General features: G+C 37.2%; 1 protein-coding gene and 1 pseudogene across 2 annotated transcripts; one reads left to right on the forward strand and one right to left on the reverse strand.

The window, feature by feature from the left end:
• The first annotated feature begins 51,920 nt into the window (after nt 1-51,920).
• On the forward strand, nt 51,921-53,140 carry LOC122477964 (annotated as a pseudogene).
• A 4,922-nt stretch (nt 53,141-58,062) lies between these two features.
• Nucleotides 58,063-226,650, reverse strand: ABCB7 (ATP binding cassette subfamily B member 7). 2 transcript variants are annotated; one of them, XM_043571069.1, is made up of 16 exons: nt 226,450-226,650; nt 138,141-138,218; nt 135,890-135,976; nt 114,861-114,980; nt 95,971-96,103; nt 94,617-94,885; nt 93,888-93,976; nt 93,708-93,795; nt 92,666-92,840; nt 91,523-91,680; nt 90,794-90,957; nt 90,509-90,638; nt 87,279-87,450; nt 83,626-83,729; nt 79,755-79,862; nt 58,063-59,332 (listed from the first exon to the last, which is right to left on the reverse strand). In XM_043571069.1, the coding sequence occupies exons 1-16, from the start codon at nt 226,615-226,617 to the stop codon at nt 59,117-59,119; spliced, it is 2,259 nt and encodes a 752-aa protein (XP_043427004.1). In that variant the 5' UTR covers nt 226,618-226,650; the 3' UTR covers nt 58,063-59,116. The 2 variants fall into 2 exon arrangements, with proteins under 2 accessions (XP_043427004.1, XP_043427005.1); XM_043571070.1 differs by lacking the exon at nt 79,755-79,862 and having other exon boundaries at nt 226,450-226,643.
• Between the last annotated feature and the right edge of the window lie 61,377 nt (nt 226,651-288,027).

Here is a 288,027-nt window from a genome sequence, read left to right on the forward strand (position 1 = left end):
TAACAGTTCTCAAAATGTGTGAATGAGTATAAATGGGGTATGTTGGATTGGAAAATAAAAGACCACTTTATTCTTTCTTTCTTCCAAGATGTTATTTAAATTCAAGTTAGTTAACATATAGTGTAGTATTGGTTTCAGGAGTAGAATTTAGTGATTCATCACTTACATTTAACACCCAGTGCTCATCACAAGTGCCCTCCTTAATGGACATTACCCATTGGGCCCATCCCCCCACCCACCCTCCCTCCAGCAACTCTGTTTGTTTTCTATATTTAAGACTCTCTTATGGTCTGCCTCCCTCTGTGTTTTTATCTTATTTTATTTTTCCTTCCTTCCCCCTATGTTCATCTGTTTTGTTTCTTAAATTCCACATATGAGTGCAATCATGTGATATTTGATTTTCTTTGACTTACGTGTTAGCATAATAGACTCTAGTTCCATCCACATTGTTGCAAATGGCAAGAATTCATTGTTTTTGATGGCCAAGTATTATTCCATTGTGTGTGTGTGTGTGTGTGTGTGTGTGTGTGTGTGCAATATATACACACTATTGGCTATTGTTGATTGTGATGTTATAAACATTGGGGTGTATGTGTCCCTTTGAATCAGTATTTTTGTATCTTTTGGATAAATACCTAGTAGTGCAGGGGCGCCTGGGTGGCTCAGCTGATTGAGCATCTGACTTCTGCTCAGATTGTGATCTTGCAGTTCACGTGTTCGGCCCAACGTTGGGCTCTGTGCTGACAGCTCAGAGCCTAAAGACTGCTTTGGATTCTGTGTCTTCCTCTCTCTCTGCCCCTCCCCTGCTTGCACTCTGTCTCTTTCTCAAAAATAAATAAATATTTTTAAAAAATTAAAAACATCTAGTAGTGCAATTGCTGGGTCAGAGGGTAGTTTTACTTTTAACTTTTTGAGAAATTTCCATACTGTTTTCCAGAGTGGCTGTACCAGTTTCCATTCCAACCAACAGTCTAAGAGGGTTCCCCTATCTCTGCATGCTTGCCAACATCTGTTGTTTTGTGAGTTGTTAAATTTAGCCATTCAAGACAGCTTTATTCTTAAGGCTAGCTGTGACATTCAACTTTTTATATTAAGGAATTCAATATATTTTCACATATAGTTTCACCCTCTTATGTCATTTATTCAGGTACAAAGAGATAGACATTATCCAGAGTATGCAATAAAGTCATATTTCCAAAGTCTCTCAACAACAAATAGTAGAAAGAGGACTGTAATGTAGGTTTTCTAATCCCCACTCTAATCTCCTCTAGTTTAAACTCCTCTCCTTCCCAAGATTATACGTAGAAAATGTTAAGTAAAATCTTCTCTATTTAGTACTGTTAACTATGATTCATTTATTACATTTTTGTTCACTTCAAATCTTAGTCCCTGGAAATATCTTAAAGGCATTGCATTAGAATTTACTGGAGATGGAATCTTAAGTATAGACAGACTTGGCAGGGTCTGCAGACTGAATTCCCAGTAATTTGTATGGAACCAGGAAAGACTCTGAATAGCCAAAGCAATCTTGAAAAAGAAAATCAAAGCAGGAGGCATCACAATCCCGGACTTCAAGCTATGATACAAAGCTGTAATCATCAAGGCATTATGGTACTGGCACAAGAACAGACACTCAGATCAGTGGAACAGAATAGAGAACCCAGAAATGGACCCACAAACTTATGGCCAACTAATCTTTGACAAAGCAGGAAAGAACAGCCAATGGAATAAAGACAGTCTCTGCAGCAAGTGGTGCTGGGAAAAGTGGACAGCGACATGACGAAGAATGAACCTGGACCACTTTGTTACACCATATGCAAAAATAAACTCAAAATGGATGAAAGACCTCAATGTAAGACATGTAAGACAGTAAGCCATCAAAATCCTCAAGGAGAAAGCAGGCAAAAGCCTCTCTGATCTTGGTCACAGAAACTTCTTACTCAACACGTCTCTGGAGGCAAGGGAAACAAAAGCAAAAATGAACTATTGGGACCTCATCAAAATAAAAAGAGCCCAGATGTCCATCAATGGATGAATGGATAAAGAATAAGTAGTATATATACAATGGAGTGTTACTCGGCAATTAAAAAGAATGAAATCTTGCCATTTGCAACTACACGGATGGAACTGGAGGGTACTATGCTAAATGAAATTAGTCAGTCAGAGAAAGACAAAAATCATATGACTTCACTCATATGAGGACTTTAAGAGACAAAACAGATGAACATAAGGGAAGGAGAACAAAAATAATATAAAAATAGGGAGGAGGACAAAACAGAAGAGACTCGTAAATATGGAGAACAAACTGAGGGTTGCTGGAAGGGTTGTGGGAGGGGCTATGGGCTAAATGAGTAAGGGTCATTAAGGAATCTACTCCTGAATTCATTGTTTCACTATATGCTAACTAATTTGGATGTAAATTTAAAAAAATAAAAAGTAAAATTAAAAAAAAGAAAACAAGTAAAACACACACACACACTCGAAAGTAGTGGGGTACACTCCGTGTCTTCATTCAGATAACAGAGGAGGATGAGCTTCAAATTGCCAAAAAGTTATTTATTATGAATAATATAAATATTTAGTGCTATAATAAAAGAACACTTACTCTTGTTCTGCAAAATATGAGGAGGCCATGCAAAAGTGAGAAAATGTAGGACTCAGGATGAGAAGTCCTTGTTTCTCTAAGCTTTATCATTCTCTTATTCCTTTATTTAGATATGCATACAGCAAATACTTATTAAGAGTCTACATTGTGCTAGTTACTGGAGATACAATGGTGAACATTACTGTGTGACTATAGGTAAATTACCTCTCTTGAGCCCACATTTTTTCATCTATAAAAATGAAAGGCTGGCAAAAAAAAAAAATGTCCCTAACTTACAAGGGAAGATCCATGAGGCTAGCTGCAGATTTCTTAACAGAAACATTTCAGGTCAAAAGAGAGTGGCAAGATATAGACAAAGTGCTGAAAGAGAAAAATCTCAGCCAAGAATACTCTATCCAGCAAGGCTATCATTCAGAATAGAAGGAGAGATACGGAGTTTCCCAGACAAAAACTAAAGGCATTTGTGACCACTAAACCAGCCCTGCAAGAAATTTTAAAGGGAACTCTTTGAGTGAGAAATAAAGACCAAAAGTGACAAAAACTAGAAAGGAGTAGAGAAAGGTTCAGAAACAACACAAAACAAGTACTAAGATAGCACTAAATACATATATATCAATAATTACTCTGATTGTAAATGGACTAAACACTTCAATCAAAAGACACAGGGTGTCAGAATGGATTAAAAAAAATGAGAGCCATCTATCTGTTGCCTACAAGAGATTCATTTTATACATAAAGACACCTGCGGATTGAAAGTGAGGGGATGGAGAAATATTTATCATGGAAATGGACATCAAAAGAAAGCCAGAGTAGCAATACTTATATCAGACAAAGTAGACTTTAAAACAAAAACTGTAACAAGATGAAGAAGGGCACTATATGATAATAAAATGGACAATCCAAGAAGATCTAATAATTGCAAATTTTTATGCACTCAACTTGAGACACCCAAATATATAAAACAATAATAAACATAAAGTAACTCATTGATAATAATACAGTAATAGTAGGGGAGTGTAACTTCCCACTTACATCAATGGACAGATCATATAAGCAGAAAATCAACAAGAAACAGAGGCTTTGAGTGACACACTGAACCAGATGAACTTAACAGATATATTCAGAACATTCTATCCTAAAACAGAATACACATTTTTTTCAAGTGCACATGGGACATTCTCAGAATAGATCACATACAAGGTCACCAAACAGGCCTCAACAAGTACAGAGATTGAGATCATACCATGCATATTTTCTGACCACAATGCTATGAAACTTGATCAACAACAAGAAAAAAAATGGAAAGACCACAAATTATGGAGGTTACACAACATTCTACTAAACAGTGAATGGGTCAGCCAGGAAATAAAGGAAGAGATTTAAAAAAAATACATGGAAACATGAAAATGAAAACACAATGGTCAAAAATATTGGGGATGCAGCAAAAGCAGTCATCAGAGGGAGGTATATAGCAATAAAGGCATATTTCCAAAAAGCAAGAAAAATCCCAATTACACATCCCACACTTACGCCTAAGGAGCTAGAAGAAGAACAACAAAGAAGTCTGAAAGGAGAAGGGAAATAATAAAGATTAGAGCAGAAATAAAATGATACAAAAACTAAAAAACAATAGAACAGACAAATGAAACCAGGAGATGGTTCCTTGGAAAAAATTGATGAAATTGATAAACACCTAGCCAGACATATCAAAAAGAAAAAAGAAAGGACCCAAATAAATAAAATCACAAATGAGAATAGAGAAATAACAACCAACACTACAGAAATCCAAACAATTATGAGAACTTTATAAAATACTTTATGCCAACAAACTGGACAACCTGGAAGAAATGGATGAACTTTTAGAAATGTATAAACTATCAAAACTGAAACAAGATGAAATAGAAAACTTGAACAGATTGATAAACAGCAAAGAAGTTGAATCAGTGATAAAAAAAAAATCTTCCAATAAAAGGGCCAGATGACTTCATATGTGGATTATACCAAATATGTAATGTTTATTTATTCATTTTTTTGGAGAGAGAGAGAGTGTCTGAGCAGGGGAAGGGCACAAAGAGGGAGACACAGAATCTGAAGCAGGCTCCAGGCTCTGAACTCTCAGTACAGAGCCTGATGTGGGGCTTGAACTCATGAAGTGTGAGATCATGACCTGAGCTGAAGTCGGCTGCTGAACTGACTGAGCCACCTAGGCACCCTTATACCAAACATTTAAATAAGAGTTAATATGTATCCTTCTCAAACTATTTCAAAAAAACAGAAGAGGAAGAAAACTTCCAAATTCATTCTATGAGGCCAGTATTATCCCTGATACCAAAACCAAAGACTCCACTAAAAAAAAAAAAATAAAAAAAATAAAGAGGAACTACAGGCCAATATCTCTGATGACATGGATGCAAAAATTCTAAATAGAATACTAGGAAAACAAACCAAACAGTACATGAAAGGAATCATTCTCCATGATCAAGTAGGATTTATTCCTGGGCTGCAAGTATGGTTGAATATTCATAAATCAATCAATGTGACACACCACATCAATAAGGCAATGATAGGAACCATATTATCCTTTCAATAAATGCAGAAAAAAACATTTAACAAAAGTACAAATTCATTCATGATCAAAACCCTCTAACAAAGTATGGTTAGAGGGAACATAACTCAACATAATAAAGACCATACACGAAAAGCTCACAGCTAATATCATCCTCCATAGGCAATAACTTAGAGCCTTTCCTCTACATTCAGGAACAAGATGGAGGTGTCCACTCCCACCACTGTTATTTATCATAATACCTGAAGTCCTAGCTACAACACTCAGACAACAAAAAAGAAATAAAAGGCATCCAATATGACGGGGAAGATGTCAAAATTTCACCATTTGCAATTGACATGATACTCTATATAGAAAACCCAAAAACTCCATCAACAATTGCTAGAACTGATACATGAATTCAGTAAAGTTCCAGGATACAAAATCAACGTACAGAAATCTGTTGCATTTCTGTACATCAATAATGAAACAGCAGAAAGAGAAATCAAGGAATCAATACCATTTACACATGCATCAAAAACCCTAAGATAATTAGGAATAAACCTAACCAAAGAGGTGAAAGACCTATATCTGAAAACTACAAAACACTGATGAAAGAAATTGAAGATTCACAAAGAAATGGAAAGCTATCCCATGCTCATGGATGTCTATTGTTAAAATATTGTTAAAATGTCTATATTACCCAAAGCAGTCTACACATTTAATGCAATCTCTATCGAAATACCAACAGCATTTTCCACACAGCAAGAAGGAACAATCCGAAAATTTGTATGGAACCACAAAAAAACAAGAATATCCAAAGCAACCTTGAAAAAGAAAAGCAAAGCTGGAGGCATCACAATTCCAGACTTCAAGTTATATTACAAAGCTGTAGTGATGAAAAACAATATAGTATTGTCACAAAAATAGACACATAGGTTAATAAAACAGAATAGAAATCCCAGAAATGAACACACAACTATATCATTAATTAAGCTTCAGGAAAGCAGGAAATAATATCCAATGGAAAGAGTTTCTTCAACAAAGGATGTTGGGAAAACTAGACAGCATCATGCAAAAGAATGAAACTGGACCACTTTCTTACACTATACACAAAAAGAAACTCAAAATGAATGAAAGACCTAAATGTGAGATAGGAAACCATTACAACTGTAGAGGAGAACACAAGCAGTAACCTCTATGAAATCAGTTGTAGTGGGGTGCCTGAGTGGCTCAGTTGGTTGAGCGTCTGACCAGCTCAGGTCATGATCTCACACTCTGTGAGTTCAAGCCCCACATCGGGCTATGTGCTGACAGCTCAGAGCCTGGAGCCTGCTTCAGATTCTGTGTCTCCCTTTCTCTCTGCCCCTCCCCTGCTCGTGTTCTGTCTCTCTCTGTTTCAAAAATGAATTAAAAAAATTTTTTAAAAATGACATCAGTTGTAGCAACTTCTTACTGGATATGTATCCTGGGGTAAGGGAAATAAAAGCAAAAATAAACTATTGGGACTTCATAAAGATAAAAAAAAACTTCTGCACAGTGAAGGAAACAATCAGCAAAACTAAAAGGCAACCTACAGAATGGGACAAAATATTTGCAAAAGGTATATCTGATAAAGGGCTAGTATCCAAAATATATAAAGAATGTAGAAAATTCAACACACCAAAAACAAATAATCCAATTTAAAAATGTGTGAAAGACGTGAACAAAATTTCTCCAAAGAAGACACACTGATGGCCCACACACATACGAAAAGATTCTCAAAATCACTCATTACCATGGAAATAAAAATCAAAACTACAATGAGATATCACCTCACACCAGTCAGAATGGCTAAAATTAACAACACAAGAAACAACAGGTTTTGGTGAGAATGCAGAGAAAGGGGAACCCTCTTGCACTGTTGGTGGGAATGCAAACTGGTGCAACCACTGTGGAAAACAGTATGGAGATTCCTCAAAAAGTTAAAAATAGAAGTACCCTATGATCCAGCAATTGCACTACTAGTTATTTACCCAAAGAATACAAAAATACTACTTTGAGGTGAAACATGCAAACTGATGTTTATAGCAGCATTATCAACAATAGTCAAATTACAGAAAGAGTCCAAATGTGCATCGACTGATGAATGGATAAAGAAGAGGTGGTATGTATATATAATGGAATATTATTCAGCAATAAAAAAGAATGGAATCGACGAGGCGGAAGATGGCAGCTTAGGAGGATACTGGGCTCACAATGTCCTGAGGATCACTTAGATTCCACCCACACCTGCCTAAATAACTCAGAAAACCACCAGAAGACTAGCAGAATGGATTCTCCAGAGCCAAGTGTAGACAAGAGGCCCACAGAAGATGGTAGGAAGGTCGGAGACGCGGTGTGCACTACACGGACTGGTGGGAGGGAGCAGGGGTAGAGGGGCAGCCTGCGGGCAAAACAGAGCCCCTAACTCTGGCATCCAAAAGCAGAGGGGATGAACGGAGTGTGTTCTGACATCAAGAGGGACTTAACATCTGGAAGGTTATAAGTTAACAGCTCTCCTTGGAGAGTGGGAGGGCTGGAGGACAACGGGAGGGAGAGTTGTTGAGACCCGGACAACAGAGCTCAACTTGGCGGGGAACAAAGGCACTCGACAGCGCCATCTCCCCCGCCCATCCCCCGGCCAAAATCCCAAAGGGAACCAGTTTCCGTCAGGAAAATTGCTTGCACGCGCAAACACCCAACGCTGTGCTTCTGTGGATCCATCCCTCGGGTGGCAGGTCTGACTCCCTCCCGGTGCTGCAGGGCCCCTCCCAAAGCAGATCACTGAAGGAAAAGAGAGCTGAGCCTGCCCCTCTCGCCCGCGTGCACCTTGCCGATCCACCCCAGCTAATACCCCAGATCTCCAGCACCACAAGCCTGGCAGTGGGTGGGTAGCCCAGACAGGCCACGCCACCCCACAGTGAATCCTGCCCCTTGGAGAGGGGAAGAGAAGGTACACACCAGTCTGATGGTGGCCACAGTGGTGGGCTGGGGGCAGACATCAGGTCTGATTGCAGCCCCAAGTTATTCAGACAGCATAGGGGAAGTGCCCTGCAGTTCCGCACCACTCCAGGGACTATCCAAACTAACGAAACGGAAGAATTCCCCTCAAAAAAACCTCCAGAAAATAACAACAGCTAACAAACTGATCAAAAACGATTTAAACAATATAACAGGAAGTGAATTTAGAATAACAGTCATAAAATTAATCGCTGGGCTTGAAAAAAATATAAAGGACAGCAGAGAATCTATTGCTACAGAGATCAAAAGACTAAGGAACAGCCAGGAGGAGCTAAAAATGCTATTAATGAGCTGCAAAATAAAATGGAGATGACCACTACTTGGATTGAAGAGGCAGAGGAGAGAATAGGTGAACTAGAAGATAAAATTATGGAAAAAGAAGAAGCTGAGAAAAAGAGAGATAAAAAAAATCCAGGAGTATGAGGGAAAAATTAGAGAACTAAGTGATGCACTAAAGAGAAATAATCTACGTATAATTGGTATTCCAGAGGAGAAAGAGAGATGGAAAGGTGCTGAAGGGGTACTTGAAGAAATCATAGCTGAGAAGTTCCCGGATCTGGGAAGGAAAAAGGCATTGAAATCCAAGAGGTACAGAGAACACCCTTCAGACGGAACTTGAATCACTCTTCTGCATGACATATCAGAGTGAAACTGGCAAAATACAAGGATAAAGAGAAAATTCTGAAAGCATCTAGGGATAAATGTGCTCTAACATATAAAGGGAGACCAATAAGACAAGTGACAGATCTCTCTACTGAAACTTGGCAGGCCAGAAAGGAATGGCAGGAAATCTTCAATGTGATGAACAGAAAAATATGCAGCCGAGAATCCTTTATCCAGCAAGTCTGTCATTTAGAATAGAGGGAGAGATAAAGGTCTTCCCAAACAAACAAAAACTGAAGGAATTCATCACCACTAAACCAGCCCTACAAGAGATCGTAAGGGGGATCCCCTGAGACAAAGTACCAGAGACATCCCTACAAGCATGAAACCTACAGACATCACAATGACTCTAAACCCATATCTTTCTATAATAACACTGAATGTAAATGGACTAAATGTGCCAACCAAAAGGCATAGGGTATCAGAATGGATAAAAAAACAAGACCCATCTATTTGCTGTCTACAAGAGACTCATTTTAGATCTGAGGACACCTTCAGATTGAAAGTGAGGGGGTGGAGAACCATTTATCATGCTACTGGAAGTCAAAAGAAAGCTGAAGTAGCCATACTTATATCAGACAAACTAGACTTTAAGTTAAAGGCTGTAACAAGAGATGAATAAGGGCAGTATATAATAATTACAGGGTGTATCCATCAAGAAGAACTCACAATTATAAATGTCTATGCGCCAAATGCGGGAGCCCTCAAATATATAAAACAGTTACTCACAAATATAAGCAACCTTATTGATAAGAAAGTGGAAATTGCAGGGGACTTTAACACTCCACTTACAGAAATCGATAGATCATCTAGACACATGGTCAATAAAGAAACAAGGGCCCTGAATGAGACATTGGATCAGATGGACTTGACAGATCTATTTAGAACTCTGCATCCCAAAGCAACAGAATATACTTTCTTCTCGAGTGCACATGGAACATTCTCCAAGATAGATCACATACTGGGTCACAAAACAGCCCTTCATAAGTATACAAGAATTGAGATCATACGATGCATACTTTCGGACTACAATGCTATGAAGCTTGAAATCAACCACAGGAAAAAGTCTGGAAAACCTCCAAAAGCATGGAGGTTAAAGAATACACTTCTAAAGAATGAATGGGTCAACCAGGCAATGAGAGAAGAAATTAAAAAATATACGGAAACAAACTAAAATGACAATACAACAATCCAAACACTTTGGGATGCAGCGAAGGCAGTCCTGAGAGGAAAATACATTGCAATCCAGGCCTATCTCAAGAAACAAGAAAAATCCCAAATACAAAATCTAACAGCACACCTAAAGGAAATAGAAGCAGAGCAGCAAAGACACCCCAAACCCAGCAGAAGAAGAGAAATAATAAAGATCAGACCAGAAATAAACAATATAGAATCTAAAAAAAGTGTAGAGCAGATCAACGAAACCAAGAGTTGGTTTTTTGAAAAAATAAACAAAATTGACAAACCTCTAGCCAGGCTTCTCAAAAAGAAAAGGGAGATGACCCAAATAGATAAAATCATGAATGAAAATGGAATTATTACAACCAATCCCTCAGAGATACAAGCAATTATCAGGGAATACTATGAAAAATTATATGCCAACAAACTGGACAACCTGGAAGAAATGGACAAATTCCTAAACACCCATACTCTTCCAAAACTCAATCAGGAGGAAATAGAAAGCTTGAACAGACCCATAACCAGTGAAGAAATTGAATCGGTTATCAAAAATCTCCCAACAAAAAAGAGTCCAGGACCAGATGGCTTCCCTGGGGAATTCTACCAGACATTTAAAGCAAAGATAATACCTATCCTTCTCAAGCTATTCCAAAAAATAGAAAGGGAAGGAAAACTTCCGGACTCATTCTATGAAGCCAGTATTACTTTGATTCCTAAAGCAGAGAGAGACCCAGTAAAAAAAAAGAACTACAGGCCAATATCCCTGATGAATATGGATGCAAAAATTCTCAATAAGATACTAGCAAATTGAATTCAACAGCATATAAAAAGAATTATTCACCATGATCAAGTTGGATTCATTCCTGGGATGCAGGTCTGGTTCAACATTTGCAAATCAATCAACGTGATACATCACATTAATTAAAGAAAAGAAAAGAACCATATGATCCTGTCAATCGATGCAGAAAAGGCCTTTGACAAAATTCAGCACCCTTTCTTAATAAAAACCCTCGAGAAAGTTGGGATAGAAGGAACATATTAAACATCATCAAAGCCATTTATGAAAAGCCCACAGCTAATATCATCCTCAATGGGGAAAAACTGAGAGCTTTCCCTGAGATCAGGAACATGACAGGGATGCCCACTCTCACCACTGTTGTTTAAGATAGTGTAGGAATAAGCATGAGAGACTGTTAAAAACTGAGAACAGAGGGTTGATGGGGGGTGGGAGGGAGGGGAGGGTGGGTGATGGGTATTGAGGAGGGCACTTTTTGGGATGAGCACTGGGTGTTGTATGGAAACCAATTTGACAATAAATTTCATATATTAAAAAAAAATAAGTGTAGGAAGTGCTAGCATCAGCAATCACACAGCAAAAGGAAATCAAAGGCATCAAAATTGGCAAAGATGAAGTCAAGCTTTCGCTTTTTGCAGATGACATGATATTATACATGGAAAATCCGATAGACTCCACCAAAAGTCTCCTAGAACTGATACATGAATTCAGCAAAGTTGCAGGATACAAAATCAATGTACAGAAATCAGTTGCATTCTTATACACTAATAATGAAGCAACAGAAAGACAAATAAAGAAACTGATCCCATTCACAATTGCACCAAGAAGCATGAAATACCTAGGAATAAATCTAACCAAAGATGTAAAAGATCTGTATGCTGAAAACTATAGAAAGCTTATGAAAGAAATTGAAGAAGATATAAAGAAATGGAAAAACATTCCGTGCTCATGGGTCGGAAGAATAAATATTGTCAAAATGTCAATACTACCCAAAGCTATCTACACATTCAATGCAATCCCAGTCAAAATTGCACCAGCATTCTTCTTGAAGTTAGAACAAGCAATCCTAAAATTCATATGGAACCACAAAAGGCCCCGAATAGCCAAAGGAATTTTGAAGAAGAAGACCAAAGCAGTAGGCATCACAATCCCAGACTTTAGCCTCTACTACAAAGCTGTCATCATCAAGACAGCATGGTATTGGCACAAAAACAGACACATAGACCAATGGAATAGAATAGAAACCCCAGAACTAGACCCACAAACGTATGGCCAACTAATCTTTGACAAAGCAGGAAAGAATATCTAATGGAAAAAAGGCTCTTTAACAAATGGTGCTGGGAGAACTGGAAAGCAACATGCAGAGGAATGAAACTAGACCACTTTCTTACACCATTCACAAAAATAAACTCAAAATGGATAAAGGGCCTGAATGTGAGACAGGAAACCATCAAAACCCTAGAGGAGAAAGCAGGAAAAGACCTCTCTGACCTCAGCCGTAGCAATTTCTTACTTGACACATCCCCAAAGGCAAGTAAATTAAAAGCAAAAATGAACTATTGGGACCTTATGAAGATAAAAAGCTTCTGCACAGCAAAGGAAACAATCAACAAACTAAAAGGCAACCAACGGAATGGGAAAAGATATTTGCAAATGACATATCGGACAAAGGGCTAGTATCCAAAATCTATAAAGAGCTCACCAAACTCCACACCCGAAAAATAACCCAGTGAAGAAATGGGCAGAAAACATGAATAGACACTTGTGTAAAGAAGACATCCGGATGGCCAACAGGGACGTGAAAAGATGCTCAACGTCGCTCCTCATCAGGGAAATACAAATCAAAACCACACTCAGATATCACCTCACGCCAGTCAGAGTCACCAAAATGAACTAATGAGGAGACTATAGATGCTGTAGAGGATGTGGAGAGACGGGAACCCTCTTGCACTGTTGGTGGGAATGCAAACTGGTGCAGCCACCTTAGAAAACAGTGTGGAGGTTCCTCAAAAAATTAAAAATAGACCTACCCTATGACCCAGCAGTAGCACTGCTAGGTATTTACCCAAGGGATACAGGAGTACTGATGCATAGGGGCACTTGTACCCCAATGTTCATAGCAGCACTCTCAACAATAGCCAAATTATGGAAAGAGCCTAAATGTCCATCAACTGATGAATGGATAAAGAAATTGTGGTTTATATACACAATGGAGTACTACATGGCAATGAGAAAGAATGAAATATGACCCTTTGTAGCAACGTGGATGGAACTGGAGAGTGTGATGCTAAGTGAAATAAGCCATACATAGAAAGACAGATACCATATGTTTTCACTCTTATGTGGATCCTGAGAAACTTAACAGAAACCCATGAGGGAGGGGAAGGAAAAAAAAAAAGAGGTTAGAGTGGGAGAGAGCCAAAGCATAAGAGACTCTTACAAGCTGAGAACAAACTGAGGGTTGATGGAGGGTGGGAGGGAGGGGAGGATAGGTGATGGGTATTGAGGAGGGCATCTTTTGGGTTGAGCACTGGGTGTTGTATGGAAATCAATTTGACAATAAATTTCATATATTAAAAAAAAGAATGGAATCTTGTCATTTGCAATAATGTAGATGGAGTAGAGTGTATTATGCTAAGTGAAATAAGTCAAAGAAAGAGAAATACCATATAATTCAACTCATATGTGGAATTTAAGAAACAAAAGAAAGAGTCATAGGGGGAAAATAGAGAGTAAAACCAAGATACAGACTGTTTATAAACAACAAACTGATGATTATAAAAGAGGAGGTGAATGGGGATATGGGTTAAATAGGTGATATGGTTTAAGGTATACACTTGTGAAGAGCACTGGCATTGTATTTAAGTGTTGAATCAGTAAATTGAACCCCTGAAACTAATATTACACTGCATGTTAACCTACTGAAATTAAAAAAAAAAACTTTTAAAAAATTATCTTTGGTTATGAAAATACTTTGCTTATGGCAAAACATTGTAAAAATGTAATAGTATAATGCTAGGTATCCCATACCAAATATATCACATAGTACAGTGTTTTCCCATAGTCATTGCCAAGGGTTAACTTACTTAATTTGCATGGAGTTCAAATAGCCCACTCCAAGTCATAGCTGTGACAATGACTTCATCTGTTTAGAAATCAATGTCTTGGGGAATCTGGGTGGTTCAGTCAGTTGAGTGTCCAACTCGATTTCAGTTTGGGTTGCAATCTCTGAATAATGGGATCAAGTCCTGCATTGGGCTCTGTGCTGAGTGTGTAGCCTGCTTAAGACATTGTCTCTCTCTCTCTTCCTCTGCCTCTCTCCCTCATGCCTGTGCTCTCTCTTTTTCTCTCTCTAAAAATAAAAACTAGAAAAAAAACAAAACCAATTCTTTGTTTGACAAGAGCATACATTTCTAACAATTTTTGGAGATTTGAGTTATAAATTCGAATCTTATAAGTAGAACACTTCTCAAACATTTTGTTCTCAGGACCCCTTTATAAGTCATAAATTTTATCGAGGACCCCAAATAGCTCTTGTTCATATTGATTATATCTATCAATATTTACTGTATCAGAAATTAAACCTGAGAAAAATTTAAAATATCTGTTTATAAATTTATTTAAAGTGATAAACCCATTACATAACAGAAATGATATAACATTTCAGTAAGAAATATATTTTACAACAAATTAGTAAGAATGGTGGCACTGTTTTACAGTTTTGCAAATCTCTGTAATGTCTGGCTTAGGCAAAGATGGCTGGATTTTCATATCCCTTTCCGTATTCAACCTTTTGTGATATGTTGTTTTGGTTGAGGAAAATTTGGCCTTACATGGATATATAGTTGAAAAAGGGGAATATTTTAATAAATTTTTCATATAATTGTGAATATTCTGTTTTGATTGTACAATAAAACTTGACAAGTTGTATTTTCTTACAGTTTGCAGTGGGGAATCTGAAACCATGTTTATTATTTTTTCAGACACTTTTATGTTGAAATCCACTATGTATATTTTGCACTTTGAATAAGTCTCTTTCCCATGCATGATTTTGTAAACACATCATTCATATGGGAAATACTAGTTCACTAAATTATGTAAGTTTCCATATGTTGATTCATTCCATTATAAAATATCCAAAATATCACATTTGTTAATATCACCACTGATTAGTAAGTATTGGGAAGCTGTCAGGCTTGGAGAGGTGGATAGAAATTTTTCAAAATTTGAATATATTCCTAAGAACTAAAATTTTATCACTGGTAATAAATATTGTTCATTACTCTCCTTTCTCATTTCATTAATATTTGAGAAAATGTCTGTCAAACACTCAAATCTGAAGAGCCATGTTCTTTTGTCCTTCTTTCAAGTGAAAGCGGTGTTCCATGAAAAAAAGCTCAGCTCTCAACTCAAATGCACAAGTGCTTTTACTTAAGATAGCCAACATGTTTCAGTGTATGGTAAAAGTGCTTTATGTATATTTTCTATTTTATCCTACAGAATATTTTTTTAAATGTGCTCAGTGATGAAGATTTCACTTTCAGTGCTTTATCAAGAATATTTTTATTTTTAAATATTTTTTTCAACGTTTTTATTTATTTTTGGGACAGAGAGAGACAGAGCATGAACGGGGGAGGTGCAGAGAGAGAGGGAGGCACAGAATAAGAAACAGGCTCCAGGCTCCGAGCCATCAGCCCAGAGCCTGACGCGGGGCTCGAACTCATGGACCGCGAGATCGTGACCTGGCTGAAGTCGGACACTTAACCGACTGCGCCACCCAGGCGCCCCTATCAAGAATATTTTTAAATAAAACTGCAAATTTATTTATTATAAGTACATGATGATGAAAAATACAATGACTATTACTACAGTTTGGTAACCACTATCTTGATTCATGCTAAGTGCCTGGCAGTTTTATCTACAACTGCTTTTGCATAATGAGAGCAAGTGTTGACATGATTATTCCTGGATAAACCATGAGATTCAAAAAAGTTATTCAGTAATTTGCATATTTCAACAATACCAATATTTTTTCTTTTTTTAACTTAATTTATTTATTTTGAGAGAGACAGAGACAGCACGAGTGGGGAAGGGGCAGAAAGAGAGGGAGCAAGAGAGAATCCCAAGCAGGTTTCACACTGCCAGCTCAGAGCCTGATGAGGGGCTTGAACCCACAAAACCACGAGATTATGACCTGAGCTGAAACCAAGAGTTGGACATTTAACCAACTGAGCCACCCAGATGCCCCATCATTTAAAAAATTTTAATTCCAGTATAGTTAACATATAGTGTTAAATTAGCTTTAGGTATAAAATATAGTGATTCAACAATTCTATGATCCAGTAACTGCACTACTAGGTATTTACCCAAAGGATACAAAAATACTAATTCAAAGGGATACATGTACCCCAATGCTTAGAGCAGCATTATCAACAAAAGCCAAATTACGGAAAGAGCCCAAATTTCCATCAACTGATGAATGGATAAACAAGATGTAATATATATTTACAATGGAGTATTACTCAGCCATAAAAAAGAATGAAATCTTGCCATTTGCAAGGACAAGGATGGAGCTATAGAGTATTATGCTAAGCAGAATAAGTCAGAGAAAGACAAATACCATATGATTTAACTTATATGTGAAACTGAGTGGCTAAAATGAACAAATCAGGAGACTATAGATGCTGGAGATGATGTGGAGAAACGGGAACCCTCTTGCACTGTTGGTGGAATGCAAACTGGTGCAGCCAACTCTGGAAAACAGTGTGGAGGTTCCTCAAAATATTAAAAATAGAACTACCCTATGATCCAGCAATAGCACTGCTAGGAATTTACCTGAGGGATATAGGAGTGCTGATGCATAGGGGCACATGTACCCCAATGTTTATTTGCAGCACTTTCAACAATAGCCAAATTATGCAAAGAGCCTAAATGTCCATCAACTGATGAGTGGATAAAGAAGATGTCGTTTATATATACAATGGAATACTACTTGGCCATGAGAAAGAATGAAATCTGGCCATTTGCAGCAAAGTGGATGGAACTGGGGGGTATTATGCTAAGTGAGATAAGTCAGTCAGAGAAAGACAGATACCATATATTTTCACTCATATGTGGACCTTGAGAAACTTAACAGAAGATCATGGGGAGGGGAAGGGGAAAAAAAGAAAAAAAAAGTTACAGAGAGGGAGGGAGGCAAACCATAAGAGACTCTTAAATACAAAGAACAAATTGAGGGTTGATGGGGGGTGGGGGAGAGGGTAAAGTGGATGATGGGCATTGAGGAGGGCACTTGTTGGAATGAGCACTGGGTGTTGTATGGGACCAATTTGACAATAAGTTATATTAAAAAAACAAAACAAAAAGGAATCAAAATAAATGAACATAGGGAACAGAAGGAGGTAAACTAAGACTCAACTATAGAGAACAAACTGATGGTGACCAGAAGGGAGGTGGGGGGGAGGGGGTTAAAACAGTTAAAGAAGGGGTTAAAGAAGGCATTTGTTGTAATGAGCATCGGGTGTTGTATGTAAGTGATGAATCACTAAATTCTACACCTCAAACTAATATTGCACTGTACGTTAACTAGCTGGAATTTGAATAAAAACTTGGAAAAAATTAGAAATATAAACCCTGGAGAGTGTTATGCTAAGTGAAATAAGTCATACAGAGAAAGACAGATACCATATGTTTTCACTCTTATGTGGATCCTGAGAAACTTAACAGAAGACCATGGGGGAGGGGAAGGAAAAAAAAAGTTAGGGAGGGAGCCAAACCATAAAAACTGAGAATAAACTTAGAGTTGATGGGAGTTGGAGGGAGGGGAAAGTGGGTGATGGGCATTGAGGAGGGCACCTGTTGGGATGAGCAGTTGGTGTTGTATGGAAACCAATTTGACGATAAATTTCATATTAAAAAATAAATATAAACTTTGAATAAAAATAAAAACAAAAACTATATATTGCTAATTGCTCATCAAGAGAAGTGTACTCAAACCGCGAGAACATGACCTGAGCCGAAGTCGGACGCCTAACTGACTGAGCCACCCAGGCACCCTGTACCTAGCTTATTTTGCATCTCATCTATAGCACTTTAAAATTCGCCCTATTTCTTATGTCTTTGATCTCTGAAGGAAGGGTTTCTCTGGTGTCTTCTATGCTTTTTTCAAGCCCAGCTAGTAGTGTTATAAATTTTTGTTCAGATATATTGTGTATATCTGTTTTGAGCAAGTCTTTGGCTGCAATTTCTTTTATATATATATATATATATATATATATATATACATATATATAAATTTATAATATATATAATAATTATATATACTATATTTAAAAAGTCTCATACATTATTCAGGGCCTGGAACTCCAGAAAATATTTCTAGTGTATGCTGCATGCACTCTGCTGTTGTTTTCTGGTTTCTCTTTCTTACTCATCAGTCCTCTGCAGAGCTCCTCCTTGCTTGCAGTGGTAGAGTGTTTGGACTTTTAACTAGGTGTGTTTTGATTTGTTTGTTGAAGTAACTGTAGAATAAAAAGGGTGGGGGGAGCCTGATCCCATAAAAAGAGAAAACGGAAAGGGGAGAAATGAAAGCCAAACAGAGAATCAAAAAACTATTTGGCTTATTCCAAGGAAAAAGAAAGGAAAAGAAAGAAGAAAAAGGCAGAATAAAAGAGAAAAGAAGGAAAAAGAATAGAAAAAAAAGGTTGATAAAAAATAAAAATACATATAATAAGAAATGACAAAAAAAATAAATCAGAAACTATGAGCCTGATTCCAAAAGAAAAAAAGAAGAGGGTGGAAAAAAGAAAAAAAAAGTCGTCTGTTGGTGCCTGGGGGCAGCAGCTGTGCTGGTCTGGAGGAGAGGCTGGCTGCATTGGGTCAGCAAATAAGCAGTTGCCAGGCACAGAGTTGCGGAGTTTGGTGTAAGTGTGTCCCACTTCCACTAAAGGACGGGGTTTGGTGTGAGTGTGTCCCACTTCCACTAAGGGGCCACTGAAGTCCCACCATGTTGGTGTTGGGGGAAAAATGGCATCAACCCACTCTCCACTCCAGAGCGGGGATTTCAACCCCCGCTGTTCAGGCAGCCCTCACAGAAGAGCAAGGACAGTCAGCTTGCCCTGCTCCACAATTTCTCCTGAGGCTTCTCCTAGGTGTTTGGCTGGGATTCAAAACCCAAAGTCTTTTTTTTTTCTTAAATTTTTTAATGTTTATTTTTGAGAGAGAGAGAGAGAGAGAGAGAGAGAGAGCGAGCAGGGGAGGGGCAGAGAGGGAGACACAGAATCCAAAGCAGGCTCCAGGCTCTGAGCTGTCAGCACAGAGTCCAATGTGGGGCTCAAACCCATGAATGGTGGGATCATGACCAGAGCTGAAGTCAGACACCCAACCGACTGAGCCACCCAGGTGCCCCAAAACCCAAAGTCTTAAAGGATGTGGCATCATGCAGATCTGCTCCCCTTCTCAGGAGTAGAGCCTCTCCACCCTGCTGATGAAAGGCCTTTGGTTGGCACAGCAGGATCTTCCCAAAGTACACTAGGAAGGGGACTGTTCCTTCCCAGTGTGATCCAGGGATTGCTACACCACAGAATGCACTCCAAGGTCAGCAACCTCCTCTCCAAGAGCATGGGCCAAGGCTCCACTCCACAGAAAGTCATGCACTTCCAAAACCTCAGAGTTTCAGCTCCAAAGGCTGTTTACAAAAGTGAACTGGGACACTCCGTACTTCTCACACCCTAGTCCATCATTCCAAGAGGATTTCCTCTTGTGCTAACTCCATGCTACACTTTCACAACCCCTCTCTCTTTCTCACCCTTTTGTCTCTCCACAGAAAGAGTTCTCTCTCCTCCATAGCTCCACCATTTTATCTCCTTCAACTCATATACACGCACCTGGGTCCTTCCAAACTATCTCCCTCCAACTGTGGTGTTCCTTCTGCCGCCCCACAGATCTATTTCCTGGGGGTTCCAAGTGATCTGACATCAATACAGCTGTATTTGAGGGATGAGAAAATATCCTGTTCCTCCTACTCCATCAACTAACGTCACCAGAAACACAAAATCTAGAGAGCACAATGGCACTAAATTCATATCTTTCAATAATCACTCTCAATCTAGGTGGACTAAATGACCCAATAAAAAGACATAGGGTATCAGAATGGATAAAAAACCCAAGATCCATCTATTAGCTGCCTACAAGAGACTCATTTTAGACCTAAAGACACCTACAATTTGAAAGTAAGGGGATGGACAACCATCTATCATGAGAATGGACATCAAAAGAAAGCCAGAGAAGCCATACTTATAACAGACAAATTAGATTTTATTTTATTTTATTTTTATATATGAAAATTATTGTCAAATTGGTTTCCATACAACACCCAGTGCTCATCCCAAAAGGTGCCCTCCTCAATACCCATCACCCACCCTTTCCTCCCTCCCATCCCCCATCAACCCTCAGTTTGTTGTCAGTTTTTAACAGTCTCTTATGCTTTGGCTCTCTCTGACTCTAACCTCTTTTTTTTTTCCTTCCCCTCCCCCATGGGTTCCTGTTAAGTTTCTCAGGATCCACATAAGAGTGAAACCATATGGTATCTGTCTTTCTCTGTATGGCTTATTTCACTTAGCATCACACTCTCCAGTTCCATCCACGTTGCTACAAAAGGCCATATTTCATTTTTTCTCATTGCCACGTAATATTCCATTGTGTATATAAACCACAATTTCTTTATCCATTCATCAGTTGATGGACATTTAGGCTCTTTCCATAATTTGGCTATTGTTGAGAGTGCTGCTATGAACATTGGGGTACAAGTGCCCCTATGCATCAGTACTCCTGTATCCCTTGGATAAATTCCTAGCAGTGCTATTGCTGGGTCATAGGGTAGGTCTATTTTTAATTTTCTGAGGAACCTCCACAATGCTTTTCAGAGTGGCTGCACCAGTTTGCATTCCCACCAACAGTGCAAGAGGATTCCCGTCTCTCCACATCCTCTCCAGCATCTATAGTCTCCTGATTTGTTCATTTTGGCCACTCTGACTGGCGTGAGGTGATACCTGAGTGTGGTTTTGATTTGTATTTCCCTGATAAGGAGCGACGCTGAACATCTTTTCATGTGCCTGTTGGCCATCCGGATGTCTTCTTTAGAGAAGTGTCTATTCATGTTTTCTGCCCATTTCTTCACTGGGTTATTTGTTTTTCGGGTGTGGAGTTTGGTGAGCTCTTTATAGATTTTGGATACTAGCCCTTAGTATGATATGTCATTTCCAAACGTCTTTTCCCATTCCGTTGGTTGCCTTTTAGTTTTGTTGGTTGTTTCCTTTGCTGTGCAGAAGCTTTTTATCTTCATAAGGCCCCAGTAATTCACTTTTGCTTTTAATTCCCTTGCCTTTGGGGATGTGTCGAGTAAGAGATTGCTACGGCTGAGGTCACAGAGGTCTTTTCCTGCTTTCTCCTCTAAGGTTTTGATGGTTTCCTGTCTCACATTCAGGTCCTTTATCCATTTTGAGTTTATTTTTGTGAATGGTGTGAGAAAGTGGTCTAGTTTCAACCTTCTGCATGTTGCTGTCCAGTTCTCCCAGCACCATTTGTTAAAGAGACTGTCTTTTTTCCATTGGATGTTCTTTCCTGCTTTGTCAAAGATGAGTTGGCCATACGTTTGTGGGTCTAGTTCTGGGGTTTCTATTCTATTCCATTGGTCTATGTGTCTGTTTTGTGCCAATACCATGCTGTCTTGATGATGACAGCTTTGTAGTAGAGGCTAAAGTCTGGGATTGTGATGCCTCCTGCTTTGGTCTTCTTCAAAATTCCTTTGGCTATTCGGGGCCTTTTGTGGTTCCATATGAATTTTAGGATTGCTTGTTCTAGTTTCGAGAAGAATGCTGGTGCAATTTTGATTGGGATTGCATTGAATGTGTAGATAGCTTTGGGTAGTATTGACATTTTGACAATATTTATTTTTCCAATCCATGAGCAGGGAATGTCTTTCCATTTCTTTAAATCTTCTTCAATTTCCTTCATAAGCTTTCTATAGTTTTCAGCATACAGATCCTTTACATCTTTGGTTAGATTTATTCCTAGGTATTTTATGCTTCTTGGTGCAATTGTGAATGGGATCAGTTTCTTTATTTGTCTTTCTGTTGCTTCATTGTTAGTGTATAAGAATGCAACTGATTTCTGTACATTGATTTTGTATCCTGCAACTTTGCTGAATTCATGTATCAGTTCTAGCAGACTTTTGGTGGAGTCTATCGGATTTTCCATGTATAATATCATGTCATCTGCAAAAAGCGAAAGCTTGACTTCATCTTTGCCAATTTTGATGCCTTTGATTTCCTTTTGTTGTCTGATTGCTGATGCTAGAACTTCCAGCACTATGTTAAACAGCAGCGGTGAGAGTGGGCATCCCTGTCGTGTTCCTGATCTCAGGGAAAAAGCTCTCAGTTTTTCCCCGTTGAGGATGATGTTAGCTGTGGGCTTTTCATAAATGGCTTTTATGATCTTTAAGTATGTTCCTTCTATCCCGACTTTCTCAAGGGTTTTTATTAAGAAAGGGTGCTGGATTTTGTCAAAGGCCTTTTCTGCATCGATTGACAGGATCATATGGTTCTTCTCTTTTTTTTTTTTTTGTTAATGTGATGTATCACGTTGATTGATTTGCGAATGTTGAACCAGCCCTGCATCCCAGGAATGAATCCCACTTGATCATGGTGAATAATTCTTTTTATATGCTGTTGAATTCGATTTGCTAGTATCTTATTGAGAATTTTTGCATCCATATTCATCAGGGATATTGGCCTGTAGTTCTCTTTTTTTACTGGGTCTCTGTCTGGTTTAGGAATCAAAGTAATACTGGCTTCATAGAATGAGTCTGGAAGTTTTCCTTCCCTTTCTATTTCTTGGAATAGCTTGAGAAGGATAGGTATTATCTCTGCTTTAAACGTCTGGTAGAACTCCCCTGGGAAGCCATCTGGTCCTGGACTCTTATTTGTTGGGAGATTTTTGATAACCGATTCAATTTCTTCGCTGGTTATGGGTCTGTTCAAGCTTTCTATTTCCTCCTGATTGAGTTTTGGAAGAGTGTGGGTGTTTAGGAATTTGTCCATTTCTTCCAGGTTGTCCAATTTGTTGGCATATAATTTTTCATAGTATTCCCTGATAATTGTTTGTATCTCTGAGGGATTGGTTGTAATAATTCCATTTTCATTCATGATTTTATCTATTTGGGTCATCTCCCTTTTCTTTTTGAGAAGCCTGGCTAGAGGTTTGTCAATTTTGTTTATTTTTTCAAAAAACCAACTCTTGGTTTCGTTGATCTGCTCTACAGTTTTTTTAGATTCTATATTGTTTATTTCTGCTCTGATCTTTATTATTTCTCTTCTTCTGCTGGGTTTAGGCTGCCTTTGCTGTTCTGCTTCTATTTCCTTTAGGTGTGCTGTTAGATTTTGTATTTGGGATTTTTCTTGTTTCTTGAGATAGGCCTGGATTGCAATGTATTTTCCTCTCAGGACTGCCTTTGCTGCGTCCCAAAGCGTTTGGATTGTTGTATTTTCATTTTCGTTTGTTTCCATATATTTTTTAATTTCTTCTCTAATTGCCTGGTTGACCCACTCATTCGTTAGTAGGGTGTTCTTTAACCTCCATGCTTTTGGAGGTTTTCCAGACTTTTTCCTGTGGTTGATTTCAAGCTTCATAGCATTGTGGTCTGAAAGTATGCATGGTATAATTTCAATTCTTGTAAACTTATGAAGGGCTGTTTTGTGACCCAGTATATGATCTATCTTGGAGAATGTTCCATGTGCACTCGAGAAGAAAGTATATTCTGTTGCTTTGGGATGCAGAGTTCTAAATATATCTGTCAAGTCCATCTGATCCAATGTCTCATTCAGGGCCCTTGTTTCTTTATTGACCGTGTGTCTAGATGATCTATCCATTTCTGTAAGTGGGGTGTTAAAGTCCCCTGCAATTACCACATTCTTATCAATAAGGTTGCTTATGTTTATGAGTAATTGTTTTATATATTTGGGGGCTCCGGTATTCGGCGCATAGACATTTATAATTGTTAGCTCTTCCTGATGGATAGACCCTGTAACTATTATATAATGTCCTTCTTCATCTCTTGTTACAGCCTTTAATTTAAAGTCTAGTTTGTCTGATATAAGTATGGCTACTCCAGCTTTCTTTTGGCTTCCAGTAGCATGATAAATAGTTCTCCATCCCCTCACTCTCAATCTAAAGGTGTCCTCAGGTCTAAAATGAGTCTCTTGTAGACAGCAAATAGATGGGTCTTGTTTTTTTATCCATTCTGATACCCTATGTCTTTTGGTTGGCACATTTAATCCATTTACATTCAGTGTTATTATAGAAAGATACGGGTTTAGAGTCATTGTGATGTCTGTATGTTTTATGCTTGTAGTGATGTCTCTGGGACTTTGTCTCACAGGGTCCCCCTTAGGATCTCTTGTAGGGCTGGTTTAGTGGTGACAAATTCCTTCAGTTTTTGTTTGTTTGGGAAGACCTTTATCTCTCCTATTCTAAATGACAGACTTGCTGGATAAAGGATTCTCAGCTGCATATTTTTTCTGTCTAGAACACTGAAAATCTCGTGCCAATTCTTTCTGGCCTGCCAAGTTTCAAAAGAGAGATCAGTCACGAGTCTTATAGGTCTCCCTTTATATGTGAGGGCACGTTTACCCCTCGCTGCTTTCAGAATTTTCTCTTTATCCTTGTATTTTGCCAGTTTCACTATGATATGTCGTGCAGAAGATCGATTCAAGTTACGTCTGAAGGGAGTTCTCTGTGCCTCTTGGATTTCAATGCCTTTTTCCTTCCCCAGTTCAGGGAAGTTCTCAGCTATGATTTCTTCAAGTACCCCTTCAGCACCTTTCCCTCTCTCTTCCTCCTCTGGGATACCAATTATGCGTATATTATTTCTTTTTAGTGTATCACTTAGTTCTCTAATTTTCCCCTCATACTCCTGGATTTTTTTATCTCTCTTTTTCTCAGCTTCCTCTTTTTCCATAACTTTATCTTCTAGTTCACCTATTCTCTCCTCTGCCTCTTCATGCCGAGCTGTGGTGGTTTCCATTTTGTTATGCATTTCGTTTAAAGCGTTTTTCAGCTCCTCGTGACTGTTCCTTAGTCCCTTGATCTCTGTAGCAAGAGATTCTCTGCTGTCCTCTATACTGTTTTCAAGCCCAGCGATTAATTTTATGACTATTATTCTAAATTCACTTTCTGTTATGTTATTTAAGTCCTTTTTGATCAGCTCATTAGCTGTTGTTATTTCCTGGAGATTCTTCTGAGGGGAATTCTTCCGCTTGGTCATTTTGGATAGTCCCTGGCGTGGTGAGGACCTGCAGGGCACTTCCCCTGTGCTGTGGTGTATAACTGGAGTTGGTGGGCGGGGCCGCAGTCGGACCTGATGTCTGCCCCCAGCCCACCGCTGGGGCCACAGTCAGACTGGTGTGTGCCTTCTCTTCCCCTCTCCTAGGGGTGGGATTCACTGTGGGGTGGTGTGGCTCGTCTGGGCTACTTGCACCCTGCCAGGCTTGTGATGCTGGGGATCTGGCGTATTAGCTGGGGTGGGTAGGCAAGGTGCTCGGGGGTAGGAGGGGCAGGCTTAGATCGCTTCTCCTTAGGTGATCCACTTCAGGAGGGGCCCTGTGGCAGCGGGAGGGAGTCAGATCCGCTGCCGGAGGTTTGGCTCCACAGAAGCGCAGAGTTGGGTGTTTGCGCGGAGCGAGCAAGTTCCCTGGCAGGAACTGGTTCCCTTTGGGATTTCGGCTGGGGGATGGGCGGGGGAGATGGCGCTGGCGAGCGCCTTTGTTCCCCGCCAAACTGAGCTCTGTTGTCAGGGGGCTCAGCAGCTCTCCCTCCCTTTGTTTCCAGCCTTCCTGCTTTCCAAGCAGAGCTGTTAACTTATGACCTCCCAGACGCTAAGTCGCGCTTGTTGTGGGAACACAGTCCGTCAGGCCCCTCCGCTTTTGCAAGCCAGACTCAGGGGCTCTGCTTGGCCGGCGAGCCGCCCCTCCGCCCCGGCTCCCTCCCGCCAGTCCGTGGAGCGCGCACCGCCTTGCCGCCCTTCCTACCCTCTTCCGTGTGCCTCTCGTCTGCGTTTGGCTCCGGCGACTCCGTTCTGCTAATCCTCTGGCGGTTTTCTGGGTTATTTAGGCAGGTGTAGATGGAATCTAAGTGATCAGTAGGACGTGCGGTGAGCCCAGCGTCCTCCTAAGCCGCCATCTTGCCGCAACCCAAACTAGATTTTAAAACAAAGACTGTAACAAGAGATGATGAAGGTCATTATATCATAATTAACAGTTCTATCCATCAAGAAGATCTAACAACTGTAAATATTTATGCCTCCAACATGAAAGCACCCAAATATATAAATAAATTAATCACAAACATAAGCAAACTCATTGATAATAACACCATAATTTTAGGAGACTTTAATACTGCCCTTACAACAATGGACCGATTATCTAAGCAGAAAACCAACAAGGAAACAAGTCTCTGAATGACACACTGGATCAAATCACAAATCAGCCTCAACACGTACAAAATATCGAGATCATGCTATACATATTTTCAGATCATAATTCTATGAAACTTGAAGTCAACCACAAGAAAAAATTTGGAAAACCTTCAAATCCATGGAGGTTAAAGAGCATCCTACTAATGGATGAATGGGTTAACCAGGAAATTAAAGAAGAAATTTAAAAATACATAAAACATATGTAAATGAAAACATGACAGTCCAAAACCTTTGGAATGCAGCAAAGGCATTCCTAAGAGGAAAACACATTGTAGTTCAGGCCTATCTCAAAAAGCAAGAGAGGTTCCAAATATACAACCTAACCTTACACCTAAAGGAGCTAGAAAACAAGCAACAAATAAAGCCCAAATCTAGCAGAAGAAGGGAAATAATAAAGATTAGAGCAGAAATTAAAAATATAGAAACCATAAAAACAGTAGAACAGATCAATGAAACTAAGAGTTGGTTTTTTGAAAGAATAAACAAAACTGACAAACCCCTAGCCCAGCTTCTCAAAGAGAAAAGAGAGAGGAGCCAAATAGATAAAATCACTAATGAAAGAGGAGAGATCACAACCAATGCCACAGAAATATAAACACTTAGAAGAGAACACTATGAAAAATTATATGCCAACAAACTGGACAATATGGAAGAAATGGACGAATTCCTAGACACTCACATAGTACCAAAACTCAAACAGGAAGAAAGAGAAAATTTGAACAGGCCTATAACCCGCAAAGAAATTGAATCGGTTATCAAAAATCTCCCAACCAATAAGAGTCCTGGGCAAGATCACTTCCCAGGGGAATTCTACCAGACGTTTAAAGAAAAGTTAATACCTATTTTCCTCAAACTGTTCCAGAAAATTAGAAATGGAAGGAAAGCTTCCAAACTCATTCTATGAAGCCAGAATTACCTTGATTCCAAAACCAGACAAAGATAGCACTAAAAAGGAGAATTACAGGCCAATATCTCCGATGAACCTGGATGCAAAAATTCTCAACAAGGTAATAGTAAATCAAATTTAACAGTACATCAGAAGAATTATTCATCATGATCAAGTGGGATTTATACCTGAGCTGCAGGGCTGGTTCAATATTCGCAAATCAATAAAGATGATACACCACATTTATAAAAGAAAGGATAAGAACCAAATGACCCTGTCAACAAATGCAGAAAAAGCATTTGACAAAATACAGCATCCTTTCTTAATAAAAACCCTCAAGAGAGTAGGGGTAGAAGAAACATACCTTAACATCATAAAAGCCATATATGAAAGGCCTACAGTTATTATCCTCAATGGGGTAAAACTGAGAAGTTTCCCCCTAAAATCAGGAACACAACAGGGATGTCCGCTCTCACCACTGTTTTTCAACATAATAGGGGAGGTAACAGCCTCAGCAATCAGACAACAAAAAGAAACAAAAGGCATCCAAATCAGCAAAGAAGAAGTCAAATTTTCACTTTTTGAAGATGACATGACACTTTACATGGAAAACCTGAAAGACTCCACTAAAAGACTGCTAGAGCTGATACATGAATTCAGCAAAGTCACAGGATATAAAATCAATGTACACAAATAGTTTGCATTTCTATACACCAACAATGAAGCAGCAGAAGGAGATATAAAGGAATCAATCCTATTTACTGAAAACCATTAAGATACCTAGGGATAAACCTGCCCAAATAGATTAAAGTTCTTTATGGTGCAAACTACAGAAAGCTTATGAAAGCAATTGAAGAAGACACAAAGAAATGGAAAAACATTCCATGCTCATGGATTGGAAGAACAAATATTGTTAAATAGTTGATACTACCCCGAGCAATGTACACATTCAATGCAATCCCTATCAAAATAACACCAGATTTCTTCACAGAGCCAAAACAAACAAACCCAAGTTTGTATGGAACTACAAAAGACCCTAAATTACCAAAGTAATGTTGAAAAAGAAAAGCGAAGCTGGAGGCATCAAAATTCTAGACTTTAAGCTGTATTACAAAGCTGTAATCATCAAGACAGTATGGTATTGGTACAAAAACAGACACATAGATCAGTGTAATGGAATAGAATAGGGAACCCAGAAATGGACCCACAAATACATGGTCAACTAAGTTTTGACAAGCAGGAAAGACTATCAAATTGAAAAAAGATAGTCTCTTCAGTCAATGGTGCTGGGAAAACTGGACAGCAACATGCAGAAGTATCAACTTGGACCACTTTCTTATACCATACACAAAAATAAACTCAATATGTATGAAAGACTAAAACATATGACAGGAAGCCATCAAAATCCTAGAGAAGAGAACAGGCAACAACCTCTTTGACCTCAGCCGCAGCAACTTCTTACTTGACATGTCTCCAGAGGCAAGGGAAACAAAAGCAAAAATGAACTATTGGGACCTCATCAAGATAAAAACCTTCAGCATGGTGAAGGAAACAATTAACGAAATTAAAAGGCAACCAACAGAATGGGAGAAAATATTTGCAAATGACATATAAAAGGTTGGTATCAAAATCTGTAAAGAATTTATCAAACTCAACAGCCAAAAAGCAAATAACTCAGTGAAGAAATGGGCAAAAGACATGAATAGACACTTTTCCATGAAGGCATCCAGATGGTTAACAGACACATGAAAAGATGTTTCACATCACTGATCATCAGGGAAATATAAATCAAAACGACAATGAGATACCACCTTATATCTGTCAGAATGGCTAAAATTAATAACTCAGGCAACAACAGATGTTGGTGACGATGCAGAGAAAGGGGAACCCTTTGTACTGCTGATGGGAATGCAAACTGGTGCAGTCACTTTGGAAAACAGTATGGAGGTTCCTCAAAAAATTAAAAATAGAACTACCCTATGACCTAGCAATTGCACTACTAGGTATTTATCTAAGGGATACAAGTGTGCTGTTTCAAAGGGGCACATGCACCCCAATGTTTATAGCAGTGCTATCAACAATAGCCAAAGTATGGAAAGAGCCCAAATGTCCATCGATGGATGAATGGATAAAGAAGATGTGGCATATATATACAATGGAATACTACTCAAAGATCAAAAAGAATGAAATCTTGCCATTTGTAACAACGTGGATAGAACTAGAGCATATTATGCTAGTTGAAATAAGTCAGTCAGACAAAGATAAATATCATGATTTCACTCATATGTGAAAACACATGAACATAAGTGAAGGGAAGTAAAAATAAGATAAAAACAGAGGGAGGCAAACCATAAGAGACTCTTAAATACAGAGAACAAACTGAGCATTGCTAGTGGGGTGCTGGGTGTGGGGGATGTGCCAATGGGTGATGGGCATTAAGGAGGGCACTTGTTGAGCACTGGGTGTTATATATAAGTAATGAATCACTAAATTCTATTCTTGAAATCATTATTATACTATATGTTAACTAACTTGGATTTAAATTTAAAAAAATGAAATGGTTAGAAAAAAAAGAAACTAATTCTAGGTTCAAGGACATACATAGGCTCAAGGTAAAGGGAAGGAAAAATTATTTCATGCAAATTGCACGTAACCAAAACAGATCAGGAGTGGCAATACCTACTTCAGGCTAAGTAGACTTTAAGCCAAAAACCATCTCTAGAAACAAAACTAAATATGTATTGATATATGGATCAATTCAACAGGAAGATATAACAAAGGCAAATACATACGCATCAAATATCTGGGCACCTAAGCATATAAAGCAAATATTGACAGATCTTAGAAGAGAAATTGACAGCAATGCAATAATTGTAGCAGATTTCAATGCCCCACTTTCAATAATGGATATAACATCTAGACAGAAAATCAATAAACAGCTGACTTAATACCAAATGTACTGAACAGACATATACAGAACCTTTCACCTAACAGCAGAATAATGCACATTCTTCTCAAATGTACATGGAACATCTCTAGGATAGATCATATGTTATGTCATGAAACAACTCTTAATAAATTTAAGATCAAAGTCATACCAAGTATCTTTCCAACCACAATGAAATGAATCCAGAAACCAGTATCAGCAAGAAAATGGAAAAATTCAAATACATGAAACTAAAGGACATACACTTGAACAATCATTAGATCAAATAGGAAATCAAAAGAGAATTGAAATAATTTCTTGAGACAAGCCAAAATACAGTATACTAAAATGTATGGGATGCAGCAAAAGCAGTACTAAGGGAGGGTTTTATAGTGATTAATGCCTACATTAAAAAAGAAAGATATCATATAAACAGCCCAAGTTTACACCTCAGGGAAATAGAAAAGAACAAATTAAGCCCAAAGTTAGAAGAGGGAAGGAAAGTCAGAGAATGGGAAAAAAAAAACAGTAGAGAAAAATCAACAAAACTATGAGTTGTGATTTTAAGAAAATAAACAAAATAGACAAATTCATAGCTAGACTAGGAATAAAAACAGAGAGTTATCAAATAAACAAAAGCAGATATGACATAGGAGACATTTCAATTGATGCCTGAGGAATAAAAATGACCATAAGAGCCTATTATGAACAATTGTATGCCAACAAATTAGATAACAGAGAAAAAATGGATAAATTAACATACAACTTACCAAGACTGAATTAAGAAGAAATAGAAAGCCTGAACAGACCAATAACAATTAAGAAAATTGAAGTAGTAATTTAAAAAACCTCCCAAGAAAATCTCCAGAATAGATGGCTTCATAGCTGAATTCTAACACACTTTCAAAATAATTAATACCTGTCCTTCTCAAACTCTTCTAGAAAAACAGTAAAGGGAATACTTCCAAACTCACTGTATGAGGCCAGCGTCATCCTGATACAAAAGTCAGAAAAAGACAATATGAGAAAACTACAGGCCAATATCTCTGATGAAAGTAGATTCAAAAATCCTCAATAAAATACCAGCAAGCCAAATTCAACAACACATTAAAAAGATTATATACCATGACCAAGTGAAATTTAATCATGAGATGCAAGGTTGGTATAACACCTGTAAATCAATGTGATGTACCACATTAATAAAAGATTAAAACTATATGATAATCACAATATATGTAGAAAAATTTGGAAAAGTTCATAATCATTCATGATAAAAACTCTCAATACAATGGGTATGGTAGGAACTTACCTCAACACAGTAGAAGCTATTTATGAAAGCTCCACAAATAACATAATCAATGGGGAAAAACAGAAAAATTTTACCTCTAATGTCAGTACAAGGCAATAATACCCATTTTCACCACTTCTATTCAATATAGTACTGGATGTACTAGCAAAAGCAATTAGACAACGAAAGGAAATAAAAGCATCCAATTCTGAAAGAAAGAAGTAAAATTATCTGTAGATGACATGATCTTATATGTGGAAAACTCTAAAAGCCTTCATTAAAACAATTCTTAGACTTAATAAGCAAATTCAGTAAAGTTGGGGGACACAAGGTCAATGTGCAAAAATAATCTACATTTCTTTACACTATAAGTGACCTATTCAAAGAGGAAATCAAGAACACAATCCCATTTACAATAGCATCAAAAAGAATAAAATACTTAGGAATAAATTTAACAAAGGTACACTGAAAAGCAAAACATTGATGAAAGAAAAGAGCAAAACACTGATGAAAGAAATTGAAGGCACAAATAAACATAGATATCCCATATGGAAGAGTATTGTTAAAATGTCCATACTACCCAAAGTGATCTATAGATTCAATACAATCCATAACAAAATTCCAATGTCATTTTTCACAGAAATAGAGCAAACCTAAAATTTGTATGGAAGTACAAAAGATCCTGAATATCCAAAGCATCTTGAGAAAGAAGAATAAAGTTGGAAGCATCATATTTCCCGATCTCAAATTATATTTATAATCTATAGTAATCAAGATAGTATGGTACTGATATAAAAACACATTGAGAAATAGAACATAATACAGAGCCTGGAAATAAACTCAAGCATATATGGCCAGTAAATTTTCAACAAGGGTGTTAAGAATATACAATGGGGAAAGGATAGGCTCTTCAAATGATGCTGGGAAAACTAAAAATCTACATGTAAAAGAATAATACTGGACCTGTAAATTACCATACAAAATAATCAGTTTTCTTAAGTTTATTTATTTATTTTGAGAGGGGGAGTGAGGATCAGAGAGAGAGAGAGAGAGAGAGAGAGAGAGAGAGAGAGAGAGAATCCCAAGCAAGTTCCGTGCCATCAACACAGAGACCTATGTGGGGCTCAATCTCACGAACTGTGAGATCATGACGTGAGCTGAAATCAAGAGTCAGATGCTTAACTGACTGAGCCACCCAGGGCCCCCCCAAATAAACAATTTAAAGTGGATTAAATATTTAAATGTAAGACCTAAAACCATAAAACTAGAAAAAAACATAAGGAGAAATTTCGTTGACACTGGTCTTGACAATAAGTTTTTGGACACAACAACGAAAGCTCAGGCAACAAAAGCAAAAAGAAACAAGTGAGACTACATCAAATGAATAAGCTTAGGCATAGCAAAGAAACTTTCCTGACTCAGGAAATTGATGAAAGCAAATATATTGTATTTTCTATTGCTTCAATTTTTTCATAATTTAATTTTTTTCCATAGCCCCTGATTTGCAAATAACTGCTTGGAAGTCTCCTGTGACTCTTAGAAATAAATCCCCATAGGCTTGTTTGGCAGAACCATATTAAAACTGAACATAGAAGAGACCAATTAGAATTTATTATGCTAATTGCAAATATAAATCTTATTATAACTTTCTTCCCTTGCACAAATACATAGTGTAAGGAATGTTTGTAAGTTTTTGGACCTGGTATTAAGCTCCTAGGAGGCCAGATATGAAGAAATATTTCCCACATGACCTTATTAAGAAAGGTTGTGAAAAAAGATTTATACCAACAGCTGGAAAGCCTGGTTTTTGTTTTGTTTTGAACTTTATTGTCTTAGAACAGCTTAGCTGTAAGACTAGTGGTTGGATTGAAAAATTAAATGTAATAAAATCCAGCAAAAGTCATTAGATTGTCCATTTTAATTGATGTTCTCTCACCCTAGTCATTATGCACTCTAATTAGCTTTGCAGTATGATGCTGTCTGAATGGACTAAAAATAGAAACCTACAGTAGTTTCTGCTCAGACCCTGACTACATCCTTGGAAACTCTTACCCATTAGGCTTGGGTTCTTCACTTTCTGTGGGTTCTTCAGATACGTTGAGGATTTGAAGAAGTTGAGAACTACTTATTTACTCCAACAAAACTGCAGATCCATTAGTTAGCTGAGATGTGGAACAGATCCTATCTGTGCTTGGTGTCAGTTGGCTGACTTTGGGCTTGTTGCTCAGCCCATCTGTACTGCCACTTCATCATAGTTCTGAAGGTTAGACACATAAAACTAAGGTGTTAGCAGGGCCATGGTCCTTTCAAACCTCAGGGGGAGGATTCTTTCTTGTATCTTCCAGGTTTTGGTAGCCCCAGACATTCCTTGGCTTGTGAATGCAATCACCCCAATCTCTGCCTCTGTCATCACATATCCCTGTGTTTATCCTCACATTTTTACATTTTTCTTCATACTGTTTATTGAATGAATGATATTACTTACTATGAAATCTTTTACATGAACCTGTGTTACCCTGGCATGAAAACTTTTTATTGTTAACCAGGAAGTTCATTCAAAATTGTTACCTTATCTGTGTTAGAGTTAGTCATGTTAATCATCACTTTCATAGAAAATTAACTGTAGTTTCAAACACTAAATTAGAATGGCTACAGAAATAGATGCAGAGAGCATACAAACAAATTGTATTCTGAGCTACAGATTAAATTATACATTGATGAATTTCATGTGATCTTAATATATGAAGAGGAATGTTAATATCTCTAAAACCTTATAGAGGCATGACCATTTGAAATCAATATGAAGGCTCCACTGAATTATACTTTTCACTTTTTTTCCTAAAACAAATTATGAGAAATGGCAGTAACTTGGGATAACCAAAATACTGAACTGAAATATAATTTTTGAAAAGGACATTCAGCAACAAATCTAGAAAGATCTTCTTTTCATTCTTTTTTGAGCGATCTGCTTGAGAAAGTTTTCCCATCAGTTTTATCAGGAGGGGAAGTCAGCTGAGAGAATAATTGATTCAACCAAGGGTTTACTTAGTCAATTTCCAATTATTCAATGGTTGAAAATTTGATTCCTAGATCATCAATGCCTAAACTTTCTGATTGGGCTGTTTTCTTACCGACTCTAGTGTTTGAGGGTAAGTTTTCTCTGGGATTTGGAGGAGTATGCCTTGTGTCTGAGCTCTTTAGGCTTTATTTGAGTTTTGTTTTCAGGCCTTGGTTTTTGTTTTGATCTGTAAATGTATTAATTTGGCCTTCAGTGTGACTCCTTTTCAGAACTGGATTATTCTTGATGGAACTGTGCTAGCCTTTGGTCTGACTCCTTTTAGGAGCCAGATTGTTCTTGCTGGAACTTTGCCAGTTGGAAATGTGTAGGCCTTTGATCTGACTCCTTCTTAAGATTGGACTGTTTTGGTTGGAACTGTACCTGTTGGAAATGCACTAGCTTTTGATTCAAGTCCTATCTAGGATTGGACTGTTCCTACTGGAACTGTGCTGGTCTTTGGTCTGATTCATTCTGGGACCAGGCTGTTCCTGGAAAACCTCCAAGAAATGGGATTCCAGTCATCAAAATATTTTGATCCCACCTCCCCTTTCTGAGACTCCAGCCAGTTTTATGGTTAAAACCTATGGTCCCTGGGCATTATATGCTTTTATACTTATTATTATAATACTATATTATTATACTTTTATAATAAAGTGGAGTAACTTAGCCAGAAGTTCTTTTTTTCTTCGTTTTTACTCTTTTTTATTTAAATTTCAGTTAACATACAGAGTAATATTAGCTATAGGTGTACAATTAAGTCCTTAAACACTTACATACCACACTCAGTGCTCATCACAAGTGCACTCCTTAATCCCCATCACCTATTTAACCCACCTCCCTCTGGTAACCATCAGTTTGCTCTCTAGAGTTAAGAGTCTGATTATTGGTTTGTCTCTCTCTTTCTCTCCTTTTTTCCTCTTTGCTTCTGTTTTGTTTCTTAAATTCCACATATGAGTGAAGTCATATGGTATTTTTCTTACTCTGACTTATTTTGCTTAGCATAATACTCTAGCTCCATCCATGTCATTGCAAAGAGCAAGATTTCATGGTTTTCATGGCTAATATTCCATTGTGTGTGTGTGTGTGTGTGTGTGTGTGTGTATCTTCTTTTCCATTAATCAGTCAATGGACACTGGGGCTCTTTCCATAATTTGGCTATTGTTGATAATGCTACTATAAAGGATTTCATGTATCCCTTTGAGTTAGTATTTTTGTGTTCTTCAGGTAAATACCTAATAGTGCAACTGCTAGATCATAGGGTAGTTCTATTTTTAACATTCTGAGGAAATTCCATAATGTTTTCCATAGTGACTGCACCAGTTTACATTCCTACCAACTATGTAAGAGGGTTCCCCATTCCCCACATCCTCACCAACACCTGTTGTTTCTTGTGTTGTTAATTTTAACCATTATGACTGGTATGAGGTGATATCTCATTGTAGTTTTGATTTGTATTTCCCTGGTGATCAATGACGTGGAGCATCTTTTCATGTGTTGTTGGCCATCTGTAGTTCTTCTTTGGAAAAATGTCTATTCATGTCGTCTACCCATTTCTTAACTGGATTATTTGTTTTTCAGGTGTTGAGTTTGATAGTTCTTTGTGGATTTTGGATACTATCCCTTTATCAGATATGTCATTTGCAAATATCTTATCCCATTCTTCAGTGTGCCTTTTAATTTTGTTGATTGTTTTCTTCACTGTGCAGAAGCTTTTTATCTTGATGAAGTCATAGTAGTTTATTTTCATTTTTGTTTCCCTTGCCTCAGGAGACATACTAGTAAGAAGTTACTATGGCCAATGTCAAAAAAGGTTATTGCCTATGTTCTCCTCCATGATTTTGATGGTTTCCTGTCTCACATTTAGGTCTTTCATCCATTTTGAATTCATTTTTGTGCATGGTGTAACAAAATGGACCAGTTTAATTCTTTTGCATGTTGCTGTCCAGTTTTCCTAACATCATTTGTTGAAGACACTGCATTTTTTCCATTGGATATTATTTCCTGCTTTCCCAAAGATTAATTAACCATACAGCTGTAGGTTCATTTTGTTGGATTTCTGTTATGTTTTATTAACCTATGTGTCTATTTTTGTGCCAGTACCATACTGTCTCATCACTACAGATTTGTAATATACCTTGAAGTCTGGAATTGTGATGCTTCCAGCTTTGTGTTTCTTTTTCAAGGTTGCTTTGGCTATTCTTGGTCTTTTGTGGTTCCATACAAATTTTAGGATTGTTTTTTCTTGCTCTGTGGAAAATGCTGTTAGTATGTTGATAGAGATTGCATTAAATGTGTAGATTGCTTTGGGTAATATAGACATTTTAACAATATTTGTCCTTCTGATCCATGAGAATGGAATGTCTTTCCATTTCTTTGTGTCATATTCAATTTCTTTCATCAGTGTTTTCTGGTTTTCAGAGTACAAGTCTTTCCCCTCTTTGGTTAGGTTAACTCCTAGGTACCTTGTGGATTTTGGTGTAATTGTAAAGGGAATTGATTCCTTGATTTCTCTTTCTGCTGATTTATTATTGGTGTCTAGAAATGCAACAGGTTTCCGTATGTTGATTTTGTATCCTGAAACTTGACTGAATTCATATATCAATTCTAGCAATTTTTTGGTGGAGTCTTTTAACCAAAAGTAATTTAGAAATTCAATGGCCATTAAGGAAAACTTCCAATCTCACCAAACTTGTTTCACTCAAATCAAATTAGAAATTCACAGCTTCTCAAGAGAAAAGGAAAAAAAAAACCTGAATGGGATGCTGATTTTAAATGGTACCTTGAGGCTTCCAGATATTTTCAGGATTCTACATTTCTTCTGCAAAATACTATTTCTAAGTTAACTGAGGAAAACAATTTTAAAAAGTCAAAATGGTTTCTGAGGCCTCTTTTTTTCCTCTCCAGTCTTCTTTGTCTGTAGACATGTAGTGGCTACCTTGTCTTCAGGCCCTGCCTCTGGCACAATTTTTTTCTATTCTCTCTGCCAAACTTTCCTTGTCTTCTAAATCTTTCCCCACTCACTCATCTCCTGAACCTACCAAAACCTGTCTCTTTAAATTTTCTGAGGATCAAAATAAACCTCAACTTTCTTATGTTCCCTGGTATAAGGCTGAATTGCAAGCCATGGTTAAAGAGTTTCTTAAAGTGACTGAGGGCCTCCATAGATTTGCTAAGAATTTTAGTGTAGCTATTTAAGGTTATCAACCTGGTTTCTCAGATTTATACCAATTAGTACACATATTTGTTGGTGAGGACCATGTCAAACATTGAATGAAACTATCCAGAAAGGAACATTCTGAAGAGGATTTAGGGAAACAAACCCCTAAATTTGGCACGATGCTAGATCACTCATTGGAAATTTCCACAGAGCAATTACAGTAGCTTTTTTCTTGGGTTTTCATTTATTTATTTATTTTGAAAGTGGGGGAGGTAGGGCAGAGAGAGAGAGAGAGAGAGAGAGAGAGAGAATCCCAAGCAGGCTCTGAGCTGTCAACATAGAGCCTGACATGGGGTTCAATCCCATGAATCATGAGATCATGACCTATGTCGAATCAAGAGTTTGGAGCCACCCCACAGTTTTTTCTAAGCCTGCTGACTGGAACAAAATTCAGCCTTGCACACAAGTCTTATGAACCTGTTCATGACTATCACAATCAACTCCAAATTGTCTTTTAAAGAAAATTTTGTTTTTCCTTTAGATATTGAAACCACCTGGGTAGCATTTAACTCTATGTTCATTAATGGGCTGACTGAGGATCATTCCTTTTTAGTTAAAAGAACCAGCCAATTTGTATCCTAGAGGAGTCACCTAAAATAAAGACCATTCAAATTCTCAATTTTTAACTTCAGCAAATGCAGGCCCCTAAAGGAAACCAAAAACCTTCTAGTTTATGGTATTATTGCAAAGAACCAGGGCATTAAAAAAGAGATTGTTACAAATTTAAGTGTTCCAGGTACCTTTAGGCCTCTAACCAACTTTTCCAATGTCCTCTTAATTCCCAGTGATTGGGGCTCTGAGGAACTATAGGGGTTCTTCCAATCTTCCTTATTTTTTAAAATGTTTACTTATTTTGAGAAAGAGAAAGAGAGAGAGTGAGAGAGAACAAGCATGAGAGAGCGAGGGAGTGGCAGAGAGAGGAAGGCAGAGGACCTGAAGTGGGCACTGTGCTGACAGCACAGGGCCTGATGTGGGGCTCAAACTCATGAACAGTGAGATCATGACCTGAGCCGAAGTTGAATGTTTAACCGACTGAGCCACCCAGGCACCCCCAATCTTTCTTCTTTAATGGCTTAGAGAAAATGCTCTCCAGATTGGGGATGAAACTCTCTCCTTGTCCTTATTGACACCAGAGCTACAATCCTGGTGCTTAACCCCACTGCTATAAAGCAGTCCCTTCCTGAGAGTGCTAAAACAGTTCAAGTAGTGGTGGTACTTAATAAACCTCACAGATTCCGGTCTCTTAACCTATTCCATTCTGCCTAGGCTCTTTGTGGGATACTCACCCTTCTTCTCCTTAATTCCTCCACTACTATTCATTTATTGGCCCCATATCTCATAGAAAACTATCATGCCAGACAGAATTTTTCCCAAAAGGGGGAAACAATTCTATAATTCGACAGTAGTAATCAAAATAGCGAACCAGGGGAAATAAATAACACTTCATCATCTTTTCTATGTTCTGTCTCTGATGGCACTATAGCTGAATCTGGGGACACTGATCATTTATACCTATTAGATCAACTACCATCCTAATGGGCAAAAATGGACAAAATCCTCAGCTGATATTGCCAGAATCCATAGCGCACCTCCAAGATTCAAATAGATTGCTCAAAATCTCTCTCCAGAATTAATCAATGCCTATAAGTAAAGAAGACCTTGAGGGCATCAAGCCCACAATAGATTATAAGGCCCAGGGTCTCATTATTCCCTGCATTAGTCCTTGTAACACCGCTATTTTACCTGTGAGAAAACCCAATGGCTGAGGATTGAGGTTTGTCTAGGAGCTCTGAATAAAAAATAACATTGTCATCCCTTGGTACCCGATTGTTCCTAACCACCCCTACACCACACTACTGATATCCATTACTACTGAAAGCAAATTTTTCACTGTAATTGACTTATGCAGTGCATTTTTAGTATTCCAGTTGATTAGGGTAGTCAATACCTTTTTGCTTTCACTTGGGAAGAATGGAAATGCACCTGGGCAGTAATGTCAGGGTTTCACAGAGAGTCCTTTTTACTTCTCACAAACCTTAAACTGATTTAAATGAGAATAAAATTTTCTGCAGGCTCTAATTTGTTACAATATGCAGATAATTTGCTTCTCTACTCCCCTTCTCAAATCTCTTCACAGGAAAATAGCATCCACCTGTTAAACTTTTGGCCTTACAGGACATAAATTCTCCAGAGAACAATTGCAGTTTACCCGGATTCAGGTTAAATACTAAGCGTATTATATCTTGAAACAAGGACTACATTTGGATCCAGATGAAACACTTCACACCTGCTCAATACTGATAGGTTAACTTTTGACTCCCCATGATAATTTACAAGTAACTCCTCCAGCCAAGGCAGATTTTTCATGGTTTACTAATAGTTCTTATTTATTTATTTTTTCTTTTTTCAAACATTTGTTTATTTTTTTTAATATATGAAATTTACTGTCAAATTGGTTTCCATACAACACCCAGTGCTCATCCCAAAAGATGCCCTCCTCAATACCCATCACCCACCCTCCCCTCCCTCCCACCCCCCCCCCCCCAACAACCCTCAGTTTGTTGTCAGTTTTTAACAGTCTCTTATGCTTTGGCTCTCTCCCACTCTAACCTCTTTTTTTTTTCCTTCCCCTCCCTCATGGGTTTCTGTTAAGTTTCTCAGGATCCACATAAGAGTGAAAACATATGGTATCTGTCTTTCTCTGTATGGCTTATATCACTTAGCATCACACTCTCCAGTTCCATCCACGTTGCTACAAAGGGTCATATTTCATTCTTTCTCATTGCCACATAGTACTCCATTGTGTATATAAACCACAATTTCTTTATCCATTCATCAGTTGATGGACATTTAGGCTTTTTCCACAATTTGGCTACTGTTGAGAGTGCTGCTATAAACATTGGGGTACAAGTGCCCCTATGCATCAGTACTCCTGTATCCCTTGGGTAAATTCCTAGAAGCGCTACTGCTGGGTCATAGGGTAGGTCTATTTTTAATTTTTTGAGGAACCTCCACACTGTTTTCCAGAGTGGCTACACCAGTCTGCATTCCCACCAACAGTGCAAGAGGGTTCCTCTTTCTCCACATCCTCTCCAGCATCTATAGTCTCCTGATTTGTTCATTTTGGCCACTCTGACTGGCCTGAGGTGATATCTGAGTGTGGTTTTCATTTGTATTTCCCTGATGAGGAGCGACGTTGAGCATCTTTTCATGTGCCTGTTGGCCATCCGGATGTCTTCTTTAGAGAAGTGTCTCTTCATGTTTTCTGCCCATTTCTTCACTGGGTTATTTGTTTTTCGGGTGTGGAGTTTGGTGAGCTCTTTATAGATTTTGGATACTAGCCCTTTGTCTGATATGTCATTTGCAAATATCTTTTCCCATTCCGTTGGCTGCCTTTTAGTTTTGTTGGTTGTTTCCTTTGCTGTGCAGAAGCTTTTTATCTTCATAAGGTCCCAGTAGTTGACTTTTCCTTTTAATTTACTTGCCTTTGGGGATGTGTCAAGTAAGAAATTGCTACGGCTGAGGTCAGAAAGGTCTTTTCCTGCTTTATCCTCTAGGGTTTTGATGGTTTCCTGTCTCCCATTCAGGTCTGTTATCCATTTTGAGTTTATTTTTGTGAATGGTGTGAGAAAGTGGTCTAGTTTCAATCTTCTGCATGTTGCTGTCCAGTTCTCCCAGCACCATTTGTTAAAGGGACTGTCTTTTTTCCATTGGATGTTCTTTCCTGCTTTGTCAAAGATTAGTTGGTCATACGTTTGTGGGTCTAGTTCTGGGGTTTCTATTCTATTCCATTGGTCTATGTGTCTGTTTTTGTGCCAATACCATGCTGTCTTGATGATGACAGCTTTGTAGTAGAGGCTAAAGTCTGGGATTGTGATGTCTCCTGCTTTGGTCTTCTTCTTCAAAATTCCTTTGGTACTCGGGGCCTTTTGTGGTTCCATATGAATTTTAGGATTGCTTGTTCTAGTTTCAAGAAGAATGCTGGTGCAATTTTGATTGGGATTGCATTGCATGTGTAGATAGCTTTGGGTAGTATTGACATTTTGACAATAAGATACTAGCAAATAGAATTCAACAGCTTTAAAAAGAATTATTCACTATGATCAAGTGGGATTCACTCCTGGGATGCAGGGCTGGTTCAACATTCACAAATCAATCAATGTGATATATCACATTAATAAAAGTAAAGATAAGAACCATATGATCCTGTCAATGGATGCAGAAAAAGCATTTGACAAAATTCAGCACCCTTTCTTAATAAAAACCCTTGAGAAAGTCGGGATAGAAGGAACATACTTAAAGATCATAAAAGCCATTTATGAAAAGCCCACAGATAACATCATCCTCAATGGAGAAAATCTGAGAGCTTTCTCCCTGAGATCAGGAACACGACAGGGATGCCCACTCTCACCGCTGGTGTTTAACAGTGTTGGAAGTTCTAGCATCAGCAATCAGACAACAAAAGGAAATCAAAGGCATCAAAATTGGCAAAGATGAAGTCAAGCTTTCGCTTTTTGCAGATGACATGATATTATACATAGAAAATCCGATAGACTCCACCAAAAGTCTGCTAGAACTGACACATGAATTCAGCAAAGTTGCAGGATACAAAATCCATGTACAGAAATCAGTTGCATTCTTATACACTAACAATGAAGCAACAGAAAGACAAATAAAGAAACTGATCCCATTCACAATTGCACCAAGAAGCATAAAATACCTAGGAATCAATCTAACCAAAGATGTAAAAGATCTGTATGCTGAAAACTATAGAAAGCTTATGAAGGAAATTGAAGAAGATGTAAAGAAATGGAAAAACATTCCGTGCTCATGGATTGGGAGAACTAATAGTTCTTATTCAAAGAATGAAATGGTAAATATTTTGTTGGGTATGCTATTATAACTCCTTTTGAAGTCACTGAGATGGCACTTTTACATTTTGGCTCCTTGGGCCCAACAGGCTGAATTATACACCCTTACTTGAGCCTCTTGTACTTTAGCCAAGGCAAAACTGCAAGCATTTATACCATTAGTTGGTGTGTCTTTGGGGTAGCTCATACTTTGGAATTAGTATTGAAACAATGAGATGTCCTTGCCTTCAATAGGAACAATATTAGAAATGCCTATATCCAAACATTTATTCGATGCCATACTCTTGTCAGCTGCTCTGGCTATTAAGGTTCCAGACTCCACATCCTGGAAGCCAAACTAATCCACCTCACTTATATTTCCAATGAAAATGTTTCTCTCAAGGATACCAAGAGCCAAATCCCATCATATTCCAAGGGGATATTCTCCCAAATGATAAGTTTTAGAAAAAATTGACAAGAGATACCCAACAATTGGCCCCCAAAAGGGAAAAACAACACTGGAGATATAATAATTGATGGCTCAAGAAAAAGAGAACTCTGGTTTGGACCAAATAACAATCTGGCCCTACCAGACATCCTAAAATTCCCACTATTTACAACTGTGCATGCATTAAACCATTGATCTACTTACAAAATGATAGCATTCATGAACCAATATTGGTGGGAAAAAGTTAATCAGGATGCAAAAGGTGCCTACTTTGCTTGTTCCACCTGTCCAAAATACAAACCAGGGAATCCAAAAACAGTACAAATGGATTTCACAAAGCTTTTCCATTTCATGGGTGTACATGTTTTAATCATGGTTTGTATGTTTTCTCACTGGACCAAAGCATTCTCTTGTAGACAGGCCAACACCACTTCCATGGCTAAAATTCTGTTAGAAATGAGTATTCCTGGGGAACCCCTCTTGAACTTTATAGTGATTGAGGAACATATTTTACTGGTCAGGTGCTTTGACAAATGTGTTGTTTGCCTGGTGTTATAACACTTTCATTGTGCCATACCACCCTCAATTCTCAGAGTTAGTCACACTCACTAGCAGCACTATTAAGACTTAATTGACAAAATTTGTAGTAACTCTCCAAAATCTTTGGTCCAAAGCCTGGTTACTGGTCCTTCTAAATCTCAGATCCACTCCCTTGGGAACTCATAAACTCTCACCCTTGAAGATAGTTATAGGATGTCCACTGCATTTGGCCCCTGCCTCTTTTTGACCCACAGTTGATAAAGGGAGATATGCTTTAATATTGTAAAGACTTTGGCACAAAAACAGACACATAGACCAATGGAATAGAATAGAAACTCCAGAACTAGACCCACAAACGTATGGCCAACTCATCTTTGACAAAGCAGGAAAGAACATCCAATGGAAAAAAGACAGCCTCTTTAACAAATGGTGCTGGGAGAACTAGACAGCAACATGCAGAAGGTTGAAACTAGACCACTTTCTCACACCATTCACAAAAATAAACTCAAAATGGATAAAGGACCTAAATGTGAGACAGGAAACCATCAAAACCTTAGAGGAGAAAGCAGGAAAAGACCTCTCTGACCTCAGCCGTAGCAATCTCTTACTCGACACATCCCCAAAGGCAAGGGAATTAAGAGCAAAAGTGAATTACTGGGGCCTTATGAAGATAAAAAGCTTCTGCACAGCAAAGGAAACAACCAACAAAACTAAAAGGCAGCCAACGGAATGGGAAAAGATATTCGCAAATGACATATCGGACAAAGGGCTAGTCTCCAAAATCTATAAAGAGCTCACCAAACTCCACACCCGAAAAACAAATAACCCAGTGAAGAAATGGGCAGAAAACATGAATAGACACTTCTCTAAAGAAGACATCCAGATGGCCAACAGGCACATGAAAAGATGTTCAGCGTCACTCCTTATCAGGGAAATACAAATCAAAACCACACTCAGATATCACCTCAGGCCAGTCAGAGTGGCCAAAATGAACAAATCAGGAGACTATAGATGCTGGAGAGGATGTGGAGAAAGAGGAACCCTCTTGCACTGTTGGTGGGAATGCAAATTGGTGCAGCCGCTCTGGAAAGCAGTGTGGAGGTTCCTCAGAAAATTAAAAATAGACCTACCCTATGACCCAGCAATAGCACTGCTAGGAATTTATCCAAGGGATACAGGAGTACTGATGCATAGGGCCACTTGTACCCCAATGTTCATAGCAGCACTCTCAACAATAGCCAAATTATGGAAAGAGCCTAAATGTCCATCAACTGATGAATGGATAAAGAAATTGTGGTTTATATACACAATGGAATATTACGTGGCAATGAGAAAAAATGAAATATGGCCTTTTGTAGCAACGTGGATGGAACTGGAGAGTGTGATGCTAAGTGATATAAGCCATACAGAGAAAGACAGATACCATATGGTTTCACTCTTATGTGGATCCTGAGAAACTTAACATGAACCCATGGGGGAGGGGAAGGAAAAAAAAAAGAGGTTAGAGTGGGAGAGAGCCAAAGCATAAGAGACTGTTAAAAACTGAGAACAAACTGAGGGTTGATGGGGGGTGGGAGGGAGGGGAGGGTGGGTGATGGGTATTGAGGAGGGCATCTTTTGGGATGAGCACTGGGTGTTGTATGGAAACCAATTTGTCAAAAATTTTCATATAAAAAATTAAAAAAAATAATATTGTAAAGACTTAATTGTTTCTATTAAAAATAACTATGCTTTGGTAGACTAATCTTTTCACAGTGCACTCCTGGGAGATGACCTTAAGCATGACACCTTGCAACCTGGAGATTTTGTCTGTTGTAAAAGACACCTCCATAAACACCCTTCAACCTTGCTGGAAAGCCCCTCATCAGGAACTGCTAACGAACCTGTATGCCATCAAACTCCAGGAAATAGACTCTAGGATTTATGTGACACATCTAAAAAAACACCAACCCCTGACTGAACCTGCACACCATTTAGTGACCTGAAAGTAAAGGCTTCCTGGAATTGAGGCAGATGACATCTGATGAGACAGCTTTCCCAAGATATCTGGACTAGGCTTGTATACCTTTTTTCACTGTCACATCTTATAGCTCTCCTGTGGAAAGAAAATGCTCTTGTCTGCATTCCCCATACTCTTATAAAAGGAGGAAACTTCTATAATTATGGCCTCTTGGAAACAGCATCATCAATGTCTCGTGACAAATTTATTTGTCACTTGTCTTTTCTGAACGTTTGGAAGTTCAGAGTTCACAAAAGTCTTTCTTTCATCTAAACTTTTAACTAACTTCGGATTCTTATCCAAATTCATGGTCTCTGAATTTACAAGCTTGTAGACTGTATTATCAAAACACATATGGTTTTAAATATTCAAGGTAAAAATACTTTGTCTTTGACGTTTTGCTGTTATATAAAAAGTTCACCAGCTATTTCTTCATGTTTATGCCTGTACTGTATCTTCCGAAATGCACTCAGTTAATCCTTTCAGTGTGCTCCTGCAGTATTCACTATTTTGCTTTCATTGCTGCTTTAAGCAGAGACTACTAGGAGGCATACACGACTCCAGGTTTACCCTTATAGGGAGAAACTTACTCCCTTAAGTTGTAGTAGGTGCCAATAGATATTTTAGTTGGCTACTTTCAAACGTAGAGTCCTGGTTTAGAACTATCATATATAACTTGGAATTGCTATGCTACTTCTGTCCTGTATAATTAAGTTTTGTAGTCTGTTGACTGTTGAACCTTTTTTTTCTGTAGAAAAGATGTACCCAGTAAGATTGTGATGCTTCAAGATGATCTCCAATACTTATGACCTTGAGAAGATGTAGACTTTAGATGGGAAGTGCCTGAGAGATTCTCCCTCCTAATCTTCCTCGTTACTCACATATGGCCTTAAGTGGTTTCCTTCTATTACGCGCTTTCCCTCTGATGTAGGACATGACAGTCAGAAAAGGTCCTTCCTGGAACTGTGGGGAAAAAACCCACTAAATATAAAGGACCTGACTCTTGATCAGTGATGCTTTCAAAGAAAGATCGTGATCAAAAGGGGGAAAAGTGAAAATTATTAATAAAGGGAAATCTCACTAAAATAGAGTTGGGAGGTTTGGCATGGGGAGCTCTCACACCCTACCACTCACAGTCAGTTGCAGACCCAACAGGAAGGGACCTTGAACCATGGATACTACTTTACTACCCCAGCAGGAGGAAGAAAGACTTCTTCCTCTACCAGCAACATCTCAGCCAATGAAAAGCCACTATATTTAGAACTCCCAGGTTACTCCAATGAACTTTTTGTTTACAAACAGCTTTCCCAACTCCTCACTTTCCTCTATAAAAGAGCATTCCACTCCTTTGTTGGGTGGACTTTCCTAAGATTTTGACATAGCTTGCTTTTCCTAGATTGCAATTACCTGCTATTCCTGAATAAACCTACATTTTGCTGGTAAAATAATGGGCAGTTTTATTTTTTAAGGTTAACACAGCACAGCATATGTACAAAAGACATCTTGTGCCATGAGCCACATGATAACACAGGCTGTAGTCAATATCCTTATTTTATACCCATTAGCAGTAACTTCCCATTCCTCTGCCACACACCCCTATCCCTAGGCAACCACTAACCTACCTTCTATTCCTATAGATTTGCATGTTTTAGAGTGGAAGAATACAATATATGGGGTCTATATGTAACATGGATTAGTACTTCATTACTTATTTTTATTTCCATGTAATATTCCATTATATGGATATAAAGTATTTTATTTATTCATTATCAGTTGATGGGCATTTGTGTTGTATAGACTTTTGTGCTATTTTGAATGATGTTACTATCTAGGAGTGGAACTTGGAGGAACTATCAGACTGTTTTCCAATATAGTTGCACCGTTTTACATTCCTACCAGCAAGGTATGAAAGTCCAAATTTCTCCCCATCCTTACCAACATTCTTATTTTTTCTTATTTATTATAGCCATCCAGTGAATGTAAAGTGGTATCTCCCTGTGGTTTTGGTTTGCATTTTCCTAATGGCAAATGATGTTGAGCAACTTTTCATGTGCTTATTGGATATTTGTATATCTTCTTTGGAAAATTTCTATTCAGATCTTCTGCCCATTTTTAATTGGGTTATTAGATTTATTATTATTGACTATAATTGCATTTATATATTCTTTATATATTCTGGATACAGTCCTTATCAGATATATTATTTGAAAATATTTTCTCCAATCTAAGAATCTTTTCACTTAAAATTTTTTTAATGTTTTAGAGAGACAGAGAGAGAGAAGGAGAGAGAGAGAGAGAGAGAGAGAGAGAGAGAGCAAGAGCGGGGGAGTGGCAGAGAGAGAGGGAGACACAGAATCTGAAGCAGGCTCCAGACTCTGAGCTGTCAGCACAGAGCCCGAACCCATGAACCATGAGATCATGAACTGAGCCCAAGTCAGATGCTTAACTGACTGAGCCACCCAGGCACCCCACACTTTTTTAAAAAGTATTTTTTATTGAGGTAAAATTGGTATCTAAGTTTCTGGTGTACATTATAATCCAACATCTGTATGCACTACAAAGTGATCACCACTAAAAGTCTAGTTACAATCCCTCACAATTGATGGATATAATTGATCCCTTTAAGTCTATTTTGCCCACCTCAAACCCCTCTTCCCCTTTGGTAACCACCAATCTATTTTCTATATCGACGAGTTTCTGTTTTGTTTGTTCATTTGTTTTTCTTAGATTCTGCATGTGAGTAAAGTCATATATTTGTCTTTCTCCATATGACTTATTTCACTTAGCATAATACTTTTAAGGTCCATCCATGTTGCTGCAAATGACAAGATTTTGTTCTTTTTTATGGCTGGGTAATATTCCATTGTGTGTATACATACCACATTTTCTCTATCCATCCACTGATCATCGTTTAGGTTGTTTCCATTTCTTGGCTATTGTAAATAATGTTGCAGTGAACATACGGTTGCATATATGTGCATAGGGGCACAAATCAGTGTTTTTGTCTTGGTATTCTTTGTATAAATACCCAGACATAGAATAGCTGGATTATATGGTAGATCTATTCTTAATTTTTGGAGGAATCTCCACAGTGTTTCTATAGTGGCTGCACCAACCAACATTCCCATCAACAGTGTGTGCAAGTTTCATTTTCTTCACATCCTCTCCAACACTTATTTTCTTTTTACTTTCTTGATGGCATCATTTGAAGCACAAAAGTTGTTAATCTTATGTTCAATTTATCTATTTTCTCTTATGTTGCTTTTGCTGTTGACCACTGACTAAATTCAAGGTCATAAAGATTTACTGTTTTCTCCTTAGAGTTCATAGTTTTAGTTCTTACATTTAGGTTTATGATCTACTTTAGTTTTTATATGTGGTGTGAAGGAGTTTACATTGTTTTTTTTGCATGTGGATATCCAGTTCTCTCAGCACCATTTGCTGAAGAGCATCTTCTTTCCCCATTTAACCATCTTGGCACCCTTTCTCAGAAATCAATTGGTCATAAATGTAATGGCTTATTTCTGGACTCCCAATTGTATTCTACTGATCTATATTTCCATCTTTATGCCAGTTCCACACACATCTTGATTACTGTAGTTTTGGGATAAGTTTTGCATTTGGGAAGTTAGAGTCCTCTGTTTTTACTGTCTATTTGCCCTGGATAGAGCCTCCAGTACAACAGCAAACAGAAGTGGCAAAAGTAGATGTTTCGTCTGATTCCTGATGTTAGCAGGACAGCATTCAGTTTTTCACCAATAAGTATTATTTTAACTGTGAGGCTTTTGTAGATGGCCTTCATCAGATTGAAGAAGTTTCCTCGTATGCCTACTTTATTAAGTATTTTTATCATGAAAGGATGTTGGATTTTGTCAAATGTTTTTCTTCATCTATTGAAATGATGTTTTTTTGTCCTTTATTCTATTACTGTAGTATATTACATTGATTTTGGATTCCAGTAATCTTACATTTCCAGGATAAATCCCATTTGGCTATAATGTGCAACCCTTTCAAAATGTTGGATTCAGTTTGCTAGTATTTTGTTGAGGATTTTACTATCTATCTATCTATCTATCTATCTATCATCAGTCATCTATCCATCCATAGGTATCAGGATCTCTTGAAATGAGTTGGGAAAAAAAATCCCTCATCTTCTATTTTTTGGAAAATTTTGTCAAGTATTGGTATTAATTCTTGAATTACATTCAGTTGGTGAAGCCATCTAGGACTGGGATTTTCTTTGTGGGTAGTTTTTGGATTAGTAATCTAATCTCTTTGCTTGTTATAGATCTGTACTGCTTGGCTATTTCTTCACAAGCCTGTTTCAGTAGTTTGTATTTGAGAATTTGTCCTTTTCATCTAAGTTATCTGACTTGTTAGCATATAGCTTTTCATATTTTTTGCAGTCTTTTTTACTTGTGTAAAATTGGCAGTAATATCCTTTCATTCTTTTTTGTTTGTTTACTAATTTGAGTCTTCACTGTTTTGTTACTGGTCTAGTTTAAAAAATTTAGTTTTGTTAATCTCTGCAAAGAACCAACTTGTGGTTCTGTTAATTTTCTCTACCGATTTTCTATTCTCTATTTCACTAATTTATGCTCTAAATATTTTTTTTTTTTTTTTGCTTGCTTTTGGCTCAGTTTGCTCTTCTTTTTCGAGTTTCTTAAGGTAGAAGTTTAGGCTACTGATGTGAGACATTCCTTCTTTTAAAATATAGGCATTTAGGGGAGCGTGGGTGGCTCAGTTAGTTGAGCATGGACCCCTGTTTTCTGCTCAGATAATGATCTCAGGGTTATGGGTTTGAGCCCCATGTTGGGCTCCACACTCAACGTGGAGCCTGCTTAAGATCTCTCTCTCTCTCTGCTCCTCTCCCCCTCTCGTGCTCTCACTCTAAAATAAAAATAGAAATAAAAAATAAAAAAATAAAATACAGGCATTTATAACTATAAAATTCCCTTGAGTGACAGCTTTAGCTGCATCCCATATAGTTTTTTTCGATTTTCATTCATCTCCAAGTTATTTTCATTTACCCTTGTGATTTCTTCCTTGGCACATATTTAAAGTGTGTTAATTTCCTTCCTGAGCTGCCCAAGTTTTCCTCCTCTATTACTGATTTCTAATATTTTTATTGTAGCCAGAGAATATCTTTTGTATGATTTCAATCTTAAAATTTATTGAAGCTTGTTTTTTTGGCCTAGCATATGGTCTATCCTTAAGAATGTTCCATGTGCTGGGGAGAATATGTGTTCTGTTTGTTTTCTATTTCCTTGATCTTCTGCTTATTCTATCATTGAAACTAGGGCCTTGAAATCTTCCAGTATTATTGTTGAATTGACTTATTTCTCCCTTCAATTCTGTCAGTTTTTGTTTCACCTATTTTGATAGGTTCTTAGGTGCATATATGTTTAAAATTGTTATATCTTCCTGACAGATTGACTTTCTAATCTTTATGAAATGTACCTTTTTATCTTTAGTAGCATTTGTTTTAAAGTTATTTTGTCTGATATTAATATAGACACTTCAACTCTCTTATGGTTGGTGCTTGCATGATATATATATTTCCCATCCTTTATTTTCATCTGATTTGTATCTTTGAATATGAAGTTCTTTTCCTATAGACAGGATAACCATTGGATCAAGTTGGAGCTTGATTTTTTATTCAATCTGACAATCTCTGCCTTTTGACTTGATTATTTAATCCATATCTAATATTGTTACATCTTCCACTTTAATTTTTTCTATATGACTCAGGTCTTTTTTTCTATTCCTACTTTATTGTCTTCTTTTATATTAAGTGGATATATTCCAGTGTAACATTTTGATGTCTACAATGTTTTAAGTATATTAAAGCTACTTTCTTAGTGGTTTTTCTAAGGCTTATCAAAATTTACCTCATATTTACACTGATTAGTTCCAGTGAAATATATAACCTTTACTCCTATATAGCTCCTTTCCATCCCACCTTTTGTACTATTATTGTTATACCTATTACATTTATATTACATTTATATGCATATACATTTTTATATATGTCAAACTCAACAATACATAGATAAAACTATTAGTTTATATGATCTTATATCTTTCAAAACATCTAAGAGGAGGGCAGGTTTATATTCATAGTTTGTTATGTTAATCGTCTTATATACTATTTCTGGCTCTCTTCATTTGTTCTTGGGGATCTAGGTATCATATGGTTTCATTTCAAAGAATTATTTTCATTACTCCCAGAGAGCTTTGTTTCCACCCCCAACAAAAGAATACACATTGATTCATGTGGTTGTTTTCTAAGTCAACTTAAGTGAAGTTCCAAAATTCTCTTGCTCTACCGGAAGCATTAGGTGGCAGAATGTCTCACAGGAAATTCTCCACTCCCAAAGCATGGGTCCCTGGGTTTTGTGTCCTAGAAATGCAGTAGCTGGCACTATGGGAAGGTGAAGAATTTTCCCAAGGATGGCTCTTCCAAGCCTGTCCCCCTCACAGCCTTACTGGGCTACAAGGCTGGCCAGACTCACATTGTGCAAGATGTCAACAGGTCATGATCCAAGGTGAACAAGGAAGTTATGGAGGCTGTGACCATTGCAGAGACACCACCCATGGTGGTTGTGGGCATCATGGTCTATGAGGAAACCCCTCAATGCCTCCACACTTTTAAGACCATATTTGCTGAGCACATCCATTAGGTGTGCAGAAGGCACTTCTATAAAAACTGGCCTAATTCTAAGGCCTTCACTAAAAACTGCAAGAAGTGGCAGGATGATGATGGCAAGAAGCAGCTAGAGCAGGACTTCAACAGCATGAAGAAGTACCACCAGCTTATCTGTGTCATCACCACATGCCAGATTGCCTCTATGCCAGAAGAAGGTCCACCTCATGGAGATCCAGGTGAACGGAGGTACGGTAGCTGAGAAGCTGAGCAGCAGCTGCCTGTGAACCAAGTTTTTGGATAGAATGATATAATAGATGTCATTGGTATCACCAACGGAAAGGTTACAAAGAGGTCACCAGCTGCTGGCACATCAAGAAGCTACCCTGCAAGACCCACCAGGGGCTGCACAAGGTTGGCTGTATTGGCATGGCATCTTGCCTGAGTGGCCTTCTCTGTGGCATGGGCTAGGTAGAAAGGCTACCATCATCACCACACTGAGATCAACAAAAAGATCTACAAGATTGGCCAGGGCTAACTCATCAAGGATGGCAAAATGATTAAGAACAATGCTTCCACTGATTATGATCTCTCTGAGAAGAGCATCAATCCTCTGAGTAGCTTTGTCCACTATAAGGTGAAGTGACCAGAGACTTTGTCATGCTGTGTGGTGGGAACCAAGAAGCAAGTGCTTACTCTCTGCAAGTCCTTGCTGGTGCAGACCAAATGGTGGGCCCTGGAGAAGACTGATCTTAAGTTCATTGTTACCATCACCAAGTTTGGCCATGGCTAATTCCAGACTGTGGAGAAGAAAGCATTTATAGGACCACTTAAGAAAGACTGAACTGCAAAGGAAGAAGGAGCTTAATGTCAGGAGCAGATTGTACAGCTGGTGGGATCTCAATAAACATTATTTTCCAGTGGGGAAAAAAGTAAATTCTCCTAAAAGAAAGAAAAAACATGCAATTATACCGTCTTTTATTAATATCTACAATGAGTGACTTTATTGGTGCTGTGTGTGTGTGTGTGTGTGTGTGTGTATTTGGATTACTGTCTGGTGTCACCTGCTTTTTGCCTGAATTTCCTTTGTATTTTTGGGTAATACATATTTACTAGCAATTTTTTTTTTTTTTATAACATCTTAGAGGTTAGAGTGGAAGAGAGCCAAAGCATAAGAGACTCTTAAAAACTGAGAACAGAGGGTTGATGGGGGGTGGGAGGGAAGGGAGGGTGGGTGATGGGTATTGAGGAGGGCACCTTTTGGGATGAGCACTGGGTGTTGTATGGAAACCAATCTGACAATAAACTTCATATATTGAAAATAAATAAATAAATAAATAAATAAATAAATAAATAAATAAATATTTATAACATCTTTATTTCACTTGACTTTTGAATGATAGTTTTGGATGATAGTTTTTAAATTTCAGAAATTTGAATATGTAAATCCTTCTGTCTTCTGGCTTTCAGTGTTCCTTATGAAACTTTACCTGTTAATCATACTGTGGTTTCCTTGCATGTAAGGAGTCATTTTTCTCTTACTGCTTTTACAGTTTTCTCCTTATCTTTAGCTTTGAACATCCTTGGTGTTTGTTGATCTCTTTTGGCATGTAATGTTTTTCATCAAATTTAGATGTTTCCATCCCTCTTTGAATGTTTTTTCTCCTTTCCTCTCCTCTGCTTACATTATGAATATGTTGGTATTCTTAATGGTGTCCTACATTTCTTGAAAATATTTTTCATTATTTTTAATCTCTGTTCTTCAGATTACATAATCTCTTATTGATCCAAGTTTGCAGATTCTTTTTTCAGCCAGCTCAGACATACTATTGAGCTCCTGTAATAAATTTCTTTTCAGTTACTTTACTTCTCAACTCCAGAATTTCTATTTGGTTCTTTTAAAATAATGTCTATTTCTTTACTGATAAACCTTTGTGTGCAACATCCACCATCTGTGCCCCTTAAGGTAGCATTTATTGCTTGCTTTTCTTGTGTATGTATGGGTGATGTTTTCCTGTTTCTTTGCATTTATAGTTTTTTGTTATAAAGCAGACATTTTATAATAGTATCTTATAACAACCTGGATAATGATCCTCCTCCTCTGGGGGATTGGTATTTGCTTGGTTGTTTATTTGCTCCACAGTGTGCAGGCTGATGTTATTTCTTTTAGTCTAGCTACCTAAGGGTTGTGTCTGGGTGGGCATAATGCACTTGTTGGCAAGATTTTTACTCTTGGACATGCATGTGGTTGGAGGCTGCTATATGTCAGAGGGTTTTCTTTTGACCCACATTCAACCAGGGACTAGTAGCTGGGAGGTTCCTGCTCTGTTCTGGAGAGCACAGTTTTACACAAATACATAGTCTTCCAGATTGCCAAGGATGTGTATTTTACTTTTAAGGCTGTGTTCCTAATAGCCACCTCTAGATCAGAGCAATTTTTGTGTTCCTAAAGGTCACCTCTAGATCAGAGCAATTTATTGTTCAGTGTCTGGTCAAGTTCCCTGTGCCAGCAAAGCTTTTACTCTGTGTGATGGGTCTGCATGTATTAAGAAATGCTTTTAAGTCTGCCCCATGTTCTGCTCTAATTGTCCTGAGTAGGTATAGCCCAGCACATGCATACAGCCTTTTCAATCTTGAGTTGACTGTGCTCCCAGGAGGGCTCTTTTTGGTTTCCTCTTGGTTTCTCTTTATTAAAATTCTGGCTGCTCTGCTGCTTTGCTTGCACCAGCTCCTCCTAATTGCTCTCCACCAAAATCTCGTTTTTGACAATGTCCTTAGGGACAGAGTTCTCCATGCTGTTTCAAATGAAGTCAATTCCCTCAGGCAGAGTGGTGGAATTCTTTGTCCTCACTGTATACCTTCCACTTAGAAAGAAGCTGTGCACCACTGAACTGAAGCTGGGGGTAAGGGGCCTAGAGTAAAACCACCACTTTATGAGTGGCCACTGGGGCATGGTGGAAGTCCCTGGTTTTCTGGGGTTTTTTCCTCCTTGAGTAGAACACCCAAACTTTGAGTAAGCTAGGGTGGAAAAAACCAGGGCCTCAGTATTCTCAGCCTGCACACAGAATAGTGCTTCCACTCAAAGAATGGAGGCTTGGTGGTAGAAGGGATCACCACTCCTTTTGGCTGTGCCTGTGTGGAATAAATTTCTGCAACACAGGGTTGAGGGGATAAGAAATACAGGCAGCTACTCATGCCAGGTTGAAACCACAGCCCCAGAGTGGGAGCTGGGGGGAGGATTCCTACCTCCTCCCAAGATCTTCACCATAGCTGCTGAGAATAGAGCACCCAAGGTAGAGCTTCTGTAACATAGACCTGGTATGGTAGAGGATATGCAGGTAATTCTCCAAATGCCACACACTCTTGCTGTTCCTACTGATATTTAATAGGTTTTCTTGAATCAGTATTTTTCTAATTGCTATATGCCCTTTGGACATTTTCTGGAAAATTTAAATGATTGGTTTTTTTAAAATAATTCCAAATAGTTAAATTGTTTTTCTGGAGAGAGGGTCTACTGAGCTCCTTACTTCACCATTCTGGAAATCTCACCCTTCAATATATTTTTAAACTTAACTTCTAAGTGGAAATGTGGTCCAGCAAAAAGAGAAATGGAGAGGTGTCAAGAGCCAGGATTTTCATTCCAACTTGGCCTCTAGCAAGCTGAGTGACTTCTCTTGAAATTCAGTTTCCTCATTTGTAGAAAAAGGAAATTGTATTAAAGACCTCTACATTCCTTCCAACTCTAAAATCCTATGATTTTATGAAGTAGAAATGGAATAGAAAGTAATCAGTGAAAAAAACATTCTTCTGTAGCTGTGTGAGAATAGGAAATAATAAAATAATCCACTGTGTTTTTTAAACCCAAACTGTTCCTGCTTGTTTTTAATTAAAACATGCACTTCATTTCCAACTTTAGTCAAAATGTTACCTTAATGCATGCTTTACAGTCAAGAAATCTCTTCACCCCAAAGGTTTCCTTTCTAACCATTAGAACTGAAAAACTTGGGGCAATGGAAAGTTGCCTTTCACTGATTGGTCATCAAAAATATGACAGCTTAATGCTAAGTGAAAGCACTACAATTTACTACCATTTTACCCATATTATGAATTCTGCAATTACTTTCTCTCTGAGACAAGTCCAAGTTGTCACCTTCTGCATAAGGCTCTAAGGCCATACCCCCAAGAGTGTCTATTAATTATCCATACTTATTTCGAATGTGTGAATGACAAAATGTCAGTTCTCCCTATGCACCACAGAAAAGAGTTGCTTCATTGGGCCACCCATTTCTAGTCACAAAGACATAGTTTATTTAGTAATAATTATCTGCACAAATTGTTATAACAATAAAACTGTGATAAAGAGCCTCTCTTTCTGAGTAGTTTTGTCTTACTAATCAGTTTTAACCTGTTTATTTGACTTAATATTGTCATTTAGTATAGTTTATATTCAAAATCTATATACTCAAAGCAGGGGGAGAAAGGACTTTATATAATTTAAGAAAACTGCCAATGCAAATATATTTCAAAGCTTTCAACTACTAATCCAAAACAGAATATCCTATGATAAAGCTACAAGGTATATATAAATTATGAATATATATTGGCAAAAGTTGCCACTCATGGACACATCCAGCAATTAGGAAGAATGAGAGCAAGATGGCAATATGGACAAAGTAAGCCACAACCAAGTAATCATAAATCTTTAAATATCTTGCCCTTAAAGCAAAACTTATTTTTAAACTAACCATCTGTGCAAACCAATCATTGTCAACAGCTAAAGGGAAAAGGCAAAATATTTATCTTAAGGTGTATTACAGATGCAGATCCCTGTAGAGGAAATGTAAACGCATACTTTCAGTTTGTCCAAATGCCAAGGCCTCTTTCTGGTTCTCACAGCTGACCCTTAGACATGAACTGTTCAATAATTTCCAAATCAGCTTATCTGCTCACCAAGATATTTCTATGTTAAAAACCTTCAGGAAGGCATTTGGCTCAAATGATTTCTATGATTCCCTTTCTATGATTCCCAAATTTCCCTAGTTTCAGCTTAATTGTTGTAAGCTGGGATTCCCTTAGGAAGAAAATATATAATCTTTAAAAAAAGAAATATAAGGAATAAAACCCTATCATCTTGTTCCATTTTCAGAGCCCGTATTCTAAAACTGTAGATTATTCATTTCAATCCATAAAAAAATAGTTTCAACACTGATTTAAAAATTTATACTTTATAATGTCTTATGTGAATATGTATTGTAATGTAAAATTATGAATGTACAGGGGCGCCTGGGTGGCGCAGTCGGTTAAGCGTCCGACTTCAGCCAGGTCACGATCTCGCGGTCCGTGAGTTCGAGCCCCGTGTCAGGCTCTGGGCTGATGGCTCAGAGCCTGGAGCCTGTTTCCGATTCTGTGTCTCCCTCTCTCTCTGCCCCTCCCCCGTTCATGCTCTGTCTCTCTCTGTCCCAAAAATAAATAAATGTTGAAAAAAAAATTTAAAATTATGAATGTACAATATTGTAATGTAAAATTATTATGCTTTAATAAATGCCCCTTTTCTTGATGTTTCTTAGTGAATCATCCTAGGAAGGTTTTCTTTCATTTTGTCTATTATTTCACTGTATAGAACCATCTAAATATGATGAAGTTAAGAGAAAAATATTTAAGATTTATTTAATGGCCCTTACAATAACTGTGTTTTTCAGGTAATTCAAGTTTTCATTAGCTGAAAATACTGGTTAATGACCACATGATCCAATGGTCTAGAGACACCTCTAATCCTATGAACAGATAATAGCTTCTTCAAAAATAAAAGAAGCTATTCAAATTGGAAAACAGAGGAGCTTCTAAGTGAATATTTACCAACATTTTATTCATTACTTCTAGCAGGTAAAACTTGATTATTTTGTTTGGGTTCTTCCTTGTTATGTCACACTTAAAGGAACTCATTACATTACTGAAAAAGGAAGGGAAAAATCTTGTAATAAATTCTGAACTGTCAACACAGATTCAAGTCCTGATCACCCTAGAGTACATATACATAAATCTTCTTCTACTTACCTAAAGGTCATTAATAATTTTTAAGTGGTTGTTGCTTTATCTACATGTGTGAGCATGTGCACACACACACATATGTGCATGCATACATTCCATTTAGTTTTTTGTTTGTATAACTTTAGACAGCAAAAGCACTATAGTTAAGATGGAAATAAAAAAGGCAATTAACTTCCTAAGCTTTTTAGATATTCCCAGGATGACAACTCTCAAGTTTCATCAGGGTTTTAAGTATTTAAAGAGAATGGTATAAATTTTGGTTCAAAACAAAATCAATGCCTCATTTTGATGAAAAAATAAAATTCCCATGACTAGGAATGCCAGTTAATGATGAAGAACATTCTACACACATACATGAGAATTAAGGAAGGTTTTTCTTCCAAAAGATACGCAGTGGCAAATACTTTTAAAAACACCCTTTCTATAATTGTAGTATTTCAGTGGGGAGGGAGGCAGAGAAACTACCCTCTTTTGTTGTTTAAGAAATGGATAATTTCCATCTAAATTATCAGCATAAAGGAGATTTAAAAAACTACAAAAATTTGGAAGCCAATATAATTCATCTGGTTATGGGTATCAAATGGCTATTAGGCCACAAAAAATGGAAATGGGGTAAAGTCAAATAGTAACAAAAACTATGTTTTGGGTACAACTAAGGCAGTAACAAGGAAATAATCTTGGAATAAATATAGATGTCACATTAAACAGATTGCAAAAGATGTAAAACTCAAATTCCTTTTCAAATAAATCTTATCTAAACAAACAATTATAGAAAATGGGAATGTAGGATTTTTTTTTAACAAAACAATTCTGCTTCAGTGCAAATGTGTCAAAAAAATGTCTCATGCACCTTAGCAGGAACAGTTTCCACAGCCTTTTACACTGTTGACAATTTCTTCTTGTAGTTTCTTCCTTTCCTCCTCTTTGGACATATTTTCTTCCTTTGCATCCCATTTGGGGTTATCATGGTTCTGTACATGACTGCTCTGTGTGTGCCACATTTCTGAATAGATACTGCCAGGGTTACCAAGCAAACCATGGTGGGTACCACGTTCAGCTATCTTACCCTAAAAACCAAAAGCAAGAGAAACATAGAAAAAGGTCATATAACTAGCATAATAACTGAAAATACACAGTACTTTCTAACTAAGGATTTTGAAGGATTAGTATTCGTTAAAATACCTCTCCCAATTCCTCATCCATAGTACAAGTAGAAAAAATGAGGTACGAATGCTTTCTTCACTGTTAAGCTATTAGCCCAGAAAACAAACAAAAAGCTATGAAATCCTATATATTGTAAACCACTTCACTCAAAAGAAATAAAATTCTGGGGCCCCTGGGTGGCGCAGTCGGTTAAGCGTCCGACTTCAGCCAGGTCACGATCTCGCGGTCCGGGAGTTCGAGCCCCGCGTCGGGCTCTGGGCTGATGGCTCGGAGCCTGGAGCCTGTTTCCGATTCTGTGTCTCCCTCTCTCTCTGCCCCTCCCCCGTTCATGCTCTGTCTCTCTCTGTCCCAAAAATAAATAAACGTTGAAAAAAAAAATTTAAAAAAAAAAAATAAATAAAATTCTAAACCAATTTGACAATTTCATATTAAAAAATACAGATAATAAAAAATAAAATAAAATAAAATTCTAATGTTCCATTTTTCATTTTGAAGGGAAGGAAGGTGAAAAAAATTTAAAGGCAATTATAATTGGTAAATATTTAATCAAAAGCACTGTTATTTATTACAGGGACTTAAAAACAGTATCTTGAAATCCTTATGTGTACTTTAAAATAAAAAAGATTTCTCCAAGAAAAGCTTACTTCTTCCAGTAGCTATTTTTGTGAACAATGGATATTAAACTTAACATTGCACAGATTTGGTATAGATTCCAAACTCTTATCTACAATTAGTCTCTTGACAGCTACTGTTAAACATGCTGGGAGACAAAAGGAATTTTGTCACTTTTACTGGTACTCCTGGTTATAGGACCTTTACAAATACACCCTTAAGCAAAATAACTAAAATTTGTTCCCACATCTGAGTGTTTAATTTAAGGCTCTTTTATTGCTAGCTAGGCAGTTTAAAAAAGAACTGTTTTGTTCAGCTATTTAATTCCCTAGGATTATGAAGAATGTAGTTCTCAACCTTGGTATATGTGGACCACTTCACTGGTACAAAACACCCCATGGATTACATACAGTTGAACCTGATGTGGGGTTCAATCCCGGAACCCATGACCTTGGGATCATGACCTGAGCTGAAATCAAGAGTCCTATGTTCAACCAACTGCACCACTCTGGCACCCCTATTTTCTAGGGCTTTTCACTGAACAGTTAGGAATTTTATCATCATCTTGAATTCATGTTGATAATTCTGCTCCAGTATAACATTACAAGGATGCTCCTCTTCTCCCATTCCCTATTTGTACTCTTCTCCCAAGTAAGACCACTGTTTTCTAACAACATCAATATATTTACTCACAAGCTCAGTCTTAAAATATACACAAAATAGTTTCAAAATGGCTACTCCTATACCAATACCAATAACATTTATTATTAGGTTCAAATTTTGAGTTATTTTTGTCTTATGTTCCACTGAGGTTAAATAATCAAAATGATGTGTCCAACAGTTATTTGGATTGTTTTTCGTTTGCATATTTATGTTATGAATTTGTTATGCAGTTAGTTTCACTTTTTTCTGCTTGTAATTACTTCCTATATTTCCCAATCCTTGTTGAGTTTCAATATTTTAAGTATATAAAAGCATTACCATGGTTCAAAAGTAAAAATAATGTAAAAAAGGAGTTAAGATGGCAGTGTAGTAGGAGGACAATAGGCTTGCCTTGTCCCTCAAACATAGCTAAATAACTATCAAATCATTCTGAATATCTAAGAAATTGATCTGAGGATTGACAAAACAAAATGTACAACCAGAGGGAAAGAGAAGCCCACGCCGTAGAAGGTAGGAGGTGTGGAGATGTGGTTTGCTGGAGAAATGAGTTTCAAGTGCTGTGGAGTGGAGTCGAGAGAGGAGTGCACAGGGGATCACACAAGGAAAATACTTCCTCAAAGGCACTGACTGGGAAAATGAGAGGGGCTGACTTTGGTGAGGTTTTTCAACCAGTGGGGCTCAAAGACTGAAGTTTTAGAGGTCCTTGATGTGGCTGGTATAGAGCTCTGAAGATGTGGCAGTGCTCTTGTAGAGAAGGCAGGCAGGTAACCTGGGGGCAAATGGCATGATCTGAAGATCTCCTGAGATACTCCCCTTTCTTGGAGCCATCTGAGAGAGGTGGTATTGCCTCTCTAGGGACAAAGAGCCAGCAGACAACATAGAAGACACCAGGGAGTTCCTTAGGGCAGAGATAAAAGAGCTTAAAACCAATCAGGCCAGGGGCGCCTGGGTGGCGCAGTCGGTTAAGCGTCCGACTTCAGCCAGGTCACGATCTCACGGTCCGTGAGTTCAAGCCCCGCGTCGGGCTCTGGGCGGATGGCTCAGAGCCTGGAGCCTGTTTCCGATTCTGTGTCTCCCTCTCTCTCTGCTCCTCCCCCGTTCATGCTCTGTCTCTCTCTGTCCCAAAAATAAATAAAAAAACGTTGAAAAAAAAATTAAAAAAAAAAACAAAACCAATCAGGCCAAAATGAAAAATATAATAATCGAGATTTGAAACTGACTTGATGCAATGACCACAAGGATGGAAGAAGCATTGGAATGAATACATGATACAGAAGATAGAATTATGGAAAATAAGGAACCTGATCAAAAGAGGGAAAGAAAAATCTTGGATCATAAAAGTAGACTTATGGAACTCGGTGACTCCTTGAAATGTAGTAACATTCACATCATAGGAGTCCCAGAAGAAGAAGAGAGAAAAGGAGGCAGAAGACTTATTTGAGGAAATTATAGCTGAAAACTTCCCTAGTCTGGAGAACAGACTTCCAAATCCAGGAGGCACAGAGAACTCCATCAAAATCAACAAAAGCAGGCAAACCACAATACATATTGTACTTAAACTTCCAAAATATAAGGAAAAAATCCTAAAAGCAGCAAGAAAAAAGAAGTCCTTAATTTACAAGGGAAGACAAATAAGGTTAGCAGCAGATCTCTCCACAGAAACTGCAAGCAAAGAGGGAGTGGCATGATATATTCAACATGCTGAATGAGAAAAATAGGCAATCAAGAATACCCTATCCAGCAATGCTATCATTCAGAATAGAAGGAGAAATATAGAGTTTCCCAAACAAATACTAAGGGAGTGTGTGACCACTAAACCAGCCCTGGAAGAAATATTAAAGGAGACTCCTTGAGTGGGAAAGAAAGAGCCAAAGTGACAAAGGCTATAAAAGAAAAAATCTCCAGAAACAACAAAAAGTTAATATCAATAATTCATATCTATCAATGAATTCAAATCAATAATTACTTTGAATAAGAATGGACTAAATGCTCCAATCAAAAGACACAGGGTATTAGAAGGGATAAAAAAAAAACCCAAGCCCCCTCTATATGCTGCCTGCAAGAGAATCATTTAGAACTAAAATCTGCAGACTGAAAGTGAGGGGAATGGAAAAACATTTATCATGCAAATGGATGTCAAAAGAAAGCCAGGGGCTCCTGGGTGGCTCAGCTGGTTAATAATGTGTCAGACTTCAGTTGATGTCATGATCTCACAGTTTGTGAGTTTAAGCCCTGCATTGGGCTCTGTGCTGAGAGCTCAGAACATGGACCCTAATTTGGATTTTTTGTCTCGCTCTCTCTCTGTCCCTCCCCTGCTCGTACTCTCTCTCTTAAAAAGAAACATTAAAAAAATTTAAAAAACGAAAGCCGGAGTAGCAATAATTGTATCAGACAAACTAGATTTTTTTAACCAAAGGCTGTAAGAAGAGATGAAGAACAGCATTATATCATAGTAAAGGTGTCTATCCAACAAGAAGATCTAACAATTGTAAATATTTATGCCCCCAACTTAGAAGCAACCAAACACATAAAACAATAACAAACACAAACTAACTCATGGATAATAATAAAATAACAGTAGGGGACTTTAACACCCCACTTACAACAATGCACAGATCATCTAAGCAGAAAATCAACAAGGAAAAAATGGCTTTGAATGACACACTGGACCAGGTGGACTTAACATACATTCAAAACATTTTAACCTAAAGCAGAAGAATACACAGTCATTTCACGTGCACATGGGACATTCTCCAGAACACATTAGATACTAGGTTACAAATCAGTCCTCAACAAGTACAAAAGGATTCACATCATACTATGGGTATTTTCTGACCACAACATTACAAAAGCTGAAGTCAACCACAAGAAAAAATTTGCAAAACCCACAAATACATGGAAGCAAAACAACATGCTACTAAACAATGAATGGGTCAACCAGGAAATAAAAGAAGAAATAAAAAATATACATGGAAACACGGCAGTCCAAAATCATTGTGATACAGCAAAAGCAGTCATAAGAGGGAGTATATAGCAATACAGGTCCACATCAAGAAACAAGAAAAATCTTTTTTAATGTTTGTTTATTTTTGAGGGAGGGAGAGACAGACAGAGACACAGTGTGAGTAGGGGAGGGGCAGAGAGAGAGAGGGAGACACAGATTCTGAAGCAGGCTCCAGGCTTCAAGCTGTCAGCACAGAGCCTGATGTTGGGCTCAAACTCATGAACCATGAGATCATGACTGGAGCTGTAGTCGGGTCTGATGTTCAACTGAATGAGCCACCCAGGTGCCCGAAGAAACAAGAAAAATCTTAAATATTGACAACCCTATCTTACAGTGTCTAAAGGAGGTAGAAAAAGAACAACAAATGAAGCATAAAGCCAGCAGAAGAAGGGACATAATAGTGATTAGAGCAGAAATAAATAATATAGAAACAAAAAACCAGCAGATCAGATCAATGAAACCAGGAGATGGTTCTTTGAAAAAAATAATAAAATTGATAACCCCCCCAAGCCAGATGTATGAAAAAGGAAAATGAAAGGACCCAAGTGAATAAAATCACAAGTGAGGGAGGAGAAATCACAACCAACACCACAGAAATACAATTATAAGATAATATTATGAAAAATTTTATGGCATCAAATTGGGCAGTCTGGAAGAAATGAGTAAGTTCCTAGAAACATATAAACTATCAAAACTGAAACAGGAACAAATAGAAAACTTGCACAGACTGATAACCAGCAAAGAAATTGTATCAGTAATCAAAATACCCCAACAGACTAAAGTCCATGGTCAGATGGTTTCACAGGGGAAATCTACCAAACCTTTAAACAAGAGTTCATACTTATTCTTCATAAACTATTCCAAAAAGTAGAAATAGAAGGAAAACTTCCAAATTCATTCTATGAGGCCAGCATTACACTGATTCTAAAACCAAAGTCTCTGGGGCGCCTGGGTGGCACAGTCGGTTAAGCGTCCGACTTCAGCCAGGTCACGATCTCGCGGTCCGTGGGTTCGAGCCCCGCGTCGGGCTCTGGGATGGTGGCTCAGAGCCTGGAGCCTGTTTCCGATTCTGTGTCTCCCTCTCTCTCTGCTCCTCCCCCGTTCATGCTCTGTCTCTCTCTGTCCCAAAAATAAATAAAAAACGTTGAAAAAAAATTAGAAAAAAAAATAAAACCACAGTATCAACTAAAAAAAAGAACTATAGGCCAATATCCCTGATGAACATGGATGCCAAAATCCTCAACAAAATGCTAGCAAATTGAATTCACTGGCACATTAAAAGAATCATTCACCATGATCATGTGGGATTTATTCCTGGGTGCAAGCATGGCTCAGTATTCCCAAATCAGTCAACGTGATACACCACATTAATAAAATAAATGATAAGAACCATATGATCCTCTCAACAGCTACAGAAAAAACATTTGACAAAGTACAGCATTCATTCTTGATAAAAACCCTCAACAAAGGAGGGATAGAGGGAACATACCTCAACATCAAAAAGGCCATATACACAAACCCCACAGCTAATGTCATTTTCAATGGGGAACAACTGAGAGCTTTTCTTCTATATTCAGGAACAAGATGGGGATGTCGACACCAATACTACTAACATACTATTAACATAATACTTGGAAGTCCTAGTTTCAGCAAACAGACAAGAAAAGGAAATAAAGTGCATCCAACATTACAAGGAACAAGTCAAACTTTCACTATTTTCAGATGACATGATACTTGCAGAAAACACAAAAGACTCCACCAAAAAATTGCTAAAACTGATACACCAATTCAGTCAAGTCATAGAATAAAAAATCAAGGTACAGGAATCTGTTGCATTTCTACACACCAATAATGAAGTACCAGAGAAAAGAAATCAAGGATATCAATCCAATTTACAATGGCACCAAAACCCATAGGATACATAGGAATAAATCTAACCAAAGAAGCAAAAGATCTATACCCTGAAAACTGTAAAACACTGATGAAAGAAATTGAAGATGACACCAACAAATGGAAAGACATTCCATGCTCAAGGACTGAAAGGACAAATACTGTTAAAATGTCTATACTACACAAAGCAATCTACACATTTAATTTAGTCCCTATCAAAATATCAGCACCATTTTTCACAGAGCTAAAACAAGAAACCTAAAATCTGTATGGAAACATAAAATATCCCAAATAGCCAAAGCAACCTTGAAAAAGAAAAACGATGTTGGAGGCATCAAAATTCTGAACGTCAAGTTATATTACAAAAGAGCAGTGATCAGAACAGGATGTTACTGGCCCAAAACCAGACACATAGATCAATGGAACACAATAGAAAACCCAGAAATGGACCAGCAACTGTAAGGTCAACCACCTTTGACAAAACAGGAAATATCCAATGGAAAAAGGACAGTCTCTTCAACAAAGATGCTGGGAAAATTGGACAGCAACATGAAGAATGAAAATGGTCCACTTTGTTACAGCATACACAAAAATAAATTCAAAGTGGATGAAAGACCTAAATGTGAGACAGGAAACCATCAAAATCCCAGAGGAGAACACAGAAAGTTAACCTCTTTGACATCAGCCATAGCAACTTCTTACTAGATATGTCTCCTGAGGCAAGGGGAAAAAAAACCCAAAAGTAAACTATTGGGGCTTCACCAAGATAAAAGGCTTTTGCACAGTAAAGGAAACAATATAAAAGGCAACCTTTGGAATTGGAAAAGATATTTTCAAATGACATATCTGAGAAGGGGTTAGTATCCAAAATGTATAAAGAACTTATCAAACTTAACAACCAAAAAACAAATAATCCAGTTAAAAAATGGGCAAAAAAGACATGAAGAGACTTTTCTCCAAAGATGTAAAGATGGCCTACAGAAACATGAAAAGATGCTCAACCCCATCAGGGAAATACAAATCAAACCTATAATGAGGTATCACCTCACACCTGTCAGAATGGCTAAAACAACTGGTGTTGGCAAGGATGTGGAGAAAGGGGTACACTCTTACACTGTTGGTGGGAATGCAAATTGGTGTAGCCGCTATGGAAAACAGTATGGAGGTTGTTTAAAAAGTTAAAAATAGAAATATCCTATGACCCAGCAATTGCACTACTAGGTTTTTATCCAAAATATACAAAAATACTGGTTCAAAGGGATACATGCACCCTGATGTTTATAGTAGCATTATCAACAATAGGCAAATTATGGAAAGAACCCCAATGTCCATCGACTGATGAATGGATAAAGATGTGGTATATATGTATACACAAACACACACCAGTATTACTCAGCCATCAAAACAAATAAAACCTTGCCATTTGCTATGATAAAGATGGATTTAGAAAGTATTATGCTAAGCAAAATAAGTCAGAAAGACATATACCTTATGATTTCACTCACATGTGGAATTTAAGAAACAAAACAGATGAACATAGGGGGAAAAAGAGAGGCAAACCATAAAACAGACTTAACTAAAGAGAACAGAGATGTTGGAGGGGATATGGGCGAGGGTTTGGGTTAAATGGGTGATAGGTATTAAGGAGAGCACCTGTGGTGAGCATACCTTGTATGTAAATGATGAATTACTAAATTCTACTCCTGAAACTAATTATTATACTGTATGTTAACTATGTGGAATTTAAATCAAAACTCGAACTACAAAAAAAATATATATAAAAGTATAATCAGGAGAGTCATGTTCCATTTCCTATCTCTTTTACCCCTTTCTCTCCCCACTCTATAAGTAGTCAATTTCTTTGGTTTCAGTTTATGTTGCCTGAGAGTTGTTTTTTTTTTTTTTTTTGCCAAGAGTTTATTTGGCATTGAAACACAAAAAATAAAGGCTTTAGTATATTTTATATTAATCAGACTATTAGACACTTCTGAATAGCCTTCTTATAATAATAATATCCATGATCATACCTCTAAGCCACTCAAAAGATTATGAATCATTAGATATTAAATTTTTCTCAGAGCAATTTAGGATATTCTTTTTTTTTTTGCAATTTGTATCTATCTATCTATCTATCTATCTATCTATCTATCTATCTATCTATCTATCTGAGAGGATGAGTCGTAGAGGGGCAGAGGGAGAGGGAAACAGAGAATCTTAAGCAGGGTCCATGGCATGGAGCCTAATGCAGGGCTCAAGCTCAGGAATTTGAGATCATGACCTTAGCTGAAATCAAGAGTCGGACGCTTAACCAGATGAGCCACCTAGGAGCCCTGTATTTTGCAAGTTTTTATAATATAATTGGCATACAATGTCATATTACTTTCATGTGTATGACATAGTAATTTGATAATTGTATACACTACTCAATGCTGGCCATGGTAAATGTGGTCACCATTTGTTACCATAAGGCATTTTATAATATTATTGACTGTATTACTTATGCTGTCCTTTTCATTTCTGTGACTTATTTATTTTATAACTGGAAGTCTCTACCTCTTAATTAAAGAACAAACTGGTAGTTGCCAAAGGGGAAGTGGATAAGAGGACAGGTAAAATGAAGTCGATTAAGATGTTAAGAACACCCTGAGTTTCTTTGTTCCTTTTCTCCCCATCCTTCTTGCAAATGGCAGCATAGATTTTCCATTGTTCTTTCATTTAACAACATATGTGGAACTCACGCCATATAAGGCTCACTTTACTTTTCTTAATAGCATTTGCCCCTATTTTAGAAATGCTTTATTTTCCATGACCTGTGATATTAATATTTTTAAGTTGTCTTATGTTCTGTGCATTGTCTACATTTTCTACTGAATTCTTTTTATTTTTTTTAATATGTGAAATTTATTGTCAAATTGGTTTCCATACAACACCCAGTGTTCATCCCAAAAGGTGCCCTCTTCAATACCCATCACCCACCCTTCCCTCCCTCCCACCCTCCATCAGCCCTCAGTTTGTTCTCAGTTTTTAACAGTCTCTTATGCTTTGGCTGTCTCCCACTCTAACCTTTTTTTTTTCCTTCCCCTCCCCCATGGGTTCCTGTTAAGTTTCTCAGGATCCACATAAGAGTGAAAACATATGGTATCTATCTTTCTCTATATGGCTTATTTCACTTAGCATCACACTCTCCAGTTCTGTCCACGTTGCTACAAAGGGTCGTATTTCATTCTTTCTCATTGCCACATAGTACTCCATTGTGTATATAAAACCACAGTTTCTTTATCCATTCATCAGTTGATGGACATTTAGGCTCTTTCCATAATTTGGCTATTGTTGAGAGTGCTGCTATAAACATTGGGGTACAAGTGCCCCTATGCATCAGCACTCCTGTATCCCTTGGGTAAATTCCTAGCAGTGCTACTGCTGGGTCATAGGGTAGGTCTATTTTTAATTTTTTGAGGAGCCTCCACACTGTTTTCCAGAGTGGCTGCACCAGTCTGCATTCCCACCAACAGTGCAAGAGGGTTCCTGTTTCTCCACATCCTCTCCAGCATCTATAGTCTCCTGATTTGTTTATTTTGGCCACTCTGACTGGCTTGAGGTGATATCTGAGTGTGGTTTTGATTTGTATTTTCCTGATGAGGAGCGAGGTTGAGCATCTTTTCATGTGCCTGTTAGCCATCCGGATGTCTTCTTTAGAGAAGTGTCTCTTCATGTTTTCTGCCCATTTCTTCACTGGGTTATTTGTTTTTTGGGTGTGGAGTTTGGTGAGCTCTTTTTTCCTGCTTGTTTTAGAGGTCTTTCTTTATTATCCATTGACACTTAATAATGGAGCATTAGAAAGCTGACTGGAAACTCTAAATGCATGGGAAAGGGATTTTTCCACTGTGGAGTTTCACTGAAGGTGATCAAATGGATACCTGGTCATTTTGGTGCAGTCTCTAAATACAAATATCTTTTTTTTTTTCTGGGGCTACTTTTGTTTCTGTAAAGAAGAATTCTCTAGTTATCTCCTGATGAAGGAAGGAGTGGTGATAGTAGAAATAAAGAAATGGCTAGGAAGATTCTTGGAGCCAGTCACAGAAGAGGATCTGTGGTCTTCTTTGCTGTGTTTTGTTTTCCAGTTAATCTCCATGTTTGTTCATGTGTTTTACAGTTCTGTATCTAGAGCCTGTCTGACTCAATTTCCTGACAAGTAAATCTACAGCCTCTTGCCAAGGCTGGGAAGGGGTAATTACCAGCCTGTGGGGATAAGGAAGGGCCTTGGAAAATCTATTTCTTATGTAGAGGCAACAATAATACTACAAGATACTGCTGACATAACACATGAGGTCACGTAAGTTTCACTAGAAAATGAAAGTCTCTGATCTTCATAATCAAGCAAATATAGAACATCAAATTATAAAGATATTTTACATATATTTGCTATAATCACTAATAAGTTAGTTCCAATTATAATCCAAACTTCAAGTGGCAATGTTGTGATATAACTACAGATACCGTCAACCTCATGCCATGACACGAGAGCACAAGCCTGCTCAAGTACTTTTAGCATTTTATATTTATTTTAAAAAAAGACTATCTGCATGTCTACATATAATGGAAAGTTCAGCAAAAAAGCATAAACAGATTTTATTTCAGATTATAATTTTTTTTAATTTTAATTATTTTTAAAGTTTTTATTTAAGGGGCGCCTGGGTGGCTCAGTCGGTTGAGTGTCTGACTTCGGCTCAGGTCATGATCACACGGTTTGTGGGTTCGAGCCCCGCATCAGGCTCTGTGCTGACAGCTCAGAGCATGGAACCTGTTTCAGATTCTGCATCTCAGTCTCTCTCTGCCCCTCCCCCACGTGTGCTCTGTCTCTCTCTGTCTCTCAAAAATAAATAAAAATGTAAAAAAAAAATTAAACTTTTTATTTAAATTCCAGTTGGTTAACACAGCATAATGTTAATTTCAGGTGTAGAATTTAGTGATTCATCACTTACATACAACATCTAGTGCTCTTCACAAGTGTCCTCTTTTGAACATCAATTGATAATGAAGTATATTTACAACATTTCACACCTAAGGCATTATAGTATATCATCATAGTGAAAAAAATTATTTTATAATGAATGTAAGCACTTATGACCTAGGGATGCTCACAGGTAACATAAAAATATACATATATATATATGTGTGTGTGTGTGTGTGTGTATACATATACACACAAATATATGTGATATATATACACACACACCACAGAAATGTATAACCTATAAGAAATTTTAGTGGCGTGAAAAATTCTCTCTCAATAACTCAATATAGAAAGTACATGAGAATGCTCTTTCTCTCTCAACATCCAGTATTCAGGCATTCAAAATAATAATGAACTGAAGGTTTACTTATTATAAGGGAAACAATCATAGAAAAGGCTGAATGGGAGGTGAAAAACTGAACAATGTTAGAAATAACCAAGTATTAGGGGGTCAGAAAAAATATCCTTACAAAGAGGAGAAAAAGGAAAACTATCACACTTTTTGAAACCTACCAATCATTATAGTGGTATTCTGATTTGATCAGAACATTTAGATAGTACATTCTTACAGTAATTCCCTCAGAAGAGATAAAGCAGTCTGTCCTTTTTCTTACTTTTCCCCATGAGGAAAAAAAAAAATAAAAACAATCATGTTTGCAAATGACTTTATTTTATGGTAATTTTATTTTAGACATCAAGGGTATGTGCAGATATTAGAAAAATAAAAAATACAAAGACGATAATGGGCAATGATTGATTCTGTACAGAGCAAAAATGAATGCAGAAAAATTATTTTATATATACACTCTTTAAAACCTTATTCTAGGGGCGCCTGGGTGGCGCAGTCGGTTGGGCATCCGACTTCAGCCAGGTCACGATCTCGCGGTCCGTGAGTTCGAGCCCCGCGTCAGGCTCTGGGCTGATGGCTCAGAGCCTGGGGCCCGTTTCCGATTCTGTGTCTCCCTCTCTCTCTGCCCCTCCCCCGTTCATGCTCTGTCTCTCTCTGTCCCAAAAATAAATAAAAAACGTTGAAAAAAAATAATAAAACCTTATTTTATCATGAGGCTTTAATGCTTTCCTGATATAATTTTACTTTTAATACTTCAATGAAGAGTGATTAATAGTTTATTTCTTCATAGAAAAAAAATGAGTTTGTTTCCCTATCAAAAGGCAGTAAAAATGGGAGTCCTATCGGGATTCAATTTCATTTAAATTCAATTTTATTCTGAAAAATATCTATATTTCTTTAGAAACAATATTTAACTTGTTTGTGTTTGTGATCATTTCCAATGTTCTTCACATACTATTTTTTACTGAACTACAATTAAGATACAATGTTATATTAGTTTAAGGTTTAAAATATAATGATTCAACAATCTATACATTTCTTAGTGCTAATCAAGTTAAGTGTACTCTTATTCCCCTTTATCTATTTCACCCATCCCTTCCCACACCACCCTTATGACAACCACCAGTTTGTTCTCTGTATTTAAGTCTGTTTTGTAGACTGCTTTGGGTAGTATTCACATTTTAACAGTATTTATTCTTCCAATCCATGACCCCGGAATGTTTTTCCATTTCTTGGTATCTTGATACCATTCCTTGGTATTTTATGACTCTTGGTGCAATTGTGAATGGTATCAGATTCTTTATTTCTCTCTCTTTCTGTTGCTTCATTATTGGTGTATAAAAATGCAACCGATTTCCGTACATTGATTTTGTACCCTGCAACTTTGCTGAATTCATGTATCAGTTCTAGCAGACTTTTGGTGGAGTCTGTCAGGTTTTCCATGTATAATATCATGTCATCTGCGAAAAGTGAAAGTTTGATGTCATCTTTGCCAATTTTAATGCCTTTGATTTCCTTTTGTTATCTGATTGCTGATGCTAGCACTTCCAACACTATATTAAACAACAGTGGTGAGAGTTGATATTCCTGTAGTCTTCCTGATCTCAGGGGGAAAGTTCTCAGTTTTTCCCCACTGAGGATGATATTAGCTGTGGGCTTTTTATAAATGGCTTTAATGATGTTTAAGTATGTTCCTTCTATCCTGACTTTCTCAAGGGTTTTTATTAAGAAAGGAGCTGTATTTCGTCAAAAGCTTTTTCTGCGATTGACAGGATCATATGGTTCTTATCTTTTATTAATGTGATGTATCACACTGACTGATTTGCAAATATTGAACCAGCCCTGCAGCCCAGGAATGAATCCTACTTGATCATGGTGAATAATTCTTATTATATGCAGTTGAATTCGATTTGCTAGTATCTTATTGAGAATTTTTGAATCCATATTCATCAGGGCTATTGGCCTGTAGTTCTCTTCTTTTGCTGGGTCTCTGTCTGGTTTGGGAATCAAAGTACTGCTGGCTTCACAGAATGAGTCTGGAAGTTTTCCTTCCCTTTCTATTTGTTGGAACAGCTTGAGAAGGACAGGTATTATGTCTGTTTTAAATGTCTGGTAGAATTCCCCAGGGAAGTCATCTGGTCCAGGACTCTTATTTTTGGGAGATTTTGATAACTGATTCAATTTCTTCACTAATTATGGATCTGTTCAAATTTTCTATTTCTTCCCATTTGAGTTTTGAAAGTGTGTGGGTGTTTAGGAATTTGTCCATTTCTTCCAGGTTGTCCATTTTGTTGGCATATAATGTTTCATAGTATTCCCTGATAATTGCTTATATTTCTGAGGGATTGGTTGTAATAATTCAATTTTCGTTCATGATTTTATTTGGGTCCTTTCTCTTCTTTTTGAGAAGCCCGGCTAGAGGTTTATCAATTTTGTTTATTTTTTCATAAAACCAATTATTGGTTTCATTGATCTGTTCTACTGGGTTTTTTTTTAATTTTATATTATTTCTGGTCTGATCTTTACACATTCAATGCAATCCCAATCAAAACTGCACCAGCATTCTTCTCAAAGCTAGAACAAACAATACTAAAATTAGTATGGAACCACAAAAGACCCCGAATAGCCAAAGTAATATTGAAGAAGAAAGCCAATGCTGGAGGCATCACAATCAGAGACTTTGGCCTCTACTAAAAAGTTGCAGTCTGAAGACAGTATGGTACTGGCACAAAAACAGACACATAGACCAATGAAATAGAACAGAGACCCCAGAATTGGACCCACAAATGTAAGACCAACTAATCTTTGACAAAGCAGGAAAGAGTATCCAATGGAAAAAAGACAGTCTCTTTAACAAATGGTGCTGGGAGAACTGGACAGCAACATGCAGAACAATGAAACTATACCATATACCACTTTCTTACACCATTCAAGAAATAAAATCAAAATGGATGAAGGACCTGAATGTGAGACAGGAAACCATCAAAACCCTAGAGGAGAAAGCAGGAAACAACCCTCTTTGACCTCAGCTGCAGCAATTTCTTACTCAACACATCTCTAAAAGCAAGGGAATTAAAAGCAAAAATGAACTATTGGGACCTCATCAAGATGAAAAGCTTCTGCACTACAAAGGAAACAATCAACAAAACTAAAAGGCAACCAACGGAATGGGAAAAGATATTTGCAAATGACATATCAGACAAAGGGCTAGTATCCAAAATCCATGAAGAACTCACCAAACTCCACACCCGAAAAACAAATAATCCAGTGAAGAAATGGGCAGAAAACATGAAGAGACACTTCTCTAAAGACATCCGGATGGCCAACAGGCACATGAAAAGATGCTCAATGTCACTCCTCATCAGGGAGATACAAATCAAAACCACACTGAGATACCACCTCACACCTGTCAGAGTGGCTAAAACGAACAAATCAGGAGACTATAGATGCTGGTGAGGATGTGGAAAAACGGGAAACCTCTTGCACTGTTGGTGGGAATGCAAACTGGTGTAGCTGCTCTGGAAAACAGTGTGGAGGATCCTCAAAAATTTAAAAACAGAACTACCCTATGAGCCAGCAATAGCACTGCTAGGAATCTGCCCAAGGGATACAGGAGTGCTGATGCATAGGGGCACTTGTACCCCAATGTTTGTAGCAGCACTTTCAACAATAGACAAATTATGGAAAGAGCTTAAATGTCCATCAACTGACGAATGGATAAAGAAGATGTGGTTTATATATACAATGGAATAGTACTCGGCAATGAGAAAGAATGAAATATGGTCCTTTGTAGCAATATGGATGGAAATGGAGAGTGTTATGCTAAGTGAGGTAAGTCAGGCAGAGAAAGACAGATACCATGTTTTCACTCAAACGTGGGTCCTGAGAAACTCAACAGAAGACCAGGGGAGAGGGGAAGGGGGGGAAAAAGTTACAGAGAGGGAAGGAGGCAAACCATAAGAGACTCTTAAATACTGAGAACTGAGGGTTAATGGGGGGTGGGAGGGACGGGAAAGTGGGTGATGGGCATTGAGGAGGGCACCTGTTGGGATGAACACTGGGTGTTGTATGGAAACCAATTTGACAATAAATTTTATATAATAAATAAAATAAAATAAAATAAAATAAAATAATAAAATAAAATATAAAATAAAATAAAATAAAATAAAATAAAATGGCTTAAAAAATTCACCTGTGAAGCCATGTGGTCCTCAACTTTTCTTTGTTGCGAATTTTTAAATTATGGTTTCAGTATCATTGCTAGTAATTGGTCTGTTCAAATTCTCTATTATGTCCTGATTCAGTTTTGAAAAGTTTTATATTTATATAATTTATCCCTGTCTTCTAGTTGTCCAAATTGTTGGCACACAGTTTTTCATAGTATTCTCGTATAATCTTTTGTATTTCAGTGGTGTCAGTTGTTATTTCTTCTCCTTCATTTCTGATCTTGAGTCTTTTCTCTCTCTCTCTCTTTTCTGATAAGTCTGGCTAAAGGTTTATCAATTTTGTTGATTTTTTTTCAAATAACCAGCTCCTGGTTTTTCTGATCTATTATTTCTTTCTTTAAAATTTTTTTTAATATTTATTTATTTTTGAGAGAGAGACAGAGACAGAGCATGAGTGGGAGAGGGCAGAGGAAGAGGGAAACGCAGAATCCGAACCAAGTTCCAGGTTCTGAACTGTCAGCACAGAGCCCGATGTGGGGCTCAAACCCACGGACTGTGAGATCATGACCTGAGCCGAAGTCGGTCACTTAACCAACTGAGCCACCCAGGAGCCCCTCTTTTATTTCTTTAAACCTCTATTTCATTTACTTTTGCTCTAATCTTTACTATTTTGTTCCATCTACTGGCTTTGGCCTTTGTTCCTTTATTTCTAGCTCCATTAAGTGTAAGGTTAGGTTACTAATTCGAGATTTTTATTCTTTCTTGAGACAGGCCTATAATGGTATAATCTTACCTCAGAACGGTTTTGCTGCATCCCAGAGTATGAGCTATTATGTTTTTATTTTCATTTGTCTCCATGTATTTTTTTATTTTTTCTTCTTCTGTTGAACTATTGGTTGGTTAGTAGCATGTTGCTTAGCTTTGTGTTTTTTTCCGTATTTTTCTTGCAATTGATTTTTGTGGTTTCATATCTTTTTTTTTCTTTTCTTTTTTTTTTTTTGGAAAAGATGCTTGATGTGGTTTTATCTTCTTAAATTCATAGATACTTGTTTTGTGCCCTAACAAGTGATCTCTTCTGGAGAATGTCCTAGATGCACTTGAAAATAATCTATTTTTTGATGGAATGTTATGAATATATATGATGTTAGTTTCATCTTGTCCAATATGTCATCCAAAGTCACTGTTTCCTTAATTTTCTGTCTGGATGAAATATCCATTAATGTTAAGTGGGGTGTTAAATTCAATTATTATTATTGTATTAATTTCTTCCTTTATGCCTGTTAACACATGCTTTATGTTTTTGGGTGCTCCCATTTTGGGTGCACAAATATTTACAACTGTTATATCTTCTTGTTGGATTTTTACCTTTTATCATTATGTAGTGTCCTTCTTCTCTCCTATTACAATCTTTGTTTTAATGCCTGTGTTGTCCAATACAAGTATTGCTCTCCTGGCTTTCATTTCACTTCCATTTACCAAGTGAATGTTTTTCCAAACTTTCAATCTCCATGTGTCTTTAGGTCTGACCTGAGTCTCCTGTAGGTAGCATTTAGATGGGGCATGTATTTTTTATCCATTCAGTAATCTTATGTCTTTTGATTGGAGCATTTAGTCCATTTACATTCTAAGTAATTAATAATAGGTATGTAATTATTGCATTTTGTAACTTGTTTTATGGTTTGTTTTTATAGTTTTTCTCTTGTTTTTCCATGTTTACTTTCTTTCTTCCCTTGTGATTTGATGGCTTTCTTCAGTATGCTTTAATTACTTTCTCTTTACTTTTTGTGTATCTACACAGGTTTTTGATTTGTGGTTACCCTTAGGTTCATATATATTTTATGCATATAGAGTCTATATTATGTTGATGATCAGTTAACTTTGAAGTCATTTTAAAAGTACTAAAATTTTACTTGCCCCACGTTTTATATATATGTCATACTTTACATTCTTTTGTGAATCTCTTCACTTAATTTTTATAGATACATTGATTTTACTGTTTTTGTACTTTAATCTCCATACTGGTTTTATAAGTGATTAATATACTACTTTTATTATATGTTTGCATTTACCTGTGAACTTTTTTCCTTTCATAATTTTCTTACTCCTAATTATGGCCTTTTCTTTCCAGTCAAAGAATTCCTTGGGATGCCTTGGTCGCTCAGTTGGTTGAGCGTCCGACGTCGGCTCAGGTCATGATCTCACAGTTCGTGAGTTCGAGCAGGCTCTGTGCTGACAGCTCAGAGCCTGGAGCCTGCTTCAGATTCTGTGTCTCCTTTTCTCTCTGCCCCTTCCCCACTCATGCTCTGTCTCTCTCTGTCTCTCAAAAATGAATAAATGCTAAAAAAATTTTTTTTTAGAATTCCTTTTTTCTTGAAGGCTGGTTAAATGGTGATAAACTCCTTTAACTTTTTTTTTTGCCTGGGAAACACTTTATCTCTACTTGTGTTCTTAAGATAGCCTTGCTGAGTGGACTATTCTTGTTTACAGGTTATTTTTCTGTCAGTACTTCGAGTATACCATGCCATTTTGGTCTGCAAAATTTCTGCTGAAAAATGAGGTGAAAGCCTTGTGGGGTTTCCTTTGAATATAACTGTTTTCTCTTGCTGTTTTCAACATTCTCTATCACTAAATTTTGCCGTTTTAATTATTTTGTGTCTTAGTGTGGACCTCTGTGGGTTGATCTTGTTGTGGGTTCTGTGTGCCTCCAGAATCTGGATGTCTGTTTCCTTCCCCAGATTAGTGAAGTTTTCAGCTATTATTTCTTCAAATAAATTTTCTGTGCTCTTCTCTCTCCTCCTTCTGGGATTGCTGTAATGTGAATGTTGGACTGCTTGGTGATGTCACTAGGTTCCCTTAATCTATTCTCAATTCTTTTTTTTTTTTTGCTATTCAGCTTGGTTTCTTTCCATTACTCTTTTAGCTCACAGATACATTCTTCTGTCTCCTCTCATTTGCTATGGATTCCCTCTAGTGTATTTTTAATTTTAGTTATGAAGTTATTCATCTCTGATTGGTTCTTTTTTATATTTTCTATCTCTTTGTTATATGTTCATTGAGATTCTTCACTCTTTTGTCTAGTCCAATGAGTATCTTTATGACCATTACTTTGAATTCTTTATCAAGCATATTGCTCATCTCTGTTTCATTTAGTTCTTTTGCCTTAGTTTTGTCCCATTCTCTCATCTGGGACATATTCCTCTGTTTCCTCATTTTGTCCATCTTTTTGTGCTTGTTTCTATGTATTAGAAAAGCTAAGTCTTTGATCTTGAAAAGGGGTGGCCTTATGAAGAAGAGGTCCTGTGGGGTCCTGTAGCATCATGTCCACTGTTCACCAGAACCAGGAGCTTCAGGGGTGTCTCCTAGTGGGTTGTGTGCACCCTAGTGTTGTGGCTGTGTTTGCCTGCAGTCATGGGCATACCAGGCAGGATTTGGTCCCTGTGCTGTTAAGGAAAGAGTCTGGGGCCACTACAGGGTTGTAATTCAGCCTCTCTGCCTGGGCTGCCATCATACCAAATTGCAGGGTGCTCTCGCTCTGTTGTCCTCTGAGAGGCTTTCAGTGGTAGGTGGGGCCTATAATCAAACCATATGCCTGCCCCCATCCTTCTATTAGGGCTGCAGTAGCATTGATCTTCAGGGTACTCTTCCTGCCTTTTCCTGAGAGGTTTTTATTGGTGGGCAGGGACAACAGTCAGACCAGATGCCTGCCCAGTCTGTCTGACATTGCTGCAGTTGCACTGCTATGTGTGGTTATCTTCTCCTCTCCCCAGGACAGTAGTCACTTTGGAGTGGTTCAGGTCTCCGTGAGGGCTGCTTACAGGGTGTCTCTTGGCAGGAGCTGCTTTGAAAGGATGCTTGCTAAGTGGGGTGGATATCCAGAATGCAGGATATAGTGTACGTTGTGTTGGCAAGATAGGTAGACAGTGTTCCTGCTGGTTCCTGCAACTGAATGGGCTATCTAGACTGGGGGCTGGGGTAGGGAGAAATGGTAACCAACAGCTCTTCTGTTCTTAGAGAAATCTCCTAAAGATCCCTGCCTCTCCTGCACACATTCTGAGATTAGTAAATAAATGTACTTCATGTATATCCCAGGCACTTTTTGAAGTGGTGCTTCTATGCTATATCTTGGCGGGTTTTTTTTTGTTATGCTGGCTCTTTAAGGCCAAGGATTTCATTTCTTATTGCCCTGAGGGCCTCCCACAGCTAAGCCAGCTGAGTTTTAAAGAACCTGGCATTAAGTCCCAATGATTGTCAAAACTCACAATGTTAAGCCCCATGGTTTTCAAAGCCTAATGTTATGGGGACCTGTCTTTCCAGTGTAGTTCTCCCTTGCCTGGGGTGCTTGGTGTGGGGTCTGCTCCTCCCCTTTTCCCTGCTTGTGGTGTTCCTTCTGTTCATGGTTAGTCTCAGTAGGATTTTGGTTCCAGACTGCATCTGCCCCTCCTACCATTTTCAACATGCCTTCCCTGTGCAAAGTCTGTTCTGCCAGTCTTCTAGGTATTTTCTGTGTTAGTTGCACTCATGTGGCTATCTATGTGTGTCTGTGGGACCAGGTAAGCTCAGGACCCTCCTACTCTGCCAACTTCTCAAAAGTCTCCCACATACTAAACTTTAAAGTTAAATCTTTTACCTGGTCCAAGACAATGATTTCATCTGCATCAACCACTGTTGACAATCTGTGTGCAATGAAAATAGAAGTTCTGTGTTTGACTGCATCCCTCATGGCACCAAGAATAGTCTGCAAGTTTGACAACAAGAGTAAGAAAAAAATCTATTAGGTAAATGTAAATTAAAATAATCATACATTTCTTAAAGGAACATATACAATGCCAATTCTGTATTATATAAACTTTATACCACTACCAAATATTTTCCCTAATGTAAATAATTACTAAGAAGAGGAGAAACTGAGCAACACAAAAAGGCAAATATAACCACATTATTGTGGAAAACTTATCTTTGAGATAGGCAACATTTCTTAAAATTACAAAGACTGGAAGAAGGTGGATATTTCTATACATAAAAACAAACGTAATAATGATGAATACAGTGATATCAGGAACATGTTGGTTATATTTATCTAGCCTATGAGAACAAAAATAAAATGAGGTAGGAATCAAGTAACAGGATACAGAAAATTACAAAACAATCAATAGAAAGATAGGAGACTCAAAGCGTACAGAAGCATTTGCTTTTCATTATTTCAAACTTAGAGGACGGAAAGGGCAACAAAGACAACTGTGTATGTTTAACTTGAGCAAACTTCCCTTTCAAAAGTATTCTGACTTCTTTATGTACCATTGATTGATGGACACTTGGGCTGCTTCCACATCTTGGCTATTGTAGATAATGCTGTTATAAGCACAGGGGTGCATGTATCACTTCAATTAGTGTTTTTGTAATTTGGGGGTAATTACCCAGTAGCACAATTACTGGACCAGTAGCACAATTACTGGATCATAGAGTAATTCTATTTTTAACTTTGAGGAACCTCCATACTGTTTTCCAGAGTGGCTGCATCAGTTTGCATTCTGATCAACAGGGCACCTTTGTTCCTTTTTTTCCACATCCTCACCAACACTTGTTATTTCTTGTGGTTTTGATTTTATCCATTCTGACTGGTGTGAGGTGATATCTCATTGTAGTTCTGATTTGCAATTCCTTGATGGTGAGTGATGTTGAGCATCTTTTCATGTGTCTGTCTGCTATCTGGATGTATTCTTTGGAGAAATGTCTGCTTATGTCTTCTGCCCATTTTTATAAATTAAAAAAAAATTATTTAAATATACAATGGAAAATAATTCAGCCATAAAAAAAATGAAATCCTGACATTTGCAATGACATGCATGGAGCTACAAAGTATAATGCTAAGTGAAATATGCCAGTCAGAAAAAAGACAAATACCATATGATTTTACTCATAAGAGGAATTTAAGAAACAAAAGAAGCAAAGGAAAAAAGACAGAATGAGACAGAGACAAATCAAGAAGCAGACTCTTAACTATAGAAAAGAAACTGATGCTTATCAGAGGGGAGGTGGTTGGGAGGATGGATGAAATTGGTAATGGAAATTAAGGAGTGCAATTGTGATAAGTATTGAATGATGTATCAAATTGTTGAATCACTAAATTGTACACCTGAAACTAATATAACACTCTATGTTAACTATACTGAAACTAAAAATTTAAAAAGAACAAAAACCCTTATGTCATGATGAACTGAAAAAAAAAAGTGGCAAGAGGATGGAAATGGTTACACAGCAAAGTTGTCACTTCAGAAAACAATTAAATAAAGCAGAGAATGAAATGTCTAGCTCCATTTCCCCTTGCCACAGAAGCAAGGACAGCTTCTTCCTAACACCTCTGGCCTTTTTTGATCACAAGCATTCTATAGAAGGCACGTTGAAATGGCGAGGGGCTACCTTTGTCAAAAGAATTCTGAAAAGCGAGTTTTTAGAATCCATTTTCCCCAAAATATCCAAGATTCAGAAGAAATGGGCCAAACTGCCCAGTTATAAACAGAGGGAATGACTCTGAGACACTGGCCCTGAATAGTCAACAGGGAGAGCCTAACTGAATAAAGAGCAAAAGGAAGGAAATAGGGAAAAAAGGTATTCTGACTTCTTAATGAATTCTGGAAAACATTTTTTATTACAGTATAATTAACAGTGTTTTATTAATTTCAGGTATATGATATAATGATTCAATAGTTTTTTTTTTTTGAGAGAGAGAGAGAGAGAGAGCACAAACAGGGGAGACAGGCAGAAGGAGAGAGAGAAAGACAGAGAGTGTGAGTCTTAAGCAGGCTCCATGTTCAGCACAGAGCCCGATGCAGGGCTTGATCCCACAGCCCTGATAATGACCTGAGCTGAAATCAAGGGTTGGATGCTCAACCAACTGAGCCACCCAGGCAACCCTGATTCAATAATTTTATGCACTATTCAGTGCTCATCATGATGAGTTAATCCCCTTTATCTATTTCACCCAACCTCCCACCAACCTCCCCTCTGGCAAGCACCAATTTGTTCTCTGTATTTAAGAATCCATTTGCAAAACATTTTTGCTTACTGCCTTTAAAGTATAAGGGAGTTGTGTATATATTCAGTTATACTTGGAAATCTGGTTCTAAGTATACCTAGCAGGATGGAAATAGCAGTGTGGGGCTGGGCATATATCCAATGGCTCCCTAAAGATATTTCTAAACATTGTATTTATTAAAGGAATAAAATGACCAAGAGTAGATGGTTACCCAGGAGGGAAGACCTTATATTTTACTAGGGCAGACTAAAAATTACGTGCAGGGCCACCTCTAAGAAAAATTGTGATGTCTGTGGGGACTCATTGTCCTTATTCTCAAGAACTTAAGGTCTGACATCCTACTAAGTGCTCTGGACCTTTTAAAAAAGGCCCATTAAAATTTACCAAATCTTCTAGTAACTCATTCCCTTGGTGGGGAATTGTCTACTAGCTCTTATTGGGTTATACTCTGGAAGATGATAAAGCTACATGACTGTTAGGAATTATAATTTGTGGTAAATGTGAATGATACACTTTTAGGTATACAGTTCTTGTAAGCAGATTCCTATTTTGCCTATGAATGGGTGTGGTCCTGCTTAAGGTTTCCTTTAAATATAACAAATCCTCATGCTAAACAAGCCACTTAGATATTAAACTATTTTAAACATATGGCAGATCAAGTAATATGCCCTGAAACTTAACTACACATGCAAATATTATGCTATACATGCTGTAAAGCTGAAATTAGGCATATGCTTCAACACTAGGTTTTTACTACATATTTGAGTAAAATGTAGGTGAATGGAGGTAACAGATAACATATGCCTATTTTCAGTTCTAGAGTAAGGGGATCCATTCATGAAATTGCCATTATTATTAAGACTTTTATATTTAATGCAAAGATGTTGTTATGAAGTATAATGTAGTTGCTGGGTAGTACCATGACATCAAGTGTCACAACATCTTGTGACTGCAAAACATCTTGGTGCTGCAAAACCTTTTTTGTGAAATGAATATAAATTTATACTACCACCACAGGCTGTGTGTGCCTGACTTGTACTATCAGTGAGTTGCTCCACAATAAGTGAAAGGCTTTCTGGTGTATACTGTCACAATAATTTACATGACCTGTTTTCATGAGTGTTAAGTGGCAATGGCAGAATGACTAAAATGTTTTTCCTTTGCAGCAGAGTAGGCAAGTCTTACAAGCTTTTCAAGAGGCAAGGATGATACAACAGTCACACGGTTCTAAAAGGAGACACTTTTGCAAATGGACTTAGCAATGTGATAGTTCAATGCAACTTAGCATTCTTGATAGTTATCAATACTTGCTATATAGGGGAAAAGGGCCAGGTATTTTGCTCTATACTACCTCCTACTGAAGTTCATTCAGAATACAAAAGAATGTAGCCATTTTACTGAAACTTCCAAGGAGAAAAGTTAAGCATTGAGAATTGAAGAGCATGGCATTTTCATCATCATTTACCTCTTCAGTAATTGAATCTAATGATGAAGTGGCTTCATCATAGAGAATGACTGGGGGGTCCTTCAAAATGGCTCTTGCAATTGCTACTCTTTGCTTTTCTCCTCCTGGTAAAGAAAAATTTAGTTTAAGGATATATAACATAATGACACTTTGTTTCTAGTATTTCCACTGGTCATAACCACCAAGTAATGCCTTTAACATTTACCTCTACTCTGATCACTGTTCATTTTACTCAGTTTTAAGAGTCTAAGTTCATATATGATATCCTTTGATAAACTATACACTCTGCTCTGGAACATAAATATAATTCTGGATTCTGACTTTGTGGCAGGTAAAGAGAAAAGAAGTAACAGCTTTGATTCCACAATTATTCCTCTCACTGTAAATATGCTCATTACATATGTTACTTTATATTACTTCCCAATTGACAGCATCTCAGAACAATTTCAATATTAGAGAACTAACAAAGACAAAACTAAATTCAATATCTGAAACCTGGAATCTTGGAAAACACGAAACTGAATATCTAAATGTATTTCTTGGGGTGCCTGGGTGGCTCAGTCGCTTAAAGTGTCTGACTCTTGATTTTGGCTCAGGTCATGATCTCATGGTTCGTGAATTTGAGTCCCACATCAGGCTCTGCGCCGAGAGTGCAGAAACTGCTTGCCCTTCTCTCTCTCTCTCTGCCTCTCCCTTGTACCTTCTCTCTCTCTCTCTAAACAAACAAACAAACAAAGGGGCACCTGGGTGACTCAGTTGGTTAAACATCTGACTCTTGGTTTCAGCTTGGGTCATGATCTCATGGTTCACGAATTCAAGCCCTACATCGGGCTCTGTGCTGGCAGCATGGAGCCTGCTTGGGATTCTGTCTCCCCCTCTCTCTGCCCCTCCTCTATTCACTCTCTCTCTCTCTCTCTCTCTCAAAAATAAATAAATAAACATTTAAAATAAAACTTAAAACAAATAAAGAAATAAATTTATTTCTTAACACAAAAGTACCATTCAGCCAGTATTCTTCTCAAGGATTTTTTTCTGGAAGAAATTACTTTTATTGCATCCTTCAAAGTTAAAGGTATATACTCGATACCTCATATTTCACCTTAGTTACTTGCTATGGTCTCTAGAAAAGCAGAATTTTAAAACAGAAAGGAACAGAGACCCAGAAAGGTTTACTGGGTTTAGTCAAGGTCACAGAGCAAATTCCAGTGGAATCTGGGCTAGACCTGACTCCCATGCCAATGCTCTTCCTATCATAATATGCAAGCCCATATTTATTCCTAATATACTCTAGTGAAAACAAAGCAATCTTTTCTTCCCTTACTGGGAAGGGAAGTAGGTCTAAAGTCATCAATCTTACACAAAACTATAGTTGGAAATATAGAAGATGATGTTTTGCTGAATATGCCCCTCTTGGCTTCTTTTCTGTTATCCAGTAATTTATCAATGTCTGAACAAACTTGTATTTTTCAGCTTCAGTAACTTCTTCAAGAAGCAAGCTCTACCTATTTATTGGTACACTTTATATTTCTTCTGCAATTATTATTTCCAACCAGTAAAGGGAGCTCCTTATGTCTAATAGTAGTACATAAGTTTATATTTATACTATCCACATTCTTCCCCATTCAATAAGATCAAAATTCTCCTACCAAAGCAGGCATCATGCCAGAACTATCTGCTTACCCACCTGGCAACTCAGTGGCAGAAAGTGCCTAAAAGAAGTAGATACTCAGAGGAAGGACTAGTTTAGACATGCCTCCCAAATTTCAAGCGGAAACCAACTCAGTTTCAATTCTATTCAGTAGAATTTTGGAAATTGAAGAAGAAACATTTGTTTGTTCCCTACCATAAATATTAGCATAGACACTAAATAATACAAATGCTCATTCAGAGAGGTCTAGCTGTAAGGTGATGGGTATTAGGTAAGAATACAATTTCTTTAGCCATTCTTACTCCCAAAGGCATGCAGAGAGGAAAAAATTGATTGGAAAATGGCATGTGGCATAACTATCTGAAGCAGTCATATATTGAGAGGCCTAGTTTATACTACGTGAAAACTTGTATATCTTTAGAATTAGGCAACTGGACAAATCATCTGGAGGTGGCCTGGTTAGCTGGACACTACTACCGTTAAGAGCAATGGTAAAGTATAAAGGGGGACTGGAATGATGTAAGTATCTTATACTATCAGGTGATAATAAAAAAAAAACAAACCACTACAGGGGCACCTGCGTGGCTCAGTCGGTTAAGCGTCCGACTTCAGCTCAGGTCATGATCTTGTGGTTTGTGAGTTTGAGCCCTGCATTGGGCTCTGTGCTGACAGCTCAGAGCCTGGAGCCTGCTTCGGATTTGGTGTCTCTCTCCCTCTCTGCCACTCCCCCACTCATACTCTCTGCCTCTCAAAAATAAACGTAAAAAAAATTAAAAACACTATAAACCAACCTAACTTGAAAACAATCTTTGCTTAACATTTCCTAAACCTAGATCAAAACTTTCTAATGGACTGCAAATTCCTTGAGAGCAAGTCCGTTTTTGCTTCATCTTTTTAACTCTTAAATCATTTAGCATATTAGCTTGTACATAGTATGTACCTAATCAATGTTGTGAATAAATGAAGCCAGTTTGTAATGAAAACGAATGGGGACTCATTAAAATTCATGGAGTATTCTTCATTTTCTTTTCGCCTCACCTCCATCCTTAATCTACGCATTTCCTCCCTAAATTAAACTAGAGTGGAGAATAAATGTAAAGGGTATAGTGTGTTTATATGAGTTACAGTAATACTTTTAGGCATTAGATAGCATTACACTTCTGGAATTCAAATAATTTTTGGTGAAAAAATATTTTTATGGATCCTCCAAAAAAATTCAGTTTTTTTGTTAACATTTATTTATTTTTGAGACAGAGAGAGACAGAGCATGAATGGGGGAGGGGCAGAGAGAGAGGGAGACACAGAATTGGAAGCAGGCTCCAGGCTCCGAGCCACCAGCCCAGAGCCCGATGCAGGGCTTGAATTCACCGACCGTGAGATCGTGACCTGAGCTGAAGTCAGATGCTTAACTGACTGAGCCACCCAGGCGCCCCCAAAATTCAGTTTTTATAAGATAATGATTATTAAACCTAGAAATCTCATTATTAAACACTTAAATAGAAACCTACAAGCCCCAAAATTTACTTGATCACTGAACCAACAAGGACATGAAAATGAAGTTAACTGTAAAGAAACTACAGCAGTTAAGTATATCAAGTGTAAGGAAGTCTAAAGCATTGAAAACATCCCGTAACAAACTAGGAAATTATGATGAGATACACTATTTACTATAAAATTACTTTTCCCTACTCTTAGTACTTTCTCAGGTGAATAATGATCTTGGCTTTCCTTTAATATTAAAATTATGGATAATAAGTTAACACCGATCTGAGCACATATCAGTAACCTACTATTAAGTACTTACCATTTGCAGCTGCAAGTGAAAACAATCAAACAAAAAAACATCTGCATGACTTGAGAAGTTATTTCCAACATGCTGAATTATTTACAGTGATGGCTGAGACCTTGTTGAAAGTGACTGGATGAGCACTCGGTATGTACTCTGTCATTACATTTTCTAGAAAATGGCTCTACACAATGGGACAGATCTAAAATCTCTGATTACCTGAAAGTTTGAGTCCTCGTTCCCCTACTTGTGTATCATATCCATGTGGCATTCGAAGAATTGAATCATGGAGTCCAGCTAATTTTGCCACTGCATACACTTCCTCAGGTGAAGCATGGATGTTTCCATATAAGAGGTTGTAGTAAATAGTATTGTGGAAGAGGACAGCATCCTGGAGCAGATTTATGTATACATACATATACATGTATATTCATTATAAAAAATTCAAACAATTTAGTAAAGACATAAAGAGTAAAATATAACCCCTTTATCATCCCCCTCATCCTTGCAATCCCATTTCCCTCCCCAGTACTAATCACCATGAACAATGTGTTGAGTATCAATCCAGATTTTTGATACATCTATATGCCATACACTTCTTTTTTCACATAGGGGAGTCATACTGTATCTATATAAATATATAATTTTATAAATTGCATTTTTCACTTAACATACCCTGGAAATTGTTCACATCAGTAATCCCACCTCACTGTTTTTAATAGTTGTATGATACTAACAATGTATTTATTTATTTCTCTATTGATAGACATTAATGTAGGTTCCAAAATTTTGCTACTACAATGTTGGAATAAAATAGCATTACATATAGGACTTTGTGCACTTGTGTATTTCTGTAAGAAGGATTCCTAGGAGTAGATTGATGAGCTAAAAGGGAAGCATACATTCATCCTTTGAGAGTACTGCCTGCCTTCCAAAATGCTCCAACAGTATACACACTTCAACCCATATTTTATGAGTTTGTCAGGTCCCTGTTTTCTCAACAGGCCTGCATATTAATAAGTTTCAGTTGTTGCTACTTTTGTGGGTAAAAATTTGCTTTTCGTTTACATTAGCACTTCCCTAATTACTAATGAGGCTGAATATGTTATACGTTCCTCAGAAGCTTTTAAACTGGACACAGAAAACAAAGGATTTATACACTATAGATATTTTTTGGAGAAAGTTCACTGTAAACATTCATTTGATATTTCATCTTATTCTGACTTAGTCTCTAAATAGCTGAAAGGCAACAGTTAGTAAAATGAAATAAAATGGCTCCATTACTTTACCTTAACCAAGATAATTAATATCTTCTTTAATATCACAATCAGCCCCAGAGTTTCAGGTATTACTTCAAATAATATTTTAAACATTTTAAGCCAACTACTAATATAAAAAAGTTCTTATATTGAGATGGTACTTAACCCCAATAAGCTTGAAGTTCTATAAAAAGAAAATACTTATTTTTAAATATTTTATATTCAGAAGAGTTAATAAATGCTATCTGGAAACTTTGAAAATTCAAAAAATATGGTAAAATAAAAATTAATTAAATAATCCATAATCCTATCATGTAGTGATACCTGCTATTAACATTTGGTGTGTTTTCTCCTTTCTCCTCTACTTAACATGTATTCCTTTAATATTATAAAATTGAGATTTTATATTTTGCTTGGTATCCTCTTTTTCAACAAACTTTTATCTGAGTATTTTTCCATGACACTCAATATTCTTTACAAACAGCTCATTTATAAATGGCTTTTTGTCACTTGATTCTATGGTGATAATTTAACCATCTACTTATTGTGTTGGATATTTACACTGTTTTCAACTTCTGTTATTATAAATATGTTTTTAACTTCTGATATTAAAAATAATACTGTAATAAACATCTTTGCATATAAAAATCTGTTCACATCTCTGTTTATTTCCTTACTAAAACATCCTAGAGGCAGAATTATTGGAATAAAGGATTTGAATATTCTTCTGGCTCTTGCTGCTTGTCAGGAAAGCTGTATACTTACACCAAACACCAGACTAGCCATTTTACACAGCCTTGCCCAAACTGCACATTATGAATTCTAAAATCATTGCTGACAGGTGAAAAATGGTATCCCATTGTTGATTTAATTTACATTGGTAAGGCCTCCAGTGAGGATCAGCATCTTTTTATTAACCATATATATTTTCACTTGATATACAGTTTAGGTTAGTGTTTCTCAACATAAAGTCTATTATGAATCGTCTATATCAGAATCATGTAGGAAGCATATTCAAAAATGCAGGGTTCTGGGCCCCACACAGCCTTCCTAAACTAGAATTAAGGTGTGTGAAAGAGCTGGAATTTCAATAATCTCCCTAGGCGATTCATACACACTAACATTTGGGATTCTCAGTGAAAAAGAGGGAGGACGGGGCAGAGTGGCATGTGTCAGATCACTTACAGACCTTTTATAAGCTACATATCCCTGTCTGATCCCTTTCTTACAGTTCTCCTAGGAGTTTAATTCAGATTATAGTCTGAAACTAGTTTCCGGGTCTCTCTGTTGGCTTTTAGCATAAGAAAAATTTACATCCTATAAGGCATCCTTGTCTTCTCAGATTTTGCTCAGAATTTATTTTTCCCCTAAAGTCATTCAACAAATATTTATTAAATGCTTGCTATGGGTCAGGCACTGTAGGTGGTTCTAAGAAGTCAGTGGTAAACAAGGCATAAACATGGAAGCAGATAACCAAACTGCTTTTCTAAGTTTTATAAATTCACTACGTTGGGGTACCTGGGTGGTTCAGGCGGTTAAGCGTCCGACATTGGCTCAGGTTATGATCTCACGGTTTTTGAGTTTGAGCCCCCCAACTGGGCTCCGTGCTGACAGCTCAGAGCCTGGAGCCTGCTTTGGATCTGGGTCTCCCTCTCTCTCTGCCGCTCCCCCTCTCGTGCTCTATCTCTCTCTCAAAATTAGATATTAAAGAAAATTTTATAAATAAATTCACTATGTCAAAAACTGTTCAAAATTATAGTAATAGCTTTAAATTACTGAGCATTACGTGATGGATGCTGTGCTTAGTGCTTTATAGATATTGTCTCTAATCCATAAAAATTCTATCCCATAAGACAGATGGTTATTATCCTTACTTTAAAGATAAACTGAGGACCAAGACCACAGAACTTACAAGGGTTAGAGCTAAGGTTAGAATCCATATCTGTCTGATTCTAGTCTGGGCTCTTTCCATTATATTATGCTATCTTTCTAAGATCTAAAAAAATTTTTTCCATCATTCAGATTTTTCATTCACATTTTTTTAAGGCTTTTTGGTAACCGAATTTACCTGTAGGGTCTAATGCTTCCTACTTAGTTAGCAATATACTCTTTGGATTCAAATTATTCTAACAAAAATCTACCAACCCAGTAAGTTTTTCCCCAAATAGGTTTTCTTCCTTTTTTAAATACCTGAGGTACTACTCCCACTGCCCGCCGAAGGCTTTCCAGGCTCACATCTTGTATATTTTGACCAGCAAGGTAAATGTTACCCTTTTGAGGCTCATAGAAGCGAAACAACAGCCTTACTATTGTGCTTTTTCTGAAATTGAAGACAAGGAAAGGTTAATTAGCTCTTACTAGCATTAGGGAATCCCTGTTTTAAACCACTGTAATCATTTTATGATAAAGAAAAAATATTACATTGGGAATCATCAATCAATGATGTAGAATTTTATAAATAACTAAATTACCCACCCTGACCCACTACCTCCTACAATGGCCACTTTCTTTCCTGCAGGGACTTCAAAAGATACTCCATCAAGGACTTTCTGCCCCTCAACATATTCAAAATGCACATTATCAAAGACCACTGTAGATGTCTGTGGTGTGATCTGAATGGGAGATGCCATTGCCTTGTCCTAGTAGGGAAGAGAAAAAAAGCCACTTTATATACCATGTAGACTATAGCTATGTAGACAATTTTCTAATTCACAGAAAAAGGGAAAAAATGGGGAAACAGGAGGTTTATAAGTAGTGTTAGACCACTTCCAAGCATGCTTTTAAAGTTTTTTTTTTTTTTTTTACTCCTCACTAAGGTCAAGAACTCCTAAATGTTTTGATTTTTGAGCAATGTTGGGGGGCAGGTAGAGGGATGGTGGGCAGGGGAGTAAGGAAGTTTAGGACATGAGGAAAGGCAATCACACATTTTATACCATTATTAGCAAAAGTAAATCAGGTAAAAGTACAAATAATTCAAGTTAACAAAATTTAGCTTCTAGGTATAATATTCTTTGCTAACATTGTAAAGTTTCTAAACATGGAAGTAAAAGCTATAACAACCTCTTAATACACATCATAGCCCCAATTCCTGCAAAAAAGAAACTGGTTTGCTAACATGGTGATGTAAGAATATTCCCTTAGAATAATCCTATTAATGGGATGATGCTCACATGCTGTTTAAAAGGTACTAAATAGATTACTTACTTTAATTCGAGTGTCTACTTTGAGTAGAGTAAACAAGGTGTTCATATCTATCAGTGCTTGTCTAGTTTCTCTATATACAGTCCCCAGAAAGTTAAGGGGCAATGAAAGTTGAAAAAGCAGTCCATTCACCATTACTAGATCTCCAACAGTAAGGGTACCTTAATATGTAGTTGAGAGAAGAAAAAAAAGGTATTTTAGATGTTATAAACTTTTCCAGCTTAAGATAGAGAAGTTTATTAGTCTGGAATATAATATTCTATAACTAAAATAAATTTTAAAAATTTATGCTATAATTTTCATAGCATAAAATGTACATAACCAGTAACTCTTAAGGTCTATGAAAATTTAAAAGCGTTTTAATTCATGATTTAGCAATATAGAGAACTTGATATAAGTGGAATGGGAACCACCTACCCATACACTATACATAATATACGCACACAAAAAAGAATGGTTTAAGTGAAGATAGAAATGGATGGCTAAATATCTCTCTCCTTTCTTCCTAAGACACTAGCAAGTTTCTTTGCAATGTGAAATAGAAAAAAAAAATTTAAGTATATATTAAAAATTGGAACAAATGGGTATCATGATTGGGAATGATAAACCATATATTAAGGTCACAGTGAATGAATAAATCTTAACTGAGTGGGCAGATTACAGAAAAGAGGCAGACATTATTTACTTTTGAAATGTTTTGCAAATGTAAAATTAATAGAAAGATTAAAATGTAACTTGTAATTGTAAAAAGAATGTGTGGTGCATTTTAGTCCTTTGGACTAAACACTAAATTAATTACATTGCTTTCCAGGTCTACAAGAGAAATTAGAAATATCAGATGCTAAAAAAAGAATTTACTCCTGAAAGAATCAATATGTAGCCTCACAAAATGGATAAACAGTAGTTCTAATTAATGAGGGAGCTAGCGCTAAACTTGTAGTGTCAAACAAAAGGAAGTTAAAAAAAACATTATTATACAATTAAGAAAACACATTCTGATATAAAAAGGAAAGTAATCCAAGGATGTTAAAGCACTTTATTGAATATGCTTTATAACTAAGACTAATATATACATTCCTTTCATCAATCCTTATTTATAAAGGTTAAGAAAAACATCTATAAATGTGAAAACTGCAGATCCATTACCTGCCACGATTCCCTGACTGGCGAGCACCATAATAGCCGTTAAACCAACACTGAAAATAGCACTTTGACCAAAGTTCAGCATAGCCAGAGTAGAGGTACTTTTCAATGAAGCAGTCTCATATGTCTTCAGAAATCTATCATATCTTTGTGCTTCATAGTTCTCATTATTAAAATACTACAAAATATACAAAAATAGTTATTACATGCAAGTACAATTATAATTTTTCTCTTAAGCGATTAGTATCCTTTTCATCAGACTTTATGTATGGATTCAATTTTGTATTGCCATACTCCACTTTAAAAACTTTCAATACATTGAGCCATGGTACTCCTGCAGTTTTCCACAATGAACTATATTTGAAAAGTCCATAAAATTCATCGCATATTTACTGAAGGCCTCGTTAATTTAAACCCAGATCTAAAAAAAAGTGTTAATGGCACTTCCTTTACAAAGCTTTCTTCCCCTGATCCTCTGAGACTGAACTGACAGTTCTCATTGCCCCCACCACTTTATGCTTTCTTTTATAGTCAACTGCATACTTAACTATAATTCTCCCAATTTATGGGACTTAATTCTGGGAGGGCAAGCCTTTTATCAATCATTTTTACCACACTTCCCCATCACAGGACTTAGTATAGTGCTTTGGACACAAGAACCATTCAGGAATATTTGTTAAATGGAAAAATGGACACATAAATGAGAATTAATGAAAATCACTATATGCTAGGTCTTCTGAGGGACAGTCAAGACCTTACATGTCAGTTTGATTAGCTTAGTGTTAATTCTGAATCAAGATGCTAAATATACTCATCACTTACAAATTAATTCAGAAGGTAAAATTCTGATGTTGCCACACAAAAACTGAGGTGGAAAGAGAGGAGAATTTCCAAATAAAGAAAAATAATAAAGTACAATTATTTCATCACACTTAGAGATCCTATCCTAATCTGAAGCTCTAACTTACAGCACCTATTCAGCTAAATGGCAGAACAAATCTCTGTGCAGTGTGAAAGGGAGAGGAAGTATAATTAAACATATTACCTTCACAGTTTCATAATTCAGCAGTGAGTCTATGGCAGCATTACCTGCATCATTATCTGCTTTGTTCATCTCTATTCTAAATCTAGTTCTGTAAGACAAAGATTCACATAGGCATGAAATTTTTGCTATGTAAATGTAACTAATTTCTGAACCTTGACTGGCCTCTAGGAAATACTTTACCTCCACCGTGTAACAGCAACTGTGAATGCTGTGTATGCACCAAGTGTCCCGAGGGTTACTAATGCAAACTGGGCACCACATCTATAATACTGGAGAAGGCAAAATAAGAAATGATAAACAGTCACTGTTCTTGCAAATAGCTTATAATATGTAACAGCAAATATCAATCAAAAGATTTTAATAGAAATATGTTGATGAGAATTGTATAAATAAATAATTTTGTGAGAAATCAAATACCTTAGAAAAGCTATTTTAGGTAACAAGGGAAGAAAGCCAAACTACACTTGCCACATTGATACTACCGTCATATGCTAGGATAAAAATAATGCAATAAGCCTTAAGAGGAATAAAACGTATATATACAGTCTTAATTACAAAATATGAAATTGCTTAAATGTTATAAATGGTGAATAAAAATCTAGATAATCTGAGTATACCAGTCCAAAGTCATATACAAAAATCCCTATTAACAAAAAAATTACAAGCACTAGTTAAATGACTGATCTATGTGTAGAAGTGACCAGCTCTTTACAATAACAACATGATAAAGATTTTGGATGGTCCCTTGAAGCTTGTAGCAAAATAATTAAATGAACTGCATAATCCTTCTGGTACCGTGGAATTTTGCTTTCAAACCATGAGCATTCAATAGCACTACAGCTTCCAGTACTAAATAGCTTCCAATGAGAATGTAAGATAAAAGCTTGTTATGAAAAATTTTTTACTTACCAAAATACCACTGACAAGAGTCACCTCGAACATGATGGGAAGAAGATTAAATACTAAAGCACTCAGGACAAAACTGATACCCCTTGTCCCTCTGTCAATAGCTTTTGATAAAGCTCCTGTCTGTCTACTTAGATGGAAAGCCAGATCCAGGTTGTGAAGATGGAGAAAGACATTTCTGGCTATTCTTCGGATTGAATTTTGGGCTACCTTGCCAAATACTGCATTTCGAACTTCATTAAAAAAGGCAGCTCCAGCTCTTGATACACCATCTGACAAGACATTCAAAAGAAAAAATGGGATGTGAAAACATTCGAATCATAGGAGTGTAAAAATGATAAACATATGGCAAGTAAGAAAGTGTTTACACAATAAATGAATACATCACAGAATACTTCCATTAAAAGAAACCTAAAAAGAAAGCATCTAGCCTAGTGAGAACCAATCCTTCCACCACCCTGAATCCCTTTCAGTGTTATTTTCCTCTATAAACTCCAGATGATGAAAGATTTTTTCCAACTAAATATTTGTTTTTAATTTTTAAAAATTTAATGTTTTTATTTATTTTTGAGAGACAGCGTGCTAGTGGGGGAGGGGCAGAGAGAGAGGGAGAGCGCTGTCAGCACAGAGCCTGACGTGGGGCTTGAACTCATGGACTGTGAGATCATGACCTGAGCTAAGTCAGATGCTTAACTGACTGAGCCACCCAGGTACCCCTCCAACTAAATACTTTTAATAAGTAGCACCCCACATGGCCTTATTGTGGATAAATGTACAATATTTGTACAGGTTTTTTTTTTTATCTAATCCAATTCCCCCAAATAACAAATGATAAAATCGAGATCCTGAAAAATCAAGTGCCTTGACTAAAGCATGCCCCCATTCAAACCTCCTGAGTCTCATAAAGTGTCCTTTCTAATGCAGGAGTAAACAAAGCAACATATTGTGTTCTTTAAAAATGGTAAATGTGTCAAGGCTATTGAATGTAACTTAATGAAGCATTAATATACATATAGCATTATTTAGCTATTTCCCATTAAGCAGTTAACAACAATAACAAGAAAATAACTAGCCTTATTTTCAGGAATCTTATTAACAATTATTAGAAGTGGTAATTATGAATTTAAAATCTTATTTCATGTTATATTTTTCTAGAACTTAAAAAATGAGACTGTTTTTACAGAATTTTAGAAAACATAAAGAATTTTTTTAAACTACCTATCAAAAATCATATGTAAAACGATAAACATCCAAAATGCTAACTTGTGTTTGTGGTAAAAAGGTCATCTGCTCAAATATGATGAAACCCTCTTGAAGAAAGTCAACACCTGTAGATAGATTAAAGAATCAAACATACAGCCAATCAGAACTGCCGTTGCCATGGTTGCAACTGTATTTGGTGCATCACTCAGGTTCAGCATGTTTCCCGACATCTGGTTGAGGCTGTCTACAGCATATTTAAACATGAAGGGAACCACAATATTCATGGCCTAAAAATATAAAAGCAATTACCCATCATATACAAAATATTTTCTAAAAGTACAAGTATTTACCTTAAATTAGTGTTTATGGGAATGTTTAGATATTAATCATTTACTAGTATTGAAATGATTTTCCTAGTTTATAAAGATAAAATCTTTGGCATTGGAGAGCTGTCATTTCAGGACTCCTACCTCACACTGACTCATGTTAATATTAATTTATAACTTACGTGCATTAGTCAAATGCTTGGGCCTCCATGAAATAATCCCTGATCATTTACTCAAAATGCTCTCTCCATTATCTAAAATCCTACAGAGCTTCTGGCACTTAAGGCAAACTGCCTTATATGATAGTTCTTTATGTATATGTATATATATATATATATATATATATATATATACACACACACACACACATATATCTTCAATCATACATACATATTCAATCAAATATGTAAAATTATTTGTTCACCAAAATAATAGTAAAACTAAAATTATATAGCAAAAAAGTATCTCAAAAGCAATAAATTACAAGTATCTCTGTGGCTGATTCACCATTGGGGGAAAAAAAAAACATACACACATAACACTGATAGATCTATCTGCCCCACAAAAAGATTCCTTTGTTCAGAGAATAGGTGGGGGAATTAGTGAAACAGACGAAGGGAATTAAGAGATACAAACTTCTAGTTACAAAATAAGTAAGTCACAGAGATGAAAAGTACAGCATAAGAAACATAATCAATAATATTGCAATAATGTTGTATGGTGACTACATTTATTGTGGTGAGCACTGAGTAATGTATACAATTACTGAATCACTGTATCGTATACCTGAAACTAATATGACATTGTATGTCAACTATAATTCAATAATAAAAATTTAAAAAGATTCCTTTGCTCCAATACTAAAGAAAACCCACTAAATACCAAACTAAACTTTTAAAAACAAACCTATTTCTCCATGAGAATATACCAAAAAATATGAAAACTATGGGTATAATGCTTTCATATGTTCAAGGCAAATATTCAATCACTCACATTTCACATTTTCTGCAAGGTTACAGTATCAAACACACCAACTATCATTTAAGAATAGAAAACTGATTAGAATGCCAAAGCTTTAAAGAAATTAAATTCATATACAATAACATGTGAAAGCAATTTTGTTAGGCTTACCAAAAACAATGAAATCCCACCCCTTGTAAACATTCCATTTAAAGTATTGTCAACAAGCCTAAGTTTAGCTGACAACTGACAGGAGCTATGTAAATCTTACCAACCAAGATTTTGAAGTAAAGTATACAAGTGTCCTAGCAACCCAGCAGGTACTCGCATTCAATAATATCATTAAAATACACAGCAGATGTTGGAACACTTTTAAGAATGAAACAGTATGGGATAAATTGCTTAAAGTTTTTTTCTGACTTCTAAAATATAATCTAATACAATAGCAAGTTTCAAGTATGACAAAATTGTCGATTCTGAATTCTATATAATCATATAATCTCAAGCTCTTGCTTCTGCTTGAAATGGCCTACCTGCCAGATTTACCTACCTCTCCATTCTTCAAAACCCACTCTGAATACCATTCCCTTCTCTGAAACTTGCAGCCCATGTGACATTCTTCCGATTTTCCAACTCCTCTTTTTGATAGTTTATACATCAGTATCTATCATTTTTATTACATATTTATCATTCACATTCTAGGAGCAATGTTCATGGATATACTGGCTTCTCAACCTCAGTTCACAAACCTTTTGTGGCAAACAAACATTTTGTGAACAATACCTACAGGAATCAGGTATGGTGCTATGTACCTTCACAAAGGTAAAAGCTGAATGAAATAACAATTCCATTAAATAGATATCCGTGTAACTGAGGAAACTCAGGTTCCATGAGGTTTAATAACTTGTCTGGGAAGCAGCAGAGCTGGGATTAAAATCCAAGACTGACTTGAAATTCAGAATTTTCTTCTAGTATAGCATAGCCATATTAGCAGCTCATAAAGCAAGAGACCATATTATTTTACTACATTTGCACCCTAAAGTGGATGCTCTCATATGTGCTGTTGAAACCAGCTATAAAGTATGACACAAATAATTTAAATAAATCATAGCTGATTCCAGGGTTTCCATATAATAAGACCACATCCCCTCACTTGCATTCCAATACAATTTCTTGAGTGGGAGAAAAAGTGATAGTTACAGCTAGCACGCAATTCTCATAACTTACAGCCTATTATATCTTTGCCACAGCCAGAGTGCATAGTGACCAAAACTAATTAATGTATCACCAAGAAAGTTGTGTAATTTTAATTTCTTGAAAATGTGTTTGGGTTGGTCAAATATGTGAGCATCTTCAATTTTTTTTTTAACATTGATTCATTTTTTGAGAGACAGAGAGAGACAGAGTGTGAGCGGGGAAGGGACAGAGAAAGAGGGAGACACAGAATCCGAAGCAGGCTCCAGGCTCTCAGCTGTCAGCACAGAGCCCCATGCAGGGCTTGAACCCACGGACTACAAGATCATGACCTGAGCCAAAGTCAGATGCTTAACCGACTGAGTCACCCAGGCGCCCCAGGAGCATCTTTGTAATATGAATGTCACCTGTCCTGTATTTTTATTGGCAGAAAAAAGGCAGTTAGCATAATGCTAAGAACATAGTACTATCTCTAATAATAATTGTTAATTACTTCCAGTTCTCCCAAAAACGTAATTTTAGAAAGGAAAGAAATAAAAAACACAAAAGAAATGGAAAGGATTATATCATGTGTAGATATTTTTATTAGTACATGTGTATTGGCTGCACTGGCCTTGTGATATTTTGAGCATGGGGAGGGTGACAAATACGGGTTTTCCCTAATACTCTGCTTTCACTAGAACTACACTTAAACCATTTCAGAGAAATGTGAATTTTCTAAAAACATTTTTTTTTGAAACAATTGTAGACTCACAGAAATTTGCAAAAGTAGTACAAAGAGACTCGACCCTTCACTCAGCATCTCCTAATGATGGCATCTGATATAGCTACAGTTCAATATCAAGACCAAAAACGTATATCGGCTCATTACTGTTAACTAGACTACAGAACTCACTCAGCTTTTACCATATTTAAATATGTATTCAGTTTCTACCATATTTAAATGTGCATTCATGTATGTGTGTGGTTTGTATGTATTACCAAATGGTCCTATGCCATTTTATCCCATGTTCAGATGCATGTAACAATCACCACAGTCAAGATACAGAACTACCCCATCACAACAAAAGAAATCTCTTGTGCTACAGTTCTTTATATTCACTCCCACCCCACCTCCCCCGACATCTCAGTCCCTGTCCCCTGGCAAGCACTAATCTGTTCTTGATCTTTATAGTTTAGTAATTTTAAGAATATTATATACATGGAATAATATAATTTGTAATCTTTTGAGATCGACCTGTTTTTTTTTTCTCAGTGTAATGCCCCTGAAGTTGATCAAGGATGATGCATGCATCAATATCTCATCTTTTACAGCTAAGTACTATTCCATGGATGTACCGAGTTTATTCAACCATTCATCCCTGAAGGACATTTTGGTTGTTTCTAGTTTTGGACTACAAATAAAAAGATGCTTTGGAAATTTTCATACAGGTGATCATAAGTTTTCACTTCTCTAGGATAAATGCCCAAGAGTACAACTGCTAAGTCTGCACTGAACTTTTTAGGCAACTGTCATGCCCTTTCTATGTGGCTGTACCATTTTACATTCCCACCAGTAAAGTATGAGTGATCCAATTCCTCCACATCCTCACCAACATTTGATATCATCACTATTTTTCATTTTGAAACTATTTTAATAAGTGTATAGTGATATCTTGTGGTTTTAATTTGTTTCCGTGACAGCAATGATGTTGAACATCTTTTCATATTTTGATTTTCCACCCATATATCCTCTTCTGTAAAATATCTGTTTGCGTCTTTTGCAAATTTTAGAACTGGGTTGTTTTTTTGTTTTTGTTATTGAATTTTAAAGTTCTTTATATATATTCTAGATATAGAGGCCTTTCCTGGATATGTGATTTGTAAAAATTTTCTGCTAGTGTGTAGTTTGTCTTTCATCCTACTGAGAAGTCTGAACTACCCCCACCTAGCAGTCAGGAGGGGTTCCTTCCTTTAGGAGTCAGTGGAGGTGAAGGTAAGAACCTGTACTTTCAACCCCACCTGCAGTAATGAGGCAACACTCCATCCTCACTGGAACAGTGTCACAGGAGGCCTCCTAACAAACAAAAGATTTTTAAAAGATCCAGAATCTTATAGCATAATACCCAAAATATCTGGATTTCAATTAAAAAAAATCACTCCTTATACCAAGGACTACTAAGATATCAAGTTGAAATAAGAAAATACAATCAACAGACATAAATATTAGAACTATCTGATGAGGATTTCAAAATAGCCATCATAAAAGTGTTTCAATGGGGCACCTGGGTGGCTCAGTAAGTTAAGTGTCTGACTTCAGTTCAGGTCATGATCTCACCATCCATGAGTTTGAGCCCTGCATCGGGCTCTGTGCTGACAGCGCACAGCCTGGAGCTGCTTCAGATTCTGTGTCTCCCTCTCTCTGCCCCTCCCCCACTCATGCACGCATGCGCCTCTCTCGCTCTCAAAAATAAATAAACATTAAAAAATATAAAAGTGCTTCAAGGAGCATTTATGAACATGCTTCAAACATCAAAATATATAATGTCTCAGGAGATAAACAGAGGACATAAAGAAGAACCAAATGAAAAATCTGGACGTGGAAAGTAAATGACAGAATTAAAAAAAATCTGAATGGATGGGCTCCGTGGCAGAATGGAGAAGACAAAGGAGAGAATCAGTCAACATGAAGACAGAACAATAAAATTTACTGAATATGAACAACAGAGAGAAAACACTAAAAAGGGGCAGGAGGGTTCTATGGGACACTCAGGGATCTATGGGACTATAAAAAAAAAAAAAAGATCACTCCTTTTTAGAGTCCCAGAAGAATAGGAAAGTGTGAAGCTGGAAAAAGTATTCAAAGAAATAATGGCTAAAAATTCCCCAAATTTGGCAGAAGACATAAACTTACAGATTCAAGAAGCTGAGCAACCTCCCCTCCAAATAGGGAAAATCCAAAGAAATTAAATTTTAGAACATGAGAGAGTGTGAGCTGGAGAGAGGGGCAGAGGAAGAGAGAGAATCTTAAGCAGGCTTCATGCTCAGCACAGAGCCTGATGTGGGCTCGATCCCATGACCTGAGGTCACGACTCAAGCTGAAATCAAGAGTCAAATGCTTAACCAACTGAGTTACCCAGGTGCCCCTCAAGATACATTATAACTAAAATTCTGAAAGCTGAAAACAAATTTATAAATCTTAAAAGAAGCTACACAAAAACAATACATCATATATAGGGGGGGAAAACAATTTGAAGAAATCAGATTTCCAGGGAGGCCAGCAGGAAATGTCAAAACATTTTTCAAGTGGTAAAAGAAAAGAACTGTCAAGTAAGAATCCTATAACTAGCAAAACGAGCTTTCAAGAATGAAAGGAATATCACAATGTTCTCAGGTTAAGGAACACTAAAAATTACTCACCAGCAGACCTCCTCTAAAAGAACTGCTACAGGGGAGCACCCGGGTGCCTCAGATGGTTAAGCGGATGACTCTTCATCTTGGCTCATGGTTTGTGAGATCGAGTCCCATGTTGGGCTCTGTGCTGACAGCACGGAGCCTACTTGGGAATCTTTCCCTCCCTCTCTCTCTGCCCCTTCCCTGCTCATTCCCCCCCACCTCTCTTAAAAGAAATAAATAAACTTAAAAAAAAAGAAATGCTAAAGAAAAGTCTTCATACATATGGGAAATAGAAGCAGAAGGAAATCTGGAACATCAGGAATGAAGAAAAACCAACAGAAATAGTAAATATCTGTGCAAATATAGTAGCCTATTCTCTTAAGTTCTTTAAAATATGTTTGGTGGACAAAAGCAAAAGTTAAATCATTGACCATGGGGTTTTCAATGTATACAGATATAATACATAAGATAACCTGTAAACATAAGGGGGGAAGGTAAAGTGACTTATAGGGCATAGTAAGGTTTTTACATTCTACTTGACATGGTAAAATATTGATTCTAAGTAAATTGTGAAAAGTTAAGTACCACTATTGTAATTCGTAGAGTAACTTCAAAAAAAATTACACAAAGAGATAGGCTAAAAGGTACAATAGATAAATTAAAACGGGATAGTAAAATGTATTTAAGTAACGCAAAAGATAGCAGGAAAGGTGAAATAGAGTAAGAGGAAACTGGCAAAAATAAAATAAAATGATAGACCAAACTCCAACTATATCAATACTTACCAATATAATTATCAACATATAATGACCAATGTAAATACATAATTATTAATGTATCAATATGCTAGCAATGAACAACTGGAAACCAACATTAAAAAAAAAAATTACAATCCCCCTCCCCCCAAAAAGAAATCCCTAAGTATAAACCTAACCTAGGGTTTCTCAATCTTCAGCACTATGGACATTCTGGGTTAAATAATTCTTTTTTATGGGAAGAAATATTCTGTGCACTTTAGGATGTTTAGTAGTATCCCTAACTTCTACCTACTACATGCTAGTGACACACTCATCCTCAACTGTGACCATCACTAATGTCTCCAGATAGTGCCAAATATCCCTCAAGAGCAAAATCACCTCTGGCTGGAAACCAATGGTCTAATCAAACATGTATGCTGAAAGCTATAAATGCAGATGAAATAAAACAAAGGAAATTCAAGTAAATGGAGAGAGATTCTATGTTCACTGACTAGAAGACTCAATATAGTAGGGATGTCAATTTTCCCCAAATTGGTCTAGAGATTTAATAATCCATTTAAAAGTCCTATATGGCTTCTTCGTAGCTACAGACAAGATTACTCTAAAATTATATATACAGATAAAGGAATTAGAATAGCCAAAACAATTTTAAAAAGAAAAATGTTGGAAGAATCTATCTTTATGCCTTAAGAGAAAGCTACAACAGTGAAGTCAATGTGGTGTTGATGAATGGAGAAACACATACACATTGATCAATGGACAAGAACAGAATACAGAAAAAGATGATTACATAGAGAGAGAGAATAATGGCTCCCTAAAATCTTCATCTACTAATGTACTAATCTCCAGAACCTGTGAAGAGAATACCTTACATGGCAAAACAAACTTTGCAAATGTGATTAAATGAGAATATGAGCTGGGGAGAGTATCCTGAATTATCTGGGTGGGCCAAGTGTAATCAAGAGGGTCCTTATGAGAAGGAGGTGGGGGGGGAGTCAAAGTCAAGAGAAAAGATAGGAATACGGAGGCCAAGAGTCAGAGTCAGAAAGACTGAAGATGCTGCTGGCTTTTAGATGGAGAAAGGCACCAAGAGCCAAGGAATGCAGGTGACTTCTAGAAGGTAGAAAGGGCAAGGAAATGGATCCTTCCCAAAGAGCCTCTGGAGGGAATACAGCCCTGACAAATGTTTTTATTTTGACCCAGGAAACCTAATTTTGGACTTTTGACCTTTATAAAATAATAAATTTGTGTTGTTTTAAGCTATCAAGTGTGAAAAGTTTTTACAGCTGCAATAGGATCCAAAGGAAATTCAATTGGGAGAGAAAAGCCTTCATGTAGGAACAATTGGACCAAACGATAAAACTTCAACTAAACTAGATACAATAATTAACTCAAAAATGGAACATAGATATAAATGTAAAAAGTAAAAATATAACTTTTAGAAAAAAAAACACAGGAGAAAATTGTAATGATCTTGAGTTAGGTAAACAGATCTTACATGTTAACAACTAAAACATAATCCATGAAGGGAAAAAATGATAAACTGAAGCCTATCAAAATTAAAAACTCTTGTTCTATGTAAAATACTATTAAGGGATATTTTTTAAAAGCTACAGATGGATTCAGGACACCTGGGTGGCTCAGCTGATTAAGTGTCCAACTCTGGATTTTAGTTCAGGTCATGCTCTTGCAGTCATGAAATTGAGCCCATGCTCAGGATGGAGCCTGCTTAAGATTCATTCTGTCTCTCTCTCTCTCTCTCTCAATCCCTCCTTCCCTCCCTCCCTCTGCCCCTCTTTCCCCTGTTCGTGCTCTCCCTCTCCCTCTCTCTGTCTCTCTCTAAAATAATAAAAAGCTACAGATGGGAGAAAATAATTGCAAATTATATATCTGACAAAAGTCTCATATCCAGAATATATAAATAGCTCACTAAACTCAACAGTAAAAAAAAAATGGCCCAACTAAAAATGGACAAAACACTTGAACAGACACTTCACCAAAGTGGATATATACCTGCAGCCAAGCACATGCAGATATTCAACATCATTAGCCATTAGGAAAATGGATATTGAAACCATAAGATACCACTAAATGCCTGACAATATCATGTGTTAGCAAAGAAGTGAAACAACTGGAACTCTCATACACTGCTGGTGGTAAGATGAAAACAGCCATTCTGGAAACCAGTTTGGCAGTTCCTTATAGAGTTAAAAATATACTAACCATGACCTAGAAATTCTACTCTCAAGATATATTTACCCTGGAGAAATGAAAACTAAGGTTCACACAAAAAACTATACCTAAGTGTTTACAGCCACTCTAGTTATAACTGCCAAAAGGTGGAAAGAAACCAAATGTCTACCAGTGAATGAACAAAGTGTAGTACATCCATACCATGGAATACACCTCAGTAATAAAAAGAAAAATGAACTGATATCCTCAATGACTTGGATGAATGAAGAAAGCATCATGTTGTGTGAGAGGAGCAAGCTCAAAAGGCTATGGTATTCTCAAAATGATAAAACTATAGGGATAGAGGACAAATCAGTACTATCCAGCTATTAGGGGTCGGAAGAGGATATACCTACAAAGGGGTTACACAAAGGAGATTTTTAGTGTGGTAACACTTTTCTGTATCCTGACTGTGACAGTAATTATATGAATATATGCGTGTGTTAAAAATCACAAAAGAGTGCATTTTGTTGCAAGTTTATTAAAAGTAAAATTTTTAGGGGCGCCTGTGTGGCGCAGTCGGTTAAGCGTCCGACTTCAGCCAGGTCATGATCTCACGGTCCGTGAGTTCGAGCCCCGCGTCAGGCTCTGGGCTGATGGCTCAGAGCCTGGAGCCTGTTTCCGATTCTGTGTCTCCCTCTCTTTCTGCCCCTCGCCCGTTCATGCTCTGTCTCTCTCTGTCCCAAAAATAAATAAACGTTGAAAAAAAAATTAAAAAAAAAAAGTAAAATTTTTAAAATAAAGCCAGTGTCTCAGGGCATATCAGACCTCACTCCCTAGAGGCTTGAGAGGTCTAAAACTAAGGCTAGATATTAATAAATTTCAATAAAAATTGACTCAATATGAAACTTAATCCCCCAGGTGTTTTCTAAAAATTGAGAAACTGTTTTTACTAGATTATAATCATGGGACAAGTTATGTTTCATCTGTAACTGCAATGTGTCCATTAATTTAAGTACAAGAGAAATAAAGAGAAAATTACTCTCTCAAGACTTATTCTCACAAAATTTTTTTCTTTCCTAGATCAAAAGTTTAAATCACATAAATAAACAATCCTCTAAATTCTTGAATTTTCAGAGACTGGTATATAATTATGAAATGAATTTGTTTAATTTTAACATGGAAATGCACAATTTGGGACACAAATTAAAGAATGGACTTAAAGAAAAAGTACAATCACCATAAAGGACAGCCAAAAGTATGTTGTTATCTATATGATGCCAAATGTACTGGTCAATATGATCAGTTTACTGAGGGTCTCCAATTCTAGATTTTACGGGGCGCCTGGGTGGCGCAGTCGGTAAATCGTCCGACTTCAGCCAGGTCACGATCTCGCGGTCCGTGAGTTCGAGCCCTGCGTCGGGCTCTGGGCTGATGGCTCAGAGCCTGGAGCCTGTTTCCGATTCTGTGTCTCCCTCTCTCTCTGCCCCTCCCCTGTTCATGCTCTCTCTCTGTCCCAAAAATAAATAAACGTTGAAAAAAAATTTTTTAAATGACTTTTCCCTTCTTAATAATGAAAGTATTGTCTCTGTACTGTCTCTGAGGAACCCAATTCTTACAAACATTTTTAATACTTTAATTCCTTAAAAACTAATCTCTTTCACACCAGCCTCTGATAATTAAGGACTCTGTAACTAGTGTCACCAAGAAGGGCCCAATATATGTGAATAGGTAAAAGAGAATTTTGTTTGTTTACCTCTCTAGTCTCAAAAGGATCAGAAGGAGAAAAAGAAAAGAAAGAACGAGAGTACTAAAGGGAGATAAAATTAGCAAGGCAAAACAAAGAGAAAAGAAAAATGGACAAAGTACTCAATTTGTAAATACCATATTTTCCGAAAAACAGAGATGGAGGGAAAATTTCTAAACTCGTTCTAGGAGGCCAGCACTACCCTAATACCACAACCAGGCAGACATTACAGGAAAGGAAAATTCTGGACCATTATCTCTTATGATCACAGATAAAAAATTCTCACCAAAATATTAGCAAAACAAATTAATATATAAAAATAATTACACAACATGACCAAGTAGAGTTCATTCCAGGTATACACAGCTAGTTCAACATTGGAAAATCAATGTAATCCATCACATCAATAGGCTAAAGAAAAAATATATCAATAGATGCAAAAGAAGTACTGGACAAAATCCGACACCTATTCAAGATAAAAACTCTCAGCAAACTAGGAATAGAATGAAACTTCAACTTGATTAAGGACACCTACAAAAACCCCTATAGGTAACAACATACTTAATGATGAGAAACTAGAAGCTTTACCCCCAAAATTTAGGAACAAAGCAAAGACACCCTCACTTATCACTGTTGTTCGATATGGTACTAGAAGTCCTAGCTAAAGCAGTAAGAAAGGAAAATAGAAGGCACACATATTAGGAAAGAAGAAATAAAACCGTATTTGCAGATAATATGATTATCTATGTAGAAAATCCAAAAGAACTGACAATAGAAATAAACCTCCTGAAACTAATAAGCAACTCTAGCAAGGTTGCAGGACATAAGGCTCATAAGGCTCAAAAGTCAATTGCTTTCCCATATATCTCCAGTGAACAAATACATAATTTGAAATAAAAAATAATACCATTTAAATTAGTACCCAAAATGATATAACTAGGTATAATTCTAACAAAACATGTTCAATATTTATATGAAGAAAACTTCAATACTCTGATAAAAGAAATAAAAAAAAAGCTAAAGGAATGGATTTCATGTTCATGGATAGAATGATTCAATATTGTCAAGATGTCAGTTTTTCCTGAACTTGATCTATATATTCAATGCAGCCCCAATCAAAATCCCAGCAAGTACTTTGGCAGATATGGACAAACTGATTCTAAACTTTACATAGAAAAACAAAAGACCCAGAATATCCAACACAATATTGGAAGGAAAAAAAAAAAAAGCCAGAGGGTTGACACTATTTGATTTCAAGAATTACCGTAAAGCTACAATAATCAAGGCAGCGTGGTATTGGCAAAAGAATAGATAAGTAGATCAACAGAACAGAATAGAGAGTACAGAAATAGACAAATATACATAAATATATTATACTGATGTTTGACAAAGAAGAAAAGGCAGCCCAGTGGGTAAAACAGTCTTTTCAAAAAATGGTGCTAGATGTGCATTGGTAGTATAGTGGTGAATATACTTTCAAAAAATGGTGCTAGAAAAACTGAACGTACAAAACGAAATCTAGACACTGACCTTACACCTTTCACAAAAATTAACTCCAAATGGATCATAGTCCTAAATGTAAAGAACAAAGCTTTAAAACTTCTAGAAGATAACATAAAATAAAATCTAGGTGACCTTTGTTTCACAATGACATTAGATACAACACTAAAAGCACAATCCACGAAATACTGTTAAGTTGGACTACATTAAAATTTAAAACTGCTGTTCTGTGAAAGACACTGTTAAAAGAAGGAAAATACAAGCTACAGACTGAGTGAAAATATTTGCAAAAAATCTGATAAAGGACTGGTATCCAAAATATACAAACACTTAAAATTCAACAAGAAAATGAACAACCCAATTTAAAAATGGGCAAAAGGCCTGACAGATATCTCACCAAGGAAGAGATACAGATGACCAATAAGTATATGAAAACATGCACAATATCATACGTCATTAGGCAATATCAAATTAGAACAAAATTGAGATAGCATTACACATCTATTAGAAAGACTAAAATCCTGAACACTGACAACACCAAACGCTGACAAGGATGTGGAGCAACAGAACTCTCTCATTCACTGTTGGTGGGAATGCAGAATGGTACAGCCACTCTGGAAGACAGTTTGGCAGATTCTCACAAACTAAACATAGTCTTAACATATAATCTAGCAACTGCACTTCTTAGTAATTACCCAAATGAGTTGAAAACTTATGTCACACAAATCTTGCACACAAATGTTTATTACAGCATTACTTTTGGCCAAAATCTGGAAGCAACCAAAATGTCTTTCAAAAGGTGAATGGATACACACACTATATGGTACATCCATACAATGCAGTATTTTTCAGCAATAAAAAGCAATGAACTATCAAGTCATAAAAAAAACATAAATGACTCTGAAATGCATATTGTTAAGTGAAAGAAGACAGTTTGTAAGAGCTACATACTATATGATTCCAGCTATAAGATATTATGGAAAAAGGCAAAACTACAGAGACAATAAAATGATTAGTGGTTGTCAGGGATTTGGGAGGATGGAGAGATGAATAAGTGGGACACACTGCAGTTTTAGGGCAGTGAAACTATTCTGTATGATACTTTAATGGTGGATAAATGGCATTATGCATTTTCCCCCAAACCCATACGTAAGTACACAACACAAAGAGTGAATCCTAATGTAAACTATGAACTTAGCTAATAAGAATAATGTATTTTTAAGTAATTGGTTCATTCATCATTTGTAACAATTGTACTACATTAATGCAAGATGTTAGTACCAGAAGAAATTGAATGGAGTTTTTTGAGGGGGGATATAGAAGAATTCTCTGTACTTACTGCTTAATTTTTCTGTAAGCCTAAAACATCTCTAAACTATAGTGTTTTAATTAAAAAATACTCCAGGATATAAATCATACTTCTCAATTAAAGGTCAGATACCATTGTTTCATTTTAAAAAGTGTTTTTCAGAAAATTTTTAAAGAATCAAAGTGAAAGTGCATGAATCTTCTAAAGTTACCCATGTCAAGATAGTAGTTCCTGGAAAACTCCAGCTGTTCCATGAAGGCTTCCCTAAATGCCTAATTGCTGGAACTCCCATATATCTTCATTTGTGACTCCCTTTGGATATCTGGGTATTACATTATATATATTTTATCATTATTTGTGTATTTTTCTCCTTCAGTACACTGCAACTGCAGGAGGGAAGGCAAGGCACACATTTTATTCATTTTTTTATTCCCAGCTGCCTAGCACAGTATCTTGTATCTAAAAATCACTCGACAAATGACGCTCAATACATAATGCTATGATCTGAATATTTGTGTACCCCTGCCAAATTCACATGTTGAATTCCCCCCAGGGTAATGACACTGGAAGTGGGGTCTTTAGGAGGTAATTAGGCCCTTATGGGATTAGTGCCCTTATAAACAAGTCCCCAAGATCCTTCTTGCCTCTTATATCATGTAGGTCATAACAAAAAGCCATTTATGAACGACCTAGTTTATGGTGCTTTTTACTGCAGTGTAAATGGACTAAGACATATATATGATCCCTTACTTTATATAACAGATGCATTCTTGAAGAAAAGGGATATTGATTATATTTTTACAAAATACACTCTCCCTTGAAATTATTTTATAATGTTAAATATAGCTTATTTTCGTTTGCAACAGATTCTTAATAATTCTTAATTATCAACAGATAATTAATTCTTAATTAAAAATAGAAGATATTTTTTACTTTAATGTCCTGTACTCTCAAGTTCTCTGTCAACTAAGTGGTCCCAAAGATGGTGTTGATTGCAGAGTATAAGTAAACTTTTTTATAACATTAAAAAACACACTTATTTTATGAAAACAGATGATTTTAGTATGTTTTATATTTTCCTTAAATCCTGGCACGGCTGTTATGTGATATACTAACAGAAAGACTAAATTTTTTAAAATATTTTTTAATGTTTATTTTTGAGAAGACAGAGTGTGAACAGGGGAGGTGCAGACACACACACACACACACACACACACACACACACACACACACACAGAATCCGAAGCAGGCTCCAGGCTCTGAGCTATTAGCACAGAGCCCAATGCAGGGCATGAACCCATGAACCGTGAGATTATGACCTGTGTCAAAGTCAGATGCTTAACTGAATGAGCCACCCAGGCACACCCAGAAAGATTACATTTTTTAAAAAATCCTTAGATCTCAAACTCCCCAGATTAATGATAATGTGATACTCCTAGGACAGATGTGTGGATGGTAACAAAAGGCAATGCATATGATTTGTAGGGATTTAAGGAAGGAAGGCAGATTGTGTTCTCTCTATCTCTGTCTCTTGGTGGCAGAAACCCTAAAATATATCTCATTGAGGACCCAACATATTAAAAATAGAATTGCTGCAATTCAGAAGAAACACCAACCCATTCTTCTTGGCCTTGTCTGGGCTGCAAGACATCTTTACATGATACAGTTTATCTTACAAATCTTTGCTGTAGACAATGATAGCCTTAAGACCTTCAGAATGAAAAGAGAATTAATAGGCAAATAAGTAAGCAGATGGCATGCTGTGACCCCATATGTTAAACATGAAATCCTCCTCCCTTCTGTTTCTTCTCACTTGATATTTCTGTCTTTCTGCCTCCCTTCTCCCTCATGGATGCCTCTGGTCTTGCTATGAAACTACCACATGCTGCTCATATGGCTGGGTGGCATTCATTTATAGCTGAGAAGATCCCTGAACCCTGCCTTAAAATTCCCAGAAGTATGTGGAGGAGGTAGGGAAGACCAGAGTATAAAGGAGAATAGATTGGTCCAAAGTGCTTATATGCCAAGGCATGTTGAGAAAAAATAGGAAGCCAAGAAATGAAAGGGATAACAATCCATCTTTGCATACCCAGTATAAATCACACCAGCAATACTAACAAAATTAAACAATGACCAGGTTTTAAAGATTGAGAGAGTAACCACTTTAAAGTAAAGACAGTATAGAAACTAGAAAAATGATGTTAGGAATGGTTAAAAGTTACCACTATATATTCCTAAAGCTATTCTATGGTCTAGTTCCTGCTTAGTTAAAAAACCCCAAAAAACTGCTTTTCTATATGCTCTGAAAGTACAAGCATGCACTCATCATAACATCAGGCAATTTATTCCTTTTCCTAACTCAAAAGTAATCAAACATACTTTCTGAGGACTAATTTTCTATATTCATTGCTGTTTACTTGTAATTAGTTTATATGAGGTTAGTACAGCATATCTATTCTATGGGTGCTCAATATTTATTGATAGAAGAATCAAATATTAGCCTTCTAAAAATATTTCAGTCTTTATGGAAGTTACCTTGATCTAAGTTTTATACTGACATTGACCTGTCACCAAGGAACAGAAATTTGTATTTTGAAGGGTTGAAATTCATTCTAAAAATAAAATCACGTATTAACACTGCTCCTTTTGGCTAACCTAATTAGCCATGTTCTAAACTGTTCTCTTCAATTCAAAAGAAAGTCCAGAAAACAATCTGCCTTCAACTTGTCAGCAAAGTACTTTAATTCAGCTAATAAAGAATAAAGGCCAATTTGCTAATTCTGCCTTGCACAAGAGCTCAGAATAATCTTTATCTTTAAGCAATTTGTAGGTAAAAGACAATTCAGCAATCAGTACTGAACTAAAAATTTAAGAGTTAAAAGAATTTTAACTGAGAACAAACTGAGGATTGATGGGGGGGTGGGAGGGTGGGCGATGGGTATTGAGGAGGGCACCTGTTGGGATCAGCACTGGGTATTGTATGGAAACCAATCTGACAATAAATTTCATATTAAAAAACATATAAAAAAAGAGTTAAAAGAATTTCAATGTTAGCTACCAAATTTAGATTTGAATTATCCTCTCTGTTCAGCTTAAACAAACAGAATAAAGTATGGATCTTAGTCTATTGTTCAGTATCTTGATTTAGTCCTCTCCCAGGCAAGAGGTCCAGTTCATTGGGAGTACTCAACAGAACCCACAGATGAGAAAGGAGAAAAGACAATGAACAGCTAGACTGAATTATTCTAGTTTTATTCTCCAATCACTCCATCCCTGTTTCCATTACTGTTTGCTTCCCTACAGGAACACATTTATCACAGGTTCTGTCTGTAGTCACCTTCTATTTCTGCTCTTTCCTTTGGTGAACTAATTTGCATTGTTTCTACTATTACTTCTTTTTCCCCCCAACTATTACCCCTAATCTCTCTAGCCTGGGGCTCCTTCCTAAGATTGTCTAGCATTTTGTATTATCAGCTACAAATCTGTCTCAACATTCCATTAGCATCTCAAACTGAACATGCCTCAAACCAAAATTTCATCTTCCCAAACAAGACCTCCTAACTTCCTACCTACTTCTGTTAAAAGTATTGTATTTCTCTTATCCTTGGCATCAACTTTGAAATCCTATTTCTCTTTTACTTCTAATGTCTGATCTGTTGCTAAGTCTTGTTGACTCTACCTCCTTCACCTCACAAAATCTCTGGCATCTTTTGCCTGCATATTACCATTTCTACCACTACTCCAGTACAAAGTGCCATTACTTTTCATCTAGACTATTGCATTAGCCTCATAACAAGGTCGGTAAATATTGCCTGAATGAATACATGAAATGAAAATCAATGGTATCCCTATTTTAGTTGTCTCACCACCCTAATCCATCTTATGCAAAAGGGTCAGATTAATTTCCTAAAGCACAGCTCTAACCTTATTACTCTGCTACTCAAAATACATGTTGCTACTTCCAACATAATTAAATTTTTGTTTCACAGTTAAGGTATTTCACATGGAGCTCTATCTTTTTATTTTTTATTTTATTTATTTATTTTTTCAACGTTTATTTATTTTTGGGACAGAGAGAGACAGAGCATGAACGGGGGAGGGGCAGAGAGAGAGGGAGACACAGAATCGGAAACAGGCTCCAGGCTCTGAGCCGTCAGCCCAGAGCCCGACGCGGGGCTCGAACTCCCGGACCGTGAGATCGTGACCTGGCTGAAGTCGGACGCTTAACCGACTGCGCCACCCAGGCGCCCCGGAGCTCTATCTTTTAAGGTTACCTATAATTTCTCTGAAACACTATCCCCTCACTGGAGCAAAGCTGGACTACTCACTACTCCACACATGCTTACGTCCTCTCTCAATCTGTTCATTTTACTCCTCTACCTTTAACAATCCTACTAATCAATCCAAGACTATCTTAGACATCACTTCCTCTCCAAAACCTTTCCTGACTCCCCATCTTGGTGGTTCTTTCCTTTGAAATCCCAACACGTGAATGTACTTCTTTCAAATCATTTATGATTTACTTTGCATCATAGCAATAAAATATAACTTGTCTTATCTTGGATGATTTGAGAAAAGAAATGTGCTTTTATTTATGTTTGAATACCCTGCAGAGCCAAGAAGAGTCCTCTGTATAAGTTCTCAATACTTATTTTTAGGGTAGGGAAAAGAATGAGTAAATAAAAAGGAACATACATGACATAGAGAAAAAAGTAATAAGATCTAGGTTCTAAAACAATATATTAACCCTAACACATAGCAAAACCTCATTTATATTTTTCAACAAACTGGTTTTTTTTTTACCATATTTTTGATGAAATTTAAATTATTTTTAACACATATACTTTACTATGTGCCAAGCATTCTTTTTAGCCTTTTGTATGCTGATTTAATTAATCCTTACAACAACTGTATTTAACCTTATTTTACAAATTGGGAAACTGAGGCATGAAGACTAAGCAATTTGCCCAATGTTACAAGGTTAGTAAGTGCCAGAGCCCAGGAATTCTGATTGATTCCAAAGACTATATATGTACCATGACTATACTTTGTACCTAAAAATATATATACTTTACTGAATTTAAAATCTGAATGAGTTGAAAATAAGGGTTTTTTTTTTCTTAAAAGCTCAGAGTCATTATAACTGCCTTACTAAAACGTGCTATATATAGTACAGAAATAAACTGAAGAGGCTGCTAAGATATAAAGGGCCCCTATACTGAATGGTACCAAAATGCCTAGTTTTTGTGGGTGTTTTTTTTTTCTTTTAACTTTTCCTGTTTGTTTTTTTCCCCCTTCACACTATTGTTTACCACTTATGGCATTCAATGTGCCTAAATGTGCCTTCATCATCTTTTCAAATTACTAGGAACTGAGAACCAAGCTTACCAGAAATATGTATTAAGTAAGAACAAACAGGTCTCTAAGGAGTTTCTTTTATAAATTTCCTTATGCTTTGTTACACAATGATCTGGTTTCAGGACTAAATTCCATTAAGTTGAGGCCATTAGAAGTCTGATCCACAGATAAATTGGGCACTACCATGTAATTTCTGACGGTATAAAATAGTTATGTAAATGAGGGTCCTAAAAGTTAACAATGCTCCCCCCAAAGTAGCTTATATCAGCCCTTTTCATTATTAGAAAATGTCATACTATTTTTTAGTTATAGCAATGAACAATGTATAATTTCTCCTATTCTTACCTTTGCACCCCCCAAAAATCCCAGAGAAATGGCAACCCTAGCTCGTAGATCTGGCCGGTCTTTGGGCCACACATACGAAAGCATTGCTTTTATGATTTTCCGAGTATCAACATCTTTTAACTGTTGAAAGAGAGAAAACAAAGCAATAATTAACATGTTATTTCAAATATAACTATATTTCAATAATGTAGAATTATGTAAATATTTAACAAAAATTTGAAAACATTACAAACATAACTTTTTTAATTCAAGTACAACTATCATACAGTGTTAATGCAATCCCTATCAAAACACGAACAACATTTTTCATAGAACGAGAAGAAATAATACTACAATTTGTATGGAATTACAAAAGACCCTGAATAGCCAAAACAATCTTGAAAAAGAAGAACAACCCTACAATCCAGCAATCACACTACTGGGTATTTACACAAAGAATACAAAAACACTAATTCACAGAGATATATGCACCCTTATGTTTATAGAAGCATTATTTACAATAGCCAAGATATGGAAGCAGCCCAAGTGTCCACTGATTAATGGAATGGATAAAGAAGTGGTATACGTGCGCGAGCGCACGCACACACACACACACACTGGAATATTAGTCATAAAAAGAATGAAATCTCGCCATGTGTAATGACATGGATGGAGCTAGAGAGTGTAATGCTAGGTGATATAAGTCAGTCACAGAAAGACAAATAACATAGAATTTCACTCATATGGAACTTAAGAAAGTGAACAAACATGTAACGGGGAAAAAGCAAAGAGGGAGAGAGAGACAAACGAAGAAAGAGTTTCTTTTTGTTTTGTTTTGTGTACTTTTGAGAGAGAGACAGAGACAGAGACAGAGAGAGCACGAGTGGGGGAGGGGCAGAGAGAGAGAGGGAGACACAGAATCTGAAGCAGGCTCCAGGCTCCAAGTAGTCATCACAGAGCCCAACATGGGGCTCAAACCCACGAACTCCGAGAGCATGACCTGAGCGGAAGTCAGGCACTTAACCAACTGAGCCACACAGGTGCCCCAACAGATTCTTATTTATAGAGAATTGATAGTTAGCAGAATAGAGGGGAGTGGGAGGATGGATAAAATAGGTGATGGGGATTGGGGAGGGCACCTGACATGATGAGTACTGGGCGATGCATGGAATTGCTGAATTACAATATTATACACCTAGAACAAATAGTACACTGTATGTTAACTGGAATTAAAACAAAAACTTAAAAAAATGAAACTGGAGGTATCACAATCCTGGATTTCAAGATATACTACAAAGCGGCAGTAATTAAAACAGTATGGTACTGGCACAGAAACAGACACGCAGGTCAAAGGAATAGAATAGAGAGTCCAGAAATAAACCTGCACTTTTATGGTGAATGACTCTATAACAAAGGAGGCAAGAATATCCAATAGGAAAAAGACTGTCTCTTCAACAAATGGTGCTGAGAAAACTGAATAGCTACAGGCAAAAGAATGAATCTGAACCACTTTCTTATAGCATACAAAAAAATAAACTGAAAATGGATTAAAGGCCTAAATGTGAGACCTGAAACCGTAAAATTCCTAGAAGAAAATATTGACAGGAATCTCTTTGACATCAGCTGTAGAAACGTTTTCCTACTTATTTTTCTTCTGGCAAGGGAAACAAAAGCAAAATTAAACTATTGGGACTATACCAAAATAGAAAGCTTTTGCACAGGGAAGGAAATCATTTTAAAAAAGCCAACCTACTGGGACTTCAACACCCCACTTACAACAATGGACAGATCACCTAAACAGAAAATCAATAAGGAAACAATGGCTTTGAATGACACACTGAACCAGATGGACAAAACAGATATATTCAGAACATTTCAACCTAAAGCAGAGGAATATACATTCTTCTCCAGTATGCATGGAACAATCTCTAGATTGCTGAGACACAAATCAGCTCTCAACAATTACAAAAACATTGAGATCACACCGTGCATATTATCAGACCACGGCGCTATGAAACTCGAAATCAACCACAAGAAAAAATTTGGAAAGATAACAAATACTTGGACACTAAAGAACATCCTACTAAAGAATGAATGGTCTAACGAAGAAGTTAAAGAGGAAATTAAAAAGAACATGGAAGGGGCGCCTGGCTGGCTCAGTCGGTTGAGTGTCTGACTTCAGCTCAGGTCATGATCTCCTGGTTCATGAGTTCAAGCTCCACATCGGGCTCTGTGCTGACAGCTCAGAGTCTGGAGCTTGTGTTTCTGTCTCTCTCTCTGCCTCTCCCCTGCTCACACTCTGTCTCTCTGTCAAAAATAAGTTAAAAAAAAAACATTAAAATTTTTTTTAAAAAGTACATTGAAGCCAATGGAAATGATAACACCATAACCCAAAACCTCTGGGACATAGCAAAGGCTGTCATAAGAGGAAAGTATATACCAATCCAGACCTTCCGAAAGATGGAAGAAAGGTCTCAGATAGACAATCGTACCTTACACCTTAAAGAGCTAGGAAAAAAAAAAAGCAAATAAAACCCCAAACCAGCAGAAGACAGGAAATAATAAAGATTGGAGTAGAAATTAATGTTATCAAAAGCAAAAAAAAGAGTAGAACAGATCAATGAAACCAGAAGCTGGTTCTTTGAAAGAATCAACAAAATTGATAAACCACTAGCCAGTTTGATCAAAAAGAAAAAGGAAAGGACCCATATAAATAAAATCAAGAATGAAAGAAGAGACATCACAACCAACACATCAGAAATAAAACCAATAATAAGAGAATATTATAAGCAATTGTACACCAATAAAATGGGCAATCTGGAAGAAATGGACAAATTCCTAGAAACATATAAAGTACCACAGCTGAAACAGGAAGAAACAGAAAATTTGAACAGACACATAACCAGTAAAGATCAAATTAGGAATCAAATATCTCTCAAAAAACAAGAATCCAGGGCCAGATGGATTTCCAGGGGAATTACACCAAACATTAAAAGAAGAGTTCACAAACTATTCTCTTGAAGCTGTTCCAAAAAATAGAAAGGGAAGGAAAACTTCCAAACTTTATGAAGCCAGTAATACCTTAATTCCAAAGCCAGACAAAGACTCCCCTAAAAAAGAGAAATATATACCAATTTCCCTGATAAACATACATGCAAAATTCCTCGACAAGATATTAGCCAACTGTATCCAACAATGCTTTAAAAAAAATACTCACCACGACCAAGTGGGATTTATACCTGGGATGCAGGGCTGGTTCAATATATGCAAAATAATCAATGTGATTAATCACATCAAAAAAATAAAGGACAAGAACCACATGATCCTCTCTATAGATGCAGAGAAAGCATTTGACAAAATTCAGCATCCTTTCTTGATAAAAACCCTTAAGAAAGTAGGGATAGAAGGAGCATACCTTGAGATTATAAAAGCCATACATGAAAGACCCGACGATAATATCATCCTCAATGGGAAACAACTGAGAGCTCTCCCCCTAAGGTCAGGAACAAGACAAAGATGTCCACTCTCGCCACCGTTATTCAACATAGTATTGGAAGTCTTACCTCAGAAATCAGACAACACAAAGAAATAAAAGGCATCCAAATTGGCCAGGAGGAGGTCAAACTTTCATTCTTCGCAGATGACACGATACTCTATATGGAAAACCCAAAAGATTCCACCAAAAAACTACTAGAACTGAACTATGAATTCAGCAAAGTGGCAGGATATAAAATCAATGCACAGAAATCACTTGCATTCCTACACAACAACAATAAAGCCACAGAAAGAGAAATCAAGGAATCGATCCCATTTACAGTTTCACAAAAAACCATAAAATACCTAGGAATAAATCTAACCAAAGAGGTGAAAAATCTATACACTGAAAACTATTGAAAGCTTATGAAAGAAACTGAAGAAGAAACACAAAAAAATGGAAAAATATTCCATGATCCTGGATAGGAACAACAAATATCGTGAAAAAGTTGATACTACCCAAAGCAATCTACACATTCATTGCAATGTCTGTCAAAAGAAAACCAGCATTCTTCACAGAGCTAGAATAAACAATCCTAAAATTTCTATGGATCCAGAAAAGACTCCGAATAGCCAAAGCAATCTTGAAAACATAAACCAAAGCAGGAAGCATCACAATCCTGGACTTCAAGCTGTATTACAAAGCTGTAATCATCAAGATAGTATGGTACTGGCACAAGAACACTCAGATCAATGGAACAGAATAGAGAACCCAGAAATGGACCCACAAACATATGGCCAACTAATCTTTGACAAGTTAAGTTAAAAAGAATATTCAATGGAATAAAGTAAGTCTCTTCAGCAAATGGTGCTGGGAAAAGTGGACAGCGACAGGCAGAAAAATGAACCTGGACCACTTTCTTACACCATACACAAAAATAAACTCAAAATGGATGAAAGACCTCAGTGTAAGACAGGAAACCACCAAAATACTCAAGGAGAAAGCAGGCAAAAACTTCTTTGACCGTGGCCACAGCAACTTCTTACTCGACATCTCTCTGGAGGCAAGGAAAACAAGCAAAAACGAACTACTTGGGACCTCATCAAAATAAAACGTTTCTGCACAGCGAAGGAAACAAGCAGCAAAACTAAAAGGCAAACCACAAAATGGGAGAAGGTATTTTCAAATGACGTATCAGATAAAGGGTTGGTATCCAAAATCTATAAAGAACTTAACAAACTCAGCACCCAAAACCAAATAATCCAGTGAAGAAATGGGCAAAAGACATGAATAGACACTTCTCCAAAGAAGCCATCTAGATGGCCAACTGACAAATGAAAAAATGCTCAACATCACTCATCATCAGGGAAATACAAATCAAAACCACAATGAGATACCTCCTCACACCTGTTAGAATGGCTAACATTAACAACTCAGGCAACAACAGATGTTGGTGAGGATGCAGAGAAAGAGGATCTCTTTTGCACTGCTGGTGGGAATGCAAACTGGTGCAGCCACTCTGGAAAACCATATGGAGGTTCCTCAAAAAACTGAAAACAGAACTACCCTATGACCCAGCAACTGCACTACTAGGTATTTATCCAAGGGAACAGGTATGCTGTCTCAAAGGGGCACAGGCACCCAATGTTTATAGCAACACTATCAACAATAGCCAAAGTATGGAAAGAACCCAAATGTACATTGATGGATGAATGCATAAAGAAGATGTGGTGTATGCGCGTAAACACACACAATGGAGTATTACTTGGCAATCAAAAACAATGAAATCTTGCTGTTTGTAACTATGTGGATGGAATTTCAGGGTATTATGCTAAGCAAAATTAGTCAGAGAAAGACAAATATCATATGATTTCACTCATATGAGGACTTTAAGAGACAAAAGAGATGGACATAAGGAAAGGGAAACAAAAAAAATATAAAAACAGGGAAGAAGACAAAAATGTAAGAGACTCTGAAATATCGAGAACAAACAGAGGGCCACTGGAGGGGTTGTGGGAGGGGAGATGGGCTAAATGGGCAAGGGGCATTAAGGAATCTACTCCTGAAATCATTGTTGCACTATATGCTAACTAATTTGGATGCAAAATAAAATAAAATAAAATAAAGTAACATAAAATAAAATATAATAAAATAAAATAAAATGGTAATGTACTGAATGGGAGAAGATATTTGCATACATAACTTTCATTCTGAATCTGAGGTCAATATCTTTCAACCTCAAAATATCCTGGAAAAAAAACTATTTCAATTGCATTTAAAAAGCTACTTATAGGGGCGCCTGGGTGACGCAGTCGGTTAAGCGTCCGACTTCAGCCAGGTCACGATCTCGCGGTCCGTGAGTTCGAGCCCCGCGTCGGGCTCTGGGCCGATAGCTCGGAGCCTGGAGCCTGTTTCCGATTCTGTGTCTCCCTCTCTCTCTGCCCCTTCCCCGTTCATGCCCTGTCTCTCTCTGTCCCAAAAATAAATAAACGTTGAAAAAAAAAAATTTAAAAAAAAAATAAATAAAAAATAAAAAGCTACTTATGGAGACACTCTAGGGAAGATGGCTTAAGAGGACACTGGGCTCACCGCGCGTCCTGCTGATCACTTAGATTCCACCTACGCCTGCCTAAAGAACCCAGGAAAACCACCAGAAGACTAGCAGAACGGAGTTTCCAGAGCCAAGCGCAGAAGACAGGCCCATGGAACAGAGTAGGAAGGGCGGACAGGCGGTGCGTGCTGCACGGACTGGCGGGAGGGAGCCGGGGCACAGGGGCAGCCCGCCAGTAAAGCAGAGACCCCGAGTCTGGCTTGCAAAAGCAGAGGGGCCTGACGGACTGTGTTCCGACAGCAAGCGGGACTTGCTTAGCATCTGGGAGGTGATAAGTTAACAGCTCTGTTCGGAAAGCAGGAAGGCTGTAGGGCAAAGGGAGGGAGAGTTGCTGAGCCCCGGGACGAAAGAGCTCAGTTTGGCCGGGAACAAAGGCGCTCGCCATGGCCATCTCCCTTGCCCATCCCCCAGCCAAAATCCCAAAGGGAACCAGTTCCTACCAGGGAACTTGCTTGCACGGCTCAAACACCCAACACTGTGCTTCTGCATATCCATCCCTCCTGCGGGTCTGACTCCCTCCCGCTGCCACAGGGCCCCTCCGGAAGTGGATCACGGAAGAAGAATCAAGCTAAGCCTGCCCCTCCTGCCCCCCATGCACCTTGCCTACCCACCACAGCTAATTCGCCAGATCCCCAGCACCACAAGCCTGGCAGTGTTCAAGTAGCCCAGATGGGCCACGCCACCCCACAGTGAATCCCGCCCCTAGGAGAGGGGAAGAGAAGGCACACACCAGTCTGACTGTGGCCCCAGTGGTGGGCTGGGGGCAGACATTAGGTATGACTGCGGCCCCGCCCACCAACTCCAGTTATACACCACAGCACAGGGGAAGTGCCCTGCAGGTCCGCACCACCCCAGGGACTATCCAATATGACCAAACGGAAGAATTCCCCTCAAAAGAATCTCCAGGAAATAACAACAGCTAAGGAACTGATCAAAAAGGATTTAAATAATGTAACAGAGGTGAATTTAGAATAATAGTCATAAAATTAATCCCAGGGCTTGAAAACAGTATAGAGGACAGCAGAGAATCTATTGCTACAGAAATCAAGGGACTAAGGAATAGTCAGGAGGAGCTGAAAAACACTATAAACGAGATGCAAAATAAAATGGAAATGACCACGGCCCAGACTGAAGAGGCAGGAGAGAATAGGTGAACTAGAAGATAAAGTTATGGAAAAAGAGGAAGCTGAGAAAAAGAGAGATAAAAAAAAATCCAGGAGTATGAGGGGAAAATTAGAGAACTAAATAATGCACTAAAAAGAAATAATATATGCATAATTGGTATGCCAGAGGAAGAAGAGAGAGGGAAAGGTGCTGAAGGTGTACTTGAAGAAATAATAGCTGACAACTTCCCTTATCTGGGAAGGAAAAAGGCATTGAAATCCAAGAGGCACAGAGAACTCCCTTCAGATGGAACTTGAATCGATCTTCTGCACGACATATCATAGTGGAACTGGCAAAATACAAGGATAAAGAGAAAATTCTGAAAGCAGCAAGGGATAAACGTGCTGTAACATATAAAGGGAGACCTATAAGACTCGTGACTGATCTCTCTTTTGAGACTTGGCAGGCCAGAAAGGATTGGCACGAGATCTTCCATGTGTTGAACAGAAAAAATATGCAGCCGAGAAGCCTTTATCCAGCAAGCCTGTCATTTAGAATAGAGGGAGAGATAAAGGTCTTCCCAAATAAACAAAAACTGAAGGAATTCGTCACCACTAAACCAGCCCTACAAGAGATCCTAAGGGCGATCCTATGAGACAAAGTACCAGAGACATCGCTACAAGCATAAAACATACAGACATCACAATGACTCTAAAACCATATCTTCCTAAAATAACATTGAATGTAAATGGACTAAATGCGCCAACCAAAAGACATAGGGTATCAGAATAGATAAAAAAACAAGACCCATCTATTTGCTGTCTACAAGAGACTCATTTTAGACCTGAGGACACCTTCAGACTGAGAGTGAGGGGATGGAGAACTATTTATCATGCTACTGGAAGCCAAAAGAAAGCTGGAGTAGCCATATTATATCAGACAAACTAGACTGTAAATTAAAGGCTGTAACAAGAGATGAAGAAGGACATTATATAATAGTTACAGGGTCTATCCATCAGGAAGAGCTAACAATTATAAATGTCTATGCGCCGAATACCAGAGCCCCCAAATATATAAAACAATTACTCATAAACATAAGCAACCTTATTGATATGAATCTGGTAATTGCAGGGGACTTTAACACTCCACTTACAGAAATCGATAGATCATCTAGACACATGGTCAATAAAGAAACAAGGCCCTGAATGATACATTGGATCAGATGGACTTGACAGATATAGTTAGAACTCTGCATCCCAAAGCAACAGAATATACTTTCTTCTCGAGTGCACATGGAACATTCTCCAAGATAGATCATATACTGGGTCACAAAACAGCTCTTCATAAGTATACAAGAATTGAAATTATACCATGCATACTTTCAGAACACAATGCTATGAAGCTTGAAATCAACCACAGAAAAAAGTCTGGGTAACCTCCAAAAGCATGGAAGTTAAACAACACCCAACTAAAGAATGAGTGGGTCAACCAGGCAATTAGAGAAGAAATTAAAAAATATATGGAAACAAACGAAAATGAAAATACAACTATCCAAACGCTTTGGGATGCAGCGAAGGCAGTCCTGAGAGGAAAATACATTGCAATCCAGGCCTATCTCATGAAACAAGAAAAATCCCATATACAAAATCCAACAGCACACCTAAAGGAAATAAAAGCAGAACAGCAAAGGCAGCCTAAAACCAGCAGAAGAAGAGAAATAATAAAGATCAGAGCAGAAATAAACAATATAGAATCTAAAAAAACTGTAGAGCAGATCAACGAAACCAAGAGTTGGTTTTTTGAAAAAATAAACAAAATTGACAAACCTCTAGCCAGGCTTCTCAAAAAGAAAAGGGAGAGGACCCAAATAGATAAAATCATGAATGAAAATGGAATTATTACAACCAATCTCTCAGAGATACAAACAATCATCAGGGAATACTATGAAAAATTATATGCCAACAAATTGGACAACCTGGAAGAAATGGACAAATTCCTAAACACCCACACGCTTCCAAAATGCAATCAGGAGGAAATAGAAAGCTTGAACAGACCCATAACCAGCGAAGAAATTGAATCAGTCATCAAAAATCTCCCAACAAATAAGAGTCCAGGACAAGATGGCTTCCCAGGGGAGTTCTACCAGACGTTTAAAGCAGAGATAATACCTATCCTTCTCAAGCTATTCCAAAAACAGAAAGGGAAGGAAAACTTCCCGACTCATTCTATGAAGCCAGTATTACTTTGATTCCTAAACCAGACAGAGACCCAGTAAAAAAAGAGAACTACAGGCCAATATCCCTGATGAATATGGATGCAAAAATTCTCAAGAGGATACTAGCAAATCGAATTCAACACCATATAAAAAGAATTATTCACCATGATCAAGTGGGATTCATTCCTGGGATGCAGGGCTGGTTCAACATTCACAGATCAATCAACGTGATACATCACATTAATAAAAGAAAAGATAAGAACCATATGATCCTGTCAATTGATGCAGAAAAGGCATTTGACAAAGTACAGCACCCTTTCTTAATAAAAACCCTTGAGAAAGTCGGGATAGAAGGAACATACTTAAACATCATAAAAGCCATTTATGAAAAGCCCACAGCTAACATCATCCTCAATGGGGAAAAACTGAGAGCTTTCTCCCTGAGATCAGGAACACGATAAGGATGCCCATTCTCAGCGCTGTTGTTCAACATACTGTTGGAAGTGCTAGCATCAGCAATCAGACAACAAAAGGAAATCAAAGGCATCAAAATTGGCAAAGATGAAGTCAAGCTTTCGCTTTTTGCAGATGACATGATATTATACATGGAAAATCCGAAAGACTCCACCAGAAGTCTGCTAGAACTGATACAGGAATTCAGCAAAGTTGCAGGATACAAAATCCATGTACAGAAATCAGTTGCATTCTTATACACTAACAATGAAGCAACAGAAAGAGAAATAAAGAAACTGATCCCATTCACAATTGCACCAAGAAGCATAAAATACCTAGGAATCAATCTAACCAAAGATGTAAAAGATCTGTATGCTGAAAACTATAGAAAGCTTATGAAGGTAATTGAAGAAGATTTAAAGAAATGGAAAGACATTCCCTGCTCATGGATTGGAAGAATAAATATTGTTAAAATGTCAATACTACCCAAAACTATGTACACATTCAATGCAATCCCAATCAAAATTGCACCAGCATTCTTCTTGAAGCTAGAACAAGTAATCCTAAAATTCATATGGAACCACAAAAGGCCCCGAGTAGCCAAAGTAATTTTGAAGAAGAAGACCAAACCGGGAGGCATCACAATCCCAGACTTCAGCCTCTACTACAAAGCTGTCATCATCAAGACAGCATGGGATTGGCACAAAAACAGACACATAGACCAATGGAATAGAATAGAAACCCCAGAACTAGATCCACAAACATATGGCAACTAATCTTTGACAAAGCAGGAAAGAACATCCAATGGAAAAAAGACAGTCCCTCTAACAAATGGTGCTGGGAGAACTGGACAGCAACATGCAGAAGGTTGAAACTAGACCACTTTCTCACACCATTCACAAAAATAAACTCAAAATGGATAAAGGACCAGAATGTGAGACAGGAAACCATCAAAACACTAGAGGAGAAAGCAGGAAAAGACCTCTCTGACCTCAGCCGTAGCAATCTCTTACTCGACACATCCCCAAAGGCAAGGGAATTAAAAGCAAAAGTGAATTATTGGAACCTTATGAAGATAAAAAGCTTCTGTACAGCAAAGGAAACAATCAACAAAACTAAAAGGCATCCAATGGAATTGGAAAAGATATTTGCAAATGACATATCAGACAAAGGGTTAGTATCCAAAATCTATAAAGAGCTCACCAAACTCCACACACGAAAAACAAATAACTCAGTAAGAAATGGTCAGAAAACATGAATAGACACTTCTCTAAAGAAGACATCCGGATGGCCAACAGCCCCATGAAAAGATGCTCCACATCGCTCCTTATCAGGGAAATACAAATCAAAACCACACTCAGATATCACCTCACGCCAGTCAGAGTCGCCAAAATGAACAAATCAGCAGACTATAGATGCTGGAGAGGATGTGAGAAACGGGAACCCTCTTGCACTGTTGGTGGGAATGCATATTGGTGTAGCCACTCTGGGAAACAGTGTGGAGGTTCCTCAAAAAATTAAAAATAGACCTACCCTATGACCCAGCAGTAGCACTGCTAGGAATTTACCCAAGGGATACAGGAGTACTGATGAATAGGGGCACTTGTACCCCAATGTTTATAGCAGCACTCTCAACAATAGCCAAATTATGGAAAGAGCCTAAATGTCCATCAACTGATGAATGGATAAAGAAATTGTGGTTTATATACACAATGGAGTACTACGTGGCAATGAGAAAGAATGAAATATGGCCCTTTGTAGCAACGTGGATGGAACTGGAGAGTGTGATGCTAAGTGAAATAAGCCACACAGAGAAAGACAGATACCATATGGTTTCACTCTTATGTGGATCCTGAGAAACTTAACAGAAACCCATGGGGGAGGGGAAGGGAAAAAAAAAAAGAGGTTAGAGTGGGAGAGAGCCAAAGCATAAGAGACTGTTAAAAACTGAGAACAAACTGAGGGTTGATGGGGGGTGGGAGGGAGGGGAGGGTGGGTAATGGGTATTGAGGAGGGCACCTTTTGGGATGAGCACTGGGTGTTGTATGGAAACCAATTTGACAATAAATTTCATATATTGAAAAATAAAAAAAAACAAAATAAAAAGCTACTTATATCCTTAAGTTTTTACTTCCACCTACAGCCATCCTCATATTGCCAAAAAGGTATTCAGTGGAGGCAAAGGGACTTGTACTATACATTTATTTCTCATCTATTAAGCTATCAATGCATTATACAAAATTTAAGAAATATTTCAATAGTTCCATCTTTGTGGTTAAAACCTCTATATTTTGGGCTCTTTATCAATATGTTTATTTAATACATTTTGCAGCCCTCAGTGAAAACTCATGATAAAGTCGAGTTATAAAGCAAAGTTTAGGAAAGTAGGAGTCTTGGTATTAACTATATAGAACAAAGGTTGGGTTATTAAAAATTTCAACAAAAACACAATGTTCTAATCATGCTTAATCTCATTACTAAATCATCTCACATTTTTCTTTCTCTCAAGTTCCTGAGGCAACATTCCCATGAAATATGTAGTTTCAGCTTTTGGAGGCAGAATATTAAGAATCAAAACCAGGGGTGCCTTGGTGGCTCAGTCGGTTAAGTGTCCAACTTCGGCTCAGGTAATAAACTCATGGTTTGCGGTTTCAAACCCCCCGTCGGCCTCTGTGTTGAGGGCTCGGAGCCTGGAGCCTGCCTGGGATTCTGTGTCTCGTTCTCTCTGCCCCTCCCCCACTTGTACTCTGTCTCTGGCTCACAAAATGAAATAAATGTAAAAAAAAATTAAAAAAAAAAACAAACAAAAAAATCAAAACCACACTCTGTAAAGCCAAAATAAGATCAATACATATATGTTCCAAAGCTACTATATTATTATCGTTGGCAAAATAATCTCCATTTTAAAAACTGAAGTATCTACTCCATTTCTGGAATAGATATTTTAAAAAAAGTTGATGCTCATTGCTGGTGAAGTTGTATTGAAATGGGTACTCTAACACACTGTTACTGGGGGAGTACACTGAAACAATCTTTTCAGAAAGCATTTGATACCCACCATCAGCTTTTAAAATAATTTGCCCTTTGTGTCATGAATTCCATTTCTGGAAACTTATGCTTTAAAAAATACTTAAGAATATTCTCTAAGTTGAATCAAATTTACTTTATAAAAATTTCTTGAATCTATTTTCACTACCAACCTAATCCAAGCTATCAAATTGTCTCACCTAAACCACTGTAACCATCTCCTAACTGATTTCTCTGCATCTATTCTGCTCCCTATTCAATTAGTTCACCCTGCAATCAGATATTACTCCCAGTTTAAAACCCTTCAACTGCATCCTATTGCTCTTAAAGATCAAAGTCCATAACGTGGCTTGTGAGGGTCTGCTTGGCTTGGCTCCTGACTGCTTTCAGTGTTCATGCCATACTAGCTTTCTTTTCTTTTAGTTCCTCAAATATGCTATAATTCCTCCTGCCACAAGGCATTTGCACGATATCACTCATTCTGTCTGAAATAATCTCCCTCTGTACAACACCAACCCACTCCCCAATCTCTTCTAATTAGTTAACTGCCAACTCAAGCAGCACTTCTTCATGAGGCCTTCCCTAAACCCACTCAGGATCCTTGGCTATATTCTTTCACACTGGAGTATTCCTCTCTTCCAGAGCATCCATTTTAGTTATAAACTACATATACAGAAGTGATTTGATTAATATCTGCTCTCCTGTTAGAATTTAAATTCCATATGAGTAGCAACTTTGTGTTTGGTGCTCACTGTTGTAACTCAATACCAAATATAGTACTGACATACAGTAGGTACTCAACACGTATCTATTGAATAAAAGAATGAAAAACTTAGCTATTAAGGATATTTATTCTCATGCAGTTTTAATAAGAAAAAAGTTGGAAGCAGCCTAAATGACCAATAATGGAGAACTGTGTAAACAAATTATAGTGAATGTATAAAACAAACTGTAGCCATTGAGAAATATATGTAGTGACACAGAAAAATGTGAAGTGAAAAAAGCAGAGCACAAAACTTATTTTTCATGTTAAAAAAGTGACGTGTGTATGAGTTTATACATGCATACAAATGGGTCTGAAAGCAATTCCCCCAAAGTGTTAAAATAAGTAGCTGTGAGTAGATGGAATCACTGATGATTTTTTATATTCTTTATGCTTGCTTGTATTTTCTGTAGTTCATATAGAATAAGAAAAAAATTAGTTCATTTTGTGGGAGGAAAGTTACCCAATTTCAAGTAAATGTACACACACAGCAAGGAATGGGGGGAAACTGCCAACATATAAGAAACCCAGGACAACACATTATATTATTCAGGGTAGTTTTATATTACGGTTATTGCCCCCCAAACTCAGCAAACTATTTTTCTAGTCTCTTTCTCAGTGATTTCTCAGTCTGTTTACTGCGTAAAGAGCAACAGAAATAAAACTGTTCATATTGTACTAAAAACAGGACTACCTTCCTGGCTGCTTTAAAGATAAAAGGTGGTGCTTAGAATTCTCTCTCTCTTTCTCTCTCTCTCTCCCTTCACTTCTGTCTCTCCCTCTCCCACTCACTCTCCATCAAATAAACTTTAAATATATATATATAAGTTGGCAAAAATATGAAATGCTGAAAATACAGTTCTTAATGTTTTGTTTTATACACACATATACTCACATATGTTCTCATAACCAGTAAGGTATTTTTAAATGGGAATAGGCTTTAATTTTAAAAGTCACTTTTTCAATTGAACTATTACTAAATAAATATAATTTAATGCATTATAACTCAAATTGAGGCATTTCAACCACTTTCTCATTTCATAGGTTTTATCTTATTTTTCTTGATGGAATAATGACAAAAAGGCCCTGCTTCTGCATATCTTTAGAAACACTCTTCCTGTCAAAACCATCTACAACAGATCCCAAAATTTTTCAATTATGACACAGAGAAGTTATGGCTAAGAGCAAGAAAATTATTCTAGTTGGCTTAATAGTGCATAAAATGTCACCATTTCATTTAACAAAATGGGTTCTGAAGTTGTGTAATCATGCATTATGAGTCCATTCAGCTATAAAGTACATGACTTAAGTTATACATTAGATACACTATAAAGTTTGAAAAACATCTTTTTTATAAGTGGAGGCTAAATCAAAAAGGAATTTCAGAGGCTGAGGCACAGTTTTAAAGAATTTTAAACCAACTCATTCCGGCTGTACAAGAGTAAAATAAAATAACATGGGGAGGTCTCAATACAGATCCTGAAAGATCATATATCACATTTCAAAATCACCACAATCACCATACTGTGAACAGCCATAATTCATACATTGGATACACAATGGTAATCCTAAAAGACAAAAGGGTTATCTAAAGCCACAAGCTTGAGACTGAATTCAAAATCACCTTCATATCAACTTACCTTTTCATTTCAGACTAAGAAACACAAATAGTATACATACCCTTTTAAGGTCACCTTCTTAAAGAAAGGGTAGAAAATATAGGAAATGGTTAATGAGGATAACAAGAAATTGGCTTATTTGAAAACATACTGTGTAAGGAATAATCACAGTATAGGAAAACAAACAAACAATGATTTAAGGAAAGGAATTTCTTTTGCAGGGGTAAAAATTCCTGAAGTAGCCAGTGGTTGAAATCATAATTTTTATTTAAGCCTCACTTACACATAAACAGAACACATAAATTTCTTTCACTTTTCTGTTTATCATTTTCAAAATAAATAGAATTTAAAAGTTATTTTAAAAACATAACTGTGGGACACCTGGGTGGCTAAAGTGACTGACTTCAGCTCAGATCATGATCTCATAGTTCTTGGGTTGGAGCCTCGCGTTCGGCTGTGTGCTGACTGCTCAGAGTCTGGAGCCTGTTTCTGATTCTGTGTCTCCATCTCTTTCTGCCCCTTCCCTGCTTGCGCTATATCTCTTTCTGTCTCTCAAAAATAATAAATAAATGGTCAAAATAAAAACATAACTGTGATGACATATTATGATAACAAAAGCTCTCTAAATTTGAATGCTTTAGAAATATCATTAAAAGGCCTACAAAAGTAGGAGTGAATCTACTTTCCTCTTTGCTAAATAACAATATATACAATGCTGCCTTCTTGCTAAAGCTAAATATAAATAGCCTCAAATTTAAAATATGGAACTGACATTTTAAGCCCCATTAAAACTAGTACTATGTTATAGTATGAGGAATAAAAGTTTTTACAGAGGTCTCAGCTATGTACTGGAATTAGCTTGCCATACTTAAGGAAATCAATTGGATTCAGAAAAAAAAAACACAAAAGTAATGTAAGAAGGAATGTAAATGGGCTAAGATCTCTGTATGGTAACAAAATGAGTTTGGAAGAAAATACTTAGGAACATCAGAGAGCTGTTAAAGAGGAGATGAAAGTAACTGAAAATAAGGTGGGCCAACATAAAAAAAAATAGGTGCTACAAAAAGAGATGATGCCAGAAACAACACTCAATAAATATTTATTCAATTAATAAATTATCTATTCTTAAACACATGAGGACACATTGTCATTAATATTCAGAAGGCATAGCTATTACTTGATTTATTAAATCATTTTAATAATCTAAGTGACAGATCTTTAAATATTTAAATTTTTTAATATTTATGTATTTTTGAGAGTCAGAGAGAGACAGTGTGAGCAGGGGAGGGGCAGAAAGAGGGAGACAGAATCAGAAGCAGGCTCCAGGCTCTGAGCTGTCAGCACAGAGCCCGATGCGGGGCTTGAACCCACGAACTGTGAGATCATGACCTGAGCCGAAGTTGGACGCTTAACCAACTGAGCCACCCAGGTGCCCCCAGATCTTTAAATATTTTTAAATATTTACTTATTTGATACTAATACAGAGTTTCATAAGCTTTATGAGGCTAGGCAGACAAAAAGAAATAATGAAAGGAATACCTACTTGTGCACAGGGAGCTGAAACAGCACAATCACAGCATGGTGAGCCAAAAACAGATGCATAAATAAAATTAGGTGCATATGACTCAATAGTTTATTGAGTCATATTATGTTTATATGGATCAGTGCTAAATTCAATAGTGTGACCTGAGGGAGAGATGTAGTCACTCACAGCCATAAGTGCTGTAAATGAATACCTATAGCTAATAACTATGTGAGCAGGGCACAAAAAGGAAAATAAATTAAAACACATCTGAAGCAACTCACTGGGTAGAATTTTAAGATATTAAGGAAAACTGCATATTAATAAGCTACATGTATGCTTTGCTTCTCAGGTCAGTAACTTCATATCTTTTACTAGAAAAGGTTATCAAGCACTGATTCAAGAACAATTTTTTCCACCAAGAGTCCATTGCTTCTAAGGGTGTGTAGCCTAATGGACTTTTATAAGAAAATAAAAGAGTAAGAAAAAAGAAAATGAGCTTTTGATAAAGGTAACAGAGTCACCTTTTCTTTAACTGATATGGGATTTATCTAAGAATTCTAGTTTTAAAGACATTGCTAAATTCAGGGGTTCCTGGCTGGCTCAGTCAGTAGAGCATGTGACTCTTGATCTTCGGGTTGTGAGTTCGAGCTCCACGTTGGGTGTAGAGATTACTTCAAGAAAAAAATCATATTCCTGAATTCTAATAGCAAGAAATGTTCTAATCCTAGATCAAGGGACTAGTTTATAAAGAAACTACTTAGGGGCAAAGTTTGTGGTGAGGAAGAATAAAATATATACTAAAAATTTTGGATGCAATTTGTTTTGTATAAATGTGTGCTACAGACTGAATGCTTTTTCCCTAAAGAACCAATTAAGCAGCAAATAATGTGGAAATGCCCACAATTTCATGGATAAGCAAACTGTCCAGAGAAGAGAACTGTCTCTTCAATCCATGCTAAACGTAAGTAACTGCAATTAAAGGAATAAATTCAATCACTACTTCAATACTGTTGGAAATAACAGTGGCAGGGGCGCCTGGGTGGCGCAGTCGGTTAAGCGTCCGACTTCAGCCAGGTCACGATCTCGCGGTCCGAGAGTTCGAGCCCCGCGTCAGGCTCTGGGCTGATGGCTCGGAGCCTGGAGCCTGTTTCCGATTCTGTGTCTCCCTCTCTCTCTGCCCCTCCCCCGTTCATGCTCTGTCTCTCTCTGTCGCAAAAATAAATAAACGTTGAAAAAAATTAAAAAAAAAAAACAAAAAAAAACCAGTGGCTTGATAAAAGCTAGGTCAAAATGTAAGGGTTTAATTGCAGTGTAGGGCTAACCTGTAGCCTTGGGAAATAACAGCTTTGTTTCGACACTGTAGGTTAAGAGATAACAGCCTTGTCCTATCAATCAAGGGAACAAAAGTTCAAGGGAAATCAACTGGATTGGTGTTTGACTGGATTGGGGCAAGGACATGTTGAGAACTTTGAAAAAGTGGGCCAGAGGCAGGGTCAAGGAGGTCAACTGGTCGCGCCTTAATGGCAGAAGGTCTGAACTGTTTCCACCCCCATCTGGGAACTACTTCTTTGTTCTGTTCCCAGGTGATGATGAGATGATGTGGTCGGCTATAAAAACTCTGTACCCCGGCTGTTCAAGGCCACACTCTGGTCAAGAGTATCGGTCCCGATTGGTCGGCCTTGCCTCTCATTGCAATAAACTTTGTTGTGACTGTCACTGGTGCCGCAGCATTCTGTTTCAGGAGTCATGTGGATGCAACAAAAAGACAAACAAGTTGAGCAGATGTCTAGTGGAAAAATTGAGAGGGTAACTGAAGAACTTCTCCAATATTCCTGCCTCTCATTGCAATAAACTTTGTTGTGACTGTCACTGGTGCCTGTAGCATTCTGTTTCAGGAGTCATGTGGATGCAACAAAAAGACAAGCAAGTTGAGATGTCTAATGGAAAAACTGAGAGGGTAACTGAAGAATTTCTCCAATATTACTGGGAATATAAGTATACAATAAGTTTATAGATGGGAGATGAAAGATCTATTATCAGGAAAAGCTCTATTATTATTAATTTCTCTGTACCTTAAGGTTTGTTTTCTATACTCTATTAGTCTGATACTAGAGTGAAAAGGTCCTAAAATGGCTTATGGTACATATGAGATATATTTATACTCAACAGTCAACTTAATAATGTATAATAAAAAAATAACAAGCTGACTGATATTCACATTGGCCAGTCAGTTAATTCCCTATCCCAAGGGAAGTCAATTGGAAAAATGAGATGAAGATCATAAGGCTACTTGATGATGTATAAAATCAGAGCTAGAAAACAGCCTCTCCATGTCATCCAAGTATTCTTGTCCATTGGTCTAAGTGTCCATTCAGTTGAACAAGCCTGGAGATTTGTTATTCCATTATCTCCCCAGGACTCCAATTTTTTAATACTCCAAGCTGTTGTTCCACTCCTGATTATATCAAGTTTTATACCAAAGCGCTCTGATTGCTCTAGTACATGTTAATCTCTCTTGTAATACTACTAGCTTCTGACTATATCCAATGAGGATCTGCTTCAAACATAAAAAAAGAGTATGTCAAGCAAAGTCTGGAAAGTAGTCCTTATTTTAAGTTCCTCATTACTCATGTTATTATCAGCACAGAATTAACTAATTAGTAAACTAACTCATTCTTCAAAAGAAGCACATTAAAAAAAAGTTTAAATGCAGGAGTATAGCACCAAAATTCTTCAAAAACCTGAAGATTCTATTATAAAACAAATAATTTGTTAATTTATCTATTTTTTAATATGAAATTTATTGTCAAATTGGTTTCCATACAACACCCTGTGCTCATCCCAACAGGTACCCTTCTCAATGCCCATCAACCACTTTGCCCTCCCTCCAACCCCCATCAACCCTCTAATTTATCCATTTTAAAAACAAGAGCTTCCAAATAGTGAAACCACCACTGTTTTTCCATAATCCCCTTTACTACAGAGATTGGATAAACAGATTATTTAAATACCTCCTGAGCAGCATTATTATTTTTGTTAGTAGTGTTAAGAACATCCAAGTGGTACAGCCCACTGTGGAAAACAGTATGGAGGTTCCTCAAAAAGTTAAAAATAGAACTACCTTAAGATCCAGCAATCACACAACTGGGTATTTACACAAAGAATACAAGAATCTAATTCAAAGGGATACATGCACCCCTATGTTCATAGCAGCATTATTTACAATAGCCAAGATATGGAAGCAACCCAAGTGTCCACTGATTGATGAATACACACACACACACACACACACACACACACACACACTGGAATATTATTCAGCCATCAAAAAGAATGAAGTCTTGCCATTTGTAACAACATGGATGGAACCTGAGAGTATAATGCTTAGCAAAATGAGTCAATCAGAGAACAACAAATACCCATATGATTTCATTCATGTGTAGAATTTAAGAACCAAAACAAACAAGCAAAGGGGAAAACAACAGAGAGAGACAAAAGAGGAAACAGACTCTTAATTACAGAGAACAATCTGATGGTTACCAGATGGAAGGGGGTGGGGAATGGGTTAAATAGGTGATGGGGAGGGATTAAGGAGTACACTTGTTTGTTGTGATGAGCACTGAGTGATATATGGAAATGTTGAATTACTATATTATATACCTGAAAATAATATAACACTGTATATTAACTAACTGGAATTAAAATAAAAACTTTAAAAAATATATGAAAAAAAGAATATGGATAATTAAATGAATGGATCAGGTAGATGGAAGATTTATCAGGAAGCTAGGGGACATTCTAGGATCTTTCTAAACTAAGTGTACAGAAGGAAATGTTAACCACAACACACACACACACACACACACACACACACACACACACACACAAATTGCTTCTAAGTGCTAAATCTAATTTAGCTATTTATAAGGCTGGATTATATAACAAATAACATCAACCAATGCTATTTTAAGTGAATAAATAAAATATTTAGGTTGATAACTTTTTTGTTTTTTTAGTCAATCATGATATTTTTTGTTTATTTTAAGCCCAAGAAAGTCTCAGCCATATAACCATGGCCAATTCATAAGGTTTTGCATTAGAAAATCTGTGGTAGTAAGAGTCAATCAAAATACTCTGGAAGATAATAATCTTGAATATGTGTGTGTGTGTGTGTGTGTGTGTGTGTGTGTGTGCGTGGGCACATTCTGCGCAAATTCGGTATGTATAAGAATTTGTAGTTACTGTTATTCACTCTTACCCCTTCTTTTGGGTCTGTGTGGAGTCCTCCTCCTGCATGACCATGCCAACATGTCCTCTTTTCTATCAGTGGCCATGCCTGGAGAGCCTAGTTGAAGATGATACCAAGTCATCCATTAGCTATTACAGAATTTCAGATCTTTAAAACTCTGACTTAGCCTAATCTAATGAATGTATCACATACAAATTCATAGGCATAGCTTTTAACCTAGCATAACAAAGCAAAACACCTTCATGATTAGCTTACAATACACTTACACAAAGATACTGAAATATAACTAATATTCATTCAGAATTACTTTCTCTAAAGAGCTTTTGAAATTAATGTTTGAGAACTTTGACTTATATTACACTTCTATTTGATTTATACCAGCTTTCTTATTATCATTTGCTACCATAGTACTATGTAATCTGTTACTCTATCATTGGCAAAGAATATCCTAGGGTTAACTAATTATATCCCACTTGTTTTCCACATGTATACATTTTTGCTTTATAATATAGTTCATTTTATATAACTGATTCTTTTCCTTATTCTTTCTCATATATACACGTGTGTATATATATACACATATATATATGAGTATTTAAAAAAATTTTTTTAACATTTATTCATTTTTTGATAGAGACAGAACATGAGTGGGGGAGGGGTAGAGAGAGAGGGAGGCACGGAATCTGAAGCAGGCTCAAGGCTTTGAACTGACAGCACAGAGCCTGACATGGGGCTTGTACTCACGGACTGTGAGACCATGACCTGAGCTGAAGTTGGACACTTAACCAACTGAGCCACCCAGGTGCCCCTATATATGTATTTTTAATGCTTACTGTCTATCTTATGCTATAGTAATATGCATGCATGTTGTGTCTTTCCTATTACATGGTAAGTTTCTTGAAATTAAGCCAGTCTCTTTTATCCTTGTATCTCCCATGGCTTATACCACAGTGTCTTATATGTGGGCAGGGTAGATTTCAATGCTTAATGGATTAGCAGAGCTAATAAAACAGAGCTATCTATAAATCTCTCAACTAGCCTTGAAAATATGCAACATCTTGCCTACTACAAATTTCTAAAATAGGTCTTAAGACTGATTCTTAGGTTAGAGAAATATATAAGTTAAATTATTTGAGAAATATAAAGTTACTAAGACAGTAAAGATTAGGCTCAAAATTTAAGCTTGCCAATATTTAAAGTTTTCCTCAGTTAAAACATACTTAATGAAATAAATACATATAATAATGCTTCTTCAGTAGCCATAATAATCAATAATTAATGAATTAATGAAGGACACAGTACTTTATAAACACAAATGTGTATCAGTGCTAAATCATAATAGTATGAGCTTTGGGTCAAGCTATGAAAATGGAATCACAAAAACCAAAAATGTCTTCCTATTTGCACCAGTTGAGAACAAAAAATAATTGCCATAAATGGGTTACTGATTCTTGGATCAACAATCTTAAAGCATTTTTAAAGGGAAAACATCAAAATACAAATTTTAGTGTGATAATGTCTCTGTGACATTTTTTTCCATCTAAAAGACTGAGTAACAAATTATATCAAGCACTCTGATGAATACCACAGAAGATAATAAGGTCTTCGACAAAGCAAAAGATTGAAATGTTATTCACTTTTACAGCCTCTGCATAAATTAGAACAATGCCTTGTACTTTAAAGGCAAATAACTGTTAGAAATAATAAACGTAATACTCAGGGTTTAGACTGTCTTCTAATTTTCCAACCTTTCTCATCTTGGAGAATTGCCTGTATAATTTCAGAACACTGAGAAATTTTGAAGTTGTCTTTCACTTATATCAACAATGAAAAATAACTTTTATCAACAAGTAAACTAAGCATCAGGCTCTAATAAGCAAAGAGTCCCTGAACATCTTCTAAGGTAAAGGGCTTTCACTCATTTGAAAATCTTATAGCATTCCATACATCAGATACAAATTACCAGGATAATTTTAAGGTCAACAAGCTGATATTACATTTATAAAAAGCATTCTGAAAATGTTACTGTAGCTGGCACTGATCTCAAGAGATTCTGACAGATCTTTCCAGGAGTGAAAAAATAATCAAGATATCTATCCCTATTTCTATGAGCAAAAACATAATTTCTTATTCATCTTTCTATTTAGAAAAAAATGAAAAGAGGAATTGAGAAATACAAAATATATAGTATAAATTTGAAAATGCTCAAAGAAATGCACACTTTTCTGAGTTATATATAGAAGTATCTGCTTAATCTTACCCTGGTAACATGTAGTATCTGTCTTAAGTTGCCTTTTCCCAGTCTCTGCCATGTAGTATGTCTTAATGACTCTGGGATCTACAGAAGAGAAAAAAAAGGAAGAACTTTCAGAGTAAATAATTAATATTAAGAGATTTCCTCTAGGGGCGCCTGGGTGGCGCAGTCGGTTGAGCGTCCGACTTCAGCCAGGTCACGATCTCGCGGTCCGTGAGTTCGAGCCCCGCGTCAGGCTCTGGGCTGATGGCTCAGAGCCTGGAGCCTGTTTCCGATTCTGTGTCTCCCTCTCTCTTTGCCCCTCCCCCATTCATGCTCTGTCTCTCTCTGTCCCAAAAATAAATAAATGTAAAAAAAAAAAAAAAAAAAGAGAGATTTCCTCTATTCTCCTGTATACAGCTGTTACATCCATCTGGTCTAAAATGTCATTGAAATTTACTATTTTCTTGTTGATTTTCTGACTGGATGATCTATCCATTGATGTAAGTCGGGTGTTAATGCTCCCTACTATTATTATATTACTATCAATTTCTTCCTTTATGTCTTAGACCAGTTGCTTTATATATTTAGGTGCTCCCATGTTGGTTGCATAGGTATTTATAATTGTTGTATTCTCATTCTGCATTATTCCTTTTATTATTATGTCCTACTTTGTATTTTGTTACCCTCTTTATTTTAAAGTGTATTTTGTAAGTACTGCTACCCCAGCTTTCTTTTCACTTCCATTTGCATGATAAACTTTTTCCATACCTTCACTATCAATCTGTATATATTTAGGTCTGAATGGAGTCTCTTATAGGAAGCATACAGTCTTACAATTTTGTCAATTCAGTCACCTTTTGTCTTTTAATTGAAGCAGTCCATTTACATTTAAATCAATTATTAACAGGTATGTACCTACTGCCATTATGTCACTTGTTTTACAGTTGTTTTTGCAGTTCTCTCTTCCTTTCTTCTCTTGCTGTCTTAAATTGTGGTTGGATGGCTTTCTTTAGTGTTATGCTTGGATTCCTTTCTCTTTATTTTTTGTGTATTTACTATAGGTTTGGGGTTTGTGGTTACCATTAGGTTCATATATACCATCTAAAGTGTGTAGCAGTCTATATTCAGTTGGTGGTCACTGAAGATGGAACCCATTCTAAAAGCACTCAATTTTTTTTACCACCCCCATGTTTTATGTATATGATACTATACTTTATATTCTTATATTTTGTGAACCTCTTGACTGATTTTTGAATATATAATTGATTTTAATGTTTTTGTACTTTAACCTCCATACTGGTTTTATATGTTATTAATCTACTATTTCTATTTTATGTTTGCATTTACCTATGAATTTTTTCCTTTCATAATTTTCTTACTCCTAAGTATGGCCTTTTCTTTCTATTCAAAGAATTCCCTTTAATTTTTCTTGAAGGCTGCTGTAAGGATTATGAACTCCTTTAACTTTTGTTTATCGGGGAAACACTTTATCTCTCCTATTCTGAATGATAACCTTGCTGGGTATTCTTGGTTGCAGACTTTTTTTCCTTTCAGCACTTTAAATATATGCCACTTCCTTCCAGACTGCAACACTTCTGCTGAAAAATCAGCTGAAAGCCTTATGTGGTTTCCCACATGATATATATAATATATATTCAAAAAAATTCCATCCAAAAAGAGCATAATACACATTCTCTTAAAGTACACATGGAACATTTTCCAGGACAAATCACATATTAGGCCACAAAACAAGTCTCAATAAATTTGAAAAGAAAGTCATATCATGCATGTTTTCTGACCACAACAGTATGAACCTCGAAATCAGTAGGAAGGATAATCTGGAAACAACACAAATACATGAAGGCTAAATAACATGGTACTAAACAATGAATGACTCAATCAATAAATCAAAGAGGAAATCAAAAAATGCATGGAGATAAATGAAAACACAACAGTAAAAAATCTTTGGGATGCAGGAAGGCTGTAAGGGGGAAGTTTCTAGCAATAGAGGCCTACTTCAAGAAACAAGAAATATCTCAAATAAACCACCTAACCTTACACCTAAAGGAGCTACAAAAAGAAGAACATGAAAAGCCCCAAAAAAGTAGAGCCAGTACATGATAAAAAATTACACAAGAAATAAAGGAAATAGAGACTAAAACAATAGAACACAAACCAGGAGTTGGATGTTTGAGAAAATAAATAAAATTGATAAACCTTGACCCAGGCTCATAAAAAAAAAGAGATGACTCAAATAAATAAAATCAGAACTGAAGGAGGAGAAATAACAACCAACAGCACAGAAATACAAATGATAACAAGAGAATAGTATGAAAAATTACATGCCAATAACTTGGCAAAGTAGAAAAAATAGTTAAGTTCCTAGAAACATATATCCTTCTAAAACTGCATCAATAAGAAATAAAAAATTTGAAGACTAATTACAAGCAAGGAAATTGTATCAGTAATCCAAAAACTCCCAACAAGTAAAAGCCCAGGACCAGATGGTTTCACAGGCAAATTCTACCAAACATTTAAAGCAGAGTTAATACCTATTCTCAAACTATTCATAAATATTAATACCTATTCTCAAACTATTCATACAAATAGAAAAGAAAGGAAAGCTTTCAAATTCATTCTATGAGACCAGCATTACCCTGATACCAAAACGAGATAAAGACAAACATAAAAAAGAAAACTACAGACCAATATCCCTGATGAACATAGATGTAAAAATCCTCTAAGGAAAGCAAATCCAATAATACATTAAAAGTATTGTTCACCACGATCAAGTGGGATTTATTCCAGGGATTCAAGGGTGGTTCAATACTCATACATCAATCAACAAGATACATCACATCAACAAGAAAAAGGATAAAAAAAAAAACCCTATGATCATCTTAATAAATGCAGAAAAAGCATTTGACAAAGGATCACATCCATTCATGATAAAAACTCTCAACAAAGAAAGTTTAAAGAAAACATACCTCAACATGATAAAAGACATATATGAAAAACCCAAAGTTAATATCATACTCATTGGTAAAACACTGAGAGCTTTTCCTCTAAAATGAGGAACAAGACAAGGGTATCTACTCTCATCACTTTTATTCAACATAGTTTTAGAAGTCCTAGCCACAGCAATCAGACAACAAAAAGAATATAAATAAAGCATCCATATTGGTAAGGAAGGAAAAAAAATTCACTATCTGCAGATGACAGGATATATTAAAAACTCCAAAGCATCAAAAAATAACTAGAACTGATAAATTCAGTAAAGTCACAGAATATAAAATTAATACACAGAAATCTGTTGCATTTCTATGAACTTCTACTTCTACTAATGAAGTAACAGAAATAGAAATTAAGAAAACATTTACAACTGCACCATGAGAATAAGATAACTAGGAATAACCTTAAAAACAGATTTCTTTTATTGCTCACAAATATACATAAATACCAAACCATAGCCAATGTTACAGAGATGATTATGCTTTTATACATGCCTAAAAAGATAAAATATAAAATGTGTGAAAGTAAATTATATTACTTATTGAAAGTGTCAAATTGTATTTTTTCCCTCTTTTTAATCTTTCTTTTTTTTCCCTAAAGCCTTCAAAGTCTTCAACCCCAATTCTTTCTTAAATGCCTTTTATGCACTCTTCAAACACTCCTCCATTTACTAACCCCCTTTACTGTATTTTATTATGTTCTCCCTTGCATATGTTCCCTCTTTAGCCTTAATCACAATGCTAAATTTAGACAGTGGTCCCAAGATCAGTTTTGCGAAACACCTCTATGTAACAAGCCAATGGACTCCAACGAAAGATTCCTTGGGCCAACAATTTTGTTTTGATAATGTTCGAAAAGTCAAGCTGAAAGCAGGCAGAATAAAGAACCTCTCCATGTTAATACCAGAGACATCTATAAAACGAACACACATCCTTCTGAAGTGCACCATCAATTTGGTGAGGAAAAAATGTGCTTCTTAGGTCAAATCTCTCCCAAATGGCAGGTAATACTTAGGATTTCCCTAAGCTATAAATACATTGAACAAAGGAATTCATGTCTTAATATGAATGCTAATGTTGTACACTGTGAAACAGAAAAAAAAAGTCAGATCAACCAAAAACTAACTTTCATATACAAAAGAGCTAGCCAAATTATTGAGAAAATTAACTCAGTTGTTTTCCAAAATGTATTGAACAGTATTACATTCCTGCTTATGGATATTCCTGAATTATAAAAATTTCAACAATAGTGATGACCGTTTGCACACTGACTTGTCAAACCCGAGCTACTACATGACTCCGTGTATCCACAAACTACATAAGGCATCCACTGTCATGGTGCCTTTCTAGGGCTTAACTCAATTGTTTCCCTCATTGACTTTTTCCATACTCATATCTCACACAATCTTTACTTCTAAACTTCCTATTTTACATAAGCTCCCAGCTCAAGTAACTAGACATCAAGGAAGATCTTGCACATGTTTGCATTCATATGCAATTTAATCTTCTTTGACTTTCAAAATCTACCCAGTTATCTCAAGTAAATGACTATCCACCTTCTTTCCTCTCCCAAAATGATGGCTTATATATGACCAATAGCTAACAGATGAATGTGGGTAATACACTTAACAGCAAAATATACATTCTGAAGTGATGTTGGTCAAGCTTAAAACAACCTACCATAAAATATAAGCCCTTCAAAGTATCTATAAACCTCTTCAGAATTACCAGTTATCACTTTAAACTTCTTTTAAATTTTAAATTTATTATTATTATTATTATTATTATTATTATTATTATTATTTTAGAGAGAGGGAGTGTAAGTGCGGGAGGGGCAGAGGGAGAAAGAATCTTAATCAGGCTCCATGCCCAGTGTGGTGCCTGACATAGGAGTCAACCTCATGAACTGAGAGATTATGACCTGAGGCCAAAATCAAGAGTCAAATGCTTAACCAACTGAGCTTCCCAGGCACCCCTAAACTTTTTAAATCAAACAATTTTGTCACATAAGCATCAGGATTCAAGGTGAATAATTTTAACATGTTTGTGCTCAAATTGAACTTCTAGTACTAAGATAGCATTGTTAAAATTACAAACTGTTTCAAGTATATAAAAAGTTAAGAAACAAGAAAATGAACACAGGTATAGTCAGTATCCAGCCTAAGAAATAACAGATAAAAAGAAAGCTCTAACATGCTCCTCTATGTTATCTCTTTCCTGTTCCTCAGAATCAGCATTGATTATTTAAAATATCTTCCACTACAGGGGCGCCTGGGTAGCTCAGTCAGTTAAGCGTCCAACTTTGGCTCAGGCCATGATCTCGCGGTTTGTGAGTTCGAGCCCTGTGTCGGGCTCTGTGCTGACAGCTCAGAGCCTGAAGCCTGCTTCGGATTCTGTGTCCCCCCCTCTCTCTGCCCCTCCCATGCTCATGCTCTGTCTCTCTCTGTCTCTTGATAATAAATAAACGTTAAAAAAATTTTAAATATCTTCCACTACAAAAGTAAAAATAATGGTCACATAATGGGTTAACTTCTTTTGAGAGCTAGTCCCTCCACCTAAAATACCGTTTCTGTTTTTTTTTTTTTCATGGACAATAATTTTTATTATTTTTCTTTTTTTTTTTAATATATGAAATTTATTGTCAAATTGGTTTCCATACAACACCCAGTGCTCATCCCAAAAGGTGCCCTCCTCAATACCCATCACCCACCCTCTCCTCCCTCCCACCCCCCATCAACCCTCAGTTTGTTCTCAGTTTTTAACAGTCTCTTATGCTTTGGCTCTCTCCCACTCTAACCTCCTTTTTTTTTTTTCTTTTTCTTTTTCCCCCTCCCCCATGGGTTCCTGTTAAGTTTCTCAGGATCCACATAAGAGTGAAACCATATGGTATCTGTCTTTCTCTGTATGGCTTATTTCACTTAGCATCACACTCTCCAGTTCCATCCACGTTGCTACAAAAGGCCATATTTCATTTTCAATTACACTCAGGGAAAATGACAGAGTAGGAGGATCCTGAGCTCAACTTGTCCCACAGACATCGTTACATCTATGTGCTGTGAAAATGATCTGAAGACTGACAGAACAGACCTTCCATGGCTAATTGTGAAGGCCACATAGAAAAAGGTAAAACGTGTGGAGACATGGTTGGGAACTAAACCCCCTACACAACTAACCACAACTGGGAGGGACATCACAAGCAAGGAGAAGGAGAGGATCAGATCACTAGGGCATCCCCCTCACTGGGAACCCAAATCCCCATAAAGTCTGGCTTTGAATATCAACAGGGCATAACTCTAGGAGGACTGAGGGTGATAGGAAACCCAGTCCCTACCCTTAAAGAGCCAGCATACTAAATAACTGTGGCCTGAGGCACAACACAGAAGCAGCAGTTTAAAAAAGCATCTGAGGTATAAGTGAAGATTTACTGATTAATCTTAGAATGTGTGCTAGAGAGGAAATGATCTGCAGATTTCTCTAGGAACAAAAGTGCTGGCATGTGCCATTTCTCTTCCCCTCTCCCAACCTAGAAAGCTGAATGTTTGCAAGAGCTAGCACTAACAATCTTCATTTACCTTGCTAGCATTGCATGCCCCACCCCAGAGAAAACAGGAATATTTCCCAAATTAAAGAACAAGGCAAAATCACAGCATAAAGGTTAAATGAAATGGAGATAAGCAATATGCCTGATAAATAATTCAAAGTAATGTCCATAAAGATACTCATTGGACTTGAGAAAAGAGTGGATAAACACAGGGGCGCCTGGGTGGCTCGGTCGGTTAAGCATCCGACTTCAGCTAAGGTCATGATCTCACTATTTGTGACTTCAAGCCCCACATGGGGCTCTGTGCTGACAGCTCAGAGCCTGGAGTTTGCTTTGGAATCTGTGTCTCCCACTCTCTCTCTGCCCCTCCCCCTGCTCACACTCTGTCTCTGTCTCTAATAAATAAATAAATAAACATTAAAAATAAAAGAAAAAGAGTGGATAAACACATTGAGAACTTCAACAAAAAGAATGAAAATGTAAAAAGAACTACTCAGAGCTAAAGAATTCAATAACTGAAGCAAAAAATACACTACAGGGAATCAAGAACATATTTGAGGATGAAGAGTGAATCATCAATCTACTAGACAGGATAATGGAAAGTAACGAAGTGGAAGTGCAAAAAAAAGTAAACAATAATAAAAATGAGAAAAAGCTAAGGGAACAGTGCAACATCATCAAGCATAATAACATCTGCATTACAGGAATCTCAGAACAAGAGAGGAGACCAACAACTTTTTTGATATAAATTGGCACAACCACTGTGGAAACTAGTGGAGAGTCCTAAAACAATTAAAAATAGAAATACCATATCATCCAGTAATGCCACTACTGGGTATTTACCCAAAGAAGCCAAAAACACTAATTTGAAAAGATGAAAAATGATATGGTTTCAACTATTGGGAAAATGGCAAAGCAGGAAGATCCTGGGCTCACCTCATCCCACGGACACACAAAAACAGCTACACCTGTGACATGAACTCTGAAAATGACCCGAAGACTGGCAGAACAGACTTTCTGCAGTTAATCTTAAATCTTAGAGAGAAGGCCATATCAAAAAGGGTAGGAGGGACAGAGATGCAGTTGAGAACCAAACCTTTGGTGAGACCAACCACAAAAACGATGGACACCAGTAGCCCAGAGAAATGAGAGGATCAGAACATACAATGGGTACCACAGGCACAGGTCACCCTCACTGGGAAGACAAATCCCCATAACATTTTGCTTTGAAAGCGAGTGGAGCTTTTTACAATCAGTGGGGATAAACTCGGTACTTTATAAAACGGGCTTAGCTCCAGGAGAGCCAGAGGGCCATAGGAAACTGAGTGCCTACCCTTAAAGAGCCAGCATAAAAAATAACCCAGCAAAGGCACAGCATAGAACCAGCAGTTTAAAATGTACCTGGGATGTATCCAAAGGACATTTATTCATTAAGCATAGCATGTTTGCTGGTTGGGACAGGGATATTTGGGACATTTTTCCAAGAACAAGTGCTAGCAAGCAAAATTCCCCCCCCACACACACACCCCCAACCCCCAGGCTAGATAGCCAGACACTTGGGGGGAATGAGCCAGAACAATCTCCTCCTATCTTGCTAGAACATGCCTCACACCCAAGTTTTCCTATCTGCCACATCCAACCCAGCCCACTTGGCAGGCATCCCTCTGAAGACACTCCCACCCCCCACCCCCCGCTACAATCAACCCTGACAGTAGCTGGCGTCACTACAAAGTGACTCCTGCCATGGGGAAGAGGACTACATACAACTGTGCACCCACACCTGAGCAGCTGAATCTTACTGCTGAGAGCTAAAAAGGAGTGCCCTGCAGTTTGACGTGACTGCAGCCCTGGCAGATGGATTGTAGGCAGGCATGTGATCTGACTTCTGTCCTGCCCATCAACAAAAAGCTCCCAGGAGGTGTCACAGGGAGAGAGTACTGCAGTTCTCTGTGACTGCAACCCCCCCAAAAATTCTGGGGGCAGGAATCTGGTCTGAGTACTGGCTACATCTGCCAATGAAAGTCTCTCAGGAGGCAGCAAAGGGAGACCATCCTGCCAGTTAGTGCAACTATTGCCCTGGCAGATGGAGTTAGAGGAAGCATTCTGTTCTGACCAATGATACCAACCAACTACAAGCCTGCAACATCCTCAGACAAGTCCATTAACAACAATGATACAAATCTTACACAGTAAGCCCCAAACAGGTAAAGTGAGCAACTGTACTGACTAGACTGAGAGCAAATATGACAGCCAGTACAGTAGGGACCATGCAGCCCACATAGGACATAGCAGCATCTGGTTCTTATGAAGAAGGGTCACTGCATTACAGGAAACCATAGGCTTCTTTTTAGTAAGGCCACTACTTTATAGATCAGGAGACACAGCAGACTTTGCTAACAAATAGAAATAAACCAAGAGCTATACAAAGTAAGGAGACAGTGGCAAACACTATGGAGGTTCCTCAAAAAACTGAAAACAGAAAATGAAAAAGGGATACTAAGGAAACCCATCAAACCACAAGGGAAGAGGGAAAGAGAAGAAAAAACAGAGAGAAACTATAAAATAACCAGAAAACAATGAAAACAACAGCAATAAGTACATAAGTATCAATAACTTTAATCATACCAATGACTTTAAATGTAAGTGGAATAAATTCTCCAATCAAAAAACACAGAGTTGTTGCATGAATTAAAAAAATAAAACATCTATATACTGCCTACAAGAGGCTCATTTCAGAAGTAAGGACACATACAAACTGAAAGCGAAGGGATAGAAAAAGATGTTTCATAAAATGGAAATGAAAAGAAAGTTGGTGTAGCTACACTTATATCAGACAAAATAGACTTTAAAACAAAGACTTCAATAAAAGACAATGAGGAGTATACAAGATAAACAAAGGAGTAATTCAGCAAGAAAATATAACATTCATAAATATATGGGCACTCAACATAGGAGCATCAAAATATATAAAGCAAATATTAACAGACTTAAAGGGAAAAATTAAAAACAATACAATCATAGTAGGGGATTTTAATGCCCCACTTGCATCAATGGATAGATCATCCAGACAGAAAAGCAATATGGAAACATCAGCCTCATGTGACACATTAGACCAGATGGGCTACAAATTATGTAGAGAGAACATTCCAGGCTAAAGCAGCAGGATACACATCCTTCTCAAGAACACATGGAAAATTCTCCAGGATAGATCACATTAGGACATAAACCAAGAGTCAGTAAGTTTAAATAAATTTAAGAAGACTGAAATCATACTAAGCATCTTTTCGACCACAATGGTACAAAACTAGAAATCAAATACAAGAAAAGTGGAAAAACTACAAATATGTGGAGATTAAACAACATATTACTAAACAACACTGCCAAACACAGGGTGATAGAAGAAATCAAAGGAAAACTCAAAAAATACTTAGAGACAAATGAAAATAGAAATATAACATGTCAAACCTATGCAGGAAAAGCAATTCTATGATGGAATTTCATGGTAGTACAAGCCTACCTCAAAAAAGAGAAATCTCAAATAAACAATCTAACTTTATACCTAAAGGAACTAAAAAAAAAAAAAAACCACATACACACAAAGACCAAAGTTAGTAGAAAGAAGGAAATAATAAAAATCAAAAGGAGAGATAATGAAATAGAGTCCAAGAATAGAAAAAAAAAATCAATGAAACTAACAGTTGGTTCTTTGAAAAGAGAAACAAAACTGACAAACCTTTAGATTAACAAAGGAAAAAAGAGGGGTCAAATAAATCAAATAAGAAAAGGAAGAGAAGTTACACTGATACCACAGAAATACAAAGGATCACAGCAAACTACTATGAACAACAAATTGAAAAACTTAGAACAAATGGATAAATTCCTAGAAACACTGTCTTCCAAGACTGAATCATAAAGAAATAGAAAATCTGAATAGACTAATTTCTAGTAAGAAGATTGAATCATTAATCAAAAACACCCAAAAAAGAAAGCCCTGTACCATATGGTTTCACTAGTGAATTCTACCAAATATTCAAAGAAGATTTAATACCTATCCTTCCAAAACACTTCCAAAAAATTGAAGAGGACGGAAAGCTTCCAAACTCACTTTCCAGGGCTGGTGCTACCCTGCTACCAAACCAGATAAGGATTCAACAAAAACAAATAACAAAGCAAACAAAAAACAATCAACAACCATAAAAACTATGGGCAATATCCCTTAAGAACACAGATGCAAAAGTCCTCAACAAGATACCAGCAAACTAAATTCAACAATATGTTAAACAGATCATACACCATGATCAAGTGGGATTTGTTTCAGTTATGTAAGAATAGTTCAACACAGGCAAATCAATCAATATGACACATAACGTTATCAAAATGAAGATAAAAACCATATGATCATTTCAATAGATGCAGAAAAGCATTTCACAAAATTGAAATTTCATTTATGTTTAAAAACTCAACAGTGTGGACACAAAGGGAATGTACCTCAACATAATAAAGGCCATAATATGAAAAACCCACAGCTCATATCATATTCAGTGAAAAGTTGAAAGCTTTTGCTCTAAGATCAGGAACAAGACAAGGATGCCTACTATCCCCTTTTATTCAACACAGCATTGGAAGTCCTAACCACAGCAATAGGCAACAAAAAAGAAATAAAAGACATCTAAATCAGAAAGGAAGAAGTAAAATTTTCACTATTTGCAGATGACATGATACTCTACATAGAAAATCTTAAAGACCACCAAAAAACTATTAGAAGTAATAAATGAATTCAGTAAAACTATAGTTTACAAAATTTACATACAAAAATATGTTGTTTCTATAAACTAATAACAAGATATCAGAAAAAGAAATTTAAAAAATCCATTTACAATCACATCAAAAAAGAATAATATACCTAGGAATAAGTTTAACCAAAGAGGTGAAAGACCTTTGCAATAAAAACTATGAGACACTGATGCAAGAAAAGGGAGACACAAATAAATGGAAAGATCCTCCTTGCTCATGTTTTGAAAGAAATACTATTCTTAAAAAGTACATAATATCCAAAGCAATCTACATATTCTATGCAATCCTTATGAAAACTTCTTTCACGGAACTAGTAAAAATAATAAAATTTGTATGAAACCACAAAAGACTGAATACCCACAACAATGTTAAGATAGAAGAGTAAAGCCAGATATATCACACTCCCTGATTTCAAAGTATACTACAAAGCTGTAGCAATAAAAACAGTATGGCATTGGCATATAGAAACAGATATATACATCATAGAATACAACAGAGAGCCTAGAAATAAACCCATGCACATATGGTCAACTAATTTACAATGAAGTTGTCAAAAATATACAATAGTCTCTTCAATAAATAGTTTTAAGAACACTGGACAGCTGCATGCAAAAGAATAGAACTGGACTACTATCTTACATCCCATATAAAAATTAATTCAAAATGGATTAAAGACTTGAATGTAAGACCTAAAACCATAAAACTCCTAGAAAAAAAAAAACATATGGTAATAAGTTCCTTGACATTGGTCTTAGTGGTGAATTTTTGAATTTGACCTCAAGGACAAGGGAAACAAAAGCAAAAATAAACAGGTCTACATCAAATTAAAAAGCTTCTGCACAGCAAAGGAACCATCAACAAAACAGAAAGGCAACCTACCGAATAGGAGAAGATACTGCAAATCATATATCCAATAAGGGATTAATATTCAAAATATATAAAGAACTCATAAAACCCAATACAAAAAACAAACGATCCAATTTAAAAATGACAGGATCTGGGGCGCCTGGGTGGCGCAGTCGGTTAAGCGTCCGACTTCAGCCAGGTCACGATCTCGCGGTCCGTGAGTTCGAGCCCCGCGTCAGGCTCTGGGCTGATGGCTCGGGAGCCTGGAGCCTGTTTCCGATTCTGTGTCTCCCTCTCTCTCTGCCCCTCCCCCGTTCATGCTCTATCTCTCTCTGTCCCAAAAATAAATAAACGTTGAAAAAAAATTAAAAAAAAAATGACAGGATCTGAATAGACATTTTTCCAAAAAAAGCCATACACATGGCCAACGAGCACATAAAAAGATATTCAACGTCGCTAATCAGAGGAAAATGCACATAAAAACCACTCTGAGATAGTGCCTTACACCTGCTAGAATAGCTACAGTCAAAAAGACAAGAAATAGCAAGTATTGGCAAGGATGTGGAGAAAAGGAAATCCTCATGCACTGTTGGCAGGAATGTAAACTGGTGCAGCCACTATAGAAAACAATAAGGAGGTTCCTCAAAAAATTAGAAATAGAAATACCATGTGATCCAGCAATTCCACTACTAGGTATCTATCTAAAGGAAATAAAAACACTAATTCGAAAAGATATATGTATCCCTATGTTCAATGCATCATTGTTTATAATAGCAATATAGTGTCATTGGTGCTTGCCAGAGGGGAGGGGATGTGGGATCTCAAAATGGGTGAAGGAAATTAAGAAGCACAAGTTAAGCACAAACTTCGGGACACCTGGGTGTCTCAGTTGGTTAAGTGTCTGACTTCAGCTCAGATCATTTCGTGGTTGGTGGGTTTGAGTCCTTCGTCGGGTTCTGTGCTGACAGCTCAGAGCCTGGACCCTGCTTCAGATTCTGTGTCTCCCCCTCTCTTTGCCCTTCCCCTGCTCACATTCTGTCTGTTTCTCTCTCTCAAATAAAAACATAAAAAAAGAAACACAAACTTCTAGTTATAAAATAGTCATGGGAAAGTAATGTGCAGCATGGGGCATATTGCCAATAATATTGTGTTAAGTGACAGACGGTAACTAGACTTATAGTGGTTACCATTTTGCAATGTATACAAATATTGAATCACTATGTTATATACCTGAAACAAATATAATATTCTGTCAATTATAATTCAATAAATAAAAGGGTCTTGGGCATCAAGAGAAAACAAGATGATTAATACTGTGAAACTTGATTTGAAAATTAAGAAGGTTGGATTAGATGTCCTCTAAAGTCCCTTCCAAGTCTGAAATTCTATGCTTTTTATGAAAAGGATACTATTGTTAACATGATTTTTAAAATCTTAATTGAGCAGATTACAATTTATTTGTTCAATAAATCTAGCATCTGAATTTATTTAAAACACCATCCCTTGAAACACACACAAGCAACAAACTATATGTTACTAAAGTTAATAGACATGACTAATGTGCACAGATACAAAATAAACAAAGTATACTGAAAATGACAATCTGCCAATCCATTTGAAGAGGTAAGTTAAAAAGTTTATACTGTAGAGTTATGTTTATTTTACCTAAAAAAAAAAGAAATTCTGGAAGAACCTAAAACTTAAGGATTCTGTGCCTTCCAAACTTAATAATGTATACTCTCATTTATATCAGCACTATTCACCCACTAATCATCAAAAATATTAATCCTTGTGGGGGATGCAGGCTTCTATATGTCACAGGAATAAAAGGCACAGCACACGGAATATGTCAATGATACTGTAATAGTGTTATATGGTGACAGATGGTAGCTACACTTGTGAACATAGCATAATGAATACAGAAGCTAAATTACTATGTTGTACACCTGAAACTAATGTAACATTGTGTATCAACTATACCCAAAATTAAACCCTTGGTAGACAGTTGCATAGGCACAATATCTTGCTCTATGTAGACATTCAATAAATATTTATAAAATAAATATCAACACTAAAATCATCAATTTGGGAGACAAAACTACCTCCATGTAAAAGACCAAGAACTAAGCAAGGAGGCTAATAAAACTGAAACATATTCCATTACAACTACATTCTTCCTTCAATATTTACTAAAAATAATCCCAAGAACTTTAGTAATTACTACATATAAATGTATCCTTTTTTATAATAGTTAACCTTCATAATTAAAGTTATACTCAGGGTTTATGACACTTGATGATTTATCTAATAAAAATAAGAGATTAGAGAACAATTTATAAATTGTCGACCCATCACGGATTTTGGAGCCAATTGTATATTCTGTAATCTTGAAGCGTTGGAAACAAAACTAAGTGTACAAATATCTATCCATGGTGCATGTAATGCTGAACAGTATCAAACAGTCATGTGTGGATATTGTTATCATCTGATCATTACAAAACTTAAAATATTTGAAACTAAGCTCTCAATAAACTTTTTAAGAGAAAGTGTTGTAGTTGAGAATTACATTTAATCTATTTTAAAAGCACAAAAGTCTGATATACATGTAATTTAAACTTCTAGAAACTGCCTAGAAACTAGCTGAGAGGGAAAGGGAGGAAAGGGGAGAGGAGGAGTGGGAAAAGAGAACAGGAGATGAAGTGAGAAAAGACAGAGGGGGAAAAGGGAAGAAGGGGAGAAACGGAAAATATGACAGACTTTTTAGATTTTATAATGAAATTTCTTAGCTAAAGTTGAAGCATAAGGATATTAGACAACTCCTGTCACCTGGGTCTTCATTCATTAAGCCACCAAATCATCAGATTGAATTCCACTGCTATCAAATTTGATGACTCTAGAATAAGGGCTGGCAAACTTTTTCTCTAAATGGTCAGATAGCAAATATTTTAGGGTTTGCAGCTATATAATCTCTGTCACAACTACTAAACTCTGTCACTGTAGTATAAAAGCAATCACAGATAATACATAAATAAATGAGCATGGCTGTGTTCAAATAAAACTTTAGGGACACTGAAATCTGAATTTCATATAATTGTTGTCAGTCATAAAAATATTCTTCTTCTTTTGATGGTTTTCCCAACCATTAACAAGTGTAAAAAAAAAAAAAATTCTTAGCACAGAGGCCTAAAAATAGGTAGCATACTGCATTTGGCTCAAGGGTCATAGACTGACAACTCTTGATCTAGATGATCTCTAAAATCCCTGCAACCTCCAAATATTCTGTGAATGCCACAGCAAAGCAAAACACTGCCACCACCACCATCACAGAAAACCAACTCATGAACAAACAATATCCACAAAATTCCCCTCTTCCTCAACCAAATTTTCACAGCTCTAGGGACATAACACTAGCAGCAAGGTATATTTAGCACACAGCATAAAAACTCTTCATAGAGTTTTTAAGTGTTTTAGGCAACATCTGTAGAGTTTAGATGTTGTTCCCATTCATATAACAAATTTATTTTACATTTTTGTCATCGTGAAACTCGGTCAATGCTTCCTATATTTCAGTTAAGTGGTGTGAGATTTCATGCTGTTTCTTAATAGAGCAACAAAGAACAATGAATATGCCAAATTAAAGGCAATGAAAATCAATGATGGAATACTAAAGTAAGAAAAATCTTTAGAACTAATTCCTTTTAAATAATGAAATTAGGGGACACCTGAAGAGAACTTTATTGTTAGTAAGAGTAATTCACTAAAGATACATTTTAGACACATTTAATAATCAATTATTTCATTGAGTTGGATTAGAACCCAAGAACTTTAGGAAATTAGTATGAATCTCTCTAGTCTTTTAAGATTCCTAGCCCTACTCTACTTGTGCACAGAATGGAAACATTACCACACATTCCACACTATATCTGGAATGATGAGATAACATGAGAGAAGTTGAGACAGCAGAATTGGACCTATGTTCTGCTACTTTACAGTATTAACTTTCAGTCTTTATGTTTACTAATATGGACTTGGGAGAGAACTCTCAAGCACATTTCTTAAAGTTCCATAGCTGGACAACCTGAATCAATAGCAGACCTGCCACTCTATTTATATTTTTCTATGTATGTTCACTTATGTTTGCTTTTTATGGATGTGTCAGATTGCTGTTGGATGTGTCAGTTACCTGGAAAATTACACTAAATTCAAACAAGATAGGATACTCATTGACTTGGTTACTCTGCAAGACTCATGCAAATCATATCCAAAAAAACCTTGGTTTTCTTTATAAGCATTCTAACCAAGTCTAGTAGCAGGCAATCCTTTGGTAGGAAGTGTGTGGCATAAGCTTTGCTTAATAACACAGGTGCAGAGTTAAGAGAACATTGATGTAAACACAAACACAACTTTAGGGCTTACAAATGTTACTTAACATGTTCCTGTTAAACACTAGATGGAAAAGGTATTTTCAAGTATTTGGTTTTGTGATTTTTAAATTCCTTTTGGCTTATCCATATCAAGTCTCTTTCTAGCATGCTCAAAGTAAATTTCTATTTCAGAGGTAGGTAAACATGGGCCTTTGGGGCTGATAGCAATCTGTCACCGCCTTTAACACAGGTGTCTTTTTATCTCCTTGCTACTTCTTTTTTGTTTCTTTTTATGTGTTGGTAGATTTCTCGTTCTCTCTGTCCACATATTTTTAATTGTTAGTTTAGTATTGTTAATGGCACTCAAAGCTGAGAAGGTTGCTAACCTCTATTCCATTACCCCTCATGGTCTAATTAAACAGAGACATGATATAAAACACAACTATGTATTTCTGTAACACAATTATTGCCCCAAACAATTGAATTAGCTTCTCAAATGAGAAAAAAAAAATAACCTTTTCAAAAGATACTGTACTCCCTCTCAAATATACATACACAAAAATTTCTTAATTTTGCTTTCTCTCACTTATCTTGTTTATCTATTTCAGCCTTGGAAGCCTGTCAGGGTTTTTTCTAAAAATATCCCCTCTTCTTTTCGACTGCACTTTGAAAATTCCATAAGGTGACCACAGTTTATACAATGACTAGACCACCTGTTTTCACATAATGCCAGGAAGAAAACTGGTAGCTCTCTTAGAAGTGTTCTAAGAGGAGGTCTTGGGCAAGATGGCGGCTTAGGACGACGCTGGTCTCACCGCACGTCCTGCTGGTCACTTAGATTCCATCTACATCTGCCTAAATAACCCAGAAAACCGCCAGAGGATTAGCAGAACAGAGTCGCCGGAGCCAAACGCAGACGAGAGGCCCACGGAAGAGGGTAGGAAGGGCGGCGAGGCGGTGCGCGCTCCACGGACTGGCGGGAGGGAGCCGGGGCGGAGGGGCGGCTCGCCGGCCAAGCAGAGCCCCCGAGTCTGGCTGGCAAAAGCGGAGGGGCCTGACGGACAGTGTTCCCACAACAAGCGCGACTTAGCGTCTGGGAGGTCATAAGTTAACAGCTCTGCTCAGAAAGCGGGAAGGCTGGAGGACAAAGGGAGGGACAGCTGCTGAGCCCCCTGACGACAGAGCTCAGTTTGGTGGGAAACAAAGGCGCTCGCCAGCGCCATCTCCCCCGCCCATCCCCCAGCCGTAATCCCAAAGGGAACCGGTTCCTGCCAGGGAACTTGCTCTCTCCGCGCAAACACCCAACTCTGCGCTTCTGCGGAGCCAAACCTCCAGCAGCGGATCTGACTCCCTCCCGCTGCCACAGGGCCCCTCCTGAAGTGGATCACCTAAGGAGAAGCGAGCTAAGCCTGCCCCTCCTGCCCCCAAGCACCTTGCCTACCCACCCCAGCTAATACGCCAGATCCCCAGCATCACAAGCCTGGCAGGGTGCAAGTAGCCCAGACGAGCCACACCACCCCACAGTGAATCCCGCCCCTAGGAGAGGGGAAGAGAAGGCACACACCAGTCTGACTGTGGCCCCAGCGGTGGGCTGGGGGCAGACATCAGGTCTGACTGCGGCCCCGCCCACCAACTCCAGTTATACACCACAGCACAGGGGAAGTGCCCTGCAGGTCCTCACCACGCCAGGGACTATCCAAAATGACCAAGCGGAAGAACTCCCCTCAGAAGAATCTCCAGGAAATAACAACAGCTAATGAGCTGATCAAAAAGGACTTAAATAACATAACAGAAAGTGAATTTAGAATAATAGTCATAAAATTAATCGCTGGGCTTGAAAACAGTATACAGGACAGCAGAGAATCTCTTGCTACAGAGATCAAGGGACTAAGGAACAGTCACGAGGAGCTGAAAAACGCTTTAAACGAAATGCATAACAAAATGGAAACCACCACAGCTCGGCTTGAAGAGGCAGAGGAGAGAATAGGTAAACTAGAAGATAAAGTTATGGAAAAAGAGGAAGCTGAGAAAAAGAGAGATAAAAAAATCCAGGAGTATGAGGGGAAAATTAGAGAACTAAGTGATACACTAAAAAGAAATAATATACGCATAATTGGTATCCCAGAGGAGGAAGAGAGAGGGAAAGGTGCTGAAGGGGTACTTGAAGAAATCATAGCTGAGAACTTCCCTGAACTGGGGAAGGAAAAAGGCATTGAAATCCAAGAGGCACAGAGAACTCCCTTCAGACGTAACTTGAATCGATCTTCTGCACGACATATCATAGTGAAACTGGCAAAATACAAGGATAAAGAGAAAATTCTGAAAGCAGCAAGGGGTAAACGTGCCCTCACATATAAAGGGAGACCTATAAGACTCGTGACTGATCTCTCTTTTGAAACTTGGCAGGCCAGAAAGAATTGGCACGAGATTTTCAGGGTGCTAGACAGAAAAAATATGCAGCCGAGAATCCTTTATCCAGCAAGTCTGTCATTTAGAATAGAAGGAGAGATAAAGGTCTTCCCAAACAAACAAAAACTGAAGGAATTTGTCACCACTAAACCAGCCCTACAAGAGATCCTAAGGGGGACCCTGTGAGACAAAGTCCCAGAGACATCACTATAAGCATAAAACATACAGACATCACAATGACTCTAAACCCGTATCTTTCTATAATAACACTGAATGTAAATGGATTAAATGCGCCAACCAAAAGACATAGGGTATCAGAATGGATAAAAAAACAAGACCCATCTATTTGCTGTCTACAAGAGACTCATTTTAGACCTGAGGACACCTTTAGATTGAGAGTGAGGGGATGGAGAACTATTTATCATGCTACTGGAAGCCAAAAGAAAGCTGGAGTAGCCATACTTATATCAGACAAACTAGACTTTAAATTAAAGGCTGTAACAAGAGATGAAGAAGGACATTATATAATAGTTACAGGGTCTATCCATCAGGAAGAGCTAACAATTATAAATGTCTATGCACCGAATACCGGAGCCCCCAAATATATAAAAAACAATTACTCACAAACATAAGCAACCTTATTGATAAGAATGTGGTAATTGCAGGGGACTTTAACACCCCACTTACAGAAATGGATAGATCATCTAGACACACGGTCAATAAAGAAACAAGGGCCCTGAATGAGACATTGGATCAGATGGACTTGACAGATATATTTAGAACTCTGCATCCCAAAGCAACAGAATATACTTTCTTCTCGAGTGCACATGGAACATTCTCCAAGATAGATCATATACTGGGTCACAAAACAGCCCTTCATAAGTTTACAAGAATTGAAATTATACCATGCTTACTTTCAGACCACAATGCTATGAAGCTTGAAATCAACCACAGAAAAAAGTCTGGAAAACCTCCAAAAGCATGGAGGTTAAAGAACACCCTACTAACGAATGAGTGGGTCAACCAGGCAATTAGAGAAGAAATTAAAAAATATATGGAAACAAACGAAAATGAAAATACAACAATCCAAATGCTTTGGGACGCAGCAAAGGCAGTCCTGAGAGGAAAATACATTGCAATCCAGGCCTATCTCAAGAAACAAGAAAAATCCCAAATACAAAATCTAACAGCACACCTAAAGGAACTAGAAGCAGAACAGCAAAGGCAGCCTAAGCCCAGCAGAAGAAGAGAAATAATAAAGATCAGAGCAGAAATAAACAATATAGAAACTAAAAAAACTGTAGAGCAGATCAACGAAACCAAGAGTTGGTTTTTTGAAAAAATAAACAAAATTGACAAACCTCTAGCCAGGCTTCTCAAAAAGAAAAGGGAGATGACCCAAATAGATAAAATCATGAATGAAAATGGAATTATTACAACCAATCCCTCAGAGATACAAACAATTATCAGGGAATACTATGAAAAATTATATGCCAACAAACTGGACAACCTGGAAGAAATGGACAAATTCCTGAACACCCACACTCTTCCAAAACTCAATCAGGAGGAAATAGAAAGCTTGAACAGACCCATAACCAGCGAAGAAATTGAATCGGTTATCAAAAATCTCCCAACAAATAAGAGTCCAGGACCAGATGGCTTCCCAGGGGAGTTCTACCAGACGTTTAAAGCAGAGATAATACCTATCCTTCTCAAGCTATTCCAAGAAATAGAAAGGGAAGGAAAACTTCCAGACTCATTCTATGAAGCCAGTATTACTTTGATTCCTAAACCAGACAGAGACCCAGTCAAAAAAGAGAACTACAGGCCAATATCCCTGATGAATATGGATGCAAAAATTCTCAATAAGATACTAGCAAATCGAATTCAACGGCATATAAAAAGAATTATTCACCATGATCAAGTGGGATTCATTCCTGGGATGCAGGGCTGGTTCAACATTCGCAAATCAATCAACGTGATACATCACATTAACAAAAAAAAAGAGAAGAACCATATGATCCTGTCAATCGATGCAGAAAAGGCCTTTGACAAAATCCAGCACCCTTTCTTAATAAAAACCCTTGAGAAAGTCGGGATAGAAGGAACATACTTAAAGATCATCAAAGCCATTTATGAAAAGCCCACAGCTAACATCATCCTCAACGGGGAAAAACTGAAAGCTTTTTCCCTGAGATCAGGAACACGACAAGGATGCCCACTCTCACCGCTGCTGTTTAACATAGTGCTGGAAGTTCTAGCATCAGCAATCAGACAACAAAAGGAAATCAAAGGCATCAAAATTGGCAAAGATGAAGTCAAGCTTTCGCTTTTTGCAGATGACATGATATTATACATGGAAAATCCGATAGACTCCACCAAAAGTCTGCTAGAACTGATACAGGAATTCAGCAAAGTTGCAGGATACAAAATCAATGTACAGAAATCAGTTGCATTCTTATACACTAACAATGAAGCAACAGAAAGACAAATAAAGAAACTGATCCCATTCACAATTGCACCAAGAAGCATAAAATACCTAGGAATAAATCTAACCAAAGATGTAAAGGATCTGTATGCTGAAAATTATAGAAAGCTTATGAAGGAAATTGAAGAAGATTTAAAGAAATGGAAAGACATTCCCTGCTCATGGATTGGAAAAATAAATATTGTCAAAATGTCAATACTACCCAAAGCTATCTACACATTCAATGCAATCCCAATCAAAATTGCACCAGCATTCTTCTCGAAACTAGAACAAGCAATCCTAAAATTCATATGGAACCACAAAAGGCCCCGAATAGCCAAAGGAATTTTGAAGAAGAAGACCAAAGCAGGAGGCATCACAATCCCAGACTTTAGCCTCTACTACAAAGCTGTCATCATCAAGACAGCATGGTATTGGCACAAAAACAGACACATAGACCAATGGAATAGAATAGAAACCCCAGAACTAGACCCACAAACGTATGGCCAACTCATCTTTGACAAAGCAGGAAAGAACATCCAATGGAAAAAAGACAGCCTCTTTAACAAATGGTGCTGGGAGAACTGGACAGCAACATGCAGAAGGTTGAAACTAGACCACTTTCTCACACCATTCACAAAAATAAACTCAAAATGGATAAAGGACCTAAATGTGAGACAGGAAACCATCAAAACCTTAGAGGAGAAAGCAGGAAAAGACCTCTCTGACCTCAGCCGTAGCAATCTCTTACTCGACACATCCCCAAAGGCAAGGGAATTAAAAGCAAAAGTGAATTACTGGGACCTTATGAAGATAAAAAGCTTCTGCACAGCAAAGGAAACAACCAACAAAACTAAAAGGCAACCAACGGAATGGGAAAAGATATTCGCAAATGACATATCGGACAAAGGGCTAGTATCCAAAATCTATAAAGAGCTCACCAAACTCCACACCCAAAAAACAAATAACCCAGTGAAGAAATGGGCAGAAAACATGAATAGACACTTCTCTAAAGAAGACATCCGGATGGCCAACAGGCACATGAAAAGATGTTCAGCGTCGCTCCTTATCAGGGAAATACAAATCAAAACCACACTCAGGTATCACCTCACACCAGTCAGAGTGGCCAAAATGAACAAATCAGGAGACTATAGATGCTGGAGAGGATGTGGAGAAACGGGAACCCTCTTGCACTGTTGGTGGGAATGCAAATTGGTGCAGCCGCTCTGGAAAGCAGTGTGGAGGTTCCTCAGAAAATTAAAAATAGACCTACCCTATGACCCAGCAATAGCACTGCTAGGAATTTATCCAAGGGATACAGGAGCACTGATGCATAGGGCCACTTGTACCCCAATGTTCATAGCAGCACTCTCAACAATAGCCAAATTATGGAAAGAGCCTAAATGTCCATCAACTGATGAATGGATAAAGAAATTGTGGTTTATATACACAATGGAATATTACGTGGCAATGAGAAAAAATGAAATATGGCCTTTTGTAGCAACGTGGATGGAACTGGAGAGTGTGATGCTAAGTGAAATAAGCCATACAGAGTAAGACAGATACCATATGGTTTCACTCTTATGTGGATCCTGAGAAACTTCACAGGAACCCATGGGGGAGGGGAAGGAAAAAAAAAAAAAAGAGGTTGGAATGGGAGAGAGCCAAAGCATAAGAGACTTAAAAACTGAGAACAAACTGAGGGTTGATGGGGGGTGGGAGGGAGGAGAGGGTGGGTGATGGGTATTGAGGAGGGCACCTTTTGGGATGAGCACTGGGTGTTGTATGGAAACCAATTTGTCAATAAATTTCATAAAAAAAAAAAAAAACAAGTGTTCTAAGAGCGGTAATTTCTTCTAAATGCCTTAAAGAGAAGCACCAAAGCCTTAAAGCTACTCTAGAATGTTTCAAGAGTAAACAACCTTTGTTCTAAATTGTCATTATCAACTTTCTTAAATTGTATTCACTGTTCTAATACCAAAAGGTTATTACTTACTGTGTGCAACAGAAAATTTAAATGCATAATCCTTATGTTTTGGGAGTTTATAATCTAAAACTAACAGATGTTGGCATAAATATCACAGAAATACAGATGCAATGGTAAGATATGTCTTGACTGCCTTACCAGTATCATCCAGCCAAAAACCCTTCAATTTTAATTCATCTTTAGAGATGCTCAGCCCACAACAGAATAGATTCACTGAAGGCTAGTGTGGTTAGTATTCTATCTACTTTTCATATTTTCATATTGCTCTAGGTTTGCCAAAGTATTTTTGCATTACAAACAATATGGATTAGAAACAGCTATAATAACTTTTAGTAAGAGCCACAGTAGCTACCATTCACTAAGCAGTCACTATTTGGCTGGTCTTCTGCCCAATGCTACACTATCTCATTTCATTCTTACCACAACCCTACAAGGTATCTATTGTTCTTATTCCCACTTTACAGACTAGACACTGAGACTCAGCAAAGCTGCTCTGCCCAAATTAACACACCAGTAAGTGGTGGACTAGAGATGAACATCCCTAACATTATCGATACTAAGAATATCAATGATGTCACTGGACCTAGTAAGTTTACCATCATCTTCCTGATTGAAAACCTTGAACTGTCTAGGTTAATTTTTCTATTATTAATAAGACACATGTGATGTTTTGGGTAAGAGCATCAATGCAATTGTGATAATAAAAATAAAGAGTGGCATCACCAAAAGTGCCAGAGTATGGAAATTCAAAAATGCATACCTCCACTGAAGCAATTATTAGGCTGTCAAGAGCTGATAGAAACAACTTTTTCAGAACTCTGGAGTCTAATTTAAAAACTTCTAACAACCAGAGAGTTAGAATAATGAAGAAATGAGTCACTAAATTTCAGTAGAAAATGTTGACATTTGTGCATACTCGCCCACCATCCCCAATTCCCCAAATCAGAAGCAGCCATGGGGATGGATGGCATCTCTCATTTCTGGTATGGCTTCCTAGTACCAGAAGGGGAAATACGGGCCTTGTCCTCAAAGAATTGTGCTTGTTTGTTTTGACTTGTCTGGCAGCTTCTTCCGGCTCAGGGGGCTTAACTTATTTTGTACCCATCAAAACTCTCTTCAGATTGGAGCACCCTTCAGTGTTGCTGTTTGTTAGAAGTATATAAAGGCATATAATAGCTGCAGATGCCTGGGGCAAGGACTAACAGGGGCAAGCAGGAGACAGAATAAAAAGCCCAAGGAGAAAGAGTGGGGAAGGAGATACATGGGAGAATAAGTGCTTTGAAAAGAGAATAGCAATATTAGATTTTAAAAGTAAGAAGAGTTAAATAAACACAAAGTGTATAAGTATTAACAACTATTTAATGTGATACCAAGAAAAATTAAAATGTAAAGAAACTGGATATTCCTCAGAAACTTAAAATAGAATTACCATATGATCCAGTCATTCCATTACTTCATATTTACCCAAAGGTAATGAAAACATTAATTGAAAAAGATATATGCACTCTTATGTTTACTGCAGAATTATTTACAATAGCCAAGTTATGGAAGCAACCCACATGCCCATCAACAGATGACTGGATAAGGATGTGATAAATGTGTGTATAACATGCACACACACATACACACACACATACACACACAAATGGAATATTATACTCAGCCATAAAAAAGAATGGTATCTTGCCATTTGAAACAACATGGATGGACCTAAAGGATATAATGCTAAGTAAAATAAGTCAGAGGAAGACAAATACCATATTATTTCACTCAAATCTGGAATTTAAGAAACAAAACAATGAAAAAAGAGACAAAAAAAACCCCATACTCTTAAATACAGAGAACAAACTGGTTGCCACAGGAAAGGTGGTTGGGAGGATGGGTAAAACAGGTTAACAAAATTAAGAGTATACTTATCATGATGAGCACTGAGTAATGTATAAAATTGTTGAATCATCATATGGTACACCTGAAACTAAGATAACATGGTATGTTAATTACAATTTAGTTAAAAAACAAAATAAAATGTAAAAAAATACTGACAGACTAAATTAGCCAAAATTAAAAATGAAAGATTTCATATTGGAAGAGCACATAGAGTACCAAGAGGAGAAATAACAAAAAAACTTATCATCTAAACATATTTACAATAATATTGAGGAATGTCAAAATAAAATAATATATTCTAAAAGAATCTAGAAAGAAAAAATAATAGAAGCTAAAAAATGATCAGACTTGAATCAGACTTCTCAGCAAGCTACACTGAATGCAAAAAAGGGGAGGATTTTCAGAGCATTGAAAAAAATGTCAAACCAAGAGTTTTACCTACAACTAAATTGCCCTTCAGATATGAAAGCATTCTGGATACAGATTTATGTGGATCTGTTCAGTTTGTAAAAAGTCATCAAGCTGTAAACACAAGATGTTTGCATCTTTCTGCTCATATATTACATTTAAAGGAATGACATCACAAGATGTCAGAATAGAAAATCCTAGCATTCTGCCACAGAAACACTGATTTAACAACTATACATGGACCAAAATGACTTTATAAGAATCCTACATTCCAAGTTGCAGTACCTGAGACGAGGACAAAGTTGAGAATAGCTGCATGAAGCAGGTAAGAATAGCAAATTCACTTTAACCACAATGAGCCCCTTCCCTAAGCCAGCTCAGTGCCAAGACAAGATGATACCAGCTTGCAACTCTTCCCTCAGGGCGAGAGAGAGTGGAACATGTGTTCAACATCCCTAAATTATACAGCGCTGCCCAAGGTACTGGTTTCTATCTCAGCTCACCTGGAGTACTGATGGAACCAGAATAGTTTGGAAGTCTTGGAGCAGCTAAGGACAAAGGAAAGTGGCTGGTGCATTACTACAGTTGGCACAGCTTTGCACAATTGGGAGGAGGCACACAACTTGAAGCTTCCTTCCTGAAAGTAAGGGAGATAAATGGAACATACATCCAACATCCTAGCCTTTCAGAGTGCTGCCCAAGGGGATGGTATTTGTCTTACTTCGCTCCAAGTTCTGACAGAACCAACATAATCTGAATGCTGGGGGGCTGCTGAGAACGATAGAGAGCAGTGAGCAGTATACTCAACATGATAAGAAGATGCACAACTCAAGGCTTCTACTTTGGGAAGGAGGAAAAGGAGTGCAGCATGCATCCAACATCCTGGCTTTTCATCAGGCTGTCCAAGGGGCTGGTTTCTGTCTTGCCTGACTTAGAGTGCTAGTTAGACCTGGCACATTATACATGCATGGGGAAGCTGAGAACAAAAAAATACCTTAGTGATGTGTTACTGTTTCAGAGAACCAGCAGTACAGCAGACAGATACCCAAGAGAGCAAGAAATTACAAGATTGAAAAATAAATAAACTAACAAATCCCTCTAATAAAAAAAATCTACATACACAAGTCCAGAGAATATATATCCACAGGCCCTCCTCATGTCTAGCTGGGATGACTGGTGAAGGTCTTCTCTGCCAGAGCCAGTAAACAAAGACTAGGAAATATGTGTATTTCTTTATACATGCAGATACCAACACAAAGCTAAAAGGAACATGAAAAAAGAGAGAAATAAGGTCTCATCAAAGGGACAAAATAAAGCTGCAGAAACTGACACTAAAGAAATGAAGGTATACATATAAAAGACCTTGCAAAAAGCTCAAAACAATTCTCAAAAAGATGTTCGATGAGCTTAGTAAAATGGTGCATGAACAAAATGAGAATATCAAGAAAAAGAGAGAACATATAAAAAAGAAAATTTTTGACCTAAACAGTATAAAGCCTGAACTGAAAAATTCAATACCTGGGATAAGAGCAGATTTGACCAAGTAGAAGAAATAATTAGCCAACATGAAGAAAGGTCATTACAAATTATCCACTCAGAAGAGTAAAAAGAAAAAAAGAATGAAAAGGAGGGAAGAAAGCCTTAGGGACTTACAAAACACCATACAATAACTCTTCATTTTACTGGAGTCTCAGAAGAAAAAAGAGAGAGAAAGGTACCTAAAGATTATCTAAATAGGTAATGGCTGAAAACCTCCCAAATCTGGAGAGAGAAATGGATAACCAGATTCAATAAACCCAAAATGGAGCATGGGGGAGTAAAGATAGCAGAGGGCTATGGAGACCCTAGGTTTGCCTCATCTCTCAAACACAACTATGCAAATATGAAATTATTGTGAACACCCAAGAAATTAATCTGAAGACTGAGAGCAAAAATGCACAACTAGAGGTTAAAAAAAACCAAAACCCAAAACTGCCAAATCATGGAAGGTAGGAGCTGTGTAGAGTGGATTTGGGGGACAGAGGAGCTGTGGGTGCTACAATGGGGAGGGAGCCCTGATAATGGAGAGAAGAGTGAGAGAAAGAAAAAAAGAATGTGCAGAGAGTTGCAAAAAAAAAAAAAAACTCTTCTCCAAAACCAAGGCCTGGGAAAGGGAGAGGCTCTAAACACCTCAAGTTTTTAAAAACAGCAGAGGGCAGAGTCTGAACTTACGGAGGTCCACACCATTGCCAGGGCATGCCTGGCTGGGTTAGTGGTGCTCTGGTGGGAAAGGAGGGTGGAGACCCAGGAGTGGGCAGCATGATCTGAAGATCCCCTGGGTCATACAGGGAGAAGCAGTTCCCCTACCTGGAGTGCATTTTGAAGAGGCTGTAAGGCCTCTCTGGGGGAAAAAATCCAGCAGTGCCACTGACTTGCCCCAATCATTAACATAGGAATGGAGATGCCAGCTAAGTGCCAAGAGCCTTGGTGCTTGCTGCCTTTCTGCTGGGATTTACCATAAACTCCAAACTGCTGCATGGTTGTACAACCAATTTCTGAGACAAGCTGGCACCAGCTACAGGGCAGCAAGAACCCTCCCCTAGAGGATCAGCACGGGTCTACAATGTCAGATCACTAAAATTTATAGTTCTGAAATCCAGCCACATGCCTGAGATAAAACACAGGAGTGATGTGCTGCCTGGCAGGTGGACAGCTCAGATGCTGGCAGGGTGAAGGTAGGGATCTGAGAGAAGCTGGGGACACAAAGGAGGTGGCTATTTGCTCTTCTGTGAGGGCTTCCTGAAGAGAGGTGGGCACAAGCTCCCCACTCCAGTGACAAGAGAGCGGGGCTATGAAATCCACCCCTCTCCACTGCCCACGAGCACTGATAGACTTCAGTAAGCAACACAGGGCCACCAAGTGGAGTCTGGAGCCCATTACAAGAAGGCCCACCCCCCTATGCACTGTAGGTGCACCTCCACTGGGGTAAGCACACCTGAGAATCAGTACAGCAGGCCACCCCCAGAACACCAGGACAAACCCCTCTCACGCACCAAGTCTACTGATCAGAGGGTGCTGCAAAGCTTCAGCTCTACGGGAAATGGAAACTAACTTCATTTTTTTTGTTGTTGTTTGTTTGTTTGTTTGTTTGTTTTTTTGGTGGACCTCTTCTTAAGAGAGCAATTACTCCCAAGAACAGGAATATCATGGGCTTTCCTAACAATCACACAAAATACAGTGACCTTGATGATATGAAAAGATGGAAGAATTCACCACAAAAGAAAGAGCAGGAAGATGTAACAGCCAAGAAATTAATCAATACAGAATATAAGTAGTATGTCTGACCTAGAATTTAAAACAAGACCTATAGGATACTAGATGGGTTTTCAAAAAAGCATAGAAGATGTTAAAGAATCCCTTACTGTAGAGATAAAAGAACTAAAATTTACTCAGGCCAAAAATAAAAACACTATTACTGAGATGCAAACCTAAATGGATGTCATGACAACAAGGATGGACAAAGCAGTGGAACTAATCAGTGATACTGAAGATAAAATTATGGCAAATAATGAAGCTGCAAAGAAGAGGGGAAGAAAGGTATCTTTTCTGACAAAACAGAATGAAACTAGAAATAAAATGTAGAAGAAAAATTAAAACCTCAATGAGATATCACTTTATAACTGTTAGGATGGTCATTATAAGCAAAAAACAAATGCTGGTGAAGGTGTGGAAAAATTGGAATCTTGGGCACTGTTGGTAGAATCATGCAGCTGCTATGGAAACAGTATGGAGGCTCCTCAACAAGTTAGATACAGAACTACCATATAAGCTACCAATCCCAGACTGGGGTATTTATCCAAAACCAACTGAAATCAAAAATCATGAAGAGATATTTGTGCTCTTATATTGACTGAAGCATTATTCACAATAGTGAAGATATGAAGGCAACCTGTATGTCCATCAGTTGATGAGAAGATAAAGAAAATGTAATATATACATACAATGGAATATTCTTCACCCTTAAAAAAGAAGTCCTGTCATATGTAGCAACTTGGATTAACCATGCTAAATTAAATAAGCCACTCACAGAGGGACAAATACAACACAATTCCACTGAGGTATGTAAAGTAGTCAAACTCATAGAAGCAGAAAGTAGAATGGCGCATGCCAGGAGGAAGAAATAGGAAGTTGTTCAATAAATAAAAAGGTTCAGTTATATAAGATCAAAAAGTTCTATAGATATCCTGTACAACACTGTCCTTACAGTTAACAATACTGTACTGCACATTCAAGATTCTTTAAAAGATTGATATCATGCTATGTTTTTTTTCACCACAATAAAGAAAAAAAGACTTAAACATAACAGGGAAGATGGCAGGGTGGTGGAAACATAGTATTTTCATATTCTTGAAGTCTCACATTACAGACAAATAACTACACAAAACCAAAAACAGAACTTATAAACAACATTTACAACAAAATTAGGATATAAGACATTCCCTTGAACCTCAATTTACAAGCACATGAGAGAAACCAACAACAGCCACATGATCTGCAAGGTATCAGCAATTCTGTGGTAATAAGAGGCCACATGCAGATCTGAAACCAAGTGAATATCTATATAGCATTCACTGGAAAACATATTAATCCCACTGGGAACAGCAGATGAAACTGGAAGGTCTTTTGTCCATTCCAGTAGTGGACGAATACAAGGAGTCTAGGATACTAAGTTCTGAAACAGATGGAGCAGTGTAAACCCAAGAGCTCTCAAAACTGACCAACAAAGCCTCCCTTTCAAGACACAATGAGGACAAACTGTTGGAAGTAGCATTAAAATTGGTCAGGATAAAGACAATAAAAACAAAGGAAAAGAAGGCCCACACAAAAGTTAAGAAAGGGAAAGAGTTCAGAAAATAAGCTGAAAAAACACAAAAGGGAGCTCTGTGAAGTTAGAAAAGCAAGTGGAACTAAGCCTCTTTCTAAAAGCTCAGGCAGGGGCGCCTGGGTGGCGCAGTCGGTTAAGCGTCCGACTTCAGCCAGGTCACGATCTTGCGGTCCGTGAGTTCGAGCCCCGCGTCGGGCTCTGGGCTGATGGCTCAGAGCCTGGAGCCTGTTTCCGATTCTGTGTCTCCCTCTCTCTCTGCCCCTCGCCCGTTCATGCTCTGTCTCTCTCTGTCCCCAAAATAAATAAACGTTGAAAAAAAAAATTTTTAAAAGCTCAGGCAATGAATGGATAAAGAAATTGTGGTTTATATACACAATGGAATACTACGTGGCAATGAGAAAAAATGAAATATGGCCCTTTGTAGCAACGTGGATGGAACTGGAGAGTGTGATGCTAACTGAAATAAGCCATACAGAGAAAGACAGATACCATATGGTTTCACTCTTATGTGGATCCTGAGAAACTTAACAGAAACCCATGGGGGAGGGGAAGGAAAAAAAAAAAAGAGGTTAGAGTGGGAGACAGCCAAAGCATAAGAGACTGTTAAAAACTGAGAACAAACTGAGGGTTGATGGGGGGTGGGTGATAGGTATTGAGGAGGGCACCTTTTGGGATGAGCACTGGGTGTTGTATGGAAACCAATTTGACAATAAATTTCATATATTAAAAAAAATAATAAAAGCTCAGGCAAAATCATTTCACAGAAAAATGAGCAACAGAAAACGATCAAGATCAAACCTCATTCAAACTTGGTATTGAGAAATAAACCGAATGACATCGTCACAGACATGGAAAGCATAATAGAAACACATGCTTATAAGACAGATCAGAACTATAAAATATCGCAAAATAAGCCAAAAAATTTTAAGAGAAAGATACAATATATAGAAGAACATAAAACAAAATTGGGTAAACTCAGAAATAAGAGGAGAGAATTCAAAAAATAATTAGAAAAGAGAAAAAGCACATTTTAGAAATAAAGTCCATAGAAGGAATGCAAGAGCAAATACAAAAGGGCAAATAAACTCAACAAATAATATCAACAAAACCAGAAGAAGAATATGTTAATAAAAATGTGTAAGACAAATAAGGATTCAAGATAAAGTGACATAACTGGAGATAAAAGATGATCCAGCATATGAATAATAGATGTTCCTGAAAAAGAAAATTAAAGTGTGTTTCTTGATCTCAAAACTTACTATGAGACTACAGCCATTAAGACAAGGTGATACTGGCATAGACACAGAAATACAGATCAATGGAACAAGACTGAAAGTCCAGAAATGAACTAATACATTTACTGTCAACTGATTTTTGACAAGGGTGTCAAGAAAAAAATGTGAGAAACAATACTCATTACAACAAATGGTCTTGGAGCAACTGGATATCCACATGCAAAAGAATGAACTGGACCTCTTCCTTAGCTGTACACACACAAACACACAAACGCATGCACAAATCCTCAAATGGACTGATTGCCAAATTATGAAAATATGAACTATAAAACCCTTAGAAGAAAACATATATAGGAAAAATATTGTATTCTTGCTTTTGTTGCCTGTGCTTCTGGTTTCACATCAAAAAATTTTTCCCAGGGCACCTGGGTGGCTCAGTCGGTTGAGTGTCCAAGACAAGGTCCAAGTCTGTTTCCTGTTGTGACCCACAACCTACCATACTTCCTGGCACTCAGTAGAGTCTAAGAGTAATTGCCAAATAAAATTAAAAGAACAAATCATGAATATGATGTAATTCAATATTTTTATTACTAGCAACTCTTATTCAAAATTCGCTCAATTTTTCAGTTGGTTTTGAATATCCTGATGATACAGAAGCCCAAAAAATAGAGAATGACAGCTTCATTGATAACCCAGATTTCTTTCTCAATTTTTCTCTATCAATAGTGCTTATATTAGAATCCCAGGAAGAGTTGAGCAAGGATTAACTATACAAAATAAAAGTAATTTGAAATGAACTGAATAAAAAAAACCCAAAATGATGTAGACAGACAAACATTCTACTAGAAGTTAGGAGATCTTGACTCTAATTGTGATTCATTCAGTATCTCTTTGCTACTGGGTATATCATTATTCAGTTTCTCACTTGTAAGATGAGCAAAATAGAGTAGATTACTCCCAGAGTTTATTTAAATGCTCATATCCAATGAATCTATGACTCATGTGTAATTGCTTTGTGTACTTAAAAAAGCAACTGCCTTTGCTGGCAATTAAAGCATTAGTTAACTGCAAATTCAAATGTCATCCAAAAGTAAATAAAGCTTACTTAAATGAAATTTGGATAGAATACAATATTTGGCCTTCCCACAGGGCTATCACTGAAATCTGTCCATTATTCACTACAATTTTATTTTATAAAGTATAATTCTTAAATAAAGTTCTTATGCAGTTTCACATGTTAATAAACCAAAATTCAAAGTAAACTCACTAAAAGCTATGTTACATAATTACACATGTTCTCAGCCAATGTAATAAAATTAAATATATAAAGACAGTGTGTTCTATGACTAAACACTTTAAAATCACACTAGCTCTAAAACAATATTCTCACTTGCTTTTCAGAGTTCTTCTATCATATGTGCCAACCTAAATTATTAAATTATGAATATTAATGTGAAAAGATTAATAAACATTGATATGGTGAGGGCTCAGATATAGGGAACTCAATTTTCTTTGATTTTTATTGAAGTATAGTGAACACACATTGTTACATTAGTTTCAGGTGTACAACAGTGATTCCACAAGTCTATACATTATGCTATGCTCACAAGTGTAGCTACCATCACTCACCATACAATGCTATTACAATACCATTCATTACATTCCCTATGTTCTACCTTTTATCCCCATGACTTAGTTTTTTAAGATATAAATGCTTAATTGAAGTCTAATTAATATACAGTGTAATGTTACTTTCAGGTGTATGCTCTAATAAGTAAATAATTCTATTATTACTCAGTGTTCCTGAAGATATTTTTTCTTCAAATTTTTATATTTATATTCTAGTTAGTTAACATACAGTGCAATATTGGTTTCAAAAGTAGAATTCAATGGTTCATCACTTACATACAATACCCAATGCTCATCATACCAAGTGCCCTCCTTAATACCCATCCCCCATGTAACCCATCCCCCACCCACTTCCCTCTATCAATCCTCAATTTATTCTCTATTGTTAAGAGTCTCTTATGGTTTGTTTCCCTCTTTTCCCCCTCCCATATATTCATCTGTTTTGTTTCTTAAATTCCACACATAAGTAAAATCATATGGTATTTGTCTTTGAATGACTTACTTGTCTTAGCATTACATCCTCTAGGTCCATCCATGTTGTTGCAAATAGCAAGATTTCATCTGCTTCTGGCAAAGTAATATTCTATTATATATACACACCACTTCTTTATCCATTAATCTACCAATGGACACTTGGGTTCTTTACATATATTGGCTATATTGCAATAAGCATAGAGATACATATATCTTTTCGAACTAGTTTTGTTTTGTTTTCCATGGGTAAATATCCAGTAGTGGAATTACTGAACAATTTGGTAATTCTGTTTAACCTTTTGAGGAATCTCCATACCGTTTTCCACATTGGATGCACCAATATGCATTCCTACCAACAGGGCACAGGCTTCCTTTTTCTCCATACCCTTGGCAACACTTACTATTTCTTGTCTTTTTTTATTTTAGCCATTCTGATGGGTTTATGGTGATATTTCATGGTGCTTTTGATTTGTATTTTCCTGATAATTAGTGGATGTTGAGCATCATCTCATGTTGTCTGTTGGGCATCTGTATGAGTTCTGCATCCTATACTCTACTACTTAGTAGATTCCCTCTGGTGAACTAACTTTCAGTTAGTTAACATATAATGTAACATTAGTTTCAGGTGTATAATTTAGTGATTCCATACTATCAGACAATACTCAGTGCTCACTACAACAAGTGCACTTCTTAATCCCCATAGCTATTTAACCCATCCCCCCAACCCTCTGGTAACTATCAATTTGTTCTCTAGAGCTAACAGTCTATTTTTTTAGTTTTTTCCCTGTGCTTGTTTGTTTTGTTTCTTAAATTCCACCTGAGTGAAATCATATGGTACTTGTCTTTCTCAGAGTTATTTTGCTTAGCAATGTACTCTCTAGGTCTATTCATATCATCGCAAATGCCAAGACTTCATTCTTTTTTATAGCTGGGTAATATTTCATAGATATATATAAAGATAAAGATTTATCCATTCACCAGTTGATGGACACTTGGGCTGTTTCCATAATTTGGCTCTTATATATAATGCTAGTATAAACATCGGGGTGTGTGCATCCCTTCGAATCAGTATTTTTGTATCCTTTGGGTAAACACCTAGTAGTGCAGCTGCTGGATCATAAGGTAGTTCTATTTTTAACATTTTGAGGAATCTCCATACTGTCTCTACAGTGGCTGCACCAGTTTTCATTCTCATCAACAGTGTAAGAGGGTTCCCATTCCTCTACATTGACACCTGTTGTTTCTTGTACCTTTGATTTTAGCCATTTTGACAGATGTGAGATGATATCTCATTGTAGTTTTTATATTTTCCTGATTATCAGTATATTTTTAATGTTAGTTATTGAGTTCTTCATCTCTGATTGAATCTTTTTTATATTTTCTATCTCTTTATTGGAGGTCTCACTGAGATCCTCCATTCTTTTCTCAAGTCCATTAATACCTTTACGACTACTACTTTGATTCTTTATAAAGCATATTGATGATCTGTTTCGTTTAGCTCTCTTGCTTAGTTTTTGCTGCTCTTTCATTTATGCATATTCCTCTGTCTTCTCAATTTGTCTGTTTGTTCCTATGTATTAGGTAAGTCAGGTATGTTTGCTGATCTTTAAAGTAATCTTATGAAGACTTCATAAGAAGTCTTATGAAGTAGTCTTATGAAGAACAGGTCCTGTGGTATCTTGCAGCACAATGCCGCTATTCATCAGAATCAAACACTTTAGGGGTGTCTCCTATGTGGGTTGCATGTGCTCTACGGTGGCTGTGCCACCATGTATGCCTTCAGTAGAGTTGGCTGCAATGCTCACTTTGCCTGCTGTAAATGCACAGGGAAGGATTTGGTCCCTTTGCTATTATGGGTCCAGTCTGGGGCTGCCATGGGCTTGTAACTGGGGATGTCAGCAGTCAAACCAGATGTCTGCCAGGCTTCAGATCATTTTCAGAGTAAGTTGCACTGTTGTGGCTGTTATCTCAGTGTCACTATGAGATAAAGTGATCTCAGGGTACTCCTACTGTGCTATCTTCCCAGAAAGGCTAGAAGTTCTATATCAAGGAGCCAGCATGGTCCTGTAGATGGCCCTCTTCTACCCATGACTCGTTCTTTCCATAACTGAAAGCCTTTATCTCCCACGCCCCTTCACCCATTTTGCCCATCCTCGCACCCCTAAGATACAGGTGACTTTAAATATCACAAGCCAAATAAACTCACAGAAAAGTAAACAGAATAATTAACTTAGGTTATAGTGTCTTAGCTAATGAAATGATTGCAAAATGGCAGAGTAGAGAGCTTGAAATACCCATTCCTCAATAGAAAACAGTGAAAACAATCAGAAACTGCCAGAACCAACTTTATCAGAGACTATTTGTAGGTAGTCAACCTGTCTTACAAGAAATACTAAAAGAAATACAAGGAAAAGAACACGAGACACTATCTCAAAGACATATAAAGAAATATAAGAAATACTAAAGGAAATGCAAGGAAAAGAACATGAGACACTATCTCAAAGATATATGAAGAAATAAAAGTTAAAAGTTAAAGGTAACTACACAGGTAAATATTAAAGTTAACATTATTGTATTTTTGGACTATAACTCCAAGTTTTACTTCCCACATAACACAGAAGATAAACATAAAAATATAAATCCATGGTAAGGGTAACAATGTATAAAGATGTAATATATGATAACAATGTACAGGGTGGGGGGGAGAATCCACCTATATAGCAGCAGCATTTTCTTTATGTTATCATTAAATTGGTATTAATTCAAACTAGATTGTTATAAATGTAGAATATTATTCTAATCCCTATAGTAAACAGTAATTTCTAAGAAAATATCCACAAAATGGGGGCTCCTGGGTGGCTCAGTCAGTTAAGCATCTGACTTCAGCTCAGGTCATGATCTCACAGTTTGTGGGCTTGAGTCCCACGTCAGGCTCTGAGCTGTTAGCACAGAGCCTGGAGCCTGCTTCAGATTCTGTGTCTCCCTCTGTCTCTGTCCCTCCCCAGCTTGTACTCTGTCTCTCTCTGTCTCTCAAAAATAAATAAACGTTAAAAAATTTTAAAAAAGAAAGAAAATATCCACAAAATGAAATGAGAAGTGAATAACCATGGAACACCAAATTAATCAACTAAACCTGAAAAAGGCAAGATATGAGGGATAAAAGTGGTAAACATAATGAAATTAAATAGAAAGATAGAACATCAGAAGATGGTAGAGTAGTAGGAAGACTCTGTGTGCCTCATCCTTTGAACACAGCTAGAAATATCAAATCATTTTGAACATCCAAAAATTGATGTGAGGACTGAGAGAACAAACTGCACAACCAGAGGGAGAGAAGAGGCCATGTCGTGGAAGGTAGGAAGTGCAGAGAGGTGATTTGGGGGAGGAAAGGATCACGGTTCCTGCAGAGGGAAGACAGTCCTGATCATGGAGAGAGGATGGAGGAGAGAGGATGGAGGAGAGAGGATGGAGGAGAGAGGATGGAGGAGAGAGGATGGAGGAGAGTGGAGAGACAGAGGGAAGAAGAGAGAGCAGAGCATACAGGGGACTGCACAAGAAAAACATTTCCCCAAAATCACACACTGGGAAAAAGAGAGGGGGAAATTATCATGAGTTTTTACAACCAGCAGAGCTCAAAAAAAGGAGTATTAGAATTCCACACCACAGTTGCTGTGGAGCCTGGCAGGCATAGTTGCTGTGAAGCCTGGCAAGCATAGTTGTGCTCCTGTGGAGAAGGAGGGCAGAGGCCTGGGAGTGGACAGCGCAATCCAATCTGAGGATTCCCTGGGACACAAGACAGTTTCCCCTCCTTGTAGTGCATCTTGGAAAGGTGGCATTAATTCTCAGGGGACAAAAGAAAAATCAGGTGACACTGAGCTGCCCTGCTGCCCTGTTCTTCAGCATAGAGGCAGAGACACCTGTTGATGGCAGCGAACCTGGGCACTGGCTTTTTACTGCACTTTACTCTAAAGTCCAAGGTCCTGTCTGTTGGTGCAACTGCTGGTCTGGGAAAAATGCACACCTGCCCCAGCACAGCAAGACTCTTCACTGAGAGGACGAGCACAGGTTTGCACTGCACTGGGTCCCTAAAGTCTAGAGTTGTGAAACTCAGCATGATTAAGATAAAATACAGGTGCACTGTGCTGTCAGGTAGGCAGATGGTACAGACAGACAGGGTGAAGACAGGGATCTGAGGGACGCCTGGGACACACAAGGAGAGGTTGCTCATTCTTCCTTGAAAGCTTCCCAGGCAGCGGCAGGTACAGACTACCCCTCTGAGTATGAGGGAGAGGGCTGGTGCCATTTTTCTCGCCCACGCATCAGCACAGACTGACTTCAGTGAGCATAACAGCACCAAGAATGGAGGCCTTAGCTGCTTACATCAAGCCCCACCCGTCCTGTGCTCTGCAGGTGCTTCTGTACAAGGGCAAGTGCACCTGAGAATCAGAACAGTGGGCCCCTCTCCCAAAAGACCAGCACAAATACCCCACAAGTACCAGGTTTATTGACCATACAGTCTTGCAAAGTTCTATCTCTAGTGGAAATAGGATCTGGCCTATATTAACCAGCAGACCAGAGCACACATAGTTAAAATTTGCCACACTCTGGATAAGGTCCACACACTCCCAATGACAGGAAAAGAGAAGCTCTACACAGGACTGACCTGACAGAAAGAGTAGCCAAAACACAGCAGAAGCATGCACACTACATACACCAGAAACACTTTTTGAGGTGCCAGGTCCTGGACAGTATATGAGCTTTCTTCATAAAGGCATTACTATCAGGAGTGGGACACATAGCAGGCTTTCCTAACACAGAGAAGAGGAGAGAGACCTAGACAAAATACCAAGATGGAAGAATTCATCCAAAAGTAAAAAAAAAAAAAAAAAAAAAAAAAAAAAAAAAAAAAAAAACAAGAAAAGGTCACGGCCATGGATCTAATTGAAAAAGATAGGAGTAATATGCCTGATCCAGAATTTTTTTTTTTAATTTTTTTTTCAACGTTTTTATTTATTTTTGGGACAGAGAGAGACAGAGCATGAACGGGGGAGGGGCAGAGAGAGAGGGAGACACAGAATCGGAAACAGGCTCCAGGCTCTGAGCCATCAGCCCAGAGCCCGACGCGGGGCTCGAACTCACGGACTGCGAGATCGAGACCTGGCTGAAGTCGGACGCTTAACCGACTGCGCCACCCAGGCGCCCCTAAAACAACAATCATAATGATCCTTGGGCTTGAGAAAAGCACGAAGGCAACAGGGAGTCCCCTACTGCAGAGAGATAAAAGATCTAAAAAGTAAGTAGGTCAAAAATTAAAAAATGCTATAAACAAGATGTGAAACTTGCCACTGAATGTAATGACAAGGATGGAAGAAGCAGAGGAATGGATAAATGATATAGAAGACAAAATTATAGAAAATAAGGAAGCTGAAGAGAAGAGGGAAAAGAAAAATACTGGATAATGAATGCAGACTTAGAAAGTCAGCAACTCCATAAGTCATAAAAGCACTCGAATCACAGGAGTCCTAGAAGACCCTAAATAAGGGCCCGAAGTACATTTGAGCAAATTAAGCTGAAAACTTTCCTAATCTTGGGAAGACCACCAAATCTGGGGGAAGACAACGAAATCCAGGAGATACAGAGAACTCCCAACAAAATCAACAAAAGCAGGCCAACACCAAGGCATGTCACAGTAAATTTTGCAAAATACAGAGATAAGGGGAAAAAATCCTAAACACAGCAAGGAAAAAGCAATCCCTAACTTACAATGGAAGAGAAACAAGGTTAGCAGGAGGTCTATCCACAGAAATATGAGAAACATGGCCAGTCAGAAAGGAGTGGCATGATATATTCAACGGTTAAGCCTCTGACTCCTGATCTTGGCTCAGGTCATGATCTCTTGGGTTCGAGCCCCACATCATGCTCTGCGCTGATGGCACAGAGCCTGCCTGAGATTCTCTTTCTCCTTCTCTCTGTCTCTCCCCCATTGTGCTCACTCACTCTGTCTTTCAAAACAAATGAATAAAAACTTAAAAATTTTTTTTATAAAAGAGGACTCTTTCAGTGGGAGAGACCAAAAGATACAAAGAATAGAAAGTAACAGGAAGTCTCCAGAAACAATGACAAAACAAGTAATAAAATGATACTAAATTATTATCTATTTAAGATTACTCTAGGGGCGCCTGGGTGGCGCAGTCGGTTAAGCCTCCGACTTCAGCCAGGTCATGACCTCGCAGTCTGTGAGTTCGAGCCCCGCGTCAGGCTCTGGGCTGATGGCTCAGAGCCTGGAGCCTGTTTCCGATTCTGTGTCTCCCTCTCTCTCTGCCCCTCCCCCGTTCATGCTCTGTCTCTCTCTGTCCCAAAAATAAATAAACGTTGAAAAAAAAGAATTTAAAAAAAAAAAAAAAAGATTACTCTAAATATAAATGGAATAAAGGATCCAACCAAAACATATAGGGTGTCAGAATGGATAAAAAAACAAGACCCTTCTGAAGTTGCCTACAAGAGACTCATTTTAGACCTAAAGACACCTAGAGATTAAAAATGAGGGGATGAAGAAAGATTTATCATCTTAACAGATGTCAAAACGAAGCTGGAGTAGAAATACTTATAACAGAAAATATAGATTTTAAACCAAAGACTGTAACAAGAGATGAAGAAGGCCACTATATCATAATGAAGTCGACAACCCAACAAGTTCTAACAATTTTAAATATTTATGCCCCAACTTGGAAGCACCAAAATAGAGAATTTATTTACCAAAAAACCATAAAGCAACATGTTAATAATATAATACTAGTAGGGGACATTAACATCCTATTCACATCAATGGTCAGATCATCTAAGCAGAAAATCAACAGGGAAAAAATGTCTTTGAGTGACACACTGTTATCAGATGGACTTCACAGATATATTCAGAACATTTCATCCTAAAGCAGCAGAATGCACATTCTTTTTAAGTACACATAGAACATTTTCCAGGATAGGTCAAATACTAGGTCACAAATCATGCCTCAACAAGTACAAAAAGATTCAAATAATTCCAGGAATGCTATCTGCCTATAACACCATGAAATTTGAAGTCAAACACAAGAAAAAATTTGGCAAGACCAGAAATATATAGAGGCTAAACATGCTACTAAACAATGAATGAGTCAAACAGGAAATAAAGGATGAAATAAAAGAATAGATGGAAACAAATGAAAATGAAAACATGTAAGTTCAAAACCTATGAAATAAAGGAAAAGCACTTCAAGAAGGAAGCACATCTCAAATACACAACCTAACCTTACACCTAAAGGAGCTAGAAAAGAAACAGCTAATGAAGGCTAAAGCCAGCAGAAGGGAAATAACCAATATTAGAGCAGAAATAAATGATATACAAACAAGAAAAAAAGTAGAACAGATCAATGAAACTAGGAGCTGGTTCTTTGAAAGCATTAATAAAATTGATAACCCCCTACCCGAACTTATCAAAAGGAAAAGAGAAAGGATTCAAATGAATAAAATTACCAATGAGAAAAGAGAGATCACAAACAATACCACAGAAATACAAGAAATTATAAGAAAATATTATGAAAAATTGTATGCCAACAACTTGTGCAACGTGGGAGAAATGGATAAATCCCTAGAAACATATGCCACCAAAACTGATACAGGAAGAAATAGAACACGTGACTCTCTCTTCTGCTCCTCCTCTACTCGTACTCTGTCTCTCTCAAAAATAAATGAACATCAAAAAAAATTTAAAAAAGGGGAGCGCCTGGGTGGCTCAGTCAGTTAAGCGTCTGACTTAGACTCAGGCAGTTTTTGAGTTCGAGCGGTTTGAGTTCGAGCCCCACATCCGGCTCTGTGCTGACAGCTCAGAGCCTGGAGCCTATTTCAGATTCTGTGGCTCCCTCTCTCTCTCTGCCCCTCCTCAACTTGTGCTCTGTCTGTCTCTGTCTCTTTCTCTCTCTCAAAAATAAACACTAAAAAAATTTTTAAAAAAGAATACTTGAACAGACTGATAACCAGCAAAAACAGTGAATCAGTGATTAGGAATTACCCAACAAACAGAAGTCCAGGGCAAGAAAGCTGCACAAATTCTATCAAACATTTATTTTTTTTTTATTTTTTTTTCAATGTTTTTATTTATTTTTGGGACAGAGAGAGACAGAGCATGAACGGGGGAGGGGCAGAGAGAGAGGGAGACACAGAATCGGAAACAGGCTCCAGGCTCCGAGCCATCAGCCCAGAGCCCGACACGGGGCTTGAACTCATGGACCGCGAGATCATGACCTGGCTGAAGTCGGACGCTTAACCGACTGCGCCACCCAGGCGCCCCCCTATCAAACATTTAAATATAAGTGAATACTTACTCTTCTCAAACTATTCCAAAAATAAAAATGGAAGGAAAACTTCCAAACCCATTCTATGAGGCCAGCATTATCCTGATTCCAAAACCAGCCAAAGACACCACAAAAAGTAATTATAGGCCAATATCCCTGATGAACAATGATGCAAACTTATCAACAAGATATTAACAAATCAAATCCAACAGTACATTAAAAAAATCCTGCACTATGATCAAGTGGAATTTATTCCTGGGATGCAGAGGTTGTTCAATATTCACAAATCAATCAAGGTGATACACCACATTAATAAAAGAAAGGACAACCACCATATGATTCAGTAGATGCAGAAAAACCATTTGATAAAGAACAGCATCCATTCTTAATAAAAATCCTCAACAAAGTAGGAACAGAGAGAACATACTTCAATGTCATAAGACCATAGAGGGAATGGGACGCCTGGGTAGCTCAGTCAGTTGAGTGCCAACTCTGGCTCAGGTCATGATCTCACAGTTCGTGATTTCAAGCCCTGCATTGGGCTCTGTGCTGACAGCTTAGAGCCTGGAGCTGCTTTGGATTCTGTGTTTCCCTCTCTCTGCCCCTCCCCCACTTGTGCTCTCTCTCACTCTCTCTCAAAAACAAATAAATATTTAAAAACAGTAAGACCATATAGGGAAGAATCAAAGCTAATATCATCCCCAATGGGGAAAAACTGAGAGCTTGTCCTCCATGCTCAGGAACAGTACTGGAAGTCCTAGCCTCAGCAATCAGACAAGAGAAACAAATAAAAGACATTCAAATTGAGAAGGAAGAAGTCAAACTTTCACTATTTGCAGATGATGTGATACTCCATGTAGAAAACCCAAGAGTAAACTCACAGTATACAAAACCAATGTATATAAACCTTTTACGTTTCTATACACCAATAGTGAAGCAGCAGAACAAGTAATCAAGGAATAAATCCCATTCACCTAAGAATAAACCTAAGCAAAGAGGTAAAAGATCTGTAGTCTGAAAAGTATAGAACATTTGAGAGTAATTGATGATGACACAAAGAAATGGAAAAATACTCCATGCTCGTGGATTAGAAGAACAAATATTGTTAAAATGTCTACACCACCCAATGCGATTTACAAATTCAGTGCAATCCCTATCAAAATACCACCAGCAGTTTTCACAGGGTTAAAATAAACAATCCTAAAATTGGTATACAACCACCTGCAAAGCTGGAGGCATCAAAATCCCAGATGTCAAGCTATATTACAAAGCTGTAGTCACCAAGATAGTATGATACTGGCCCAAACCCAAACACATAGATCAATGGAACTCAAAAGAAAACCCAGAAATGGACACACAACTATATGGTTAACTAATCTCGAAAAAGCAGGAAGGAATATCCAATGGACAAAAGACAATCTCTTCAACAAATGGTGCTGGGAAAACTGGATAGCAACATGCAGAAGAATGAAACTGGACCACTTTCTGACACCATTCACAAAAATAAATTCAAAATGGACACAAGACCTAAATGTGAGACAGGAAGCCATCCAAAATTCTAGAAGAGAATACAGGAAGCAACCTCTTTAACCTCAGCCTCTGCAACTCCATGACCTCAGCCTCAGCAACTCCTTAGTAGACATATCGCCTGAGGCAAGGGAAACAAAAGCAAAAATGAACTATTGGGACTTTATCAAAATAAAATGTTTCTACACAGCAAAGGTAACAATCAACAAACTAAGACAACCTTCAGAATGGGAGAAGATATTTGCAAATGACATATCTGATAACTGGTTAGTTTCTAAAACATATACAAAACTTATAAAACTCAATGCCCAAAAAACAAATAACCAGTTACTGGGCAGAAGACATGAATAGACATTCTTCCAAAGAAGACATAGATGGCTAACTGACACATGAAAAGATGCTCAACATCACTCATCATCAGGGGAATATAAATGAAAACTACATTGAGATACAACCTCACACCTGCCAGAATGACTAAAATTAACAACACAAGAAACAGCAAGTGTTGATGAGGATGCAGAGAAAGGGGAACCATTGTACACTGTAGATGAGAATTCAAACTGGTGTAGACACTCTGGAAAACAGTATTGATGTTCCTCAAAAAGTTAAAAATAGAACTACCCTAAGATCCATACCCTAAGTATTTACCCAAAGGATATAAAAATACTGATTCAAAGGGGCATACACACCCTGATGTTTACGGAGGCATTATCAACAATAGCCAAATTATGGAAAGAGCCCAAATGTCCAGTGATTGATGAATGGATAAAGAAGCTATGGTATATATGTACAATGGAATACTACTCAGCCCTCAAAAATAATGAAATCTTGGGGCGCCTGGGTGGCGCAGTCGGTTAAGCCTCCGACTTCAGCCAGGTCATGATCTCACGGTCCGTGAGTTCGAGCCCCGCGTCAGGCTCTGGGCTGATGGCTCGGAGCCTGGAGCCTGTTTCTGATTCTGTGTCTCCCTCTCTCTCTGCCCCTCCCCCGTTCATGCTCTGTCTCTCTCTGTCCCAAAAATAAAATAAAACGTTGAAAAAAAAATTTTTAAAAAATAATGAAATCTTGACATTTACAACAACATGGATGAAGCTAGAATGGAATCTAAGTGAAATAAGTCAGAGACAGACAAATACCCTATATGATTTCACTCATCTGTGGAATTTAAGAAACAAAACAGACAAACGTGGGCAAAATTTTTAAAAAAAGGGGAGGGGCGCCTGGGTGGCTCAGTCGGTTGAGTATCCAACTTCAGCTCAGGTCATGATCCCACGGTTCCTGAGTTCAAGCCCCGCATCGGGCTCGGTGCTAACAGCTCAGAGTCTGGAACCTGCTTTGGATTCTGTGTCTCCCTCTCTCTCTGCCCCTCCCCCACTCATGTTCTGTCTCTCTGTCTCTCAAAAATAAATAAATGTTAAAAACAAATTTTTTTAAATAAAAAAAGGGAGAAAACCATAAGAGACTCTTAAGTATAGAGAACAAACTGGAGGTTGCTGGAGGGGAGGTAGCAGGAATGGCTAAACAGGTAATGTGTATTAAGGACAGCAGTCATTGTGATGAGTACTGCTTGTTACATGTAAGTGATGAATCACTAAATTTTACTCCTGGAACTTATATTACACTATATGTTAACTAACTAGAATTTAAATGAAAACTTGAAATGTTGAAAGAAATTAAAAAATAAATAAAAATTAAAATATTTGTATTTGGCTACTTGAAAAATAAACACAAACAGGGGCACCTGAGTGGCTCAGTCAGTTGAGTGCCTGACTTCAGTTCAGGTCATGAACTTCTAGTTCGTGAGTTCAAGTCCTGCACTGGACTCGCTGCTGTCAGCACTGAGCCCATTTCAGATCCTCTGTCCCCCTCTCTCTGCCCCTCCCTTGCTTCTGCTCTAAAAAATAAACATTTTAAGAAAGGACTCAAATCAACCAACTAATTTTATATCTCAATGAACTAGACAGAAAGAGAACTGCAACCAAGGTTAATGAAGATGGGAATTATAAATATTAGAGCAGAGATTTAAAAAAAAATGAGAAGAGAAGATGCCTAGGTGGTTCAGTCCATTAAGCATCTGACTTTGGCTCAGGTCATCATCTTGTAGTTTGTGGGTTCAAGCCCCATGTCAGGCTCTGTGCTAACAGCTCAGAGCCTGGAGCATGCTTCAGATTCTGTCTCCCTCTCTCTTTGCCCCTCCCCTCTTGCTTTCTCTCTCACTCTCAAAAATAAACATTAAAACAAATTTTAACTGAGAAAAAGAATAGAAAAAAATACGTAAATGAAATTGAGTTGGATTCATAAAAACATTAACACAACTAAAAAAAAACCCAGCGAGACTAAGGAAGAAGACTCTAAATACAATCAGGAATGAACATGGGGACATTACAACTAATGTCACAGAAATAAAAAGTATTACAAGAGAACATTATGGAAAATAATATGCCAACAAATTGGATAACCTACAGGAAATGGATAAATTCTTACAAACACACAAATCTACTAAGACTGAATTATAAAAAAGAAAAAATATGAACAGACCTATAACTTCGTAAGTTAATTGAATAAGTAGTCAAAAATCTCCCAAGAAAGAAAAGCCCACAATGAGATGGCTTCATGGGAGCATTCTACCAAATATTTTATTGTTTATTTATTTATTTTGAGAGAGAGAGAGAGTGAGCATTTACGTGGGGGAGCGGGTGGGCAGAGAGGGAGAAAATCCCAAGCAAGGATCACATGAACCTTGAGATTATGACCTGAGCCAAAATCAAGTCAGGCACTTAACTGACTGAGCTACCCAGGTGCCATCTCTACTAAATATTTTGAAAATTAATACCAATCATCCTCAACCTCTTCCAAACTGCTGAAGAGGAGAAACCACTGTGAAACTTCTACCCTAAAAACAAAATCAGACAAAGACACTAAAAAAGGAGGGAATTATAGATTAATATCCCAAATGAATATTAATACAAATATGTTCAACAACATATTAGGAAACCTAATTCAACAACACATTAACATGAGTATATAGCAAGTAAGTACTCATTCTTGACATACAAGGATATTTCAACACATAAAAATCAAACAATGTGGGGTACCTGGGTGGTTTAGTCATTTAAACATCTGACTCTTGGTTTCGGCTCAGATTCTCACAGTTCACGAGTTCGAGCCCTGTGTCAGGCTCTGCACTGACAGCATGGTACCTACTTGAGATTCTGTCTCCCTCTCTCTGCCCCTCCATCATTCACACACCCTCTCTCTCTCAAAATAAACTTAAAATAATCAAACAATATGACATAGGCATAAAAGGAATGAAAGATAAAAACCACATTACCATATCATTTGATACAGAAAAAGCACTTGATAATATTCAACAATCTTTCATGATGAAAACACTGAAAATTCTAGGAAAAAGCGAAACCACCTCAACATATTAAAATTCATACATAAAAACACACAGCTAACATCATACATAACAAAGAAAGCCTGAAAGAATTTTGCTAAGATCAAGAACAAGAAAAAGCATTCACTTTCACCATTTCTACTGAACGTGGTACTGGACATCCTAGCCAAGGTAATTAGACCAAAAAAAAAAAAAAAGAGGGGGAGAGAAAGAAAGGAAGGAAAGGCATCCAGAATAGACATAAAGAAGTAAAATTATCTCTATTCACATAAGACATAATTGTAAATAAGAAATCCCTGAAGATTCCTGAACTAAACTGTTAACACTAATAAAAGAATTCAGCAAAGTTTCAGAATGCAAAATCAACACAAAAACAGATGTTTCTATAAACTACAAATTAACATGGCACAAAAACAGACACATAGACCAATGGAATAGAATAGAAACCCCAGAACTAGACCCACAAACGTATGGCCAACTCATCTTTGACAAAGCAGGAAAGAACATCCAATGGAAAAAAGACAGTCTCTTTAACAAATGGTGCTGGGACAACTGGACAGCAACATGCAGAAGGTTGAAACTAGACCACTTTCTCACACCATTCACAAAACTAACTCAAAATGGATAAAGGACCTGAATGTGAGACAGGAAACCATCAAAACCTTAGAGGAGAAAGCAGGAAAAGACCTCTCTGACCTCAGCCGTAGCAATCTCTTATTCGACACATCCCCAAAGGCAAGGCAATTAAAAGCAAAAGTGAATTACTGGGACCTTATGAAGATAAAAAGCTTCTGCACAGCAAAGGAAACAACCAACAAAACGAAAAGGCAACCAACGGAATGGGAAAAGATATTTGCAAATGACATATCGGACAAAGGGTTAGTATCCAAAATCTATAAAGAGCTCACCAAACTCCACACCCGAAAAACCCAGTGAAGAAATGGGCAGAAAACATGAATAGACACTTCTCTAAAGAAGACATCCAGATGGCCAACAGGCACATGAAAAGATGTTCAACGTCACTCCTTATCAGGGAAATACCAATCAAAACCACACTCAGATATCACCTCACGCCAGTCAGAGTGGCCAAAATGAACAAATCAGGAGACTATAGATGCTGGAGAGGATGTGGAGAAATGGGAACCCTCTTGCACTGTTGGTGGGAATGCAAACTGGTGCAGCCGCTCTGGAAAGCAGTGTGGAGGTTCCTCAGAAAATTAAAAATAGACCTACCCTATGACCCAGCAATAGCACTGCTAGGAATTTATCCAAGGGATACAGGAGTACTGATACATAGGGGCACTTGTACACCAATGTTTACAGCAGCACTCTCAACAATAGCCAAATTATGGAAAGAGCCTAAATGTCCATCAACTGATGAATGGATAAAGAAATTGTGGTTTATATACACAATGGAATACTACGTGGCAATGAGAAAAAATGAAATATGGCCTTTTGTAGCAACGTGGATGGAACTGGAGAGTGTGATGCTAAGTGAAATAAGCCATACAGAGAAAGACAGATACCATATGGTTTCACTCTTATGTGGATCCTGAGAAACTTAACAGGAACCCATGGGGGAGGGGAAGGAAAAAAAAAAAGAGGTTAGAGTGGGAGAGAGCCAAAGCATAAGAGACTGTTAAAAACTGAGAACAAACTGAAGGTTGATGGGGGGTGGGAGGGAGGGGAGGGTGGGTGATGGGTATTGAGGAGGGCACCTTTTGGGATGAGCACTGGGTGTTGTATGGAAATCAATTTGACAATAAATTTCATATATTGAAAAAATAAAAAATAAAAAATAAATAAACTACAAATGAACATTACAAAAACAATCCCATTTACAACAGTATCAAAAATAGTTCAGTACTTAGGAATAAACTTAACCAATGAGGCAAAAGACATCTACTCTAAAAAAAACTATAAAATATTGCCAAAAGAAATTAGACACAAATAAAGGTAAGACATACTGTATTCATGAATTGCCAAGACTTAATGTCAAAACACTCATACTACCCATAGCAATTTACACAATGCAATCCCAATCAAAATCTCAATGGAAAATATTTGGAGAAATTGGGAAACAAGTCCAAAAATTCATATGGAAACACAAGGGTTCCTGAAAAGCCACAACAATCTTGGAAAAAAAAAAAAAGTTGGAGGCCTCACACTTCCTGATTTCAAAATATATCACAATGCAACCATAATCAAAACAGTATGGGACAGGGGGCACTGGGGTGGCTTGGTTGGTTGAGCGTCCGATTTTGGCTCAGGTCATGATCTCACAGCTCGTGAGTTCAAGCCCTGCGTCGGGCTCTGTGCTGACAGCTCAGAGCCTGGAGCCTGATTCGGATTCTGTGTCTCCCTCTCTCTCTGCCCCTAACCCACTCTCATTCTGTCTGTGTCTCTCTCAAAAATAAATAAACATTTAAAAAAAAACAGTATGGGACTGATGTAACAACAATCATACAGATCAAAAGAACAGAATACAAAGCCCAGAAATATAATCCTGTCTATATGTTATAATGGTCTTCAATAAGAGTGTCAGAACCATACAATGGGAGAGGACAGTCTCTTAAACAAATGATAAGGGTAAACTGGATATTCACATACAAAAAAAACTAAAGCTGGACTCTCACCTAATACCATACATAAAAAATAAACTCAAAATAGATTAAATATCTAAATATGAGATATCTAACATCTAAAATCTATAAAACTTCAAGAGGAAAACAACATGACGTTGAATTTGGCAATGTTTTCTTGGATACAACATCAAAAGCACAAGCAAGAAAAGTGAAAATACACAAATGAGAGTACATCAAACTCTCAAACTTCTGCACATCAAATGAAACAATCAACACAGTGAAAATGCACCCTATGGAATGGGAGAATACATCTGCAAACCATATTAACTCATAAGGGCTTGATATCTAAAATATGTACATGGAACTCCTACATATATATGTAGGAGGAGGCTACATATATATAGTCAAATGATCTTCAACAATAGTGTCAAGACCATTGAATGGGGAAAAGGACAGTCTTTTCAACAAATCATGCTGACAAAAGTAAATGTCTACATATAAGAAATGAAGGTGGGCACTACCTAATACCAAATACAAAAATTAACTCAAATGGACCAAAGACATAAATATAAGAGCTAAAATTATAAAACTTTTAGGAGAAATTATAGTAGAAGTTTTATTGCATTGGATTTAGCAATGATTTCTTGAATGTGACATGAAACGCACAGGCAACAAAAAAAAGACAAACTAGATTTCATCAACATTAAAAACTTGTATATAAAAGGCTATTATCAACAGAATCAAAGGAAATCCATGGAATAGGAGTAAATACTTGCAGATTATATATCTGATAAGGATTATCATCCAGAATATATCAAGAACAACAACTTGGCAACAACAAAGAAAACCTCAGAAATTGAGTGAAAGATTTCAGTAGACATTTCCTCAAAGACATAAAAGTGAACAAAAATCATATGAATAGATGCTCATTACCACAGATCATTAGAGGAATGTTTATCAAGATCACAATGAGATAACATTTCACAATTCTTAGGATGGCAATTATCAAAAACAAAAAATAAAGCCACAAACAGAAAATAAAGTGTCGGCAAGGATACGAAAACTAGAATCCCTGGAAAGAGATAAGATGGTGTAGACATAGGCAGACCCTGGACTTCCCTAGTCCCTCAAACACAGCTGTGTTGAGGTCTGATTACTTCGAACACCCAGGAAAACAATCTGAGGACTAGCAGAAGGATCTCCACAGTGAGAGAGAGACAGCTTGGCAGGTGCGAGGTGTGTGGATGTGAATTGGGGGGAGAGAGAGAAAGGTGGTGCCACTTTCCTTGGAGAAACAAAAGGGAGAGAAAGAGATGGGGGGTTGAGAAAGTGCGGCATCAAGTTAGCACAAGAGGAAAACCTCTCTGGACCACGGATGGGGTAGCGAAAAGTACTGACTGTCCCAGTTCTTTTTTCCAAACAGCTTTTGGAGCTCAAACTCTGAGGATCTGGAAGTGTATGACTTTCTCCAGAGTAGAGTTGTGGTGCATACTCCTGGGGTGGAGGGAGCTGTGGTGTAAAGATCTACGGGGTGAACTGGGAGAGAACAGTACCCATCCTGGAGCACTGTTGGAAGAGGGATTATTACCTCCCGAAGACAAAAGACCCTGCGGGTGCCAGCCAAAGACCTTTCATCAGCAGGATAGAGAGGCTCTAGTGCTGAGGAGGAGAGCAGATCCACGCCATGCTGCTCCTTTAAGACCTGGGTTGGGGCACCTGGGTGGCTCAGTCGGTTAAGCGTCCGACTTCAACTCAGGTCATGACCTCATGGTCCATGAGTTCGAGCCCCACATCAAGCTCTGTGCTGACAACTCGAAGCCTGAAGCCTGTTACGGATTCTGTGTGTGTCTCTCTCTCTGCCCCTTCCCCCATCTCGTGCTCTGTCTCTCTCTCAAAAATAAAATAAACATTAAAAAAAAAAGACTTGGATTTGAAATCCAGCCGCATGCCAAAGAACAATTGCAGGAGAGTTGTGGCGCAGGACTAGCTGACTGCTATTGCTATTCTTTGGGGGCTGTGTAAACAGTGAGGGTTGAGATTCCTGGTACAGGAACGAGAGATTGGGTTGGCATGTTTTCCCCACAACACCAACACAGTGGGATCTCAGAGAGCAACAAGCAGACCCCAGAAGAGGCAGGAACCACTTACACAAAACCCTGCCCCTCTGTGCCTGGCAACAGCTTATTTACTGGGGCAAAACTAACTGAGTCAATGCAGCTGGGCTCTCCTCCAGACCAGAAGAGCCAGCAACCCCCATATACCAACAGATGACTCTTTTTTTTCTTTTTTTCCCTCCTTTATTTCTTTTGGAATCAGGCTCAAAGTTTCTTGTTTGTTTTCTTCATTTCCTTTTTTGTTTTTGGATCAGCCTTTTTTATTCTTTGCTTCTTCCTTTTTCTTTTTCTTCTGTTTTTTTTCCTTTTTGTTCCCTTTCTTTCCCCTTACAATCAGCTGTATAGTTTCTTGATTCTCTGGTGTTTTTTGTTCCATTTCCTTTCCTCATTTTTTAGGATGAGGCATCCCCCTCTTTTTTTCCCAAGGTTACTTCAACAAACAATTCAAGGCACACCTAGTTAAAGGTCCAAACACTCTACCACTGCAAGCAAGGAGGAGCTCTGTGGAGACTGACCAGTGGGAAAGAGCAGGCAAAATGCAACAGCAGAGTGCACACAGCATACACCAGAAACACTTCTGGAAGTGTCAGGCCCTGGACAGTGTATGACCCATTTTTTAAAATAGTAGTTCTCTCAGGTACAGGAAACGTAAGAAGCTTTAAAACACACAAAAGACAGAAACTTAGCCAAAATGACCAGATGGAGGAATTTTCCCCAAAAGAAAGGTCAAATTACAACCAGGGACTTGCTCAAAACAGATACAAGCAATAGATCTCAAAAAGAATTTAGAACAACAGTCATAAGGCTACCAGATGGACTTGAAAAAAGCACAGAAGACACCAGAGAAGCCATTGGTGCAGAGTTCAAAGACCTAAGAATTAGTCAGGATGAATTAAAAAATTCTGTAATTGAGATGCAAAATAAACTGGATACAGTGACAGTGAGGACTGAAGAAGCAAAGGGGAGAATAAATGAAACAGAAGATAAAATGTAAAATAATGAAGCTGGAAAAAAAAAAGAAAAGGAAATTGCTAGATCATGAGGAGTAACTTAGAAAATTAAGTGATTCCATGAAATGAAACAATATCCATATCATAGGAGTCCTAGAAGAACAGGAAATAAAGGGCAGTTGGTTTATTTGAACAAATTATAGCTGAGAACTTCCTTAATATGTGGAAGGAAACAGGCATCCAAGTCCAAAAGACACAAAGAACTCCCTTCAAATTCAACAAAAACAGGTCAACACCACAACATACCATCGTCAAACTTGCAAAATACAAAGATAAAGAGAGAATTCTAAAAGCAGCTGAGGACAAAAAGTCCTTAAACTACAAGGATTAGCAGAAGACCTGTCCACTAAATCTGGGCAGGCAAGGAGAGGCAGAAAATATTCAATGTGATAAACAGGAAAAATATGCAGCCAAGAACCTTTATCCAGCAAGGCTTTCATTCAGAATACAAGATAAAGATTTCCCAGACAAAAACTAAAGGAGTTTGTGACCACTAAACCAGTCCTGTAAGAAATTTTAAGGGTGATTCTGAGTGGAGGGAAAAAAAAAAAAAGAAGACCAAAGCAACAAGGACCACAAAGGACCAAAGAACATCAACAGAAACACCAACGCTACATGTAACACAATGGCATGAAATTTATATTTTTCAATAATCACTGTGAAAATGGAAGGGCTAAATGCTCCATTCAAAAGACATAGGGTATCAGTGAATAAGAAAACAAGATACATTTATATGCTGCCTATAGGAGACTCATTTTAGACCTAAAGGCCCCACAGACTGAAAGTGAGGGGATGGAGGGCCATCTATCATGCTAATGGACTTTAAAGGAAAGCCAGGTAGCCATACTTAAACAATACAAACTAGATTTTAATACAAAGACTGCAACTAGCGATAAAGAAGCGCACTGTATCATAATTAAGGGATCAAGAAGATTTAACAATTGTAAATATTTATGGCCCCAATGTGAAAGCATCCAAATGAATACATCAATTAATAACAAACATAAATAAAGTCATTGATAATAATACAATAATAGTAGGGGATTTCAACATTCCACTTACAGCAACAGACAAACCATCTAAGCAGAAAGTCAACAAGGAAACAATGGCTTTGAATAACACACCGGACCAGATGAACTTAATATATATATTCAGAACATTTCATCCTAAAGCAGAATACACATTCTTCTCTATTGCACATGGAACATTTTCCAAAAGGCATCACATACTGAGTCACAAATCAGGCCTCAAAAGGTACAAAAAGACTGAGACCATGTCATGCATATTTTCAGATCACAACACTATTAAACTTGAAATCAACCACAAGAAAAAATTTGGAAAGCCTGAAAATACATGGAAGTTAAAGAACATCCTACTAAAAAATGAACAGGCTAACCAAGAAATTAAAGTAGAAATAAAAAAAAAAACACGGAAGCAAATGAAAATAAAAACACAACAGTCCAAACCCTCTGGGATGGAGCAAATGCAGTTCTAAGAGGAAAGTACACTGCAATTTAGTCCTATCTCAAGAAGCAAGAAAGGTCCCAAGTGCACAATGTAACCTTACAACTAAAGGAACTAGAAAAGAAAGAGCAAATGAAGCCCAAAATCAGAAGAAGGGAAATAATAAAGATCCAAGCAGAAACAATATAGAAACAACGAAAGAAAAAAAAAAACAGCTGAACACATCAATGGAACTAAAAGTTGGTTTTCTGAAAGAATAAACAAAATTGATAAACCCCCAGTCAGACTTTTCAAAAACAAAAGAGGGCCCAAGTAGATAAAATCATGAATGAAACAGGAGAGATCACAACCAACACTACAGAAATACTAAAAATTGTAAGAGCAAACTACATAAAAATTATATGCCAACAAACTGTGCAGTCTGGAAGAAATGGACAAATTCCTAGAAACACACATACTACCAAAACTCAAACAAGAAGAAATAAAAATTAGAACAGGTCCAAAACCAGCAAAGAAATTGAATCAGTTATCAAAAATTTCCCAACAAGTAAGAGTCCTGGGCCAGATGGCTTCCCAGAGGAATTCTACCAGACATTTAAAGAAGGTTAATACCTATTCTTCTCAAGCTGTTCCAAAAAATGGAAATGGAGGAAAGCTTCCAAACTCATTCTATGAAGCCAGCATTACCTTGATTCCAAAACCAGCTAAAGACCCCAATTAAAAGGAGAATTACAGGCCACTATCTCTGATGAAACTTGGATGAAAAATTCTGATTTGATATCAAATCAAAAAAATTTGATACTAGCAAATCAAATTCAACAGTACATTAAAAGAATTATTCAAGTGGGATTAATTCCTGGGCTACAGGGCTGGTTCAATATTCACAAAGCAATCAGTGTTGATACACCACATTAATAAAAGAAAGAATAAAAATGATATGATCCTTTCAATAGATACAGAAAAAGCATTTAACAAAATACAGCAGCATCCTTTCTTGATAAAAACCTTCAAGAGGGCACCTGAGTGGCTCAGTTGGTTAAGCATCTGATTTCGGCTCAGGTCATGATCTCACAGTTCATGAGTTCGAGTACCACACTTTGTGAGCCTGAGCCCCGCTTCAGGTGATCTCCAGCTCCACTTTGGGAGAGCTCAAGCCCCACTTTGGCAAAAACATGCACTCCGCTATGGTAAAAACATGAGCCCTGCTTTGAGTGAGCCCCAATTCTCTCTCTCTGTCTCTCTGTCCCTCTCTCTCTCTGCCCTTCACTCACTTGTGCCCTCTCTCTCTCTCTCTCTCAAAAATAAAAATCTCGGGGCGCCTGGGTGGCGCAGTCAGTTGAGCGTCCGACTTCAGCCAGGTCACGATCTCCCAGTCCGTGAGTTTGAGCCCCGCGTCAGGCTCTGGGCTGATGGCTCGGAGCCTGGAGCCTGTTTCTGATTCTGTGTCTCCCTCTCTCTCTGCCCCTCCCCCGTTCATGCTCTCTCTCTGTCCCAAAAATAAATAAAAAACGTTGAAAAAAAATTAAAAAAAAAAATCTCAATAAAGTAGGGATAGAAGGAACATACCTCAACATCATAATAGCCATATACAAAATAAGCTGAGAAACTGAGAGCTTTCCCCCCCCCAGGTCAGGAACACGACAGGCATGTCCACTCTCACGCTGTTCAACATAGTACTGGAAGTCCTAGCCTCAGCAATTAGACAACAATAAGAAATAAAAGGCATTCAAATTGGCAAAGAAGTAGTCAAACTTTCACTCCTTGCAGATGACATGAAAGTCTACATGGAAAACCCAAAAGACTCAACCAAAAAACTGCTAGAACTGACACGTAAATTCAGCAAAGTTGCAGAATATAAAATCAATGTACAACACTGTATTTCTATACACCAATAATGATGCATGAAAGGGGCTCCTGGGTGGCTTAGTCAGTTAAGCATCCAACTTCAGCTCAGGTTATGATCTCACAGTTCATGAGTTTGAGCCCTGCGTCAGGCTCTGTACTGACAGCTCAGAGCCTGGAGCCTGCTTCGGATTCTGTCTGTCTGTGCCTGTCTGTCTGTCTGCCTCTCTCTCTCTGCCCCTCCTCCACTTGTGCTCTGTCTCTCTGTCTCTGTCTCTCTCTCTCTCTGCCTCAAAAATAAATAAAAGCATCAAAAAAAAATTTTTAATGATGCATTAAAAAGATAAATCAAGGAATTTATACCATTTACAATTGCACCAAAAACCATAAGATACTTAGGAATAAACCTAACTAAAGAGGTAAAAGACCTGTATGCTGAAAACCATAGAATGCTTGTGAAAGAAATTGAAGAAGACACAAAGAAATGAAAAAACATTCCATGCTGATGGATTGGAAGAACAAATATAGTTAAAATGTCTATACTCCCCAAAGCAATCTACATATCCAATGCAATGCCTATTAAAATAACACTAGTATTCTTCACACAGCTAGAACAAACAATCCTGAAATTTGAATGGAACCAGAAAAGACCCCAAATAGTTAAAGAAACGTTGAAAAAGAAAACCAAAGCTGGAGGCATCACAATTCTGGACTTCAAACTGTATTACAAAGCTGTAATCAAGACACCATGAAACTGTCACAAAAACAGACACATAGATCAATGCAACAGAAGAGAGAACCCAGAAATGGATCCACAAACCTATGACCAACTAATCTTCGACACAGCAGGGAAGAGCATTCAATGGAAAAAAGATGATTTCTTCAGCAAATGGTGCTGGAAAAACCGGACAGCAACATGGAAGAATGAAACTGGACCACTTTCTTACACAATACAGAAAAGTAAATTCAAAATGGATGAAACACCTAAATGTGAGACTGGAAACTATCAAAATCCTACAAGAGAAAACAGGCAGCAACCCCTTGGACCTCAGCCACAATAACTTCTTCCTAGACATGCCTTCAGAGGAAAGGGAAATAAAAGCAAAAATGAACTATTGGGACTTCAAGATAAAAAGCTTCTGCAAAGCAAAGGAAATAATCAACAAAACTAAAACACAACTGACAGAATGGGAGAAGAAATGTGCAAATGATATATCAGATAAAGGATTAGTATCCAAAATCTATAAAGAGCTTATCAAGCTTAACACCCACAAAGCAAATAATCCAGTGAAGAAATGGGCAAAAGACATGAATAGATGCTTCTCCAAAGAAGACATCCAGATGGTCAACCAACACATGAAAAAATGCTCAACATCACTCATCATCAGGGAAATACAAATCAAAACCGCAATGAGATACCACCTTATACCGGTCAGAATGGCTAACATTAACAACTCAGGCAACAACAGATGTTGGCAAGGATGCGGAGAAAGAGAATCTCTTTTGCACTGTTGGTAGGAATGCAAGCTGGTGTAGCCATTCTGGAAAACAGTATGGAGGTTCCTCAAAAAATTAAAAATAGAACTACCCTACAACCCAGCAATTGCACTACTAGGTATTTATCCACAGGATACAGGTGTGCTGTTTCAAAGGGACACATGAACCCCAATGTTTATAGCAGCACTATCAATGATAGCCAGATTATGGAAAGAGCCCACATGTCCATCAACTGATGAATGGATAAAGAAGATTTGGGGGGCACCTTGGTGGCTCAGTTGGTTGAGCGTCTGACTTCAGCTCGGGTCATGATCTCACAGTCCATGGGTTCGAGCCCCACATCGGGATCTGTGCTGACAGCTCAGAGCCTGGAGCCTGCTTCAGATTCTGTGTCTCCCTCTCTCTCTGCCCCTCCCCTGCTTGCACTCTATCTCTGTCTCTCAAAAATGAATAAACATTTAAAAAAATTTTTTAATAAAAAAAAGATTTGGTGTGTGTGAATATATATGTGTATATGTATATATACATATATATACATATACACATATATATACACACACACACATACATACACACAATGAAATACCATTGGGCAATCAAAAAGAATGAAATTGCCATTTGCAACAATGTGGATGGAACTAAAGTGTATTATGCTAAGTGAAATAAGTCAGTCAGAGAAAGACAAATATCATATGGTTTCACTCATGTTGAATTTAAGAAACACAACACATGAACATATGGGAAGGGAAGGAAAAATAAGACAGAAACAGAGAGGGAGGCAAACCATAAGAGACACAAAGACAGAACAAACAGGGTTGCTAGAGGGGAGGAAAGGTGGGGGCATGCGCTGAATGGGTGATGGGCATTAAGGAGGGTGCTTGTTGGGATGACCAGTGGGTGTTTTATGGAAGTGGTGAATCACTGGGTTCTACTCTTAAAACCAATACTGCACTGTATGTTAACTAACTTGAACTTAAACTTTTTTTAAAAAAAAGAAAAAAAGAACTGGAACCCTTGTGTTTTGCTGGTGAGAATGTGAATAGTGTAGTCACTGTGGAAAACACAATGGCAGGTCCTCAGAAAATTAAAAATAGGGATTACCATATGATCTAGCTGTTCCACTTTTGGGTATATAACCAAAATAATTCAAAGCAGGTACTCAGACGTTTGTACACCCACATTCATAGCATTATAGCCAAAAGGTGGAAGCAACTCAAGTATCCACTATTGGATGAATGGATAAACAAACAACAGTACATGCATAAAATGGAATACTATTCAACCTTAAAAAGGAAGGAAACTCTGACACAAGCTACAACATGGATAAACCTTGATGACATTACGCTAAGTGAAAAAATACCAGTCACAAAAAGACAATACAAATATTTTATGATTCCACTTACATGAAATACCTAGAATAATCAAATTTATAGGGACAGAAAGTAGAATGGTGGTTTCCACATGCAGGAAAAAGGAAGGAATAGAGAGTTAATTAGTATTTAATAGGTACAAAGTATCAATTGGGGAAGATGAAAATATGGAGATGGACAGTACTGATTGTTGCACAACAAAGTGAATATACTTAATGCCACAGAGCTGTACACTTCAAAGTAATGGAAGTGCAAAATGTTATGGTATATATATTTAAGCATAATAAAATTACACCCAAATTTTGAAAACAAACCAACATATCAAAACATATGGGATGTAATGAAAGCAGTGCTCAGAGGGAAAGTTATAGCACTAACTGCCTACATTAAACACAAAGACATATCTTCAATAAATCTACAATATATGTATAATAAATCTAACTTTACATATTAAGTTACCAGAAAAAGAAGAGTAAAGTCAAAGCTATCAGAAGAAAGGAAATAATACAAATATGAGTGGAGATAAATGAAACAAAGGAAAAAAGACAAAAGAGGAATCCATGAAAGCAAAAGTTCATTCTTTGAAAACAACAAAATTGACAAACTTTTAGTTAAAATGTCAATGAAAGAAAGAACAAACGACACAATTAAAATCAGAAATGAAAGGAACATTACTACTGACCTTACAGAAATAACAACTGTATAAAAACAAATAAGATAACTTAGATAATAACAAATTCCTATAATAAAAATTACTGAACACAAGTTATTTCAAGAAGAAGTAGAAAATCTGAACAGACCCATAACAAATAAAGACAATCAATCAGTAATGAAAAATTCCCAATAAAGAAATCCTAGATATCATATAGCTCCACTGTTGATTTCTACAAGCATTTAAGGAAAAAAAATAAATTGTTTCTCAAACTCTTCTATAAAAAACTGAAAGGCTATTTCCGATTCTGTGTCTCCCTCTCTCTCTGCCCCTCCCCCGTTCATGCTCTGTCTCTCTCTGTCCCAAAAATAAAAAAACGTTGAAAAAAAATTAAAAAAAAAACCTGAAAGGGAGTGAATACTTTCTATCTCATTCCATGAAGCTAGCATTTACCTGGATAACAAAGCCAGATAAAGACATTAGAAAAAAGCTATACACCAATATCCCTGATTATAGATGTAGAGGCCTTAACAAACTACTATCAAACTGAATTAAGAAGTATGTTAAGAGGGGGTGCCTGGGTAGCTTAGTCACTTAAGTGCCCAACTCCTGGTTTCAATTCAGGTCATGATCTCACAACTCGTGAGTTCAAGTCCCACTTGGGATTCTCTGTCTCCCTCTCTCTCTGCCCCTTCCCTCCTCTCTCTTGCTCTGTCTCTCCCAAAAATAAACAAGTATGTTAAAAGGATTATACATCATGACCAGGTGGGATTAATCACAGGAAAGATAGGGTGGTTCAACATAAGAAAATAAATCAATATAAAAAACTCATACTATCAGCTGGGGAGGGGCTTGAGAAGATGACAGCATAGGAGGACTCTGAGTTTACTCCCTCTCACAGTTTCAACTAGATCTCATTCACATCCAAGTCAATAAACCAGAGTGATCCGAACATGGGCAGAACAAACTCCACAACTAAATACAGAGAAGAAGCTGCATCTGAAATGTTAGCAAAGTTAGAAAGGCAGAAGAGGGAGCTGTGCACACAGAGAAGACACAGAAATAGACCCCTGCATCAGGGAACTCACGCTAGGAAAGACTAATCCCCATTGTGTTTGGCTTTAAAAACCAGAGGGGCTGAATTCCCTGAGTTTGTAAAACTATGGGTCTTAAAACCTGGAGCTTTAGGTCAGCTGATTCAGCACTGGACAAACCAAGAAGGCAAGTGATAGCTGGATCACCACCCTAAAAGAGACAGCAGTCTGGGAGGAGAAGCAAAATAAAAAGGGCAGTTTAGACAATGCAGTGGGCAAACAGGAGACAGATCTGTGCATACTGATTTCAGAGTGTGTTGGGTGACTCCTCTGAAAATGAGGGAGTTGGCAGGTGCCATTTTCCTCCCCCACCCCCCAGCATAAACACATAGACACCTATGGGTGCTCAAGGCTCCAGAGACACTTGCTACCTAACCTGCTGGCAGTGAGCCCTTCCCACAAGTTCTGACTACTTGCCCACTCCAAGCCTGCTAACCTCCACTCTGGGCTCAGAGAAAATTTTGTTAAAGCCTAGGGACCAGGTGCACAGCACTTGTTAAGCGCCCATCCTCCCCACCATGCCCAAGTGTGTGTCCCCAGCTACCATCATGCCCCATGCCCAGCTTCATGCCCCCAGCTGCCCCAAACCACAGGCCAATATGCCTCAGCACGTTGGGGCATCTGGGAAAGGACTAGTGTCCAGAGCAAATTTGCTAACATCACTGCCCCACTCCCAAGTTACCCAGCAGGCATACACCCTCAGAGCAGGCCTGTCTGGATCCCACCAATACCTCAGAAAGCAAGCACAGACACAAAAGGCAGAGTCAGTACACATAACAGCAATGAATGTAAAAGTGACACAGACACAACGTAGGGCATAAGTAAGACACATAGGATATTCTCCAGAAGTACCAGGTTCTGGTGAACAAGGGACACGGCACTGCAGGGGATGCCAAGACCTCTTCTTCATAAAATCATTACTTTCAAAAGCAAAAGACAACTAGCTTTCTTAACACACAGAAAAAGACACAGAGAAGCAGACAAAGTGAGGAGACAGAGAAATTTACCCAAAATGAAACAACAGGACAACAGACCATCAAAGAACCAAGCAAAACAGATATAAGTAACATGCCTAACAGAGAATGTAAAGCAATGATCGTAAGGATGTTCACCAGACTTGAGAAAACAGTGGAAGACATGCGTGAGACCCTTTACAGAGATCAGGAATAATATAGCAGAGATAAAGGGCACAATAAATGAAATGAGAAATGCGCTTGATGTAATGCAGAGCAGGATGAAAGAATCATAGGAACAAATTAGTGACCTAGAAGACAGACTAATGGAAAGTAATCAAACAGAACAAAAGAGAAAGAAAGAATTAGACAAAATGAGAATAGAATTTGGGACTCAGCGACTCTATAAAACATACTAATATTCATTTTATAAGAGACCCTGAAGAAGAAAGGAGAAAAAAAATGTGTAAGAAAATGTGTTTGAAGAAATAATAGTTGAAAACCTCCTACCTAATATGGGAAGGAAATAGATATCCAGATCCAGGAGGCAGAGAAACCTCAACAAAATCAACAAAAGCAGACCCACACCAAGACATACTGTAATTGAATTGGCAAACAGAGTGATAAAGAAAAAAATCTTCAAAGCAACAAGACAAAAAAAAATGTCAGTAACTTACAAGGGAAAACCCATAAGGCTAGCAGGGTATTTTTGAACAGAACCACTGCAAGTCAGAAAAGAGTATCACAATATATTTAAACTGCTGAATGGGAAAAATCTGCAGCCAAGAATACTCTATCCAGTAAATCTATCATTCTGAATAGAAGGGGAGATAAAGAGTTTCCCAAACACTGAAGTAGCTTGTGACCACTAAATTACATCTGCAAGAAATACTAAAAGGGAGTCTTTGAGTGGAGAGACCAAAAGTGAAAGTAAAGGGACACCTAGGTGGCTCAGTTAAGTGGCCAACTCTTGATTTCGGTTCAGTCATGATCTCACGGTTTCTGGGCTCAAGCCCTGCAGGCTCAGAGCACAGAGCCTGCTTGGGATTCTCTCTCTCTCTCTCTCTCTCTCTCTCTCTCTCTCTACCCCTCCCCTGTGCATGTGCTCGTGCTCTCTCTCTTAAAATAATAAACTTAAAAAAATAAAATCACAAATGAGAGAGGATAACAACCACCACCACAGAAATTCAATCATAAGAAAATATAAAAAACTACATGCCAACAAACTGGACAAACTAAAAGAAATTGATAAATTCCTAGAAACATAAGAACTACCAAAAGTCAAACAGAACGAAATAGAAAATTTGAACAAACCAATAACCAGCAAAGAAACTGAGTTAATAATCAAAAACTTGCCAACAAATAAAACTCCAGGACCAGACTGGCTTCACAGGCAAATTCTACCAAACATTTAAAGAAGAGTTAATACGTATTTTTCTCAAACCATTTCAAAAATAGAAATGGAAGAAAAATTTCCAAATTCATTTTATGAGGATAGCATTACCCTAATACCAAAACCAGATAAAGACTCCACTGAAAAAGAGAACTTTAGGCCAGTGTCTCTGATGAACACAGATGCAAAAATTCTCAACAAAATACTAGCAAACCCAATTCAACAATACATTAAAAAAATCATTCACAACAGTCAAGTGGGATTTATTCCTGGGTTGCATGGGTAGTTCAACATTCGCAAATCAATGCGATATACCACTTCAATAAGAGAAAGGATAAGGACCATATGACCATTCAACAGATGCAGAAAAAGCATTTGACAAAGCACAACATCCATTCATGATTAAAAAAAAACCCTCAACAAAGTAGGATTAGAGGGAACATACCTCAAACATCATAAAGGTCATATACAAAACACCAACAACCAACATCATCATCAATGGGGAAAAATTGAGAACTTTTCGCTTAGGCAAACAAGACAAGGATGTCCACTCTGACCACTTTTGTTCAACATAGTACTTGGAAGTCCTAGCCACAGAGATAAGACAACAAAAAGAAATAAAAGGAGCCAAATTGGTAAGGAAGAAGTAAAACTTTCACTATTTGCAGATGACATAATTCCATATATAGAAAACCCAGAAGACTCCACTAAAAAGCTGCTAGAACTGATAAATGAATTCAGTAAATTGCAGCATACAAAATCAAATGTACAGAAATCTGTTGCATTCTTATATATCAGTATGAAGCAGCAAATACAGACATTATGAAATCAATCCCACTTACAACTGCACCCAAAATAATAAGATACCTAGGAATAAATCTAACCAAAGAGGTGACAGACCTGTACTCTGAAAACTATAAAACATTTATGAAAGAAACTCAAGATGACACAAAGGAATGGAAAGACACTCCATGCTCATGGATTAGAAGAACAAATATTTTTAAAATGTCTATTCTGCCCAAAGCTATCCACATACTTAATGCAATATCTATCAAAATACCAACAGCCTTTTTCACAGAATTAGAACAAACAATCCTAAAAAAAATCCCTAAGAGGGAACCCTGAAAGACCAAGAATAGCCAAAGCAACTTGGAAGAAGAAAAGCAAAGCTGGAGGCATCACAATTCCACACTTCAAGTTATATTACAAAGCAGCAGTGATCAAAACAGTATGGTACTGTCACAAAAATAGACACACAGATCAATGCAATAGAATACAAAATCCAGAAATAAAACCACAAGTATACGGTCAGTTAGTCTTCGACAAAGCAGGAAAGAATGTCCAATGGTAAAAACACAGTCTCTTCAACAAATGATGTTGGCAAAAAAGTGGACAGCAACATACAAAACAATGAAACTGGACTACTTTCTTACACTATACACAATACACATACACCATACACAATAATAAATTCAAAATGGACTCCTGAAATCATAAAAATCCTAGAAGATAACACAGGCAGTAACTTCTTTGACACTGGCCTCAGTAACTTCTTTCTAGATTGTCTCCTGAAGCAAGGGAAACAAAAATAAACTACTGGGACTACATAAAAAAAAGTTTCTGTGTAACAAAGGAAACAATCAATAAAACTAAAAGGCAACCTACAAAATGGGAGAAGATATCTGCAAATGACATATCTGATAAACAGCCAGTACCCACATTATATAAAGAATTTATAAAACTCAACACCCAAAAGCCAAATAATCCAATTAAAAACCGGGCAGAAGACATGTACAGGCATTTCTCCAAAGAAGACATTTAGATAGCCAACAGACACATGAAAAAATGCTCATCAGCAGTCATCATCAGGAAATTTCCTATCAAAACTACAATAAGATATCACCTCACACCTGTTAGAATGGCTAAAATCAACAATACAAGAAACAACAGGTGTTGGTGAGGATGTGGACAAAGGGGAATGCTCTCGTACTAGCGGTGAGAAGGCAAACTGGTGTGGCCACTGTGCAAAACAGTATGGAGATTCCTCAAAAAGTTAAAAATGGTCCCACCTTATGATCCTATGATAGCATTACTGAGCATGTACCCAAAGAATACAAGAACAGTAGTTAAAAGGGATACACGCACCCTGATGTTTATAGTAGCATTATTTACAATAGCCAAGATATGGAAGCAGCCCACGAGTCCATCAACTGATGAATGGATAAAGACAATATGGTATATATCGATATGTATATGGTATTATACACACACACACACACAACCATAAAAAATGAAATCCTGCCATTTGCAAAGACATGAATGGAACTAGGGAGTATAATGAAAAGCAAAATAACTCAGACAAAGACAAATACCATATGATTTCACTCATGTGTGACATTTAAGAAACAAAACAAGCCAAGGGAATAAAAGAGAGAGGAAGACAAAGCAAGAAACAGACTCTTAATTACAAAGAACAGTCTGATGGTTACTAGAGGGGAGGAGGTTGGGGGATGGGTTAAATAGGTGATAGAGATTAAAGACTGCACTTGTTTTGATGAGCACCAAGTATTATATGGAAGTGTGTAACTACTATATTGTACACCTGAAATTAAACATAACACTGTAATTTAACTGAAATTAAAATAAAAACTTAAACAAAGTGTACAAAACTCAAAACTTAAAAGGGCTAATGTTTGGCTCTCTCAACTTCAACTATCATGATATAATAAGATTGAAACGTATATTGAGATTTTTTAAAAGCTACCCAGATGATTCTAATGTGTAGTTTTGGAACCCCTGGTATATGCGTTGCATAAAGAATCATCAGATGCAATATCTGAGTATTCCCCAATACTCTTTGATTTACTGATTCATTCTTTTATTCACTGTGCATTTGCATGAATAAACACCATACCAACTACCTGCTAAGCAGTATACAGATGTGAGGCACACAGTGGTGAATGAAAAAGAAATAGCCCTGCCCTCATGGAATTTTAGTCTGGCAAAGGAAAACAGACAATATACAAGTAAATAAATTGATACTCATAAATGTTATTGAAGACTGTGGAAAGTGAAAAAAAGGTCATGAATAAGATGCTATGATGGAGAATATATTGAGGTTCAGGCAGCAAGAGAGCTTTGATTAATAATCCAAGGCAGGATACAGGTTGGCAAGTCCTAAGGGCTAACACATGGGAGAGGCTAAGGAGGAAGCTGGAGAGGGGCATCTGATGCAAGGCTCTTAGAGCCACGTCAGTAGCTTTGACTTGGACTTTGAACACTGTGAAGTTGTTTGTTACTTTTTAAGCAGGGAGTAATGAGGGAGAAGAGACCAGTTTCCAATTAACTGCTTTATTTTTTGAAAAGAAAAGATGTTTCTTTAGCCACTTAATGAAAGTGATTACTTAAAACACATTCTTCTAGAAGACTGGGTGATATACAGAATTGTGGAATCACTCTATTGTACACGTGAAACTAATATCACAGTGTATGTTAACTATACTGTAATTAAAAAATTTCAAATCCCAATCAACCATGTTAAAAGTTAAAAAAAATTTTTTAAATAAAAATCATACTATTATCTCAATCGGTGAAGAAAAAGCACTTGACAAACTCAACATCCTTTTGTGATAAAAACACTCAGAACTGGGAATAGAAAGAAATTTCTTCAACATGATAAAACATGTAAAAACCATAGCCAACATCATACTCACTGGTGAAAAACTCAGTGCTCCCCGTAAGCTCAGAACAAGACATGGACAACAGTTTTCCACTACTGCTACTCAATATTGTACTGAAAGTTCTAGCCAGAGCAATTAGGCAAGAAAAAGAAGGATTAGGGAGTTGGAGGACACACACTTCCTGATTTCAAAGCCTACTACAAAGATACAATAATTGAAAGTGTGGTGATGACTTAAGGATAGACATATAGACTAGTAGAATAGTATTTAGAGTTCAGAAATAAACCCATAAAACTACGGCAATTGATTTTTTTTTTTTTTTACAAGGGTGCCAAGTCCATCTAATGGGAAAAGAATAGTTTCCTCAACAAATGGTACTGGGACAACTGGATATGCACATGCAAAAGAATAAAGTTGGACCCCCACCTCAAATCACATACAGAAAGTTAACCCCAAATTGGACCAATGACCTAAACAGAAGAGTTATAACCATAAAACTCTTAAAAGAAAACATAGGGAGGAAATTCTCATTACCTCAAATTTAGCAATGGATATACAAATGGCCAACAAACACATGAAGATATTCTCAACATCATTAGTCATTAAGGGAAATGCATATCAAAACCACCATAAAGTACCTCTTCACATTCATTAGGATGGCTATACTAAAATTACAAAAAACAAACAAACAAACAAACAAACAAGACCAGAAAATAAGACATTTTGGAAGGGATATGAAGAAATTGGAACCTACACACATTACTGGTGTGTAGGTGTGTAGGAATACAAAATGGTTCAGATGCTGTGGAAAACAGTTTTGCAATTAAACACAGAATTACCAAATGACCCCATAATTCCACTCCAAGTTATGTAATCTAAAGAAATGAAAACAAGGGCACCTAAATAGATAGAGCAAATACAAAACAGAACTAAAAGGAGAAATAAACAGCAATATAATAATAGCTGGGGACATTAATACATCACTCTCAAAAACAGATCATCCAGACAGAGAATTAACAAGGAAACAGCAGATATGAACAACACTTATAGACCAATGGACCTAACAGACCATTCCATCCAAAGGCAGCAGAACACACATTCTTCACAAGTGCATGCAAAACATCTTCTAGGATAGCTCATATGTTGGACCACAAAACTAGCCTTAGCAGATTTAAAAAGACTGAGATCATACCAAATATCTTTTCTTTGTTTTTTAAACTTTTTAAAATGTTTATTTCTTTTTGAAAAAGAGACAGAGCACGAGCAGGGGAGGGGCAGAGAGAGAGAGGGAGACACAGAATCTGAAACAGGCTCAAGGCTCTGAACTGTCAGCACAAAGCTGAATACAGGGCTCAAAATCAGGAACGGTGAGATCATGACCTGAGCTGAAGTCGGACGCTTAACCAACTGAGCCACCCAGGCACCCCACCAAATATCTTTTCTGACTACAATGTTGTAAAAGTAGTAATCAATAATAGGAGAAAAGGTGGAAAAATAACAAATACATGGAAATTAAACAACACATTCCTGAACAACAAATGGAGCAAAAAGAAAAATCAAAAGGGAAATTTAAAAATATCTGGAGACAAACAAAAGTGAAAATGCAATATACTAAAATTTATGAGCCACAGCAAAAGTACTTCTAAGAGTAGTTCTTCATTTACAGCAATATGCACGTACACCAAAAAAAAAAAAAGAAAGAAAAATCTGAAATACACAACCTAATTTTACATCTCAGGTAAGAAGAAAAAGAACAAACTTAGTCCAAAATTAGCAGAAAGAAGGAATTAATACAGAGTAGAGCAGAAATAAATGAAATAGAGAACAGGAAAACAACAGAAAAGATTAACAAACTAAGAACTGGTCTATTGAAAAGATAAAATTAACAAACCTTTAGGTGAACTAACCAAGACAAAAAGAGGACCAAATAAATAAAATAAATTAAAGAAGAGACATTACAACTGATACCACAAAAATATGGAAGATCATAAGAGACTACTATGGACAACTATATGCCAACAAATTGGACAACCTAGAATAATAGATAAATTCCTAGAAACATACAACCTACTAAACCTGATCAATAAGAAATACGAAATACAGCATGGTGACTATAGTTAATAATTCTGTATTGTATATTTGAAAGTTACTGAGTAGATCTTAAAAGTTCTCATCACAAGAAAAAAAAAAACTACGAGAGATGATGGATGTTCACTAAACTTACTGTGGTAATCATTTCATAATATATACATGCATCAAATATTATACTGTACAACACCTTAAACTTATACAATATTATATGTAAATTATATCTCAATGAAACCAGAATAGAGAGAAAACAAGAGAAGTGAAAACAGGTACTCAAACAAGTACATGCACATGTGTATTTATAATAGCGCTGTTCACAACAGCCAATAGGTATAAACAGCCCAAGTGTCCTCCACAGATGAATGGATTTAAAAACTGTGGTATATACACATATATGAAGAAATATTATCTGGGGGTGCCTGGTGGCTCAGTTGGTTAAGCATCTAACTTCAGCTCAGGTCATAATCTCATGGCTTGTGGGTTCAGGCCCTGCATCAGGCTCTGTGCTGACAGCTCAGAGCCTGAAGCCTGCTTCCTCTCTCTGACCCTCCCCCACTCATATTCATTCTCTCTCTCTCTCTCTCTCTCTCTCTCTCTCTCTCTCGCTCGCTCTCTCTCTCAAAAATAAATATTTTTTAAAATTATTAAAAAAAAAGAAATTTTATATCCAGCCATAAAAAAGGGATGAAGTACCAATACATGCTACAATGTGGAGAAAGCCCTGAAAGATTATGCTAAGTGAAAGAAGCAAGACACAAAACATTACATATTATATGATCCCATTTATATGGAATATCTAGAATAGATAAACCCAGACTAATGGTTGCTGGGGTAAGGGAAAAAATGGGAAGAAACTGCTTAATGGGTAAGGACTTTTACTTTGGAGTAATGGAAATGTTGTGGAATTAGACAGAGTTGGTGGTTGTACTACATTGTAAATGCACTACATTATTCACTTTAAAATGATTAATTCCATATTATGTAATTTTCACCTAGCAATTTTTTAAAGAGTAATCTATGACAGTATCCTATCTATCAAGAGGATTTACTCAAAAGTAACAAATGAAAAGTTAAACACACTTCTCTGAACACACAAAGTTTATCAATTAAAATAATAATCACATTGTTCCCAAGACTATTTACCAAAAAGGTAATGCTCTCATTGATTAAATGTTCTCACAAGTCTTTTTTTTTTAATTTTTTTAACGTTTATTTATTTTTGAGACAGAGAGAGACAGAGCATGAACGGGGGAGGGTCAGAGAGAGAGGGAGACACAGAATCTGAAACAGGCTCCAGGTTCTGAGCAGTCGGCACAGAGCCCGACGCGGGGCTCGAATTCACGGACCGCGAGATCGTGACCTGAGCCGAAGTCGTCCGCTCAACCGACTGAGCCACCCAGGTGCCCCACAAATGTTCTCACAAGTCTTATGTGAAATTAGTTAACATTCCTAGTAGAAAGCTTATTTATTTTATTAGTGAGGCCAGTAAATAAATTTATGGATATTGAGCAATCTCGAGAACTTAAGAACTTATTATTAAGTTCTTATTAAGAACTTAAAAATGTATCATCATCTAGTATTCAGATCTTCATTTTTAAATGCCATTCTCCATAATTCCATTCTAATGGATTGGAAGAACAAACACTGTTAAAATGTCTATACTACCCAAAGAAATATACACATTTAATATAATCCCTATCAAAATACCACCAGCATTTTTCACTGAGCTAGAACAAATAATCCTAAAATTTGAATGGAACCAGAAAAGGCCTGGAATAGCCAGAGTAACGTTAAAAAAGAAAAACAGAACTGGAAGCATCACGATTCCGAATTTCAAGCTATATTATAAGCTGTAGTCATGAAGACGGTATGGCACTGGCATAAAAACAGACAACACAACACAACAGAAAACCCAGAAATGGAGCCACAACTATATGGTCAAATTATCTTTGACAAAGCAGGAAAGAATACCAATGGAAAAAAGACAGTCTCTTCAACAAATGCTTTTGGGAAAACTGGACAGCAACATGCAGAAGAAGGAAACAGGACCACTTTCTGACACCATACACAAAAATAAATTCAAAATGGATGAAATACCTAAATGTGAGACAGAAAACCATCAAAATCCTACAGGACAAAACAGGCAGCAACCTCCTTGACCTTGACTGCATCAACTTCTTACTAGACATGTCGCCTGAGGCAAGGGAAATAAAAGCATCGCCTGAGGCAAGGGAAATAAAAGCAAACATCAACTATTGGGAACTCATCAAGATAAAAAGCTTCTGAACAGGTAAGGAAACAATCAACAAAACTAAAAGGCAGCTTATGGAATGGGACAAGATACTTGCAAATGATATATCTGATAAAGGGTTAGTATCCAAAATCTATAAAGAACTTATAAAACTCAACACCCTCAAAGAAATGGGCAAAAGACATGAATAGACACTTTACAAAGAAGACATCCAGATGGCAAACAGACACATGAAAAGATGCTCAACATCACTCATCATCAGGGAAATACAAATCATAACCACGATGAGATACTACCTTACATCTGTCACAATGGCTAAAATAAACAACTCAGGCAACAACAGATGTTGGTGAGGATGTGGAGAAAGGGAAACACTCTTGCACTGTTGGTGGGAATGCAAACTGGTGCAAAACCTCTGGAAAACAGTATACAGCTTCCTCAAAAAGTTAAAAATAGAACTACCCTACGATCCAGGAATTGCACCTAGGCATTTACCGAAATGATACAAAAATACAGATTCAAAGGGACACATGCACCCCAATGTTTATAAGCAGCATTTTCAACAATAGCCAAACTATATATAGAGAGAGCCCAAGTGTCCATGAATGGATAAAGAAGATGTGGTATAGGGGCGCCTGGGTGGCTCAGTTGGTTAAGTGGCCAACTTAGGCTCAGGTCATGATCTCGCAGTCTGTGAGTTCGAGCCGTGCATTGGGTTCTGTGCTGACAGCTCAGAGCCTGGAGCCTGTTTGAGATTCTGTGTCTCCCTTTCTCTGACCCTCCCCTGTTCATGCTCTGTCTCTGTCTCAAAAATAAATAAATGTTAAAAAAAATTAAAAAAAAAAAGATGTGGGTGGTATAGATACACAATGCAATATTACTCAGCCATCAAAAAGAATGGTATCTTGCCATTTGTGATGACACGGATCGGGCTAGGGTGTATTATGCTAAGCCAAATAAGTCTGTCAGAGAAAGACAAATACCAGATGATTTCACTCATATGTGGAATTTAGAAAACACAACAGATGAACATTATGAGAGGGGGAAATAAAAAAAAAGAGACAGGGAAACATACCATGAGAGATTCTTAAAGATAGAGAACAAATAGAGGGCTAAAGCATGGATAGGGGATGGGCTAGATGGGTGCTGGGTATTAAGGAGGGCACTTGTTATGATGAGTACCGGGTGTTATATGTAAGTAGTAAATCACTGAATCCTACTCCTGAAACCAATATTGTACTATATGTTAACTAAAATTTAAATAAAAATTTGAAAAGAAAAATAAGTAAATAAACAAACAAACAAATGCCATTTTCCAATGGAAGGTACAGGGTTCTTTGTAGAAAGAGCTGATCTCAGGGCCAGGGCAGGGAAAATATAAGATGAACCTGGAAAATCGTGTGTTGCCTAAAAGTAAGGAAGTGCTTGAAAACAGATAGGCACATGTCCAAAGGACAGAGGAGCTGGAGACTGGAGCTTCCAGTGGCTTAGAGCTGGGACAACTAGAGCAACAAAATAAAACTTGAGAGTACTGGGTTATAATTCATAGAATATAGTTTAACATCTATGAGTTCATCCTGATATAAATAAATTAAATTAGGGAGAAGTGACAGCTCTTCCTTACAGAAGAATTCCAATTAACAAATGTAGAAGGAATGAGGGAAACAGAAAAACATAATTAGGCAAACATCACAGTAGTAACTGTAGACAAGATCCACTGATGCATGTTACTAGCTAGCGAAAGTTTTAAGAGAAACATGATTGTTTGCATACTCAAGGAATTTCCCTCAAGGTATTTTTTAATTACAAAAGAGAAAATAGTATTTTTCATTGGAGAAACCTGGTAGACACCACCTTAACCAAGCAATGAAGGTTAACTTCACCAGAAATAAGATGTTAACAACACCATGTACCCCCAAAATGATGCACTGAGAAGGACACACCACTAATGTCTCACTGCTTAAAACACTGTAATATGGCTTCTACCCCCAATCACTACTGAAACTATTTTTTTATCAGAAATACTAATTGCTAAATTCAATAACATTTTGCATATTCATTTTACATACCCTCTCTGTTGCATAACACTACTGACCATTCCTTTCTTTCTGGAACTGTCTCCTCTCTTGACTTCTAGAATATGTCTACCCCCATTCCTTTAACCTCCCTGGCCACTGTGAAATCTTCTTCAACTATTGTTTGATTTAAATACTGGAAAACTCAAGAGTTTCTTCTTTAACCCTCTATTTTGTTCTCATTTTATACAGTCTCCCAAAGGTATCCATAGCCACTATAAAAAAATTACCTCCACAATTACTCTCAAACTTTATCTCAAGCCCAGATGTCTTTGACAAGTATCTACCCCATATATACAAGTGTTCATTAGACATTTTCTTTTTTTTTAATTTTTTTTAACGTTTTTATTTATTTTTGAGACAGGGAGAGACAGAGCATGAACAGGGGAGGGTCAGAGAGAGAGAGAGACACAGAATCTGAAGCAGGCTCCAGGCTCTGAGCTGTCAGCACAGAGCCCGACGCGGGGCTCGAACTCACGGACCGCGAGATCGTGACCTGAGCCGAAGCCGGCCGCTTAACCGACTGAGCCACCCAGGCGCCCCTCATTAGACATTTTCATCATGTCTCACAGATAGCTTAAACCCCACATATCCCATGGTGAACTCAGCATTTTCTCTATCTTCTCCAACCCCTCAAACTCACTCCTCCCATCTTAGTTAATAGTATCACTACTCAGATGCCTAAACCAGATACCTAGGAACTTTCTTTCCTCTTTATTTCTTCTTATCCTGTGCATCAAACCACTCATAACTCCTGTCAACTTTACCTCTTAAATAGCTCTATAATCACTGTCATAGCCTTAGTTGAGGTTATCATCCCTTGTCTCCAATATTACCATTAAACCCTCTAATGTTCCATCCAAACCAAATGTCTCCCTACTTCCAATCTTGTAAGATGGATTCCCAATCCACCTCCAAACTACAGCTTTTCTAAAGAAGACAAGGCATTTAATATCTTTTGTCCTAAAATAACCTTTCACTCACCCACCAAGCCAACTTCTACCTACAAATCCTTCAATATTCATCTATAAATTCTTTGGAAAGTGTTCCCTAACCTCACTAGATTGAGGGTGGTTCTTCACCTCTGGGCTTCCATATAATTCTGCATATACCCCTATGAGAGCATTCATCACACCTTATGTGAATAGTTGGTTACCTGTTTTTTCCTTTAAATTGCAATTTCCTGGAGGGCAAAGACGATGCCTTGCTCATGGTTGTAGCCTCAGTGCCCTATACAATGTCTGCCAAATGGCAGGTACCCAATAAACATTTGCTAAAAGACTGCTGAGGATGATAGTGGCATATTCTTTTTGTAAATGTAGAGTTGTGTTAGGTGGTGGTAAACTCTAAAGACATTAGTGTAGTATGATTTTACTACTTCTGTATGTATTACAATACTGTAATATGTAATATGTAATACATAATATATAAGAATTCATTTAAAAGACAGTTTTCTAATAGTTTTAATTAATTTTTTTTAATTTTTAAATTTATTTAAATTTAAATTATTTAAAAGTCTAACAGTTTTATTTAAATAGATTTACTCTAGCTATTCATCAATGCAATAGAGTATAGTTGCACAAAAAGTCCTAAATAAGTAAAATTCATCTGTTCAAGTTGTGAAAAGCAGAGCTAGTGAGATGAAGGAGAAAGAGATGAATGAAAAGCCTTGGGTTGTCATGTCAGTTCTGTCACTAATTAGCTAGAGTGTAACTGGACTGCTGGATAAGCATTCAAAAACAGATGTGAGGGGGAACCTGGGTGGCTCAGTTGTTTAAGTGTTGGACTTCGGCCCAGGTCATGATCTCTCGGATAGTGAGTTGGAGCCCTGCATTGGCCTATGTGCTGACAGCTCAGAGCCTGGAGCCTGCTTTAGATTCTGTGTCCCCTTCTCTCTCTACCTCTCCCCTGTTCGCTCTCTCTCTCTCTTAAAAATAAATAACAAAAAAAAACTTAAAAAACATAAGTGAGGGTAGCCTACCAACATGAGTTCTATAGGCAGTCCCCACAAAATCGATTACAAAAGATTATGTTTTATTACAGAACCATAAGCTAAAACTGTAATGGCAAAATTCAAACCACTTTACAATTCACAAACTGCTTTCACAATCTATTGTTGCACTTGATCCTCCCCAGAACTGTGGGAGATAAATAAGGTTAAGTCTTTGTCAAATGCCCATTTTATAAAAACACTGAGACTAAGTTAAGTAGCTAAGACAAAGTGATACTCTCCTGTTTCAAAACCTTTCAAGATCTTTCAAAGCATTTCAAAATCATGTCATGATACAAGAATACTTGATGACAAATTCCTGACAATGCTTCGTCAGGACAGGCAGTGCAGGTTTTTTTTTATCACTTCTCTCCTATATTACTTCAATATCCTAAATCCTATCTCCAATCCCTATTTTCAACCTATCTTTCAAACTGCAGCCAGAATAATATTCCAAAAACATATCTGATAATATCATTCCCTATTTAAAATTATCTACTAGGCCAGGCATATCCAGCAGAACTTTCAGTGATAACAGAAATGTTCTATATCTGTGTGGTCAAATACAATAGCCACTTAGTCACATGTGGCTATTGAGCACCTGAAATGTGTCTAGTATGACTAAGCTGCTAGTTTTTTATCTTCTTTAATTTTAATTAATTTTAATGGAATTTGAAATAGCCACATGTGGGTAATGTCTACTGTACTGGGCAGTACAGCTCTAAGCAACAAGAAGTCTTTATTTTTTGGATCCTGGTGAAAACCAATGAATAAAATAGGAACAGGAAAAAATGAAATGTTAAAGCATTTTGTAAACTATGAACACTAAAATTCTAAGTATAGGTTTATACCAAAGTGTTAGAGAATAGCTGCTTTTTGCTTTTTTCTTTTTTCTTACTCTTTCTTCTTTGTTTTCCCTATATTTCCTAATCTTTCAGTACTGTTTTGGTAATTTTTTAAAATACAAGAGCTTCATTTTGATAAAAAAACATGAGTACAGTTCCCTATTAGGCAGCACCAAACATGCAAAATACCTATGTTACATACTAATTGAAGAAACCAGTGAAATGAAGAGGAAATACTGAGACTCAATCTTAAAAGCATTCCCCAATTCCCTAGCAAACTGATAATCAAAAATTAGCTAAATTGAAAAATTATAGAATACTTTCAGGGAAGTTTCTTTAAAATTTTAAAGATCTTTGGGGCGCCTGGGTGGCTCAGTTGGTTAAGCCTACAATGAGGGCTCAGGTCATGATCTCAAGGTTTGTGAGTTCAAGCCCCCATATCAGGCTCTGTGCTGACAGCTTCGGATTCTGTGTCTCCCTCTCCCTCCGCCCCTCCCTCTCCTTGCACTCTGTCTCTGCCTCTCTCTCTCAGAAATAAACATAAAAAAACTAGAAATAAATAAATGTTAAAGATCTTTTTACATTACACAAAATAACCACTGAGTCATATATAAGGATGTACACAAAACTAGAGTTGAACAAATGAACAAGTTAATACAACCTATTAAAAAGGTCAGACCACCAACTGAAAGGCTTACACATGAAACTTTTCTTATAAAATGATAAAGTATCTTTAATAACAAGTTAAAGGTCCCTTACTGTCCTTTAGTTTCACAAACCATCCCCTCTTCAGAGCTACGTTTAAGTATATACTTCCAGGTTTCTACGTATTTGCACACACACACAGTTATGGACTGAACCGTGTCTCTAGCAAAACTTTAGGAAGACAAATTTTAGAAAAGGAGGTAAAAAACCAAAACAAAGAAAATGTCACCTTTTGTAGACAGTTAAATATACATCTATTAAAATTACTAAAATATTAATTAATTAAAAGACCTAATTTTGGTAAAGACTGAGCACCAAGAAAAATAATGCTTATAAGTAAAAAGAAACAATTTAAAGTTATCTCAGAATTGTAAAATTTATGTACATATAACAACTAGAATTCAAGGGGAAAATGGAAAATTACTTAAGAGGTAAGACTGTGGGTTACTTTTCTCACATTTTTATTACATGCAGTTTTGTACAATTAAAAAGGGAAAATATATAAATAAATAAAAAGAGAAGACAATAAGGATCATATACAGAACAGGCAATTTCGCCTCTATTTTAAATTCTATCTTACAACATGGAAGGAACATACTCCTTTTTGAGAAGCCTAACTTTCAGATCAACACTGAGAATCAACATTACTGTATTTTTCATTTAATCAAAGTTTTGATACAAGCAAAATAAGTTTCCATTCCACTTCTATCCCCCACTGCCCAGTGATAAGTGCCCTTTATTCTGCCACTGGCTACTCAGGAACTCCATTAGAAATGCCCCCCAGTCTTCATTATTATATTTATCAGGGATCTCTGATCTCCCCCCCCCAAAAAAAATGGTGTGAAAAATGAAGCATGTATGCCCGTTTTTCCAGGAGAAGGTTCATGGCTTTCATCAGATTCTTGAAGGGCCTAGTACTCTAAAAGAAAACTTAGAAATAATATTATGAACTTTTCTTCCCCCTCATGTTAATTTTAATAACCAATAAACTATATCAATGGCTTAAATAATGTTATTTATTTGACTATTTCCAATAAGGGGTCTTCTGAATTCCTCTTCTCAATCCCCAAAGCCACTTTCAGACTAAGACCTTTATATTTCTTTTCTTTATCATTTATAGGCCAGGTAAGCTTCATCTTTATTTACAACTTTTACAAGCACTGCTGCTACTCTCCACCATCTATTTGGAACCTATTTCTACCTTCATAGATTATTTTAGAAGCTAGCTTTCTCTATCCCCACTCTAATTTCATCTCCCCAACACTAAGCAAATACTAAACTCATCATCAATCTCGTTTTTTCTATTCCTCTTCTTAGATCAACAAGTACTATAAGAGACAGAACAATATAAATTTGCCCCCATTAAAAACTTACGTGAATTTAAATGTAGCCTATGTTGCTACTAGAAACCTACTTACTACCAGTAATAAACTAGGATCACAAAGTAGAGATTCTATTTATACAAAGTCCCTGCAGATCAGAGTCAGGAAACTACAGAATTGGAAGAAACTTTAGAGATCAAGTAGTTGAACCCTTACAGAAACTGAAGTCCAAAGGACTAAACGATCTGTCCAAGATAATTAAGAGTAGAAACAGAGCTCAAGTATTCAGATGTCCTAGTGACAATATTCATTCCATTACACCATGCTATGTCCTTTGTACACCAGTTGTTTATCCCCTTTAATATTTATAAATCAAACTCTTTCAAATTATCTGTATTTTCTCTGGTAAGATTTTCTTACTACTACACTACTACCTCAAGACCCCTTAACAGTTTGCAATACCATTTCTTCCTGGCTTGTTGGGTGAGAATGATACAGGGGACAAGATTGAAAGCTTTACTGAAATCAACATAGACTACACTTCTAAGTAAGTACCCTGTCACTCTCTCTCATATGAAGAACTGAATTGGTTTGGTCCTGCTCTTCTCAAAACCAAGCCACTGCTTCTTCATAACTTATATTTGTCTAATGATTGCAAATTACTATTTAATGATTGTTCATTTGTCTCCTAACACCAAAGCCAAGACTAGAATCCAACTCTTCTGACTGTTTACCAATGTTCTTTCTGCCAAATCACCCCTTTTAAAGTGAGTTGTGATGCTGAATAATATAAACCAGTTCTATCATTAAGATATCTATTTAAATTATAATCAATGGTTATTTGTTCTGCCACTTAGGTCATTTAAAAAGTCATTATTGCTCTCCCAATAAAAAGACTATTAATTTAAGAAATTATTTTTATATGTATATTAAATCCCTCTTCCTGCAACTGAAGTCTATGTTCCTAATGAACGAATGTTCCAGGTAAGTTCAGGTATCACTGAATTATTAGAATGACAGCTTTTAATTTAAAAAAATTGTCCTTGGGGCGCCTGGGTGGCTCAGTCGGTTGAGCGTCCGACTTCAGCTCAGGTCATGATCTCACAGTGGGTGAGTTCAAGCCCCACATCGGGCTCTGTGCTGACAGCTCGGAGCATGGAGCCTGCTTCAGATTCTGTGTCTCCCCCTCACTCTCTGCCCCTCCCCTGCTCATGCTGTGTCTCTCTCTCTCAAAAATAAATAAATGTTAAAAAAATTTTTTTTAATTATTTAACTAATTAATTTTAAAAAATTGTCTTTCAGGTACTTTAAATTTCACTGAATCACCTCTCACCCTCTTAAGTTCCATGCAAATTTTACTTAAAAACACCCTTTTTTCCTGTTGTTTTTAATTTTCTTATTACATTTAATATCTTCTCAGTAATCACTGCCATCTCTTGATATGCATCTTATAATGTAAAACTTATATCTTAAAACTAGGATCTCTAAAAAGCAAAGCAGAATAATTTCATTAGTGTTATTATATTCCACTTCAGTTAATAGGATGTCCAGAAGTAAAGTCTCTTAGTAGCAGCCAGTCAGCAGTGGGAGTACAGGAAGAGGGAATTTTCTACAGGGAGATATTAAAGTTCTCATTCCTTGCCCATGATGTAAACAAATGAAATGTGAACCAGCAAATGAAAACAAAACAGTACCTATCCAAAAGAACTACTAAATAGAGCATACAAGGTAAGTACACTAAAACAAAAGGTGTGCCAGATCTAAATGGAAATTATCTTCTACAAACCAAAGAAAAAGGACAGACCACTTTGCTGCATGCAGTAAGCCAAACGACATGAGACAGTCAAAAACAAATGAAGAGAGTTCCACTTCTGGCATGACAACATAAGGATCTCCTTAGACCCACTCCCCAGGAAAACTGGTAAAAGTTATAAAAGGACAACTATTTAAAGTCCCTAGAAATGGGACTGGGGGCATATAGCAAATGAAGTAACATTTACTCAAGAAAAGCAACTATAGTTCAGTAAGAATAGCAAGTCTGTAGCGTCTGAACCAGGACATACTCCCTGCCTCCCCACTCCCAGTTTGGCAATATGGAAACTCCCCTTGAGACTGGTGCAGCCAAAAGCACAGTACATTACCCCCCTCTCTCCTTCATAAGTTCCTAATCAGAAGACTATCCTCCTGGGAAAGGCAGGATATCAGCATTTTTCGTCTTTCCCCCAGAAACCTATTGCTGAAACTACATGCTGGGATAACGTGGTCAAGAAGGAGGGGCTCCATTGTTCCACACAGCTCCATGGGAGGGACAAAGGCTCTACCTTGGGTATGGTGCCACTGAGAATACTTGATTGCTAAAGGCCCAATCACCCTGACCATGATTCCTAAGAGGCTGGTTCCATACCAGGAGAGGCAGTCAAAAAAAAACTCCTCTTACTCTACCTAGCACTCAACTCCTAAAGGGGAGGTTTAACTAAGAGACAAATGACCATTGTCCCCAGCCCCAGCTACAGAGCTGCGGCTGATAGATTTTTGTCTGGAAGGAGAAGAAGGCACTAAAACAAATAGCTCCTCATCTCTTACCAGAGGAATTGTCTTCACTTACAACTTGATGTGAGGAAGTTCAAGCCTCAGGTTGCTCTCAAAAACAGTGGAGGTTCTGGTGAAAGCTAAGTAGTAGAACACTAATGGAATCATTGGACACAGAAGCTAAACCATAGGTCAGCTGTTATGTCCCAGAGAACCAGAAAACCAAGAAGGGAGACAGATGGGAGGAGCCTGCCTGCAGTCAGAACAAATCTCCAAAGTTGACCTCAGAGCTTTCACTTCAAAGGAACCCCAATTTGACTGCTTCAGTCTGTGCAACAATTTCTGCCTCAAGAAATTGATTTCAACAGTGCAATCTGCCAGCAACTAATGGAACATAACTGGGAAAGAGGCAAAGAAAGCCTCACCAAAACCACTGTCATTCCAGGGTAACTGTGGACATGCCCTTTAAGGAGCAACATAAGAAGCATTAAATACTGTGAAGTGGGAAGCAGGGAGGTGGGTGGAGAGAAACAGCACTAAAATAATCCATCTAGTATTTAACCAAATAAACAAGCAAGTAAATAACAAGAAGCCCTGAGAAGGAGGGGACTAGTACCCAGAGTTACATTATCTAAAATGTCCAGTTTCCTGGGGTGCCTGGGTGGCTCAGTCGGTTGGGCATCCGACTTCGGCTCAGGTCATGATCTCGCAGTTGGTGGGTTCGAGCCCCGTGTTGGGCTCTGTGCTGACAGCTCAGAGCCTGAAGCCTCCTTCAAATTCTGTGTCTCCTTCTCTCTCTGCCCCTCCCATGCTCATGCTCTGTTTCGCTCTCTCTCTCTCAATAATAAATAAACGTAAAAAAAAAAAAAACTTTAAATGTCCAGTTTCCAAAAAATTGCAAGACATACAAAGAAACAGGAAAGTATAACCTATACACTGAGAAAAAAGCAGGCAAGAGAAACTGCCTGTGGTTTTGACCAAATGTCACATTGAAAAGTAAAGCCTTCAAAGTAGTCATTATAAATATGTCCAAAGACTAAAAGAAACCACGTTAAAGAAATAAAGGAAGGTGTGGGGCGCCTGGGTGGCTCAGTAGGTTGAGCATCCGACTTCAGCTCAGATCATGATCTCACAGCTCATGAGTTCAAGCCCCACGTTGGGCTCTGTGCTGACAGCTCAGAGCCTGGAGCCTGCTTCAGATTCTGTGTCTCCCTTTCTCTCTGCCCCTAACCCACTCACATTCTGTCTCTGTCTCTCTCAAAAATAAATAAACATTAAAAAATGTTTAAAAAGGAAATAAAGGAATGTGATGATGATATAACATTACATGAAGAATATCAACAAACAGGAATTATTTAAAAAGAACTAAATGGAAATTCTAGAGTTAAAAAAATACAATAACTAAAATGAAAACTTTACTAAAGGGGATTGACAGCAGATGTAAATTGGCAGCAGAATTAGTGAACTTGAAGACAGAATAGAGACTATGCAATATGAAGAACAGAGATAAAAGAGAGTGAAGAAAAATGAACAGAGCCTCGGAGAAATGTAGAACACTAATAATCACACCAACATATGCATAATGAGTGTACCAGAAAGAAAGAAAGAAAGAAAGAAAGAAAGAAAGAAAGAAAGAAAGAAAGAAAGAAAGAAGAATGATAAAGGGGAAGAAAAACTATTTGATGAAATAATGGCTGTAACCTTCCAAAGCTTATTAAAAAGAACTTATTAAAATATAATTTATCACCCAGGAAATACAACAAACTCCAAGGAGGAAACATGCAAAGAGAGCCACACATACTTTATAGTAAAAACATTAAAAGCCAAAACAAAGGGAACTTCTTAAAAGTAGCAAGAGAAAAAAAAAAACTCCTCACTAACAAGGGGACCCAATAAGATTAACAACTGATTTCTTAGCAAAAACAATGCATTGGCTGGAAGGCAGTAGGATAACATTCAAAGCACTCAAAGAAAAAAAACCTGTCAAGCAAGAATACTATATATTGAAAACTTACTTTTCAAAAATGAAGGCAAAATAAAGACATTCCCAGATAAATAAAAACTAGGAAAATTTGTTACTAACAGAACTACCCTACAAGAAATACTAAAGGAAGTTCTTTAGGCTGAAAACAAATGACCTCAGACTGCAATTGAAACACACACACACACAGAGCACCAGAATGTATAAATGCACACTTTTTAACCTCTTCTTTGAACTGATTTTAAAAAGAAACTATATAAAAAACTTGTGCGCTCTCTCTCAAAAATAAATACTTTTAAATAAATAAAAAATTAAAAGCAACTGTATAAAATAATATGGATAAAAATTAACTGTTGAGCTTACGACCTGTAGCGATGCAATATATTTGCCAATAACACCACGAAGGAGATGGATGGGAGCACAGCTATACTGGCATAAGGAAATGATTCCAGATGCTAAATCAAACACAAGAGAAGATATGAAGAGAAACATAAATGATAAATACAAAGGCTAGTATAACAGGGGCGCCTGGGTGGGTCAGTCGGTTAAACGTACAACTTGGGCTCAGGTCATGATCTCGCAGTCCATGAGTTTGAGCCCCGTGTCAGGTTCTGTGCTAATAGCTCAGAGCCTAGACCTTGCTTCGGATTCTGTGTCTCAGTCTCTCTGACCCTCCCCTGCTCGTGCTCATACACTCTTTCTCTCTTTCTCTCTCTCTCTCAAAAATAAATAAATGTTAAAAAAAAAAAAACAAAAAACAAAGGCTAGTCTAACAAAATAAATATTTACTTGCCTTCCTGTCTTCTCTCAGCTTCTTTAAAAGTCATAAATTATATAAAACAATAATTATGACAATATATTGTTAGGATTGCAACATTTACAGATATATATTAAAATAAAACAACAAAGTGGGGAAAGGAAACTATAACAATACAAGAGTTGTTTCTATATATCACTAGAATTACATTATAAAATTCTTAGAAGAAAACATGGTAATTCTTCATGAACTCAAATTTGGCAATGGATTCTTAGGTATAACACAAAAAGTATGACAAAAGAAAAAAAATAGATAAATTTGACTTTATGAAAATGAAAAGCTTTTGTGCTTCAAAGGACATTATCAAGAAAGTAAAAAGATAACCCACAGAATGGGAGAAAATATTTGCAAATCATATATCTCATAAAGGACCTGAATGTAGAATATATAAAGAATTCTCATATCTCAATAATAAAAAGACCAATAACCCAATTAAAAAATGGGAAAAAGACCTGAATACACATTCCTCAAAAAAAGATATGCAAATGGCTAATAAGCACATGGATAGATGCTCAGCGTCTTTTGTCATTAGGGAAATGCAAATCAAAACCACAATGAGATAACACTTCACACCTACTAGGATAGCTAGACTAAAAAAGTAGGATAACAAGAACTATTGGCATTGTCGAGGATGTGGAGAGACTGGAACCCTCCTGTACTTCTGAGGGTGGTGTAAAATGGTGTAGTCCCTTGAAAACCAGTCTAACAGTTCCTAAAAGAATTAAACATAGAGTTATCATATGATCCAGCAATTCTACTCCTAGGTATCCACTCAAGAGAAATGAAAATTTGTACATGGATGCTTATAGCAGCATTATTCATAACAGCCAAAAGATAGGAAAAAAAAAACCTATGCCCACCAACCAATGAATGCATAAAGGCAATATTGCATAACCACACTGAATATTATTTGGCTATAAAAACAAATGAAGTACTGGGGCGCCTGGGTAGCTCAGTCAGTTAAGCGTCTGACTTTGGCTCAGGTCATGATCTCGCAGTTCATGAATTCGAGGCCCACATCCAGCTCTGTGCTGACAGCTCAGAGCCTGGAGCCTGCTTCAGATTCTGTGTCTCCTCTCTCTGCCCCTTCCCTGCTCATGCTGTCTCTCTTTCTCTTTCTCTCTCTCTCTCTCTCTCTCTCTCTCTCTCTCTAAGAATATTAAAAAAAAATGAGGTACTTAATATATGCCATAACACAGATGCACCTTAAAAACACAATACTACTAAGTGAAAGAAGCCAGTCTTAAAAGACCACATATTATTATATGATTCCATTTATGTGAAATGTCCAAAATGGACAAACTATAGAAACTGAACATAGATTAGTGGTTTCTTAGGGCTGGTGAGGGAGGGAAATGTGGGCGGGGGGGGGGGGGGGAGGGTGATAGGCAAAAGGGTAGCAAGTTTGTTTTTAAGGTAATAAAGATGTAAAATTGGCTATGGTGACAGTGATACGTATCATTACATATACTAAAATCCATTGAATCAGGGCATCTGTGTGGCTCAGTTGTTTGAGCATCCTACTCTTGATCCATGCTGAGCTTGGAGCCTGCTTAAGATTTTCTCTCTCTCCCTTTACCCCTCTCCCCTACTAGTGCTCTAAAATTAAAAAAAAAGAAGTTAATCATTGTTAATTACAAGTGTGCTGATTGATTTTACAAAAATAAAAAAATAAATAAAAACCACTGAATTGCACACTTTAAATAGGTGAATTATATGGTATGTGAATAAATCTCAAAAAAGATTTTTTTTAAACAAATGAAGAAAAGTATATGATCAGGATCAGGATCAAGAATTAACTCTTTAAACTTAGATAAAAAGCACTGTGGTCTAACCACATACCATATAAGTATTGTTGAAAAAGTTCTATCACTCATAATTCATGTCTTTTTATTTTAGGGAGAGAGAGAATGAGCACGAGTGGGGGAGAGGGGCAGAGGGAGTTCAGCACAGAGCCCGATGCTGGGCTCAATCCCACAATCCTGAGATCATGACCTAGGCCAAAATGAGTCAAATGCTCAACCAACTCAGGTACTCATCAGGCACCCCAAAACTCACGTCTTTTTAATATTAACTAATGTAGTAGAGAGGCAACTGTATAATAAATCATTACAATTTAAATCTTATCATACTTTAAATCATTACAATTTAAATCTTACAACACTTACAATTTTAATAAAAAAACTTTTATGTTTAAGGTGTTTCCCTCTATTAACAGTGCTCTAGTGTAAGTATCTTTACAATTCAACATTTATTGTATGTTTAATGCCTGCAAGAGTCTTATTTACCTTTATATGAATACCTGACAGAGAAGGCAATAAATGAATGAATGGCCTTAAAGGCTGCCATTTATCTATACTAGGACTTAGTTACCTCATCTGCAAAATTAGAAGGCTGGACATGATCTTCTCTAAAGCAGCACTGTTGGACAGAACTTTCTGCAATGATGGAAATGTTCCATATCTATGTACCTTTTTAGCCCTTGGAATGTGGCTAATGCAACCAAGGAATTAAAATTTTAATTTAATTTAAATTTTAACAGCCACATGAAGCTGGTGACTACCATATTGCACAGTAAATAATCCAGTAAATAATCCTGCGTGAAAAACACATTTTACAATGCATCCCAGTAATCGCATACACGTGGCAAAGTACATATACACATAAAACAGTACATAAAACAATACTTCCCTTAATATGTATAAAGCAGACATTTTCTTTCTTATTCTACTGAATTTCATATAAAAAAAGACTGATCCAACTTATTAACATGTTTCATAACACTGCACTAAGGGATCCTTTCAGCTCTAAAATATTATGCTATATACTAATGATTGTCCTAAAAGTATGAAAGCCTTATAACCATTCCTTCATCTCCCAGTTAAATCTACATTTTTTCAAATTATGGCAAGAGTTGCATGCCTTTAAGAAGCAGAAAACAAAAGTAACATCTTTGTTTTTTCACATTTTGGAAATGGTAACCACAGGGAATGGTAAGATGTACAGAAGACAGTGGAAGAAGAAAGTTGTGGGGACAGTGTTCATGAAAAGAGAGAAATTTATTTCCATCACTTCCTCTGAAACTCCCAGTAACTTCTCCTTCCCCATCCCCCCAGCCTGACAAAGTCCTACAAATATTATTTTAACTTCATTAGGCTTATTAGAGGACTACAGAATAAGAATGGTTCCCAAGAGGTCATGTGTTACAAACTTTCAACTGTATTAGTTGAACAAAATAAATTAGTCATATTAGCCATATTAGCCATATTAGTGTTTTAAAACCTTTAATAAAATGATCTGGATTTGCTTCTAGATCTAGCCTGATCTGCTGCTTCTATCCTGAACTCTTCAGTAGCCTAAACTACATGCAGTTCTACAAAAGGTCCATGCTCTCTCTTACCTGTGGGCCTTTGCACACACTATTCCCTCTTTAGCTAATTTCTCTTAATTTTTTAAGGCCTTGGCTTAGTAGATATCAGTTATTCAAGGCATTTTCCCACCTCAAAATTAGATTAGATGCCCTTCAAGTACACTCTTTTAGTACTCTGTACCCTTCCCATCATTGCACTACTGTGTTATAATTGCCTGTTTACTTACCTTTTTCCCTTACTAGATTTTAGACTCTTCAAGGACAGGGCCTGTATTTTATTCTGCTGTAACCTCTACTGCTGTAAAGGTGTTCAATAATCACTGGATGAACGAATGCATATAATTTCTCCAGCATTCCACATGCCTAGTGTCATTTCCTATTCTCCCTGCTTAAAATGTTCTCCTCAGTTCTATCACCAGAATGAGATCCTCTCTATAATCTGGTCCTTAATTATCCCTATTTCCTCTAGATGCTTACTGCCCTTATTGTTTATACTATTCATTTGATATTTAACCTACTTACATCGTTTAGTTATTCTTGTAATACATAAATACAAACTCCTTAACTAAACTGATCAATCTTGAAGGCATTAATGTATGTTTCTCTTGGTACCCTCATTATCTAGCATAGTGCTATGTACAATGTAGACATTAAACATCTGTTCACGTGGAATCAAAATTTATGAGGGTGCTTCCCAAACAAAACTGACAATGCTTCAGCGATACTGATGAAGTGGTGGCAATTAAACGTTTTGCCAATATATAGGAAATAAAAAGATATACCAAAGTACAAATATGAATATTTTTTTGTAACTGCTAAGAGAGAATTATGGACACAAATTAAGAGGCACTATAACAAAAACTACATTCATTAATTAAAGATAAGCAGCCTTATGGCTTCCAAAGCGACCTGTGTACACAGAAGAACACTATTTTCAGATCAAAAGACAATCGTGTTTACATACGAATTTAGGGCGGTCTATGTTTTGGAGAGAAAGATAGGTATGGTTTTTGGCCTATCAGGAAGCACTGTCAGCAGAGAGTTAACTGTGCCAACTCAGCCTCTTGTTTACAGGTAGTTCGGCTGTCATGTTACAATGTTCCCCAAATACTACTTTCAAGAGAGTAAAATCTGTACCATGGCCATATTAGTCCCAAATTCCATTACGAACTTTGGAAAAGTTGCCAGTTTTCCTTGCATTTAGAAAGGTAAGCAATCTGGGGATCCCGTCTACCCCATCTTTTAAACTACGAAGGGCGGGGGGAGGGAAACAAACACGTAAATCCTTTAAGAATAACTAGTGCTCCAGGTGCCCTCTGCCCGGAACCTTCCGTTCCATTCCCTTGCCGTACCACAAAGGTTTTCTTCTCCCCTTCCTCAAATTACCACCCCTAATTTCCTTCACTTACTGTTGTTCCGAGTTAGCCCTGACAACCTTTCTTCTTGGCTTTCTCTCTGACCCGAGGACATGAGAGCAAACTTTTCCATAGGTCCCTTTGTCCTTCACCCTACTCTGCCACGTGAATGTCATCTCACCTGGGAAATTCGAGCAGCTCCCGAGGCGCCGAGCTGACGTGATCTCCGCTGAGGACCTGCACCGCGGACAGAGACTAGAGACCGAATCAGAATCGCCACGTGCCGACGCTTTTCAAAGGCAGTCGCTGCGGCTGCCCAGCGTGAAGAATGTATCACGAGCAGCGCCATCTTGAGCGAGGAAAGAGGAATCTAGAGCAGAGAATTGTGGGACGCTGGCGGACTCCACTCAGCTACCTTAATCTTCTCTCCCCTCCCCCTCATTTTCTCAGGGCCCGAGACCGGAAATAGTTTCTCTGCAAGGAGTCAGGTACTTGGGCTTAACAGCTATATTTTCTAGGGCCTTTGAGTGCTTTACACAACCGGGAATTGTAGAATAACGTCTTTCTCTCTTTTTTTAGATTTGCCACATAAAATACAGGATGCACAATTAAATTTTAACTTGGGATCTAAAACGAGTCATTTTTTAGTATGTCTCAAATACTGCATTTGCTAAATCCGCCAACCCCTATCTTGTCCAGTCATTCCACTTTGCTCTTACAGCCTTCAACTCAGTGCAACGCTTCACTCCGTTTTCCTTCTGCATATTTTTCTCTTCACTCTCTTGTGCACTAACGCTTAGATTAAATTTACAGATACTAATTTCCCCAGGGTGGAGACTTCAGGAACCTTGAGATTGACTGGGTTTCGGGCTTATTCGTTTCGCGCAATCCTTGGAGCAGTTTTCCTTTGGTCTGTTGCTCTTGGGACACACACACACACACATATTTACTCTGCTAATTTGCATCTCTTTCTAGCTTTTCCATTTGGTTTCTGCAGCATCCCTAATTACTGCAAAACAGCTAGATTGGCTAATGGATGGTAAAGTGAAAATGTATGGAGGAAAAGTCCATTTTTAAAAACAGGTTTATCTTCTTTTTTTTACCACTATCATCAAGCAAAATGATACCGAAATAAATGTTACAGTTTTCCAGAAAACTGCATTTCCAAATGTCAGCGTTGCCTAAAACCCTGTAGACAGTGAAGCAGTTGCAATTTTTTTTTAATTTTTTTTTAACGTTTATTTATTTTTGAGACAGAGAGAGACAGAGCATGAATGGGGGAGGGGCAGAGAGAGAGGGAGACACAGAACCGGAAGCAGGCTCCAGGCTCTGAGCCATCAGCCCAGAGCCCGATGCGGGGCTCGAACTCACGGACCGCGAGATCGTGACCTGAGCTGAAGTCGGACGCTTAACCGACTGAGCCACCCAGGCGCCCCAACAGTTGCAATTTTATATACATTACTGCGTTCTCAAAGTTTTTACACGAGACAGGTAAATAATTATGAACTCCTTATATAGAGGCATGATGGACTGTTAAGTCTGATGAAGACAAAAGAAATGCATGGCCCATGTAGTTACTTTGTTTCAAGATTCATCCTACACTCAGGTTTCCAGAGAAGAGGATGCTTGAGCAGAGTTATTTAAAGAATAAAATTTCCAACTGAAGAGGCTGAACGGAGTTCCATGTAAAAGAAATGTCATGTTTAAAAGCAAGAAGGTATAAGAAAACATTTCCATGTTCAAGATTCTAGGGAGCATATGCTAGAGTAGCAGGAGAGAACCTCGGATAAGCAGAGGCCTGATGGGGAAGGACCTCATATTTCATTCTTAGAAGTTAGTGCTTGATACTATAGCCAGTGGAGAGTTTTAATCAGGAGAGTAACATGATCAGATTTGTATTTACATTATACCATTCTGGATTAAGTGGAAAGGTCGGACTGAAGGGAGTTCAGATTGGAGTCATGAAGTTAGTGCAATAGCTCAGTTATAAAATAAAGGCCTGAACATGGCAGTAGCAGTGGAAATAGATCAGTTCTAGAGATATTATGAGATAGCATTGACAGGACTTACTAATTGTATGTTTCTAGTTTATTATTGTCTTGTTAACAGATTAGTAATGGTCTCTTTTATTAATGCCTATGTCATCATCAGTAAATATTTATTCAGCATAGATTCTGGGTTAGAGAGCAACACTCTACAATAGAGAAACCCTAGACTCTTCCAGCAATTTCTTTTAGGGCTGAATATTGCCACTGAATCTTTCTACCCAGGTAAAGCATTGTCCAATAATGCTCTATTAAAAAAAAAAAATATATATATATAATATATATATATATATATATATATATATATATATATATATAGGAATCATGGCACCTGGGTGGCTCAGTCAGTTAAGCGTCTGACTTCGGCTCAGGTCATGATCTCACGGTCCATGAGTTCGAGCCCCACGTCAGGCTCTGTGCTGAAAGTATAATGCCCCCAATTTCGAATCCAAGAGACCACCAAGGAGCCGATACCGATGCAAACACACGAGGGTTTATTTGCAAGCTCGAGCTTGGGCCCAAGTATACCTGACACAGCAGAGCAGGGACTTGGACCCCTAGGTTAAGAGGCGTAGCAGTTTTATAGGGACCAGGGGCCAGTGAGATTGTAACACACACAGAAAGTTGCACATTCATGTCAGTCCACACGCAGGTGGCCAACTGAATTACAATTTACCATATAGTAACTGTTTGAACTAGCCTATCACTCTGGTCAGAATTGGCGCGCAAGTTTGGCAGGCAAAAGGCGGGGTTTGCATTCTTGGGCGGTTAGGGGTTCCGCATTCCTATTTGAGCCTGTTTCCAGTAAGGGTGTGCTCAGCGGCTTGACTAGGGTGGGGGAGTGTCTTAAGCAATAAGTGGGTCATGTGGGGGTTATACATGAGATGGTGGGTGTAGCACAAAATGGAGTTAGTCTTGCTCTGCTTGTCCAGGGGTAGGGGATTTTTGCAAAATTCCTTGGGTCCCACAGCAGCTCAGAGCCTGGAGCCTGCTTCGGATTCTGTGTCTCCCTCTCTCTCTGACCCTCCCTTGTTCATGCTCTGTCTCTCTCTGTCTCAAAAATAAATAAACATTAAAAAAAATTTTAATGGGAATCTATATACCATATATTTTGTGAGAAATTATTGTGGTAGGGTTCCCTCCCTAAGCAAAGAAAAAAAAAAAAGACCTCAAGGCAACCTTCCTATTTGCTTACTTGACAACATCCTTCACTACCTTATAACATGAGACCACTTAATCAGACTATAGGTTTGTATGTTACCTTTTTGAGAGACAAAGAAATTTAAAAAATGTAAAAACTACACCACATGACATTCGGGGCTCAGTTCTTTGGGTATGAATCCAGCTGAGTGGTGCTGGCAGGAATAAAGTTGCTTCCTGGAAAGAAAAGCTTCAGTCTCATGACTCTCTGTGTGAGAATCCTGCTACAATGTAATGTGACAAAAGAATATTTTGAATTTTTATACTTCCAGAAACACATTATTTTGCTGGATCTTAAAAATAGATTTTGGAGGGTATTCCTTGTTCCTAATAGATAAAGAAGACCAGGGCCTTGTGGTTTTAGAGTTAGAGTTAGAACTAGACCAGGGGTAGTCTGGCTGCTATTCCATTGCTCTGTACACTAAAAATGTTGCCTATATTCAAAGACAAGATTTAATTAAAAGTCTCTAGAGTCTGTATACAATCAAAAGATTTTAAATTAGGAAAGACCACAGAATTCTAAAACACCTGACCCTACAGATGATTTCTCAGGATTCTTGATAAGTTTCATTAATGTCTAAAGGCATTATTGGCATGGAACAATAGTTGTGCAGTCTTTGAATGGAGTCAACTTATTTTTACTGAAGTACTGTTTGTTCATTGTAAGTCAACTCTTCTGATTAAGAAATGTGAATCACAAAACAGAGTGCCTGGGTGGCTCAATTGCTTAAGCGTCCGACTTTGGCTCAGGTCATAATCTCACGGTTTGTGGGTTCGAGCCCCGCGTTGGGCAATTTGCTGGCAGCTTAGAGCCTGGAGCCTGCTTCGGATTCTGTGTCTCTCTGTCTCTTTCTGCCCCTCCCCTGCTCACACTCTGTCTCTATCAAAAATAAATAAATTTAAAAGAAAAAAAAAGGGAACATTCCTCATGGGGATGTCACATCCTGGGCAACCCTTCTTTAAAAGAAAAAAAAAAGAAAAAGAAATGTGAATCACATTGGAATACACAAGTAGTTACTCTATGATGAGCTAAAGTGGATCAAACATGAGCCAAAAGAGTCAAAGAAAATGTCCAGTGCTCCCAAAAATAGAACATGAAGCATCGTGAGAGTTGTGCACTGCTGGAGAACTGCAGCAACAGACAGACCAACTTGGCCTGCAGCAACTTGACACATAAGTGTCTGAAATAATTAGAGATAGCACACAGTAAAAGCCACTGTATTTGGCTATTTCAAACTCAGATCAGATGATAGCACTTTACTTATGCAATAATTATATGTGTATAGTATTTTGCAATTTACAAAGTACTTTTTAATACCTTATTTTATCCTCACATCAACATTGGAGAATAGATATTATTCATTAATATTCATATATTTATGAGGAAACAGGTTGTGGCTTGACAGGAGTCACAGAGCTAATGGGATGAAGACCAAACCTAGGTTTTATGACTCCAAATACAGTGATCTTTCCACTTAATTACACCTGGAATGTGGAAGAAACACTTAAATACTTTAAGGCCACAGTGGCCTTTTCTATTTCTATAAAATGCCAGAACCTATTCCTACCTGAGTGCCTTTGCACTTGCTTTTTTCTCTACTTAGAACATCATTCCTGAAGAATTTTAATGATTCAAATATCACTATTTAGAGAAGTTTTTCAAGACACCTTATCTAAAGAAGCTACTTCCTGTCCCTGCCTCTCTCTGTCACATTGCCTTGTTTCATTTCCCTTAAAATCTTGCTACTCGAATGGTGGTCCATGGACCACTAGCATTGACATCACTTGGGGGCTTATAAGAAATGAAGAATCTTGGGGCGTCTGGGTGGCTCAGTTGGTTAGGTGTCCGACTGCGGCTCAGGTCATGATCTTGTGGTTAGTGAGTTTGAGCCCTGCATGGGGCTCTGTGCTGGCAGCTCAGAGCCTGGAGCCTCCTTCAGGTTCTGTGTCTCCCCCCTCTCTCTTCCCCTCCCATGCTCTTGCTCTGTCTCTCAATAACAAATAAAGGTTAAAAAAAATTCAAAAAAAGAAATGGAGAATCTCAAGCCCCACTCCAGACCTAATGATTCAGTATCTGCATTTTAATAAGAGTTCCCTAAGCTATTCATATGCACATTAAAATTTGAGAAGCACTTTTAAAGCACATATAACTCTATGAAACTAACTTATTTGTCTATTTTTAACATTAATAAATATTTCATCATTACTAAAAATTAAGAAAGAAAAGACAATGGACACCCATATACCTGCAACCCAGCTTAGTCATATCATAACATTTTATTATATTTGCTTTAGATCTTAAAAATAATAATTTAGCAAAAACTCCTGTGTTGCTTCTCTCTAATCTTAGATTCTTTGTCCATGTAGATGTATTCCTGTTTTATTCTTTATGTTATTTTGATGGAATTTAGAAAGAAGAGGGGATAATTAAACTTAATCCACTGCAATAATCTGGATGTCCTACATATTTTATGAGGCTAGTATAAACACCAAACATGGACAAGGATTATATAAGAAAATTACATGTCAACATAAAGAGAAATCAAGGAATCGATCCCATTTACGATGGCACCAAGACCCATAAAATACCTAGGAATAAATCTAACCAAAGAGGTGAAAAATCTATACACTGAAAACTATAGAAAACTTATGAAAGAAATTGAAGAAGACACAAAAAAAATGGAAAGATTCCATGCTCCTGGATAGGAAGAACAAATATTCTTAAAATGTCAATACTACCCAAAGCAATCTACACATTCAATGTAATCCCTATCAAAGTAACACCAGCATTCTTCACAGAGCTAGAACAAATATTCCTAAAATTTTATGGAACCAGAAAAGACCCTGAATAGCCAAAGCAATCTTGAAAAAGAAAACCAAAGTAGGAGGCATCACAATCCCGGACTTCAAGCTATACTACAAGGCTGTAATCATCCAGACAGTATGGTACTGGCACAAGAACAGACACTCAGATCAGTGGAACAGAATAGAGAACCCAGAAATGGACCCACAAATGTATAGCCAACTAATCTTTGACAAAGCAGAAAAGAATAGCCCATGGAATAAAGAAAGTCTCTTCAACAAGTGGTGCTGGGAAAACTGGACAGCGACATGCCGAAGAATGAACCTGGACCACTTTCTTACACCATACACAAAAACAAACTCAAAATGGATGAAAGACCTCAATGTAAGACAGGAAGCCATCAAAATCCTTGAGGAGAAAGGCAAAAACCTCTTTGATCTTAGCCGCAGCAACTTCTTATTCAACACGTCACTGGAGGCAAGGGAAACAAAAGCAAAAATGAACTATTGGGACCTCATCAAAATAAAAAGCTTCTGCACAGCGAAGGAAACAATCAGCAAAACCAAAAGGCAACCTACAGAATGGGAGAAGATATTTGCAAACGACATATAAAGGGTTAGTATCCAAAATCTATAAAGAACTTATCAAACTCGACACCCAAAAAACTAATAATCCAGTGAAGAAATGGGCAAAAGACATGAATAGACCCTTCTCCAAAGAAGACATCCAGATGGCCAACTGACACATGAAAAACTGCTCAGCTTCACTCATCATCAGGAAATACAAATCAAAACCACAAAGAGATACCACCTTACACCTGTCAGAATGGCTAACATTAACAACTCAGGCAACAACAGATGTTGGTGAGGATGTGGAGAAAGAGGATCTCTTTTGCATTGTTGGTGGGAATGCAAGCTGGTGCAGCCACTCTGGAAAACAGTATGGAGGTTCCTCAAAAAACTGAAAATAGAACTACCCTATGACCCAGCAATTGCACTACTAGGTATTTACCCATGGGATACAGTTGTGCTGTTTTGAAGGGACACATGCACCCAATGTTTATAGCAGCACTATCAACAATAGCCAAAGTATGGAAAGAATCCAAATGTCCCTCAATGGATGAATGGATAAAGAAGAAGTGGTATATATATATACAATGGAGTATTACTTGGCAATCAAAAAGAATGAAATCTTGCCATTTGCAAGTACATGGATGGAATTGAAGGGTATTACGCTAAGTGAAATTAGAGAAAGACAAATATCATATGACTTCATTCATATGAGGACTTTAAGAGACAAAAGAGACGAATGTAAGGGAAGGGTAACAAAAATAATATAAAAACAGGGAGGGGGACAAAATAGAAGAGACTCATAAATATGGAGAACAAAGTGAGGGTTACTAGAGGGGTTGTGTGAGGGGGGATGGGCTAAATGGGTAAGGAGCACTAAGGAATCTATTCCTGAAATCATTGTAGCACTAGGGGCGCCTGGGTGACTCAGTCGGTTGAGTGTCGGACTTCAGCTCAGGTCATGATCTCGCACTCCATGAGTTCGAGCCCCACGTCAGGCTCTGTGCTGACAGCTCAGAGCCTGGAGCCTGCTTCAGATTCTGTGTTTCCCTCTCTCTTTGCCCCTCCCCTGCTCATGCTCTGCCCCTATCTCAAAAATAAACAAAAACATTAAAAGATAATTTAAGAAAAAAAATTATTGTAGCACTATGCTAATTTGGGTGTAAATTATAAAAAAAATTTTAATTAAAAAAATTATAAAAAATAGAAAATTACAAGTCAATCTTACTTATGAGCATAAATGAAAAACTAGAAAAATAAAATAGTGAACTCAATCCAGCACTGATGTATAAAAAAATGCATCAAAACCAAGTAGGCTTTATCCCAGAAATGCAAAGATGGCTGAATATATATACATATACTAACATGTATTCTTTAGCTTTTGGGAGTAATTTACCTATATATCCCTTATATCAAAGTTGTTAATTGTCTGTATGATAGGCAAATTTTAAACAGAATATATATAGAAGAAGCACATAATTCAGAAAATGTATTCAATAAAATTCAACACTCATTCAAATTTCAGTTTAGTTTATACTATTTATTCTTAATATTGTTTAAGTATCTTTTCACATTTTTCTCAACATTGCACTAACCCTATTTTATTATTAATTTTATTCATTTTTTATTATACATAATATCAGTTCTAAAATTTATTACAAATATTATACATTATTATTATATATTACCTGCATTGCTCAAATCTTTGTTGTTTAAATTCCAGAGTTTGACATCTAGCACACATACTGTCAGGCATCTTCTACTCTAGTATGCAAATTTGCAGCTATCTCATTTCCCCTTAGTCCAAAAAATTCTAATTATTTGTTAAAAGTATTGCCCACTGTTTAATATTTAAAATTAATGTACTGTGTCAAAAGTATTATTACTTAAGGGGCAACAGAGTTAATCCCTTTGGTTGAAGTATTTTGTATTTGCAGGGCGCCTGGGTGACTCAGCCGGCTAAACATCACACCTCAGCTTGGGTCGTGATCTCTTGGTTCATGAGGTCAGGCCCTGCTTAAGACTCTGATGACAGCTCAGAGCCTGGGGCCTGCTCTGGTTTCTGTGTCTCCTTCTCTCTCTGCCCCTCCCCCACTCATGCGCACGCGCTCTCTCAAAAATAAACACTTAAAATTTTTTAATAAAATAACTAGTGGGGTGCCTGGGTGGCTCAGTCGGTTAAGCATCCGACTTCGGCTCAGGTAATGATCTCACGGTTTGTGAGTTCGAGCCCCGCATCAGGCTCTGTGCTGACAGCTGGGAGCCTGGAGCCTGCTTTGGATTCTGTGTCTCCTTCCCTCTCTGCCCCTCCCCCACTTATGCTCTGTCTCTATCAAAAATAAATAAATGTAAAATAAACAAACAAATAAATAAAATAACTAGTTGTCAGAGTACATATTGGCAACACTTCAAAAAAATAAAATAGGGGCGCCTGGGTGGCTCAGTTGGTTGGGCGTCCGACTTTGCTCAGGTCATGATCTCACAGTTTGTGAGTTGGAGTCCCACATTGGGCTCGGTGCTGACAGCTTGGAGCCTGGAGCCTGCTTCGGATTCTGTGTGTGTCTCTCTCTCTAACCCTCACCCGCTCACACTCTCTCTCTCAAAAATAAATAAACATTAAAGAAAAAAAATTTTTTTAAATAATAAAATAAAATAAGGCCCTTACTATTATGGTATTACTGTCAATTTCTCCCATTAGGTCTGTTAATATTTGCTTTATGAATTTAGGTGTTCCTATATTGTGTGCACAAATATTTACAAACATTGCATCTTCTTGTTAGATTGCTCTCCTTATCATTATGGAATGCTCTTCTGTTTCTCTTATTACAGCCTTTGTTTTATGTCTATTTTCCCTGATACAAGTATTGCTACTCTGGCTTTTTTTTTTCTTTTTACTTGTTTGCTTGTAATATCTCTCTGCATCTCTTCACTTTCAGTCTATGTGTATTTTTAAATCTGAACTGAGCCTTTTGTAGGCAACATTTAGAGGGGTATTTTTTTTTAATCCAGACAGTAACCCTATATATTTTGATTAGAACATTGAGTCCATTGGGGCTCCTGGGTATTTCAGTTGGTTAAATCATCTGACTCTCAGTTTTGGCTCAGGTCATGATCTCACAAATCATGAGTTCAAGCCCTGCATAGGGCTCTGTGCTGATGGTATGGAGCTTGATTGGGATTCTCTGTCTCTCTCTCTCTCTCTGTCTCTCTCTCTCTCTCTGTCCCTCCCCCTCTAATGCTCTCTCTCTGTCTCTCTCTCACAAAAATAAATAAACGTTAAAAAAAAAAAAACTAACTAGTTGGGACGCCTGGGTGGCTCAGTCGGTTAAGCGGCTGACTTCGGCTCAAGTCATGATCTCGCGGTTCATGAGTTCCAGCCCTGGGTCAGGCTCTGTGCTGACAGCTCGGAGCCTGGAGCCTGCTTCAGATTCTGTGTCTCCCTCTCTTTCTGCCCCACCCCCTCTCACACTTTGTGTCTGTCTCTCAAAATAAATAAACGTTAAAAAATTTAAAAAAATAAATAATTAGTTGTCAGAGTATATATTGGCAACACATTAAAAAATAAAATATTTCATATTTGTTGAAACATTCTTTGAGATTAGTTTGTGTCAGTTGTTTCATATGTAAAGCTTAGGTTCAATATAGGTTTATCTGGTCAAGTTTTTTCACTGTATTGTTAAAATTTTTGAATCCTTAATAAATTTAATCTGCTTTATCTAACAATAATCACAGAGGGTCTGTTGACATTTTTCACTAAGGCCAAACAATTTCCTTGTTTATTTCATGATTCTGTCAGATTTTCTCCTTTGGATATTTCAAACAGCCATACCCCAATCTCAAGAGGGACCATGACCTTCACTCCCAGATGTTTTTCTTCAGATTCTCCATAGACTATGAATGGTTGCACCACAGAAACATTTCTCAAAGTTCAGCATATGTGCCCCACCATTGTGCCTCTTTCACAACAGGACAATTGGGATTATTGCTAAATGCTAAATAGTCTACTTTTAAAGAGTTCCCAAAACCCACTTGGTTTTCTTTATGACTTTCATATTTATTAGCTTCAAATTCAATTTGAATTAAAGCCTCTTAGTATGTTTCTTGTGTTCACTCTGCCCCCCACAAAACATCACATATTTCAATGACTTTCTTTTAGAATTTAAGGAGAAATGGCAAAAACTTGTCTTAGATATCCTGCAGTGTCTGATAACCTTTTTCCCCCTCCAAATCCACTGCAGGCCACTAGTTATGGAGTCACAGTTTTGCCTTCTCACTTTCTTGATCATCACTCATGTGTTTCCATTTCATTAAACTCTTCTTACAACCCTGTGCCTAGTTAATTCTAGGGCAATTTTAATTAAATGCTTTAAGGTTACATATTTATATAAGGTTTTCATTGTGTCCAAAGTATTAGAGGCCCTATTTTTTAGAAGATTTTATTTTAGTTCCAGTATTATTAATATACACTGTTATATTTGTTCAGGCGTACAATATAGTGCTTCAACACTTACATATAAAACCTAATGCTCATCACAAGTGCACTCCTTAATCCCCATCCCCTATTTCACCATACTCCCACCCACCTCCCCTCTGGTAAACACCAGTTTGTTCTCTATAGTTAAGAGTCTGTTTCTTGGTTTGTATTTATCTCTCATTTTTTTCCTTTGCTTATTTGTTTTGTTTCTTAAATTCCACATATGAGTGACATCATATGGTATTTGTCTTTCTCTGACTTCCTTTGCTTAGCATTACACATTCAAGCTCCATCCATGTTGTTGCAAATGGCAAGATTTCATTCTGTTTATGGCTGAGTAATATTCCATTGAATATATATACCACTTTTTTATCCATTCATCAGTCAATGGACATTTGGCTGCTTCCACTATTTGGCTATTGAAACTCCTAGTTAACTAGGAATAGAAAAAATCTTCTCTAAACTGGTAAAGCGTATCTCTCATCACACAAAAAAACTCCATCAAATGCTTTACTTAATGATGACACTTTAGTAGTTTCCTCCTTAAATATGGGAATATGTCAAGAATGCCCACTTACCCAACTACTATTTGACATCATTTTGGATGGAAGTAATGGACAATGCAAGGAGATAAGAAATAAAAACAAAAAGTGTAAGGATTGAAAGAGAGAAAATAGTAGAAATTTGTAGATTATAACATTTTCCAGATTAAAAAAAGATCTATATATAAACTAAAACAATAAGAGAGTTATATAAGGTTGTTACGTATAAGGTCAACTCAAACTATTAGTACCTTGTAGAGGATATACATTTTTTTAACATGTCAAGATTTTCTGCACTTTTACTACTTGTGTGATTTGTTCTAAGAGTGTTAAAATGTCCCATTATGAATGTGGATTTGTCTATCTCTTCTTGTAATTTGCCCAACTATTGTTTTATGTATTAAGCTGATATTATGAGTACATATAGGTTCATGATTGTTATACTTTCTTGGTGGCTTATAAAAGATTAAATCATTTCCTTGTTATTTATATTAATAATTTTCACCAGGAATTCTCTTTTGTATGATACTAATATTGCCATATCTTTGCCTAGTGTATCTTTTTCTACCCCCTTATTGCTATCCTTTTGTCATTCTCTTTTAGGTGTGTCTTCTGTAAGCAACATACATGTGTATTTTGTTTTTATATTCAATCTGAAAGCTTCTTTTAATATACACCTATGATTGATTTACATTTATATATTAATTATAAATATATTTGGGCTTATTTCTATTATATTCTTTTATATTTCATGTTTGCCAAAATTTTTGTTTACTTATTTTTCCCTTCTTTTCTGCCTTCAGATAAATTGATTGAGCTTTTCCCCCTACTGGTTTGAAAGTTATGGGTGTTATTTACATTCTTTCAGTGATCACACTTAACAATTTTAAAGATACATATTACTGAACATTTTTCCAGCAGTCTAAAGTTAATACTTCTAGCCTTCTTCCCAAAGTGACAAGAATCTTAGAACTCTCAACTTTCTCTTTCTATATTCCATGTTATAGTAGTTTAGATTTTCATTTTATAAACTTTCTCAATTAATTATTATGATACTTTTACAGTCAATATTTACTTGAAATTTTCAACAATATTTACTGATTTCTTTACTCAACATTGCTTAATTACATCACACTCCTTACCTGGTTTCAATTTCAGTCTTGCTGGAATGCATCCTTTAGTAATCCATTTACTGAAGTTTGGTAAATAGTAAATTTGAGACTTGGATATCTGAAAATATTTTTATTTCACTGTAATTTTTGCATAATACTTCAAGTTCTAAGTAGATAGATTATTCAGTTAGATTTCCTTTACACCAAAATTTTCCTGTTATTACATATTCTGGGTTGTTTTGTTTTTATTTATTTTGGTTTTGGTGGTAAGAGTTCCGGTTTGCTTTGTAATTTTTTGTTATGGTACCTTCTTTAGAGAGAGTTGTCCTACCCATGAGTTGTGCAGATACACTAGGTTGTAATGGTGTCACTGTGGCACAGTTTTGTGTTTGCTTCTGCAGAGTCCCTTAGAATTTATCGGTTTGGGACCAGTCTTTTTTTTTTTTTTAAGCTTTTCTTTTCCAGTGAAGTTTTTTCATGGAGAATCCGTAGCTGAGAATGGATTTTCTGTTTACAAGCCCACATTTGTAGGCCAATAGTCAGGGTTTTTGTAGTACTACTTATTTCAAGAAGCCTAATTCCAGTTTACCACACAAACTGGGTCTGCAGCTTCCCACCCATTTCAGCAGGGCGTTAAAACTCCAGCCATATGGAGGTGGAGGAAGGGTTTGACTACAGAGGAACATGAAAGAATTTGGGGGATGATAGTATTGTTTCTTATGTTAATTGTCATGGTTATTACAATATTATATACATGTACTAAAAGCTGAAGAACTCTACATCAAAAGGATGATTTTATTTTATATCTTAATTTTTAAAAGAAAGGAAAAAATACCCCAGATTTTGTCTTACATCCATATCTGATTCCTTTATGGGTTGTGAGGCTTCAGCACTATTTACTGTTCTGGCTTTGAGTTTCCTCTTTATTTATGACCCCTACAGAGTTTCTTTGTTTGCTTTCAAACTCACTTATGTAATTTTTAAAACTGGGTGGGGACTAATTTAAACTAATTTAAAAACTAGTTTTTAAAACTAAAAACAACTTGTGTACGTGTTTGGAGTATGTAAGGTAAATTGCCTAAAGATATGTATATCAGTGTTATTAGCAACTTTTGAAAAAAAATCCCAAATCTTCAAAAAAGCAGTTCAGTGAAAAACTTCAACAACAATTACATGAAAAGTATATGGATTTGTGTTGGTATGTGGAAGAATATATATGAAATAATGTTGAGTAAAGCAGAACACACATATATATCACATATGTATATACATATCATAGATATATGTGTATGTAAGTGTATGTATGTATATATACACACATATCCACATTTATTACTATTAGGATTTCAAAAGAACGCAGTATAAAATAAATAGTTGACATTATAAAGTTATGTTTATCAACATTTTCCCCTTTTGGGGGAATATTTGTTGAACATTTTTTTTTCTAAGCATTGAACTGGGTACTTTAACTCGTATCATCTAATTTTATACTCTGAAAAGCCCATGTAGAGTAGGTTCTAATATAACCCTCACTTTTCAAATGAAAAAAAGGAAGTTTTTCCCTAGGCATTTCCCAAGGACACATAGTTTGTAAGTGGTAGAGATGATACCCAAATCCAAAGTGTCTGACTCATGAGCCCATGCTCCTTATTACTATACTATACAGTGTTTAAATTATAGTTGCCTATTTAAAATTTTTCTTGGGACACCTGGGTGGCTCAGTCGGTTATGCATCCTAGTCTTCATTTCAGCTCAGGTCATGATCTCACAGTTCATGAGATGAAGCCCTTCACTGGGCTCTTTGCTGATAGCACAGAACCTACTTAAGATTCTCTCCTTCTCTCTCTGCCCCTCCCCCACTTGTATGTGCACTCTCTCAAAATAAGTAAACACTTTTTAAAATTTTTCTTACTTCATGTAAATTTTCAGTTATGTTTTTTCTTCAAGTTTTTAATTTAAATTCCAGTTAGCTAACATAGTGCTGTGGGGAGATGCAGGAGAGAAGCATCAAAGGAAAAGACTTCAAAAGGGAAGGGCTAGAGAAGGTGCAAGGCCTTAGGACATGTTTACACAGCTGAACGCTGCTGCAGCTCCTAAGGAATGCCTAGAGCCATTAACATTGTCCAGGGCTGAATCCTCCTTCACACCTGACCCTTCTTAGTGATATAGAAACCAATTAATTCAAAATTCAACCTTGAAAAGCTAAACCATTAGATTGATTAACACACTTGCTTAGCTGACTTTATGCACATAGTCTTTAGCAATTATCCTAATAAAAAGAAGCTTCATTCTGGAGTCAGAGCCTCATTCCAACTGGAGTATGAGGACCATCACTTAACTGCACTTTGTTTCCAGACTCATCTTTTGTGACTTTGGCCATACTCCCTGCAACATAGTGCTATATTCGTTTCAGGTGTAGAATTTAGTGATTCATCACCACTTACATACAACACCTGGTGCTCATCAAAAGTGCCCTCTTTAATCCCCATCACTTATTGAACCCATCTCCACACCTACCTCATTCCAGTAAGCATCAGTTTGTTTTCTATGGTTAAGAGTATATTTCCTGAGTCTTAGTCTCAGCAATCAGACAACACAAAGGAATAAAAGGCATCCAAATAGGCCAGGAGGAAGTCAAACTTTCACTCTTTTCAGATATTATGATACTCTATATGGAAAACCCAAAAGATTCCACCAAAACCTGCTAAAACTGATCCATGTATTCAGCAATTTCACAGGATATAAAATCAATGCACAGAAATTGGTTGCATTCCTATACACCAATAGAGGAAGCAACAGAAAGAGAAATCAAGGAATCGATCCCATTTACAACTGCACCAAAAACCATAAAATACCTAGAAATAAATCTAACCAAAGAGGTGAAAAATCTATACACTGAAAACTATAGAAAGCTTATGAAAGAAATTGAAGAAGACACAGAAAAATGGAAAAATATTCCATGCTCCTGGATAGGAAAAACAAATATTGTTAAAATGTTGATACTACCCAAAGCAATCTACACATTCAATGCAATCCCTATCAAAATAACACCAGCGTTCTTCACAGAGCTAGGATAAACAATCCTAAAATTTGTGTGGAACCAGAAAAGATCCTGAATAGCCAAAGTGATCTTGAAAAAGGAAACCAAAGCAGGAGGCATCACAATCCCAGACTTCAAGACATATTACAAAGCTGTAATCATCAAGACAGTATGGTACTGGGCCAAAACCAGATACATAGATCAATGGAACAGAATAGAGAACCCAGAAATGGACCCACAAATGTATTGCCTACTAATCTTTGACAAAGCAGGGAAGAATATCCAATGGAATAAAGACAGTCTCTTCAGCAAATGGTGCTGGGAATGCTGGACAGCGACATGCAGAAAAATGAACCTGGACCACTTTTCTTACACCATACACAAAAATAAACTTAAAATGGATGAAAGACCTTAATGTAAGACAGGAAGACATCAAAATCCTCGAGGAGAAAGCAGGCAAAAACCTCTTTGATCTTGGCCGCAGCAACTTCTTACTCAACACGTCTCTGGAGGCAAGGGAAACAAAAGCAAAAATGAACTATTGGGACCTCATCAAAATAAAAAGCTTCTGCACAGTGAAGGAAACAATCAGCAAAACTAAAAGGCAACCGACAGAATGGGAGAAGATATTTGCAAATGACGTATCAGATAAAGGGTTAGTATCCAAAATCTATAAAGAATTTATCAAACTCAACACCCAAAAAGCAAATAATCCAGTGAAGAAATGGGCAAAAGACATGAATAGACACGTCTCCAAAGACACCCAGATGGCCAACCGACACATGAAAAAATGCTCAACTTCACTCATTATCAGGAAAATACAAATCAAAACCACAAAGAGATACCACCTTACACCTGTCAGAATGGCTAACATTAACAACTCAGGCAACAACAGATGTTGGCAAGGATGCGGAGAAAGAGGATCTCTTTTGCATTGTTGGTGGGAATGCAAGCTGGTGCAGCCACTCTGGAAAACAGTATGGAGGGTCCTCAAAAAACTAAAAATAGAACTACCCTACAAGCCAGCAATTGCACTACTAGGTATTTACCCAAGGGATACAGGTGTTCTGTTTTCAAGGGACATGTGAACCCCAATGTTTATAGCAGCGCTATTGACAATAGCCAAAGTATGGAGAGAGCCCAAGTGTCCATCAATGGATGAATGGATAAAGAAGATGTGGTATATATACAATGGACTAATTCTTGGCAATCAAAAAGAATGAAATCTTGCCATTTGCAAGTACGTGGATGGAATTGAAGGGTATGAGGCTAAGTGAAATTAGTCAGAGAAAGACAAATATATGACTTCACTCATACATATGAGGACTTTAAGATACAAAACAGATGAACATAATGGAAGGGAAGCAAAAATAATATAAAAACAGGGAGGGGGACAAAATAGAAGAGACTCATAAATATGGAGAACAAAGTGAGGGTTACTGGAGGGGTTGTGTGAGGGGGTATGGGCTAAATGGGTAAGGGGAATTAAGGAATTTCCTCCTGAAATTATTGCTGCACTACATGCTAACAAACTTGGGTGTAAATTAAAAAATAAATAAATTAAAAAAAATAAAAGATGTCACCTCTCAAAAAAAAAAAGTATTTTTCCTGGTTTGCCTCTATTTTTCCCCCATGTTCATTTCTTTTATTTTCTAATTTCCACATATGAGTGAAATCATATAGTATTTGTCTTACTCTGACTGATGGATTTTGCATAATATAATACTCTCTAGCTCCATCCACATCATTGTAAATGGCATGATTTCATTTAATGGTTGAGTAATATTCCATTATATATGTATAATGTTTCATTATATATGTATATTATATATATATGTTGTTTATATATATGATCTATTGTTATGATACATGATATATATATATATATGATATATATCATATATATATGTCATTACTTTTCATCCAATCACCAGTTGATGGACATTTGGGCTCTTTCTATAATTTGGCTATTGTTGGTAACGCTGTAATAAACATCACAGGGCGTAAATCCCTTCGAGTCAGTATTTTTGTGATATTTAGGTAAATACCTAGCAGTGCAATTGCGAGATCATAGGGTAGTTCTATTTTTAAATTTTTGCGGAAGCTCCATACTGTTTTCCAGACCTGCTGCACCAGTTTGCATTCCCACCAACTGTGTCCCCCTTTCTTCACATCCTCGCCAATACCTGTTGTTTCCTGTGTTGTTAATTTTAAACATTCTGACTGGTGTGAGGTGATATCTCATTGTAGTTCCCTGATGATGAGTAATGTTGAACATTTTTTCATGTGTCTGTTAGCCATCTATATGTTTTCTTTGGAAAAATGTCTATTCATATCTTCTGCCCATTTTGTAACTGGATTATTTGTTTTTGGGGTGTTGAGTTTTATGAGTTCTTTGTATATTTTGGGCACTGGCCCTTTATCAGATATGTCATTTGCAAATATCTTCTACCATTCTATAGGTTGCCTTTTACTTTTGTTGATGGTTCTCTTCGCTCTGCAGACAAGCCTTTTTTTTTTTTTGATGAAGTCCCAATAGTTCATTTTTGCTTTTATTTCCCTTGCCTCATGAGACTTATCTAGTAAGAACTTGCTACTGCTGATGTCAAAGAGGTTACTAACTGTGTCCTCCTCTCAGATTTTGATGGCTTTCTGTCTCACATTTAGGTCTTCCATTCATTTTTATTTTATTTTTTGTGTATGGTATAAGAAAGTGGTACAGCTTCATTCTTCTGCATGTTACTGTCCACTTTTTCCAACACCATTAGGTGAAGAGACTGTCTTTTATCTGTTGGATATTTTTCCTGCTTTGTCAAAGATTAGTTGAAAAAGATTAGTTGTGGGTTCCTTTCTTGGTTTTCTATTCTGTTCTACTGATCCATGTGTCTGTTTATGTGATAGACCAACTGTCTTGATCACTACAGCTTTGTAATATAGTTTGCAGTCCGGAATTATGATGCCTCCACCTTGGTTTTTCTTCTTCAAGATTGCTTTGGCTACTCGGGGTCTTTTCTGGTTCTATACAAATTTTAGGATTGTTTGTTCTAGCTCTGTGAAAAATGCTCCTGGTATTTTGATAGGGATTATATTAAATGTGTAGATTGATTTGGGTGATATAGACATTTTAACAATATTTGTTCTCAAAGCCATGAGCATAGAATGTTTTTCCATTTCTTTGTGTCTTCTTCAATAACTTTCAAAAGTGTTCCATACTTTTCAGAGTACAGATCTTTTACCTCTTTGGTTAGGTTTATTCTTAGGTATCTTATGGTTTTGGTGCAGTTGTAAATGGGATTATTTGCTTGATTTCTCTTTCTGCTGCTTCATTATTGACGTATAGAAATGCAACAGATTTCTGTACATTGATTTTGTACCCTGTGACAATACTGAATTCATGTATCAGTTCTAGCAATTGTTTGGTGGAGTCCTTTGGATTTCCTATATAGAGTACCAAATCACTTGCAAATCGTGAGAGATTGACCTCTTCCTTGCTGATTTGGATGCCTTTTATTTATTTTTATTGTCTGATTGCTGAGGCTGGGACTTCCAGTACTATGGTAAATGGCAGTGGTAAGAGTGGTCATCCCTGCTTTGTTCCTCACCATAGAGGAAAAGCTCTCACCTTTCTCCCATTGAAGATGATATTACCTGTGTGTTTTTGCTATATGGCTATCATGATGTCGAGGTATGTTCCCTCTAACCCTACTTTATTGAAGGTTTTATCATGAATGGATGTTGTACTTTCTCAAATGCTTATTTTTGCATCTATGGAGAGGATAATATGGTTCTTATCCTTTCTACTATTAGTGTATCATGCTGACTTGTTTATGAATACATAACCACCCTTACACCCCAGAAATAAATCCCACCTGATCATGTTTAATGATTCTATTAATGTATGATTGTATTTGATTTGCTAGTATTTTATTGAGAATTTTTGCACCCATGTTCATTAGAGATACCTGCCTATAGTTCTCTTTTTTTAGTGGAGTCTTTGATTTTGGAATCAGGGTAATGCTGGCCTCATAGAATGAGTTTGGAAGTTTTGCTTTATTTTCTATTTTTTAGGACAGTTTAAGAAGAATAGGTATTAACTCTTCTTTAAAGGTTTGGTAAAATTCCCCTGTGAAGCCATCTTCCCTGGACTTTTGTTTGTTGGGAGATTTCTTTGATTACTTATTCAATTTCTTTCCTGGTTAGTGGTCTCTTCAAGTTTTCTACTTCTTGCTGTTTTAGTTTTTGTAGTTTATATGTTTCTATGAATTTATTCATTTTTTTCCAGGTCATCCAGTTTGTTGGCATGTAATTTTTCATAATATTCTCTTATAATTATTTGGATTCCTGTGTTGTTGGTAGTTCTTCCTCCTCTCTCACTTGTCATTTTTGGGTCCTTTCACTTTTCTTTTTGATCAACCTGGTTACGGGTTTATCAATTTTATTAATGTTTTCAAATAACCACCCCCATGGCTTTATTCATCTGTTCTATTGTTTTGTTTTGTTTTGTTTTTTTACTTTCCATATCATTTGTTTCTGCTCTAAATTTTATTATTTCCCCTCTTCTGCTGGCTTTAGGCTTCATTTATTGTTCTTTTGCTAACTCCTTTAGGTGTAAGGTTAGGTTTTTTATTTGAGATTTTCCTTGTTTCTTGAGGTAGACATGTATTGCTAAATACTTCCCTCTTATGACTGCTTTTCATGCATCCCAAAGATTTTAGACTATCATGTTATCACTTTCATTTGTTTCCATGTAATTTTTAATTTCCTCTTTGATATCCTGGTTGACCCATTCATTCCTTAGTAGCATATTGTTTAACCTCCATGTATTTGTGGTTTTTCCAAATTTTTTCTTGTGGTTGACTTCAAGTTTCATAGTGTTGTGGTTGGAAAAGATGCATGGTATGATCTCAGTCTTTTTGTACTTGTTGCCTGATTTCTGACCTTGTATGTGGTCTCTTCCAGAGAATGTCCTATGTGCACTTGAAAAAAAAATGTGTATTCTGCTCCTTTTAGACGAAATATTCTGAATATATCTGTTAAGCCCATCTGGTCCAATGTGTCATTCAAAGCCATTGTTTCCTTGTTGATTTTCTGCTTAGATGACCTATTCATTGATGTAAGTGGGGTGTTAAAGGCCCCTACCATTACTGTATTATTATCCAGGAGCTACTTTATCTTTGTTACTAAATATTTTATATATTTGTATGTTTCCATGTTGGGCCATAAATATTTACAATTGTTAGATGTTCTTGTTGGATAGACCCCTTTATTATGATACTGTGCCTTTCTTCATCTCTTGTTATAGTCTTTGGTTTAAAATCTGGTTTGTCTGATATAAGTATTGCTACTCCAGCTTTCTTTTGCTATATAATTGCATGGTAAGTATTTTTCCACCCCTCACTTTCAATCTGCAGGTGCCTTAGGCCTAAAATGAGTCTCTCGTGGGGCGGTTTGGTAGCTCAGTTTGTTGAGTGTCCGACTTTGGCTCAGGTTGTAATCTCATGTTTTGTGGGTTCAATCCCCACATCGGGCTCTGTGCTGATAGCTCAGAGCCTGGGGCTGTTTTGGATTCTGTGTCTCCCTCTCTCTGCTCCTCCCCCACTCATGCTCTGTCTTTCTCCTTCTCTGAAAAATAATCATTAAAAAATAAAAATAAATAAAAAGAATAAAACAAGTCTCTTGTTGGCAGCATATAGATGGGTGCTGTTTTCTTATGCATTCTGACATCCTATGTCTTTTGATTGGAGCATTTAGTCCTTTACATTCAGAGTGATTATTGATACATATATATTTAGTGCTATTTTATTACTTGTTTTGTTGTTTCTGGAGATTTTATCTGTTCCTTTGTCTTTGTCACTTTTGGTCTTTCCTTTCCAATCAAAAAGTCCTCTTTAATATTTATTGCAGGGCTTTTACCCTTGCTCATTTTTTTACTTTGAATCTTTCTTTTGGGAAAAGCCTGGGTCCTCTTATATAGGGCTTTCCTAATTATGTGTGGCCTGCTCTGAATAATTCCCCTTTTGATTAACTTAAACTGATTGAAGGGGCACTTAGGTGGCTCAGTTGGTTAAGCCTCAGACTTTGGCTCAGGTCATGATCTGATGGTTCATGGGTTCAATTCCTGCATCAGGTTCCGTGATGACAGCTCAGAGCCTGGAGCCTGCTTCAGATTCTGTGTATCCCTCTCTCTCTGCCCCACCCTTGCTTGCTCTCTGTCTCTCTCTGTCTCTCAAAAATGAATAAATGTTAAGAAAATTTACAAAAAATGAATGATTAAATACCTTAATACATTTGTAATTTCCTTCACCTTTGCCATATAATATGTTTAAATCAAGAGAGTGATATCCCATTATATTCACAAATTCTGTCCACATTCAAGGGTAAGGGATTATGTAAGGCCTGTAAAGTAGGGGACAGGAATCTTGGGGGCTATCTTAGAATTTTGCCTATGATCAAAAATGGGTTCAAGACCAAGTTGTGAATGAAAACATGTCTACACAAAAACATGTACATGAATGTACATAGTAGCATTATTCTTAATAGTCAAGAAAGTGAAACCACTCAAATGTCCATGAACTGATGACTAGATAGACAAAAGCTGTATATCCATACAATGGAATATTATTTGGCCATAAAAAGGGATGAAGTATTGATACATGCCATAATATGGATGGACCTTAATGACCATGCCATTATATGGATAAACCATAATGAAAACATTATGCTAAGTGAAAAAAATTCAAAGGAACATATGTTATATGGTTCTGCTTATATCAAAAACTCAAAATAAGCACATTTATAGAGACAGAATGTAGATTAGTTTTTGCATAAAACTGAAGTTTAGAGGTAAATGGTGTAGTGGATGTTCATGGGAATAGGGTTTTCTTACTGGGGTGATAAAATGTTCTAAAATTGATTGTGGTTGCACAACTCTATAGATAAACTAAAAACCATTGAATTTTATACCTTTAATATGTTAATTGTATAGTATGTGAATTATATCTCAATAGAGCTGTTAAAAGATTGAGTTGTAGTATTTGGTAACTTCTCTGAAATTCAGGAACTCAAACTCAATTTCATCATCTTTCTTTAAAAATTTTTTTATGTTTTTATTTTATTTTTGAGAGAGAGAGAGAGACAGAGTGCAAGTGGGGGAGGGGCAGAGAGAGAGGGAGACAGCATCTGAAGCAGGCTCCAGGCTCTGAGCTGTCAGCACAGAGCCCGACATGGAGCTTGAACTCACAGACTGCAAGATCGTGACCTGAGCCCAAGTCAGACTCCCAACCGACTGAGCCACCTAGGTGCCCCAAATCAATTTCCTCATCTTTAAGTGCATGTAATGCCACTTCACAAGGCTTCTGTGAGGATCAAATGAAATAATTATGGGGAATTGGTTTGTAAACTGCAAACTGCTATCCACATTTTAAACCGTTATTATGGCACAAAAACAGACACATAGACCAATGGAATAGAATAGAAACCCCAGAACTAGACCCACAAACGTATGGCCAACTCATCTTTGACAAAGCAGGAAAGAACATCCAATGGAAAAAAGACAGCCTCTTTAACAAATGGTGCTGGGAGAACTGGACAGCAACATGCAGAAGGTTGAAACTAGACCACTTTCTCACACCATTCACAAAAATAAACTCAAAATGGATAAAGGACCTAAATGTGAGACAGGAAACCATCAAAACCTTAGAGGAGAAAGCAGGAAAAGACCTCTCTGACCTCAGCCGTAGCAATCTCTTACTCGACACATCCCCAAAGGCAAGGGAATTAAAAGCAAAAGTGAATTACTGGGACCTTATGAAGATAAAAAGCTTCTGCACAGCAAAGGAAACAACCAACAAAACTAAAAGGCAACCAACGGAATGGGAAAAGATATTTGCAAATGACATATCGGACAAAGGGCTAGTATCTAAAATCTATAAAGAGCTCACCAAACTCCACACCCGTAAAACAAATAACCCAGTGAAGAAATGGGCAGAAAACATGAATAGACACTTCTCTAAAGAAGACATCCAGATGGCCAACAGGCACATGAAAAGATGTTCAACGTCGCTCCTTATCAGGGAAATACAAATCAAAACCACACTCAGGTATCACCTCATGCCAGTCAGAGTGGCCAAAATGAACAAATCAGGAGACTATAGATGCTGGAGAGGATGTGGAGAAACGGGAACCCTCTAGCACTGTTGGTGGGAATGCAAAGTGGTGCAGCCGCTCTGGAAAGCAGTGTGGAGGTTCCTCAGAAAATTAAAAATAGACCTACCCCATGACCCAGCAATAGCACTGCTAGGAATTTATCCAAGGGATACAGGAGTACTGATGCATAGGGCCACTTGTACCCCAATGTTCATAGCAGCACTCTCAACAATAGCCAAATTATGGAAAGAGCCTAAATGTCCATCAACTGATGAATGGATAAAGAAATTGTGGTTTATATACACAATGGAATACTACGTGGCAATGAGAAAAATGAAATATGGCCTTTTGTAGCAACGTGGATGGAACTGGAGAGTGTGATGCTAAGTGAAATAAGCCATACAGAGAAAGACAGATACCATATGGTTTCACTCTTATGTGGATCCTGAGAAACTTAACAAGAACCCATGGGGGAGGGGAAGGAAAAAAAAAAAAAGAGGTTAGAGTGGGAGAGAGCCAAAGCATAAGAGACTGTTAAAAACTGAGAACAAACTGAGGGTTGATGGGGGGTGGGAGGGAGGGAAGGGTGGGTGATGGGTATTGAGGAGGGCACCTTTTGGGATGAGCACTGGGTGTTGTATGGAAACCAATTGGTCAATAAATTTCATATATATAAAAAAAATAAAATGAAATAAAAAATAAAAACAGAAACATCATAAAACCTTAAAAAAATTTAAAAAAATAAACCGTTATTAATGTAGTCTGTAATTTTGCAGTTAAGTCAAGATCAACTTAATTTTTTCAGTCTCTCTTCATAATAGCACTCTATACATTTATTCTGATAGCTGGATATGAATCTATATTTCCAAACCTAATTCCTCCTTGTTTCAGTATATACATTTCTTTTCACTCTCAAAAGAAATGGAAAACAATTGCTCAATCCTATGTTTCCTTTCATCTGTCTGAAATCTTTTATTTTAAATTCCTCAAACTTCTCACCCAAAAAGCTAATTTAGTTTCAATTTCTATAATCTTCACTTATAAATCCTCATAAATTAAATGTTATTTCCCCTCACTAATCCTTTTATATGTAGGAGATAAACATGGGCTACAGGTTTAAAAGTAAGATCTGCCTTGAGGTTTATCTACAACAAGCAATGTTTAAAGCAAGGGTCAAGGAGTAGATAAGAGATCAGAAACTGGAAGAGACATTTTATTTGATTGAAACTAAAAAGAATCAACAGAGATTACAATTCTCTAGGGTTTGAAGTAACAGATGAAATCACAAAGGAAAAGGTTCACAGACATGTCAATGATATGTTGAAATGCTTGCAGTATATTACTAAAGGGACAGGCTAAATCAAAAAAATAGTAGATACAATATATTTATGTGGAGAAAAATTGAAAAATTAGAAACAGCTGATTGGTCAATTTTTTAAATAGTTTATTATTAAAAGTGTAATATTTCTCAAATATTGTTTTCTATTTTTTGCTAATAAATATAGTACATATAAAAATAAGAAAATATTAATATATTATGGAAAATTCCTGAAATAAATCATTCTATAGTGTGATTCTGGAGACAGATTATTAATAAGGTCAAGGTGAAAAAGACAAACGTATGGAAGGGAGAGAGAAGATATTTGCAAACGATGTATCTGATAAAGGATTAGTATCCAAATTATATAAGGAAATTATAAAATTCAACACCCCAAAGCCAAATAATCCAATTAAAAAATGGGCAGAAGACATGAACAAACATTTCTCCGGAGAAGATATACAGGTGGCCAACACACAAATGAAAAGATACTCATTGTCACTGTCACTTATCATCAGGGAAATGCAAATCAAAACTACAATAAGATACCATGTCACACCTGTCAGAATAGCTAAAATGAACAACGAAAGACACAACAGGTGTTGGCAAAGTTGTGGAGAAAAAGGAACCCTCTTGCACTGCTGGTGGGAATGCAAACTGGTACAGCCACTATGGAAAACAGGATGGAGTTTCCTTAAGCAGTTAAAAACAGAACTACTCTATGATCCAGGAATTGCATTATTGGGTATTTACCCAAATAATACAAAAACACTAATTCAAAGGGGTACATGCACCCCTATGTTTATAGCAGCATTATCTACAATAGCCAAATTATGGAAGCAGCCCATGTGTCCATCGATTGATGAATGGATAAAAAAGAGATGGTATACACACACACACACACACACACACACACACAATGGAATATTATTCAGCCATAAAAATAATGAAATCTTGCCATTTGCAATGACATAGGTGAAGGTAGACAGTATGATGCTAAGCAAAATCAGATAAAGACAAATACCATATGATTTCATCCATATGTGAAATTTAAGAAACAAAACAAATGAACAAAGAGAAAAAAAGAGACAAAGCAAAAAAAAAAAAAAAAGAGAGACTGTTAACTACAGAGAACAAACTGATGGCTACCAGAGGGGAGGTGGGTGAGGGGAATGGTTAAATAGGTGATGAGGATTAAAGAGTGCACTTGTAGTGATGAGCACAGCGTGATGTATGGAAATGTTGAATCACTGTATTGTACACCTGAAATTCATATAACACTGTATGTTAACTAACTAGAATTAAAATAAAAACTTTAAATAAATAAAATGGAAAGCTACATTTAAATAAAGAACAGGGGCTCCTGGGTGGCTCAGTCAGTTGAGCGTCCGACTTCGGCTCAGGTCATGATCTCCTGGTCTGTGAGTTCGAGCCGAGAGAGAGAGAGAGAGAGAGAGAGAGAGGAACAGGCAGAGTGCGAGCGGGGCAGGGGCAGAGAGAGGAAGACACAGAAATCGAAACAGGCTTGAGGCTCCGAGCTGTCAGCCCAGAGCCCGATGCAGGGTTCAAACCCATGAACCGAAAGATCATGACCTGAGCCAAAGTTGGACACGTAACTGACTGAGACACCCAGGTACACCGAGTAAGCATGTTTTTATAAATATGTGAATAGAGACTGGAAGGAAACATTGAGAAATAAAAATAGATTTGTTATACTAATGGCAATATACAATATTTTTTCTTTGTAAGAATTTTATGGTGTATTTCTTCAATATAATTCTTTTTTCTTTCTTTTTGTTTTTTTTTTCTTTTTAAGAGTAAGTAATGCTTGTGACAAAATGTTTTGGGAGTAAAGAACTGTGGAAAGGAAGAAATAAAATTCCCAAATTCAATCTTTACTCACATTAATTTACACATATTTCTGCATATAATAGATGAGTCCAGATCCTAATTTTAGACAATTAGGGAACTAATGAAGATTTCACTGTTGGTTCTCTTCTTTTCTCACTGTATCCTCTTTTTATAGCTGGTGTCATAAAATGACTTCAGCTGCCATGTTTTAATGATTCTCAAATCTTGACTTCCATTGTAGGTTTCACTTCTGAGCTTAGACTTATATATCCAGCAGCTAACCAAATGATTTCCACCTGGATATACCATAGGTACCTCAAATTTAAAATTTCTGTCACCTCCCCACCTTTCAAAACTGTTTCTCCTCTTTATTTCCTACTTTATTTGTTTATTTATTGTTTCCTTATTTCCTACTTTAAATAATCATCGCTGTAGTCATATAAATGAAATTCCTTTGCTCCTTCTTCTGCCTCATTAGTAACACTAATTTGCCTATTCCATTTATTCCACTTCCAGGGTATCTTTTTGATCTAGCTTATTTCTTCTATCTCCTTTGCCATTGTCCTAGTGAAAACCATCACCATCTCTTATCTGAGCTATTGCAATAACATCTCCCTGTTTCTAGTATTGTTACCTTTTGCTATAAGCTCCACACTGTTGTCAGAATTATTCTTTTGAAATGGTTTGATTCACATCATTCTTTTTCTCAAAAATATGCCTACATATTTAAGACTAAACACTCAACATGGCTTTTCAAGTTTTCCACAATCTGGCCTTCTGAGTCATCTTCTATAAGATCCCTCTACTCATCCTCCAATCCTATAATTTTTGCTTGGAGCCAAGTCAGTACATTTCATACCTCCTGGCCTTTGTCCCCTGCTTTTGCACTTGTCCTCTAGTTATTGAATTCCTAACCTTCATAGCCTAACTCAAATATAATTCTTTTTATGAAGCTAATCTTGCATGTCTCACTGGAAAGTAACTGTTTTTCCTTTTCTAGTGTCACAAAGCACTACTTGTTTTTTTTTTTTATAGCACTGTTTCAAACTTCTTTGCATCATACTAATTTGTGTTCGTGGCAGTGAACTTTACTAAGCTGTAAGTTTCTTGAAGACAGAAACAGTGTCTTCATTGATTGCTGTGTCCCAGGAAATATCACAGTGCCTGGAACATTGAAGAGACTATTTTGAACGGAATTAAATTGAATTAAATTGAATTGACCAGAGTTTTTCCTTCCTTGCCTTTTCTCACAACTACAGGCTTAAGATATGATTTGTTTATAAAGAAACCTGTATATAAGAGAGCTCTTCTTAACTAGAATGTGTTCTGTTTTCCTCTGACCTGGAAACAAGTTAAGAAGCCAAGTCCCAGGCCCAAATCGCTAAGTGTTCCTTTTTCCTTCCACTAATAAACCTAGAGTGAGCACAGGGAGGCCAGTGGAAACAGCAGCAATCCTGTCAGAGTAGTGAGAAAGACATGATTCATTTACCATCTAGCTGGAATTTGGAAAGGAATTGAAAAAACCATCTGTCGAAATCTTACCATCAGCAGTACATTGCCCTGGGCACCCAGCCTGCTGTTGGAGACTAATTTTAGGTTGTTTTGCTCTTCTCACAAAGGTTCTTGGGTTAACTTATGGACTATATAAGAAGAATCAGAAAAACCACCACAAACTGTGGGATTAACATTGACTCAAGTGTCAGGAAATGTGGACTCTAATCATTATTCTGCTTGTAACTTGCTATAAAATATTTTTTTCAACGTTTATTTATTTTTGGGACAGAGAGAGACAGAGCATGAACGGGGGAGGGGCAGAGAGAGAGGGAGACACAGAATCGGAAACAGGCCCCAGGCTCTGAGCCATCAGCCCAGAGCCTGACGCGGGGCTCGAACTCACGGACCGCGAGATCGTGACCTGGCTGAAGTCAGACGCTTAACTGACTGCACCACCCAGGCGCCCCTAAAATATTTTTTCAATAAATTGCTTTCTTCCTCTGAGCTTAGTTCCTCTAATATGTAATCTTTTTTAAAAAAAATCTTTTTTTAAATTTTGTTAAGGTTTATTTATTTTTGAGACAGAGAGAGACAGAGCATGAACAGGGGAGGGGCAGAGAGAGAGGGAGACACAGAATTTGAAACAGGCTCCAGGTTCTGAGCAGTCGGCACAGAGCCCGACTCCGGGCTCAAACTCACTGACCGCGAGATCGTGACCTGAGCTGAAGTCGGACGCTTAACCGGCTGAGCCACCCAGGCGCCCCTAAAAAAAATCTTTTTTTATCTGTAATCTAATCTATAATTTTTTTAAATGTTTGTAACAATTTTAATTAAAGATAAGAATTTCATAAAAGGAAAAAATGAAGAATGCCATGGAGGACTATTTCGTCTTAATAAAGCAATAGATCTATTATCAAAGATCATTTAATTTAAATTTTTTACAAGTTCGTTTTTGAGAGAGAGAGAGAGAGAGAGAGAGAGAGAGAGAGAGAGAAAGAGAGCTAGTGAGCATGAGTGAGGGAGGGGCAGAGAGAGAGGGAGACACAGAATCCGCACTGTCAGCACCAAGCCTGACGCAGGGCTTGAAATCATAAACTGTGAGATCATGACCTCAGCCAATGTCAGATGCTTAACTGAGCCACCCAGGTGCCCCTCCCAAGATCATTTAATTTTTAAAGATCAACAATAACAAAAGCATAAAGTGGAGTAGAAGAAAATATTTTTATAACTATGACTTAATTAAAGCTCTTTATAGTTATCCTCTCCCACAGTAGTAAAACATGGATTTAAAAAAGAATAAAAGATGAGAAAAACAACCAGACATAGCACACAGGGTTGGGGGGGAGCCAACATGAAAAGTCTGTAAAAGGAATAAATAAAGTTAAAAAACTTTAAGTTGGACTCAGTCAACCTAAAGTACTTTTATGCTGTGATGTTGTGTAGACTGTGACAATGATGATAAGCCCAGCAAAATAGTAGGTGCTCAACAAATCCTTATTGAACACATTGGGTAAAAATCGTTAAGTGCTTGATTTGTGGCATATGTTCTAGGTGCTAAAGAAATTCAGGTAGAAGCAGGTTTGGATAAAAAGAGAAAAGGGGAAAGATATTCCAACAAAGAACATCACTTTTGTGTTTAAATTTGAGTTTTGGGGTAAAATTTTAAAATTCCAGCAGAGTTAGCATACAGTGTTATATTCATTACAGGTGTACAATACAGTGATTCAACAATTCTATACATTACTCAGTGCTCATTATGATAAGTGTACACTTTAACCCCGTCATCCATTTCACCCATCCTCCCACCCACCTCCCCTCTGGTTACCATCTCTTTATTCTTTATATTTAAGAGTCTGTTATTTGCTTTGTCTCTTTTCTTCGTTCATTTGTTTTGTTTCTCGAATTCCACATATAAGTGACATCATGTGGTATTTGTCTTTGACTGACTTATTTCGCTTAGCATTATTTTCTCTAGATCACCCATGGTGTTGCAAATGGCAAGATTTTATTCTTTTTATGACTGAGTCATATATATAATTTAATGAAGTCACAGAATACAAAATACAGAAATGTGTTGCATTAATATGCACTAATTATGAAGTAGCAGACAGAGGAATTAAGAAAATACATACACATATATACACCACATCCTCTTTATCCATTCATCTATGGATGGATACATGGGTTGCTTCCATAATTTGGCTATTGTAAATAATGCTGCAATAATCATAGGGGTGCATATATCTTTTCAAATTACTGTTTTCATTTTCTTTGGGTAAATACCTAGTGGTGGAATTACTAGATCATATAGTAATTCTGCTAATTTAAATTTTGGAGAAACTTCCGTATTGTTTTCCACAGTGGCTGCACCAATTTGCATTCCCATCAGGAATGCATAAGGGTTCCTTTTTCTCCACATCCTCACCAACACTTGTTATTTTCTTGTCTCTTTTATTTTAGCCATATGATATGTATAAGGTGGATATCTATCCCCAAGGATGAATAAAAAGCATTTGACAAAATACAACATCTAGTCATGATAAAAACTCTCAACAAAGTAAGTTTAGAGGAAACATATCACAACATGATAAAGGCCATATATGAAAAACCGACATCTAACGTTCTACTCAATGGTGCAAAACTGAGAGCTTTTCCTCTAAGGTCAGGAATGAGGCAAGAATGTACACTCACACCATTTTCATTCAACATAGTACTGGAAGTACAAGCAAAAGCAATCAGACAACAAAAAGAAGTAAAAGGCATCCAAATTGGTAAGGAAGAAGCAAAACTGTCACTATCTGTAGATGACATGAAAACCTGAAAGATTCCATCCTAAAACTTCTAGAACTAAAAGTGGATTCCGCAAAGTCATAGAATACAACATTATTATACAGAAATGTATTGCTATGCACTAATAAAAAGCAGACAGAGGGGGGCGCCTGGGTGGCGCAGTCGGTTAAGCGTCCGACTTCAGCCAGGTCACGATCTCGCGGTCCGTGAGTTCGAGCCCCGCGTCAGGCTCTGGGCTGATGGCTCAGAGCCTGGAGCCTGTTTCTGATTCTGTGTCTCCCTCTCTCTCTGCCCCTCCCCCGTTCATGCTCTGTCTCTCTCTGTCCTAAAAATAAATAAACGTTGAAAAAAAAATTAAAAAAAAAAAGCAGACAGAGGAATTAAGAAAATAACCCCATTTACAATTACAACAAAAAGAATAAAATACCTAGGAATAAACTTATCCATGGAGGTGAAAGACCTGTGCTCTGAAAACCATAAAACACTAATGAAAGAAATTGAAGACAAAACAGACAAATGGAAAGATATCCCATGCTCATGGATTGGAAGAATTAATATTGTTAAACTGTCCATAACTACCCAAAGCAATATACAGATTTAATGCAATTCCTATCAAAATACCAACAACATTTTTCACAGAACTATAACAAATAATCCTAAAATTTGCATGGAACCACAAAATACTCTAAGAGTCAAGGCAATATTGAAAACAAAAAATAAAGCTGGAGGTATCACAATCCCAGATATCAAGATATACTACAAAGCAGTAGTAATCCAAACAGTATGGTAATGGCACAAATATAGACACATATATCAATGGAACAGAATAGAGAGTCCAGATACAAACTCCATACTTATATGGTCAATCTTTGACAAAGAAGGCAATAAGATACAATAGGGTAAAAGACAGTCTATTCAACAAATAGTACTGGGAAAACTTGACAGCTACATGCAAAATAATGAAATTGGACCAATTTACTTCACCACACACAAAAATAAATACAAAATGGATTAAATACCTAAATGTGAGACCTGAAATCCTAAAATTTCTAGAAGAAAACAAGTAGTAGTTTCTTTGACATCAGCCATAGAAACATTTTTCAAGCTGTGTCTCCTCAGGCAAGGGAAACAAAAGCAAAAATAAACTATTGGGACTACACCAAAATAAAAAGCTTTTGCACAGCAAATAAAACCATCAACAAATAACAAGGTAATCTACTGAATGGGAGATTGTATTTGCAAATGATATATCTGATAAGAGGTTAATATTTAAAATACATAAAAACATATACAACTCAAAAACCAAAAGAAACAAATAATCCAATTTAAAAATGGGCACAGGATCTCTTTTGCATTGTTGGTGGGAATGCAAGTTGGTGCAGCCATTCTGGAAAACAGTATGGAGGTTCCTCAAAAAACTAAACATAGAATCACCCTACAACCCAGCAATTGCACTACTAGGTATTTATCCAAGGGATACAGGTATGCTGTTTTGAAGAGACACATGCACCCAATGTTTATAACAGCACTATCAACAATAGTCAAAGTATGGAAAGAGCCCAAATTTCCATCTATGGATGAATGGATAAAGAAGATGTGGTATATATATATACAATGGAGTATTACTCAGCAATCAAAAAGAATGAAATCTTGCCATTTGCAAGTATGTGGATGGAATTGGAGGGTATTATGCTAAGTGAAATTAGTCAGAGAAAGACAAATATCATATTACTTCACTCATATGAGGACTTTAAGAGACAAAAGAGATGAACATAAGGGAAAGGGAAACAAAAATAATATAAAAATAGGGAGGGGGACAAAACAGAAGAGACTCATAAACATGGAGAACAAACTGAGGGTTACTGGAGGGGTTGTGTGAGGGGGGATGGGCTAAATGGGTAAGGAGCACTAAGGAATCTCCTGAAATCATTGTTGCACTATATGCTAACTAATTTGGATGTAAATTATAAAAAAAATTAAAATAGAAAAAAAATGGGCAGAGGACTTGACTAGACATTTCCCCAAAGAAAACATACAGATGGCCAACAGACACATCTCTGATGTTCAACATGACTAATCATCAGGGAAATGAAAACCAATACCAGATCCTAAACTATTAAGTCTTTTTCAGAGACTATCTGACCTGAAGAAGAGGAAATATCCAGCCTTAATCCTCTCTGGCCTTGCAGGTGGGGGAAGGGAAATGCACAATTCCAGCCCACTTAGCTGCCATGTTCCACCAAAAGAAAGTGGAGTGAGAAAAATTTGTGAAGTTCACAGTCCAGAGGTGCAGGCTTGCTAAAAGACTGAAACATAATTATAGGAGTATAAATGCTTCTCTTTTCCCCACACCTCACACCACGCTACTAAAGTTTTATGTATTGCAGTTCCTTTTACTCACTATATCATGTCTGGCTATCAAGGAAAAAATTACAAGGCATACTAAAAGGCAGAAAACACAATTTGAAGGGACAGAGCAAATTTTCAAAGCCAGAATCAGATATGGTAGGGATGTTGGAATTACCACACCAGAAATTTAAAAGAACTGATTGGTATGCAAAGAGCTTTAATGGATGAAGTAGACAGTATGCAAGAACGTGGCAATGTAAGCAAAAAGTTGGATGTTGTATGAAAGAACCAAAAAGAAACGCTAGAAGTAAAAAAAAAAAAAAAACAAAAACCAAACATTGTAATAGAAAGAAGAATGCCTTTGATGGCTACATCGCTAGACTGAATGTGGCTAAGTAAAGAATGTCTGAGTTTGAGGATATGTCATTAGAGACTGTCAAAACTAAAAAGCAACAAAACAAACAAACAAACAAAACAAAAAAGTTTAACAGAATGCCCAAGAATTGTGGGAAAACCAAGAAAGGTGTAACATCACATAATGGGAATACCAGAAGAAAAAGAAAGAAAGGAATGGAAGAAATGTTTGAAACCATAACTGAGAATTTCCCCAAATTAATATCAGACATCAAACCACAGATACAGGAAGATGAGAGCACTCTAAGCAGGATAAATGACAAAAGAATTACTTCCAGGCATGTCTTATTAAAATTGCAGAAAACCAAAGATAAAGGAAAAAGATCTTGAAAGATACCAGAGTAAAAAAGCACCTGGGGCGCCTGGGTGGCTCAGTCAGTTGAGAGCCCGACTTCATCTCAGGTCAGGATCTCGCGGTGAGTTCAAGCCCCTCGTGGGGCTCTATGCTGACCACTCAGAGCCTGGAGCCTGCTTCAGATTCTGTGTCTCCCTCTCTCTCTCTGCTCCTCCCCTGCTCATGCTCTGTCTCTCTCTGTCTCAAAAATAAATAAAAACATTAAAAAAAATTTTTTAAGCACCTTAACTATATAAGAGTGAAGATAAGAACTGTATTCAACGTCTCCTTAGAACCTGCAAACAATAAAGAGTGGAGTAAAATATGTAAAATGTTGAGAGAAAAAAAACCCACTATTCTATAATTCTGTGCTTGGTGAAATTATCCTTCAAAAGTGAAGAGGAAATAAAGACTTTCTTAAACAATCAAAATTGAGGGGCCTTGTTTGCATTAGATTTGCCATGCAAGAAATGTTAAAAAGAAATTCTTCAGAAATAAGGAAAAGAATATAGGTCACAAACTCAGATGTATATAAAGGAATGGAGAGCACCGTGAAGGAATAAGTGAAGGTAAAATAGAAACTTTTATTTTTCCTATTCTTAATTGATTTAACAGATAACAATTTGCTTAAAATAACAATAGCAAAAATAGTATTCCCTATGTATGATGAATTATATACCATACATTTATGTATAAGTGAAATGAATAACAGCAATCAAATATAGGATGTGAGGGAGTAATTAGGATTATTTTGTTATTAGAAGGGACTTACACTACCCATAACGTAGTGTGTTGTTAATTTGAAAGTGAAGTTGGGTTAGTTGTAAATGTATATTGCAAACTGTAGGGCAAATATGAAAAAATGTAAAAAGGATTAATAAAACTGATTTGCTAAAAAAGGACAGAATATAGATCATATAAAATGTTCAACTAAACCAAAAAATTTCAGAACAAAATTGGAAGACAAAAACAGGAACAAAGAACAAGGGGAACAAATAGAAAACAGTAATATGTGGAAAATATTGACCCTATCACATCAATAGTCACTTTAAACATTAATGGTGTAAATACACCAATTAAAGGAAGTTGACAGAATGAACCAAAAAATTATACACAACTATATATTGTGTACAGAAAACCAACTTTAAGTATAAAGACACATATAGATTAAAAGTAAATAAAAAAAAAACACTTTTTAAAAAAAATTTTTTTAACATTTTATTTATTTTTGAGACAGGGAGAGACAGAGCATGAACAGGGAAGGGTCAGAGAGAGGAAGACAGAATCTGAAACAGGCTCCAGGCTCTGAGCTGTCAGCACAGAGCCCAACGCGGGGCTCGAACTCACGGATCGTGAGATCATGACCTGAGCCGAAGTCGGCTGCTTAACCGACTGAGCCACCCAGGCGCCGCCCCCCCCCCAAAAAAACAGACTCTTAACTAAGGATAACAAACTGATGATTACCAGAAGGGAGGTAGGTGGGGGGTTGGTTGAATAGATGTTGGGGATTAAGGAGTGCACTTGTCCTGATGAGCACTGGGTGTTGTATGGAAGCATTGAATTACTACTGTATTGTACACCTGAAACTAATACTACACTGTATGTTAACTAATTGGAATTTAAATAAAAACTAAAAACAACAACAAACAAAGAAACAAAAACAGAAACAGACTCATAAATACAGAAAACAAACTGATTGTTGCCAGAAGGGAGGGAGGTGAGGAGATGAGTAAAATAGGTGAAGGGAATTAAGAGGTACAAACTCCCAGTTAAAAAATGTCATGGAGATGAAAAGTACAGCATAGGGAATATAGTCAATAATATTATAATAATGTTGTATGATGACTACATTTATTGAATCACTGTGTTGTACACCTGAAACTAATATAACATTGTATGTCAACTATGCTTCAATAATAAATATAAAAAGGATGTTAGTTCTTCCCAATGTGGTCTATAGATTCAGTGCAATTCAAATCAAAATTTCACCAAGTAATTTTGTGAGTATCAGCAAACTGGTTCCAAAATGTATATGAAGAGGCAAGATCCAGAATAGCCAATACATTATTAAAGGAGAAGAACAAATTTGGAGGACTGACACTACTCAACTTCAAGGCCTACTATAAAGCTACTGTATTTAAGAGAGTATGGTATGTCAAAAGAACAAATAGATCAATGGAACATAAAGAAAACCCAGAAATAAACCCACATAAATATAGTCAACTGATTTTTGACAAAGGAGCAATGGAATAAAGATAGTCTTATTCTACAAATGGTGCTGGAGTAACTGGACATCAACAGGAAAAAAAAAATAAATAAAAGAAAAAAAAAGAATCTAGACACAGACTTTATTTTTTTTAACTTATTTATTTAAATTCAAGTTAGTTAACATACAGTGTAGCATTGGTTTCAGGAGTAGAGCCCAGTGATTCATCACTTACATATAACACCCAGTGCTCATCCCAACAAGTGCCCTCCTTAACGTCCATCATCCATTTAGCTCATCCCCCCACCCACCTCTGCTCTAGCAACCCACAAGTTATTCTCTGTACTTGAGAGTTTCTTATGGTTTGCTTCCCTCTCTGTTTTTACCTTATTTTTCCTTCCCTTCCCCTATGTTCATTTGTTGTGTTTCTTAAATTCCACATATGAGTGAAATCATATGATATTTGTCTTTCTCTGACTGACTGATTTCTCTTAGCATAATACACTCTAGTTCCAGCCATGTTGTTGCAAATGGCAAGATTTCATTCTTTTTGATTGCCAAACAGTATTCCATTGTATGTATGTATGTATGTATATATATATGTATGTATATACATATGTATGTATGTATATATATATGTATATATGTATGTGTATATATATATATATATATATGCCAAATATTCTTTATCCATTCATCAGTTGATGAACATTTGGGCTCTTTACATACATTGGCTAATGTTCATAGCACTGCTATAAATACTGGGATGCATGTGTCCCTTCAAATCAGTATTTTTGTATCATTTAGACAAATATCTACCATTGCAATTGCTAGGTAGGGTAGTTCTATTTTTAATATTTTGAGGAACCTCCATACTGTTTTCCAGAGTGGCTGCACCAGTTTCCATTCCTACCAACAGTACAAAAGTGTTCACCTTACTTCACATCCTCACCAATATCTGTTGTTTCCTGAGTTGTTAATTTTAGCCATTCTGACAGGTGTGAGGTGATATCTCATTGTGGTTTTGATTTGTATTTCCCTGATGATGAGTGATGTTGACATCTTTTCATGTGTGTGTTCAACATCTGGATGTCTTCTTTGGAAAATGTTTATTCATGTCTTTTGCCCATTTCTTAACTTGATTATTTGTTTTTTGGGGGGGTTGAGTTTGATAAATTCTTTATAGATTTTGGATATTAACCCTTTATTCAATATGTCATTTGCAAATATATTCTCCCATTCCATCAGTTGCCTTTCAGTTTTGTTGATTTTTTTCCTTTGCTGTATAGTTTTTTTTATCTTGATGAGGTCCCAATAGTTCATTTTTGCTTTTATTTCCCTTGCCTCCAGAGAAATGTCTAGTAAGAAGTTGCTGCAGCCTAGGTCAAAGAGGTTGCTGCCTGTTTTGTCCTGTAGGATTTGGATGGTTTCCTGTCTCACATTTAGGTCTTTCATCCATTTTGAACTTATTTTTGTGTATGCTGTAAGAAAGTGGTCCAGGTTCATTCTTCTGCATATTGCTGTCTAGTTGTCCCAGCTCCATTTGCTGAAGAAATGGTATTTTTTCCATTGGATACTCTTTTCTGCTTGGCTGAAGATTAGTTGGGCATACATTTGTGGGTCTATTTCTGGGTTTTCTATTCTGTTCCATTGATCTATGTGCCTGTTTTTGTGACAGCACCATACTGTCTTGATTACAGCTTTGTAATATAGCTTAAAGTCTGGAATTGTGATGCCTCCATCTTTCATTTTCTTTTCCAACATTTCTTTGGCTCTTCGGAGTCTTTTCTGGTTCCATTCAAATTTTAGGATTATTTGAAGAATAGTGAAGAATTATAATGAATAATAATTATTTTCAATTATTTGAAAAATAATTACAATTATTGAAGAATGCTGGTGTTATTTTGATAGGGATTGCATTGAATGTGTAGGTTGCTTTGGGTAGTACTGACTTTTTAACAACATTTTTCTTCCAATCCATGAGCATGAAATGCTTTTCCAGTTCTTTGTAGATACAGACTTTTTCTAATTTTTTACATTAAACATAATGTATTGTCAAATTTTTTTTCCATACAACACCCAGTGTCCTTCCCAACAGGTGCCCTCCTCAATGCCCATCACCCACTTTCCCCTCTCCCCCACCCTCCATCAACCCTTAGTTTGTTCTCAGTTTTCAAGTGTCTCTTATGGGTTGCCTCCCTCCCTCTCTGTAGCTTTTTTTTCCCTTCCCCTCCCCCACGGTCTTCTGTTAAGTTTCTCAGAATTCACATAAGAGTGAAAACATATGGTATCTGTCTTTCTCTCTATGAATTATTTCACTTAGCATAACACTCTCCAGTTCCATCCACGTTGCTACAAAAACCTATATTTCATTCTTTCTCATTGCCAAGTCATATTCCATTGTGTATATAAACACAATTTCTTTATCCATTCATAAGTTGGTGGACATTTAGGTTCTTTCCATAATTTGGCTATTGTTGAAAGTGCTGCTATAAACATTGGGGTACAAGTGCCCCTATGCATCAGCACTCCTGTATCCCTTGAGTAAATTCCTAGCAGTGCTATTGCTGGCTCATATTTTTAATTTTTTGAGGAACCTCCACACTGTTTTCCAGAGTGGCTGTACCAGTTTGCATTCCCATGAAGAGTGCAAGAGGGTTCCCATTTCTGCACATCCTCTCCAGCATCTATAGTCTCCTGATTTGTTCATTTTAGCCACTCTGACTGGTGTGAGGTGATATCTCAGTATAGTTTTGATTTGTACTTCCCCAAAGAGGAGTGACATTGAGCATCTTTTCATGTGTAGACACAGACTTTAAATCTTTCACAAAATTAACTCAAAATAGATCGCAGACCTAAATGTAAAATGCAAATCTATAAAATTCCTAGAAGACAACATGAGAGAAAACCTAAATGAACTTGGGATGACAATGACTTTTTAGAAACAACAAGCAAGGCACAATCCATAAAAGAAAGAAATAATATGATGGACTTCATTAAAATAAAAAAAAATCTGCTCTGTGAAAGACACTGTGGAGAGAATGAGAAAACTAACCACAGACTAGGAGAAAATATTTGCAAAACAGAGGTTTGATGAAGGACTGTTATCCAAAATATATAAAGAACTCCCAAATTCAGCAATAACAAAACAAAAAACCCAATTAAAAAATGGGTGAAAGATTTGAACAGATACTTCACCAAAAAAGATATACAGACGATAAATAAGCATATGAGAAGATGCTCAGCACATATTTAATTAGGGAATTTCAAAGTAAAAAACATTAAGATAACACCGCACACCTTTTAGAAAGGCTAAACTTCCAAGCACTAACTCACATGCTGGCAAGGATGTGAAGCAACATAATCTCTCATTCATTGCTGGTGTGAATGCAAAATAGTACAGCCTCTGGAATACAGTTCATCAGTTTAACAAAGCTAAACATACTGTTACTACATGATCCAGCAGTTGTGCTCCTTGATATTTACCCAAATGAGTTAAAAACATATGTCCACATAAAAACCTGCACATAGGAAATTTTAGAGGAAGATGGTGGCATAGGAGGGCCCTGGGCTCCCCTCGTCCTGCTGATCATTTAGATTCCACCTATATCTGCCTAAATAACCCAAAAAACCGCCAGAAGAATAGCAGAACAGACTCTCCGGAGTCAAGCATAGACAAGAGGCCCACGGAAGAGGGTAGGAAGGGCAGAGAGGTGGTGCATGCTACATGGATTGGCAGGAGGGAGCCAGGGTGGTAGAGCGGCAGTCTGCCTGGCAAGTTGGAATCCCTGAGTCTGGCTTGCAAAAGCAGAGGGGCTGGACTGAGTGAGTTCTGACAGCAAGCGGGACTTAACATCTGGAATGCTATAAGCCAACAGCTCCACTCAGAAAGCAGGAGGGAGAGAAGACACCAGGAGGGAGAGGTGTTGAGCCCTAGAAGACAGCTCAGCTCAGCGGGGAACAAAGGCACTGGCCAGTGCCATCTCCTTCTCCCATCACCCAGCCGAAAATTCCAAAGGGAACCAGTTTCCGTCACCGAACTTATTTGCACCGCACAAACACCCAACACTGTGCTTCTGTGGATCCATCCCTCTGATGGGTCAGCCTCCCTCTTGTGGTGCAGGGCCCCTCCCGCAGCAGACCACCAATGGCAAAGCGAGCTGAGCCTGCCCCTCCTGCCTCTGTGCACCTTGCAGATCCACCCTGGCTAATACGCCAGATCCCATCAAAGCAGCACCACAAGCCTGGCAGTGTGCAAGTAGCCCAGACAGGGGCCACACCAGTCCACAGTGAATCTTTCCCCTGGGAGAGGGGAAGATAAGGTACACACCAGTCTGACTGTGGCCCCAGTGGTGGGCTGGGGACAGATATAGGGTCTGACTGCGGCCCCACCCACCAACACAAGTTACTCCAGACAGCACAGGAGAAGTGCCCTGCAGTTTGGTGCCACCCCAGGGACTACCCAAAGTGATGAAACGAAAGAAATCTCCTCAAAAGAAACTCCACGAAGTAGCAACAGCTAACAAATTGATCAAAAACTACCTTAGCAATATAACGGAACAAGAATTTAGAACAATAGTCATAAAAGTAATCGTTTGCCTTGAAAAAAATATAGAAGACCACAGAGAATTTATTGCTACAGAGATCAAGGACTAAGAAATAGTCATGAGGAGCTAAAAAATGCTATATATGAGGTGCAAAATAAAATGGAGGCGACCACAATCGGATTGAAGAGGCAGAGGAGAGAATAGGTGAATTAGAAGATAAAATTATGGAAAAAGATGAAATTGAGAAAAAGAGAGATAAAAAAATATCCAGGAGGATGAGGGGAGAATTAGAGAACTAAGTGATGCAATCAAACGGAACAATATCCATATAATAGGAAATCCAGAAGAGGAAAAGAGAGAGAAAGGGGCTGAAGGTGTACTTGAACAAATCACAGTTGAGAACTTCCCTGATCTGGGGAAGGAAAGAGGCATTGAAATTCAAGAGGCACAGAGAACTTCCTTCAGACATAACTTGAATTGATCTTCTGCATGACATGTCATAGTGAAACTGGCAAAATACAAGGATAAAGAGAAAAGTCTGAAAGCAGGTAGGGATAAACATGCTCTAACACATAAAGGGAGACCGATAGGACTAGTGACGGATCTATCTACTGAAACTTGGCAGGCCAGAAAGGAATGGAAGGAAATCTTCAATGTGATGCACAGAAAAACATATGTAGCTGAGAATCCTTTATCCAGCAAGTCTGTCATTCAGAATAGAAGGAGAGATAAAGGTCTTCCCAAACAAACAAAAACTGAAGGAATTCATCACCACTAAACCGGCCCTAAAAGTGATCCCAAGGGGGATTCTGTGAATGAAATGTTGCAAGGACCATAAAGTACCAGAGACATCACTACAAGCATGAAACCTACAGGCATCACAAGGACTCTAAACCTATATCTTTCTATAATAACATTGAATGTAAATGGACTAAATGAGCCAACCAAAAGACATAGGGTATCAGAATGGATAAAAAAACAAGATCCATCTATATGCTTTCTACAAGAGACTCATTTTAGACTTGAGGACACCTTCAGATTGAAAGCGAGGGGAAGGAGAACTATCTATCATGCTACTGGAAGTCAAAAGAAAGCTGGAGCAGCCATACTCATATCAGAAGAACTAGACTTTAAATTAAAGGCTGTAACAAGAGATGAAGAAGGCCAGTATTTAATAATAACTATCCAACAGGATATCAGGTCTACCATCAGGTCTATCCATCAGGAAGAGCTAACAATTATAAATGTCTATGTGCCGAATACAGGAGCCCCCAAATATATAAAACAATCACAAACATAAGCAACCTTATTTATTTTTTATTATTTATTTTATTTTTTTTTCAATATATGAAATTTATTGTCAAATTGGTTTCCATACAACACCCAGCATAAGCAACCTTATGATAAGAATGTGGTAATTGCAGGGGACTTTAAAACTCCAGTTACAACAATTGACAGATCATCTAGACACAGGATCAATAAAGAAACAAGGGCCCTGAATGATACATTGGATCAGATGGACTTGACAGATATATTTACAACTCTGCATCCCAAAGCAAAGAATATACTTTCTTCTCGAGTGCACATGGAACATTCTCCAACATAGATCACATACTGGGTCACAAAACAGCCCTTCATAAGTATACAAGAATTGAGATCATACCATGCACACTTTCAGACCACCATGCTATGAAACTTGAAATCAACCACAAGAAAAAGTCTGGAAAACCTCCAAAAGCATAGAGGTTAAAGAACTCCCTACTAAAGAATGAATGGGTCAACCAGGCAATTAGAGAAGAAATTAAAAAATATATGGAAACAAACGAAGATGAAAATACAACAATCCAAACGCTTTGGGATGCAGCGAAGGCAGTCCTGAGAGGAAAATACATTGCCATCCAGGCCTATCTCAAGAAACAAGAAAAATCCCAACTACAAAATCTAACAGCACACCTAAAGGAAATAGAAGCAGAACAGCAAAGACATCCAAAACTCAGCAGAAGAAGAGAAATAATAAAGATCAGAGCAGAAATAAGCAATATAGAACCTAAAAAAACTGTAGAGCAGATCAATGAAACCAAGAGTTGGTTTTTTGAAAAAATAAACAAAATTGATAAACCTCTAGCCAGGCTTCTCAAAAGGAAAAGGGAGATGACCCAAATAGATAAAATCATGAATGAAAATGGAATTATTACAACCAATCCCTCAGAAATGCAAGCAATTATCAGGGAATCCTATGAAAAATTATATGCCAACAAACTGGACAACCTGGAAGAAATGGACAATTCCTAAGTACCCACCAACTTCCAAAACTCAAATGGGACGAAATAGAAAACTTGAACAGACCCATAACCAGCAAAGAAATCGTTCAGTTATCAAAAATCTCCCAACCAATAAGAGGCCGGGACCAAAAGGCTTCCCAGGGGTATTCTACCACACATTTAAAACATATATAATACCTATCCTCCTCAAGCTGTTCCAAAAATAGATACAGAAGGAAAACTTCCAGACTAATTCTATGAAGCCAACATTACTCTGATTCCTAAACCAGACAGAGACCCAGAAAAAAAAAAGAGAACTATAGGCCAATATCCCTGATGAATATGGATGCAAAATACTCAACAAGATACTAGCAAATCGAATTCAACAGCATATAAAAAGAATTATTCACCATGATCAAGTGGGATTCATTCCTGGGATGCAGGGCTGGTTCAACATTTGCAAATCAATCAATGTGACATATCACATTAATAAAAGTAAAGATAAGAACCATATGATCCTGTCAATGGATACAGAAGAAGCATTTGACAAAATTCAGCATCCTTTCTTAATAAAAACCCTCGAGAAAGTCGGGATAGAAGGAACATATTAAACATCATCAAAGCCATGTATGAAAATCCCACAGCTAATATCATTCTCAATGGGGAAAAACTAAGAGCTTTCCCCCTGAGACCAGGAACACGACAGGGATGTCTACTCTCACCGCTGTTGTTTAACATAGTGTTGGAAGTGCTAGCATCAGTAATCAGACAAGAAAATGAAATCAAAGGCATCCAAATTGGCAAAGAAGAAGTCAAGCTTTCACTTTTTGCAGATATTATACATGGAAAATCCGATAGACTCCACCAGAAGTCTGCTAGAACTGATACAGGAATTTAGCAAAGTTGCAGAATACAAAATCCATGTACAGAAATCAGTTGCATTCTTATAAACTAATAATGAAGCAACAGAAAGACAAATAAAGAAACTGATCCCATTCACAATTGCACCAAGAAGCATAAAATACCTAGGAATAGACCTAACCAAAGATGTAAAAGATCTGTATGCTGAAATGTGTAGAAAGCTTATGAAGGAAATTGAAAAAGATATTTAAAAAAATGGGAAAACATTCCGTGCTTATGGATTGGAAGAATACATATTGTTAAAATGTCAATACTACCCGAAGCTATCTACACGTTCAATGCAATCCCAATCAAAATTGCACCAGTATTCTTCTCGAAGTTAGAACAAGCAATCCTAAAATTCATATGGAACCACAAAAGGCCCCGAATAGCCAAAGGAATTTTGAAGAAGAAGACCAAAGCACGAGGCATCACAATCCCAGACTTTAGCCTCTACTACAAAGCTGTCATCATCAAGACAGCATGGTATTGGCACAAAAACAGACACATAGGCCAATGGAATAGAATAGAAACCCCAGAACTAGATCCACAAACATATAGCAACTAATCTTTGACAAAGCAGGAAAGAACATCCAATGGAAAAAAGACAGTCTCTTTAACAAATGGTGCTGGGAGAACTGGACAGCAACATGCAGAAGATTGAAACTAGACCACTTTCTCACACCATTCACAAAAATAAACTCAAAATGGATAAAGGACCTGAATGTGAGACAGGAAACCATCAAACCCTAGAGGAGAAAGCAGAAAAAAACCTCTCTGACCTCAGCCGCAGAAATTTCTTACTTGACACATCCCCAAAGGCAAGGGAATTAAAAGCAAAAATGAACTATTAGAACCTCATGAAGATAAAAAGCTTATGCACTGCAAAGGAAACAATCAACAAACTAAAAGGCAACCAATGGAATGGGAAAAGATATTTGCAAATGACATATCGGACAAAGGGCTAATATCCAAAATCTATAAAGAGCTCACCAAACTCCACACCTGAAAAACAAATAATCCTGTGAAGAAATGGGCAGAAGACATGAATAGACACTTTTCCAAAGCACACATCCAGATGGCCAACAGGCACATGAAAAGATGCTCAATGTCACTCCTCATCAGGGAAATACAAATCAAAACCACACTGAGATACCACCTCACACCTGTCAGATTGGCTAAAGTGAACAAATCAGGAGACTATAGATGCTGGAGAGGATGTGGAGAAACGGGAACCCTCTTGCACTGTTGGTGGGAATGCAAACTGGTGCAGTTGCTCTGGAAAACAGTGTGGATGTTCCTTAAAAAATTAAAAATAGATCTACCCTATGACCCAGCAATAGCACTGCTAGGAATTTATCCGAGGGGTACAAGAGTGCTGATGCATAGGGGCACTTGTACCCCAATGTTTATAGCAGCACTTTCAACAATAGCCTAAATGGAAAGAGCCTAAATGTCCATCAACTGGTGAATGGATAAAGAAAGTGTGGTTTATATACACAATGAAATACTACTTGGCAATGAGAAAGAATGAAATATGGTCTTTTGTAGCAACGTGGATGGAACTGGAGAGTGTTATGCTAAATGAAATAAGTCATACAGAGAAAGACAGATACCATATGTTTTCACTCTTATGTCGATCCTGAGAAACTTAACAGAAGACCATGGGGAGGGGAAGGGGAAAAAAAAGGTTAGAGAGGGAGGGAGGCAAAACATAAGAGACTCTTAAAAACTGAGAACAAACTGAGGGTTGATGGGGGGTGGGAGGGAGGGGAGGGTGGGTGATGGGTATTGAGGAGGGCACCTGTTGGGATGAGCACTGGATGTTGTATGGAAACCAATTTGACATTAAATTTCATATTAAAAAAACCTGCACATAAATATTTATAGCAGCTTTATTCATAGTTGTCAAAATTTGGAAGCAAAAAAGATGGTTTTTATTAGGTGCATCAATGAATAAACTGTGGTACATCCATGCGATGCAATATTATTAAAAAGAAATGAGCTATCAAGACATGAAAAGACACGGAGGAATCTCAAATGTATATTACTAAGTGAAAGAAGCCCATATTAAAAGGCCACATTCTGTGTAATTCCAACCCTATGACATTCTGGAAAAGGCAAAACTATGGACCCAGTGAAAGGATCAGTGGTTGCTAGGGGGTTGAAGAGGAGCAAGGGATGAATAGGCAAAGCACAAAGGATATTTAGGGCAATAAGCTATTTTGTATGATAGTATAATGGTGGACACATTTAATTACACATTTGTCAAAACCCATAGAATGAGTTTTAATATAAACTATGAAATTTGCATGTGTCAATGTAGGTTTATCGACCGTAATAAATTTACCACTCTGAGGTGAGGTTTTGATACTGGCGTAGATTGTGCTGTGTGAAGGCAGGGGATATATCGGAACTCTCTTTACCTTTTGCTCAATTTTACTAGGACCCTAAAAATGCTCTAAAAAATAAATTATATTTATTCTTTTTCTTTTTCAAGTTTTATTTAAATTTCACTTAGTTAACCTACAGTGTAATATTAGTTTCAGGTGTAGAATTTAGTGACTCATCACTTATATTCAACAGCCAGTGCTCAACACAATTGCTCTCCTTAATACCCATCACCCATTTAACCCATCCCCTGCCCACCTTCCCACCAGCAATACTCAGTTTGTTCTCTGTAGTTAAGAGTCTGTTTTATGCGTTGCCTCTCTTTTTTTCCCTATGTTTATCCGTTTTTTTCTTATTTTCCACACATGAGTAAAATCATATGGTATTTGCCTTTCTCTGACTTATTTCGCTTAGCATAATACTCCCTAGCTCCATCCATGTTGTTGCAAATAGCAAGATTTCATTATTTTTTATGGCTGAATAAAATTCCATTGTATAGATATATACATTACATCTTCTTTATCCATTTATCAGTCGATAGACATTGGGCTCTTTAAAAAATTTGGCTATCGATGGTAATGCTGCTATAAACATCAGGGTGCATGTTTCCCTTTGAATCAATATTTTTGTAATTACCTAGTAGTGCAATTGCTAGATCACAGGGTAGTTCTATTTTTAACTTTTGGAGGAAGCTCCATACTATTTTCCAGACTGCATTCCCACCAACAGTGTAAGAGGACTCCCCTTTCTCCACATCATCACCAAATCTGTTGTTTCCTGTGTTGTTAATTTAAGCCATTGTGACAGGTCTGAGGTGATATCTTAGTGTAGTTTTGAGTTGTATTTCCTGAATGATGAGTGATGTCGAGTGTCTTTTCATGTGTCTGTTAGCCATCTGGATGTCTTTAGAAAAATGTCTGGATTTTAAGTGGACATTTTTTAACTGGATTATTTGGCTTTTGGGTGTTGAGTTTTATAAGCTCTTTATATATTTGGGATACTAGTCCTTTATCAGATATGTCATTTGCAAATATCTTCTCCCATTACGTAGGTTGCCTTTTACTTTTGTTGATTGTTTCTGGCACTGTGCAGAAGCTTTTTATCTTGGTGAAGTCCTAATGGCTTATTTTTGCTTTTATTTCCCTTGTCTCAAGAGGTATTTCTAGTAGAACGTTGCTATGACTGTTGTCAAAGAGGTTACCGCATGTGTTCTCCTGTAGGATTTTAATGGTTTCCTGTCTCACATATAGGTCTTTCATCCATTTTGATTTTATTTTTGTGTATGGTGTACGAAAGTGTATGCTGTACGAAAGTTTCATTCTTTTGCATACTGCTGTACAGTTTTTTCAACACCATTAGTTGAAGAAACTTTTTTTCCATTGGAAATCCTTTCCTGCCTTGTTGAAGATAGTTGACCATATACTTGTGGGTCCCTTTCTGAGTGTTCTGAGTTCCATTGATCTATGTGTCTGTTTTTGTGACAGCACCATACTGTCTGGATCACAGCTTTGTAATGTAAATAGAAGTCGGGAATTGTTATGCCTCTAGCTTTCTTTTCTTTTCTTTTTTAGGATTGCTTTGTCTATTTGGGGTCTTTTATGGTTCCATACAAATTTTAGGATCATTTGTTCTAGCACTGTGAAAAATGCTCCTGGTATTTTTATAGGGATTGCATTGAATGTGTAGGTTGCTTTGGGTAGTATTGATATTTTAACATATTTGTTTTTCCCATCCATGGGCATGGGATTTTTTTCCATTTTTTTTGTGTCATTTTCAAATTTTTTCATCAGCATTTTATAGTTTTCAGAGTAGAGATCTTTTACCTCTTTGGTTAAGTTTATTCCTTGGTATCTTAAGGGTTTTGGTACAATTGTAAATAGGATCGATTCCTTGACTTCTATTTCTGCTGCTTCATTATTGGTGTATAGAAATATAACAGATTTCTACAGATTGATTTTGTATCCTATGACTACTGAATTTGTGTATCAGTTCTAGAAAATTGTTTGGTGGAATCGTTTGAGTTTTCCATATAGAGTATCAGGTCACCTGCAAATAGTGAAAGCTTGTTTTTTCCTTGCTGACTTGGTGCCTTTTATTCCTTTTGGTTGTCTGATTGCTGAGGCTAGGACTTCCAACAGTATGGCAAATAACTGTGGTGAGTGTGGACATCCTGGTCTATTTCCTGACCATAGAGGAAAAGCTCTCACTTTTTCCCCATTGAGGATGATATTAGTTGTGAGTTTTTTGTATATGGCCTTTACGATGTTGAGATATGTTCCTTCTATCTCTACTGTATTGAGGGTTTTCATCAAGAATGGATGTTGTAATTTGTCAAATGGTTTCTCTGAATCTATTGAGAGGATCATATGGCTGTTATCCTTTCTTTTATTAATGTGGTGTATCACATTGATTGATTTGTGTATACTGAACCACCCTTGCACTCCAGGAATAAATTTCACTTGATCATGATGAATCTATTAATTCTATTAATGTATGGTTGTATCCAATTTTCTAGTATTTTATTGAGATTTTTTTGCCCCATGTTCATTAGAGATACCTGCCTGTAGTTGTCTTTTTAGTGGAGGCTTTCTCTGGTTTTGGAATCAGGGTAATGCTGGCCTCATAGAATGAGTTTGAAAGTTTTCCTCCTGTTTCTGTCTTTTGGAATAGTTGAAGAAGAATAGGTACTAACTGTTATTTAAGGATTTGGTAGAATTCCCCTGTGAAGCCATCTGGCCCTGGACTTTTGTTTGTTGGGAGATTTCTTTGATTACTTAGTCAATTTCTTTGCTGATCATTGGTCTGTTCAAGTTTTCTATTTCTTTCCTTTTCAGTTTTGGTAGTTTATATATTTCTAGGAATTTACCCATATCTTCTAGATTTCCTAGTTTGTTAGCATATGATTTTTCATAATATTCTCTCATAATTGTTTGAATTTCTGTGTTTTTGTTTGTTCTTCCTCCTCTCTCATTGTGATTTTATTTGGGTCCTTTCTCTTTTCTTTTTGTTAAGTCTGGCTATGGGTTTATCAATTTTATTATTTTTTTCAAAGAACCAGCTCCCGATTTCATTGATCTGGTCTACTGGTTTTTTTTGTTGTTGTTGTTGTTTCTAAATCACTTATTTCTGCCCTAATCTTAATTATTTCTCTTCTTCTGCTGGCTTTACACTTCATTTGTTGTTCTTTTTCTAGCTCCTTTTAGATGTAAAGATAGGATATTTGTGATTTTTCTTGTTTCTTGAGGTAAGCCCATATCACTATATACTCCCTCTGAGGACTGCTTTTGCTGCATCCCAAAATTCTTGGACCATTGTCCTTTTCTTTTCTTTTCTTTTCTTTTCTTTTCTTTTCTTTTCTTTCTTTCTTTCATTCTTTCTTTCTTTCTTTCTTTCTTTCTTTTTCTTTTAGACCATCCTGTTTTCATTTTTATTTGTTTCCATGTACTTTTTTATTTCCTCTTTTGATTTCCTTCATTCTTTAATAGGATGTTCTTTAATCTCTGTGTATTTGCGGGCTTTCCAAAGTTTTTCTTGTGGTTGACTTTAAGTTTCATAGTGTTGTGGATGGAAAAGATGCACAGTATGATCTCAATCTCTTTGTACTTGTTGAGGCCTCATTTGTGACATCGTATGTGATCTATTCTAGAGAATGTCCCATGTGCACTTGAAAAGAATATGTATTCTGTTGCTTTAGAAGGAAATATTTTGAATATATCTATTAAGTATATCTGGTTCGGTGTGTCATTCAAAGCCATTGTTTCCTTGTTGATTTTCTATTTGAATGACATTTCCATTGATATATGTGGGTTTTGAAGTCCCCTACTATTATTGTATTATTATCCATGTTTTCCTTTATGTTTGTTATTAAGTGTTTTATATATTTGATTTCACTCAAGTTGGGCACATGAATATTTACAATTGTTAGATCTTCTTGTTGGATAGTCCCCTTCATTTTGATAAAGTGCCCTTCTTCAACTCTTGGTACAGTTTTTGGTTTAAAATTTAGTTTGTCAAATATAAGTATTGCTACTCTGGATTTCTTTTGATGTCTATTTGCATGATAGATGTTTCTACATTCCCTCACTTTCAATCTGCAGGTGTTTTTAGGTCTAAAATGAGTCCCTCATAGGCAGCATATAGATAGGTATTGTTTTTTTCTATCCATTCTGACATTCTATGTCTTTTGATTAAAGCATTTAGTCCATTTACACTAAAAGTAATCTTTGATAAATATGAATTTAGTGCCATTTTATTACATTTTTTTCATTGTTTCTGGATATTTTCTCTGTTACTTTCTAGTGTACTCAAGAAGTCCCCTTTACTATTTCTTGCAGGGATGATTTAGTATTCATGAACTCCTTCAGTGTTTGTTTGTCAGGAAAACTCTTTATATCTCCTTCTATTCTGAATGATAGCCTTGCTAGATAAAGTGTTCTTGGCTGCATATTTCTTCCCATTCAGCATTGGTGTATATCATGCCACTCCTTCTTGCCTGCCAAGTTTTTTACTTCACATCCGTGGCAACATCTGTTGTTTCCTGAATTTTTAGTTTTAGTCACTCTGAGCAGTGTGAGGTGGATCTCATTGTGGTTTTGATTTGTATTTCCCTGATGATGAATGATGTTGAGCATCTTTTCATGTGTCTGTTCAACATCTGGATGTCTTCTTTGGAAAAGTGTCTATTCATGTCTTCTGCCCATTTCCTCACTGGATTATTTGTTTTTTGGGTGTTGAATTTGATAAATTCTTTATAGATTTTGGATACTAACCCTTTATCTCATATGTCATTTGCAAATATCTTCTCCCATTTCCATCAGTTGACTTTTAGTTTTGTTGATTGTTTCCTCCACTGTGCAGAAGCTTTTTTTCTTGATGAGGTCCCAGTAATTCATTTGTTTTTATTTCCCTTGCCTTCAGAGATATGTCAGGTAAGAAGTTACTGCAGCTGAGGTCAATGAGGTTACTGCATGTTTTCTCTTGTAGTTTTTTTTTTCTCCTGTAGGATTTTGATGGTTTCCTGTCTCACATTTATGTTTTTCATCCATTTTGAATTTTTTTATGGATGGTGTAAGAAAGGGGTCCAGTTTCATTCTTCTGCATGTTGCTGTCCAGTTCTCCCAGCACCATTTGCTAAAGAGACTGTCTTTTTCCACTGGATACCCTTTCCTGCTTTCTCAAAGATTAGTTGGCCATGTATTTGTGGGTCCACTTCTGGGTTCTCTATTCTATTCCATTGATCTATTTGTTTTTGTGCCAATACCACACTGTCTTGATGATTACAGCTTTGTAATACGGCTTGAAATCCGGACTTGTGATGCCTCCAGCTTTGGTTTTCTTTTTCAATATTACTTGGCTACTTGGGTTTTTATGTGTCCCATACAAATTTTATGAGTGTTTTTTCTAGTTCTGTGAAGAACGATGGTGCTATTTTGATTGGGATTGCAGTGAATGTGTAGATTGTTTTGGGTAGTATCGACCTTTTAACAATATTTGTTCTTCCAATCCATGAGCATGAAATGTTTTTCCATTTCTTTGTGTCTTCAATTTCTTTCATAAGCTTTCTATAGTTCTCAGAGTACAGATCTTTTACCTCTTTGGTTAGGTTTATCCTACTATTCTTACAGAATTGTCTTTTGGGCACAGGATCACCACCTAAGTCACTAGGACGACTTCCAGTCTTAAGATTCGCCTGTGATATTTCCTCCTCATTGGTCTAATGTGATCCCCTCCACATCTCTTGTCTGGCCACTCTGGCCCTGAGACCTCTACTGGGAGCTGGAAAAACCAGTGACTGATTAAACTAAAACCCAACCAGGGACCATTTTCTTGGGAAGCTGGCTGTAAAGACTACTTGTGTTGAAATATTGCTTAGACCATGATGGATTTCTATCTTTATTATTTTTCATCAGTTTCCTCTATTAAGTTACAAAAGTGGATAATTTCCCCTTGAAAAACTTTTCTGGTATTTTCCACGGGTTACAAATGGGAGTTTCCTCACAGCATGGCACGACCTTCACAGGCACAGCCCAGCATGGCTCTTCCCATGCCCTTCAGCCCACAGTCAATTTTTGTTTCCTAATTTTTGTAACTTTTATTGAGTAGATGTTTCTTCACTTGCTTTTTGCTTTTAGGAATATTTCCAGATGTCTAAACATTTTTAAAAATAATCTTTACTAGTTTCGCTGGAGAGCAACTAATGCTGTCATGCTAGAAGTCAATTTTTCAGAGTTCTGCCTTTAAACCTCTTTTATCTATCTATCTATCTATCTATCTATCTATCTATCTATCTATCATCTCCACTCCCTTGATTTCACCCAGTGTTATGGCTTTAAATATCAACTAAACACTGATGATTCTCAAATTTACATCTTCTGCAAGGGACTTTCCCTCTAAATTTGTGCCATATATCCAACTTCCTAGTTAACATCTCCAGTTAGATATCTAATAGTCATCTCAGGCTTCACATTTTCAACATTGAACTATTGATCTATGCTTCATCCTAAATCCTGCTTTATTCAGTCTTCACTATCTCAGTAAATACAAATTCTAATCTCCCTATTGCTCTGGTCAGAAATCTTGGAGTCATTCTTGACTCTTTTCCTTCTCTCTCACTCCATATACAATCTCCTGGCAAAAATCATAGGCTTTATCCTTAACATATTTCAAGATTTGCCCACTTCCCACCCTTTTCCACCAGATCCAAGATACTATTATCTCTTCCCTGGATTGTTTCAGTACCTTCCTAACTGGACTTCTTGCATCTAGACTCCTCATGGTTCTTTCTCCTAACATGCCAGAGTGATCCTGTTAAAACTTAAATCATCATATCATTTCTCTGCTTAAAATCATCTAATGTATTCTCATCTCAGGGAAGAATTTTATGCTCTTACAATGGCCAAAAAGGCTCCATAAGATCTGCACACCCATTCTCAGTTTACTCTGACCTCATCTGATATTGCTGCTACCCCTCACTCTGCTCTGTTCTTACTTTGCTCCTTAACACACCAACCTCACTTGAGCTTGCTCCTTAACACACCAACCTCACTTGACTTTGCTCCTTAACACACCAACCTCACTTGTACCTTGTAATCTTTGCACTTGTTATTGCCTCTGCCAGCAACACTTTTCTTAGGTATCTTCACAGATTCCTTCCTTTCCTTATTCAGGTCTTTCTCTTTAAGTCTTAATCTCATAAGGGCTTTTTCACCACCCCATTTAAAATTACTGTCTTCTTTCTGTCATTACTTCTTATTTCCCTTCCCTGCTTGCAATAATCTAACATAATGTATATTTCAATTATTTATTTTATATATTGTCTGTTTCCCTGCCAATAGACTATAAACTTCATGAGAACAGGGGTATTAGTCTGTTTTGTTCACCACCCAACAGCTAAGAATAGTGTCTGGCACAAAATTGATTTTTTTTTAAATTTTTTTCAACATTTATTTATTTTTGGGACAGAGAGAGACAGAGCATGAACGGGGGAGGGGCAGAGAGAGAGGGAGACACAGAATCGGAAACAGGCTCCAGGCTCTGAGCCATCAGCCCAGAGCCTGACGTGGGGCTCGAACTCACAGACTGCGAGATCGTGACCTGGCTGAAGTCGGACGTTTAACTGGCTGTGCCACCCAGGCGCCCCACAAAACTGATTCTTAATAAATACTTGTTGAAAGAATGAATAGATTTTAATGGAGGGAGAGAGCATAAGGGCACTTTCTGGGATGGGAAAATGAGACATAAAAAGTGGTCTTGTGACCTTTTTATTTGCCTCACAAATTGATCACAAACAAACTTTGCTCTGGATTGAATGTTTGGGTCTCTTCAAATTTCATATGTTAAAGTCCTAATCCCCAATGTGATGGTACTTGGAGGTAGGGACTTTGGGAAGTAATTGAGTGATGAGTGTGGGGCCCTCATAAACGGGATTAGTACTCTTACATGAAGAAACATGAGAGAGATGATATCTCCTGTTCCTACCATGTGAGGACACAGCAAATAGGCAGACATCTGCAAACCAGGAAGAGGGCTCTCACCAGAACCCAACCACTCAAGCCCTCTGATCTTGGACATCCAGCCTCCAGAACCGCGGGAAATAAGATTCTGCTTTTTAAGCCACCCAGTCTATGGTATCTTGTTATAGCAGTCAAACTGACTAAGGAAGGCATGTATGTGAGCTCATATGTGCCTCAGTGTCAGTGCTGCTTCCCTCTCACCCATAATCCAGTCAAGTTATTAGGTATTTGATCTGTAAATCATGACTTGGGCCATGGCATTTTTTGGCCATGGACACAGTATCCTCTCATCAGATCTAGACAAACTGGCGGATTTACAATCCTCTCCAAATTCTGCCAACTATTGTAGTCACATGCCTTTGATTACATATATATATATATATGGATAAGAGTGGTGGGGGTGGTATTTGAAATATAAGAAATACAACTTGTGGGCCTGGAGTAATATCCATACTTCAGCCACACTCATTACTTTGCTCAGAACTTCAGTATCCTACTCAAGGATCTTCCACAGCCATTGTGTAAATATCTTATTAATAAGATTTGCAAGGGGCCCCGAAGCCCTATTTCCATATTTACTGAATAAAGATCCTGGGTCCCAGAGAGGGGAAGAAACTCGCCCAACGTCCTATAAATAAAAAATAAGAGAAATTGAAATCCTTTCTTCTTGACTCCTTGTCTGATGTTCTTTTAAGCAGTAGACGTTGAATTGCCTCTTGTGGGATGTTCCAATTGCAGAGAAATTCTACAGTCAACAGAAATATTGTAACAGAAGCTGGATGCAATACAATACATGGTGCCAGAGTATTTCATCTCAGTAATAGTTAAGGGATGTGTTGGAATTTTTTGCAAACAAGTGCATATTAGTTTATAGTCTTCAGAATTCTTTTTAACTAATCAAAGGCGGAACACATTTAATTAATCTTGTCAATCCATTTCACTGATAACTAGGCCTGATACTGCAATTTACAAAGTAGGGGTTTAATCAACTGTAGCATTGCTTCTTTATATATTTTTAACAGTTTGAAGTATGAGTTAACACAGACATTTTGAGAGTGGGGTTATTTGGAATTCTATTTCTCTCTGTAATAGGTTAGGTGCCTTTGGAAATAAGTTCCAAGGTAGTGATTTGTGTGTAAGAAGTTTAATAGGGAGTGCACTTTGAGAACAACGCTTGAGAAGGATTAAAAGAAGTAGGATTGTAGAGGAAGAAGTTGCAACAGGAGACTCAGCCAACTTTAGAGGAGCTCTGGGGTTGAATGGCCTTCCAGAGATATTTCATATTGAAGCAAGGATGCTTGCTTAGTCTTTATTTTGTTCTTATGTTTTATTATTATTTATTTTTCTTCTTTTTAAAAATATTTGTTTATATATTTTTGAGAGAGAGACAGAAAGACAGAGCATGAGCAGGGGAGGGGCAGAGAGAGAGGGAGACACAGAAATTGAAGCAAGCTTAGGCTCCAGACTGTTAGTGTGGAGGCCTAAATGGGGCTCGAAGCCACGAACTGTGATTATTACCTGAGCCAAAGTCAGATGCTTAACCGACTAAGCCACCCAGGCGTCCCTATTTTTATTTATTTTTCTTCCAAGATGTTATTTAAATTCAAGTTAACATATAGTGCAGCATTGGTTTCAGGTGTAGAATTTAGTGATTCATCACTTACATATAGCACCCAGTGCTCATCACAACAAGTGCCCTCCTTAATGCCCATCACCCATTTAGCCCATCCCACCAACCATTTCCCCTCCAGCCACCCTAAGTATTTTGTCTATGGTTAAGAGTCTCTTGTGGTTTGCTTCCCTCTCTGTTTTTATCTTATTTTACCTTCCCCTACCCTATGTTCTTCTGTTTTGTTTCTTAAGTTCCACATATGAGTGAAATCATATGGTATTTGTCTTTCTCTGATGGACTTATTTCACTTAGCATGTTAATACACTCTAGCTCCATCAACATTGTTGCAAATGGCAAGATTTCATTATTTTTGATATATTCCATTATATATATCACATCTTTATCAATTCATCAGTTGATGGACATTTGGGCTCTTTCCATAATTTTGCTATTGTTGATAGTGCTGCTATAAACATTGGGGTGTATGTGGCCCTTTGAGTCAGCATTTTTGTATCTTTTGGATAAATACCTAGTAGAGCAGTTCCTGGGTCATAGAGTAGTTCTACTTTTAACTTTTTGAGGAACCTCCATACTGTTTTCCAGAGTGGCTGCACCAGTTGGTTTTCCCACCATCACTGTAAGAGGGTTCCCCTTTCTCTACATCCTTGCCAACATCTGTTGTTTCCTGAGCTTTAATTTTAGCCATTCTGACAGGTGTGAGGTGGTATCTCATGGTGATTTTGATTTGTATTGCCATGATGGTGAGTGATGTGGAGCATCTTTTCATGTGTCTGTCACCCATTTGGATGTCTTCTTTGGCAAAGTGTCTATTCATGTCCATGGCCTATTTCTTCACTGGATTATTTGTTTTATGGGCATTAAGTTTTATAAGTTCATTATAGATTTTGGATACTAACCCTTTATCCAATGTATCACTTGCAAATATCTTCTCTCATTCTGTAGGTTGACTTAGTTTTGTTGATTGTTTCCTTCACAGAAGGACCAGTATGTGATTTATTCTGGAGAATCTTCCATGTCCACTAGAAAATAATGTGTATTCTGTTGCTTTACTATGAAATGTTCTGAATGTATCTGTTGAGTCCATTGGGAAGCTGGACTACTTTCTTACACCAAACACACAAAAAAATTCAAAATGGAAAAACACCTAAATGTGAGACAGGAAACCATAAAAAATCCCATAGGAGAAATCCCATAGGAGAAAACAGGCAGCAAGCAACCTCTTTGATCTTGGCCACAGCATTTCTTACTTGACATGCCTGTGAGGGCAAGGGAAATAAAAGCAAAAATGAACTATTGGGACCTCATCAAGATAAAAAGGTTCTGTACAGCGAAGGAAACAATCAACAAAACTAAAAGGCAACTGATATTTGCAAATGACATATTGGGTAAAGGGTTAGTATCCAAAATTTATAAAGAACTTATCAAACTCAACCCCAAAAAACTAATAATCTAGTTGAGAAATGGATAGAAGATATGAATAGACACTGTCCGAAGAAGACATCCAGATGGCTAACAGACACATGAAAAGATGCTCAAAATCACCCGTCATTAGGGAAATACAAATCAAAGTCACAATGAGATGCCACCTCATGCCTGTCAGAATGGCTGAAATTAACAACTCAGTCAACAACAACAGATGTTGGCGAGGGTGCAGAGAAAGGCAAACAGTTTAGCACTGCTGGTGAGAATGCCAACTGGTGCAGCCACTCTGGAAAACAGTATGGAGGTTCCTCAAAAAATTAAAAAGAGAACTCCCCTAAGACCCAGCAATTGCACTACTAGGTATTTACCCAAAGGATACAAACATGATGATTTGAGGGACACATGCACCACAATGTTTATAGCAGCACTATCAATAATAGCCAAATTATGGAAAGAGCCCAAACATCCATCAACCGATGAATGGATAAAGAAGAAGAATGGAATATTACTTGGAGTTCAAAAAGAATGAAAGCTTGCCATCTGCAAAAACATGCATGAAACCAGAGTGTATTGTGTTAAGTGAAATAAGTCAGTTAGAGAAAGTCAAATATCATATGATTTCACTCATATGTGGAATTTAAGAAATAAAATAGATGCACATAGGAGAAGGGAAGGAAAAGTAAAATAAGATAAAAACAGAGAGGGAAGCAAACCACAAGAGACTCTTAAACATAGACAAGAAAACAAGGGTTGCTGGAGGGGAGGTGGTTTGTGGGATGGGCTAAATGAGTGATGGGAATTAAGGAGGGCATTTGTGATGAGCACTGGTGCTATATGTAAGTGATGAATCACTTAATTCTATTCCTGAAACCAATACTACACTATATGTTAACTAACTTGAATTTAAAGGTTAAAATAGTGGCCCAGTTTTCCTAGCACCATTTGCTGAAGAGACTTTTCCATTGGATAATTTTTCCTGCTTTGTCAAAGATTAGTTGACCATATAGTTATGGGCCTATTTCTGGGTTCTTTTCTATTCCTTTGATCTATGTCTGCTTTTGTGCCAGTACCATACTGTCCTGATGATTACAACTTTGTAATACAGCTTGAAGTTCAGAATTGTGGTGCTTCCTGCTTTGGTTTTCTTTTTCAATGTTACTTTGGCTAGTTGGGGTCTCTTCTGGTTCCATACAGTTTTAGAATTGTTTGTTCCAGCTCTTTGAAAAATGTTGGTGTTATTTTGATAGGGATTGCACTGAATGTGTAGATTGCTTTGGGTAGAATAGACATTTTAATAGCATTTGTTTTTCCAATCTATAAGCATGGAATATATTTCCATTTCTTTGTGTCATCTTCAATTTCTTAAATTAGTATTCTATAGTTTTCAGAGTACAGATATTTTACCTCTTTAGTTAGGTTTATTCCTAGGTGTCTTATGGTTTCAGTGCAATTGTAAATGGGATCAATTCCTTGATTTCTCTTTTTGCTCTTTCAATATTGGTGTATAGAAATGCAACAGATTTCTGTACATTGATTTTGTATACTGCGACTTTACTGAATTTGTGTACTAGTTCTAGCAATTGTTTGGTGGAGTCTTTTGGGTTTTTTATATACAGTAAAAAGTCACCTGCAGATAGTAAGATTTTGACTTCTTCCTTGAATATTTGTATGACTTTTAGTTATTTTTGCTGTCTGATTGCTGAGGTTAGGACTTCTAGTAGTATATTGAACAACAGTCATGTGAGTGGACATCTCTATTGTGTTTCTGACCTTTGTGGGAAAGCTCTCAGTTTTTCCCCATTAAGGATGATATTACCTGTGGGCCTTTCATATATGGCCTCTATGATGTTGAGATATGTTTTGTCAAGAGGGCTGAGTCTTTGTATCCTCACCTAGCGTTATCAATAGATGCAGGCTGTTCTGGAGACGAGAAGGGGGTGTGCGTAACATTGAGTGGGGAAGATCCTTCATAACAGGACAGTTACTGGCAAGGGAATAAGTTATGAGGCTGGACCCAGACCCACAATATTCTAGGCAGCTGTGGGAGAGTATTTGGGTTTTCATGGGGGATGAGGGTGGCACAGCATAGTATTATTTACTACATTTTCCATCCTTTAGATTTTGGTCCTCTCCCACTCCCCCACCTGTCATCCTCAAATGGTTTTTTTTCACTAATTCCTTGTCTTACTCTTTGCACAATTAAGCTTATAGCAAGGTTCAGCAGATTGGACTCAATTTCTCTCACCTGTAAAACGGGAATCATAATACTGAGCCTAACTACTCCACGATGTTGAATGAGATAGCCTATATGTAAGTACTTTCCAAAGGCACTATGTAAATGCATGTGAAGGAGTTCTATTGATACACGCAATTGGTTTCTTGCTTCCCATAATTTCAGGGATTATATCAAACTTAGAGCTCAAAACCTAAAATAAAGTTTATAATCATCTCAATTTCTACAGGAAAATGTTCCAGCTTTTGCTTTATCAGGCTTTGTAACTCCATAAAAATGTAAGCAAGAGAGCTAAATTCAAACTTGTCAATTCTGCTACTAGTATCTTTAGTGTAGGTCTCCATGCTGCTTAATATTGTCCTTTGGTTTCCATGACCTCTCTGACCATGGAGAATATCAAGATCTTCACACATTTTTCTTTGTATCTGTTTTAGCACCTAGCAACGTGCCTGGCATATAGTAATGGCTCAACTAGTATTCGTTAACTGAACGAATGATTTCATAGTTCTGCAGGTGTGTGTAAAGAAGGCTGGATTTGAAGTCAAAAGACTGGGGTTTCTGTATTGGCTCTGCTTCTTTTTGGATATGTGATCCTGGACAAGTCACTTTAGGAAAAAAGAATCACACAGATATTATCTATAAATGGGGACTGGTAATCCTTAAGTTTTTTTTTTTTTTTGAAAATTAAAATGAGAGAATGTATAGAAGCTCTTTGTAAACTACGAACTACCAAATTTTAGGTGTTATGATTAATCATTAGTGAATTGTGCTTTTAGTAGCATCTTAAATAACTAGATACATAAATTTGCTAATGATTATTGGTTAATATAAGTAAGCGTATATGTGGGTATTTCCTATAAGAGTGAAACACAAGACACACTGGCAATTGTACTGTTCTAATTCCTATTCTGTGGCATTGACAACAAAGCCATTTGCCTGATGAGACACTAGACAAATATGACTACAGTGCAGTTTTGGTCTTGGAAGACCATTTTAAATTCATTACTGCATTTAAATTACTGATAATGAAACAATAATGTACTGCTGTGTTTTCCTTTAGAGCACCCATTGGTAAAGTAGCCAGATTTGGCTTTGAAGTCCAGAGATGCTTTGAACTGCATTCTGTGCTAGGTGCAAAGATGCACAAGCTTTCAAAAGTGAATGGGATTATAATCCTAGGCTGCAATTCTTATCATCAAATCAAATTTAAACTCGATAATTACAGCTAATAGTGTACTGACCTATAGGGTCAGGAACAAAGGAGAGAAAACAGGAGTGAAAAAGAGGGAGAAAAATACCTTTAATACAAATACTGAAACAACAAACAAAAAATTGAAAATAGAGAGCCAGATCAAGGCTCAAGTCCCACCAAAGGCCTGCATATTCCTGTTGTCTGTTACTCATGTTACTCTGCATCTCTCATATATTGCTTATGTTCCTCTGTGGAACAGGGAATTTTAAGAGTTGGTTTTTTGGAAGGCAAAATGGAATTATAGAATGTCAAAATTGTAAGAACATCTAGGGGTCAAATAGCTAATGCTTCTCACTTATAGATGGGGAAAGGCAAGTCCAGAGAGGGAAAGGGACTTGTTAAAGGCTGCTCAATACTTTTTTAGCAGAATTAGCAGGTTTCTGACTTTCGTGTTAGAGCCCTTTAAAAAGGTAGCCGGTAAA

This window comes from Prionailurus bengalensis, chromosome X, assembly GCF_016509475.1.
Source record: "Prionailurus bengalensis isolate Pbe53 chromosome X, Fcat_Pben_1.1_paternal_pri, whole genome shotgun sequence".
Lineage (NCBI taxonomy): Eukaryota > Metazoa > Chordata > Mammalia > Carnivora > Felidae > Prionailurus > Prionailurus bengalensis.

Bases quoted from the DNA above. Each gene is read 5' to 3' on its own strand.
- ABCB7 (XM_043571069.1), bottom strand. From the start codon at position 226,617: ATGGCGCTGCTCGTGATACATTCTTCACGCTGGGCAGCCGCAGCGACT. The intron at 87,451-90,508 runs GTATTTAAAAAA...AATCTGCTCCAG, and splicing joins CAGTGGGAGTAGTACCTCAG to GATGCTGTCCTCTTCCACAA. The intron at 83,730-87,278 runs GTAATCAGAGAT...TTTCTTTACCAG, and splicing joins ACGAGGACTCAAACTTTCAG to GAGGAGAAAAGCAAAGAGTA.